Source organism: Danio aesculapii, chromosome 9 (assembly GCF_903798145.1).
Source record: "Danio aesculapii chromosome 9, fDanAes4.1, whole genome shotgun sequence".
Classification (NCBI taxonomy): Eukaryota; Metazoa; Chordata; class Actinopteri; order Cypriniformes; family Danionidae; genus Danio; species Danio aesculapii.
Window position 1 is genome coordinate 26,480,469 of NC_079443.1, and position 272,777 is coordinate 26,753,245.

At 35.9% G+C, this 272,777-nt stretch overlaps 4 protein-coding genes and 1 long non-coding RNA gene across 6 annotated transcripts; 2 read left to right on the forward strand and 3 right to left on the reverse strand.

Annotated features, from left to right (window-relative positions):
- Positions 1 to 46,909: 46,909 nt before the first annotated feature.
- med4 (mediator complex subunit 4) lies at positions 46,910 to 55,928 on the reverse strand. Its single transcript, XM_056464947.1, has 7 exons — positions 55,837 to 55,928; positions 55,515 to 55,581; positions 54,464 to 54,634; positions 51,161 to 51,218; positions 49,705 to 49,791; positions 47,664 to 47,795; positions 46,910 to 47,514 (listed from the first exon to the last, which is right to left on the reverse strand). The coding sequence occupies exons 1-7, from the start codon at positions 55,917 to 55,919 to the stop codon at positions 47,342 to 47,344; spliced, it is 771 nt and encodes a 256-aa protein (XP_056320922.1). The 5' UTR covers positions 55,920 to 55,928; the 3' UTR covers positions 46,910 to 47,341.
- A 2,249-nt stretch (positions 55,929 to 58,177) lies between these two features.
- Positions 58,178 to 74,066, forward strand: itm2bb (integral membrane protein 2Bb). The gene is made up of 6 exons (XM_056465321.1): positions 58,178 to 58,343; positions 61,995 to 62,126; positions 65,790 to 65,996; positions 68,654 to 68,764; positions 68,850 to 69,000; positions 73,433 to 74,066. Exons 1-6 carry the CDS (start codon positions 58,269 to 58,271, stop codon positions 73,519 to 73,521), a joined length of 765 nt encoding a protein of 254 aa, XP_056321296.1. The 5' UTR covers positions 58,178 to 58,268; the 3' UTR covers positions 73,522 to 74,066.
- A 3,316-nt stretch (positions 74,067 to 77,382) lies between these two features.
- On the reverse strand, positions 77,383 to 97,065 carry epc2 (enhancer of polycomb homolog 2 (Drosophila)). The gene is made up of 14 exons (XM_056465322.1): positions 96,677 to 97,065; positions 94,798 to 94,957; positions 91,055 to 91,200; positions 89,776 to 89,982; positions 89,059 to 89,207; positions 87,666 to 87,795; positions 87,345 to 87,554; positions 87,169 to 87,252; positions 84,755 to 84,894; positions 83,779 to 84,068; positions 82,020 to 82,141; positions 81,027 to 81,135; positions 80,461 to 80,743; positions 77,383 to 77,847 (listed from the first exon to the last, which is right to left on the reverse strand). The coding sequence occupies exons 1-14, from the start codon at positions 96,827 to 96,829 to the stop codon at positions 77,775 to 77,777; spliced, it is 2,256 nt and encodes a 751-aa protein (XP_056321297.1). The 5' UTR covers positions 96,830 to 97,065; the 3' UTR covers positions 77,383 to 77,774.
- Positions 97,066 to 110,795: 13,730 nt separating this feature from the next.
- On the reverse strand, positions 110,796 to 172,376 carry acvr2aa (activin A receptor type 2Aa). Of its 2 annotated transcripts, none has more exons than XM_056465324.1 (11): positions 171,199 to 172,376; positions 154,652 to 154,862; positions 147,765 to 147,874; positions 137,651 to 137,805; positions 123,560 to 123,703; positions 120,544 to 120,687; positions 119,772 to 119,917; positions 118,214 to 118,328; positions 117,275 to 117,413; positions 114,730 to 114,860; positions 110,796 to 114,650 (listed from the first exon to the last, which is right to left on the reverse strand). In XM_056465324.1, exons 1-11 carry the CDS (start codon positions 171,251 to 171,253, stop codon positions 114,456 to 114,458), a joined length of 1,545 nt encoding a protein of 514 aa, XP_056321299.1. In that variant the 5' UTR covers positions 171,254 to 172,376; the 3' UTR covers positions 110,796 to 114,455. The 2 variants fall into 2 exon arrangements, with proteins under 2 accessions (XP_056321299.1, XP_056321298.1); XM_056465323.1 differs by having other exon boundaries at positions 147,717 to 147,874.
- A 31,467-nt stretch (positions 172,377 to 203,843) lies between these two features.
- LOC130234969 (uncharacterized) lies at positions 203,844 to 204,806 on the forward strand. Its single transcript, XR_008838350.1, has 3 exons — positions 203,844 to 204,107; positions 204,561 to 204,653; positions 204,724 to 204,806. It is a non-coding gene; the product is annotated as an uncharacterized LOC130234969 (long non-coding RNA).
- Positions 204,807 to 272,777: the final 67,971 nt, after the last annotated feature.

Consider the following 272,777-nt stretch of genomic DNA (forward strand, 5'->3'; position numbering starts at 1 on the left):
AGCTGTCATTGCAATATTCTGCAGCCAAGCAAAAACCTTCCAAGAAAAAGCATACTAAGGGTGAACCGACAGGGTGATAAACACATCCGTCAAATAAAGTCACCCAAATGACCCGAGATCCACAAAGAGCTGACATGTACCTGTTATATGGTTTACCTTCAAGCAGAGGAATACAAAGCAACACTGTCTGGAAGTTCTGCATTCCTCAAAGCATGATGTTATGAACATAAATGAGTTTTAGCTTATGTAAAAGGGGTCAGGATATGGAGAATCTAAATGTTTTTGATATTTACAAAGGTTACTCTACAATAATAGCACAATGTAAATCATAAAAGGAGGCCAGTCAAACATAAGAGCAGAGATGGGAAATAAAGTACATTTCCTTACTGTACTTTCTACTATCTTTTTAATTTTTTAACTTAGTTTGTTATTTTCATGGAGCATCACAGTAGGTAGCATGATCTCCTCACAGCAAGAAGGTCGCTGGTTCGAGCCTCGGCTGGGTCAGTTAGCGTTTTTGTGTGGAGTTTGCATATTCTGAATTAATACTTATTGGGCCAAAATCCTGTACGCAGCAGATCTCACAACTCGACCTACAATTAGAGGGATACAAAGTTAGCGTTAGCTCTACTATAAAAGATCTGGGTGTCATATTAGACAGCAATTTAACTTTTAAAAATCATATGTCCCATGTCACAAAAACTGCTTTCTTTCATCTGAGAAATATCGCTAAGTTACGAAGTATGCTATCCATCTCAGATGCAGAAAAGCTAGTCCATGCTTTTATGACTTCTAGGCTGGACTACTGTAATGCACTGTTTGCTGGCTGCCCAGCATCCTCTATTAACAAACTTCAATTAGTACAAAATGCAGCTGCCAGAGTTCTTACCAGGTCTAGGAAATTTGATCACATCACCCCAATTTTATCCTCCTTACACTGGCTGCCTGTTAAGTTTCGTATTGAATTTGAAATATTGCTTCTTACATATAAAGCTTTAAATAATCTAGCTCCTGTTTATCTAACCAATCTTCTGTCTCGCTACAATCCAACTCGCTCTTTAAGGTCTGAAAACTCAGGGCTTCTAGTAGTACCTAGAATAGCAAAGTCGAGTAAAGGAGGTCGAGCCTTCTCATTTATAGCTCCTAAACGCTGGAATAGCCTTCCTGATAACGTCCGAGGCTCAGACACACTCTCCCAATTTAAAACTAGATTAAAGACCTATCTGTTCAGTAAAGCATACACTTAGTGCACTACTTAGGGGGCTTCCACACAGGTTATGCATCTTGTTGATATACACTGTGAACATCAGCTACGCTAATTATTTTCTTTATTCTCCATTTCCACCTGGGGATACTCATCCCGAGGCCCTCAGACTATGCAGAGTCACTGATTCGATCCAAGACCAACGGCGAGATGATCCCCAGGTTTCCATTTCCTGGACCTGGCCGAATCCTGAGCAGCTACTGTGATGGTCATGGAGGAGTGGAGAACATGAGACTGATTCCTGTGACGCTCCAGAGACAGACGAGTCTTCGCTGAGGCCAGCTTCCAGCCTCCGCCACTGAGACTGCAGCTCTGCTCAAGACGTTTGGCCAGCGGAGAAATTAAAATGATCGTGCCCAACTGAACCTGGTTTCTCTCAAGGTTTTTTTCTTCACTTCCGCCATTAGTGAAGTTTTTTTCCCTCTCCGCTGTCGCCACTGGCTTGCTTGGTTCGGGATCTGTAGAGCTGCGCATCGTTGGATTTGCTCTTCAATATTTGGACTCTCAGTAGTGATTATTAAACCACACTGAACTGAGCTCAACTGAACTGAACTTAAACACTACAAACTGAACTACACTGTTCCTATTTACTGTGACCTTTTATGTGAAGCTGCTTTGACACAATCTACATTGTATAAGCGCTATACAAATAAAGGTGAATTGAATTGAACTATATTTAGGGGCCAAGCACTGAAACTTGGTGACAGCACTATTTATGGGTCAAGAGTTATAAGTCATTCATTAACCATTATTAATGAAACCTACAAATTTGGTAATAACTTTTGATTGCATATGCTCATTTTGATAAAATTGGTCTCAAATTTTTCTTTGGGTCATGCGGACAACACAGATATCAGTTATGCCATAATCTGCCAAACTTCCTGTCCGCTGTTTTGATTTTGTTCTAACCATTATTTTTTTAACTCCTCCTAGACCAGGCATCACCAAACTTGTTCCTGGAGAGCTGGTGTCCTGCAGATTTTAGCTCCAATCCCAATCAAACACACCTGAACAAGCTAATCAAGGTCTCACTAGGTATACTTGAAACACCCAGGCAGGTGTGATGAGGCAAGTTGGAGCTAAGCCCTGCAGGGATTATTGGGGACCCCTGTCCTAGAACATTGGTCCAATCTTCATCAAATTGGACTCAGATCATCTTCAGACCATGTAGACCAAAAGTTATGGCATTCATGTCGATAGACAAAACTGTGGTTATTTAGCATATGCGCAAACTTGATGTAATGCTGCCAGATGATATTACAGGCTGAATCACTGCAATGGTTTGAAGTATTGAAACCAAACTTAAAGTGTGTGATCTAGACCTGAAATTGACCAAACTACATCAGTTTGAGCCACCTTCTGGGTAAAATTTTAATTCTTTCAATAAAAATCATACAAAATTGATCAAATGACTTTTGAATATGTTTGTCTATTGTCATGAGACTGATCTTGCAGATTCCTTGTATCATATAGAGAAAATTGATATAATTTATTCCCTAATTGACATGTCTTCCTGTCCACCACCTTGAATAAGTCTGAAAATCTGTTGTTTTGAACTCTCCATAGATTATTAGCCCAATTTCCACCAAATTTGGCTCACACCATGTTGCCAAAAAAAGTTATAGAATTTTCCAGTTGCTCTGTGACTTGTTGCTCTGGTTGTTTATGATGTGGCCGCTGGGCTGCTTGGCCCCTATAATTGCTGCTTGCAGCTATATTAATTCTTGTTATTGCTTACCAAAAAAAGTCTCGATTCACTTAGAATTCACACTATCATTTTTAAAACCTGATTATTTTTGAAACATGAAACTTGGGTTAATTATTAAAGATAGAGGTATGTTTTGTGACTTCAGCACCAATGCATTGATCATTTGCAAAATGAGTGCCAAGCACTGTCTGAGAATGAAAGCAATCATGTTATTTTTTATTTTATACACATCACATTCAGTACATTTATATATTTTTTATCCAATTGAAATCCTTAAATGGGGAAATACTGCATCATTGTGCTTTTTGTAGACTGTAGTCTTGTTGGCATCTTGAGATCTGAGCCATCTCATGTATCTAAATCATAGGTCTCAAACTCGACTCCTGAAAGGCAGCAGTCCTGCACAGTTTTGTTCCAACCCTAATCAAACACAGCTGATCCAAATAATCAAGGTGCTCAAGACTACTAGAAACTATTATGCAGGTCTGATTTGGAGGTGGTTGGAGCTAAACTGTGCAGAGCTGTGGCCCTCCAGGAATCAAGTTTGAGACCATTGATCTGAATACGTGACACAATGTAAGTCGTGTGTGAATTTTTAGTGTGATGAATCACAGCAGTGGCAGTTTGCTATTGTTTCGGCAGGAGGATGCAACCCTCAAAAATTCCCAGAAAGCATTTTTTTTTGTTTTTAAAAGGTGTCTAATAGACGTCTAAACATAGTCGTCTTGGCTAAAACAAGACTAAATTTGGGCTGTCAGTGAAAATCTAATAGACGTTTAAGAATAGGCCAAAACTAGACTAGTCATCAAATAAACAGAAATGAATGACGACACATATAAAGTCTGTCTAATCTGTCTATTTGACCACTAGTCTAGTTTTGGGCTATTTTTAGATGTCTATTAGATTTTCACTGACAGCCCAAGTTTAGCCTTGTTTTAGCCAAGCTGTCTATATTAGACAGCTTGTCTATTAGACGTCTATTAAACACAACATTGTTTGTTGGGGTTTTATTTAGTTTTATTATTAAAATGAAGATGGAAAATTCTCATTTTTACATAGGTTTTTAGTGGCTGCATTCAGTTACTCCTTTAAATCCTTATGAAAATATATGTAAGCAAAAGAACAATCTAAAAATAACAATAAAAGCAGATCTAGGCAATTGATGTCAAGGAGATATCCATGTCCCATGTGAATCTCTCATTAATATAAAACGATGCACATTAACCTAGCGAATGCAAATGGAGAGCTGGACCTCATCAGACAAGGTCAGCAATGACTAACCGCTAGCAGTAATGAGTCCTCATTGAACATTCTTCAAGAGGATTGCTGAGGAAAGACTTTGACAAAAGTTTTGGCTTCACGCAAATTTGTAACGTCTCTTTTATGAATTACTAATTTTCTTTGACGGTTGACTCTAGTAAAGCTTGAAAGTGCATCCTCATATGACAATGCAGGAATACATAAATCGCTGCAGCTTTCCCACTACTCTGAATTTAGTCCTGATGAAATATGATGTTTTCCTGCAGGGATGAATATAACTTTAGTCCTGTACGCGTGTCGCTTTTGTACACACCAGTTTTCATTTGGAAAAATACAATCTGCCAAGAAGTGCTCGGTATATGCTTGCCATATATAATAGCTCTGCTCGTCTGAAGGTAATCTCTCTTTATGTAAAAAAATACAAATAAAATGTCTGATTTGAAAAAAGGGGAGTGAATGTCAAGCTTAGGTTGGTAGCAGAAGATTTCCTTATCCAACTACACAAATACCTGAAGTTATTAAAATGCAGGAGAACAGGTAGCATAAAGGTCTTGCTTATGTTGCAGTCTGCTCGTGTCACTTCTGATAAAAGGGTCTGCTGAATCAATACATGTAAATTGTAATGGAAAGCGAATGACCATCATTACTCAACTGCAGGTAATTCTGTTTAGAGGGCTTCCTGTGTTTTATTGAAATCATGTAAGTGATTGCTGTTTAGCTGTACACATTATTTGCTTTCGACAATGAAAAACGTCTGTTAGCAAGAACCAGACACGTCAGTTAAAACTCCTTATTTCAGAAAGAGTATCTGTAATTTTATACTTGATTGCTGTGCATTCAAATGGTCACTGATGTATTAACAATTCGACATCAATTATTAGCGAGTGCATTGTTAGCGAGCCGTTATGTGATTTACTGACATGCATTTTCAGCAATAATGTAACAGCAAGCTGCTATTATTATTTGACATTTTCTTCATTTTATGCAAAGCCCTTTTAGTACATTAATAGCAGGAGCAGTCTGTCTGAGCAAAGCCAGGTTTACATCTCTTGTTCCAGGATAAAGAATTAACTGATCAATAAATTCCAAGAGATCATAACAGTAATTATCTGTCTGTGGCACGCGTGCACACACACACACACACACGCACGCACTCACGCACGCACGCACACACGCACACACGCGCGCACGCACGCACGCACACACGCACACACACACACACACACACGCACACATACACACGCGCACACGCACACGAACACGCACACACACACACAATTATCTGTACTCATTTACACACACTCACATTGTTCCAAATCTGAGAAATTGTCCTGCTTCATATGTAATACAACATAAGACAATAATTAATAATAATTAAAAATAAAATAAATAAATAAATAAAAATAATTATATATATATATATATATATATATATATATATATATATATATATATATATATATATATATATATATGTATATATATATATATATATATATATATATATATATATATATATATATATATATATATATATATATTAATTCATTCATTTTCTTTTCAGCCACAGCAGAACTGTACTGCCAACTTATTCAGCATATGTTTTACACAGTGGATGCCCTTCCAGCTGCAACCTATCACTATATATATATATAGAGAGAGAGAGAGAGAGAGAGAGAGAGAGAGAGAGAGAGAGAGAGAGAGAGAGAGAGAGAGAGAGAGAGAGAGAGAGAGAGAGAGAGAGAGAGAGAGAGAGAGAGAGAGAGAGAGAGAGAGAGAGAGAGAGAGAGAGAGAGAGGCAAGAAACTCTAAGTGGTGTCCTAAATGTCTATCTAAAGTGAACATTTTTCTCAGCCTCCTTTGTTTATGTTGAGTTATTTCACTTTGCCATAAAGCCATAAAATCGACCTTACTGACACATTTTAGAAGAAATATTCAGATGGCATTTAGACGTTTTTGCATCTGAACTCTTCATATATATATATACAGTTGAAGTCAGAATTATTAGCCCCTCTGAATTATTAGCCCCCCTGTTTATTTTTTCCCCAATTTCTGTTTAACAAAGAGAAAAAAATTTCAACACATTTCTAAACATAATAGTTTTAATAACTCATTTCTAATAACTGATTTATTTTATCTTTGCCATGATGACAGTGCATAATATTTGACTAGATATTTTTCAAGACACTTCTATACAGCTTAAAATGACATTTAAAGGCTTAACTAGGTTAATTAGGTTAACTAGGCAGGATAGGGTGATTAGGCAAGTTATTGTATAATGATGGTTTGTTCTGTAGACTTTAAAAAAATATTTAGCTTAAAGGGGCTAATAATTTTGACCTTAAATGGTATTTAAAAAATTAAAAACTGCTTTTATTCTAGCCGAAATAAAACAAATAAGACTTTCTTTAGAAGAAAAAATATTATCAGACATACTGCAATGTCCTTGCTCTGTTATATTCAAAAAAGAAAAAGAAATTCAAAGAGGGGCTAATAATTCTGACTTCAACTATATATATATATATATATATATATATATATATATATATATATATATATATATATATATATATATATATATATACTGTACTTTTTGTGTGTATGTTAACCCGAACGTGTCAAAAAAAGCTGTACATATTGGATGATTCTGTGCTGCATTACAAGGCATCTAAAGCTGTTCTACTGTGGTGCGAAAGGACTAGATTGCAATTATTTTGCAGTAAATAGTAAATCTTGTCTTGAAATTCTGCTTGTCATAAATAGCTTCTTGTGTTCCACGGAGAAAAAGACACCCATACAAGGATATTATTGTTTTGAGTGAACTCATTGTTTTAGTGTTTTTATGATCACTATATAAAGCCCATTTCTCAGTACTAAGGTCACTTTTTCTGTATCTTTTCACACAGTGCGGACAACAGTTAAACAACAGATAAATTGTCATCAAGTAAATCTTTCAAATTCCATTACTTTTTTCTAGCCATGATGTTAAGTCTTAAACTTGAGTACAAAAACCAATATGAAATAAAGTCAGAAATAATTACCTACATTTGTTCTGTAAATTTTGAAAAAGTAAATGCACCTAAACACCTACAGGTTGTTAGTCTTCCTGTTTCATAACCATAATATAAAAAAGAGAGTTTTCATCCTGTACACCCAAAAAAAAGATGTTTCCATTTCAAACTACAGCACTTAAAATGAGCTGAAACAACACAACTCTTGAGGGTTTTTTCAAGAGTTTGCAATTGTTTCATGCTCAATCTGTCATGGTCAGTGGGTAGAGAAAAGAGCAAAGACTAGGAAATAGGTTAATTAATTATAAACAACATAAACTACCCTTAGGGGGAAAACATAACTAAAACATAAATAAACAAACTTGACTGAGCAGGGCTGACAGGGACCAGGGCGGACAGGGCAAGACACAATGAGGCAAGACTGGAAACGACATATGACGAGCAGGCATAGGACACCAGACATATTGAGACTATAAAGGAGGAATAATTAATTGACAGACAGATAAACATAATAAGCTAATAATGGGTTAACAAGGAGAGTGGGATTAGACAATAGACAGGAGGGCACATGGTACAAAGACACAACACAAACCATGTGCTTATATAAAAAAGGACTAGAACACGCAGCCAATGAGAGAACCCATTAACAGCTCATCACATCACTAAAGCACACGACCAACACGTAAACATGGAGCCACGTGCTCTAAACCAGAGATCTGCGTGGGACAAAATTTTTAGTCCTGCTCCCGGCTGCTCCTGCCAGGTTTTATTCCGCACCCGACTGCTCCCGCTGTATATTTAGCCTTTGTTCACCCGCAGCCCGACCCGCCCCATTTTCTACCCGATCCGACCATTCCAGCTAAATTTAGATCTGGTTTCCAAAATCTCCCATTAAAATTGGGTTCTTTCAAAAGAGAGAGATAACAGATTAAAGTGTATGTTGTGCAAGGATTGTAGGCTAAATGTCTACTAGTTTTGTGTGCCCTTTTGTGATGAGACATGAGTGCCGCCTTGAACAGTGATGTCCGGTAAGGTTTGTGGCTGGTAAGGCACTAACTCTTTCAAAGTTACTGTTCAAATTACACCACATCAAGTTACCGACCGCTACCGCGCTTTATTTGGAAATTTATTTTCACGCCACAAGAAATCTGGTAGGGTCCTGCGGCTCCCATGGTACAGCCACGGGAATGCAGACCTCTACTCTACACAACACCAAGACAAAATAGAACGCAAGACACAAGTACACGATAAATAAAATACTGTTCACTCACGTGCGGCATGCGTGTTTCCGATCCCAGTTCCAAGCGAATCTGAAGCCAACTAGACTGCGACTCTGAGACGAAAAACACCATGGCACGAACAAAACACTCACCGGCATGAAAGTGTGCATCTCGAGCACGCCAAGACCCTGCACATCAGCATCAAGCGGGAACGTGCACTGCCCAAACTCAGCCAAGACGGTGCTCATATAAAAGTCGAAGACAGACAAGAACAGGATAAGAGTGCTCGACCTGAGAAAACTTGCGCCAAGCACAACATACAAGACAAGACAAGACTAGTGTCTGAACTCTGCCACCAAAATAAGAATTAACAACACACGAAGTGGCAGAATCCTGACACAATCCACTTAAATTTGTAAAAACTAAGAAGTTGACTTAATTCCACCATGGACATTTTGATTGGCAGTTTTTAATTTTGATTATGAATGGAATACATTAGACATACATGGAGGTCCACTGAGTTTTACACCAAATATAAGCAAATGAAGAATTCTAACCAAAAGAAATGCAACTTCAGCTTGTGTAAACACAAAGAAACCAACATTATAATGATTAATAATAATTCCTTGGTACGAAATCTGCCTTTGTGTTTGTTGATTTCTTTATCTGAATCAAGCTTCCAATGTCCCTCCATCTGTGCATTGGAAGTACTGAGCAAATAACTGCATGCAGACAATGTTTGTAGAGAGTTTTTCTTAATAATTTAGTCACTTTTGCAAACACATACCATGGACTAATGAACCAGTTGTTTGTGCTCTGGCGTAATTGTGTTTGCTTGAGTCAAAGCCACTTTAAGCAGCTCAAATGTATTGAGGGAAACAGCTGAGGGGAAACTCTGCTGATCCGCTTGAACTCATGATTATCTCGTCTTTCCCTCCAGTGTTTGAATGCCCAGTCAAAATCAGATGAGATTAAAGGAAGAATTAAAAATGAACGTCTTTCCACATATATTTGGGTTGCTCGCTGTAAATCAGAGCATATACAAGCTTTCACTCTCTACCGACTGAAGTAGCAAAAGAAAAGACTTTCTGTTAATCAATTTATTTTTTTACATTTCTCTTTCACTGCCGGCCAAGTAGCCTACTGAGCAGGAACATGATATAGCCGTCATTTTCTAAAGAAGAATAGAACTGAAAAGACTTTTTATAAATCACCCTTACGCTTTGTCTACATGTTTTTGTGCAGCACTCTATTCTTCCTGCCGCACATGCAAGTCACACAGAAAGATTTCATTACATGAAAATTGCTCTCATTTTCCCTACTTGTATTATAATTTTGTCAGGATCTCCATTCTGCACAAATGTCAGCTACAACATTTGGCTTCTAAATTATCTTGCAAAGGTTATTTTCCTGGGTGACATTCATTATTCTAACGCACGCTCACCACCGACAGAAGACATCGAAAATACAGGCTACCTGAAACCTGCTAAAGCTCCCATAATAAACAGAGCGTGCATTTGCTTGCTCATTATTTGGGAGGCAATGCTGAGCTAAATTGTGCTTTCTCTAAACTTACAACACATCTACATTCAGGGCAATTTAGCTCTAGTGAGACTAGCAAACTATGGCCAACGAGATCTAATAATCACTTTTTAACCTAATGAACAGATATCGAATGATTGCTGATGCTAAAAAAGAGCAACAGCCATAAATACATTGTATGGGTTAAAATTGTGGTTGTTTTTAATGTGTCTAATCCTGATTTATGTCTTCTCAATGACGATTCTAACTTCTGTGTAAGTTAATAAAGAAAGAATGGTGTTTGCTGGTTTTACAGACTGCAAAGAAGGCAATCGTACGGTGGCCAAATAAGCTTAACACGCTGCAATTTAAGAAAACACATGCAATTACAAAAAACACCAGCAAATTAGGAAATGATCTCCATCAGTTTGACAGCACGTGTTGCAAATTCTCACAACACAAACAACTGAAGAAATGTGCTGCATTTATTAAACTCGCTACATACTATTAAAACAACCTTTTACATTTAATCATCAGTTTATTTAGGCTAATAATTTACAAAAGACATTGGAATCCTTTATTAAGGATATTAAAATCAACCAAAAAAAATCCCTTTTAAAAGACCACCAATAACTTCACTGAGCAACTGTCATGGTATAATAATACATCCATATCTCAGCAGGATTTGTCATGTTTTTGAGTCCCCCTGTCTCGGCCACTGTACAATCATACAAAACTGGTTTACTCTGCACATGTGTGCAAAAACATTTGGATTCATAGCTTCCTTAAAATAATGACTTGTAAAGGTACAATAGCACAAATTAATAAGGCTAAACCTAGTAGCATTGATGCATGGCAATGTTTTTCTTCCAACATTTTAGACTATATAAAGGAATGACCATATAAAGATTTTTCTCTTCTTTCATATTAAAAAAATGTTGATATGTCTGTTGCTGCCCCTTCCCTGTTTGTTTGTTTGTTTGTTTGTTTGTTTGTTTGCTTGTTTGTTTGCTTGTTTGAATGTCAGTTATTTTGTTAATCTAAAGACAATAAAACATTGATAAACATTGACATTTTTTTATTTTTGGCCAAAAATCACTCAAATATTTATTAAAGATCATGATCCATAAAGTGATTTGGTAACACTTTATAATACCTACACACTATGAATCGTTTACTGAGCATTAGCATCTAGTGAATTCCCTATCTGTTAAGCATTAACTGTACATTAATAAACGTTAGTAAGCAGTTTATAACTGCAGCTACAAATGATCTATTCTTGACTTACAACCACGTTTATAATGTGCTTCATAATTGTACTTTCATACTTTTTTAATGATTTACTTTTTATTACAAAATGAAGTATTGCATTATTTACAAACCATTTGTATTTAAGAGAAGTCGATGGTTTTTAAGATCATTCAGAATGAGTTAGTAAATGATTAATAAACTATTGAAATCAACGTTTATATATCTTATTATTCAGGCATATACTAATAGTTAATTTGTATGTTAATAAATGCTTTATTAACTCAACTTCATTCAGTTTTGTGACCTAATCTAAAGTGGGGACTATTTATGCTTTATAAATCCCTTATAAATGACAAAAACGTGGTTGTAAGTCAAGAACACAGCATTTTTATCTGCAGTTATAAACTGCTTTCTAACGTTTATTAATGTAGAGTTAATGCTTAACACATAATGAATTCACTATTTGCTAATGCTTAATAAATGGTTCATAGTGTGTAGTTATTATAAAGTGTTACCAGTGATTTTGTATATTTGCTACTGAAACCCCAATCTTTGATTCGGAATGTGCATTGCTATAGGCACTTTAGACAACTAGACAACGTTAGACAATTTTAATGTTACCTTAATGTACTTTTAGTAGAACACTTTAATGTTGATTTTCTGTATTTTGATCAATACAAAACTTATTTATTTTACTTTCAGCCAATGTATAAATACAAATTTTTTAACTAATTTGCGCTTATGATTGGTTTGTGACCCAAGATTACGTATGTACTTTATTAACGATGGTTGTTAATTATAAATATTGCATTTATTAGTTAAAAAATATTCATTCATTTAAGGTGTCACCCTTGACTATAGTGTAGAGAGAGTTATTAGAATGTACAAATACTGTAAATATTTAAGTTTAGTTATACTTTATTTGATTGTTCACAGTAAACACTGTTTAATGTTTAAACATTGAAGTAACTTTGAAACAGTATAGAGTATTAGACTGGTTTGGATTAGTAGAATAAGCTGATGTACTGTATACTGTAAAAAAAGTGATTCATTAGCTTTACTTTAAAAAGTTAGTAAAACCATTGCTTTTAAAGTGTTTAGTTGACTTTACTTAAAAAAAGTTAGTAAACCCATTGCTTTTTTAAAGTGATTAGCTGACTTTACTTAAAAAAGTTAGTAAACCTATTGTTTTTAAAGTGATTAGTTGATTTTAAAAAGTGAGTAAAGCCATTGCCTTAAAATGAATGAGTAAATGAATTATGGGCATAATTGTAAGTTAATTCAACTTAACTATTTGAAATAAAAATGTTTGTTAGAAATGTCAAAGAGAGGCCCATTTATTCATTGTATTTGGGGCTGTTCAGCCTTTTTGGCACCAAACCCAAAATATTCTGAGTAAATGGCTTGGAACATTAATACCACTGTCACCAAGGTTATGCTTACTGACAGATAGGGAACAGATGCCAAATATTACAAAAGGAGAGTTCACAGTGATCATGGTGGGGATTACAGTGACAGCTAGAGTCATCTTAAAACACTGGAAAACTCCCAAAATTCCAGAGTTAAAAAAAAATGGGTTAACATAATGGTTAAAACAGCTTTGTATGAACATTCACTTTAAAATTTGCATAATAAGGACAAAGCAGGGGTCCCTGTGTGTATCACAGTGTGGGAAGACTTTTGGTCTTATGTGATGATGTCTTGTAACACAATTTAATTACTCACCAGTTTTTTTTTTTTTTTTTTGTAGTTTTGTCCATAGTAACCACTGTATACATAATGGTTCAACATTTAGTAGGCCTGCTAGTGATCATTTGTAATAAGTGCTTGTATTATTTTGTCATGTACCAGAATAAAACAATAAAAATAAATTAATAAAAAAAACACGTAACCATTCGAAGTTAAAATGAATTTACTCACTTTTTAAAGTAAAGTCCACTTGATGCTTTTAAGGCAGTGGGTTTACTCACTTTTTTAAAGTATAAAGTAACTAATCGCTTTTACAGTGTTTTGACAGACATTATGCAGACAGTCTACAAATACTCTAATGACTGCTAGTTTATATGTAGTTAAAAAAGGTAAAGTTAAAAAAGTTTTTAAGTGTAAAGACTAATCAAAGTAAAGTGTAACCTGAATTTGTTTTCCCAGACTCTTCTGTCGGTCAGCGCATCGGGAAGTATCAAGGGTGTATTTACAGTTATTCAATATGGTTGGTGCCAATAGCCTAGTGGTTAGTGCATTGACACATAGCACCCAGGTGCTCGCGGCGACCTGAGTTTGATTCCCGGTTTGAGGTCTTTTACTGATCCTTCCCCTGTCTCTGCTCCCCACACTTTTCTGTCTGTAAATCTTCACTGTCCTATCAATATATATATATATATATATATATATATATATATATATATATATATATATATATATATATATATATATATATATATATATATATATATATATATATATATATATATATATATATATAAGTTATTCAATATGCTACATTTTCACAGGGATGGTCTAATTTGGATTATAATCGGGATTATAATCAGATAATAATCAGAAGTGACATGTCTGAAGGTTTATCATATTGTTTGATCTTTCCTCAGTAGTCAACTGTAAGGAAGAAAATGTTGATGTTGACACCTCAGAGTCACTGCGTTTGATCTGTTGATTAAATGTTAATGTACCCAATCCTCCAAATTTCTTTGGAGCAGGACGCTGCAGTTTGCCTGACATGCAGGGAAAGAGAGAAGCTGGCTATAAAAACACTTCATTCCAGCCACTTTGTCTAGAAGTTTGACAGTATTTTGCTTCAGGCAGTGGGATCAAAACAGTATCAGATTGTCATCATATGGGGTTATTAAGTTGATTTTTTTAAACACTGCTGCTACTTTTTCTTCAGGTCACACATATGTGGATTTTATCCAAGTTTTTAAAAACAGTCGAATTAAAGGTCATTCTTAGTTATTTGCCTTTTTAAAATAATTTATTTATAAGCATTTTTTTATAGATTTACATGACTAAACAAACCAAATCAGAAGGAAAAATGTAAGATAACAAACATCTCCAACACGTATTCACCCTTTTTGGTTTTAACTGAAGAGTTGCATAGCTAACACTTTGCTAACATCAAGATCTGAGTCCTTAGAGCATAGTACAAAAGAACCACAATCCATGTACAGAGTGCCACAACACAATTATAACAGTCAAACAAGAAAAAAATGTGGTCACACTTTACAATAAGGTTAATTAATAATGTTAATTAATGCATTTAGTAACATGAAGAAACAATGAACAATACATTTATTACAGTATTTGTTCATGTTAGTTAATGAAAATACAGTTGTTCATAGTTAGTTCATGTTAACTCACGGTGCATTAACTAATGTTAACAAGCATGGACTTGGATGTTAATAATGCATTAGTAAATGTTCAATTATGATTATTAAATGCTGTACAAGTGTTGTTCAAGATTAGTTCATGTTAGTAAATGCATCAACTAATGAACCTTATTGTAAAGTGTTACCAAAAATATTGTACAATGGCTTACCATAATGGTGTGCTTTATTTACTTGTTAAATTACAGTTTAACTTCAAATTTAAACAGGATGAGTACAATTATAGATGTTTTAAGCCTCAGCATACTCTTTATCACCTTGTTGAGCTATGTAAATATTGTTCTTTAATACAGTAAATGCTTAAGTGTGTTGCTGTATTAATCAAATAAATAATTTCAATTTCTTTTTTTGGGGGGTACCCCGAGGCACATACTTTTCAGTTCTCTGAAATGTATCCCTGGGCACATTTTCCTATTGCGCACATTGAGTTTGTGTTGCAAAAACAAATTAAATAAAAACATGCAAAGAATCCAAAAAAGGACATTTTTTCACTTCACAGATTTGTCAGCTGTAACTCCACTGAATAAGAAAGAGGATCAGGGAGACACAAATGATATCAGCAGTTCTTTGCATGGCAAGTGATACTATATTCATCCTTCTTTCTATAAAAACCTGATTGTGTATACAGTCTTTTATTCTGATTGTGTATACAGTCTTAAATCTTTTATTTTTCTGTTTACAGATTTTTCAGCTGTACCTCCACTGATTAACTTCGTAGTCTAAAAACAGATTTTATTTAGCTATGTAAAGATTTGGAGTCTGCAGAGGTAAATTGGTTTCTCGGCTGGACTCTGATTTTCAGAGCGATGTCCCTGGACCCACAGAGCTCTCCCAATCAGATACCAGTTCAGATGAGAGTCATGCTGTATTGATATCCGCCAGTTCTGCTAAACAGCCTCAGTTAAAAAAATCGTCAGCGGATCCATCCGTCTCAAAGCGTGGCATCAGAAGACATTGTCAATTAAAGAAGAGTTCAAATATGTCTGTGAATCAAACTCGGGCATAGCCTTGCTCTACAGACTGGTATGTGAGTAGTATTTGCAGAACTAATATTAAAACTAAAATAAAAAATCTATGCAATCATGTAAGAATTGTGTTATCTCCTCCATAGATGTCTACAGCACAAACTTGCTGAGGTCTCAATGTCAGTAATTGGCATGAAGTGTTGCTGGAGGTCAGTGATGATACACATAATGCAATTGTACCAAACGTTGCAGTAGTCGTAACAAGCTTTGAGGTTACAGTCATGCCTGAGGTCTTTTCAGGTTTATTCCTGAAGAAAACTGCTGATGAAGAATTGCTAACTGTAGAGGAAAGTGTGGTAAATCGTCAGGTGTCTGGGACTATTGTAAACCTAGACCTGTTAAAACTGTTGCTGAAGTTTCTAAAGTGATTACTGATCAGCCTCTCAAGCAAACCAAAGTTTCTATTATGAACTGCTGCTGGAGACACGTGAACATATTCATCGCACTGAGAAGAGAAAATCGAATATACTCAGCATTTGGAGAAATAGCTGAAGGAGCAAGTCGAGTATTCTTTGGCAGATATACTGCCTATGCATTAGGGCTGGGCGATCTATCTAATCAATCTATTTTTTCTAGGATGATTTTTTCAATGAATTTCCCTACGTGTCACGTGGCCCTGCTCAGTTAAAGGCTGTGGCTGATTTCTGTGGCCACTTTGCAGCCACATCTGATCTACGGTCAAGTATGGACTCATTCTTGAGCCTTACTTTGCACTACATTGACGATGATTGGAAGCTGCGCCTTTAGATGGCATATAAAAATTGTCAGTGAACTATGAGGGCAAAAAATGTAATAAACAAATAAAATAATTGTTCATTAATCATAATCGAGTTAAAATGTTCAAGTAATCAAGATTTAGATTTTAGGCCAAATCGACCAGCCTTGCTATGCACTTTGAGTTTTCAGAATTTTTAATTAGTTACATTGAATTGTTACTTGTTACCTTTGAAGAACAATTAATTTTCATCTCGCTTGCATATAATTTGTTGGTGGGGAATAAAAGAAGATAATTTCCTCTGCTGCAGTAAATTCATTTTAACATTTTAAAAACAATTGCTTTAGGAACAATTACCACAAAATTAAATACCTTTATATATATATATATATATATATATATATATATATATATATATATATATATATATATATATATATATATATATATATATATATATATATATATATATATATATGTATGTATGTATGTATGTACAGTATGTAGGTAGGTAGGTAGGTAGGTAGGTAGGTAGGTAGGTAGATAGATAGATAGATAGATAGATAGATAGATAGATAGATAGATAGATAGATAGATAGATAGATAGATAGATAGATAGATAGATAGATAGATAGATAGATAGATAGATAGATAGATAGATAGATAGATAGATTGATAGATAGATAGATAGATAGATAGAGCTCATTGAAGTTTAAGTTAATTGCATTAGCTAAATAAAAAAAGACCTTCTTTATTTATTTTATTACTATAAGTATCTATAAATTAACAAATTTCTGTATTTTGTGATACATGTTTTTTTCTTCTCATTAATTTATGCATTTGAAATGCATTATGGGACCGTGATCTTTCCTCCAACCACTTTTATTGTGGTAAAGTTTAAACTTTTAATGAAAATTTAATATTTTTTTTTACTATGAATAATATATTGTCTGGATTGCTGTTGTAAACAAAAACCTGGTAGCCCAATAAATTGCTAGTTCTTTTTCTGTTATTTTACAGACTTATTTCTCTTTATATGATTTCATATACAATATATTGATGCAAATTGTCAAATAAATTGTGAATAAAAGTCTTTTTGTTAAAGTGCACAGTTGAATTTTCAACATCAAAAGCCAACAGAGCAGAGATGATAATGCAATTCATAACTGTAAATAAACAGAAAAAATATATGAATCACTAATTTGGTGACCTATTAATTAATAAATATTTACATACAGTTGAAGTCAGAATTATTAGCCTTATTATTAGCCCCTTTAATTTTTTTTTTTCTTTTTTAAATATTTCCCAAATGATGTTTAACAGAGCAAGGACATTTTCACAGTATGTCTGATAATATTTTTTTCTGCTGGAGAAAGTCTTATTTGTTTTATTTAGGCTAGAATAATTCAAAGATATGAACTTCACTTTCCATGCAGAAAACAATATGTCATGAGATTGTATTTGTTTTAAAATGTTGTCTAGGTTGAGAGATTGACGGTGTTTGAAAATAGGTCAGTGATGACTATAAGCGCTTGTGTGTGTAAAAGCTAAAGGGAGACGAAGCATGAAAGTGAGTATTAGAGAATATTTGGCTTAGAGGATGTGTGGAGCAAAGTGTCCACAATGGTAAGTGTTAGTAGCGTGTGTGTGTGTGTGTGTGTGTGTGTGTTCCACCACTAGCTTTAATCCCCTAAGAAATTGGTTGGTAAGGAAGGAATGAAAGTAGTCTGTCATGAGCTTTAAATGTGAACATACGCTTCGCAGTGACCTTTCCTCGAAGTACGAGGTTATCATTTTTCATTTCCTCTTGTACAGTGGGTCACCCGGGTGACTCACTGGTGGTGCTGTCTCAGTGGGTAAGGCCTTTACATTGGTTACCAGGGTTTGATCATCCTTTGACCACTGCTATTGTGCAGATACACTGGAGGAGTCTACCTGTGGTATGTGAAACTTCTCTTTCCCCCAAGACTGGGGTAGAGCAATGCTAATGCCATGTACCAAGGGGTGTCACTAGACTCTTTAAACTGGGACATGAGCCCCAGTGAAATACAGCTGTGCCCTAGTAAAATATTAGACTACTGATAAATCCTTGTCTGATGATGGACCAATATACACTCACCGGTCACTTTATTAGGTACACCTGTCCAACTGCTCGTTAACGCAAATTTCTAATCAGCCAATCACATGGCAGCAACTTAATGTATTTAGGCATGTAGACATGGCCAAAACGATCTGCTGCAGCTCAAACTTAGCATCAGAATGGGGAAGAAAGGTGATTTACGTGACTTTGAACATGACATGGTTGTTGGTGCTAGACGGGCTGGTGTGAGTATTTCAGAAACTGCTAATCTGCTGGGATTTTTACTCACAACCATCTCTAGGGTTTACAGTGAATGGTCTAAAAAAGAGAAAATATCCAGTGAGCGGCAGTTCTGTGGGCGCAAATGCCTTGTTGATGCCAGAGGTCAGAGGAGAATGGCCAGACTGGTTCCAGCTGAAAGAAAGGCAACAGTAACTCAAATAACCACTCATTGCAATCCCGGTATGCAGAAGAGCATCTCTGAACACACAACATGTCAAACCTTGAGGCGGATGGGCTACAGCAGCAGAAGACCTCAATGGGTGCCACACCTGTCAGCTAAGAACAGGAAACTGAGGCTACAATTTGCACAGGCTCACCAAAATTGGACAATAGAAGATTGGAAAAACGTTGCCTGGTCTGATGAGTCTTGATTTCTCAGATTTTAGGGTCAGAATTTGGCATCAAAAACATGAAAGCATAGATCCATTCTGCCTTGTATCAACGGTTCAGGCTGGTGGTGGTGGTGTAATGGTGTGGGGGAAATTTTCTTGGCACACTTAGTATCAATTCAGCATCGTGTCAATGCCACCGCCTACCTGAGTATTGTTGCTGATGTCCATTCCTTTATTTCCACAGTGTACTCATCTTCTGATGGCTACTTTCAGCAGGATAGCAAACCATGTCATAAAGTGTAAATCATCTCAGACTGGTTTCTGAACATGACAATGAGTTCACTGTATTCAAATGGCCTCCACAGATACCAGAACTCAATCCGATAGAGCACCTTTGGGATGTGGTGAAAGGGGAGATTGGCATCATGGATGTGCATCCGACAAATCTGCAGCAACTGCGTGATGCTATCATGTAAATATGGACCAAAATCTCTGAGGAATATTTCCAGTACCTTGTTAAATCTATACCATGAAGGATTAAGGCAGTTCTGAAGGCAAAAGGGGGTCCAACTCGGTACTTGTAAGGTGTACCTAATAAAGTGGCCGGTGAGTGTATATCATCTTAAGATTAATTTAGAAAAATATGGAATACCACTACTGCGAACGCATTTTGTCATTATTTATCACAGCCCCACACTGTCTGATGATGAAATATTAAATAATAACGAAACAAATAAAAGGATTTTATTGTTTGATTAATTATCATTTATTAATTAACATTTTCAAAATTGTTTATTTATTTATACACCTAAAAAGAATTTTTAAATGCAGTGATTTATTGCTTTATTAAACGACATTTAAAAGCACAATTTAAATAAACATTTAAGTATGTCTATTTATTTGTCCATTAATTGTCCATTTAAACTGTGATTTATTTATACACATTTTAATGATTCAATTATTATTGATAATTTTATTCTTCATTTTATTTATAACCGGCACTCCAGGTCTTCCATAAAATAAAATTAATGATTACATCTAATGTATGTTTTTTTTCATTGGCTGTTTACAATCAGAAATTTATATATATATATATATATATATATATATATATATATATATATATATATATATATATATATATATATATATATATATAAATATTTATATAAATTACAAAAAAAATGAGTTTTTTAGTAGTTTTCTTTTTTTTTTTTTTTTTACATTGAGAATTGAGTATTTCAGTGACAAAAAAAACATGACTTCTGAAATATAAAAGGCAGTTATCAGTTTAGTTTAGTTTGTTTGTTGAGTCATTATTGAAGACTAATGCCGTTATAAGGGGTAGAGGAGAGGGATGACGAGAGAAGTAAGAGAGAGAGTTTGATTAAACATGAATATGTGTGTTAATAAAGACACACATATTCACGTATACACATTATATATGTTTATTAAAGAGAGCAAGGACTCTGCTAAAAGTTTGACTGCCTTAACAACAGTGATGTTACTGCCCTGCTATTGAAAAATGGCATTTTAGCTTGTATAGCTTTTACAGTGTTAAACCATTTGACTGTTGAAGATGCAAGGCAATGTGTGTGTGTGTGTGTGTGTGTGTGTGTGTGTGTGTGTGTGTGTGCGTGTGCGTGTGCGTGTGCGTGTGTGTGTGTGTGTGTGTGTGTGCGTGCGTGTGTGTGTGTGTGTGTGTGTGTATGGGAGAGAGAGAGCACGAGAGAAGCCGACTATGTGCTTTTAATAGATAACAAAACTTGATTTAATGGAAAAAGTAAGTAAACATTTTTTTGTTGTTGTCATTTTTAGCCTATTGTCGAATATATTTATTTGCTTGGTCATTGTCCTTGTGTGTTTTAGTTATTTAGCTGTTGTAGACTCTGACAGGACAGAAATAATTTGTGGTCAAGACCTGCCTGGACTTTAGCTGTGCATTTACTGATAAACACCTGTAATTTCACACATAAAAGTGTTCAACCAATCTGAATCAAGCAGTTAACAGTTCTGTAATATAAAACTAATTAATGAACATGGAGCTGGTGAATGACACTGCTGAAGGCAAAGACATATCCATAAAACCACATTAAAATATGACTTGTTTTATGGGTCCTGTATGGTAGTACTGATGGAAACTTGACATTAAAGCAGACGCATTGCAATCATCTATCTTGACTATAGAGAAATGCAGGGAATGGAAAGTCACTGAATAGGAAAACAGTAATGCAACAGGGAACGCAGCAAATAATAAATGAAAGGTAAAGAAAAAAGTGTATTATGTGAAACCAAGCAAAGCAAATTCCAAACACCAATTAAAAGAAAAGGCAAATAATGTAAGCAAAAAGAAGGGAATGGAGGAAGGAAGGCGGCAGGGGACTATATAACTAGTTCAAATCTATAAATCTGCAGCTGTTCATTTTCTTACAAAGTGTTTGAATGAAAAGAAATTTAAACTCAAGCCATTGGTGAGCAGGGAAGCATAAATGAAAGCGAAATATAACAACAAAAAGCATTTTACTCTGGGCTTTCTGATAACATTGCCACACATGCTTTTACAACCATCATCTAAGGAACTAACAATAAAAAAATACTTTTCAAAAGTAAAATATTGCGTAAGCTGTGCAAAAATATTGCTAAATCTGTGAAGACACTGACAGTTAACCTTAGGTCCTTTGGTAAACCTTTGGTTAAAACTTTGGTCGGTAATTTATATTTAGTCATATAGCAGATGATTTTGTTCAAAGCAGCTTACAATTGAGGAGGCATTCAGTAATTCAAAATAGAAGAGGCAATAAACACAGGAAGTGCTCAGAGAATTAAAAGTTAGAGTAAAGGACAACATATGCTCATTCTGAAAAAGTAGCTCTATATACATTTCTGGAGATCCCAAATTATGTAGCCAGAGCCGTGTATGGCTGAATTTCATTTTTAAAACTACTGGGTGGTATGACGGCATTCGTTATCACACTTACCAGCTCAATGCTTACCTCCGTATGGATGGCTTTCCCAGTGTTACCTGTTTATCCGGTAGCTCCATATGTACATTGGGGGGAGAATATAAAAAGTGTAATATCCTGACCAAAATAAAAAGCTTTAAGTGTAATCTAATTTGTCACAGAGAATATCAAGCAGGCCAATCCAGGAGTCTCAAACAGCAGGATATTTACTGAAACAATTAGTTCAGGATAGTTTTGATTTATCATTGCAATCATGCGACTCTTTCAGACTCAGCATTAACCTTTTGTACTGCAGCTTTGAAACTTTCGGGAGGTGTTGCTGTTTTGAAAGAGATGTGTGTAATGAGGCTTGGAGGAGTACATCAGAGAATAGAATCTGAACAGAACAGCATGAATACAGTGAGCTTTCTGTCATTTAATTCTGCAGGTGGAAGTTGAAACTAAGTTTTAAATGGAGAATTATTGATGTGGGGGATTAAGCCAGAGTGACATAAATGACAGTGTTCTTTTAAGGCTGTTCCAAACCAAAATGGACTCTTATGCATTATTAATGAGGTGAGTAATTAACTACCCAAATAGCATACGAATGCACTGGTGGTATTCCTTCAGCCCAGACAAAACGAATGTGAGCCTGGAGTGGCCCACCTGCACAATGGCAAAGGTGGGCCAAAGATTCAAATTCATATATGGGCCATTTAAGGCAAAGATTTGCCACTTATGGCAAAATGTAATCTAAAGGTAAACCTAATGTGGCCCACGTGAAAAATTATAAATTCGGCCCAAATGATGGCGGACAAATATGGGCCACAGTTGGCAAAAATAAGGCATAGTCATTTAAGAGTAATCTGGGTCTAAACCTAATGTGGCTCACCCGTGGAAATATGCAAATGTGGCCCAGTTATCTCAAAACATATGTGGGCCACTTTTGGAAAATATTCGGCACAGTAAGCTCTGGCTATTGCAGCTGTGAGCCTATAGTGACCCAGAGAAAATATGGCAAATGTGGCCCAGTTATTTTAAAACATATGTGGGCCACATTTGGCAAATATTCGGCACAGTAAACTCTGGCTAACGTGGCTGCGAGCCTAAAGTAGCCCAGAGAAGATATGGCAAATGTGACTCAGTTATCTTAAAACATATGTAGGCGGCATACACTAAAGTCACCATCATGGAGAAAATTGTTTGCATTAGTTGGGCTCATAGCTCTGAACCTCTTAATATAGATTTTCATTTGGGCTGCTGTAACTTTTAAGAACTTTGCATGAAAAGTTTATTCATTACTGCAAACAAGCCAAGTAAAAAAAAAAAAACAATAAAATGAAGTCAGGTACAACCTGTGAGGAAATAATATGATTCACTGATGTTAACCAATGTTCAATCCATTATTAGAAGTAACTGTTGTAAAAAAATAAATGAATGAGTGAATATAGAAGAGAGAACCCAGTCCAGGAGACTCGAAACAAGCAGAATTCCTTTATTGAGACGTGTTGGTTAATCTGCAGTCATACAGCGTCTTCAAGAAGTCCGTGTGTCTGCAGAGCCTATTGGAGGTCTGCAGTCTGCGAGTTTTATCACAAGTCTGAATTAAGACAAATATAGACCTGTCTATATTGTCTTAGGAGGAGGGGAGATGGCTAAACAAAGCATGCAAATTCAGTTTTGGAGTCAGGAGGGTAAATTGGCATATAGGTGTAGAAACCGGTCCAGCTACTGACCACACAAGTTAATCAACAAAATGGTTTCTGTAGCATGAAAGCATGACCCGCAAATTATGTTCTGGAGACAGAAACCGCCTGACCAGTTGACCGAAAAGAGAAAACAAGTTACACAACCGTGCTGTGAAACTGACACTTTGCATTACTTTGGAATATAAATTTATATTCCCACATAACGTTATAACATGCTTGCACATGCCGCAGGATTATGAAGGTTTATAAGCTAAAAATTCTATGTTTCAACTTCTGCTCACAGAGACATCAATAATCAGCGTATGAACCTCAACAACGCTGACAATTAACCAAATGAACAACACTCACAAACAGGACACTAAAAGAGATAAAATCAACAACGTCAACATAAACAGCAGAATCAAAAGCAAATAATGAAAACGGTAGCATCAATAAGCTATAGAATGTATTCATACTGCAATGCATGCTGGGATTTTTGTACTTTGCCACACCCAGCAAGTGTAAGGTGTAGGCCAGATCTGAGCCAGAATAAAAGCAAACTGTGGCCCAGAATAGTGTCAGTTCTGGTTCATTTGGATGAATTGTGGCTGATATGTGGTATTGCTTTGGCTTAATTGTGGCCCAAATACTGTAGGGCATCCAAACAAACATACATTTTTACTGGACACAGCACAGACTTCTACAAAGTGGCTTGTGGCAATATCCAAGAGAGGCAATTGTAACAGGATAAAAAAGTCCACTCTAGTCTGTTTATTTTTATCTCTTGCTTCAAGGGATATGAAAGTTGTCAGAACTTTGTTCTGTGAAAAGGAATTTGTTCAAATACTTTTAACATGCAAAAAGTGGAATCGAGGTCAGATATAAATAAGCTGTAATTGCTAACTTGCGCATCTTTCATGGATAAAAGACCTTTTAAATTAAATCTGACATCTTAATTGTCCATTGCTTAACAATCTTATCTTAAATAATTCCCATCTCTTGAACAGATTATTTTGATTTGGCTCTGCATTTTACAAACTACTAGATCATTAAAGTGCTCTTTAAAGAGCTGTAAAAATGTATGAATATTAATGGCTGCTTCATCTAATGAGGAACTATCATTTCAGTAGGGAGATAAATGAGTCGTGGATGCACTGCAATTACAAGCCAGTATTCAGGATCTCAAATCAAGCCAGTGTAATGCATAGCAGATCCAGGGATCTGTGAGAGGATTTTAAAACACAACAGGTTGGATTACATTAACTAAAAATAACATTTTGACATATGCATTGTCGCACATTGTTAGATGGTGATTGGTGGCTTTCCTTTTTGGTCCATCATTCACCATCTTGTGACGGGGTGTGCCCAGAATCCTCATTTATATTACAAAACTTATTTATGTTTTTCTAGATTCTTATTCATTGAGTCAGCAGTAGGTGAAACTATAAAGTCAAATGAGGCAGATCTCAGCAGTCTTTGTCAGCCCCAGCTCAGCCAATAAGAAGCTAGATAAAACAAAGAGACAAATCAATATGTTAGGGATAAAAATACATCCAGGAGGTTGTTATCGCAGAATAATGCCTGACAAGCTTATCAGCCCAATGCAAGGGCTTTATTCTGTGAAAACAAAGCACTGACCTACATATTATTCATTCACAAGATGGCGCCAAACTGTCAAAACAGTAAAAATAAATAAATAATAAATAAAACGCTGCATGACAGGCAAGCAGACACATACAATTGTGGATGTAGGTATATGGATTTGAAGGTATTCACGGACGGTCAGGTTGATTCGAAGTTGCCAGATGAGCCTGCTTTATTTAGCGGTTGTTATCTCATACCTTGGAATGTTGTGAATTATGAATCAGAATCAAGTATTCTGAACAGCTGTGTAATAATAACATTTAAAAGAGGACTCTGAGCCATGGCATACGCAAGATGCACGTATGCTTGTTTAGTTCTGTCTGATTCTTGAATCTGAATTGGCTTGAATCTGATTGGCTGATAGCTGTGCAATATTCTGCAAATAACAATACTCGTCCAGCCTCTTCATCCTTCAACCTTGTGTATTACTCTGCCCATACAACGACAAGCAAAGGACACTCTACAGTTTGACAAATATTTGTGCAGTTGGACAACATAATGTAGCCTACCTTTGAGGCTTTTTAGTCAAGAATGTAGTTGTTTAGATTGCAACTATGTTTATTAAGTAAGACGGTGCCTATTTTTAAATATTTATAATTTCGGAGCATTGGATTCAGTGCATCGGCCGCCATCAGCCTGTCTGAGCAGACCAAAGAAAATGATGGGTGACGTTCCGCTACAAGATGGCAACAGAGACTGCATAATAAATGCTTGGGGGAGAAAAACAGCATTTTTTCAGCGTAAATTTCAGAACAAATCATTATAAATCAGGTAAGTGAAATTCTGAGTCGATCTCTCTTTTGTATTTTGTAGTGCTGTATTTATACCACAGAAACTGGTAGTATTTGCGTTGCTCTGGCTTTTTCGGGGTTAATTATTGTGATATCCCAATTGCAATTAACACTCTGAAATCTTTGTAGACCAATGGTCTCAAACTCAATTTCTGGAGGGCCGCAGCTCTGCATAGTTTAGCTCCAACAACCTCCAACTCACACCTGCTTAATATTCTCTAGTAGTTTTGAACACCTTGAATAGTTGGATCAGCTGTGTTTGATTAGGGTTGGAGCAAAACTGTGCAGAGCTGCGGCCCTCCAGGAATCGATTTTGAGACCTATGATGTAGACTGATGGCATTTCATGCTGTTCAGACTTATAATCTTAAAATGTCCGCAAAATCACCTGTCTTGTCATCACTTTAGACATGACGCTAACGGAACATTCAAATATTAGTTCAAAAGGGACGTTTTTGAACTGGCAACGGTTTCTGCTGTTCTGACCATCAGCTGCTGATGTGAATACATGGCGGAAGAAAGTAGTTCCTCATACAACAGGGTTTTTGAGACTCTCCGTGTTTGATTTTCTTTTTTATACTCATGATTGTCATCAAACTGTTGTATAAATGCAATATCACACGAGTAGCAGTGTGATATGGCTGTATATCGGCACTATAAACAGCCATATGGCACTGCTACTCTTGTGATATTGCTCATGTATCTTGCACAAATGCTTGGTTATTTTAACCTAACACGGTCAAACATGGACAAACACAACATTGGGTTAATTTTTTTTTTAATGAAATTTGGGTTTGTCCATATTTGAACCAACGCTAGAATAAAACAACCCAGAATTTTTTAGGGTATTAATAGAGCTTAAATTGCAAAGTAGACGGCACAAACATAACACATAAATGCAGAATGCATGAAGTACAATCTTTGTCTTGATTCCTTTGAAGCTGCAGTGAAAAAAAGTTTGTGTTGTTTTGTTCCACTACTTTGACTATGACCCCTAATATAATGGTGAGATTAAATTAATGGTGCACAAAGCAAATTTTGTGAAAAGATGTTGATATTTGAAAGCACCAAAACAAACACACCCATACCCCAACAAAACCTTGCCCCTTCTTGACATCTCTGTTTTGGGTACTAGGCCTCTCACTGCTGATTGGCTAAAAATGTCTTTTGGGACTCATTCCAGCACTATGGCCGAAAGTGTATTTTAAAAATGACTTTAAACTAGCTTCAGTGTTTAGATGCACTAGAAAGAGCATGGGAATATCTGCTAGTTACAGCTACGTGAATGCAACAGCAAAAACTGAAATCTGATATCAACTGTTATCGTTAGTTGAAGATGTAATTCTTGTCAGAAACACACTATTTTTTGTCCAATAAATCATTTATATTTTACCCAAGGGTGTACAATCTCATCACTGTGATCACATAAAATTGTGATTTTATCCCTGTTCCCAGTGGTTACCCTGACATTGTCTCAACTGTCTCTGTGTTTCCCATTTTACTTCTTTTTTTTCTGACATGCTCCTCCTTTATACTGTTGTCCCTTTGCATATAAGTATTTGAAAACACATTTCTTACCACTGAAGTTCAAGCCTGCTGTTCTACAGCAATCAGTGTCAAATCTGACCTTTTCACACACACGGCACACTGCGTTTCCAAATGTAATACAGAACGATGAACCTGTAATTGGTTATTTGCTCTTTGTTGACCAGTAATTCCTAAAATCATCTCTGCCTCAGGAAAATACCAAATTTTCTGAAGACAATGTGCAGAATTCATTGTCTTGAGGGTTTTTCCCTCCACTTCTCATATTTCCTGTCTGCTTCTCTTCTGCCCATGTGAGATGGACTTCATCATGTTACCCTTAATAAACCCAAGTCACTGCCGTCTCTCTCTTTCTCACTGTGCAATAGAGGTGACTCATCCACGGCTTTGCTCTGTGCAGATAAGAACACTTGCCTTTTCATTCATGATTTTGACTAAAGGGGAAAACAAGCTCGAAAACAACCCACTGTCTTCAAGCTTTCACCACGACGTGATAAATAGACCAAATAAGCGAAAGGACAGAACAGATTTAATTACCATCGTGATAAAAAGAAGAAAAGGACAGGAGAGAAGCCCCTCTTTCAGTAAAGACGTTACGTATCTCAGTGAGTAAGCCTATTGCTGGGTGCATTGTGTGACACCCATCATTGAGATATTTCTGTGCATTTAATGATCAATCCAGACACTATCTGCGGTCATTAACCAAATGTCTGTGCGCGGATGAAAGGACAGAGAGGCTGGCTCTCCTAATGCTCGTCAAAGCTTTGTTCAAGCAGCTTGAACCCTCTGACACACTCATGAACACCTACAGGGTAAATACCTTGGTGTAGATATTAATATTTCCTGACACTGTGTGGTGCATGGACACAAATTTTCCAGTTTGAGCGAGTTTATTAGTACTTACTCTTTTTTTTGTGTGTATGGCCCGTTTCTACTGAGTGTTACGATATGGGTTAGTATGGGCCACCTTTATCAGACTTGTGTTTCTACTGCCAAAAGTGTACCAATGATACAACAGAAAGTTTCAGTCAACGTCATTCTTGCTAGAGGAAATATAAAGCTGTACGGGTCGTTCGCATATCATATGAGAAGCACTTCTCACAAAAGGCTTTATGCACATAAATACTTGTGTATAAATGTTCATTACTAACCTTTCTATGAACATGGTTTGACTATGACTACAGATGATAGTGTGAAATAGCCTAGTGTAACGTCTGCAATTATATAAAATCAATAAATATAAGAACATATACAGACCCTTACACTCTCTGATATGCTACCATTTACAGAAAAACTACACACAGCATATATTTAGGCCTTATTTGGGTTCAAAAACAACATGCATGTATCTTTAATCTTCACCAGCACATGTAACTTCTTGTTAGAAAGTAAATCCATCATTTCGAGTTCACAATAGTGCAAAAGGCAATGATAATAGCTAGTCATGGCAGTTTGTTCATGTTTTAGGTTGCTGAAAGAATCATTTACTCCTTTGCTTTTTCATGCTTTACTCTCACGTTTGTCCATTTCTGAAAGGATCGGATGTCAGAAGCACTTTAATAATCATGCGCACGATATTATCATCAGCTCAAGCAGTTTGTTATTTCAAACAGAGATGTGCGGCAAGTGCATGCAAACTCTCTGGAGAAAATGAAACCGGTCGTGATTTAGATGACCGTGTAAACAACAACAGGGCACAGGGTAGATTCTGCTCTTCTTCTTGGCTTTGTGGCTGTTCATCAAGACAATGACAAGGTTTGCTTAAGCTTGGGTCGAACATGCCTTGTTATTCATTCATTCATTCATTTTCTGTTTGGCTTAGTCCCTTCATTAATATGGGGTCGCCACAGCGGGATGAACCGCCAACTTATCCAGCATATGTTTTACGCAGCAGATACCCTTCCAGCTGCAACCTATCTCTGAGAAACACCAATACACTCTCATTCACACACACACACTACAGACAATTTACCCTTCCCAATACGCCTGTACTGCATGTCTTTGGACTGTGGGGGAAACCGGAGCACCTGGAGAACAAAATGTGTATAATGGCATGGGTATGACCTATTTGCACTCTGGTTTACAAGGACATGCCTTGTGTTCTTGTTATTCAAACTGCTTAAAAATCATACCTAAGGAGTGATATACTTAAAGGGCACCTATTTTACTCCTTTTAAAAAATGTAAGATAAGACTTTGGTGTCTCCAGAATGTGTCTGTAAAGTTTCAGCTCAACATACTCATCAGATTATTTATTATATAATGTAGAATCAGTGTCTGATGACTATGTAGCTATTTTTGTAGCTTGTGGCTTTAAATCCAAATGAGTTTTTTTTTGCGGCTGTGGTGATTATAGCGGTTAAAAATTACATAGCGATTTTACTCTTTTTATTTACAAACATGCTCTGTTTTAAATACATTAAATTAATTATTGAGGTGCAGCTGATCACAGATAACATGAACATGTTTTAATCCCATTTTCTTTGCAAAAAATGTTCTGTGGGCATGTGTATTCATGTTATTATGGAGATAGGGCACCTGTCAATCAATCTGGTGGGCGGGGAAAACCACACTCCTACATCACGTTGCGGTGGGCCTTAAAATCACTGAGATTTGGATCCTATTTTAAAATCAGGACATTTTAAAAAAGAGGGTTCATATCACTTTGATAATATGACAGTGGATACACTATACTTCTACTATACTTAGACAGTTCTGTCCAAACAGCTTACAAAAGTTGATTTTCATCATAGGTGCCCATTAATTATTAGTCATAGTTAATAGTTAACTTTTGAGATTTAAATTTTTGTCACGTCTCCTTTGAGGATTGCTTTTAGCGGCAGGGTAATAAAATATGTGTTTTTTTACAGTAAAAATACTATGGAAAGTCCTCATAAACCATATATACAAGTATATATGAGTTTGTGAGAGTACGAGTTTGTGTACGTGTGAGTGTCTGTCCTAATGCCACCACACTGGTCCCAGTTTTATCTCTGCTGCACAATGTACTCAAATTATTCATTCCTCAGAAACATGGCTGATGCGTAGTGTTCTACCAAGGATAAGACCCTGACAGCAAACAGAAAGGAGTCTTTGCTGGAGATCAATGTTTTTTGATGATCAAGATAAACAAGCACACACAAACAGCATGTGGAGTGTAAGTCAGTGAGGCTTTGTCTTTTCAGATCTTTTATTTGGAGTCGAATGGATCATCTCTCTTTATGCTCTACGAGGACAGAACATCTTTTTGAAATTGAGAAACAAGCTGAAGATGAATGCCAGCTTTCAATCGTCTCTGTGCCTTTGCCAAAATGTGCCAGACTCCCTTCATTAAATTCGGTGCAAAAAGATTTTGCCTCACCTGCTTGTCCATAAGAGCTCATTACAGAAAGAAGCGGGCCCACTCTGTGATTGTTACAAGAAAGAGAGTGTATAAATTGAGCCAGTGTTTGTGTAATGTATCATGAAGGGCAGAGCTATTTTTGATTATAAAAGATAAAAGCATTCTGGATTAATTAGGGTAGCAGAGCACCGCAGTACATTATTTTTTTTAAAGGATTGATTAGACTACACGAGTTCCCGCACTGTAGCAAGCTATAAGAGAATTGACAGACTAGAATACACCTGTGTTATATACAGATTTATAGTCAGTAAAAAGTCTATTACGCTCACTAAGGTTGCAAGTACTGAATCAAAAATACAAGAAAATGGAAAATTGTGAATAACATTTACAAATACAAATCTGTTCTTCAGAAATTACTCGAAGATGATAATATGATTTGGTGCACAATTGAAAAGGTAATATTTTGTGGAATTTTTTTATGTTAGATAATTATGATTTTTGGTTTTTGAAAGAAGAAAAACACATATAAGTGTTATTGTAATAATAAATATATAAACATTTTATTTTTGTCACTTTCGTAAATATATTCATTCATTCATTTTCTTTTTGGCTTAGTCCCTTTATTAATCCGGGGTCGCCACAGAGGAATGAACCACCAACTTATCCAGCACATGTTTTATGCAGCGGATGCCCTTCCAGCTGCAACCCATCTCTGGGAAACATCCATACACACTCACTCACACTCATACACTACGGACAATTTAGCCTACCCAATTCACCTGTACCACATGTCTTTGGACATGTGGTACAGTGGGGGAAACCGGAGCACCCGGAGGAAACCCACGCGATTGCAGGAGAACATGCAAACTCCACACAGAAACGCCAACTGACCCAGCCGAGGCTCGAACCAGTGACCTTCTTGCTGTGAGGCGACAGCACTACCTACTGCGCCACTGCGTCGCCACTTTCGTAAATTCAATGCATCAATGTTAAACAAAAGTGTCAATTTATTTAATAATAAATTTTAAAGCCTCATTAAACCTCTTGATAAAATAGTATTTGCTTAAATTTAAAATGAAGTTAAATAGCACTAACTTACGTGAATAATAATAATAATAAAGACAAACAGAATGTTGGCTTGGCATGCTTTTAAATAAATAATTAAAAATAAATAAGTGAAATTTCTACCATGAAACTGTGCGCACAGGCTGATAGGTTTACCTAATCTGCTCCTGTGTCATTAACTACATGGCACAGAAGATTGGTTGCTGTCACTTTGGCAGCCAATGAGCTTTCTCCTCATCAGTTTAAATGCTCCGCGTCATTTCATACGCTGTTAAGCTGCAGCACATTTTCGGAGACCCTGTTCCACCCCAGCTCCACCTATGTTTAAATCCGTTACGGGGGTTACATATGTATTATGCTTGCAGCAGCAGCATGTTATATTCTCAGACAGCATCAGATCTATTCTGCCAGAATACCAAATACATCAACTTTGCCATATACATTTTCATTACCAGACTAAATCCCAAGAGTGTTCATGACAGAAATATTTTTACATTATGCCCAGAGAAACACTTCAGTTTTTCTTAGCTATTCAGTGAAATGTATGTTGTGCTATTCTATATGTCCTATTCTATATGTTCTATAAGTGAAATAGATGTCCTGCTACATGATTATAAAGGTGTGTTTGGATGACATAGATGCTTTCAAAAGCACATATTCTCACCTATGCCTACGCATGTCCATAACAACAGTTTTGAAAAACAAAATTATTTTACAAAGATATTATTAAAGAGCCCCTATTATACATTAAAAAAGGTCATATTGCGGTTTTATGGGTCTCTGACAACATACTGATATGCATGCAAGGTCAAAAAACACTTTCATGGTCTTAAAATATGAATTTATTTTTACCTAATTATCCCAGCAACTCTTCCCAAACTCCTCCTTAGAGTGAAGCTAATCTGCGCTGATTGGACCGATGACAGCCTGTTGCGATTGGTCGACAGGGTTCAGCGCCAGCCAATAAAATGCCCAGCAAGGTTTATCAAGACCCCGGGTTTCCAACATTGGTATAGGATCTGATCGCAGCGGACACCTGAAACACGCTTCATAGTAAACCTAGTAAAACCACAGTAAACAGTACCCGGTTCTTAACAATGTTATTCAGACACCTCACCCCCGAAAGCAGTGCAGTTAAACACCAGCATATTGCTCTATTCTTAAATGGCACACATTCAGTATTAATTCACACAACAGCAAAAGCTAAACTATTCCGAACCTTGACCGCTGCACGTGTGTAGGATCAGCTGACGGTGGCCATAGCAAAGACAAACGGCAGTGGAAGGTGAACTCACAAACGCATTTAAATCCGTAACAAAGCAGCACACGTCACGTTTCCAACGTGGCATAGACGCGATATGAAAATATAAAGAGTTAACCTGATACAGTGCAAGCCGTTACAGAGCAAGGAGACAAGCCATTTACTTTCACTTATTAAATGTGTCATGGGCCAGGTCTGATTTCAATAATTATCTTTCATTTTGGAGCTTTTCTCCCTTCTCAGCTGTAGATCATTTCAATTTGCAATCATTGCTGTAGCACCTCTTGCGTGAAGTGTTATATGTTCTCAGGGCTTACCTGTACTCTGCTTTGCCCAACGATCACATCCCCAGCCAGGGGGTTGTAGCGCTCACCAGCGCTCCTCCTCAGCGTGCAGCAGCCTGCATTTTGTTTGACTTTGTGCATAATAAACTGTCCTTATTTTGCACGCACCCCTGGTGTATTGTCTGTCCATTACAAAATGGAGGAAGAAACTAATCCATGAGCTGTGTACTGAAGTTCCTGTCGAGCTCTGTCAAAGTCTCATACATCAGTAGTCTTTTCTGATCCTTCCTTTAACAAACGAATGAATCGTCGATTGTAAACGTGTAGATTGCTGAAGCACTCTTTTCACTCACACTTCCAATAATATCCAGGTAAGCACAGCGTCTTCATGAGTCATGACTCCAGGATCTGTCTTTGCTGCTGTGTTAGTGGGCAGGGCCACAGGTTTAAATTTTCCCGGGTTTGCATGCTCAACAATTGGGCGGGGCTTATGTTTCATAGCCACGTCACGCTGTAACGCCTAAAGACTCGTTAACAAGACGATTCATTCGAACCACTATGAGTCGATTCTTTTTTTAGATGAATCAATAGTTTTAAAAACTGTCCAGATTTAAGCCTTAGCTGGATATCACTTTTTGGATATCATATTCACTTGACTTAGAGCTGTGTTACACACTACATGGAAGGTCATTTTCAAAAACCCATAATAGGGGCTCTTTAAAGTCTTGTTTTTTAAAATCTTGCACTTTAGGATCTGTTTTCAAAAGTTAGCATTTTCAAAAGGCTGTTCAAATTCAAACTTTTTACCAAATCAATACACAATGCTGAACTGAAAGAGAGACCAATTTTCTGAACCAAATGATTATATATATATTTTAAAAAGAGATAGTTATTCATCAAAGTCTTGAACTGTTTTTTACAAAATGTATAGATCATAATCTGTTATTCATTCATTCATTTTCTTTTTGGCTTAGTCCCTTTATTAATCAGGGGGCACCACAGCAGAATGAACTGCCAACTTATCCAGCATATGTTTTACGCAGCGGCATACAATTTAGCTTACCCAATTCATCTATAGCACATGTCTTTGGACTGTGGGGGAAACCGGAGCACCTGGAGGAAACTCACGTGAACACGGGGAGAACAAGCAAACTCCACACAGAAACGCCAACTGACCCTGCCGACCCAGCTTGAACCAGCACCTTTCTTGCTGTGAGGCGACAGTGATTACCACTGCTCCACCTCACCACCATAATCTGTAATATAAAGAAAAAAACAATTCATTCAGACAAATTGCATGGTTAGAGAAAGTATCACAGATGGTCTCAATGGACAAAACAAACACTCACACCACCTCTGTACAAATCTGACAGGAGCAAATCTATTTCTTTAAACCCTTTTCTTCAGCTTCCTTGCAGCAGCTTTTATTATCTGAACCAAGATAAAACATTTTTTTGTCAGTGTACACTAGCAAAGTCTATATTTGAGGACAGGATTAGTGACAGACATGAAAAGCATTTAGTTATTCATATCTTGACATTTCTTGAGTTGCAAAATGACCTTGCCATGTTCATGCAACTTAAATATTCATTAAGTGCAAACACTATTTCATTAAGCATTCATTGATAATCAGTTTAATATGCAGTCTAGCCACAGTCATGTTAAACAGTCATGTTAAAAGTTGGGATGTCAAGCGACGACAAATGATTATCTGAAGCTGGCAATTCCTAACAATAACAAATAAAACAAGAATTATATGTCTATGGGTGTTACATAAAATACTTTTGTTTTTCAAAAGAATTAGTCAATAGAGCTATATTAATATATTTAATTGCAAACGTCTGAGGCAGAAGTTTGAAAAGTAATCTGGTGATGGTTTTGTTCACACAATCAGTTTTTGACTAGTCTTTCTTTGGAGTCTCTTCATTTTGCTATTGCCTCAAAGCTGGCATTCTTTGTAATGGCCAGTTTCCATTAAGCGGTACAGTTTGCTAACTTTGCTTTAGTATTTCACACTTATTTCATTTCCACTATCAATAGCAGTAGCAGGTAACAACAAAGTGGAGCAGGACTCACTGGGGAACACCATTGGTTTACAGAGAATTGTCACCAGCGAGTGCAACAAGCCAGAAGAACAACAACACAGAAAGTGCCATTTTTAAATATACAGCAAGACATAAAACCATTATACAATGATGGCACAGCAATGAACCATGCTGAAAAAAAGCACATCAACTTCTTAGTGACAAGCAGCCACATGCCAAGAAGCAAGAACATAGTCTGCCAAATCCACTGTAGGATGTCCTCTTTTATTGTTCACGGGGCTGTTCACCTTGCATCTAAACAGCCTCTACATCCAAAAACAATGACTCCAGGACCACTTTGTTGTTTAAAAGCAAAAATAATAAAGGCACCTAGTTTTTTTTCTGTTTACAAAAAGGGGTGAGAAGAGTTGTATGCAAATGTACATTAATAACAGCATTATGTTTTTTGGTTGGAAGGAAGAGGTCAAAATGATGAGCTTATATGCCAAATTTAAATCTTTCCCACAGAAAAAAAGTATATATATTATTTATAAAATAATAAATAAATATATGTGTGGCCACAGACTAGCAGAACTTAAAGGAAATGATATTACATTACTCACCGGCTCATTTGTATCACGTGGAGCTTGAAAGTCCAGATGAGAGATATGAGGTTATCGCTGCTGTTTCCCAGCAGTCTGGAAGTTCATTTTTCACCAACAGAATCAGATCTGGAATGTCAGCAGTGACAGTAAGATTTATGGATAAATAATGTTTAAAATGTAAAATAAGAAAAACACATTGTGTCAGACCGTCCATAGCAGTGAGGCGCAAGATTATGTGGACCTGCTTTTATCATCACAGCTGATGTAAGTGCAAAGAGATAACGGAAGACTAAATATTGATCCATTTAAACATTTTTATTTATTTACTACGAATTGTTTAAGGGGCGGCATGGTGGCTCAGTGGTTAGCATGATCGCTTCACAGCAAGAAGGTTGCTGGTTCGAGCCCCGGCTGGGTCAGTTGGCATTTCTGTGTGGAGTTTGCATGTTCTCCCCGTGTTCACGTGGGTTTCCTCCACAACTGAATAAACTAAATTGAAGTGTGTGAATGAGTGTGTGGATGTTTCCCAGTAATATGGCTGGAAGGGCATCCGCTGAGTAAAACATATGCTGGATAGTTGGTGGTTCATTCCACTGTGGCGATCTCTGAAAAATAAAGGAAAAGGAAAATAAAGCTGAAGGAAAATGAATGAATGAATGAATTTTTGACTGAGATGCATGTTTTTTATTTACTTTATTACACAAATTATACTTGATTCTGGTTGACCAGTGTATTTTCATATTTATCATAATTTATATTTATATTATAATGCAATGTTCATTAACTATCAAGAATACTATACAAAATAGGATTATTTAAAAATATTACTTTAAGTACTGACACTATAACCAAAGTTGTAATAATAGCATATCATTTGGATGTGCTAATAAGGTAAAACAGTTGAAATATTAGTTTTCACAAAACAATTCGGTGAAATAAAATATTATTTGGATGTACTATAATAATATATAAAAATTAAACTATATATATATATGTATATATATATATATATATATATATATATATATACACATTTCTATATATCTTTGCCATGATGACAGTAAATAATATTTGACTAGATATTTTTCAAGACATTTCTTAACTAGTATAATTAGGTTAACTAGGCAGGTAAAGAAAAAGAAGAAAAATTATATAAATTAATAAAGAAAATAAAGATATATATATATATATATATATATATATATATATATATATATATATATATATATATATATATATATATATATATATATATAATAAAATAAAGAAAAATTATATAGCTTAAACAGGTTAATAATTTTGACCTTAATTTTTTTTTTAAATTTTAGCTTTTCTTATAGCCAAAATAAAACAAATACGACTTTCTCCAGAAGAAAAAATATTATCAGACATACTGTGAAAATGTCCTTGCTCTGTTAAACATCATTTGGGAAATATTTAAAAAAGAAAAACAAATTCAAGGGGGGCAATAATTCTGACTTTAACTGGATATATAAACCTGCACAGACATCAAAATTATTTACAATTTCCTAAATTCAATAACAGCTAAATAATATTTAAACTCTTAAATGCTAAACTGTTACTAATCTTACAGTGTACTGGCTTAGTGGAAATTTTAAGATAATGCACTGATAAAATGATGTAAATTCAAATCAATTTTGCTGGTTTTATGTATTTGATGAATGTATAATAAGCTGAATAATAAAATAATAGATTCTTATAGAACTTTCTAATACAATGAAAACACGAGATGACAATACTCTGTCATGTGTACAAGACCAACTCCTCACCTCAACATAATTTAATGCTTTTACAGTCACTTTTATCACAACACTAGATTAGTCGTCTCCATGTAAATGGCAATAATTATTTACGGCAATTATACTTACTGTAATTATTTTATAATTGAGTGATGTAGTGATGGAACCAGTAGAAGCAAATAAAGCCACAGTATCAGAGGTGGACAGAAACACAGAAGCACAGAGGGTGAGCAGGTGAGAAATCCTCCAAGAGTCAGTTACCGCTAATAGCAGATGTACTCCAGAGAGCAGAAACATGCCCTCGGCTCATCATGTGATCAAAGAGACCCTGAAAGTAGATCAACATCTGCAACTAGAACATCTAACATGAACAAGATTACATTTCCATTATTAGGGCAAGATACTGCAGGTGAATAAACAAATTAACCAATAGTCATCAGTTGAAGTCAGAATTATTGGCCCCCCTGAATTATTCACCCTCCTGTTTATTTTTCCCCTTAATTTCTGTTTAAAGGAGAGATTTTTTTTAATAACTGATTTATTTTTTCTTTGTCATGATGACAGTAAATAATATTTGACTAGATATTTTTCAAGACAATTCTATACAGCTTAAAGTGACATTTAAAGGCTTAACTAGGTTAACTAGGCAGGTTAGGGTAATTAGGCAAGTTATTGTATAATGATGGTTTGTTCTGTAGACAATCAAAACAAAATATAGCTTAATAGAGGCTAATAATTTTGACCTTAAAATGTTTTTTTTTTACATTTAAAACTGCTTTTATTCTAGCCAAAATAAAATCAGACTTTCTCCAGAAGAAAAAATATTATCAGACACACTGTAAAAAAAATTCCTTGCTCTGTTAAACATCATTTGGGAAATATTTAAAAAAGAAAAAAGGAGGGGCTAATAATTCTGACTTCAACTGTATTTCCCTGGTTAATTGATTACATTAAGAATTATTTTTAAAAAGTATTAGAGATTTTTCAAGAATGCTACATTTAATTATGCAAATTTAGCATTATTTGGTTAAACATGTGCTAATTCGCATATTTTCTAATACAAAAATCTGAACATGGGATGAAGTCAAATTCAAACATATTTAAACAGACATCAGAGTCAAGGGCTTTTGCAGAGGGGATTTGGGAAATCTTTTTATTACAATATCTATATTTATTTTCCACAACTGTCACCCTGTACCACAAAATCAGATTTATATGAAAGTTGAATCAAATAAGCTTTCCAAAGATTTATACTTTGTTAGTTTAAATCAATATTTTTCTGAAATACCATTATTGGTTATGGGGAATCTGAGGGTTCAAAATTGTGTTTAAAGGTGTCTTGTGTTCGTATGTTTAAGGTATAAAATGTACTAAATGTCTTGATGGAAAGTTTCAAGGTTTTTTGCATAAAAGAAAAATCAATAATTTTGATCCATTCAATTTTTTTCTTTTGTTTGTTTGTTTTTTTGGCCATTGCCTAGAATATACCTGTACAGCATAAGACTGGCAAATGTTATGAACATATTCCTTTGTAAAGGCCTTCAGAATACAAATATTAATAAAGTGGAGAATTTATGGCTGGAGAAAAACTCAAATAGCCTTTCTAAATATGAGCTGTAATTGAAACCTGCAGACACAAATTGATAAAGCGCAACAAAAGAATCACTTAAAAGAGTATTTTCAAATCAGACTGAAAAAAACAAACACTTTTCATTCTGCAAATGAGCAAATGTTGTGTTATATGCAATTGAGAACATAAGGAGTATAGTGTGCAGAAACCTCACCCCAGACATATATACAAGTTGTTTCTTATAGGCTACATTAATCTGTACTGAAGCTGTAGGTCCATCACTTCATTTACACTCCTGCTGCATTATGGGAACGTGTTGGTGGACCAAAGACATTGATGTTGTCGAATGAGTCAGAGATTGCCATAGAGACGCTGGCCACCCTTTTGTGATTTACTGAGCCATTATGTGCCCACAAGGTGTGTGTGTGTTTGTGATGTCCATGCCTTGGTGCTGAAAGCCAGTGATAGAGACTAGATGGTTGTTTTCCCAGTTTACATTTGTGTTATGAATTCTGTTGGGAATTTTTTTTTTTATAATTTAGATTATTTAGATATAAAGATTTGGGGGAAATAAGAGACCACTATTTTATTTTGTAAATGACGTGACAGTTTTTCTAGATTTCAAATAAAAACTATTTAGATTTTTTTATTTTTTTTGCATAAAATAAATAGGTGTCATGATTATAAATCACCCTGATTTTCAACCAGAAAAACCTGTTACATTACATTTACATTTTCATTTACATTTTCAAGTGTTAATTATACTAAGGAACTGTTAGTGCTCAGAGAAATAAAAGCTACATGTTAATCTGACTTTTTCAGAAAAAAACGTTAAACACTTTAAATGACAACATTTTGTGTGACATAAAATAAAACAAAAATAAGGATTTTACTCAAACCCATACCTTATATATACAATACAAGACAGACAGAAATTTCAAGTGGTCTCTTAAAGGGACAGTATATCCCTTCAAAATAATGTTACCGTTTACATGTCCTTGACTTGTTCAATGCCAGCTTGAGCTTTTTTAATTCCGAAGAAAACATAAGAAGATATTTTGAAGAATGTTGAAAATTAATAGTCATTGACTTCCAAAGGAGAGCGGCATGGTGGCTCAGTGGTTAGCACTGTCGCCTCACAGCAAGAAGGTCGCCGATTCGAGTCCCGGCTGAGTCAGTTGGCATTTCTGTGTGGAGTTCCCTTCATGTTTGTGTGGGTTGCTTCGGTTTCCCCTACAGTCCAAAGACGTGGTATAGGTGAATTGAACTAAAGTACTGGGTGGCAGCTGGAAGGGTATCCGCTGTGAAAAACATATGCTGGATAAGTTAGTGGTTCATTCCGCTGTGGTGACCCCTGATGAATAAAGGGACTAAGCGGAAGGAAAATTAAAGAATGAATGACTTCCACAGAATTTTTTTCTTTCCTATGAATGTCAATAACAAATGCTTTCAACATTCTTCAAAATATCTTCTTTTGTGTTCCAAAAAAATCAACACGTTTTGAAACTACTTGAAGGTCAATAAATGTTAAGTAATTTTCATTTTTAAACTGAACTGTACCCGTTTTATTTTTCAATAGCTGTATATAATAGGACATCGATAGCTATGCTTGATATTGAGCCCTATTGCATGGATATATATGAAATACTGCATTTATGTAACAATTTTATGATGAGTGTGTAAATAAAAAGAAAACAACAATAGTCTTTTAAAAGCTCTTTGTGTGAAGAACTACTTGCAGTGATTCTAGTCTGAAGTTAACAGTTTGAGAGCAGAGCAAAATCAAAAAAGGAGGTTCTTAGTTGGTTATAATGATTTAATGAGCTTTTAGGTAGAATACTGGTCTAGTTAAGAGTGTGACTCCTACCTCATAAATTCTTCGACCAATCTCATGTTCATTGTAAAACATTATTATTATTATTATTATTATTATTATTATTATTATTATTATTATTATTAATAATATTATTATTAATAATATTAATAATAATAATAATAATAATAATAATAATAATAATAATAATAATAATAATAATAATAATAAAAAACATTATAAAAGAGAGCGAGAGAGTTCAACAGATACCGCATTAAACAAATAATAGATTAATTAAATTAGAGATTGATTGAATAAACCATAACATATACCAAAAAACGAGCTATATCTCATGATTAAACACTGCAGTAGTGTAAACATTTCCTGAAAATTGTTCAATTATAGTAATCCCTGACCATAGAATCAGCAGGAGAAGCATTTACATCACAAGACTGAATTTAAATCAGCTGTTTTACCTCTTGATGAACAAGGTTGTGATACCAAGTGATTAATCATTCAGCGTCTCATTAGAAATATGAGAAGTCTCTGACCCATCGACCAAGTGTTGCAAGCACGTCTTTCATAATTGTTGACTCGTGACACATACTGTATTAAAGATTTTCATATGCATTGGCTAAATGTCTGCCTACGCGATATTGATCATGCATTGAAGACTAAAGCAAGTAGAGGATGAAAAACAGAACCAGAGAATGAAAGAAGCACATAAAAGCAGCGCCTCTGCCTGATGTAAGTGTGAGTTGTATTTAGAAGCTTGTAAATGTTACATGTGAGTGTGATGTGAAAATAGTCAGCATTGGTTTGGGGGGGGGGGGGGGGGTCTCTACATTTGATTCATGTGGAAAACATTTTTATAGCCTCACAGCTGAGCAAACTTTATAGACACATGGCAGCAGCAGCGCTATGTGTTTGTAAAGTCTATGAGCCGAAGCAATCCAGACAAAAAGCTGAAGTGCCTGTGTTAAAGTTCACCTCTGAGAGCCTTAATCATTCTCACCTCCGGCTCTTCTTTCGTCCATCCCTATTAACCCGACAGCTTGCTGAGAGCACCGATACAAATAAAAGAGCTGAAAGAAGAAATGAAGTGAGTGACAGAAGCATTGAACAAAGATGCACAGTTGGGAAGGGTTTGTTCTCTTCTCTTTGTGTGGGTAAATTAGGCACAGAGGGAAAGTAATGAATTATCGTGTGATTCACGACCCGCAAATTCGATCTTAATTACAGGCAGGGACAGCTCTAAAATCTCCTGACACATAAGCTCACCTATTGGTAAACTTATCATTAGCACACATTAGCATAGTGTTTTAAATAGTCATGCACTGACTCACCAGAGGGATCTTGCACAAAACTAGATTAAGAAAACTGACCATGCATCGATCACACAATTAACAACACATCCAATGTTATCAGGTGATGAGTTGAAAACACACCTCTCACCCACCGATCTGATATTTCCCACCAATCCGGAAACTCCCACTGATCTGGGAACTCCCAACGATGTAGTAACTCCCACTGATCTAGTAACTCCCACTTCAGACTGCATGATTTTCAAAGTAGTTGTGTCACAGATGTTTCACCCTGCACAACTATCTGAGCTAGTGTTTCTTCAGTGCTGTGTTTGTATACATACACTGCAAGATGGATCGGTGACGGGGGGTGGGGTTGGATGGGTGGTGGGGGTTCACACTGCATGACTTTAACAATAGAATGAATTGCCGACAACTTTGTCTCGGTCCGCAAACTACATGCAAAAAGTGACATGGAAACAACACTAGGTCACATAGTATATATTTAGTTATTAACTACCTAATGAGAAAGAAGAAGTGGGGTAGAACGTGTATTTTATAATTTATTTTGCTTGCCTGGCCTTTGAAGGTAATTAGCCATTTCTCTTCAACTTTTTTCTTTTTTCGACTCGGTTGTGATATTGCCAGATGCTCCATTTCTTGGGTCCAAATAAAATGAAAAGAAGCTCTTACCTCTTCCCCCAACCTCCTGCTGGCCTGCAGATACCCACACTAGTGGATGCTGCTCTCTCATTTGCTGTAGGTTATCGCTGATGTTATTTTCAATATGAAGACATTTCAGACTGCATGATTTGAATCGCCTACAGCTCCAGATATTTAGCATGCCAAATATCTGATGGGTGTAGGAGACTTATCTGTGGTTCTCTCAAATCGTGTCTTTGATAGTTCACACTGTGTGATTGTTACTCATGTGAACGAGCACTCATTTGTCTGTGATTTCAGGCATTTGTCGAAAACCGAAAACCATTTTCTCAAAACCGTTGGTGAGAAACCGGTCAAGGCTAAAATCATGCAGTCTGAACTCGGCATTACTCTCACTGATCAGTGAACTCCCACCGATCTGGGAACTCCAACTGATCTCTCATAACTCCCACCAATTTGGGAATTCCCACCAATCTCAGAACTCGCACTGATATGAGAACTCCTACCTCCCACTGATCTAGTAAGTCCAACTGATCTAGAACCTGAACCATGAGATGGTGATAATGACACTTTTATACATCACATCAAACAGGGAATTTAGTATATTTCGCGAGTAAATTGCATTGAAGTCAAGACATGAACACAGAGGCACACAAAATGCAACCATATGTACCCAGAAGGACATATTTTCTTGGTTTTCAAAAATGTACACCAGGGCATATTTTCCCAATGAGCCTGTGTTGCACCTGACATGTCTAAAACTAAATTTCATGCACGTTCATCATATTATTGTTTTTAAAATGTAAATTACAAATATACTTCGAAATATCCTAAACATTCCTTACAAATTGATGAGAAAAAAATATAAAAGGCATGCCTCAATGTAATAAAAATACTACGTCATTTCAAATCTTTATCTTAAATCTATGTCACAATCTTTCAAAACACTAGGTTTTACCCATTTTTCATAACATTTTATAAAATAACCAATTATTGGATATATATTTTATTTAATATATCAGTCCCAAGGATGCTGTTTTTTTTTTTTTTTACATATATCTGCTCTGCCGAATGAAGAGGTAACACCAATAATTTGACATATTATTTTTAAAGCAATAGCTTTTTAAAACATTTAAACCATTACTTGGTTTTAAGGTCCTGTGTGTATATACAATCAACATTGTAAATTTAATTTGATGGGAACACCAAAATAGGACATCACATTAAAATATCACTTGCATCAAATGTGATTGATATTTTGTGGTAACAGTTCAATCGTTGTCAGTTAAATTAATTCATTCAATAAAAACACTAAGCTACATTTTCTGAAATTGTTACACCTGTAAGACTACAACACACACAATATCAACATCCATTAATGTAAATGAGAACATTGATTAATTTAATGCTTTAGTTCTAATTCCATCTGCCAAATTTAAATTCTTATTTGGGTCAAAAAAAAATGGTTTTCTTACACATTTAGTACAATGCTGACTCATCGGAGTCCCATAGGGTAATTATTCGTGTGTATCCTTATCCTATACATATAAAGATGTGTTGCTGCTAAGTTAGTGTTGATACGCCATCTGGTGGCCAATGTTAGACTACCTGAAATTCCACATGCGTTCAGAGATAATGAATACTATAGGAAAATCAATTATGTTTAGAACGAAGTTTTTTATAAATGATAGGTAGAGTACACACATGCAACTTTCTAGCAAAATTTAAGGCATGTTAAATCCAAAACTATTTGAATAATGTCATGTACCTCCTCTACATTGTTATTAAAGGGTTAGTTCCCCCCAAAATGAAAATGCTAATAATGACTCTCATGTTCCAAAACCTCTCAGAGCTTTGTTCTTCTTCGAAACACAAATAACGGCATTTCAGGTGATATCTAAGTCCCTCACCTGAAGACAGAAATGTTTCCAAGTCATTCAAAGCCTAGAAAGTTACCAAAAAAATTGTAAATAAGTAAAAGTCGTAGAGTCTTCAGTACAATCAGCATATAAACAATAGAAATATTGTTTTCCCTTGTTGGAACTTTAATCAATTTAAGCCAACAATCTGCGAAATCATCTCAAGAACAGCTTCTGTAGGTCTACCAGTATTTTAGAGGTCACTGTATATCTGTAGCAATCAACATATGACGTGAATCAATCCTTCTGTCAAAGTTGTTCTAAAACTATTGAACACCCATTCTTGTCTTAATGCATTAGATTCAAATGAGGTGTTGCAAATTACTATTGCACTTTTACTGCTATTATTCTCTTTACTAAGATTTACAATAACTGTGATCTTAATTGTTCTTTTTTGATGCATTAGTTCCAGTACTATCTTTGGTAGTTACTAATCTAATGTATATACACACATATCTTGATTAGCATCCCATAAAGTACTACAGAAAGCCACACGGTAAACATTTTTGGGTTCCACATAATTCCTTCATGTTGTCCCAAAACAATTCAAATAAGTTAACCTAATTCTTCTTACAAATTAAACATAAAACAATTAAGTTGTCTCAACTCATTTTAAATAAGTACTTAAGTAAATACGAACAAGCAGTGAAAAAAACGAGTGCACTGTATGTATGCATGTATACTGTATATATGAACACTAAATCTGAAAGGAATTTAAATCAGACACATAATTTATCTCAGCTCCAGAGAAGAAACAATCATTTTAAAGGGCACCTATGTTGAAAATCAACTTTTGTAAGCTGTTTGGACAGAACTTTGTGTAGGTATAGTGTGTCCACAGTCATATTAGAGTGATATAAACCCAACAAGTGTCTTTTTTTAATTTCCTGACGTTAAAATAGGACCCAAATCCCAGTGATTTTAAGGCCCAACGCAACGTGATGTAGGAGTGTGGTTTTTCCCGCCCACCGAATTAATTGACAGGCACCATGTTTCTATAATAACATGTATACACATGCCCACAGAACATTTTTGGCTAATAAACTGGGAATAAAATGTGTTACAACTCTCTGTGACCTTTATAAGTTTTAAAGTTTTTAAAACTGAGCTTGTTTGTAATAGAGTAAAATCGCTTTGTAATTCTTAACCGATATAAGGCCGCATGGTGTCAGTAAACGCGCATGTGTGTGTGTGTACTGGCATTTGTGTGAGACTCATCATTTGAGAAAGGCTTAAATAAACTCCACCACAAATACATCAAATGAACTTCCTTGATATTTTTGACTATGATCTGTTTTTCAGCTTCATCCGAGTCTGTCACTGTGCTGTTTATCTGACGTAACGCGTGAAGAGAAGCAGACACGCATGTGGGAACGGTGAGCGAGGAGAAGCAGCTCATTTTTATTTAAAGCCACAGGCTACAAAACAACTACCCTGTCCTCAGACAACATGGGCAGATTCTGGAGGCTATAATAAATAATCTGATGGGCATTTTGAGCTGAAACTTTAGACACATTCTGGAGACAGCAAAGGCTTATCTTACATCTTGCCAAAGAGGTAAAATAGGTGCTCTTTAAACAGTACAGTGTCTTTCTTTCACAGTTAATAAGAACAAAAAAACTATTTTAATTTAAAAAAGAAAGTTTTATTTACAGAGTCTGAAAGTTCAGAGGTATTTACATTGCTATTTATATTCCAACAGTGCGCCAGAAATGTATTGCAGTAATGCAAATAAATGCAAACGAGCCCGTCACGCTTCACACAATGAAAACAATGACTTGGTGACATTTGAGGCCAGTGGGATAAAATTATTCACACAAATGATGACTGTAGGCACTCAGAGAAGGAAATAACAAGCATATTGTTAAAACAACCAGCCCCAATGAGGGATTGTTTAAGAGTGAACCTCTGCATGTTTGGTCCTCCTCAGGGCATTTTATGCTGCCATCTCCATCTCCAAATTCACAAGCCGGAAATTGCTGCGACAACATACTTTTTTTACAGGTGGACAAACTCTGAACACACACAAACACACAGACACACACACACTAACACTTAATCAGAGTCACTGCTGCTGCTGGAGGAATCTGTTGACATGGCCTCCACATCATCTTCATTTTCCTTGTTATGACCAGGCGGCTCTAGGCCAAAATCGTTGCCATGGTGAGGAGGCAAAATCCCCATGGAAACATCAGTGGACTGCCAAGGATACTGTGGGGTCAGTACATCTAAGAGAGGAAGGTGGGACAACAGCGAAATGGATGATGGTGCAAAACAAACAAACAACACACCAAGAAAACATTCGTATAATTCAGCTAAAAAGTAAACACAAAGAAGAAATAAAGAATGGGCTTCTTGAACAGAAGAGTGGACGTGCCTGGTAATCTCCCAGCAGCCAATGCGTCTCCAGGCAGGTGTCCGTTAACACCATTGGTGGACATGTTGCTCATGTTACCCAGCATTCCACTGCGCATCTCCAGATCAGTAGGGTACGGTCTGCGAGGGTCACCTATGCACACGCAAACACACAATAAGAGCTTGCACATAACCAACCAAATAAGTGGAAAATGTTTCTTAGGCCCTATTTCAACCTGGTATTAAGATGCGTTTTCAGCTAAGTGATCAGCCAAGGCATATTACCATTTTCACTTGGTATTAGGGCTGGATGATATGGCAAAAATTTATATCACGATATATTTCTTAATTTCGGTCGATACGATAGAATTCCGATATAGATATGGACAATATTAAAAAGCCAGGAAAAAACTGCCACACAATAGATGTCTGTAGCCACAAATGTCTGCAAACTGAATTTGCAAACGTCTATAATACCTCCAGGCTCTCACAACTTCTTTTTTTTATAAAAACAGTACAAAAAAATGCATGTTCACTTTTTATTTGTATTTAGCCTTTACAAACAAGAAATGTTAAATAAACTATCAAATAAATGAATAAATAAATGAATAAATATATATATATATATATATATATATATATATATATATATATATATATATATATATATATATATATATATATATATATATATATATATATATAGTTCATGGGGTTAGCTTGACCAACGTGATGAACAGAAACGTTTTATCAGCGTTTTTTTGTATATGCTGAATACTTACCAATCAATTCACATGGAAAAAAAAACATAGAAAAGGAATAATAATTATAAATAAAAAAAAATCAGAAAGTATAGGCTACATTATTATTGCAATAGAAAAATAGTTGTTTGAGTATATTCAGTTCTGGTTGCTTTTCATCTTGAACACCCTTTAAGGGTTCTATCTGTCTATTTATATTTGTGTATGTAATTACCCAATTAATTTAAAAAGGTTTAACAAAATATTTCTTATATATTTTATATAGTCTATTTATGTTGACTAATATTTTATATTATTTTATATAACACATTTTCATTATTTAACAGATTGAATACCTATATTAATCGCATTCTTTCTATTTCATCAGCTTTGCAATAACTCGATTCCTGATAAATGTGTTTGTGAATTTTATTTTGTAAGTTTGCTCGAGTGCTATATGCCAGCATGCAGCGAGTTTATGTGTATGTGAGTGTTAATTTAGGTGTTTATGCAAGGATTGAGTTGTACGTGCGTGTGTTAGCGTGGGTGTTTATGCAAGGATCATGTTTATATCTATATGCGTGTGTATGCATGCATCAAGTTTATATGTATATGCGCAAGTTACATACATGTTTTGAACATTCAATAGTATAGGTGTATATGCAAGTAATTAATAGGTGTATATGTATGTGTTGAGGAGCCAAGTTTGATCTAAATCCTACACGGTGCCTCATAGCCATCTGTGTTTGCTTCATTGCCTTCTCTTCTGACACCGCTGGTTTGAAGCTGCAGAGCACCGAAAACAAGTTTATTGAAACTTAGAAAAAGCCGAACCACTTCCACACCACTGCATTAGTCTTTACTCTCTAATCAACTATTTCATCTGCATTCTTACTTGTGGCGGCTTGTTCATTCACCTCCGTATTCATCGCACTCACTTTGTAGCTAAAACTTTTTGCGACGGAGCTTAACCAACTGCTGAGTGCTGGCAGCATGTCTGTGATGTACGTGATCATGCTCTTTATAATGGCTGAGCACTAACCGTCACTCAGTGACAAGTGATAATGTATACGATTTTAGATTTATAATAAAATGTATTTGCTAATTTATATCGAAATACCAGAAACGGATTTAAAAATCATACCACTGTTATTGAAAAAATCTATCGCGATACATATTGATTTTGAATTATTGTCCAGCCCTACTTGGTATTAGCATGTTCAAATGCGCATCCATTTCATAATGCTTTGATAAAACACATCTTAACAACAGGTGTAAACATGAACCAAGTAAATATAAAGAAGCACAGTAATGTCTGTATACCTGGAACCCAGTTTAGAGGAGCACATACTGCATTACTGGCACTGATTCTGTGAGCATACTTGATGATCTCCTCTGAAGAGATACTGCCTGGTGGAGACAAAAAAGAAAGAGACAGGATTAGGTTTTACTTTTTTACTTAGTTTTTTTTTTTTACTACAGTAGTTTTTAATTTCATATATTTGTGTTTTATTTACTTAATACTAAATTAAGTAAAATACAATTATTTGCATTTCAGTCTTAAGGCCAATACACAACCGCAGAGACAGCAGTACAAATATATTTAGAATGCTTTGAAGAATAACCCAACAATTGCCATGTGCAATAATTAAATCTTTTTTTGAAAGATCCTTCTCAGGGCTAAAAAGATGCTTTCATGAAGCTGGTCTCTGGTCAGATCAAATCAATTTGTTGCCTTTTTCTGAAACAAATTAGGCATTTAACGATCCAATGGGCTATATGCACAGCTAGTGTTTTTCAACTTCCAGTAAAAGGTTTATGTGACTATTTTCAATTTCACAAGCTTCCTTTTACACCATTGATGTTGTAATGTAATTAAAATTTAATCAGTTGAATAGACTTAAGCATCCATTTGATTGTTAAAGCGTAAAAAGAGATGAAAACCAGTTTAAACACAGGCGCCGTCATTAGCTGCAGGCTAGCGCAGAAACTAATATATAAAATATTATTTAATGCAGTGCTTCTTGTTTGGTCTGATACCTACTTTATATTGCATCTCATGCAGGCAGTGTAGATCGCTGCTGTTCAAAGAAATCAGAACTTACACGCAGTGATTTTGTATGGGATGACTGAAATTAAAAGTCCGTGTGAATATACTGTACCCCATTAACACAGAACAAACATGTTCAGTCGCTGACAGGGGTAACTAAATTTATCCGACATATTCCAGACTAGTTTGATGGCTTTTGACTGTGCAGTGCGAGTCTTTATGGCTGAATGCTAACTCCCATATTTTCTGCAATACATGTAACATTTTTTAACCCCTTTAAACATACATTTTACTTTAATAAAGTACTTTTAGAAGGTGTTTTAAAAGCATTTTCAGTTTGGCTTTAAATGAACACATCATTAAACTTGGGTGCTTACAATAAATGTTGTTTATAATACATGCTATTACAAATAACGTTTCTTTTATATTTCTAATTTCAATTTCTGTTCTGCTCTAGATATCATTACATTTAAAAAGATTGAAAGAAAGTCAGAGGAACTAAATGATTATACTTCTTAGGGTGTTTGTAAAATGTGTATTACAAAATACACACCAATAAAACTTCTCTTTTAACAATGCAATTTAGACATCCTGTGGCTTTTTAAAGAATATATTCATTCATTTTCCTTCAGCTTAGTCCCTTTATTCATTAGGGGTCGCCACAGCAGAATGAACCACCAACTTATCCAGTATATGCATACAGTAAACATTTGAAAAGTACAAGAATACCTTTTCTGGCTTTGTCAATAGACTTCAGCTTCTCTTTAGCTTGATAGACAGCAGTGGCCTGATGAAAAAAAGAAAAATATAATTATTGCAAAACTGATCTATAAGTGGTAGTTTATGTTGACAAGAGGGGTGGGCTACTGTTCATATTAAAGTGATAGTTTGCCCCAAAATGGAAACTACCTCATCATTTATTCTCCCTCAGGTTTTAAACGTTTATGAACTTCTTTCTTCGGTTGAACATGAAAAGATGATATTTAGAAGAATGCTGATTGCTGGCACTCATTGACTTCCATAGTGGGAAGAAATAAATTAGTGTGGAGACAATGGGTGCCAGCAACCAGCATTCTTCAAAATATCTTTTTTTTCCTGTGTGTTCAACAGATAAAGGATATCGAAGAGGTTTGTATAAAACAAGTGGTGAATGATGACAAAATATTCATTTTTGGGTGAACTTTACCTATAAGTTGTCTTTGTTATGATGTAAATGTAGAGCATGTGCTGATATTATTAGTTACTACTAGAACTGTAGGATATTGTAAAAATCTGAAATTGCGATATTTTATTTTGCTGCAATAAATATTGCGATATAAATACAATTTCACAAGATGGTTTGAATAGCTCTGTTTGACATTTTTTGGGGAGTTTTTATGTATGGAAATTGAGTAACCACTAGGGCTGTGCAATTAATCGAATCGCAATTTGGAATGTTGCGGTTAGCTAACGCGAGGGACTGTGATATGAAATATATTTGCTTTATTTCATTACCCCTGATCAGAGCAAATGCGTGACTGCTGTCTGTGTGTGATAGTCTTACTAGCAATTGAGTGAGCACAACTGAGTGATGAGTGTCTTGCCAAAAGGTTAACTGAAAGTATTGCCAGTGACACTCAATCTAGTAGCAAGTAACAGCAAAGTACGATTTCAGAGTTATTTCCGCCATATTAGTTTGCTGAGTGTTCTGTATTTTTATAATTATTATAAGTTTTTTTTATAATAAGCTACACTACCTCCCTAATTTGAGTTCAACTTGTTTACAGTAAGGTAAGGTCATTTTATTTGTGTTTACTGTTTGCTCTAGAGAGAAATGAGTATTTCATTTCTGAACATTTAATAAATGTTTAAGTAAATTAATATCTTTTAAGTTTTTTATTTAACAATAACCGCATTTTGGCAGTAAGAAGCTACAATACAGATTATTGAGCTGAAGCTTGACTACAAAATTTAATCACAAATCAAAATATCTGTAAAAAAAAAAAAAAAAAAATCTAAATTATATATTTTCCCCAAATCCCACAACCCTATTAATCACAATGCAAATGGTCTTTTTCTTTACTTTCTATTATTTCTAAAAAATCTTAGAGCAAGTAAAATATTAATTTGTTTTCACCTTCAGTAGATACAAGTTAAAATGAATTTCCTTCAAACAAGCACAATTATCTATCAATGGGGTAGGTGAAATAACCTTGTTTTCACTTTAAAATATATATATATATTTGGAGTAGAAACAAGATAATATATATTTGGAGTAGAAACAAGATAATATATATTTGGAGTAAAAACAAGATAAAAATTCTTAATAAGAAAAACTTTTTTTTGTATGAATCGTAAAAATAATTAAATACAAAAAAACTTTGTTAAACCGTCAAACATCTTTTTTTTTGTTCCCAAATGTGGCACAGGCAAATTAGAAACCCTCACTGTATTCTGGTTAAACTTAGCAGTGACTCTACAAATGTTTTCTGTAGCTCCTGGTCATTTATAGCTCAGACTCAACATTGCGTTGATGCGCACATTGCAATATCAATGCTGAATCGATATACTGTGCAGCCCTAGTTACTACTAATATTAATTTCATTACATATTAGCAATTTCAGTTAATGTGTATTTATTATAGACTTAGGGTCAACCATAAAATAGGGGTTATTTTATGGTTAATGATTTACTGTTTCTTTTATACTAAGTACATATAATATCTAAAATAAAGACACTTTAAAGTGATAAATATTGTGAGATATAATTAGTTTTTAAAATGTATGTTTATAAAAGAACCATAAATAACATCTGTAAAAAGCTGTTTTTGCTAGCATTTCAAATGAAACGTCCCCAAAGTCACAAAACAGAATTAATAAATAAATATTTAACACCATCAATTTTAATCCAGAAATTATAAACCCAAGTCTCAGTATCAATATAGAAAATCAATTGATTTAATGTGACAAAATGACATCCTTTGCACTCCCTCAATAGTAAGTGAAGTATATGCTTCAGAGAGGTTAATTTCTCTCTCACTTCGCAGTAATGATAATAAAACACCAATGAGAAATTGTTTAAACTAACATGTCCTTGAATTCTAGGGGGAGATGTCTCTGCTCTGTTGAGAAAGCTTGCAACAAAGATAAGAAACTCTGCAGCTGGCTGCTCACTCTAGTTCAGATAAAAAATAAAAAAAACATTTAAAATTTTCCGTTACACTCCCTTCAGGCATTTTGTCATCACTTTGCAACTACAGCCCATCTAACACTGTGAACAGCACAGATTGTCAGCTAAGCTTATTATAACATTTATTTTGATGGTTCCTCAACATATATTTTACTGGTTACTCTACAAATAGCTTTTCAGGTTCATTATTCTACTAACCTGACAGTCCACTATTACTCCATTAATTATTAAATGCAGTTTCAAAATTGCTTCTAGTAAAGTGTAACCATTAAAAATGTTTAGCAGCACAAAATCTTTATGAAGTAGGGCTGCACAATATATCGTTTCAGCATTGATATCGCAACATGCAAGTCCGCAATAGTCACATCGCAAGGATCTGCGATTTAGTCAGGATTATAGTTGACCAAACATTACAGTTAATGGAGTAATTTCAAATTTTAACCTTCTAGTGAAAGTTTATTATTTGCCTGTTTTTAAGGTCTGACTATAAGAATTGAGCTAACTTGTACATTTGTATTCAATTAAAACGATATAGTGTTGTTGTTATTATTATAATATAGTGATTATTTATTTCTGCTTCTGAATACTGTTTGACTCCACAGAATCTTATAAACCTTTGTTTATTTGCAACTTTTGTTTGTTGTGTTTAACTATGCTCATCATTTTAAAATGATATTTTATGCAGATACACTACCCTATACAATAATTTCAAGCTTTACAAGATATTCAAGTCTCTGGACGAAATTGCATTTACAGCGCAGTGAATGAAAATATTGCAATGTCAGTTTTTTCCAACATCCTAAAGCCCTAAAGTGAAGTAGTATTTTGTTTTGCACAGTGCTGGAAGAATGAAATGATACTCACCAGTATATGCTCGGCCTCTTTGAGTTGTTTCTGGAGCTGCTGGATATCACTGTCTCTCTTCTCAACTTCTTTCTCCAGTGATTGCATCTCCTGGTGAACTCTGCCCTGCTCAATTGCTGTCTGCATGAGCTCCTGGAACTCTTTATCTCTCTGTATTAACAGCTCCAGTATCTGTTCAAACAACCCACACCATTTTTCTCCAGTATTAGTAATTCAATTATATATGTATTTTTAAATGCCTCTAATCAGATTGCTTGATTACAAACACATCATGCTATTGGAGTAAATTATTTCAGATTTACTGAAGTTTCATTTATAAGTAGTTTTACTTGTAGTGCGTACCATTTTAAGGAAAAAAATAAAATGCAAACAGGAAATTCTTAGTTTCTTTTATAGTTCACACTTTACAATAATGTTGTGTTAGTTAATGCATTTACCAATACGAACAAACAAACAGTATACTACAGTATTTGTTAATGTTAGCTAATGAAAACACAGTTCATTGTTAGTTCATGTTAAGGAGAATGGATTTGGATGTTAATAATGCATTTGTAAATGTTGATTTACGATTAATAAACGCTGTTTAAGTATTGTTCATAATGGGTTCATGTTAGTAATTACATTAACTAATGAAACCTTATTGTAAAGTGTGACCATTTTAATTGACAATTTATGGATACGCGATTAAATAAAACTTCGGGGGGGGGGGGGGCGGGGGGGGGTTGCGCAAAATGCTCATGATATTTATGTTCAAGTCTAAATTATGTTGTCATTTAAAGCATATAAAGACAATTGGTCAAAATAACTAAAAATAAATAAAGGTCATCAAGATTACATTATTGACGTCGATTATCATTATCTTATTTATAATCACTTAGGTACTACAACTTTAGGTTATCAAAACAATGCTGTTGATCTCTTTAGGAAGTTTGGGAGGACAGAAATCTTTCAGCCTTTATTTTAAATATCTAAGTTTTCCAAAGATGTATTTGTGAGGATATAGGGCATGTGTGTGTGTATGCCTGCGTGTGTAAACAGCGTTGTCTCTCACCAGTGTGTCCTCTCCAGGCGAGGGCAGTTTCTGTGACCTGGACAGCGCCAGCATCTCGATCAGCTCTCTAAAACAACACCATGAAAAACAAGACGCGAGAGATAACCAGTACTGTAAAAATACAGTATTACTCGGAGAACACTTCACTGTATGAGATAAAACTACTCTATTTGTTCAATTGTTAACTAACTCATCAACTTAAACATCACTGGGGAAATACCATGAATGGACATGATTATTCTGCTTTATAACAGCTAAACACACACAAAAACAACGTCATAGTAATCTTTCGTCTAAATTATTTGAGCATGTGAGGACAAACCTGGATAAAACTTCTATATCATCCAGAGTGGATAAAAGCCTTTCTTTCGTAGATTTATCTGCCGCTGCTGCCGCCGCCGCCATGATTGTTTCTTTTTCTGTGCGCATGCGTGGTAAATGAAAAGCGTTAGATGTTTTTGAGTCACACAGCGACGACTGTTGGCAGAAGGACCGCAACGCACAAACACCGCCGTCACAGTTGAGGAACACGACGAAAAAACTGCTGGAACATCTGTTTGCAAGTATAGTGGCTGTGTAACTGTTATTATATTGTTCAGATATAGCCTATGGATGTGCTACTGTTGCAATCTCATTTATGTTGTTTGATGTAATGTTTATAGCACCTGCTGATATATAAACGAAGATTTGTTTGATTTAGGAATCATTCTTACACGCACACACTCATGCACTACAGCCAATTTAGTTTATTCAATTCACCTATGCTGCATGTCTTTGGACTGTGGGGGAAACCGGAGCACCCCAGGGAAACCCACACGTACACAGGGAGCACATGCAAACTCCACACAGAAATGCCAACTGCTCCAGCCGGGACTCGAACCAGTAACCTTCTTGCTGTAAGGCAACAGTGCTAACCACTGAGCCACCATGTCACCTATTCAAGAATAATTTGAATTATGTTTTTAAAAGACTTATTTAAGATCATGATCTTTTAATTTATTAATTAATTTATTACTAGTGACTCCAAGAAGTTGATAGCAAACCATTTATTAGCCTACCCTGTGCAAATGAATAAATACACCCTTATTTACAACAAACATAAACTTCCTTACAACAAAAAGCACATTATTGGGAAAAGGTGGCCATGAGGTGGATGATAAACTACAGACTAGTGAATACTGCTCTAAAAATATTCTTTATTAAAAAAAAATCTGAGGAATAAACCTAAAAACAGAGACTTCAGTGAGATTTTGTTTTGGCATAGCCTAGTATGTTTCCATTATAAGCCTTTGAATTTAGTTTCCAAATCATTTAATTTGACCTCAAAACATAAGTATGACTATTTTCTCAATTTGCCCTAAAACACAAAATGTTACATTTTCAGTGTTATTACAGTGTTAAAATGTCACATTTTTAGTGTTATTACAGTGTTAAAATGTCACATTTTTAGTGTTATTAACTCTAAGCCATGCCAACCTGTTAGATAAAAAACGTGTCTGGTTTTATCTAATGAACAGTGGTGTAAAGTAACAAATTACAAATACTACAATGACTGTAATTGAGTAGTTTTCTCAGAAGTTGTAATTTACTAAGTAGTTTTTAAAATATGTACTTTTACTTTTATCTGAGTACATTTTTAGTGCTATATCAGTACCTTTACTCCCCTACTTTCTTTAACCTTCAGTCACTTCATAGATGCAGCTTATCATCGAGAAGCATTAAAAGTGTCCAAGAAGATGTCCAGAATTGTCACACACAATGACCCAGAGACTGTTTAGACTGCATGCCACTAATGAGAAGATGATGAATGTCTACTGTATGATGACTGAAATGGCACTACAGAATGTTACGTTTTCACATACAAGCACAAACTGCATGTAAACGGATTAAGAGGGGTCTGGATGCAGACTCGGTGCAGTTGCAATCAAAGCATGGCATGCAATGCTTTTTAATGCCTACACATAACCCCACCCCTAACCCTACCCCTCACAGTGACGTCATTAACTCCATTGAGTGCATTGTGTCTGACATTGCATCTCTGAAATATGCAGTTTCAGCTTACAAATCCAAGTCTGCGTCCAGATACTATTGAATGCATCAGACTTTCACAGTGTAATATTCACTACCACCTACTCTTGAGCACTTTTAAAAAGCTACTTTTTACTCATGCTTTGAGTAATATTTACAAAAGACACTTTCACTCTACTTGCACTACATTTTTCGGCCAAATAATGGTACTTTTACTTGAGTTAGATTTTTCAGTACTCTTTCCATCACTGCTAATGAACAGTTACAAACAACATAGCTATTGTAATTCCAATTGGTGACTGAATTCAATTAGAGTTTAATATGTATTGTTTATTTCAAAGCTTGTTTAGTCTCAAGAACCTTTTTTTACAAGTAATATTACAGACCCCTGGAATTGTGCTGAGTCTTCTAGTGGGCGTTAGACCCCATTATGGCTTTATAGGACATTAATTCAGTTGATGTTCATATCTAAAGTAACTGAACTAACTCGTATTTTTTTAAGTAATTATTAGTTGGAGAGTGCACATGTTAGAAGTGCTCGTCTAAATGCTGTAGTGCAGGTGTTGTGGTTTTTGTTGTCACTAGAGGCAGCGCGAGCAGATCTGTCATGTGCGTCACACACACACACAAACATTGCTGCTGATCAGGAACCTTAACACTTTCATTTTGCGATCTCTCTGCTCTCTGTCGCACTTCTCACGGAAAAAAAGCAACTTACTTTTCAGAATGGTTAAAGTTTCTTTTAACAAGGCTTTTGCCCTAAAGGATCCAAAGAAGGAAACCCTCATTAACGGAGAACAGGTAATGTAGTTACGTTGTTATTAACAAATCTTGCTTTATATTTACAGTACTTCTGTTTCGTAATCGCGTTTGAGAAATATTATTCGTAAAATTAATATTTTAGTCCGGTTATAAGTTTACTTATTTGTTATTACCTTTAGCGAAGTAGATATCTCATCTCAAATACAGAAGTGTTTTCTTTGTTCATGGTTGCGCGTCAGACTTTGATCAGTGAAAAGAGTTATAAAATGGCTGACAGCTTAAAGTTTGTCAGACAGATTAACACTCTTTCAGAGTTATATCCTGGCAAAAAAAGTTGTTATTACTTCATTTAATTCATAAATTAAACTGACAACTCCTTTATTTAAAGAGTTTTTTTAATACAAGTAAAAGCATTGTCAAAAATGCTTTACTGTTTATTTACTTTTTTAAATAATTACATTTAGTTCATTTAAAGTGTTGTGGTGTAGTCCATTTATATTATAATCTTTTTTTAAACATAGAAATTACTGGAATGTATCCCTTCTTATTACTGACTAATGTTCACATACAGTTGAAGTCAGAATTATAAGCCCCCCTGAATTATTAGCCCCCCTGTTTATTTTTTTCCCCAATTTCTGTTTAACGGAGATAACTTTTTAACACATTTCTAAACACAATAGTTTTAAAGACTCATTTCTAATAATTGATTTATTTTATCTTTGCCATGACTGTACATAAATTACTAGATATTTTAAGACACTTCTATACAGCTTAAAGTGACATTTAAAGGCTTAACTAGGTTAATTAGGCTAACTAGGCAGGTTAGGGTAATTAGGCAAGTTACTGTATAATGATGGTTTGTTCTGTAGACTATCCAAAAATATATAGCTTTAAGGGGCTAATAATTTTGACCTTAAAATGGTTTTAAAAAAATCAAAAACTGCTTTTATTCTAGCCAAAATAAAACTCAATTTTTCTAGAAGAAAAAATGTTATCAGACATACTGTAAACATTTCCTTGCTCAGTTAAACATAATTTGGAAAATATTTAAAAAAGAAAAATAAATTCAAGGGGGGGGGGGGGTAATAATTTACATAATAATAACTTACTTAAACTGTAGCTGTGCTGATGTAATGGTAGTTCTTTACTATGGTATTTTGACAGAAATCATGGTAAATGTATACAGTAGGTATGCATGTTATCAAACATAATTTCCTGGTATTTGTAGGGTGTGAGAGACCTGCCTGAACAGACTGTCTCTGTGTGTGTGTTTGTGTTGGCATCTGTCTTTTGCTTTTCTGTATGCTGAAAAGGAGACTTAATTATTTGTTGTATATTTAAAAAGGATTAACTACATAATAAAAGTGTTACACGATCCCTCTCAAAGAAATAAGATAGAGACAGCAGAAATATACAGCAGGTGGACATTACATTTTTAATGTCTGTGTACTTTAAAGGACAAAATCTGATAAATAACTCTTAAAGAAAGTATACAGTCCACAGTAAATCATGAAGAAATCAAAGAAAGTCTATAGTGGCCAGTTTGTCAAGGCTTCTGAGTGCCAGGCTGTTAAAATAAAAGAAACAAAGGATAAAAAGCCATTTATAAATGAGAATGGAGATGAATAAACAGCAGATGCTTTCAGTTTTAACAGAAATTCTCTGAGAAGTGTACACAACAAAGTATTTCAGGGTATTGTGAATGGCATGTGAACAAGGGAAGACTGATACAACACCACACATGACGTGGAGTTTATTCTTAATTTTTTCAAAATACATTTTAATAAATCAAAGACAAAGAAGTTAAGACTCTTAACACTATTATTATGATTAAGTAGTCCCAAATGTGATTTGTAGACAGTTGTTCTGAGGTATGAGGCATACAAGATGAGACACGTAAAACGCCACTATCAAAATTGTAATTAAATGATATGAAAACTGATAACTAATGTAACCAACTTACTTTTTTATATTTATCATCATAACAAACATTTACCACTCTCATATCTAAAACACAGTTTCTTATGTTTGCAATTACAGAGAGATAGCAAACAAGAATATCTTCGCGCTGACTAACAGGACACTTTACTGTTATATCTGTGAGAGGTTTCCATAAGTTGTGAAAGACAGACACGTTGAGGCATGTTTAACGTGTGCACTTTTAAACATGTTCATGATGCAAGCAATTTTCAGGATAATGAATGCATTGCATAAGGATTCAAAAATGAAAGCCAAGGATACTAAAAAATAAAACAAAGCAGAAAATGCAAGCATTCTGTAAAGTTTGGTAATGTAGAAAAACTGTATTTAATTTAACTGGGAAATCAGGAAATGGCTGAAGGCAATGTTACTACAAGCATTATAAAACTCCCACCTGCAATTCCTCGTCAAGGCCATCCAACACTCGCCTCCATGTATTCAAAATAAGGCCTGTGTAGTGACGTCAATGAAATAACATGGTAAAAATAATGTTAAATATGTATATATTTAACAAGGGGGCCTACAGTTGTTTTCTGTGTGTCTCTCTTTTTTGTTTTGTTGGTCACCTGATCTAGATAGAGATAGCTTTCTCTTTCAATTCATGCATAAGCTTATGTGTGCAGTTATTGTTTGAGTCAGGAAGCATTTGGTAGATGAAAATAAATGTTCCTTTTTGCTGAGTTTTGCAGAAGTTGCTGACAAACACCAAACTGCTTTAAGTCAACACCTCTTGGTTGGAGATACAGAGAGAATCTCACTTCTTTTTTTTCTTATGTTTTTCTCAACATTTCAATTTCTCATAATATCTGTCTAGATAGACTACAAACAAACTATGGGTTTATCCGAGCTGGATTGTAGGCTGATATCTCCTGTTTGTCTGCTGTGTGTGAATGTCTACAGCTAGAGAACTGAAGGTTCAGGCTGTTCAGGTCAGGCCTGTAGAAGGTCAAAACAGTTCCTAGAAATACGGGATTTGAATTTAACAGAGAAAACAGATGATAATCATATTGTTTCCTTTTAAAATTAATAAAAATAACTCATATAAACATTAACACACTGAGCTTTTATTCAAGGTTGTTTCCTAAAAATATATGCTTTGTTGTTTATATGCTTCTTAAAAATAGTACCATTCTTATTTAACAACTATCACACAGACACACACACATTTTTAAAAAAAACGCCCTTTTTCATTTTTGGTATTAAAAAATATAAAAGCATAAATATTTGGTGGAATAACCCTGATAAACAACAACAACAAATAAAATTATTTGTTATTAAAAAAAAAGATTGAAATGACTATATACAATCTATATAGGACAAATATTAACACTTAAGTCAAAAACATAGGTAATAGTCCAGTAAATTCAGAGGAAATGGATGTTTTTAATTGGTCTCTTCAGCATCTGTACTACAGTCTTAAATGTCACATGTTCTTTTAAAATCTGATGTACTGATTTGATGCATTTTTATTACTATAATCATTGTTCAAAACAGTTTCTGGATATTTTCGTGAATACTGTGCTGCAGAAACCGTGGCTATAAATGACTGTCTAAATAAAACTATTTATTTGAAGCTTTATAAGTGTCTTCACTGTCATTTTAAACTAACTGAATTTCTCGTTGTATAAACATCATAATTTGTTTCCAAAAATCTTTTGAAACAGTGTGTATATGGTTGTGGTCCTAATTTGAGTGTGATTTGTCCTGCAGGACCCTGAGGCAGTGGTGCCGGTGCGTCATCAGTCTCGGGTGTGGTGCTGGTGCTTCTGTCTGGGATTGACTCTTGTGCTTTCTGGCGTTGTGGTGGCAGGAGCCTATCTGTATAGGTACTATGTGTTAGAGGTGAGATAATCAATGTAACCATGGTTATATCACCAACAAAACGTAACAAATACCATGTTTCATTTTGCATTGATGTTTAATTTTACTTTCATTCTTTTCTATAGAGTGTCCTCCACTATTGTTGACACCCTTGGTAAATATGAGCAAAGAAGGCTGGAAAAAAATTGTGTCAATTGTTTAACCTTTGGATCTTTTGCGCAAAAAAATTTGAATCTGATTTTTAAAGGCAGTATTCTTTCTTTAAACTCTCAAAGTTTTCTAACTCTCTTTTTCCCATGAGGTAATAATATGTTTTTATTCATTTTCAGAACTATTGAATCTACAATTCATACAGTTTGGCTTAAATTTAGGGTCAAAGGCAGCATTGAATTATCTGTAATTTACTAAATAATGTATATTTTTATAATTAAGGCTTGACTTTAACACCCACCAGCCTGTCAAATGCGGGTAGATTTCAGCTGTGGCAGGTTAGACAAACACCCCCACTAGCCACTTTAGCTGGTTAAAAATAAATTTAAAATTGCCAGAGCTGCCTCGTCCCTTAAGATTAGAATTTAAATTTATGACAGTTTGTCAATATGCATACAAATGTTCTCTTAGAATCAAGAAGCAGCACGATTGATGACTGTTCGCACGAGCAAAAGAAAGCAGGTGAATACCAAATGAGAGGATGATCAGGCGCACGGTGAGACACAGGCGATCCTTGCTCACTGACGTTGTGAGCGAGGCACAGCTGATGTGGTGCGCGCGAGTGCTTAAAGGCTCCCATTTCCTTGCGCAAAACAACTGTGCCTGGAAACGCAACTGGTGCAATCATTTCTCTTTGAAATAGATCGGGAGAGAACGGTGCTTGTGCACACACAGCCCTGCTGCTTTCAAGAGCTCCAGATTTTTTGCAAGCAGCAGCGTTTGCCGCTTTTGCTTTTACGGTTGTTTGAACAGATTATTATTGGGGCTAACGTTAACCGTGTGCACGTGATCATCCTTTCTCTATCGCACACAGAATGGTTTTCACCTGCTTTGTTTGCTTACAGTTATTTTTGTAAATATGCGGTAATTATCATCCTTTACAATAACATTGCTTTATTAGGAGATTAACTCTCCATTTATCTATGGTTATCTGATGATCTGGGTCCTTTAGTCTGGACAAACTACTGTGTATAGTGTTAGATAAATGAGAAATGTTTTTTTTTTTAAATGAATAAAAAGTGTATGTATATTGCTATATTTAGCTTGTTTTAACGCATTTTTTCTAAATTTGAGGCAAGGAAATAGTTTGGTGTGAAAAGAATGGTAAATCCTCCAAGTAGTGCTCACTGCAGAGTCACTTGGGCAGAGCTGAGCTCCAGCAAGGGGGAGTTTGAGCTCCAGCTTCTCCTTCCTTGCACTTCTTCTACGAGTGATGTCACTGAGGGTTGGGGTTGGGGTTAGGGGTGGGGTGGGTGTATGCATTAAAACAGCTTACAGGAGGAGGAGCTCAAGCTCCCCCTCGCCCAAATCCTTAGTGTTTAGCTCTAAAAAGTCATGTGAAATAAAAATAAAAAGTTAATAAAAAGTTCTATTCTTTATCATGTAACAGCTTTTTGGATTTTGGTATTGCACCTATTTTTTAATCTTCCCAAAAATTGTATGTACCAGTAATGCTTGAATCGGGGGATCATTTATTATAGAGATTTTGACATCTTTCCACCTAGATTGGGATGTTGGGTTACACATATTATTAAAGATTTAGTCTGGGCTGCATAGAAATGATCAATAACTTAAGGTAATCTCCTTCTTCCATTTGTGAGCTGTAATGTTTTGAATTTAATCCTGTTTATTTTTTTCCCTTGCCAAACAAGTGTAAAGCTTTTAAGCTGAATTTCTACAGGTTATATAATTGTATAGGAAATAGATATAGATAGCATGGTAGAATGTACATCTTTGAGTCAATTGAGTGACTAAGGCTAAGGAAAGAGACAGCATTCCACCTCTGTCTATCATCATTAATTCTTATCAAAAGTGGGTTCAAATTTACATCTACTAGTGTCGAAGTATCTTTTGTTAAGCATATTGTTAAATATTATGCTCAAACTATTAAGGAAAAAAACTGAAGATGCCTGAGTTTGCTTTTGGTTTTTGTTAAAACCCTTGCAAATAATTTACGGTTATGTAGTGAGGAGTTTTGGAGTTTTTCTGACGTATGACTGAGAGAGAGTCTGGCTTGTTTATTACTTCGTATGTAAAGCCCTGTGAAACAGAAGGTCACGGTTGAACACTTTTATATTTTATATTTTATAAGTCACTAGGTGTTCTAGGTAATACTTCAAAAATGTTTTTGCTGAAATGAATTCGAATGGGAACCAATACCAATGGGAGCCATATATTTAACAAAGATATTTGTTTTTTGGTAAAACTCTGCTGTGTTTGCAGTTGTTTGTTCTCAGTGAGCGCAGAGTTGGCTTTGTTAATATTTCAAGCAAAAAGTTAAACATTTCCACACAGTCTTCTTTGCTTATATTAGCCAATATTAGTGGAGGACATTGAGTTAAACCTGTCATGAAAGAGTGATTCACAACTGGTAGGTTGTGACCCAGATACATGCCACAGATCTGGTTTAAAATGCAAATACAGCTAACCATATAATAACTGCAAATGGTGCATGTCTGGGGGCGGCACGGTGGCTCAGTGGTTAGCACTGTCACCTCAAAGCAAGTCCCAGCTGGGTCAGTTGGCATTTCTGTGTGCAGTTTGCATATTCTCCCCGTGTATGTGTGGGTTTCTTCCGGGTGCTCCGGCATCCCCCACAGTTCAAAGACATGTGCTATAGGTGAATTGAATAAACTTAATTGGCCATAGTGTATGAGTCTTGGCTGTTTCCCAATATTGGCTTGTGGTTGGAAGGGCATCTGCTGTATATAACATACTGGAATAGTTGGCAGTTCATTACGCTGTGGTGACCTCTGAAATAGAAACTAAGCTGAAGGAAAATGAATAAATGAATAGTGCATGTCTGCCACTTGACTGAAACCAACATGGAAAGGTCATTTAACATGAATTCATTCATTCGTTTTTCTTCGGCTTAGTCCCTTTATTCAACAGGGGTCACCACAGCAGAATGAACCGCCAACTTATCCAGCATACGTTTTACACAGTGGATGCCCTTCCAAACATCCATACACACTCATTCACACACATACACTATGGCCAATTTAGTTTATTCAATTCACCTATAGCGCATGTCTTTGGACTGTGAGAGAAATCGGAGCACCCAGAGGAAACCCACGTGAACACAGTAAGAACATGCACACAGAAATGCCAATTGACCCAGCCGGGACTCGAACCAGTGACCTTCTTGCTGTGAGGCGACAGCGCTAACCACTGAGCCACCATGTCTCCCCCTAAAATAAAAATCATATTATTGTGTAAATCATCATTAATTCTCATTAAAATGGGTTCAGTTTTGCATCTGCTAGTGTCAAAGTTTCTTTCGTTAAGTGTAATCCTAAATATTTCAACAGTATATAGTGAGAAAGCCCATTATCTGGGTGAAATTAGCAGGATGATACTTGATTTTTGTTGTTCATCAGAGATTTGTTGGGAGATATAAAAAGAAGTCAAAATTGTAAGATATGTTACAGCTACATTTTTCTTTTTTTGTGTACACTCCACAAAATTGAGCAGACGGACCAGGTGTTTGTCTGTGGGTTGAAGTACTACGAGGAAGACTATGAGCTGAATGAGGAGGTGGACTTGGAAATTGGAGCACCGCTGAGGCTGATTGAGGAGAATGTCAGCTTTTTTGAAGATGATGAGGTGGAGCTCATCAGTGTGCCAGTGCCAGAGTTCAAAGACAGTGATCCAGCTGGCATCCTGCACGACTTCACCATGGTATACCAAATATACACAGTTACACACACATATTTGTACAGCTAATCTATGTGGGGACTTTTAATGTTTTGGAAACTTTGATTGTTTTTATACATACCAAAATGGGTTTTCTACTCACTAAAACCTAAAGCAAAAACTAACCCTCATAGAAATGGTTCTGCATTTTCAGATTTACAATTATTTAGTTTATTTATCTAGTCCTTACAACATAACTTAAAGTAGAGCATACACACACGCGCAAGTGTACACAAACACACAGTGTTAGGCTATGCAGATTAATTGTTTGTGGCACCTTGAAGTTTAGGTTTATTTCTGCAAAGACATTATGACATATTAGCTTATCAATATTAATTATTCATCAGCCCAATCAAACAGCTCTCTTGCTTTATCCACCGCAAACTGAGCAGATATTAAAGCCTCATTCACACCAAGAGCAACAAGCGACCAGTGTTGCCAGATATAGCTCACTTTTTCCAGCCCAAAAGCTGTCGAAAACTGCCCAAAAACCCCCAAAAATGACCAAAACATTAGATTATTATTTTATTTTAATTTATTTAAATCAGAAATTAGCCTAGTTATTTTATTTGTCACACATTTTTAACCATACAGCAACCAACATCAGCCGTCACAGAACCACAATACTAAAATGACAACACAACTGGATCACATCACAACACTGCACTTATTGTTCTGTAGATTACACTACTTATTCGCCTATATATTGTAGATTTATTTGTTTAAAGATGATATTTATATAGTTTATAAATTGTTTGTATTAGATATAGTATAGTGTGCTCCAATGTGTCTCTAGTAAATCTGGTGAGCCTAAAAATAATTTATTTGGCAACTCGATGCCAAAACGATGACTTGTTTGAAACAACAGAAGCAGGACACAGAAGTTCCAGCTTTCACAGCAGCTTTATGGATTCCTAGTATGGATTCATGTAGATGCATTATAGCGTAAATTCGTCCCATTTGACGTTTTACATTTTTTGAACACATTGAAGTGCTGCTTGTCAAGCAGACAATGTTTCTATGTTCACTCTTGCTGTCAATTCCGGGGAAAATGATCGATAAAGGTTTATGATAAACAGCTGTGAGTTTCTGCGTAAAGCTCATGCATGTGAAGGGAGTCAGATATTTATGTGTGCATGCGAAGGGGAGTCAGATTTGCTTTCCTTCAACTGATTGGGGTGGGCTAACGCAGTTTGTGCTATGCATTGGTCACTATTAACTGAAGAGCACACAGTTACGTTTTGTAAAAAAAAATTTATATAAAATTTGTTTCAAAATCGCCCAAATTCTGTCAACCCGCCATTTTTTACCCGCTCGATCAAATTCAAAACCGGCCAATCTGGCAACACTGCAAGCGACCATTCATTTCAACAGAGAGTGAGTGACTTCTGGCGACCTCTGTCAACTTGAGCGACAAACTTTATGCAAATGAAGATCGACTTTCTTGAGCAACAGCCAATAGGAGCACCAGTAGAGCTCATATGATCCTCTCTCAGCAAGCTCAGAGGCTGGTTGTATTTGTGCTGTGGACCTACACAGATCTGCGTTTGCAGCAGGTCGCCTCCCAGAGCGACAGGCAGCTACAAAGTCGCAGCTAGTGTGAATGAGGAGCTAGATTTACAATTATTTAGTATATTTAATACATATTTACCTTGTTGGGACATTGTCTTTACAACATAGACTTAAAGCATACACACATGCACACCCATACACAAACACACATAGTGTTAATCTACAGTCACACTGGATTTTTCACTCTATAGACTTCTATTCAGTTCGCTGCGTTGCAAAGTTCAAACTTGGTGAACTCTGACCTGCAAAATTGCATAATGTGAGACCAATCCAAGATCAAAACATGACCTTTCTGAACAGAAATTTAAAAGATGGACCAATCGCTCACTTTTTTAAATGTCTAATCATCTTTTTTTAATTCCGCCTCTTTTTGCATCACAGTACAACAGAATTTTGCATGCTCAAACTCTAGTGTGACCGCGGCTTTAGGCTATGCTAATTAATTGTTTGTGGCCCCTTAACATATTGATAAATGATAACATATTAGCTAATCAAATTGATTAACTCATCAGCCCAAACTAACAGCTGTATCCACCGCAAACAGAGCACACATTAACTTCTGTTCTGAAATGTTGTTTTTGTGAAAAACATTTGAATGTTTTGTGTTAAAGCAATGCCTTAAATATCAGCGCATTAGTAAAATTAGAATATATAATGGAATTAGTATGCTATGTGTTTCCCAGATCACAGAACATTTTTTAGGTTAAATGTACAGTAGCTTTGGAATAAATTACATTTAAAAATGATATTCAAGCAAAAAATGGTAATCATATTTTAAACATTTGTCTAAATATGACGAATATTAATTATACAAAAACAATGATTACATAGGAGTTTTACTATAAATTAAATGATACGAATATCACCAGAATTTATTTTAAATGAAAAAATCCCACAAAATCTCAATGAGTCACTAAGGGGTTTTCAGTGACCAATCCTTTGGTTTTTTTGGTCTTCCTTCAGTTTTATGAATAATATGAATGAATTGAATAGTTTAATATTTAGTAGTATCTTTAATTCTATATTTAAAATAATGCTCTTAGTCTGAAGAAGGTGTGTGTGAATTTCAGAGACTGACTGCTTATCTCGACCTGAATCTGGACAAATGCTACATCATCACTCTCAACACCTCAGTTGTAATGCCACCAAAGGACTTTCAGGAGTTCCTGGTCAACATCAAGGTAAACAGCCAGAATAAAACACAAGTCAGTGAGTGATTCTTGAGTCTTTTTTCACTCTAATTTAACTTTGTGTGTGTTTTTGCAGGAAGGAATGTATCTTCCTCAGACATACCTGATCCATGAAGAGATGATGGTGACAGAGAAGCTTGACGACACCAGTGATCTGGGCTATTACATCAATAACATGTGCAAAGACAAAGACACGTACAGACTGCAGCGCAGAGACACCATTCTGGGTGAGAGAATACAAACCAACACTTAATTAGACTGTACACAATAAACAGTGTGTATGTTTTTCCATAAACACAGTCCTCCACTAATATTGGCTTGATGAATATCAGCAGAGAAGCCAGGGAAATTCGCTTATTTTTGTTAAACTGTCATATTAACAAAAGAAACATGCTGTCTTTGAGACAAAAACACTTGCATCCACATTACAATTTGAAACTAATATCTTTGTTAAATCTATGGGAAGCACAGTTTTGGCACCACTTTGAATTCATATGAGCGAAGTGTATTTCCCCCTGGAAGACTGAGAAGAAAAAATTGTACCACATGACTTCCTCTTTTACACATTGGTGTAAATATAAGGGCTGCGGTTCACTCCACTTTTAGACACGCACTTCACAAACTTCCCCTTGGTGGAATCCTAACTGTCAAGTACATTTCACTTTATCAAGTGAACGAGGGGAGCTTACATGGACATACCCTTGATCCCTTGATTTTGACAGAGGAAGTGAGTCTGCTTCAATTCAATTCATGTTTATTTTTATAGCACTTTTACAATGTAGATTGTGTCAAAGCAGCTTAACATAGAAGCTCTGGCACACTGAAACTGTGTCATTCAGTTTTCAGAGTTGAAGTTCAGTTTAGTTCAGTTCAGTTTGGTTCAATTTTCACTGCTGTAAGTCCAAACACTGAAGAGCACATCTATCTATGCGCAGCTCCACAAGTCCCAAACCAAGCAAGCCAGTGGAAACAGGGGCGAGGAATGAAACTTCATCAATTGACGAAAGTGAAGGAAAAAACCCTGAGAGAAACCAGGCTCAGTTGGGCACAACCATTTCTCCTCTGACCAAACTTTCTGTGCAGAGCTGCAGTCTAGGCACTGGAGGCTGGAGAACACTCAATGACCGCCTCACCATTAGCTCAGGATGCGGCCTGGTCCAGGATTATGGATACGTTGTAAAAAATGTATAATAATAATATATTTTATTTAAAGGGCACCTATGGTAAAAAATCTACTTTTCAAGCTGTTTGGACAGACATATGTGCATGTATGGTGTATAAACCGTCATATTGGGGTGATATAAGCACACCCAGTGCCTTTTTTACAATTCAACAACATAAAAAACGGTGGACCTATTGGAGCGGTTTTCAAACCGACCGCAACTTTACGTAGGAGTGCGGTCCCCCCGACCACCAATATTGATTGACAGGCGCGTCATCATATCCTCAGTTTGTTGATTCACGTCCGCCATTTTCAGCGTGAGTCGAAGCAATATCACTAAAGGAACACGCTAGCTCTATTTTTAGATGCAAGGCTCATTGGGCTCAACACAAGAGCAGTATTCTCCACATTATCACTCTAATCGGAATTATTGGTTGTATCATTAGGTAGGTTTGCAAACATGTGTACTTCTCATTGAGTCTACCTTATACTTCAGCTGTTTGCATTTCTCGCGATCCCAGAAGCTCCCTGTGAGCTTAACTAGCATGCGTTTTAGAATTCTAAACATAGGTTTCTATCAGGGTACACTCAAGTCGACGGCTGGGCGCCGTGGACCGCTGCAGAAACCTATGTTTAGAATTCAAAAATGCGTGGCGGGACGATTCGGGACACTTCATGTCTCTGCCGCGCCACAGAGAGTGTCTGGTGTGCCGTGTCATGGCTTCAAGCGGCGCATCCGGTGCCTCAGTCAAAGTTAATTCAGTGTGCGTGGTTATTAGTTTCTGTGTACAAGCTCGGCACTTGAAACTAGCACACAGTCGGCTGTAAAACTGTACAAAGACACAAATGATTTTGTACTTTCTGCTTGGTCTGTGTCAGAGTCCTACATGTACGACTGAATGCTGATCCTCTCCTCCTCTTTTCATGTCATGGCCCCGCCCCCTTGTTACGTTGGGCGGGAAGCCGAAACTAGTCTACATGTGAAGCAACACACCCCTAAATCAGCGAACTGTGGACACGCCCCCAACATGACACTTTTTAACACATTATAATAAAAAAAATCTGAATTGTGTTTTAAACTGAACCTAAACTGGCACACTCAGAAGAACCATAATATTAATATTAAATCATAAAAAAGAGGTCAACTATGTGCCCTTTAAAGGTGCCTTTCTGGAAACTCTGACACCGTACAATAAAACAAGAGCATTAAAACAGTAAGAGAAATAATATAGAAGTATATGCAACAATCGCTTAGATACAGCTAAGTATTAAAAGGTACCTTAAATAAGTGAGATTTGAGTCTTGTTTTGAATAATGTAAATGGTAATTGTTGCGTCATATGTCTACTCCAGCACCTATACGTCCCAGAATGCAATGCGATTGTGACTTCACAACAGCCTACCTCCCAAGTGCTCAAGGGTTTAGAGGGCATTCCATTTAGACCCATTCAGATGTTCCGCCAGTAGTGGACAGTTGTATAACGTAATCAATGACGTACAAGTGGGCAAGTGAAGGGCATAAAACATTGGACTGGAATACAGCCAAGGAAATGCTCAGGCCAAACTCTCATTCACGGCAAACACGTCAACGAGTAACTCATCATTAACAGAGACAAGCAGGGAATGTTGCTGTGATCTGAGCTGTTTTTGACAAGATAAAACATCTTGTTGTTGTTTTTTCACACTTTCATTGAGAAATGTTACCCAAAGTATGTTACAGATTTTCATTAAGGATTATATCAAGTTGTTAAAAATAGACATCCGGTCACCCCTTTAAAAAAATAGCAGTGCGATAGCTAAGAAGTTTTCATGTATCATCCTGGAAGAGGATGGTTTAGTGGTCAAATAAATCTGAGTTTGGTCTTGGGAACAAAAGTTCGAAACACCACTGATGTCACCACATGTTGTTTAAGGCCCCTGTACACTTCAAATGAAGTTCTTTTTCATTAGAAGGCAAAAAGAAAGAAGTTGGAAAAGGCTAAAAGTGCGTCCCAAATCGCATACTTATGCACTATTCTACGCCATTTTGTAGTATAAATAGTGTAAGTAGTGTGTTCACACTGAAAACTCTAAAAAGAATAAGTGCACTTTAAGAACCCAGATGATGCACTTATTCAATCGGTAAAATGAAGTGTGGAATGATGAACACTTCACGCACTCATGTAGCAGAAGGGGCAGAGCTTTCTCCTACGAGAGTGATTATAGCACCTCCTGATGGTCAATGCAGTTCTACTCATGGCAGGTGTTATGTGGTAGTTTGGTCATTTATTTCACTAATTTGGGAACCATCAAAAGTCATCTGGGAAATGGTTTGAATTTCCACTTAGTATATGTATGTAGTGTCGTCCCAAATCGAACACTAATGTTTTTTTTACTATGATGTTGAATGTGTAAGTGCAGAAGTGCATAGTGTATAGGGTGCCATTTGGGATGCATCTCACGTGACGGTGTACTGTTTCAAACACTTCGACACCCCTGTGCTGCAGTAGGTGTGGTTGTGAAGGTGTCACGCCGCTCGCATGTACACCTAAACACAACAATGGCAGTTTAGAGAGATGAAGAGTTTCATAAGCATCTGTGCGGACAGACACTAAACTCATAGTAAAGATGTGGTGCAAGTAGGTGAGCTTCTGCACTTTCAGTGTGTGATGCCCTCTGAGTCTTTAAAAGCTCTCTGTGAGCGATCATACATGTGTGGATAACGTATTCATGTGGCTAGTGTTGTTGTCTTGGATGTTGTTTTCATGTGTGACCCACATGGAATGAAAACAGAATCGTATGGCAGCTCAACGGTGTTTAAGAATTAAACAAACTCTCCCCAAAGTTCGCTTTGGTGAACTGTTTTGAACAGCTCACCAGAAAAGAACTTCCTTTCCGCCAGAGTTTGTTTGAAATAATGTATTTAAGTTCATTCTTCCATTTCATTTGAAGTAAACAGGGGCCTTCAGCAGGGTTTATACAAAAAACTTTGCTCTTCTTTACCAACAGAGCCAACATTTTTGGAAACACCATATGAGCACATGTGACAGTATTTTCTCTTATTACCCCGCAAACAATTTTGTGTTTAATAGACGTCTAATAGACATCTAAACAGATACAGCTTGGCTAAAACAAGGCTAAATTTGGGCTGTCAGTGAAAATCTAATAGACATATAAGAACTAATGGTCAGATAGACAGATTTGACAGACTTTATATGTGTAGACATTCATTTCTGTTTATCATCTGTCTATGGCTTATCAGTTTAGTCTATAATCTGTTCATTCTGATTATTTCTGTTTTAGCCTATTCTTAGACATCTATTAGATTTTCACTGACAGCCCAAATTTAGCCTCATTTTAGCCAAGACGACTATGTTTAGACGTCTATTAGACATCTATTAGACATCTTTTAAAAACAACCAAAAAAATGTTTGCTGGGTATTTTCGCTGTATAGTCAAGTGTATCTGAACTATATCAGCCCACTATAAAACCACTCCCACTGCATGTTTTTTGTACAGGTATGCAGAAGCGCGAGGCTCTGAACTGCCACAAGATCCGCCATTTTGAAAACAAGTTTGTTGTGGAGACTTTGATCTGTGAGCCATGAAGAGCACATGAGCATCTCTGACAACAACAGCAGATCTACAACACCATCTTAACGCAGTCGAATGCTTTCCTTCTGTAGCTGTTTATTTTCAAGCTTTCTTCCAGTGACACATGTTTGTTCTTATCTGAAATGTGAATGTTTTCTACATAGAGGTGTATTATGTTTTGTGTTTGTACATGTTTGTTTTTCTTAAGCTATTTTTGTGAATTTCAGATTAACTAAAGAGTTATTTTGTGCACAAGAACAAAAAGGGATTAGCAGTAACTACTTTTGGCTTAACTACAAATCAGATCAGGGTTTAGAAAGTGATTAATAATTCATTTATTCCTATAAATTGATCAATTAGTTTGGTAAATGAAAAGTCATTGCTATTGATTAAGAAATGCTTAATGTAACCCAAATACAACAAGTGAAATGTCCTTTAGTTCTTGGCTGATTTGTATTCAATATACCGCCTGTAAGATCCTCCATTTTATCCTCCATCTTCAGTTCTTCAGTTTTTCAGATACAAGCCTTAAATCTAATAAAACAAAATTATAACAAAATATTTGTTGTTCGTGTATACTGTTTAAAGGTTTATAACAGGGGCGTCCAAAATCGATCCTGGAGGGCCAGTGTGATGCATATTTTGGTTTCAGCCTCAATTAAACACACCTGAACCAGCTAATCAGGCTAATTCAAGGTATACTAGAAACTTCCAGGGAGGTGTGTTGAAGGAAGTTGGAGCTACACTATGCAGGACACCGGCCCTCCAGGACTGAGTTTGGACACCCCTGGTTCATAAGAATTTTTGAAAGTTCAGCAATGATGCTTTAATTTAAACAAAGCTATGAATATTTATCATATTATAAAGGTTAAATATCAAATAATTCTGCTATTCTTTCGCTATTTTATTCTCAAATAAATACGAACACTGTAAAATAAATTATTTTAATAATAAACAAAATATATTAACAAATATTTCTTTCAACAAATCAGCATATTAGAATGATTTCTAAAGGATAATTTGGCACTGAAGACTAAATTGAAAGAACGTATTTGAACAGGAATAGATTATATTCAAAAACCTTGTTATTCTAAAGTATATTTAATTTTACTGTTCTTACTGATAATACTGTTCGATCAATCAAATGCACTCTTGGTTAACACTTAATAAACTGATTACAGTAAAATAAAAATCTTTTCGACACCTAACTGAATGGTGGTTGATGGATTTCAGGACGTGCTTGGTCCAAATCACTGGAATTAAAAAATAATAATAATAACAAGAACTGATAAGCCATCAAATCATGGTCAAAGCTCCTCGGAGTATTTAGCAGAGACACCTGCAGGCTAGTCAGTTTTAGGTTTAATCTCCTGAAACATTATTTTATACATGTTTATGCTGCAGCTGCCAAGCAAACGAGCTTCCTCGTGTTTTACGGCTGATTAGGTTCAGCTGCTCCCTCTGGTGGTGAAAAGATTTTCCTGAATTATTTAACAAGACACTAAATTATCAGGCAAACGCAAATGAAATGCCCGAGGATTCGTATTCATCTTATAAACACAGCACGAACAAGCGAGCTGACGAAACAAAAACAAGTCTTGTTAACCCAATGCACGATTAAGCCTATTCAGAATGCCTCTATGATAAATATTTTATGCAACATATTTAAATGATCGCACACAAGCGGGTGTTTTTCATTTCTACATTTACCTGAACAAATTCGAGTAACGTTAAGCCAATAATTGTTCACAAAGACTTCAAACTTGAAGTCTGACAATAAAATGGAGGTTTAGTTTTATAGTACTGTTACTCTTGATTTACTGCTAGTTTTTTAAAATTGCTATTTGTATGGTCCAGAGCCTTCCAGGGAAGCAGGGCATACAAAAATCAAATGCCAATAGTGTAAACATAGCCAAATTTCGTCAGAAAACCACACTGAAACAATGGTAAACTGTTTTGTTTCTAAGGGTGTACTCACACTGTGCTATCAGAACTGTTCCCAGGCCCGTTTGAGAAGTGCGAGTGCTCCGAATCGGGCTCAGGCGCGGTTCAGTTGGCCGGCCCTGGCCCAGCTGGAAGAGCACGGTTCACTTGGGCTCAGGCGCGGTAAGATTTAATATAGGCCTCTGATGACAAACATCTGTTATATATTTATTTACAAGTCATTATTTTACAGATTATGTTTTGAGAATCTGTCTTTATCTCGGTTCTGATGTGGTTTCACCATTCAGCAGGCCGTTATTTTGGAAAGACTGTTTTTCTGATTATTCTGCTAAAAATAATATGTTGATAACTTTGAATGCAAAAGAAATTTTTTGTTTTTTGAACAAATTAACAATTTAGTTAATTTATTTTTTTAAATGGTAAATTCTTTAGCCACAAATGTAGACTTTCAAAATCTCCTTAATGCAAGGTTTTTGTCAACGAACTTTAACTCTGTTAATGAAGTTTCTCAAAGCTGTAAAAAGAGTAAAAGCTCTGTCTATTGTAAGCTATTAGGAATCTGTTTTTGGCGTCTTGTGAATGTCTTCCATTTGTTTTTGTGTTTTTTTTTTTTTTTTTTATTTCAATTATCTTTGGAATGTTTGTTGCCTGTTTTGCTGTGTTTGTGAATTAATAATACAGAAAAAAAACAGAAAAAAACAAACAAACAAACAAAAAAAAACATTCAGAAGCAATTTAAAAAAATTAAATTTAGCAGGCCATCGGGGGAGACGGTAGTGGGGACAAGCATGCTTCAGCCTGGTTCAAGGCAACTGAACATACATAGTGTGAGTACGCCCTAAATAAATTCAGTGAATCAAGCTATGTAGGACTTACTGACACCTACTGGTGGTTTGGTCATTTATACACGACAGATCTAAATCCAGGTACCACAACAAATAAATGTAAATCTCCTTGAAATATTGATGTAACTGTTTTTGTTTTTATCACACACATTTTAACAACCCAATCTAAAAATCAACTGAAATGACTTTGGTGGATCACTAGCCGCTGTAGTATTTGCAGGGGTGAATTAGTGATTTGGGGGCCTCGAGCAATTCCAGATATGGGGACCAAGCATTGAAACCCAAAACATTCTCTTTCTCTATAGACATTTTTCAGTTTAGATTCATTTTCAATAAACTGCATGTTGAAATATATATTTTAAGCAGTACCTTTATCTTCTTATTGTAAAATTAAATCCATTCACAAATAACAATAGTTCACAAACTCACTATGCACCATTAATTAGCCATGTTTGTGGTTAGATTTTATAATTTGTATGTGCGTTACGGAAGAAACGTTCCACTATTCATGAGGGCCCTGGTATTTGAAAAGAATAAAAACATTAAAATCTTAATGGTGATAAACAGATTTTACAACATATGATAGACAACTTATAAAAGAGCTATTTGATTAATATAGGCTTCTTGGCGTTGGTCAGGGCCCCCTAATTCCCCAGGGCCCCAAGCAGCTGCTTACCTTGCTTGCCCCTGAGTATTTACCCATTGCATTATGAAGGCCATTTGAAAAGGGAAGATTTATTTGAAGACACTGAACTGAGAATGTAGAAATTTCAGTATCATATGCAAGATGGCCAACAGAATTTATGACCGAGACTTTGAAAAAAAAAAGAGCTAATGTGCTGAACAGCTCCCTATAGACCTCAACTGAAACAATAAACTAGTCTGAAAGACCAGACGTCTCTAATAAATTCCAATGGAGACCATGAATCTCCAGAATTAACATCCTAATCATGGCGAGACAAAGACAGAAAAATAAAGCAATTGGGCATGAGATAAGGGAGAATAACTTCTGAACGGACACATTTCTGAATCTGTGTCCCATGTTTTCTTTTCTATTGAGAAAAAAAAAAGCCCAAAAGCATGATGTACTAGCTATGTCTGCATTTTGTGGTCACAAAATTGGATTTATTTGTACGAGATACAAAAATGTAAACATTGCAAAATAAATAGTTAAAACAAGTGACGCAGGACCTATATTCATGCTCATGATCCCAACATGAACTGATGCACTTGTCTTGCTTGCATTTTCAAGTGCAAAAGCATGATGAAAAAAATAATCTAGGATTCAAGTAACAGAAATGACAGACTAATGATACAAATATACTATTTTACAAGGTAGTGATAATTCCCAATTTTACAAAATGTACACTTATAATATTGACAAATCTCTCTTAATATTTTGATATGCTGCTATTGGGTATAAGTCCGTGTAGAAGCGCACAGCTCTGAGCTCTGGAGTCCGAGTGGTTTTGGATGGGCTATGTGACCTCCATGGCCACTGTTGTCTCTGATAATCCATTGAGAGCCAGCCTCTCTGGTTCGTGATTCTCCCTGCGATAAGAACAAATGCACAAACATCAGATATCATGTTAAAAACATAATTTCAGCTATTTTATTATAATTTAATCTCAAAACAATTGCATGTTTTCCTGAATATAAATTTGAAATGTGCTGTGGTTTATATTCCAAAGCAAGTTTGGGGAGTTGCAAACACAGGTGAGTTACTAAACATCCAATACCAAACCACGTTACATCTGCTCTGAGCCACTTCAGCCCCAGTGTGAAAGTATACAGTTGTCATTTGCATGTAAATGTAATTATGCCACCTCTGAGCATCATTAAACCGTCTGTGTTAAAAGCATAAAATGTCACTTCACAAGCACCTTCACAGTGAAAACTGAATCTCCGTGTGCATTGTGTAATAAAATTAGCTTCCAATAAACAAAGCATCCACACCTTTGGATTGGTGCAGAGAAAGAGACAATGTTATCTCTAAATGATTTTTAGGGCTACCAGGAGCCTGTTATATATTGTCTAAATTAAAACATGGGATGTTTTATACATGAATAAGAATCATCTTCCTTTGTTTTTTCTGTTGTGTTTTCCTCAAAGCAAGTTTTTTAAACCAGTAGGGCTTGTAATCAGGTGAACTGTTGAGAAAAAAAAAATGGTACAATACCTTTCAAAATGTGACCGTAAGAACATTTACAATGTCACAAACTAATCACGTTTTATAGTTTATAAATTTTATAATAAATGTCATTCTTTTGAAATTCATTCTTTTGAAAATTTATCTTTTTTTTTTTTAAATCAGAGATGAGCATCATGGTTTCCAAAAAAATTAACCCAAGCCTTTTTTTACATTGATAATAATAATAATAATAATATAAAATCATTTCTGATGGATCATATAACACTTAAAACAATAACTCCAGAAAATTTACCAAAAAAGAAAAACAGAATTTATAAACAGAACATTTTCAACAATTTTACTTGATGTTGAACACAATAATAATACTTCATAGTTTCTCTTTTTATAGCATTTTTTAAAATGAAGGATTGGCGAGCAAATGAAACGTAACAAAAACAAACTATGTGAATAAATGCCAAGTTTGGAACATGGTTTCTAACTTTTTATTTTTGATTCTGAAAATTATCTGATTTTTCCACTATCTAAAGAAAGAAAGAAAAAATGAAAAAAAGAAGAAAGTAGGAAAAGTAGCACGAAAGAAAGAAAGAAAGAAAGAAAGAAAATGTAAAGAAAAGAAAAAGAAAGAATAGTAAGAAAGAAGAAAGGAAAGGTAGTAAGAAAAGAAAAAAGAAAGAAAAGAAAGAGCAAGGGAAAGAAAAGAAGAAATAAATGTAGTAAGAAAGAAGTAAAAAGAAAAGAAAGAAAAAGAATAGTAAGAAAGAAAAAGAAAGAAAGAAAAAAGAAAGAGAAAAGAAAGAAAAAGAAAAGAAATAAGGAAAGAGAAGTAGTAAGAAAGAAAGAAAAATGAAAGATTAGTAAGAAAGAAGGAAAGAAAAGTAGTAAGAAAGAAAAGGATAGAAAAGAAGAAAAAGAAAAAAGTAGTAAACAGGAAAGAAATGAAGAAAATGAAAGAATAGTAACAAAGAAAGAATAGTAGTAAAAAAAGAAAGAAAAATAGTAAGAAATAGAAGGAAAGAAAGAAAGAAAAAGAAAACGAAAGAAAATGGAATAAAAGAAGGGGAAAAAAGAAAAGTAGTAAGAAAGGAAAGAAAGAAAACAAAAAGAAAGAAAAGAGAAAGAAAGAAAAGAGAAAGGAGGAGGAAAGAAAGTAGTAAAAAGGAGGGAAGCAGTAAGAAGAAAAGGAAAAGAAAAAAGAAAGAAAAGAAGAATGAAAGAAAAGGATAGAAAAGGAAAGAAAAAAGTAGTAAGGAAAGAAAGAAAAGTGGTAAAAAGAAGAAAAGGAAAGAATAGTAAGAAAGAAAAAGGAAAGAAAAAAGATTACTAAGAAAGAAAGAAAAAGAAAAGAATAGTAAGAAAGAAATAAAAGAAAGAATAGTAAGAAAAAAGGAAAAGTAGTAAAAAAGAAAAGTAGTAGTAAGAAAAGGAAAGAAAGAAAAGCAGTAAGAAGCAAAAAGAAAGAAAAAAGCAAAGAAAAAAGACAGAAAAGAAGGGTAAAAAGGGAAAGAAAAAAGAAAGATTAGTAAGAAAGAAAGAAAGAAAGAAAGAAAAGAAGAATGAAAGAAAAGAATAGTAAAAAAGAAAAGAGCAGAAAGAGACAGAAAGAAAGACAGAAAGAAAAAATAAAGAGAAACAAAGGGTAAAAAGGGAAGGAAAGAAAAGTAGTAAAAGAAGAAAAGAAAAGAATAGTAAAAAAGAAAAAAGAAGGAAAAGAAGAAAGAAAGAAAAGGAAACACAAGTAGTAAAAAAGAAAAGAAGAAAGAAAAAGGAAAGAAAAATAGTAAGAAAAACAAAAGAAAACAAAATAAAAGTAGTAAGAAAGAAAAGAAAAAAGAAAAGGAAAGAAAACAAAAGAAAGAAAGAAAGAAAGAAAGAAAGAAAGAAAGAAAGAAAGAAAGAAAGAAAGAAAGAAAGAAAGAAAGAAAGAAAGGGAAAAAAAAGAATAGTAAGGAAGAAAGAAAGAATCTATGGGAAAGTAGGAAAAGAAAAAGAAAGAACTAATTAAAGATTCAGACCTGGCAATGTCGATGGCACTAGTGGGGGTGACTTTGGGTACCCGGTCCAGACTGCTGGCGACACTGGCCAGCTTTAAGGCTGAGGGTGAAGGGGCACAGAGGCGAGCGGTGTGGTGCGTGTGGGCAGGAGACACAGCGCTCACAGTGCTCAGGTGCCCGTGTCCGTGGGGCAGAGACTGAGGGACGGCCAGCTGTGGACTCCGCACTAAAGAGCCTGATTCACCACCAGCACCACCTCCTCCACTCGGAGCTGAACGGTTCACTTTGACTTGTCTGAAGCTTCCTGAAGGAGAAAAAAAACAGAGAAATAATTCAACAATCAATCACGCTCGCCGTTCTATAAGCTAAACACTCCACAAAGAGGCTGATATTGTTATATAAAAGGTCCAAATCAAATCTGCTCTCCGTTCTGGTAAAAAAGTTTCATAAAGCCGTTTACAGTTATATAATATTTTATTAGAACAAAAGATTACAAAGAACTACTGAATCAGACACTTTTATGTAGAGAATGCTTTATATTTCACAGCTTTTGCACAATCGTCTCACAATCCTGGAGCTGCACTTGCCTGAATTGGGAAGGACGCCATTGACACTAGCAATCTGGGGTCTGTTTTCATTGTTGGGAGTGTTGATCACAGCAGAGGCAGCAAAATGAGCACCAGCCGAGTCCAGAGTCTGAGACAAACACACAGATGAGATCATGAGCACTATTCATTCATTTCCTTTAAGTGATAGCAAGAAAATATATAATAATACAAATTCTGTCATCATCCACTCACCCTCCACTATTTCTAAAAATGACAGTTTTTTCTTTCTAATGAATACAAAAGAAGATATTTTGAAGAATGGTGGAAACTAGTACTAATACAAAGTCAGAAGCTACAAGACATTTTTTCCTACTATTGATGTTATTGGCTACCAGTTTTATACATGTACACACAAATTTGATATAAATCTATTTTTTCAACATATTTTTAAACATAATAGTTTTAATAACTGACTACTAATAACTACATTCTTTTCTGGACCTACTATTTTTATTTTGTGAGACACTAGTACTGAGCTTAAAGTGGTTTAAAGACTTAACTAGGGTATAAAGTTAACTAGACAAGTTATGTTAATAAGGCAAGTTATTGTACAACAGTGTGGACTAATAATATAGTTTCTTATTCTCTAATCATGTGTACAAGCAAATTTATCTTTTGCAAATAATTCATGATTCATCAAACTATACTAACAAATGTTTGTATAATATGAAAAATGTACTCAATTATTAGTGAATGAGACAGAATGACCTTTTTTAATTTCATTGCTCCATTAAAGATCACTTTTACATCTAAATAAATATCTTTTTTAAATAATAAAAAATGAGTAAAAAATGTGAATAAAGTGAACAAAAATGGTAACATTTTTTATTCAACTGTATATTCTTGTTTTGAAATAAACATTTTTAAATTTTTAGGTTCTTAAATTGTGATGTATAAAAACTGTTTCCAGGTGCAAACCAAATAAGCAGTCAGGCCTGAGGTGTATTTCAGTGTTGGTGTGGCTGTACTCACATGCAGGTGTAAGTGAGCTTCTGCTGCTGTGGAGTTCTGCTGCAGTTCTTGCTGCTGTAACTGTTTGTGCATGTGAACCAGCTGCTGCTGATGGGACTGAAACTGCTCTTCTGTGAATCCACCTGGATGGTCAAGGATATGGGGAGAAATGTTATATTTTGTAGATAAGAAGGAACTCATTTTAATTCACCACTAGGTGGCAATAAAGCAGTTTACTCAGGAAACTAAACAAGAGATTTCATTTTGGGTAAAATGTGTATTTATTTTGTAGATATTAAGATTTTATAAAGAGAGATTAAGCTGATAAAAAGCAAATTGTTAAAAGAACACTTCTATTTCAAATATTTTTTAAATAAATGTGTGTAAATGTTTTTTCAAAACTAATTGGAACCCTGACAAATATATCATGGGTTTCACAAAACAAATTAAACAGCATAAATGTCTTCAACATTTATTTTTTTAAAAGAAATTAATATAGACCTTTTTCATAGAATGCAAAATTACCTATTATGCTTTGCGTATATGCCTAAGGAGGATGCTTCGAACTTCGGCAGCTTGATGCGTATAAAGTCACATTTGGACGGTTTTGAAACGATGGTTTTAATCTATTTTACTTGCTTTTAACGGCTTTAAACTAAGACTACTGTCGATCAGCGCCACCTCCTGGACTGATTATTTTTTTTAAAATACAATCTCATGGGAATGAACAACTGCTGCCAGTCATTTACCCTCATCGTCAGACAGTATTTGTGCCATTTAAATAGAGCATCGTCATCGCTAAAGGGATTATTTTCTTATTTTTTCAAATATATAACCAACCCAAACAAAAATAATTCACTAAAATATTTAACACACATACGGTGAGTACAGTATAACAGCTGACAGGTTGGGAACACTGATGCTGTATTTCAGCATCTTATCTGAAGGTAGACACTGAATTAGGAGAACGTTTTTGTCTCACGCTTCAACAGCAACTGACAGAAGCATAATGGCTTTAGCACATCTTTCAAAATAAAAGTTGTGCACCACAAAAACACTCAAAACGGTATTGAGACACATTATCAGATCTCGAATTACCAGTTAAGAAATGCTGTAAAATGGAAGTTCTAAGCATCCTACCGGAAGACGCTGGTCGCTATAGTGCTCTTCATGCAGCAACCAAGAAAGTCTATAGCCACATTAAAAAATGTTAAAAAAATGAACAAATCGGGCCTTTTCAAATCTTTTTTTCCACCAGATGCATTATTACAAATCAATACTATTACTTTAAGCAACAATTATAACCCAAAAACAATAACGAGCCATAATGGTATTGTGCACAAGCTGCTAAATTGCTACAGCTCATGTCTTTCTTTCCTAAATGAAGCCTGTTCAAATGCATCAAAGCAATGTAGCTAAATTATCAACAACAAAAAACACATTGTGTTCAACATATAGAACTCAATCCATAAACTGACAATCACTGAGAATTTCTGAACTCTTGGTCAGTTTCATGTACATAGTGCTAGTTTCTTTCTTCAAAACAACTGGCAGGCCACATAATTCAATTCACCTTTACTTGTATAGCGCTTTTACAATGTAGATTGTGTCAAAGCAGCTTCACATAAAAGGTCATAGTAAACATAAACATAAATGAAAGGACGGATTTGTTGAAAAACCCTAAAGTAAACAAAGATAGAAGAGTACAGTGGTAAAGAGTTGTTTTCAGCAGAATTCTTTTGATTGACCTTGTGAGTGCCCTTGAGCTCAGATGCCTCACCTGACACGCTGTTAGGGAGTAACGTCCCTCCACCTTTTTCCACCGGCGGGGTCCCTTTCCTGTCCTCAGCCCTAGAGTTGTCCTGCAGCGGCCGAGGCCGAAAAAACTTCCACCTGCAGGCTTGGATGTCACTGAGAAGCTGAGTCAGAGAGCGCTGAGAGACGTGAGAGTTTGTATTTGTGTGGACGGGGAGGTCAGGCACACATGAGCCCGCGGAGGGATAAAGCATATCAGGGTCCAGGTGCCCGAGGGAATGATCCAGATCTGATGAGGTGCGATCCAACACAACCCTGGCGGCGAACAATATAGTGCTTTCAGATATATGGCACAATCTGTGACCTTTAGCTTTGATCATAAGGGATTCTGTTTTTATCTGGAGTAACAATAACATATTTTGCACCATGTCATGTCTAGAGAGACACAAAATTTAGTACAGGAAACTATGAGCCTTTAAACAAAAAACAAACAAGGCAACTGCAACATTTTATACACAGTACATTTTTTACAATTTTGCAATAAACTAGCAATTCTGAGTTAACATCTTGTAATTCTACCCTTTTTTTCTCAGAATTGACTGTTTCTATAAACCAAAATTGCAACTGAGGAAAAAAGGTTGCAACAAAAAGTCAGAAGAGTGAGATCTTAATTTTGAATTAGGAGAAAAATCTGTGTTTTTTTGCAGGAAAGTTCAACTAAACATCAAATGAATTCTGAGAGAAAAGCCATCATTTTGAGAAATAAGTTTAAAGACTATTTAATGCATTAAAATATGTATATTTTTTTAAGTTAGAAAGCAAATAAATTTGTCGTTGAGTTAGAATTCTCAAAAAAAAAAAAAAAAAAAAGCCACGAGATGCTTACTCAAATGTTGGAATACAGTGAATTACAAAAAAAATAAAATAAAAAAAAAATAATAATAAACTCAGAATTCGGCAAGAAAAAGGTTCACGTGCAAAAAGTATAAATAGTGCCATACCTGCCACCTCTGCCCACCCTCCTACAAGCCACTGCGATGCACCGTCTGGGCACAGAGAGGGCAGTGAGACAGTTCCGCTGCCACAGCTGATCCTGACCCGTCTGCTTCCAATGAGGAGAACAGCTCTGATCCACCACAGGCTGAGGACACACAACACACATTTAACAATCACAAACAAAATATTAAAAGCACCACAGAGTAACCTACTACTGAAGCAAGTATGGCACAATCTATGGGAAATGAGTACAAAAAAAAAACTATGATTTGGTCTCTAGTAACGCAAGTCTCACATGCAGCATTATTGGCCATGTGCAACATACAAGAAAACTAGAGTAAGGTAGGGTAGAGTGGTGTAGAGTAGAATAGGATAGAATAGCGAAGGGTATGGCAGAGCAGTGATTCCCAATTTCATGCCTCAGAACATATGACATACAAAATGTGCATGATGGGGGGGGGTCCCAACATCTGCAACTGGAAACCACTAAGGTAGTGTGTTGTAGGGTAAAGGAGTGATTGCCTATTTTAGTCCTCAGGACCCTCTGCCCTGTGAATTTTGTATGTCTTCCTTACTTAACACACCTGATTCAAATCATCAGTTGATTAACAGAAAGAGCCATGAGCTGATACTTGTGTGTAAAATAAGTGAGATTTACTAAATGTGTAGGGACGGTGGACGGGGGGGTCCCAATAACTGGAATTGGGAATCACTGGAATGGAGTACGGTAGGTTTGAGTACAATAAAGTATGACAAAGTAGGTAAGGTAGAACGTAGAGTAGGGTAGAGTAGCATAGGATAGGGGAGGAAAGAGGAAACTGTCAGTGTGCTATTATCAAACTGCCTGTCTTATGAGTAGGGCCAGACAAAACCTGCTGACATTTTTGGCAGTTTCTGCAGAGAATTTTGTAAAAGAAAATCTGCAGAATAATTTTGGGAGTATTATAACTAAAAACTTAATATATGAAATAAAAAAATACCTTTTTAACTTTTATTTAATGTTTACAATGCAAATCCAATTAGAACCGCTTATTTGGTAAACAATGCAAGTCTCGCAATTAATAGATCTACTACAAGACAGAACATATTACTTTACAAAGTGTATTCTAAACAAATCAAATTAACATCTTCATATTAGTCAATAATTTTACTGAAATTTATTAAAGAACTGAATTAATATAAATTTACACACATGATGGGCTAAATATCTGCGGAAATCTGTGGATTTCTGTGCACGCAGATTCTGTGTGGGCCTACTTATGACCCACACACATTACATTTTCTGTTGAATTAATATTATGAACTACCATTTTAATTGATTCATAACAATGATCTAACAATTATTTTACTTGGGTAAAACTTTATTTTGATGGTTCAATTGAGTATTAGTAGACTGTCTGCTTAATATCTGTTGATTCTGCTGCTAAACAGACATTTAACTGACTATAAGAAACTTTGCAAGTACATGTCAACTTACACGAACCCTAACCCCAACCTAACAGTCTACTTATAATCTAATAAAAATTTGTTAGCATGTAGATGCAATGTAACTTAAATTCAACAAATGAACCATCAAAATAAAGTGTGACCGGTACTTATGCAGCATGTTCTTGTTGTACTACAATTGAACTGAAAAGCAAAATTTGCAGTAATAAAAATAATATCCTTTATTTACATTTACATAACTTTAATGTAATAAATCATGATCAAAAAAGAAACTGCAATAGTCACATTGCAGGATATGCAATGTTGAGTTGGGATTATAGTTGATCAACACAACAGTTGAGAATACATGAGATTTGTGGAATCATTGCAACGTATAACCATAAAAGTGTGAAATATGCCATTTGTATGCATTCTAAAAGGCATTTCAAGAGCGTTTAAAGCATTTGGGCACAAAAAAAAAAGTACATTTGTAACTTAAATGAAGAATAATTTAACTGAATTAACAAAATGAGGTCTATAAATTTTCTGTGAATACTGTTTGACTCTCCGAAAAACCATAAAGCACTGTTTACTTGACTTTTTTTCATTGCTCTATTGTAATTACTTTGCTTTCAATTTGTTTATTTTTTATACATGATTTACACGACACAGAAAATCACCCATCAAATGTTTTGCTATTCAAGCAATATATAAAAATCACACAAAAACAAAATATGTACGATTTTTTCAATATCATGCAGCTCTACACTGCAGTCTTTTTTACCTATAGCAAAAGTGAAGATAAATTATGACTTGAAGATCTTTGTGTCTTTGTGTGTAAATCAAAAACCTTCCGAACAAATGATTTAAGTCATTTCATAGCAGCTTAAATATTAAAACATAACCTTCCTCCTACATCAACCACCTTTGATGTGCACAGTTGCTGATTTCTTCATGATCTATAGCCAGCGCTAATATTGAATAGGAAACTCACAGCATGGTAACTGCAGCCAGCTTTCCGTCTGAAGGCAAAGACTCCGTCAGGATCGTTCTCTTCATCTGGCTCTGATGCTGGAGACTTCAGAGAAGAAAAATACATAATTGATAAGCCATCTATACTAATGTCTTAATACAACACATGTAAACGAGCATGTGCAGCCGAACACTAACCAGTGGATAATCCTCTTCTCCAGAGCTGTGGAAGTCGTACTGTTTAATGTCTGCCTTGTTGATGGTCTGTATTCGCTCTGGCCAACCAGTCTGGCAAAAAGTATCAAGTTTGGGCCTCTTGTTGTACTTCTTATGAGAACGCACGAAGTCAAAATGAGGCTCGGGCTTAACGGTGAAGGGGTGCAGGTGTTTGGGCCCAGTTTTGTGTGACTGGAGAAAAGAAACAGCAAGATATGTTTTTTATAATGATGACTGAGCACATTCATATTTCTCATAGACTGAGGTTTTTGTTCCACCTCCTCTCCTACTGTTGGATTTTACCTTAATTTTGTTCTCTGTCTTGTGCCGACTGCTGATGGGTAGGGATATGGGAGCAGGGTAAACTGTTTTCTCTGCCAGAGGTACAGTGACTTCACTGAGAATCTCTCCAGAGAAGTCTCCAATCTGATATCTAAAACACACAAAACATTGAGAAACAAAATGTTAAGAGTAGTGATGGGAGAGGACAGTCATTTAAAATGCTTTCTGGATTCATGAACAAACACTTGTATTCATCTAGTGCAGGGGTCACCAAACTTGTTACTGGAGGGCCGGTGTCTTGCAGATTTTAGCTCCAACCCTAATCAAACACACCTGAAGAAGCTGATCAAGGTCTTAATAGGTATACTTGAAACACCCAGGCAGGTGTGTTGAGGCAAGTTGGAGCTAAACCCTGCAGGGCATCGGACCTCCAGGAACGAGATTAGTGACCCCTAATCTAATGTATTTAAATCAGTGTGAACCATAAATTCCTATCTACACAAGCTTTGTGACACTTTCCAAATGAACTGCAACATGGATTTATTTACTTACTTATTCACTTACAGCAAATTGATGGTTGGAAAGAAGTGGTTAAAGTCCCAGTGAAATCAAAAATAGTTTTTAGGTGGTAATATCAGTATGTTAGTCTTAATGTAATCTATAATTTAGTGTGATCCAAAAATTGTGCAATAAAAAGTGTGACAAATTTAAAAATTAATAAGATATAAATATTCAGATCTTCAGGTTTGTTACTTCTGGCAAAAATGAATCAACTTTTCTTTCACCTCATACTTGAGTTTTTCATCAAACCTTCTGACCAATCAAATGCGCTCTAGTTTTTGATACATCCTGCCCTTCAAGATGCTACTGTTGCACACTGAAATCAGTCCTTTGTTCCTGTCAATTGGTGTTTTTAAATCCAAGGGTTTGCCTAAATACTTGCAAATTTAGGAAATTAATAAATTGTAACCAAGCTGTGTTGATCTGAATTCCTTATTTGTTTTGAAACATGCTATGCGCACCACACTATGGAAAGCCCAGAGGTGAAAAATACATTGCGCACACACACACACAGTCAATGTACAGGGAATGTGTGTCACAAAATATATCTAACTCATTAGAACTATGCAAAAAGTTGTTGTAAAAAAAAAAATTATATTTGCTATTTATAAACGGCTGCTCTATGTCCCGCCCTGTCTTTCCATTTCAGTAGATTACGTTAAATATTAAATAAAATGCTGATTTCAGAAAAGGAAGGCCATTAAGATAACCAAGACATTTAACTAGCCTGATTTAATTGTTTACCTCAAGAATAGCAATGCGATCTAAAAAAAAATTTAGGTAGTGCTTTCATGAATATTTTAACAACAAAGTCTATTTCAAAAGAAACTATAAAGAAGAAATGTTCACACACCTTTTCTCAAAGACTTCCAGCGTCAGATGCAGCAGCTCTCGTTTGCTCTTTTCTCTCTTCTTGATCATCTCCAGGATGCTTATGGTTCGGCTGAACTCTCTCCTCAGCTTCAGCATCTTCTCATAAGATGCCTCGTCATTTTTGCGATTCTATAGAGAGAGAGAGGTCACAGATCAGAGACCCAATGGGTTCTAGTAGCTGTTTAATCTAAATTAAAGAAATAACATCCATGAAATATCTTGTTTGCTCCAGTCTGTTAAAAGACTTTATTCACATTTCATAAATCATTAAAGCCAAAATTCTTTCTTTTTTTAATGATTAAACTTTTTCCAAGGTCAATTGTGGATAAATCTGCATGTTAAGCCACTTTAGTAAATATTTTATTGAGAAGTTTTTTTTTTATTTAATGGTTACTTGTTGCCACCTATTGGCCCAACTATACGATACAATCTTCATATGAATAGTTACTTAGAAAATATAATTTTGATCACTACCACGGGTATCAGTGTTCATATACTAAATAAAAGCATTTACTGAAATACGTGAACAAAGTTATTTTAGAATTATACTCTCTCTGGGTCAATAGGAGCATAAACGCAGAATATCTGAATATACGTTATTATTATACTTCAACAAATTTTCACATTTGTGAATTAAAAATGCATCCTGTCAGAATACCATTTGAAGCATGCGTGACACTACAGAGCACATGCATACCTTTCTAGTCTGCATCTTTTCTGTGCGACGCCTGAAGGCCACGTAAGCGTCACTGTTGGTGGAGCCGTCCCTCTTCTCCTGCTTGATTTGTGGGATGAGAGACGGCCCCCGGCAGTTCTTCCTCTTCCTCACCCAGTAGTCATACACAGACTTCAACAGGTAGTCATCTTCATTTAGCAGCAGCTTGGCCTCCTGAAGAGTGACCAACTACAAAACAATTGTTGAGAGAAACAGAGAAAGGTGAGAATAAAAGTGACATGCTAGAAGGTGCGTTTTACATTGTTTGGAAAGGTTTTTCACCCCAAAAAAGGGGTCTTGTATAGTATGGTTAGGTGGGGAAAAACATAATAACAAAAATAATTAAGCTACAAAATTTCACATTGATTGAATAACTAAATAAAAAGGCTTTTCTTTTTCAATAGAATGAAATTGATGAATGAATAATATTTTTATAAAAAAATATAAAAAGTATTTTACTCTTTCCCCATGTTTAACTAGGACACTATACACTATTATTTACAATAGGAAAAATGGTTCATTTCAACCATATTGTGTTTTAAGATAAACGCCAAACACTTGTTAAAAAAAAACACATGTATGTATTGTTATATTATATTTCATATAAATTATGGTCTTTTAATACACCTATTATTATTATATTATCACTATTATAAGTGTGAATATTTGCTTGTCCCACAATTCCTTTAGTAAATCATTTTCAATATATTTCCCCACATAATATATCAATCAATTATTATATAATTATAACCAAAGATTATTGTTGTTTGTTATTTTTATCTGTTAATATCTATTATTATAAACTAGGAGCAAAAAGTCTGTGTGTATCTGACCACTGAAGCACAATAAATAGGTAGAGAGAATTGATGGGATTAGATGGTGTGTATACCAACTGGAAAGCAAATGTTTAAAAATTAAATAAATAAATCCAGAGCTCAATTTTTTTAAATTAACATATTAAACTCAAATTGTAAAAATAATATTGAAAAATAATATTGTAATTTCCCAAATGCAATGTCAACAAATCAGCCATGCGATCATAAAAATTAAATATATTAAAATAAAACATTGGTATTGGTATTAATGAATAAATTAATAAAATTTGATCACAACAACACTATTGGAACATTAAGACATCTTTCAAAATCCAAATATTTAAATGATAATGTGCAGTACTATTTATTTCTATGCTTTTGTGATATTACATTAACTTTGCACAACTCAAGTACACAACTTGGGTCTTCAATGAAGCTGCTGTTACCTGGTTGGTGCTGGCTTTCTCTAACCGGTCCATCATGGTCTCAAACTGCACAGGTTTAAGCTCCATCTTACGGTTGAGTCTGTTTAGTAAAGTCTCGTCCTCTGAATCCATGTCATAGTCGGGCAGCTCGTTATCCAAACCCAGAGCTGGTGCAGAGAAACAGGTAAAGGATGGATTGAGAATTGTATATTTAATCTAATTGTATATTTAAATCAAAGAATTAAATCATGTAGCAAGACTCTCTTGTAGTGTCACAATACAGAAAATTCTTACTTCAATATGATACATTGAAAATATTTACACTACCATTTTTGACACCACAGAGAAATATTACAAGAGTTTTAACAGATTTTTGAAATGCATGTATACATATATATTCTTTGCAATGGCCAGTGTTAAAACCTCAAGCATGGCTCAGCATAAGCTCATGACACACCAAGCTGACGTTAAAAACTAGCAGTAACAAAAAAAAACAAAAAAAAAAAACAACCGTGTTGTCGCACCTTCTAGACCAAAAATTTGCTCATAAACACACCAAACAGACAACAGCAGCCTGAAATGAAAATATAAATTCTGCGCCTATGTGAGAGGATGTATCTTTCCATAGACTTTAAATGGCAGTATCTGTATTGTCATCCTTCAAATGGAAACCAGAATCAGTTCTGCACACATACAAACCATAATCAAAGAAGAATTTTCCCAGTACTTCTCGCTCACCAGAGGGATTCACTCGTGCAAATATGTCTGATAATCCATATAGTTCACAAATGACAGAATGACAGCTGGCTTCTGTGTTCCCATGTGACTTGCATCGCTAGTTTGTCACTTTGTAATGTAATGTGTATTTATATAGCACATTTATTGTGTATGGCCATACACCCAAAGCGGGGTCTCTCTATTCCACCACCAGTCTGCAGCATCCACTTGGTGCGCTCGCTACACAACAGCTATACGTGAAGTGGAGAGACCGTGATAAAGCCAATTTAGTGAAATTTGTTCTTTGATTTTTGTTCTTATGCTCTGATTCGTAGCTGAAGACGCTCTCGCCAATTGCTGACACAGATTATACATACTGAACTGGGCAAACTCCCTCCAACATGGGACAACTTTTGGAACACACAAAACAAACTAGCCTAACAGATGCTCACCACATCCAACCATCAGCTTGGTGTGTCACAGCCTTTAAGCTTTTTACTCCTAGCTCAGTAAAGGCAGCTTTTTGTGATTTTCACTTGCCAAGCTAACATTTTATTGGCCCAGCTACACAAACAAACAAATAAATAAATTCATTCATTCATTCATTGATTCATTAAAATTAACTCATTAAAAATACAAATATTTCTTGGTTTCGTTGGTCTGAACTATGTAACTACTGGCCTAGATACTACTAGCCTAAATAATAACATAGATTGTAAATATTATAAGACAAATAAACAGTCAAGAATAAACAAATAAGCAAATAACAATTATTAATACAACATAAATACAACTGAACAATTAAATTATTGAACTATATAATAGTGCTTAAAGTAGGTCTAATTATGATTTATTTATTGATCATTGTTAATAGCACCACCAGGTTGATTTAAAAAACCCTCAACTGTACTTATTGCTTTATAGACAACCACCTTGATTTTTTAAGATGGGTACTTTTCAAATATTTAACATATATTTAGTCTATCTGTGCTGAAGGGCAAATTCATGTAGAAAACACAGCATCTGCATGCTAACAGAGAAAAAGAGATGCACAAACAGAGTGCAATTATAAAAGTGTCTTCCATGCTTAGCATCAAATTTGAAATGAGCTGCTGTAAACTCCGGAAAAATAAAAGTGAAACTGCCAGGACAGACTAAACTATGGTGGACCATAGTCTAAAGCAGGGGTGTCCAAACTACGGCCCGCGGGCCATCTGCGGCCCGCAATCAGTTTTGTGGCGGCCCGTGAGGCTTTTTATGAATATCAATAGAATCTGGCCCACTATACAAAAATGAACGTAATTCAATAAATAACTACCGGGCGTCGCTATCACATGCCTTCGATTAGGCAGCAGTTCCTGTTATGAAGTAAAACGAATCGAACAAACTGAAGGAAACATGATTCAGGGCTCGACAGACTGCCCGATGTCTCGGGGCCAGCTTGCGAGACGCTCAGGCCAGTGTACAGAATGTTACTGGCCCGATAGAGCCAGTGCTGCCTTGTCACAAAAGTTTGGCTGCGACTCTGTCAATTGCGTGCAAATACAATCTTAGGGTGCTTTCACACATAGACGTTTGTTTCGGAATCGGTCTCGTTTCTCCCGTTAGCGCAGTTCGTTTGGCATTTGTGAATTCAGCAATCACGCTCGCATCCGCGCCAAATCAATCGGTCCGAGATTGCCTGAAAGAGATGGTCTCTGCTCGATTAAGCCGATCGAGTGTAGTGACAAAACAAAACATTTCAACAAACTAACGACCCAGGCTATATCACAGTGTATTATGATTGTGTAATAGCCATATATACGGTTATACGAAGAGAGAATAAGGCGAGATGTCATTCCTACCGGTAAATGTGTGCTTCATGTCTAATGCGAAAGTAAAAGCATGCTGTAATATTACCGAGGGCTGTTTATCTGTTAGGAAAATTGACCGAAGTTACCATCGGATAATTTTTCAATATTTTAATCTTATATTATGTTGTATTAGGCCAGTTGTTTTGTTGATTTCTGCACTGCCAGCTTGAAAGAAAGATCAACATTGATCTGCTTCATGATCCGATGCAGTCTCGGTTCATATGCTGTCTCTCTATAATTTAAGTCTATAATTAATTCAGTAAATTATTAATTTCATCATAAATACAGCAAAATTGTGAAATGTTGCACTATAAAATAACTATTCAAAAGTAGCTTATCATTGAATTTAATCATTTTTAAAGATGAGTTTTCAGCTTCATTACTTCAGTCTTCAGAGTCACATGATCCTTCAGAAATCACTAATATTAATTATTATTGTTGTTATTGTTATTAATATTATTGTTATTAATGGTAATAGTAAAAAAAGCAATAATGTCTGGAATAATAATTTTATTTGAAACTACATACAATAAGAAAGCAGTTATTTAAAATTTTTATAATTAATATTTAACAATTTAACATTTTTCTACATTTAATAAATGTAGCCTTTATGAACTGAATAATTTTCCTTAAAAAAAAACATGAAAAAATTAATAAAACTGACCCCAAACTCTTGATTGGTACTGTGTGTGTATATATATATATATATATATATATATATATATATATATATATATATATATATATATATATATATATATATATATATATATATATATATATATATATATATATATATATATATATATATATATATATATATATATATATATATATATATATATATATATATATATATATATATATATATATATATATGCGTGTCTGTGTGATGTATGTAAAATTTGGCCCGGGACAATGTTTTTTTTTTTTTACATTTGGCCCTCGGCCCAAAAAGTTTGGACACCCCTGGTCTAAAGCAAAACACTTATAGCAGGCTGCATAAGAGTGTGTCTGAGTGAGTGACAGACGAGGTGGACATGTCAGACTATGGTGTGTATGAACTCACTGACGGAGCGCAAGTGCAGAGGTGTCGATATATTCAGAAAAGCAATATCATATTGTTTCAAATCCTTCAGCATCAATACTTTTGAAAACACTACTGTCTTAAGGTGGATGTTGCGAATGACTCACGCTGGATGTGGATGAGCTGCTTGGGGATGCGAAATTCTCCTTTGTACAGACGGTCGTAATAGGTGATGTTACTCTCAGCCTCTGGCACAGGGATGACCATGCTCTCCTTCTTCTCCCTAAACACCTGCTGGGCAGAGATGGCCCTCTGGAGATGGTGCTCCTAAAAAACACACACACCATAAAAAAAAAGTGAGCAAAGCTAATTTTTCAATGATGAATTGGGCCAACTGGAGTTTGTGAAAGGGTTACACCATATGTGCCAGAACAATAAAGATTTGTCACCCAATATAAGCACCAAAAATTCCACAGTTAGTTGACGAAGCTGGTCTCAGCAAGAATACGAAAAAAGTTAAAAACTCACAGGGATGGAAGCACGAATTGGGCAAGTACGACTTCTAATGCAGCTGAGAACAGCAACGTGATGAAACCCGCTGCAATGGCTTTCACAGCTCACAAGCATACAAATGAACTCGAGTTGTTCCAATCACTTTTGGATTCATTAGACAGTTACTGTAGCAGACAAGTTCAATAATAGAAAGGTGAGCGGTTCATTATCAGCTTGGCGAGGAGAGAAAATGCAATCTGCAGCACACAAAAGATGCTCTGTAGCTACTGTATTAAACTCAATTGTTCAACAAAGCAAATTAATGAAGATGAATCCATCTAAAAAGATCAATAAATCTTTTTATGGACACATGAAACAGCCACAGCTGCACAGCTTTGTGCTAGTTGGTTACACCACTAACTGGCCAGACAAACTCTTCTCAGATATTATTAATAATTACTACTACACAGTATTAGTGTTATTATCATTACATACAATGGCACTTTATAGGTTAAAACGACCATCTAATAATAATAATAATTTAAGTTGAACAAGAAGAATAGACTTTAAAGCAACAGATTGTAGTGGATTTGTATTAATAGTGATTTGCGATGATTTGAGTTAATTGTGTGGTTAAAATTTCACTCGTCTTGCCAAAGATTCCTAGTCTCTAAAACTTCACACACAGTATTAGGATAAGGAGATGCTCATTTTGTTTCTTTGAGATAGATATTTTCATCTTAGATATTAAGATTATAAAATAGCTGTAAAGTACACAAAGACAACCAAAGATTTTAATTCATGTATTACAGTAGATTAGGTTATTATGGTTACAAAAGGCATATGCCTTGTTTAAAAAAAATACAGTTAAACAAAAAAATTCTGAAAGGCTTAAATTATACTAGCAATAATAATAACAACAACAACAACAGTAATAACGATGCAAATTGTAGTTACATTTCTTTATTTGTTGTGTGCTTTCACAATGACACAAATTCTGTGGCGCTACAGAATAAAATGGCAATACAGTAGTGTTTTGATGTTCAGCATGGTACGGATGATTTCCGTTTTCAGATACCACTGCAATATGCATTTCAAAGTCAAAGACAAAATATGGCATATTAGTACACTGCACTATCTGTCATTTGCGTTAAACTGATGCATAAGGCCCGCTGCTGCACGAACTAAACTCTGAAGAATCGAACCTTGACTCTAGCTACAGACGCACGCTGTTCAGCTCGTGTATTCCTGTCGTAACATACGCTACTCACGAACGCATTTGAGCAAAAAGACTGACGTCAATGCGCGTTTACCACTAGCAAATCACTTACGTAAATTACCTTACTCACGCCACTAGTGTAGAATATTTCCCACAAATACGCGACTAGCGTACATTTAATACGTAACTCTGATCCTCGGAACGCTGCGTACGAACCTCCGTGAGCACAGAATGGACTTACGTAGTAAAACATGCGTAAAGGCTACGTGAATACCAACACCCAGCTATGCACCTGAACCTCATAAAAAATTATGAATTTAAAATCATTTCCATACCGACTCCTCTTCCTTTTCCATCCCGGTTGGCATTTGTGGGACCGCTCGGTTGATGGAGACGCAGTCGGTGAGGTCCGGGAGGTCTTTATTGCGGTAGATGGGCAGCGGTTTGGCGGCGTCTAGCGCTCGCGCGCGGAACGAGAGTTTACTCATTGTTTTCAGCGATCACAAATACACAAAACACGAATCATTCGGTACAAATACACACACGAGCCGACGGTTTTCTCCGCGGCTGCGCTCACTGACTTCCCTCCGATCGAAATCCGACGGTTAAAGGCATCTCTGAGCGAGTTGTGGTGTTTTTTCACGGGCTTTTTTTTCTCGGCTGGTGTGAAAACATGGCGGACATGATCCCGACAGCCCGCGCGACACTGCCAAAGAGCGTGAGCGGGAGCGCGCGTGTGCCGCTGCGCGCGCACCCCATACAACATGCGTGCACACGATATTACGACACACGGGCACGAGGGAACACATGCGTGCATTACAGACCTGTCATAGACATTAGTGGATCGACCTCCATTAAACAACTCCAGCGATGATAACATCTTTGCATGTGCCACGAAGACAAAGATGGCGTCAAGGGTGCAACCAAAGATTAAAGGCCACATATGTTTATTTGAAAGGCCCTTACTTGGCCATTAGCCTATGCATTTTGGGCGAGATGCAACGCATTTAATTCATGCAAACATGAGGTCCACCCTGAATCCTACGGCTAAACAGAAGCAGACTAAAGAATTAAAATTTATTAGCTAGGCCTAATAGTTTGCAACTTGGCGGGATGACAAGGAGGGTGCACTAATAGCAGAAGACTACAGATACGTCGCTATAGGCATGTCTCCAGATCAAGCAAAGGACTGCGTTTTACCACCGTTAAATTCCATCATTGTGTGAATGACGACAACCAGACCAAGCAAGCAGGTCAAGACTCCTGAATAAAATGGGACTCAGTCCACATCCAAACTCTGGTGCGCTTTGACCAAAAAATTAATCAAAAACAGGACATGATGTCATATTATGCAATTCTAAAGGACAGAATGCTGTTTTTCCATGTTGTGATATGGCAAGCATATAAGAAACAGCAGATCTTTAACTGTGTGTAACGGACATAGCCATGGCCTTGTTTTGACTCCATATTGGTGGCTTAAAAGTACACATTGGTACTTAAAACGTACACATGAGTACATCAAACTTCAAAGTACAAAAATGTACATTTTAAACGGTACACATATAACGTATGTTAGTTTATTACTTTATTTCTGAGAATGTGGTCAGGTCACTATAGCAGTGATTTCCCCTAACACAAATCACAGCATATGTCAATAACGTACATCCTTCACCATTTCTGATGCTGGAACTGAGATCTATGTGCAGTCTTCTATGAGCAGAAGTAAGCTGAATGGCCAGCCTGCAGGGAGGAAAGTATAGCACAGGGAGGTGCTTGGAAAAGTTACCTGCTAAGACACAAATCATTTTTAATGAGCGGAACAAGCAGAACTTAGAGGCACAGGCAATCCTATAAAATGGTGGCGAATGTGCAATAGATAAGTGGAGAGTCTGCAGGGGAGAATGTTTCCGGTACTGCTTAGGATCTTATTTATTTATTTATTTAAGTTTTGTCCCTCAGTGTTGTACAATATAGGGTTTGGGGTCAGTAAGATGAATTAATTAATTCATTTAGTAATTGACTCAGTAAGATAAATTAATCCATTTAGTAACTGACTCAGTAAGATGAATTAATTCATACATTTATTAATTGACTTTAAGAAAAATGTTTATCTCTATTAGCCAGGGATGCTTTAAGGTGGCTATTAAAAGTTACATAAGTGCTATTACAAATAAATGTTGTTTAAACTTTGTTTAGTATAAATAAATGTAATTTTCTGATGTTCAAGACATTTCACCTCAAATTGATGATGGTGATGGTGACGAGTCCCCTGCTTTTCAGCTCAAAACAATGACGTCATATGACTTGTTAATTGCTGGAGCTGTTGAACTGAGATCACAGGTGTGAATTAGTGTGAAGGGGCTGCAGGATAAGGATAAAAGCTAGCTGGCAAATGCGAAATAACCTCCAATAATGGCTGTTCCACGTTCTCATACTCTGCTTTTATTAAATTTGAATATCTTAAATAGCTTCAACTTCAGTGTAAAATTTTTGGGTTCTTCACAATCGATTTGCGTTGGGACAATATGAAGGCATTAAGTTAACTTATTAGTTGTTACAAATTTAAGTGGATTAAAAATGACACGATAAAGTTTTCCTCAAAAAAATCAAGAATTGTGTTGCATCTTTTATTATAATAATATAATACATTTAATTTATCAGTTTGAACAAACAGCAAACATCGTTTTTTTGAGTATCCCTTCATGTCTGAATGTGGTCTTTAAAGTCCCAAATAAACTTCAAGCAGTTAATTTGTATTCTTTGCTAACGTTCAAAAGGAAAATTTAAATAATTGAGTGGCCTGGCCTCTTGGCTATCAATTTAGATGCCTTGATTTGATTTTAATTTATAAGCACTCATTTTTATTTGATTCTTAATTTGATCAATGCATAAATAATTTTGCTTTGAATACAAATGCCACTTACATTTCTAAAAATAAGCAGTGAACATCAGTTTACCCAAGGTGAATTAAGTCAAAGCCATAGACGATTGTATTAAACTAGTGTAAATATGTGCTGCACAAAGAAAACACTGCAGTTAAGGGGATAGTTCACACAAAAACTGAAAATTTTGTTCTTGTTTACTTATCTTAACTCAATTTAGTCCAAACCTGTTTAAGTTTCTTTCTTTTGTTGTAGGTTTTGTGCTACAGAAAATGTCTGCTACAGTAAAAACGTGTTCATTGGTAATTAAGTTCCCTTCTAAGAAATTGCTGAGTTGTTTCAGCCAAAATGTAAGTAAAATACAGACAATGCATGCATTTGGTTCAGTTTTAAATGACATTTTAACCAAATTGTTGGGTTTGTTGATGTTTTAACCCAAACTTGAGCTGAATCAAACCGGCATGTTTAGAGTGTAGATGAATTACTGTAACTGCTCTAACCTAACATTTAAGGAATTGAAACAATGGAATGACAGTGAAATTTAAAAGGAAAAAATGAACAGAAATAACTATAAACAGCTGTGTTGGGTAAAGTTACTTTTAAAAGTAATATTATGGCATCCTTGTGTTACTTATTAAAAAATAAATGTGTTCTTAGTAAAGTAATGTTACTTGTTTCATCAGGGATATATATTTTACACAATCTCATGTTATCATCAGTACCTCAATTTTTAGTGAACCAAGATATGCACATTTGTTCTAATGATAGTGAAGTGCTCTCGTCTAAAAGAGTAGCCTTGAGGGCAGGATCTAAGTTAAGTTTAGAAAAGACTGTTGACCTAGAGAGACCAGAGAAATGTAAATAAACACATTTAAAGCCACAAAAGAACTGTTGTGCATCTGCTTTCTGAATAAAACCAAGTTTTTTTTACAGTCTTGGTTTTGAGGATCCAAACAACTGTTTACCTTGTTGAATGTTTTAGTTGTTTTCAGTAGTAGGCTAATTAAAACGACTCATAAGACATAACTGCCACCTACTGACAGTTTTAGATTTTTAATTTAGAGATAATTCCATAATCTCTAATCATTTCAATAAACTAAATAATTTCATATTTTTACAATAAAATTTTTTATTAATTAAAATGTTTAATTAATTTACAGAAAAAGTATAGTTCATCAATAATGCACCTTTGTGCCATTAAAATCCGTGTGAATCTCTTTTGCAGGACATGAAAATTATTTCAAGAATAGCTAGTAATATTTTTTTTAAGATTACTGGGGGTGGGGGGCTGTTTATGTTTTTCCCCACTCATTCAGGCAATTGTGCTATATAGCTCCCAGAGACATCAGGCCAATCTTCTGTCCAGAATCAGGTTTGTCTTTGTCTGGCATCTCAGCTGAGACCTGTCCACTATGGGTGACCCTGCCAGTACTTGTAAAGTACCAGTGGTGAAGCTCTCAGCATCACTGATGCACACAAGCCCCCACAGCACGTCAAGCTGCAAACCATGTGAGGGACCCTAACCTAACCTACCCTATCCTAACAGTGACCGACCAACACCCAGAGGAGTCCAGCAACTGACCAGAAAAAACCTACCAAACGCATGTCAAAACACAGAAAACCTTCAAAAACAACCTGACAATCAGAACCCAAGAGCCACATCAGCAACACCGAAAACCACCAAAACAATCAGCAGAGTGATAAAAACTTAGAATGAAAAGGAAACTTAATGTAAAGACTTACTCTATAACTATTTACAGTATGTACATACGTGCCCTTGATCCTCCATGGGACACTATGATGTCTCAGTGTCTGGGCCTCTTTCTTCGGGGCTCCTCCTTAGGCAGTGGCTCTCCACTGATGTCCACGTGGATTTGAGGAGTACTGCTGCTTCTGCTGGACCTTCTCTCCGATATCAAGACTTGTCCATCAGGCAGCTCCGTCTCCCGCAGTGCAGGCCGGTGGAGCTTCTCCCACAGCCGCTGCTTGATCTCTAGGCCCCGCTCGATGCTGTAGGAACCACAATGCCTTTCCATAACGGAGCCGTAGATGTGCTGGTAGTCTTGCACGCTCCAGCCGTGGATGGAGACCTGCTCCTCCTGCTGACACTCGTCCACTGAGGAGGACACTGATGCTGCGGGACGGAGGACAGGGAGGACCGCTGCGTTCTTCAGGTGTCGCTCCTCCAGCGCTGGGTCAGAGATGCAGCTGTAGGTGTGATCTAACCTGACCGCTGCTGCGAGCTCCTCGCGAGAGACGCCCTCCAGCCAGAAGTCCCTCAGGTGTGCGGGGAGAGCCCTGCTTCTTCTTGAGCGACGCTGCTCCATCAAGACGAACCAAGAACAACTTTCCAAAGTAGAGAATCTGATCAAACTTTTCGAAAGTTGTGAAGAGTTTGTAGCGTGATGATCACTTTAGAGCAAGTAGATTTTTAAAAATCAACTCTAGTTGCTGTAGTGACAGAATGACGAGGCTCATTTAAATGTAAACAATATTTAATATTAGCAGTGAATAATTGAATAAGCACGAGTGCTGTGTTTTTATAGTGGATTTTTGTTAAATACAGCTAAATATTCTAATTATAATTATTTGTTAAAATACTTTGCCTATATCAGGCATGAATATAGCTTCTCTTATGAAGGGCCAAAAACTAAACTTGACTGAGGATGGTGGGCCGGAGGTAGATGTACCTAACTGTACAGTTGTCATTGTAATTTCCTAATTTAGTATAATAATTCATTATATCATTTAATTAATAGTATAATTTATTAAACTTAAAATACATTTAAAAATCCTATTTATAACACAAAAAAATTACACTTTGCCTTGATTCGATTGCTGATGGCTTCTGCAATGTCCGCTATCCATCTTTTAATTTTGTATTTTTTTAAGTGTGATTCAGTCACAAGATTTAATTGAAACATTTAATTTCAGTTTGCTTTTTTTTTGTAGCTCAACAGGTAAAAAATCAAAAGTTATGGTGAATTAGAAATGATCAATCTCTGTTAAAGGCATTCCCCCCAAATTCCCCATCATTCTCCTCTTCTCAGATGAGATGGAGGACCAGATCAAAGTTTACAGTGGGCCAACTTAGGCCTGTAGGCCCTAGTTTGGGCATCTCTGGCCTATATGAATCAAAATAAAATTGCATACAGTAGCGTTTTTTTACATGGGCCCATAAAACATAATCTGACAACTAGCTCAGTAGTCAAAATTGGTTCTATAGGCCTACAGTATGTAAGAAAAAATGTCGAATCACAGGTTTCCATATCAGAAATCTGGTCACGTTGGTGAATATAAGCATTGTTTGTTGTTTTAATTTAGGATGATTTGCGATTAATTAAAAAAATAGTTTAAAAAAAAATCTAAAAAGTGAACTAATAATATTCCCTCACACTTACTTCATTATTAACTATATCAGAGAACTTGGACTTTAGAAACTATTTTGTTCTTTTGATGCTTCGTGTAGCCTATTTTTTCCAACATCCATCAGATTATTAAATAGTTTTCTATAGTATCATTAATATTACATTATTATTAATAATAATACCATAAGCAATACAATAATTCAAATACATTTTAAATAAATATTGTAATATACACATAAAAACATTAAAAGCAGTGGCCTAATGTTTCTTAAAAGAGTTCTCCTTATGTCATAATCATGTCTGAAGAGGCAGGAGGTGTTGCCGGGAAAAAGGCTGATTGGTTTGAGCTCTCTGTGCTTTCCTCTTCTGAAAGAAGCAGAAACGACTTTAATATAGAAATCAATTTATGTTCAAAATACTGACTATTGTGAGCCCAAAATTCAATTGAATATTGGATTCTGATCACGTTTTGATTGTGCATAACATGTAAACTTGCAAATCTGACTGTCATAAAGCAGTTAAGCCAATTTCTCAAAATGGTAAATGCCTTTAACTTTTTTTTTAATAATATATAGGGTTTGCACACTTGGTCAAAAATTTATTGGTAAAAATATTATTCATTTACAGAGCTCAGCATAATTGAGTACGCCTTATTTTGAAAATGAATCATTTTATCAATTTCTCAGTGAATATAGGCAATGTATTTTGGTGCATTTAAACAAAACAGATTTACTAAACAGATTTATTCAAATAATATTTTAATACCAAATAATATTTAGAAATTGAAAAATAATACAATTAAATTCAAGCAAAATATTGCAGAAACAAATTACAACCTACAAACTTTCAACAAACTTTTCTATTTTTTTGCTCCTCTTGATTTTTCCTCTTTTTTTAATTGTATTTAATATTTTTCTATAACATATAAGTTTGGGTGTACTCACTTTTGGACCGTTATTGTAAGTTATCGTGTTAGATAAGCTCCAGATTTGTCTAAAGTACTGACTAATCTAATGTTTATCTACAAATATAATATTGTATAGCTTCTATTAAAAATATGATTTTTAAAGAAAGATTTATGACATATATGCTGAGTATTTTTCCCTAAATGTTTTTATTTAGAATATGTGCATTTAACTCAGCTAAAGTTACAGAAAATATACTTAAAATAATATATGAAAACAAAACAAAAAATTATATTGGAAATGAATTTAGATTTAAAATAAATAAATCAGTCAACATCGATGTTAAATATGCTCCCTTAATGGAAATTCTGAGGTATAAACACGACTCAAACATGATGACAAACTAAAAGTCGTTAACTATTTACATTTAACCATAAACGATTGTTGTTAGCAGGAATTAGCAAGATGTATTTGAAAAGTGTGAAATTAAAAATGAAAAATGTAAAGCCATATGACACAAAAAGTGAAATGTGAATTGAATAAACCTTAGGCAGCTATTTGCACAGCTGAGGTTCAGCTCAAATTATTTTTTCTGGGTCGCATAAAGAATAGGATGCATGCAAAAACACTCTTCAGCAGTGACTATCCAGAGTTTGCACTCATTTTAAGGGCTACTGAATTTGTTTTTGTGCGATGAGTGAATATATGTTTACATTTTATCTAATACTAAGTATCATGCTTGCATACTGTACACATGTATCTGCACTTACTCCTAATTTCAATCGAACCAAGACATCAGTCAACAAAAGGGGTAAACAAAAAAAGCTGCATAACCTTTGAAAAGGCAACTTCGTTACTTTCTTGGAAATTAATTCCCCAAAATTTTCAAAACCTTGTCGTCCATTTGACATCTGCACACTGATGCCCTTTTGACCACCAAAATAGCATTAAAGTATTGGAATATAAGAAATGTTTTCTACATCTGAAAGCTACAATTCCAAAAAACAAATGTACCCTGGATTTTCTATCTCTATAATGCATGTAAACTTTTGTACATTGATGTCAACATTGACAATAAACACATTGGTGTCAAAATAAACACGTCAAAATTAATCTTTTTGTATTGTTGAAGTGTTTTTTGAGACCAATGTTAGATGTCAATTTGATGTTTTGACACCAAAGCTGTGAACTGACCTCAAATCGATTAGCATTTTTGACGTTCTTTAATGTTATTTCCACATCAAGGTGTCCACTGGATTACTAGCTACTCGGAAAAGTAATCTGATTACTCTTAAAGTAAATTTCATCTGTATATATCTGGGCATTGACTGTTGTCGCATAGTGTCTGTGCTTCCTCATTACTGTCCCGCATGTACAGTTCAGTTTCCCCCCTCAGGGTCCTGTTCTCTGGGTACACCGAGTCCAAGACCTGCTCTGCTGTGAGTTTTGTCAGTTCTGAATGTGCTGTTCCACATCTGCAAATAATGGTGACAGGAGTGTGTCCACATGTCTCTCATTGCTGAACGAGTAGAAGTTTATACTGCTGACTGTCAGGCTCAGTCATTCCCCTCTTTATTTTGGGGGGTCTGCAGATTCCCCAGGGTATAAGCAGCAGTTGGTGGTTTTTTTTAGCAACTCGGCCAGTGCTCATTGCGTGCCAGCGACCTAAACACCACCTGAATTTTGTATGATGAGGTTTATGCACCAGTTGACGGGAAAACCATTGGCCCAGGGGCCCGTGTGACGTGGTCCCATGTGAGCCACAGGCTTTACTAGACCCAGTGTCATCTCAACTCAAGTGTGAATGTGCTTTTAATATGAACATTTTTTTAAGTACACAGTTTTAAGTAAAATGACATTTACTGTTTGATTAAACTACTTATTAAAATGAGTTGAAACAACACAATTCAGATTTTATTTGGGATAACTTAATTGTTTTTGTTCAATACACTTAAATTTGTAAAAACTAATAAATGTATTACACAAATAATTTTTATCAGTGTATACAGTGTACAAAATACTGGGTTCTACACAATTCCGTCATGTTGTCTCAACACAAATGGATTAAGTTAACTTAATTATTTTTACAAATTTAAGTGGATTGAACATAAACAATTAAGTTGTGCCAAAAATAAGAATTGTGTTGTTTCAACTCGTTTTAAATTAGAATTTTGAAAAAGCAGCAAAATTCATTTGTGGGTGTATAGTCTTTAGTCTTGGACATGTTTCAGTCTGAACATGTAAAAGGAAAAGATTAAGTCATGATAGTAGCTTTTAGGTCTTTTTTATTTATTAATCTCTACTGAAATTCTTTATGAGTTTGGAGTTATAATTTTCCCTTTTGCCTGTAGAGGCAAGACAGTTTTACTATTCCAACAAATACTGGGATTTGCCTTCTGGAATAAATGTAACATTTCCATCATAAAATCTGGAGACTGTTGACATATTCAATGGAAGACTGATTTTATTAAAGGGCACCTATTTTACTTCTTTTACAAGATGTCTCCAGAATGTGTCTGTTAAGTTTCAGCTCAAAATATCCATCAGATTATTTATTATAGACTCCAGAATCTGCCTATTTTTCCGGTCTGAGTACAGAGTAGCTGTTGTAGTCTGTGGCTTTAAATAAAAATGAGCTGCATCTCCTGGCATGCTTGTCCAACACAATCTCAAGGCAATTCGTAACTTTTTGATTTAGTGGCTAATTCGTATGAATTCGTACGATCTAATTAGTACATTTTCGTATGATTTGCTCATCCCCCAATGACGGTTGCGTTTAGGGGTGGGGTTAGGTGCCCCGCCTCCTTTTTAAAAATCGTACAATTTCGTACGAATTAGCCACTAAACTGACAAAATGTAAAATACTTACGTTTTCTCGTGAGATCAGGCTGGCTTGTCTGCTTCTCATCAAACGTTACTTCAGATAAACAGCACTTTAGTCAAAAATATCAAGTAAGTTTATTTCATGTGCTTGTGGTGGAGTCTATTCAAGCCTTTCTGAAATAATGAGTCACACACAAATGTGTTTGCAGAACACAACACACACATATGCGTGCGCATTTACTGACACCATGCGGCCGTGGTGATTATAGCGGTTAAGAATTACATAGCAATTTTACTCCCTTTATTACAAACATGCTCTGTTTTAAAAACTTTAAAACTTGAAAAACTTATAAAAATGTATAAAATTCCAGTTTATTAGCAAAAAAAAAAAATATGTGTAGAAAATGTTATTATGGAGACATGGTGGCTGTCAATCAAATGGGTGGGTCGGGAAAACTGCACTCCTACATCACATTGTGGTGGGCCTCAAAATAACTGGGATTTGGGTCATTTTAATGTCAGGAAATAAAAAAAGAGACGTGTGGTAGTGTTTATATTACTGTGGACACACTATACCTACACACAGCTCTGTCTAAACTTTTTAAACTGTCTAAAACAGCTTACAAAAGTTGATTTTAATCATAGGTGCCCTTTAAACTGTGGTTTTGATCAAAGACAAAATATTTTATGGTTGTTTATTGATTATCAGTACTTAAAGACGTCAAATACCAAAACAAGAAGCACATTTAAAGCATCTGTTAAATTAAAGATTTTGTGATCATATTATGTATTTATGCTCTGTCGTTACTCGGATGTACCCACAGTAATACAGAAATTTCCTGATCTCGACATGTGGTTTGGACAGACGGATTGCAAAAGGCCCAGTATGTTGTGGTTTTTCAGACAGCTATCAGCTCTGCCCAAGACAAATAAATAAACTTTATGTGTGAATGGAGAGTTTTAAAGGAAAAACTTTGCTGTTAAGGATAACATTACAGTTAATATGGAGTTATGTGGTGGCTCAGTGATAGCACTGTCACCTCACAGCTAGAAGGTCGCTGGTTTGAGTTCTGGCTTTGTCAGTTGGCATTTCTGTGTGGAGTTTGCATGTTGTCCATGTGTTCTTGTGGGGTTCCTCCAGGTGCTCTGGTTTCCCACACAGTCCAAAGACATATGCTATAGGTGAACTGCATAACCTAAATTGTAAAGCTCAGTAAAATATTTTTACATTTAATTTTAACCTTTATATTTCAAAATATATTTCACAATATTTTTCAGGGTCAAGAAAAAATTTATTATTATGTAAATGGATTATATTTAATAAAATAATTGAATCATTTTAAATGTTTTCAGATATTTATCAAGTACTTTTCAGAATATTTAAAACAAATATTTGTAGAATTTATTATTATTTTTTTTTTTTTGCCAATTAATTTTTGTTAACTGTACCAGCATCTGTGTGTTTCTAACAAATGAAAGGCTCTGGCGATGATGGAGAAGCAGGTGGCAGATGTGCACAGAGGCATTTGCTTTGGCATTGTGACTTCTGTGTTTGGGGAGCTGCCAAATTATTCTGGAGACGCATGTTTTTCCCAAGAGGAGCTCAGTGTAGATGTTAATTTTCTCCCTCAGGGATAAAGTCTCTCTCTCATCAGGTTATTACCAGTCTTCAGTCTCACAGGGCAGTTCGACTCACTCACTCAGTGAGATGCTTTGGCAGGTTTACTAACCAAATCAGTCAAAATCCAAACATACCGCTTGCAAGCAAACAAACAAACAGCTGTGTGCGATTCTGAGACACCAAAACAGTTATTAATTTCTGAACAAGTAATACATTTGAATTTAGTAGCGATGAACAATAGAGGAACACGATATTACGATTTATTTATTCATTCATTCATTTTCCTTCGGCTTATTCTCTAGTTCAGACGTCGCCACAACGGAATGAACCGCCAACTATTCCAGCGTATGTTTTACGCAGCAGATGCCCCTCCAGCCGCAACCCAGTATTGGGAAACACCCATACACACACACACTCATACACTATGGATAATTTAGTTCATCTAATTCACCTACAGCGCATAGGTGGAGGAAACCCATGTGAACATGCAAACTCCACACAGAAAAGCCAACTGGCCTAGCCGGGACTCAAACTAGTGACCTTCTTGCTGTGAGGCGACAGTGCTAACCACTGAGTCACCGTGCCACCCTAATTTATTTATTTATTAATTATAAAAAAAAAAACCTAAATGTTCAAATGTTAAAACAAATGTCAGGGTAAACCTTTTTAGCAAGATGAATAACTTGATAAAACACAAATGAACACAAATGTCTAATATCTACAAAAGAAATCAAACTACCAAAATGAAAATGAAACTTGAACATATAAAAATAAAAGCACAAAAATAATAATAATAATACTATAGAAATCATACTAAAATAACAGAAGTGTGTCTTTCACAGATTCAGTTGTAGGGATATTAGTGTATTAGTAGTGATATCCTCTTTAAACAGCTCATTCTACAATATAATGTCAACAGCACATGACAAATGCCTAATCAGGATGCAAAAATGTGAATAAAACTACAAATAATATGCTAAAATAATAATAACGATAAATGATTATTCATAAAATAATTGACTTCTAGATTATGGAGAATACGCTTTAACTTAACATTTTAATATTATTAAAAATAAAATAATTCTATTAATTTTATGAATATTAAAATGCTTATTATTCCTGTGGATAATTGAAAAGTTAAAGGGTTTTTTTCTTTAAGTTATTGTGCTGCTTAACCGTTTTTGTGTGTGAAAACTAGTTTTTCAGAGTCCATTAGTGAATATGAAGTATTAAAATATCTGTACTGTCCTTGCTAAATAACAGAACTAGTTTGCTAGATAAAATAAACAAATACTAACAATAATTATTATTAATACAAATACACGTGAAGCGTCAGGAAAAAAATACAATCAAAATATGAATATCTAAATGCTGACATCTAGTGGCGTGGTCAAACATAACAATTCATCAAACGCCCGTCAATTTGGAGCACACGTTTGAGAAATTGTCCAAATGAAAATATTATGACCAACAATGTGGGTAAGATTTAATTAGAAATACCTGTAATGAGAGTTACACTTCTCAGATACAGAACATTGAAGTGTTCTTGCTCAAATCTGACAGAAAAACTCAAAACATATACAGCAAAATAGAGACAATCGGGCATTTCTGTTTCTATGGACTTGAGTGTTTTGTTTTTGTCTAATATTATTTCTTCCAAATTTGAACTAAATATATAGCTATATATAAACCTTTTATTTTCCAGAAAATGACTATTTGTTATCATTTGTTGTATTTGGAAATGTTATTTGGTTATTTGACCAAATGTAGATTTATGAACTCTCCTTAAGTTAAAACGTTGGTGTATGTTATATAAAAATAAGGGTCCTGCAAAAAAAAAAAAAAAAAAAAAAAAAAAAAAAAAAAAAAAAATCGCGATTAATCGCATCTAAAATAAGTTTGTTTTGACATAATATGTGCACGTGTGCTTTGTATATTTATTATACATATATAAATAAACACACTCATGCATATATTTTAGAAAAATGGTTCTTTATATGTAGATATAAATACGTTTATGATACAAATTTGCCTATATACACTGTAACATTATAAGTAGTTCTGACAGCATGTTTTTAGGTCATTGTAACTTATTTACCTAAAGTTAATCATGTTCCAACTTATTTTTATAGGTTATGCAAGCTGTTTTAAGTCAGTTTAACATAATATAAGCTCAACGGGGTGGCACAGAAGATTGCTGGTTTGAGCCTCAGCTGGGTCAGTTAGCATTTCCATGTGGAGTTTGCATGTTCTCGCCGTGTTGGCGTGAGTTTCCTTTGGTGCTCTTGCGCTAGACCGGAGCTATGGGTAAATTGGTTAAGCAAAATTGGCTTTATGTGTGCGAATGAGTGTGTATGGGTGTTTCCCAGTGATGGGTTGCAGCTGGAAGGGCATACACTGCATAAAACTTGCTGGATAAGTTGGCGGTTCATTAATAAAGGGACTAAGCTGAAAAAAAAAATGAATGAATGAAGTTCAATGGACTCATAGGGTTAATTTGATTCAGCTTAAAAAGGTAAGGCAACCAGGAGTGTCTAAATTTTAATATCCGTGTAATAAAATTGCTTGTATAGTTTCTATGTATGTGTGTATAACATATACATAATAATTGTATATAATACACACACATATATTTTGTCAAAACTACTTTTAGATGCAATAAATCTTTGCTCAGCACTTCAAAAATTGAATGTAATAAATATTTCTGAAAATACGGCATCTTTTTGTCATTTAAATAAATGCGATAAATGACGACCATCAGTAGTTTAAACAACAGTACTAATAAAACAACAACTACAAATCCTGAATCCAGAGAAACCGAAAATTCATTGAGTAATTGACACATACATAACACCTTTGAGAGCAGTCACTATACTTTATTTGAGGGGAGTAGTAGCATAAAATTTCATCTGTACATTATGTAACAATTACGTCTGATCAGGCCCTGAATGCGTTAAATACTCAAGAGAAAAGTGGACAGAAAAATGGCATGTCCAGCACAACAGTTATACAGCTGCTCGCCTCGCACCTCAAAATGGAGTGTTTTGGTAAAGTGGAGACATTCACTCGATGGTGGAGAGTTGAGAAGAATCGCTGTCGAAAGTGTGTCTGAGAGAAAAGCTGAAGAGCGAAAAGCTGCTGGTCGATTCCCAGGAGCAGGAGTTGTAACGCCGCACCATGTTGTCAGTCGTGCTACACTTTTTTTGAACGCTGTGAGTGGAAGTCTGAGGTAAAACATTGATTCGTTTTGTAGTGTTTCATCTCGCCGAGAAAAAGCGTCACTTTTCATTTATCCAGAAGAGGGATAAAACGTCAGTTGGGCCGTGATATAAATTAATAAAACTAAAATACAGATGTACAAAATTAACAATAAAATATTTCATAATAATAATAATAATATCAATAAAGGATTTTTTTTCTTTGAGACATAAAAAAATCATGCTCTTTTCACAATCTAAAACAACATTCATATGTACATACGGTGCATTTTCAAATCGAGTCCTACTAAACACGGGGATTTTTATTTTTATTTTGAAAGTTTGGCTTTTCATCTCATTCAACCTTCTTTCCAAATCCCCTAGCTAAAAAACAAAACAGAAAGAAAACCAGACAGGGGAACAGGACAGCACCTGGTGAAACACTTGACAGGCCAGCAGCAGACAATCTTCTGTAGTGTTTAGACAAAAGGGAAAACGCACTCAGACTCAATCTGCCAACTTAAGCTCGGTCGTATAACGGACTGACCTTGTATTACACATCTACAGAGTCCAGAGGTGGAGCAGGCCCTTGTGTTAGTTAGATGAAATCGATCTGAAAGAGCTGGCTGAAAGAGAGAGAGATGCTACAGTAGAGAGAGGGAGAGAAAGAGAGGGAGAACTTTCATTGAAAGGGCTTGATTGCATACAGTTGTATGAACCTGAACATTGTCAAATGCATCACATGCGGCATCATGAAAGCAAAGTGAATCCAGACGAGCCACTGAATCAGGATTTGTTCAGACAGGCAACAGAAATTCAACACTGTATCGAACTCAAAGCAGTTTCAGATGGTCAAAGTCTGAATGGATGAAAAAACAAACAGATTCACGAATTTGATTCAAAGCAGATCTGAATGTGGTCTGAAATCAGATTTACAAAAACAAACACTTGTTGAGTCTGAATGGTCAGATCAGATCTCAGTTCATTTTTTCACCATTCAGGATGATGCATGATTGTAATATCGAAAGCAAAACGTGTGGAAATAAGAGTAAGCGGATTATATTTGTTCAGACAGGCAGGATGAAGCTGATTCAGTTTAGGATTCAAATGAGTTTAGTTGTTGTCTCAACAAATTACAAATCCAGAAATGCATAAGTGGTTTGAAATCAGATTTGTGAATTCAAATCTCATTGATGACAGCGAGATGACTGTAATACTGAAAGCGAAATGAACTACTGAATCTTATTTCAGGATCCATTCAGACAGGCAGCGGAGATACAAATTCAGATCAGATTCAAACCAGTTTAGTTGTTTACAAGTCAACTTGTACGGAAAACAAATCCAATTTTTTACAAACCCCATTCAAAAATCATATTAATAAGTGGTTTGAATTCAGATTAAAATCAGATTCAGTGTGAACGCTCAGATCAGATTTCAAACCTATTTTAAAAATGATTTGTAATGACTCATACTGACTCCCTACTGTCTGAACAAACTCTCTCCAAATGACAGTGGATCCCAAAGACTGAAACACATCAGATCAAACCGGATTGAAATACAGTGTGAACAAAGCCTAAGAGCAGCAGCAGAAAACACTCTTGATTTGAAAGGCTGTCGGCAGAAAGTTACTGCATGTGTTCGGTCCCCGTTACAGCATATTATTAGCTTAATACTCTCAGACTGCTGGGCGTCAAAACATATGCATAGCATGTCGTAAGCCTGACGTCGACTTCAGTTTGTGATGTACATTACGGTCTAAGCAACTTGCTAGGCGCTTGTATTTTTACCACACTGGAAGTGGCCAGTGAGTTGTGAAACAGTCCCTGCTAATGATGTTATTGCACATAATATGACCACACTAATAAGGTGTTATATCAAGGGCCCTTGCATACATAATACAACAAGGGTCACCAGAATGGCACCGGAGGGCTCAAAGCAAAGGGAAACGCTTCCTGAGACATACTGAGATACAGTTCTTGTAGAAGTGTGTAGAAGGTGGCCTTGCTGCTGATCTGAAACCAGTTTGACGTGTCTCTCGTTAGCTCAGGCTTCATGAGGAGGCTGGTTTGAATGCAGCGCATGAGGCCGGTCTTCTACCCGCAGCACAATAAAAGCAGAGAGAGAGAGAATGCAGAAGACCAGGATTGGGGGATTCCAAATGGAAATGAAACTAAAAGAGTGACGCCCCGAATACAGGAAATACTTCAGATGAACAAATAATGAAGGGGGTTGTCCATGACTGCTAATGGGATCTCATGCACAAGCTCCACATGATGGAGGTTTGAAATTAGAAATAAAAAACGAAGGAAAAGAAAACACAAGGCATGCACATACGTCAATGTTGTGAGGACACCGCAAACCTATATTGGTAAGTGCTTCTGTATTATTTTCACAAAATTCATATTTTCAGGGATTTGCTTTCTTCTCAACAGGTCTCGATAAAGGTCAAAATTTGTTTCGACAAACCGTCACAATGCTAAAAAGAAAAGAAAAAGAAAAAAAGTATCACATTTTAAACAGCAGGGCAACACAGAGAACGACTAAAAGAAAGAAGGCAGAACACTGGTTTATGAATGGCCATCATTTCTTGGCATAATCTGTCATATAAAAAAAGTTTTCCCCGTATTTAAAAAGCTTCCGTGCCAAATGGAGGTCATCGAAAAGCCTCTTTTGTTTATATCATATAGTGTTACAAAACAAACGTATTATTAGGATGAGAAACTGAGGTATACCTTGTCGAGAGGTTGGTGGTTATCTGACAGAAACTCTGAAAGCTTTCAGAGGAAACACGTGTTGATTTGGGTTGTATCGTCACCCTTTCTGTTGATATCTGTACAGCAGCGTCACACTACACATTCAAAAAGCTGTTTCTTATTGGCATTACAATAGTCATTCATATGAACACATTAAATATGTGTCTCTTTTTTTTTTTTTTTTACATGGACGTTGCCCTTTTTTATACTGAAATGACACGAGCGCTGTGCGGAGGACGAGTCTCGTTTGCTCCTTGAACGGGAAAGTTTCTTCTCCAAGAAGAGAAAACGACAGCTTCTTTTGCTGTCAGCTTATAATCCGTTCGTCATTACCGGAGCGGCCCGTGGTAATAGTTCATATATACACACACATACATAAACGCAGCTGGCTCCAGATAAAGCCCAGATTCGGCGCAAAATGCACGGTCTGCATTTGTTCCAACTGCAAGTACAGGACAATCATCCAGCATGTCTGAAGCCAGCCGTCAGAAGAGCAGTCAACCACCATCCCCGACGCATCTTTTCTGTTCGGTCAGCCCACAATTCACATGCTGATATCCTCTAGTCATAGACTAGACTCCTTTGGGGGATAGTCCACGTTGGTCACCATTGTTACAACGGTGACTATTTCCTCTGGGGCAGAGATGCTGGTCTGCCTCTGCATCTGGACCACACGCTCCTCCACGCAGCCCGCAGAGAGACGCGCCTCGGCTTCGTGATCCCAACACTCTTCTATAGTCTCGCACAGCATGGCCAGACCCTGAAAGACAGGAACATGCATTAGAGCCCGCAGAATACTCATTTTAAATCTTCCATCTTTAATTAGGTTTGTTACATACCGGATGTTTCTGCCAGCACTCCCTGAGAGTGGGCCGAAGCTTTTTATGGACCACCACCTCCTGCATGTCCTCTAGAGTGGGATGTTGGCCCACCTCCTCCTCGAACGGAAGCATGTACTCGTCAACTGGACCTTCACAGACAATGCACAAACATCTTAGAGCAGAACAACCCACCATCTGATTTTCAACAAGGAGTTAGAGGTATGCACAATTGACAAATTAACAATACCAACAATTAAATAATACTTTGCAAAGTGGTTAGGGCTTGTATGGAAAAAAAAGAGGTTAAAAACTGCCAGTAGGTGGCAGCAACTCCCTGTCTTTATGAGTGATTCACTGAACCATTCATTCAAATGATTAAAAACCGCTGATTGAAATGGCTCCCTTAGTTTGAAAAATGGAATGCACAAATGAAGTGCTCTAGCTTTGTTTGCAATTATTTTCATTAGTGAAATAGAAAACAACAACAAGAACATAATTTTGTCTGAAACATTGCCTAATACCGGCCCGTAGCAAGCCTGGTGGTTCTTTTTTCTCAAAAAGTGGACCTTTTTGCAGTTATATGCCTAATTTTCTATTTAATTATGAGATTTAAATACATTTTAAGCACTGTTTTTAGCTGGATTAGATTGTCAGATAGTCATCATAACCTAACTTTTTGATGTACCAAAAATATTTCCTAGATTTTGAATAAAAAAATATGAAAAAACTAAAAATGTTTAAAATACAAATTCATTACATCATATATCATTAGAAAAAAAAATCAGTTTTAAATTAAAAACAAGCCTATTGTCATTTATTTGGCAAATTATAAATAAACTAGCCAGCATTCAACTTTTCTCAGTCAGAATTTGGCCATTTGAATAATAATAATAATACAAAATAATAACAATAATAAAGAGTTTCAACATTTTTCTAGCCTCTCTTGTAAAAAAAAAAAATCATGCATAACAACAATTATATTCAAATTAAATTTTAATTTGATGATTTTCAATGGGTTATTTTCACTATTTATGATGGCATTGCAGTCAAATTAACTCATGTATGGGACAAATTCTGGACATTTGTCAGTAAGGGGTGGATCTTTTGAACCACTCAAACCCCCCCTGGCTCCAGGCCTGTAATATGAAGTTCTTGTTTGTTGAACTATTGTGTAAAATCAACATCACATTTGTGACCAAACTCATACTGATAACAATTTAAATGGCATTCTTGTTTGATATTTAGAGGTGTCATATAAAACACAAAAATCCATGCAGAGATATAATAAAAATATTTAATAATACTAAATTATTTGTATTTAAGCATCTTTAAAGCTTTATTCTGTTTTGCTTTTATAACTATTTATATTATAAGGTCATTCTAAAAGGTTTTAATCAAGCAGTCAAAAACATTTGAATTAAGTGAACTAAGTGTGACATACTCAGAAATGTCTGCTTGCACATCATTAAATTAACAAATGCAATAATATGACAGAGACAAAACTTTCAGACACCATTAAAAAAGATGACTTGGTTTATGACTATTTCAGTTATTTAACTCTTCTGCTTTTCTACAGTTTAGCGAAAATAATTATGTGTTTAGCTTGCTCTCAATGTAAGTTAAATTAATAATTGTCTGTCTTTCTGTTATATCTTTCACAAAAATTTTCTTTATCTTCAGCATACACTGTAAAGATGCCCTTGAAAAATTCACATTTAAAAAGCGATGCCAATAAATATGAATATAATCAAAAGTATATGCCTCAGGTTTAAACATCGATATTTTAGCATAATAGGGAGAATTTCTTTTTTAATAATCCATTCAACAGCTCACTTTATTCTCTGCAGGGTCGCAGGAATTATTATAATGTTTTATAATAATATATATGATAATATACAAAGAATTCATTTTTGACTTCAGGACAATAAAAATAATAAAGGCAATAAGCTAATTAAAAAATTACAATTGATGCATAATATGTTTCCCCACAGTGTAAATATGTTTATTAAGAGAACTGTCCTTGAAGGAAACACTGGCATCAAAGTATTAGGGGATTTTGGAAACCCTTGGGTCAAAGTTTTGCTGGAAGAATAAAAACATGTTTGTATGCATATCAGAAATTTAAATGATGCAACTACTGACACAAACAGACATGCATATTCTCTGAAAATATCATCCTGTGCTATCAACAAAATTGAAAAATAATCAAAAGAGGACAAAATGATGTTTAAAACGTGGTCTTCTATTCAATCCCATCATGCACTGCACTCAATGAGGTCACAGCAGTCACAACAGTCCCTGAGGTCTGCTTCACAATCCAAATCTGATCAATACTGTTCCATTAGACCAGGCAACAATAATCAATAACGCAGAGCGTACTGCACTTACAGTGACAGGGATATTCAGAAGCCTGAATGGTGATAAAACGCACTGAAATGACACGTTTTTGGCAAGTATTCAAATCAAATGTCAATTAAATTGTAGCTATATAATACTAATACGAGACACAACTACAGACTGTGATGTCATAATGCTGTAAGAGCAACTTCAGAACAATTCATACCGTCAGAAGCAGTGCAGCGGGCCGCCAGCTCCCACAACACCAGCCCCACCGCATACATGTCTATCCTGAGAAAAGCGTCCCGCTGGAAGTTAATCGCCCCCTCCAACACCTCTGGCGCCATATAACGCCTGGTTCCCACCTACGAGCACACACAGATCATTATATGATTAGCATAATAATAAAAAATGGTGCATACCTAGTCTCTTTTAAAGAGTACATCACTAGTGAATGATGGTCAAATGTTGATCTGTCAGAGCAACTTTACATTAGAGCATATGAAAACGTTATATACGTATATGTATTGAGGAACCATGGGTAACTCACAAAAAGTCAATGCTATCAAAAAGTATTGATTCTGTCAATTCAGCCCTGGTCTGAATATAAAGGTCCAGCCAGCTGTGATTTATAGCCTGTGTCAAGATCCTGTGTTTTCTACTTGTTGCGTAACACAATACAACAAGAAAGCTATATTTGAAATTAGATTAGACTTGTGCTTTTTATTAAATTACTGAGTGTTTACCCAAACACTTCCCACCGCTGTTAAAATTGTGAGAAAGCTCAGAGTTGAGAGTTGCCTAATTAATTAGTTTCCTTGTTCTTATGCTTTTAATTGTTCAATGCGTTCATGATTTGATTAACACTTGTTTACTTTAATAATTTCTTGGAAAATGTCAAGATGTGTTTATCTCGTTTAGAAACACTTGAAGGCTAAATGACATGATTTAAATTGAATTTGTAAGCATTTTGGCACGGGGAACAAAATTTGCTGCCGATATGCTATTGACTATTGACATTCTGGTTTCGTGACTAGTCTATTATGTAGGCAGCACGTTAGATTTTGTGATACAGCCTCTGATACTCCTCCACAGAATCATATTCATATTTAAACAAGGCCAACCCTCACACAATGGGATCTGAACAGCTGTTTTTAACTCTTACCTGCCCATGCGTGTCCCCGGCTGACTTCCCAGCCTCAAACTTCAAAGCCAATCCAAAATCAGCTATGCAGGCTGTCAGGTTTGTCTTCAGCAATACATTCTTGCTCTTAAAATCTCTGTGAACACATAAGACAAAGCTTAAATATGTTAAAACAGCTTATAATGATAAATATATTGTATTGTGTATTTTAATAAAAGCCTTGTTAGCTTAGTCGGCTGACCTCTTGACAAAAACAATACTGAAAAATAAAACAAATAAAAATGCAACAAAACCTTTCAAACAAATGCATGCACAAGTTACTAACATTTACATTACTTTTACATAAGTAAATGTATGATAATATTTCTAAAGTTTGCTTTAAAAAAAACAAAAACCCTTTACATTCTTTACTTTTAAGTGAGTCGAAAAGCAGGACACTACAAAAAAAAAACATTTGATAAAGATATTTTGAAGATTTTTTTTAGATTTTTAAAGGTTCAAGACACCCTGGAGTACTTTTTTTTGTGATTTTAATGCAGTATTTAGCCATTCATGAAGGCTTGTACGTGTTTGTTTCCATGATCCACAGAGTTTGTTGCATGGCTTTCCCCACAATGCTGTTAGGGCCAACAAAACAGCCAATCAGTTTGTGAGCAGCAAGCATTTTTGTCGGGAGAGCTGTACAAGAATTGGAGAATGGCAGACATTGTCTTTTATCAGTTGAGTTTGTTACCATTCAGACACATCGCGTATGTCCGCACATGTCTCCTCACATTTAGTATCGAATTTCTTTTTTCTTTTCTTGAGCTGGTGAGCTCAACTGAACTGGTAAACTGACAAAAGCGCTTCTTTTTCCCCTGCTCTGCCAGCCACGCCCACTCCTCCCTCTGCTAGCAGCACTCCACGCACATCTCGGAGCATTTAAAAAAAAATCTGAGGTAGACTTGGACTGAAACAGGGGGGTTTCATGACCCTTTAAGTCGAAAAGCAGGACAGTCCTAAAAAAACATTTAATAAGATAATTTGAAGTCTATTTTTGCCTATACAGACAGTAAACAGGGTCCAAAACTTACAGTTTAGACAAAAACATAGAGAAAAAAATCCCTTCTTTTGCACTCCCAACGATTAAATGAAGCCATCTAGATTTAAAAAAGTTGTGACTTAAGATTTGTTTAGTTTTCAATATTTTAAGGTGTATAATGTTTATTATGCCTTTTTACAGATGAAATTAAGATGCCCTTTTCTCAGTCTGATCACATTGAGAAATGCATTATATAACAAAAAATGTGGTCTAAAAAACGACTTAAAGAAGCAGTGTAAACACCTATGTGGTCAAAAACACCACAAGCCACAATAAATACTTTCCTCCTACAGACCAAACACGTAATCTCAAGAGATGATTTGAAAAAAAGCACACCTAAATAAGGTATTCATACTTCACTGCATTGTCCCAAAACACAGGCTGAAATCATAGTTGCAACAATGCTTTCCCATTACTTTTTATTTGCTTACGCATGTCTGTTAATCATTTGTGATCGAATAACTGAAAACTCAGGTGAGACAGAGATACATTTCTAACCTGTGTGCGATGGCCGGTTTGTGACCATCTCGGTGTCCTGGAAAGTCAGAGTGCAAGTAAGCCAGTCCTCGAGCCATGGTCTGAGCGATGTGGCACAGCTCGTTCCACGTCACTACGTTGGCCTTCAGGTAATCCGTCAGAGAGCTCTGTAGATCAATCACAACTGCGCATCAGCCCGCAGTACAAACAACTTAAACCTTTTAACTAACAATAAGAAAAAACAAAAGTAAAAACTCAGAAATAATAGGAAGACCGACTGCTAATAAAGCAACTTGCAAAGTGTGCTTGCATCATGACATATATTGACTCAAATGACTTGAAAAGTTCTTTTTATGAAAATTATTTCTTTTACACGACTGGATCCAACCAGGCATCAACATGAAAAATGTCACTTTTGTCACTTCATTATTTCTGTCTTTTGAGAACAGCTCAAACAAAAGACCTCCGTATCTAAATATTTTATAGACAAACTGCAAATTTATAGAGAGACAACTACATCAATAGCATTCAAAAATAGCAGTGTGATGCATTAATTCTCTTTCCCAGCCATCAGTTTCTCTCATGATTATTTCAATATACAAGCAAAATGAAAGTCTTATCCAAATTCATGTAAAATAAATCAAAGATTGTAAATATCATTAGCAAAAGAATATAACGATATGTGATGGCAGACGGATTAAATCGTAAACTCTGAGAAAGTAAAATATGGATCTAGAAATGTTCATCTTTTAAAGTGTGAGCTAATAAGGCCCGGTTGAATTGGGCTCCAGACCTTCTCATGGTAAGCCGTGATGAGCCACAGCTCAATGTCTAGGTTGCTTCCTCTCTTCTCGGCCCCGATGAACTGAAGGATGTTTTCATGCCTCATGCCGGGGACATTGTAAATGTCATACTCGTTCTGCCAAGACAGTTTGTCCTGAGAAAGAAACAAAGTACACAGCAATTAGAGCAGTACTCGGGTCAAGATGGGCAATCCCCTGAACAGTGATCCACTGGTATATCAGTAGAGCTGCTAACTGATCATTATAACAAGTGGCAAACTAACTTAGAGACTTCTTGGCTGACATTCACAACCAACTCAGATTATGTAGGCAAGCAATTATCAACCAGAGATTTGACTCTAGGTAAAGGAGTGAGACAGCTTTTCTTAGTCTCAACTAAAAATCTCAATTTACAGATACCATTTCATGAAACAAATATGTAATATGTAATCTATAAACTGATATATTATACCATATATATTTAACAAATTTATACATTAAGCAAATATTGTACTATACTTTTTTGTGCGTGTTTTAAAAAAAATATTTTTTAGTTGTTTTTGCAGACAGAAAAACAAGGAACAGACAGACAAACCCATCATGAAATAATCTGTGCAAAATGTAAAATAAAGCATGAAACAAGGGAAAATGGTGACATACAAGACGTATATGACCTACAAAAAGACAGCAATTGATGTAAAGAGAGAGAGAAATAAAAAAAACTTACAAATCTTCAGAAATTAAACAACTCTATTAGGCTTTGTGGTGTTTTAGAAAAAAATGACTGGATCCCACATTTTATCAAATTTCCCAGAAGTGGTATGACTAATTTTTTCCAAGTGTAAAGTGGAGGTGAGTCCAAGAAGCCAGTCAGAATAAAGAGGCTTAACATTTTTGTTCCAGAAACAAAGGATAACGTTTTTTAGCTATGATTATGTCATTCTGAACAGGTAGCCGTACATTTCCGTTTAGAGTCTCCAGAAAATCTGACCAGCCAAAAATTGCTATCATTGGGTCAGCGAGTAAAACACAATTGTAAACCTTGGCAAAGAACTAAAATATTTCTAACCAAAACATCTAAATTTGAACTGAGCGATCGAATTTACAAAGCATTTTTGTGTTTTTAAGCCCTCAATTCTGCATTTATTTAAAAATGCAATAAATACTTTTAAAATGTAATTTATTCCTATGGTGCTGACGTGAAAATTTTAGCAAAAAAATAAAAATTTCACAAGATTTTTACAGGTTTCATAAGACCAGCAGTTATTTGATATTATAATCTTTGCTGAATAAAAGTATTAAATTGATTCTGTTAAACAGGGCTGAACAATATTACAGCATTAATGTCCGCAATAGTTATATCGCAGAATGATATTATTTATTAATGATTAAATGATAAAGAAATAATTTTTTGTTATTTTAAGAGTTATTTTACATTCAATTACTGTACCAGGGTTTCTACAGGTTTAATTAAGTCATATTTAAGAGTTTTAAAGACCATTTTAAGACCATAATGACTGAAATGTCTTACACAAGGGTAAATGCTAAAGATGCTATTTAATGGCCAAATTAAAACTTAATTTTTTTTAAAAAACAAATGTTATTATAAGGAAAATAATTAAACCATATTAATATCTAAATAGAGTTAATAAATAAACATTTCTTAAAATTTTTTATTGAAATATATTGTTAGTGGTTGGATGGGTGTTGGCCCAATAGGATATAGCTTCACATTGACAGGAAAATGAAGACCTGTTTAAAATAGTGGATTTAAGACTTTTTACTTATCTAAATTTAGATTTTTGAAATTTAAGACATTAAAACCCTGCAGATTTTGTAACTATTTAACTTTTTTTCTGCTCTGTTGTATTTATGTTTTTAATTTATTATATTTCATGCAAATGCACTGCATAGAAAAATACCTGATCATCACAGTTGATTTAATTTAATGACTTCTTTCCAAATAGAGCTATTCAAATCATCTGGTGAAATTATATTCATATCGCAATATACAGTTGAAGTCAGAATAATTTAATTTACATTTTTTTCTTTTTTAAAATATTTCCCAAATGATGTTTAACAGAGCAAGGGAATTTTCACAGTATGTCTGATCATATTTTTTCTTCTGGAAAAAGTCTTATTTGTTTTATTTCGGCTAGAATAAAAGCAGTTTTTAGCTTTTTAAAAACCATTTTAGGGACAAAATTATTAGCCCATTTAAGCTATTTTTTCCCGATAGTCTACGGAACAAACCATCGTTATACAATAACTTGCCTAATTACCATAAGCTGCCTAGTTAACCTAATTAACCTACTTAAGCCTTTAGATGTCACTTTAAGCTGTATAGAAGTGTCTTGAAAAATATCTAGTAAAATATTATTTACTGTCATCATGGCAAATATAAAATAAATCAGTTATTAAAAATGAGTTATTAAAACTATTATGTTTAGAAATGTGCTGAAAAAAAATCTACTCTCTGTTAAACAGAAATTGGAGAAAAAAATAAACAGGAGGGCTAATGATTCAGGGGGGCTAATAATTCTGACTTCAACTGTATATATCCCAGCAAAACAAAATATCTCAATGTCCATTTTTCCAATATCATGCAGCCCAACTGTCAAACTGTTTTTGATCACAATTGGAGGATCATTCTGCTGTTGTGACCCCTGATAAATGATGGACAAAGCCATCAATGTTTTTGATTATATTATTATTAATGAAATTATTTTATTTATTTATTCATCTAAGCATTTACTTTCAGCTTTCACTGTGTGAATTACAGGTGTTTGTACATATCTGGTTTTGAATCATTTGATTGAGTCATCTTTTCCACCAGCCTCACAGCAATTAGAAATAGATTTATTAGGTTTAATTAAAATCACATTATATGCTAATGTTGTAAATGCAGTGCACATGTGCTTCAGAGGCTGACACATGGCTCAGCTCCACGTTTGGCCGTTTAATTGGTTAAGCAAGTTAAATTAATTAACTGATCAGCTTTAGGAGCTGAGTCTTTTCATGCGGTACCTGAATGGGGAAAATCTTCACTGCTACATAGTCATTGAGCAGCTGAGCCTTCCACACACAGCCAAAGCGCCCCCTAGCTTTGATTTCCAACAACTGCAATGGCTTCTGGACCAGGGTGGGAGATGGCGGCATTGGTCCAGGATCCTGCAAAAAAACAAACAAAAAAGTGTTGGTTCAACAAACACATCTACAATGTAGATAAGAAGTTCTGTAATCTCCATTATTATTATTATATCATCATTCAACATGTTTCACAGCAACACTGGCTGTGACTTATGAACACCTTATGGAGGGTTTTAGAGTGACGTCATTAACCACCATAAGATCATTTCAGTAAGATGTAACTAAAGGGCCATTCAAAGCGATTATTGCAGAAGGTCACTGTCCGGAGGTCAGACCCTAATATAATCCCATGACTCTTAACTAAAGCATCATCTATGTTTATTTAATTACTGCAGAACTGTGACCTACTCTGTTAAGTGAGTTAAGGGTTGGTTCATGCTAGACTTTATATTCAGTTTCATACACTTCCATTCATACGCATGCAGTCGCAAGAGAATGGGTACACAAGCACATGCAAAGAGTTTGTCTGCACACTGAACTTGGCAAATTAGTTTGTCCAATATAACTTAAGTAGTTTCAGGTTCATTCTTTGTTACATAAACATCAACGAAAAAAAATTCATGTTTCTGAAAGGAGTTTTTTTTTTGTCATTTTAATATATTTGTGTATATAAATTTATGCTGTCCTTAGTGTCACAAAACATTTATAATGTCAATCAATCAATCAACATATTTCCTAAACAAAAGTACTAGTTTCATAAAAAATATAAATAAAATCATGCGAACACTTATTGTTATAGATGAAGAGAAATAAAAAGATTAAATCACACCAAAGCAGATGTTGTTTGCATTAGGATTATAAACATTATGAGCACATTTAAAGATCACATTTGTGGAAGAGCACTATTGTGATACATTATATGAAATAACACATGTCAATAATACTAACTGTGGTGATGTGTTAAGTGGGTTAAAGGTGGGTCATGTCATGCAGCTGAGCTGCATAAAGCTTGGCCAGAAGGGGCTTATGGGAGTTGCAGTTCAGAGCCTGTTAAACATAATCCATAGCTTCTGTAAGTGGACTACAGATTTGATAAGCTGACCTAGTTTGTGGGTAAAATGCACTGGCATGCCATTACACCTTGAAGGCTTGAACCTTTCTGTACTTGCCTACATTTAAATGTACGAGTGAGCTAAAACCCAGTGTACACCCAGCATGACCTTTCTGACCAATTACCCTTTGCCAGCAAAACACAACAGGCTATTTCCCACTTATCAAATGAATCCCAGCTATTCAAGGGAATCAGTGAAAGAAATAGGCATGGGCCAGTATAAGATTCTAATGGTATGATAACCTTGTATAAAAATATCCCGGTTTCACAGTATTGTCATTACTGCTCTAAAATATATTTATTTTATGAAAAGAAAACTAAAAAACTAAATACCAAAATTGGGTAAAAAAATAAACAAAAAAATCCCCCTGTATTTTATTTTTTAGAAACATTTATAATATTTTGGAGCAGTGAACATGTCAGGCTGAAGAATTCAGATGAATCATTGACTTCTGCTGTCTTCATTTCTCTCAAAAACACAGATTTCCTTACAATTTAAAATGTCATCTTTGGAGATATATATACACACATATATATACACACACATACAAATCTATATACATATAGATCTATATACATATACGTGTGTGTGTAAAATGTAAAATATTTAATATATAAATCTTTTTATTTATATATAAAAAAAACGTAAATAGAAAATCTTACATATACTGTTGGAACGGTATAGCAGAAAATTTTGGCGGTTTTTAAAACATTGACTTTTCCATACCACACCGTGGTATACCTTCAAAACTGTTATCGTCCCATACCTAGAAAGAAAGCAATATAGATGGTATCCGTAGGCACAAATCCAACCTCTGCTGCAGTGATAGTTGAGCTTGAAAAAAAAAATCTATCCTGATTGACAATAATACAAATTTAACCTGCAAATTTCAAATGGAACACAAAAGTATTTGTCAACGTCTGAACATAAAAATGATGTAAAATAATACATAGATAGAATTAGAAGGAAAAGGAGAAGGATTTGGGCTTTACAAGTCTTGAGAGATTCGCTCAAAAGCTCTTTACCAACCTACTTCCCTTTGTTATTCTTAAGAGCTGGATTGAGTGGAAAAAACAGCTTCATTTGGCCTCCTTTTGAAACAAACGCGCAATAAGTAGGTAGGATGAAGAAATGCTTGTCCACAGAGCACCTGCTAGATTGTGGTTTGGAGTTCAGGCAAAAGTAGGACAAATGCAGAACAGGCATGTTTTTATATGTGGCCTAAATTTGAACATGGTGGGGGGAAGGAAAGCACCGATTGTTCTGAACAGAGACTCCTTAGCATATGGATCTGGGTTGTTAACTAACTTTTCCCAAGTCCTCAAGGAAACGAATGCCAGAGAAAAGTACATTGCATGACTGTGGGTGGGAGGAGACGGGGTTAAAGAACAGAACATCCATCATGCAGAGAAGAAAAACACGAAACAGTCAGGACGCAGGCGAGAAAGTGAGTACATCTGAGATGGCAATGCTTCGCTGTTACACAAACCCAGAGAAACGACAAGTAATGAGGGAGGATGGAGGCACCGAGATCCTAAGGGGGATGTGAAGAAAACAACCCTGACCCTGACCTCACACACCTACACCCACGGGTCAGGGTCATGTTTACTTTTCCATTTGCCCAAACGTCAGTCACCGAGTAGACAGCCGTCATAAACATGATGACAATAGGTCTTACGGGAAAGCGTTTGCCCCTGGGGCAGCGGCTGTGCATGGAGGCTCAGAATGACATTTTTAAAGCATTCCTTTTCCAAAATAGAGAAAAAGAAAGAACAACATGGGTAATTTAAGAGGGCTATCTATCTACCCAGCGCCAGTGGCAGCTATAGTACGTCAGTGTGTAGGTTACTAGAGTTGTTTGCATTTTTTAAAGGGCACCTATGATGAAAATCATCTTTTGAGAGCTGTTAGGACAGAACAGAGTGTAGGTATAGGCCCAATCCCAACTATATTTTTGTACCCCTACCAAAATTACCCTTAAGAATTGGGACAGCACTACAGCACCTGCACACATCATCCGATGTCATCGCGATTTCATGCTTCATATGAGATCAGACGATCGCGACTGCTGTAGTTATTACAGCTGTGCTATTTTTTGGTATTTATCTTTAGGAAATCACTGAAGGCATATATCATGTTATCTTAACAATCTAATTTGGCAATAAGATCGTAACTGTACTGTGTATTTACACAGTGGGCAAATTCATCCATGTAAACACACAAACACAACATTAACATTATAGCAGACACTGTAAAAAGCTCATTCTCAGCCACTAGACTTTTCTGACAGGGTATTCCAGTGTCATCAAGTGTCAGAATGTTGTGGGACTGCTGTACATGAGTTATTATTAGGGATTATAGATCGCAAAATTTAGCGTATTTATTTAATAATTTTTTTAAAAGCATGACGGTAAACATGGAAGCGGTTATGAATATATTAAAACATATGTTTGTTTGTCGTAAAAATTCGTAATGACAAAAAATGCAAATTTGTGGAACTAATTACTTCTGGGTTCAGCAATACTGCCGTTGTGGCTGGTGTATTATGGGAAATTTTCTTACCTTTTGGTTTCGAGTGTGGTCCTGAAAAATCTTCATTCAAAGGGCTATTTACCCCTTCCCCTTAGCCCTACGCTTTCAAGCTAAAGAGAATTGGGACACCTCTACCCCTGGGCGTGCACGCGCAAAACGAGGGGTAGGGGTAAAGGGAAGGGCTAAGGGGTAGAATTGGGATTGGGCCATAGTGTAACCACAGTCATGTTGGGGTGATATAAAGACAATAAATCTTTTTTAAATTTCCTGATGTTAAAACAGGATCCAAATCCCTCCCGTTTTGAGGCCTACTGCAACGTTACGTAGGAGTGCAGTTTCCCCACCCACCGAATTGATTGACAGCCGTGTATTAACATGTCTCTGTAGTAATGCATATAATCAACAAGACAGCACATGCACAAAGCAACTGGGATTAAAGGATCTGTTCAGCTCTCTGTGGTCATCAATCATAATCAAATGTGATCAAGAATGAGTTTTAAAAGTTTAAAACGTTTTTAAAATGGTGCATGTTTGTAATGAATTACAGCGATTTTACCGTCTTTATCACCACAGCAGCATGTCAGTACAATTATAAAAGACGCTTTAATCTCGGTTTGTGGGCATTAAGTCAGGTTTATTTTGTACATCAACATAACGGATGTCCATACAGTAGTGGATATTAATATGTATCCTGAAACATTTGTGTGCAAAAACAGGGCAAAGTTAAACGCGCATTTTGTGTGTGTGTGTGTGTCTGTGAACATTGTAACGATATTATGCGTGACTCGTCATTGCAGAAAGGCTTGAATTAACTCCACAACAAATACATCAAATAATCATTGGGGAAGTTCTTACTGTAGTATTTCTCACAAATGTTGCGTGAGATCTGCTTCCTTCATGTCTGTCACTGTGCTGTTTATCTGACACAGCCGGAGATTGAGGCACACTGACAAAACTAGCATTAAAGGCACAGGCAACAAAAACAGCTACATGGTGTTTAGAGCAGAAAATCCTAATATTCTGAAAGGTATAATAAATAATGTGATGGGTGTTTTGAGCTGAAACTTTAGAGACACATTCTGGAGACACAAAAGACTTAAATTAAATCTTGAAATGGGGGTAAACTAGGTGCACTTTAATGTCTGGAAATACAGAAACAATTTGGTTAGCAGTCATACATGCATTTAGAGCCATCCAGTGTGTGTGGCGCCAATTCTCAGTTTTTAACTTGAATATACATAAAAAAAGAGATCATTTTGGTGATGTATTTTTCATATGAATTTTTAAAAACGATCTGTACAAATTCCATCTCATTTGTTTTTGCATTCAGCCCACAAGGACATTATCATCACATCCATTCAGACAAAGTAATTGAAAGAAGGTATTGATGTGAATAGCTTTAAATGATTTTAAATCTCAAAACAAAATTATATTGCAAATAATATTTCTTTATATTGCACAATGAATCTTTATATTGAAAAATGAATCAAATTTATATCACCTGAATAAAAGCAACCCCAAGGTCGACTGCTTACCAAGACTTGGTAAATGCAAGTGCACCTGGGGTAACTGTTCAACCTTGAAATTTTAGGGGGCTTCAGATCTCTGGTGAATTATTTACATACAGTTATTCATTTGGAAGACACATTTAGGCCAAGAGGTTTGCTTTAACAAATGGAATGGTAGCAAGATATTTCCAATGCAACACAGAGACAAATGCTTACAGAACTAAATGGACTTCTCAGAGCTAGAGTTTATCTTGTCAGCAATGAAACAATGGAGAGGAGCATCAATGTGATGTATTGTATTAAACCTTCAGGATGGACTAAATCTGCACAGCAGTCGAGCAACAATCATTGGCTCAAGAAACACTGAATGGTCATTTGATTTCCTTTTGGGCTTCCCAGTATTACTGTTCAATCACCCTCTAAGAGCACAAAGTGATTTAAAAGGTTGTAAAAGGGCAATATCTTACACTTCTGCAGTTGTTTATCTTTCCCTTGAGGTCCACTTATAATGTTAGTCAAGGTTTCCTGGACCAAAAGTTAAACATTGTGGTCATAATCCAGTTTTTTTTTAACCATTATCAACTTTTTTTCCTGGGCCCAAGAATAAAACCATCTCTCCTCTTTTTTTTCTCCCTGTTAAGGGGGTCACACACAGGAAGCGCCGCGTATTGTCATATATTTCAGAATTCTAAACATGGGTTTCTATCAGGGTACACACACCAGCGCCGCAAGTTGGCCGCAAGTCGGCGGCTGTCTGCGGCGCCCAGCCACAACTTAGTTGTTCACTACACTGTTCATTTTCCTGTCGCGCCACAGAGCGTCATCTGAATAGTTTCGTTTAAAATAGCATGTGAATACTATTATAAAATAGCATGTGAATGCTTTCAACTGTCATGTGCGCGCAGTGTCGCTGCGCTGAGCAGCGCATCCGGTGTGTGACGGCCTTTAGGGTCACAGGAAGTTTTAAATGATATATAATAGGGGTCTAACGAATTACAACAGATCACAATCCACAGTTCGGATTGCATGTGACCCGCGGATTATTATGTTTTTTTTAACTTGTAGGTTAATCCAACATTTATAACAATTGTAGAGAGATTGCCTCCCGCATCATTCAAATCACATGTTTGAAAGCAATTTGGCTTCCCTGTAAAATATAATGATGACGCAAAAGGTTCTGGTGAGACCTATCTAAATGCTTTCTTAGGCTATTAATTAAAGGTGTTTTCTGTCACTGTTTGTTTAGCCTGCATCAATACATTCAAATGTAAAGCTGCACAATTAAACATTAAAAGATCGTGATCTCAATTCAAACCTGCGCAACATGAATGATAAAGATTTGTTTAGGTTTATTAATCCTTCGAAGCAGTGCATTCAAATCTGCGTTCGATCGAGACAGGTTCAGTTCTTACACTTTTTCAGTTAGTTACAAACAATTAAATAACACAAAAGTACTGGGATAACGGTTTATAGTTCAGATATAAACACTGATGTTTGTAGTAAAGATTAAAATCACTGTTTAATGGAACTTGACACTGGTGAATTTTGTAGCAATTACCAATAAGTGGCGACAAACAACCATCAAAATGATGTCACTGAATAGGTTTTCAAAATGAAACACCTATAAAGAAACATGAAGTTATATGTGTCAATTGTTGAATCATTAATAGAAAAAAAGTACAAGAAGTTCTACATTTAGCATTATCAGCAACGGTAGCAAAGATAATTTTTCATATTGAATATTTTTCCTTGTTTTCAGCTTTCGGTTCTTTCTTGATTTTTATTTTTATTAAAATCATAGGTTCTAAGTTCTGTTTGTTAAAATCAATGTATTTTACAGTAATATTTTTGTATAAATGGAAAGCAAATGACATTTGTCTGCTCCCTTTTTTGCTGACCTAAAAAATGGTCCAATCCATGACTTAAAAACCGTAGTGAGATCCAAACCATGAGATTTGTGATCTGTTACACCACTAATATATAATTACTACAAAACTGCATTACTATTTCAATTATTTTAAAGTTCTTTTTAACATACTGAAGCATTACCTCTATAAAATCCTTAAAAACATTTTAAACTATATATTTTGCTTTGGCTGTTTTTTTTAGCTCAGAACATCTGTCAAGAAACACATTCATGTAAAAGTAAATACAGCTCAGGACTCACCAGGGCATATCTTAGTTCATTAAAGTTTTTAACATTTTTGCCTCTCTAGCCAAAACTTCAGATCTGGATCCTCACATTCATCAAGCTTATCAAACCACAGATTTCTCACATACATATTGTGTGTGTTGAAACGGAGAATGTCCAAGTGGCAACGCAACACTGATGCAATATGACACTTTACCATGAATCTTTCAGAAAAGACTACAAATGCTTCATATGTGAAGTACAATAAAAGCACTTTAAGCTGTTCCCATTCTCACATTCATAACATTCATCTTTGCATACATTTGCTGCATGCTTGGAGACGTGCATTTTTTAACCTCAGTACTGTGGTTTTACCATGCACCTAAATCAAGGGATCTCTGCCTGAATCCCCTGAAACAGAGAGGATTTCATTTTCTGTTATCCGTGCACTGAAAGTCAGAACATCACAGATTGATGAGGCAATGTGCAGGGATAAACGCAAAATAAACCCAGTGGGATATTATAGGAAAATGGGCTAACAAAAACAAAGGGGTGCTTTTGATAGCAATGAAAAAGAGGTTTAAAATGAGATTCCAACATAATCTTGAGGAAAAAAAAAAAAAGATGAATGAATCAGGCTTCTCTTACCTCTATCATTATATGAAAGGCGTGCTAGTTGAGGAAGGAAAGAGGAAATCAAGCGTTAGTTTTAGTTTAACGTATAGGAGATGAAAAGACGAGATGGGGAATTTCACGATTTCTGAAAAAAAAAAAATCAGTTATCTTTTTTATATTAAAAAATAAATGACTTGCCGATCTAACACACTAGATTTCCTTTACTTAACCTAGTAAAATTTGTCCAAAAAGAATTATGTCAAGCCAAAAAATAGTGACACAGCTTTGTTTAGTGTATGATTTCACAAATAATGTGTTTTCATTAGTTAAAATACAGTATTATTCTGTTTAATGTGAAGAGAATTATGGTGTGTTCATGCCTGGTTAGGTTTAGTTCCATTAAAACAAACTCTGTTAGTGTGGTTGTTGTCCATGCATACGTGAACATGACAATCATATTTTGAATCACTTAATCAAAACAATCAATTTGAACAAGAAGATCTTGGATACAAACACTGATGTCTTGTGGTGAAAACAATCCAACCCATCGGACTAACAAACCAGGCTTTATTATCAAGCAATAGAATTATATGCTAGGAATGCTAGCGATTATAGATTTCAGTTGTATGATTATAGTCTGAGGAACAATCACAGTTTCACGTTTATCATGATTATTCTGCATTCATTAATTTCAAAACACTACTAGTTTAGAAAATCACATGAAAACTCTATATATTTTTAAGTGTTATTTATTGCTGCTCAGTAACCAAATAATACAGCACATAATTATAATAATAATAATAATAATAAACAATAGTTAATTTCTCTTTAGACTTCATAAGTGAAAAAATAAGTGAAAAAGGTAATAAAAACAATTAATAAATGTAATGTAAAAACAAGTAATAATTTTACACTGAAAATAAATGACAACAATAAATAAATAAAAAATGGAATAAAAAATAGTATTTGTCTAATATAAATCTAAGCAACATATTAGCTAAATATTTCCATTTTAAAGAAAACAAATGTAGTCAATGGCTGCTGAACCTCTGTCTGAAAGGCATTTTTGATCAGCTATATTACAAAATCAGTATTTTTATTTTGTATATATTTTTTTCTCTTTGGAGTAGAAATGTGTATATTCCATACAAAGTATGAAGCTGAACGGTCAGTTCTTGTCAAGTGACTCGTGGTGCGCAACGCATGCACATCACTCCTGAAATGCGCGCAAGAAAAGAAATACACTTGTGTGCGCAAAAGACATGATATGTGAACAGCCCTTAGTTAATAGCCTCAACCATAGGTAATCCAGTGTGTGTGAGCCTCGGTGTACAAGCTTGGAGCTTTAAACTAGCACACAGTTGGCATAACTTAATTTAGTTGCAGCAGTTTTGTTCCATGTAAAAATGCTGTGTTAAGAAGCCTTTATGATAAATTAACCATGATGAATTAAAGCACGGTTAATAGTGAAATTGGTTAATCGTTGCATCCCTATTATATACACAACAAGAAAAACAGCTGTTTGTTTTGCTAATGCCTTTAAAAAAAGTTTTATTAGTTAAACAACAGCAAAGTCAAAGAAAAAATGTTGATTGAAATGAAAATTAGTTGAAAGAATATAAATCGAGAACTCTGCAAAGAAGAAAAGGAGAGCAAAGCTCTTTCTGTCGTTGATTTTAAGAAGCTCTGAAGTTTTAAAAAACTTTGTTACGTACTCTTCACATTGATTAATTACCCAAGGTTCCATCATGTTTTTTTTTGATCAAATACAGATTTTCAAAGTTGTGTTATTCTTTTTGAATCACCCTGTATTGTTCAAAACAAATGTTGAAAAATAAAAACACGCAAAAAAGACCTTATTCTTTCTTAAAATAATAAAGTAATATTTTCATTTCCAGCTAACTAACAGCATAATTAGGCTACATAGCTGTAGCTCTATCCATTCTGACGGATGACTGATTTAACTGGAAACTAAGAACATAAACCATTATGCTCTGACCAATGATGATGACAGTTTGCTTATTTTTGGTGTATTTATGCTTGTTTAGTCTTAGAAATGATAGTGTGAGTGCAAAGCAAACCAGAATAAAAAGTATAAAAGCCTTTAGTGGTCTAATAAATAAATAAATAAATAAATAAATAAAGGAACAATAACACAAGTATGAACACACCATAAACGTAAGCCATTCAGAGGCTGACTTGACCCATAGCAAATATAACTCAATTAAAATATTGCATTGCATCTGTTTATCCATCCAATTAAATGAATTTGTTTATTTATTTTTAAATTTTGCAATCTGGTTTTGTGCAGCTCGTTTTAGATAAAAACACTTAAGGATACAGGTGTGAGTCTCGAGTATATGTTCCGATCAATAACCTTGCCTAAAATATATTTTTTCGTTTTTTGACTTGTTTGAGATTTTAACTTTATGTAAATGAATATAAATGGAAAGAATGAACCTTCTGCCCCAAGGACACCACTCAGCAGTTGCTGCTCGCACCTGAGGCCAAATTTGCATGTTACAGCAACTGCCAGACTTCCACAAAATACTAAGAGACCTCACCAAATAAAACAGAACACTGGGAACATTTAAAGATCTCAAAAACAAAGTAAAATGTATAGTTTAAAGAACATGGGGCACGAATTGTTACTGCTCAGGGAGTGCAAAAATCTCCACGCATTCTCATTAACAGACTTACTGTAGAACTGAAATCTCCTCACACTGCACTTAATTTCTGTGCAGGAACATGTTAACCACGACTTTAACAAAAAATGACAACAAGAAAATAGAGTTTTTAGAAGTAAGGTGCAGCACTTAGCACACCATGCCTCTCTATCTACTAAATAATATACTGCACAATGCAAGATAAAGTAACAAACAAAGAGGTGGAGGAAAAAAATTATTTAGATCATGGGTTCCCAAACTTTTCAGCCCGTGACACCTAAAATAACAATGCCAGTGACTTGCAATCCCCAAATTCCTCGGAGTTGGTTATAATATAATATAATATAATATAATATAATATAATATAATATAATATAATATAATATAATATAATATAATATAATATAATATAATATAATATAATATAATATAATATAATATAATATAATATAATATAATATATAATGTTGCGCACACAACAATAGTCCTATATAAACACGATTTTGACAACACAAAAAAGTGCAACAGTCTAACCATATAATTTTATAGTCATTTATTAATTTGTTTCATTTAATATTAACTTCAACTAATGAGACTGGTGGACGCAATGTTTTCAGCACAAGTCTATTCATGGTTTAATTGTGGAGATCGACACTCAGAGATCATTCTCATTATTCAGTTGTGGCCTGTATTTATTTTGAATGTATTTGATTGGCATTAGGGCGTCAGAAAATTTTACCTGGTGCTCTAAAATCAATCTGCTGCAGCTGACTATTGCTGTGTTGTTAATCTAACATAAACACCAATCCTATGAAAATAATTATTTAAAGGCTGATGGCTTTTCATTTGCATGTTGTTGTTTTTTACTATTAAAACTATTTTAATCTTCTGTGGGTTATGGTTTAATAAATAGTTTAATAAAATAGATGAAATTTATTAAACTAACAGTTTAATAATTTTTTAAAAACTTTTAGAACTCACCAAGCAACCCACTGTCATTGTCCTGCGACCCTCACTTTGGGGAACCATTTGGGAACCATCATGATTTAGATAATGATAAAAGTTGAATGAGTTTTTGTGACCCAAAATTGCCGCAACACTAAAATAAGTGTAGCTGAGCTGAACCTGAATCTAAAGAAATGAAAGCAAGGCAATGAGTTTTACATGAATCTCCAGCATCTGACCTCATGACCTGCAAAATGCATGCAGCTGCCTGAATGGCCGTTCCTTCCTGAAACAAGACATTCCCTTTCTCGCCATGAAGCCAAGCACTTAATGCGGTTGAAGCACACTGTGCTCTCTCTCCTGAGGGGCATGTTGGGTCTTGGGCCCTCGCAAGAAAACTGTTAAATAATCAAGAAGCCTCTCTCTGCCTTCTAAATGTTATGTATGAGACTCTAAAGTGGAGGCTGGGGGCCATATGTTTCCAAAGAAGACGCATTATTTTTAACTACATGTTTTAAACCAGCCTGAGAACTGATGGGGAAACATTTCAATCAGTGCTATTTAAAACAATGCTGATGACAACTGCTAAAGGCATCATAAAATGAATCTTATTTATGGTGATAAAGTGGCCAACATTAATGCACACAGTAACCACCATCGAACACAGTTCACATATTTAAATGGAATTTATTGTGCATTTACGGGTTGCAATGGAAATGCTCACAGAGATAACATCAATGGGAAAATAAACTAAGTGACCGAGTTACAGGAAAACTAACGAAAAACAAACAAATGGTGATAAATATCAAGTTAGGCAGCTCTCAAATTACTCATATTTAGCTTGGCCTTCAATATAAATATTTAAGTTTAGCAAAGATTAGCATAAAACACTACAAAGAGTGAGTACATCACAAATGCAGCAACCACACGGCAATATTAGCTCTTCTAAAAAACAGAAGAAAGCTAAATATTATTTATCAGCATACACTAAGCAAGCAATTGGACCTTAATGGTTTCATCATTGAGAAAAAGAGCTGAAATATTTTTCTGCACTGAAAAGTACAATCTTATGAAACACGCATTCAAGAGAAATGACATTTCTAAGCATTTCATAGCAAGCAGATTTCTCTGTGGCACTTTGTGAAATGTCACATGTTCCGTCAACAATTTATAAAATCACTTCTGGCAATCTCACAATGTTTGTGACGCATTAGAGTGACAGCTTTAAAGCTTGAGTCAAAATTCTTGAGAAATCATCGATTAAAACAAGAACAAATTGAACATGTACTGCCATTCAAAAGGTTTGGGGTCAATAAGAAAAACAACAACAATATTAAAACTATAATACTGTAAATTATGATTTCAATTTAAAATAATTTCTAGTTTAATATATCCACTTATATTTCTGAATGTTTCTATTTTATCCATGACTCTTTAAAAAACTGAAAGTTCAAAAGAAAGTAACTTTTTAAAATAGATTTACAGTGTAAAAATATTTACACACATTTTTGATCAATTAAAGGTAACCATGCTTAACAAAATATTAATTTATATAAAAATAAATAATAAAAAAAAAAATCAGCAGTGCTTTTTAATAAACTACTTCTCACAATCCAACCCATAGTTTGTCGAATTTACTGACAAAGGTACCATTAAAAAAGTTGCCAAGACGGTTTCATTTTAACCAAGTGTTGTTATAGTCCCTGAAGACTTTTGACTGCTACATTAGGAGCTAATAAAACTTCTTCCATATCAAAAACAAGTTTGGGCTGATCATGATATTTGATATCAGTAGCGCTGCGGGGATGGTTCATCTGTCAGATCTGGCCTACATAACACTGAAACTCAATCGGGGAATTCCAAATGCTCACCTGACACAAAGGTAACCCTTTGTGCAACCATACAAGTCCCATAGCTCACCCCGACACACGCGCTAGTAAATGCATCTATTCAGAGCTGCCGAAGATGTCCTGCAGTGCTCAACAGTAAGGATTGTTCTTCCCCGCTGGCCCAGATTCTTCGACATCACAGGCCAAATCTATAAAGATCTATTGTGTAGTTCAGAAATAGATGTGAATCTTAACACTAGTCCCACACAGAGGGTAAAGGTCACCTGATTGCTCGTGTCTTGTGTTCTGTCAGCTCTGTTATCTCGTGTTTATGGTGGGAGAAGAGGGCATCGAATCACAACAGCGTCCTGACAGATCTCGTCTGATTTCATCTGACAGTGCGTTTGAGCTTGAGCGAGTGTGACATTGAGCACATTAGATCCCTGAAATCACTGTCGTTCGCATCAACAGGAGGTGCCAGCAGGGCAAATAACAGCTCCCGATAGCACCGCTTTTAGTGGCAAGAAGAACTAAATTCACTGATAAGAGCAGATGGACTTTACAACACTGTGCTGAATGTGATTTACTGACATAAGTGTTTTGCAAAAAAAAAAAAAATGGAAATGCACCTCTCATTTCATTAAATGTGAATTAAAACGCATGCATTATTTATTAAAGAGATCAAATTACCTGGGTAGGCACCAGAACAGGAGGATATGCCAGCTTATGATGCCGATACATCCAGAAGGAGAGCAGGACAATGGCTGCAATGCCCATGATGGGCACGATGGAGTACAGAAGGGTACTGAACAGCGGCGGCTTCTGGGTGAAAGGGTTCGATGTCGCTGAAGAGAGAAAAAACAACAAAGATCAGCATTAATTAATACAGTTATTAAGTGCACAATGTACACACCTGTTCAAAAGTTTGGGGTCAGAAGTATTTTAAATTGGTTTCTGATATTCAGAATTTATCCGTCATGTAAAGAGATGAATTTTCAGCAGCTATTACTTCAGTGACAGAAGATCCTTCATGTATCTAATATGCTGATTTGGAAAAAAATCCTTACCCCAAACCTTTAAACACCATTGTACCTGTGACCAATAAATTACTTATTGTGAATTAATGGGAAATAACCTTGGGGCTGTTCACACTGGATATAATTCCATATTTTGTCATAAGCAAGTTCAAGTAGATTTTTCATTTACTTAAGGAAAAATATAAACAGTTTTAAAAGGGTTTCACTTCAGTGCTCCATCCTGTGTGAAGGTCTCCTTATGTTCCAGTGCTTAAGAAAAACAAATGATTGCCATATTCAGCTAATTGAGACTATTCTGTTATTAATTAGGTTATAATGCTTTTTACTAATTATAATTTTTATATTATAAAGCATGCACAAAGTGTATTCTTTCCAAAGAAGATATTTACAGATACTACAAAAGGACACCTAAAATTCTATACGATTACACCAAAAAAAAAAAGGAGCCGGAGATAATTTACGTATGACAATATTAAGAATTCACATTGTACAGTATGTGCTTGTTTGGTGTTCTTTAGTACTTGTTTAAATTTAAGACAAGTCAAGTTGTGATACCAAACAAGACCACATGGACAAAAGAAACTGCTTTGACCTGCCAGCATGTACCCACTAAAGTGCACAGATTCGCATGACCAGTTAAAATATTATCCTGAATGTGCGTAGAAACAATGTGTATGTACTGAAATGTGCCTGTGCATAAATACGGTGTATTTGGAGCACACATTCATGATTTGAGTTTGCATAAATAATAATGGACTCATGATATTGGATGCATGTCACTGTAATTATCTTTGGGCAACCTTTAAAACCATTCTCATCCATTTAAACTTTCTAAAAATGCTGGTTTGCTTCATCCAGAAGATAAACCAATAACACTTTATTTTAAGTCACAATTCATGATATTAACAAACCATTAACTAACACTACTAGCTTAATAAACTACTAGTTGCTGTAACTACTGCAGGGTATATGCAGGAATCCTAAAGGTAATTTCAATACCTTTTTAAGACTTTTTAAAGACCTTCTCAGAATATTTTAAGACCTCATCGCCACTTCAAGCTCCAATCAATATCATACCTTTAACTTAATAAACAGTTGTTAATAAACAGTTGTAGTTCAATCAATGGAGCACAACTATGCAGAAGAACTCAGATGAGCTCGGAAGAATCAAAGCCTGAAAGAATAAATTACACGGTTGTTTTCAGCGACAGGCTTCAGCCACTCGTCCCTTTCTCCAACCAGGAGTACGCAAACTTAAATCTTCCCATTTTGCTCTATGGTTACTCTACATGTGGAGAGCGTCACATCACCTTCCCACATTTGTCGCAAATTATGTGACATCACTCGGACGGAGGAGCTTAGCCGGACAAGCCCTGGCCTGAACCAATCGCATGGATCGAGCACGCTGTTGTTAATATTAGGAGGAAAATAAATATATTTATGCTTTTGTGGAGTCAGACACTTTGGACAACACTTTAACAAAATTTAAGACCTCGTAAAAACGCAATTAAGACTTTAATACCTTTTAAGGGTCTTAATTTTCTCATAATTGGTTGATCAATTTTTAATACTTTTTAAGACCCTGTAACTATTAGCTAGGGCTGGGCGATATGGCAAAAAACGTAATCTCGATTTTCCATATTGAACAATAACGATACATATTTCAATACAAGTTGTTAATGCTTCCAGATTTAAGAGTACCCCAAGAATGACTGAAGCCACACAAATTAAAGGGTCAATTAAATGGCACAACATATTTTCAGCTGATAAATACATATCTCTAATATGATGAAGAGCCTTTATTTGTCACAACACTGTTACATTCAGCAAAATTGGACCCCTTTGACCACACACAAACATCACACATTTCAGGGAAAGACAGGTCAGTAGAGACATAGTATAGAAAAATAGGAAATAAGATACATTGGGGAAAAAAAAGCCCCTTCCAGACTGTCCTTAAAGTAGGGCAATATTAACACTTTTAGATTCCCATTGTTGCACATTTCTGCTGTATGATTGGCTCTTAGATTAATATAAAAAGTCCAGAGCTTATCATTGTTATTGACATTAATTTTATCGCGATTCAATATAATATCATTTATCGGCCCAGCCCAACTATTAGCTGTTTATTAATAATTAGGAAGGTAGAAGTTGGTTTTAGGTTTTATGTAGGATTAGGAATGCAGAATAAAATCATACTTTATAGCTACTAATGAACAGTTGATATGTTAATAATAGGCAGGTAATAAGCCAGTAGAAAATAGCATAAATTGTGACAAACTAAACTGCTACCAATAAACCTAGTTTGCGTTTCATTAGACCATACATTGGTGGGATGTGTCAACTAGGCATGGAATGATAACCATTTTCAAGGTATACAGCGGTTTGGAAAAGTCAAGGTTTTAAAACCGCCAAAATTTTCTGCTATACTGTTCCTAAGGTATGTAGAAGATTTTTTATTTACTTTTTTATTTAGTTTATGACAACAGTATCTCCAGCAGAAAAGATATCCAAAATGCTGTTTTAAATTGTAAAGAAATCTGTGTTTGAAACTAATGAAGACAGCAAAAGTCAACGATTCATTTGAATTATTTAGCTTTGTTTACTGCTCCAAAATACTTAAAATGTTTCTCAAAAAAAAACAAAAAACATATATATATATAATGTTTTCAAAGGGGAAAAAGTAGTTTTTTAACCCAGACTTTTAAAAAGACTATATTTTAAAGAAGTAATTACAATTCCGTGAAACCGTGATATTTTTATCCAAGGTTATCATACCGTCAAAATCTTATACCGGCCCATGCCTAGTGTCAACAGTGGTATTTTTTAATTACACATATGCTCATAGGAAATATCCTTGACAGTCACACCATTATGATTATTACTACTTTTCTAAGCGATATAGATGTGAAAAGGCATGACATCAGCATTTGATAGAATGACTTCAGCTTGCATTAGCATTACTAAGCAGAACCTCAGGAGAGTTTGCACCTAATTCCCTCGAGAGCAACAGCACACAAACGTGGAACAGGAGAGATACGTAGAAGTCTAAAAAACGCCTTCTATACTACGCATTAGCGAGATAAGCAGTGTACATTGAGCACCTCTCACTGCATACTTATTTCATGTCCCACACCTTTTTTTGAACTCGCTAATTACAATTCTCAGTCTTGAAACTCAAGGTTGTTTTGATCCCCGAAGGCAGCTAACAGACCCTGCCTTATGCAAACAGATTTATTCCAATGCATTTGCTTCTATGCAAATGCAAATTTCCATTAAGAGTGAATCAACAGAACTGCACGAGTGTGTGCTTGAGGGAGAATAGCACACATGCTTAGTCAGTGCACACGGTGGCCTTCGCTTTCTCTGCATCTACTGCCAGAGATCGGATTGGGCCGTGGCTGTTCGCCAAAGATGCAGCGATCCTTCACTCTAGTGTTATGGCAGAGCATTTCCTATTTGTCGGGCTGACCGGAGGACCATGTGTGCGACCCACCCGGTCAAACTTTGACTGAACCTGTTTTAGCTCTGGTTCAACAGAGATCCCACTCGTGATGCCATTGCTTCCCTCTCGTGCCAGATACGGACTTAGAAGTGGGATAAGGACTGTGGATTAAAAAAAAAAAAAAAAAAACACCACATCCACCCCCAACAAACCCACTTGAATGATTCTAACCCTTCCCCCACTCGGCGGGCAAAATGGCCACACACTGCCGCGGGGTATGAAAGTACCCGGTCACAAGGTCATGAAAAGCACACAGCTCCATGCTCGCAGAAAGAGAGTTCTGAGAAACTCCAGTGCGCTTTGTGCAACTCTCCACGTCCCTGTGGGTTTTTGCATTTCATATCAAGATCATTCCATATGGAGTGAGTCAGTGCTGGAAATAGAGCCATTACATAAGCTCGAGTGAGACCCCCCACCCACCTCCTCTGCTACTGAAGTACTGAAGACTCTTCTACCCACCACTTCTGCACTGATACCACGGTTATAGTGTCAAAATTCATCAGGCGGAGCTCAACCAAGCGCTGCACGCAACCGAATCAAGCGTGTTTTCGAGAGGCCGAGAGCAGATGATAAATCACGATTGCTGAAACGTACAACAGCCCCCCTGCAGGGAGCAGAGAGCAGTGGGCCAGTAGATTAGAACCGCTGGCTCTGTATTCGCTGACATGCCTCCATCCCTCATTTAGTTAAGAGGATGTTGATGTCAGTGTTTACTCAGAAGAGATAAAGCGACCAGATCAGCCTCAGTAATCTAAAAGACACGGCCATCTCTAGGGCTTGGCCAGCACGTTATGCTGTTGAAAGCCCAGAGATGGCAAAGCAGACTGCTGCAAAGAAAGCTCTGATGTCTTCTATATGCTCTGATTCAGTCTTCTAAATGCTTCATTTTAGGATGGAAGGATGAAAGCCAAACAGCTCGGAGTTGGCAAATTATAGAATAGCTTAATATAGATGCTTGCTGAAAAGCCGAGCTCATGTTCATGTGGTTCATGCATTTCGAGGATGTACTGCGATTAACGCTCAAACTTTTTAATGTTAGGTTTGTTAGTGGGCAGTTTAAAACAGTTAATATGCTATTTATTTATTCAATGTTTATTAAGTTAGATTGTATTGAGCACCAATTTGTATTAATCTATGCATTTATTTGCTATATTTTAGGTTACTTCATTTCCAAACACTGAGTTAATGCATACCGATTCATACTCATATTTTTGTTCTGTGCAGGTCTGCACAAGAAATTTGACCAGAGAAATGGTTGTGCCCAACTGAGCCTGGTTTCTCTCAAGGTTTTTTCCTTCACTTTCGTCAACTGGTGAAGTTTGTTCCTCACCATTGGCTTGCTTGGTTTGCGACTTGTGGAGCTGCGCATCAATGGATTGGCTCTTCAGTGTTTGGATTTTCAGCAGTGAAAATTAAACGCCACTGAACTGAACTAAACTGAACTTCAACTCTGAAAACTGGACTGACACAGTTGAATTTACTAGAACTTCTATGTGAAGCTGCTTTGACACAATCTACATTGTAAAATCCTTATATAAATAAACATGAACAGAATTGAATAGACATTGACTAGTAGAACTTTACTGGTATAAATGCTGCCTATTTTTAACAACAAAACTGCAAATGTGCATATTTAACTGCATGTTGTTAAATGCAATGCAAATCTTATTAACAATTCTCTGTAATTAACAAACACCAACTCATGAAATCTTACATTTCCCATTTGTTTCCAACAGCAACTGCAAATTAAATGATGGTCACTAGAGCTGCACTATTGGAAAAATCTAGCATTGCGATATTTTTTTATTTTGCGACATATATTGTGATATAAATACAATTTCATCAGATGACTTAATATCTGATATTAGGAAAGAATTTATAACGTTAGCTCAATTGGGATGATTCTGCAGTGGGATCGCATCTCCATAAAATCTAATAAACAATCTGTACATTTTTTGGGGTCCCTGACACATTTTCATTGTGGTTTTTGCTATTTGCAGTGAATTTGTGTGTTTGCAAATGTTGTGAATATATTTATGCATAACAATCTATAAATCCAATCAAGAAAAACATACAACAAAAATAAAGTGTTTTATCATTTCCCAGTTTTCAAGTACAATCATTGAATGATCAAAATAAAGATATTTCAATAAAATGAATCGTTGTTAAAGTCACAATTGGTACAATTTCTTATGCCCGATGCCTTTAAAATCATTAGAATTCCAGTTATTAAAAACACATTCAAATTATTATGCAAACTTAACATTGCATATATCCTGCAATGTGTCTATTGCGAATCAACACATTGCGATATCGATGCTGAAACCATATATTGTGCAGCCCTAATTGCCACAATCATTTTGTGTCTGTTTGGTCAGTTTTTACATTAGCTAAACAGAACGGTTTTAAACATTGATAATATGAAATGATTCTTTAGCTGCATATTCAGTCTGATCTCATAAGAAAACGTAACTAATTTATTGTAAAAAAGGATGTGATTTCAAAAATGAAAATGTACAATTTTTAAAAGGAGGTGTGCCCCAAACTCCATTCTGAAACCATTCCACTCATTGAAGGATGAACAAATAATGCTAAAATGTACAAATGAGATCGCACAAATTCGTACAATTTAGCCACGAAATCAAAATGTTACAAATTGGTTTGAGATTGCACTGGAGATTGCAGATGGCAAATCAGCACAATACAGTGATTTCTGAAAGATCATACGAAACTAAAAAGATAACAATAAAATTAAAACAAGCTATTTAACTCACTATACTACAGCGTTTACAAGATTTTTTCTTATGTTAATCTAATTCTGTCTAAATCTTTGTTGAAGAAGGTGGGCCAGAGCGCGGTTGGAAACTGAAAACACTGAAACTGAAGACACATCAATTTTTAGTAACTGCTTCATACAGTTTCATTTACTCAATCAACACACAATAAACACAAACTGTCATAATTTATCAAAGATGCTGCACTTCAGCAAACGTCCTAATACATTCAGCACGATTGCTTTTTATGAAAACTGATGACCGTCAAAAGCAGTGGATCTGTTCAGCAAAAGATACGGCCATAACTTCATCCTAAACGACTCAAAATAATGCAAAACAATATAACTAAAGCAAATCTCCATTATACTGAGTGAGAGCGCCTCTCTTCCTGTTAATTTGATTAGTCGCATTATTATAAAAGACAGCGCGGATGAGTGCCATGCAACCTCGCATGTATGAGCACACCCTAAAAGGTGCAAGACACAACCTACAGCTATACAATACAGCAACAGCATAAACTGTAATAATAATTAAAAATTAGGGTAATCATTTAAAATTTTTTGCTTACAATACAGCGCATCTAATATTGAAAACGTCAGAAGCTCAGATTTGCCAATGAAGTGCCAGCACACACAGTTGCCACTCATCATTCACCTGCATTAGAGCTAAAGTAAAATAAATCATCAGGTATAAGAGACCCGATACTGATCATTTAAAAATGATTGAACACTCCATGATAACAATCTTTGGTATACAGTGCATCCAAAAAGTATTCATAGCGCTTCACTTTTTCCACAGTTTTTAATGTTACGGCCTTATGCCAAAATGAATTAAATTCATTTATTTCCTCAAATTTCTACACCCAATAGCCCATAACAACAATGTGAAAAAAGCTTTTTTGAAATTGTTGAAAATGTAGTAAAAATAAAAACCTTAAAATAAAAAAAAAAATAAATAAAAAAAATCACATGTACATAAGTATTCACAGCCTTTGCTCAATACTTTGTTGATGCATATTTGGCAGCAATTACAGCCTCAAGTCTTTTTGAATATGATGCCAGAAGCTTGGCACACCTGTCTTTGGGAATTTTTGCCCATTCCTCTTTGCAGTAGCTCTCAAGGTCTATCAGGTTGGATGGGAAGCAACGGTGTACAGCCATTTTAAGATCTCTCCAGAGATGTTCAATAGGATTTAGATCTGGGCTCTGGCTGGGCCGCTCAAGGACATTCACTGAGTTGTTGTGAAGCCACTCCATTGATATTTTGGCGGTGTGCCTGGTTTTCTCCAAACGTAATGCCTGGTATTTACTCCAAAGAGTTACATTTTAGTCTCATCAGACCAGAGAATTTTGTTTGTTATGGTCTGAGAGTCCTTCAGATGACTTTTGGCAAATTCCAGGAGGGGAGTGGCTTCCGTCTGGCCACACTATCATACAGGCCTGATTGGTGGCTTGCTGCACAGATGATTGTCCTTTTCGAAGGTTCTCCTCTCTCCATAGAAGAACGCTGGAGCTCAGACAGAGTGACCATCAGGTTATTGATCACCTCCCTGACTAAGGCCCTTCTACCCCGATCACTCAACTCCGATGGCCGGCCAGCTCTAGGAAGAGTCCTGGTGGATGATGGAGGCCACTGTGCTCATTGGAACTTTCAGAGCAGCAGAAATTTTTCTGTGACATTCCCCAGCCTTATGCCTCGAGACAATCCTGTCTGGAAGGTTTACAGACAATTCCTTTGTCTTCATGCTTGGTTTGTGCTTTGACATGCACTGTCAACCCTGGGACCTTATATAGACAGGTGTACCTTTTGAAATCATGTCCAATCAACTGAATTTACCGCAGGTGAACTCCAACTAAGCTGCTGAAACATCTCAAGAATGATCAGTGGAAACAGAATGTAGCTGAGCTCAATTTAGAGCTTCACGGCAAAGGCTGTAAATACTTGTGCATGAATGTACATGTGATTTTTCAGGTTTTTTATTTTTAATAAATTTGCAACAATTTCAAAAAATCTTTTTTCACATTGTCATTATGGGGTATTGTGTGTAGAATGTTCAGGAAATAAATTAATTTAATCCATTTGGAATAAGGCTGTAACATTAAAAAATGTGGAAAAAGTGAAGCGCTATGAATACTTTCCGGATGCAGTCTATGCCCTGTTATGAAACCAATCCAATCTTTCAGTCTTTAAAACACTATTATGAAACAACTTCATAATTATTGTAAAACTGCTTCAACCAGAAATGTAATGATCAACTCTCACCCATGCTTCGGCTCCCTCCAATGTGTCTGAGCTTGTTCACAAAAGCATGCTTAGTTTTTTTCTTCCGGATCTTAAATAGCAACTGAATTCATAAAAGCTTCCAGTAGCTTTAACATCACAAGAATTGATTTAGATTTTACAGAAGAACCTGCCGCAACCGCAATGAAGTGAAAGCAAAGGTTATGAAAGATGAAAAGGCCTGATGAGCTGCATCAATAAGATAACATATGAGACAGACAACAAGCCTTTCATTCAAAAGCGGATTAATCCACAGCCACTGAGCTGTGCAGTGGTCACGAGAAATGCAGATAGGAATAAGAGCCAATGCGTGCAGCAATTAACAGAGCTTTTGTCGGGGAAGAGTGAACATTGGTAGCCTGGTCAAGATAAGCAGAGCTTTTGCTAAAAAGAAATTGAGAATTAACTGAACAAATGAACAAACACAACAGAGATTATTATTTGAATAAATATAACCAAATCCTAATATCTGGAGCTTAAAGTGCTTCTGTAATTCGATATTTCAAAAACCTAAAGTTGCCTTGAAGGAGAATTGCATTTCTACTATCACAATGAATTTACTGGAACTAATAATTACCATTCAAATCAGTGACACTGTGAACATGTTGCAAATTCAATAAGAGCACGCTTTAAAAGGCCTTCACGGGAACCACATGACTTAATAGGAACATTGTAACAATATTAGGTTTTAATGTTTTGCTAAATGAATACATAGTACATGCGCACACAGCAAAAGGGAAACTGTATGTGTATATATAATTTACAACCTAATGTGCACGTTTCAATTGAAGATTTTCATTAAAGATTTATGCTCATAAATAACATGCATGCAACACTGATTACTGACTGATGATAATGGTCATTATAGAGCAACCAAAACAGGCATGCATTCAACTCGAATGTGGCTAAACAAACACACACCTTGTAATTCCGAATATAAAACACACAATAATGGATCGTAGGAGAACAGGGAGGAAATAAAAGCACCAAGCCTCTTTATGACTTTTGACATGAACAGTCATGAAAAATGCCTGAGAGGCGCTTGCAGGTAATCTGATGATTTTCATAATGAGGTTATGAGGAGACAAAGACAGATAGGAGGGATTTACACTGACACAATTACATCAGAGGAAGGGGTATAACTGAAGAACTTCCAATACCCTTAAAGACTTTTGTGTCGCTGTTTGTGTCGCTGAATGGAGCCTTACTCTGAACTGTCTGCGTGTCGGGATTGTAGAAGAACTTCTCGTTGCACATATTGCCCTCGCAGCAGCAGAAGAACACATCAGGGTCCTCCTTTTTCTCCACACACTCAGTGCTGTGAGACAAAAAACAAGCAGAGCAATCAGCACTCAAATTAGGGCTGCATGATGTTAAAATGCAATCTGATATTGCGATATTTTACTCTCCTGCGTAATTATTGCTATGTAAATGCAATTATACAAAAGAACGTTGAATAGCACTATCGGACAATTCTAAAGCCCAGGTCAGATCACACAAATTTGTCATGATTTCGGCACGATTTCCTTAACATAGGGTGTCGTAGGGATTCGTAAATGACAAATGGCCGTCGTGACACAAGATTGAATCGTTTCTTCTGGGTAATGTGGCATAGTTCACAACAATCGATACCTTGCCCACGACGCCTCACGACACCATTGTAGAAAGTCTAGCATGTTTAATTTTTTTCTTGTCGCTTGTTGTATACATCATTGGATGATGGATCATGAAGGGACGTGTAGTCTGGCACATTTGTTATCCCACAACAAGTCAAGATTTTATCAAGAGAGAAAAAAAAATAATAATAATAAAAATCGGCATAGTGACTTTCGTATACGAGAATAAAAACCATGTGATCTGACTGGGGCTTAATAGTGTTCAGTTAAAGAAATTAAATAAATTGCAAAGAAAAAATGCTTTTCTTGCTGTTCTTTGTCTCAGTTCTAGTCCAAATATCCAAAAAAAATTATTAGATCATGTAAAAATAGTTTTGTTTTAAAATGCATATGAATTAAGGCAAAATTAAGATTTTTTTTCTTTAAAACAAGCTAAATTATCTGCCAGTGGGGTAAGTTAAATCATTTTACTTTTGCTTTGAAATGTAGATATTTGGACTAGAAACAAAGACATAAATTCCAAACATGTTGTTGTTATGCATAAATCGTATTAATTCCATATAAATACAGTGATTAAATACAATTCTGTAGCTCCTGGGGTCCATTCTTCGTACCTCGTTTAAATGATCTAACGTGATTTGGCAGATCCTGGATCTTTTAATCTTGATAACCGATCTCTAGCTGATTTGGTTCTTCAAACAAATTCGAGAATCCGATTAAAATGTCTGGATGAACTGATCTGAGATCACTGCGTGTGTAGAAGGAAAGATCTATCAATCCTTGAAATCATGATCAGCAAAGCAATGATTGGCTGATGGCACAGCAGCGCAATGACATATATATACACACACACATACATATATATACACACATATATTAAATAATATATATAAATGTATGAAAATATGAAAATAGCCTGCTCCAGAGCAGGTTTGAGCTACCAGGACTGTTCCTATGACTACAACTCTCGGATGAGTTTTGAAGAACGAAACGATCCTGGATCGTGTCAAATCGTAAAAAAACAAATCCAGCTAATTTGAGTAATCCATGTACGGAGAACGAACCCCTAGCCAACTATAATCCAGATTTAACATCGCGTATCTTTGTGATGTGACTATTGATGTGACTATGTACACATTGCGATTTTGATGCAAAAATGATAACTTAAATGCATATTATTAAAAAATAAAAAATTATTATTATGTTTTCTAGCTGACACTATATTACCAATCTTTCATCACCAAATAAAGCTTGAAGGTTAGGACTAAAAATAATATTTGGCCTAAGGATTAAGAGTAAAATAAAACTGTGACACACCTAAAAATGATACTAGCAAATACTTTTACAGGTCTTGAAAATGTGTTATTAAAACTGGGAAAACATTTACTGTCAACTGCGCTGCTGTGATACACTGAATAAACTGTCATTGTGAGCTGCTTATGTCAAAAGATTATCATGCGACGCATCAGATCACTTACATTACATACTTACATAATGACTTTACAGTTTTAAAAAAACGCATCAAACCATATCGTGTTTTTTTAGGCACTGTTAAAACTCATTTAACAAAAAGTTACCAGCCAACTGGCAAGCATCACCCTTTAATATAATCATAAACAGTAAACACCTGTTTTTACTTGCATGTGGTACTTGCCAAATGTCATGTTCAGACTGAATTTTAGTGCACAATGTCAAATATGCTATTAATTTAATCAATTAAACAAATGTAATAACAACAGAATCCACTTAGTTTAGGATTTTCTAAAATCACATACATTTCTAAATCGCACAAAACAATTAAATCAAGCTGACATCGCATTTGGAAATAACCAACACATGCATGCTGCAGGGTTTATTTGGATTTTGCTTGGGTTAGAGAGCAAACAAACGAATAAATTCACATGGGCAGAAAACCCTGTGCCAAAGAGATACTTCTTAAAATCTGGCAGCCTGCATCAAAGCAGAGCTCTCAGGTTGGCTTAAAGAAGATAAACAAAGCTTAGCAGCACACCAATAATCCTTACGATACACACACACAGGTGCAAATGAACAAATAAGAGGGGAATGGATGGCATTCCAGGGCATTTAGTCAGTTAAAATGAGTCCGTTACTGCTTGCGACGCACACGCGCCATTAAGCGGTCGCAATACTTTCACAAGCTACCTAAAAGCCTGACATGGCAGCGCAGTGCACATGAAAAAAACATCAATCTTTCCAGTGAAGGAGGTAAACGGGTTCAGCAGCATGTTCCAACAGGAGAAGTACTGCTGCCTTTGCACGCTATCAAAACACCTACGTTGAGAAGAAACACTTCCTGATCTGCCAGCAGAGCTACCTGTTGCATAGGGGTGATTGCTCTGATAAGATGGTTTTCAATATCTCCCCTATTATGGCCAGACCCTTCATAACCAAACCTTGACATGGAAACATGTTTACACAAGACTTTATCAGAAATGTGGTGAAATCTTGAGGAAGAAACTATTTTGGTCAAGAGCATTAACCATAGAAACATTTCCAAAAATTGGGGTCATTCTTTATTCTTTCAATAATTATTATCAAAGTCCATTATCAAAAAGAGTGGTTTTATAATTTGCCTTGATGAATAAAAACTTCTAAACTGAATTTATTTAAAATAAAAATCTTAAAAAGTTCTAGTGTTTTTATTTTACTGTCATTTCTGATCAATGCTTGCTATATAACAACATAGTTTCTTAGTTTAACACAGTTAATCCATTCATCTAATTTGTATCTTATAAGTGGCACTGGAAGGTTCAACCACGGTCTCTTTATGTCAAATCAACATGATCGCTATGTGGAGAGGAAAGCTGTGACGTGACTGTGGTTAACACTGAACCTGACACTTGATGCTGATTAGCACTGACAGAGGCTATCAGTCAAAAAGTCTCTCAAACTGCTGGCTTATCAGTTTGAATCATTCCAACCAATCATTCACTGAATCCGTCAGAGCGAGCACTGAATAAACTTATGATTCACTTACTGAAGCGCAAGTCATTGTCTCTTTCATTCATATCTGAATGAAAATGACCCAGATGCAGTGCAGGTATAAAATGCATGTCAAATTTCTGAAAGCAACCACAAATTGTGCTGTTCATCAGTAAAAAAACACTGGTGAATCAAGTAATCTGATTAAATTGAGAATTATGGGTGTATTCCGGGCACATAATATTTTCAGACAAACATTTTCTTTATGTGCCCTAAAAAGGAAATAGTGGGAGCATAACAAATATTGCTCAATACAGAAACGCAGTCGAAATGTAGACATCCACCGCTTGAGAGGAGTCCAGAGAACTAAGTCAAAAGTCACATTTCCATCCACCTATTTAAATAATAATAATAATTTAAATAATAATAATAAAAAAATAAAAAAATAAAAAATAAAATAAAAAAATCGGTTGATGGAAATTCCAAAATGCACATAAATTTTGAAAATGAGCATAAACACATGCGCATAACTGTGTAGGATAAACTTTTTATTCGATAAGAAAAGATGTGCATAAACTGCAATGGAAACACTTTTGCCAAACAAATTCCAGTATGCGCGTTAAAAAAAAAGGTCATGTGATTTTGTCATAAGAGATCATGTGATGATACAAATGTGTGTGAATGGAAAAACAAGCAAGCTGAGCACACTGTTAAAGATCTAAAATGTTGTTTCGGTCCATCTAAAATGCCCTTACCATCTCAGTATTAAATGTTATTATATTATTAATGACCTCCAGAACTGCCAAGAGTGTCTGTGCTCCGTGTCTCACACCTTCAAACGCCACCGCGTGTTCATTGCACATCGGCATACTGTCTTCTGAGGCAAAAGACACTTATTAAATGAAGAAAAGATTCACGCAGCTTCTCCTACCGCAGAAAATTCTGTTTTTACTGTCGATATTTGCCGCCAGTAAACCAAGAAGTCCCGATTTGTTCGCTATGACTCGTTGGATGAAAACAATGCTTTATTCACACATCTTTTATGAGATCATCCAGTTTTGCGTATGAAGTTAATTAGCATTTTGGGATGGACACACAGCTACTGTGAACTTTAGTTCAGACCACAATTGTTACCAAGGGTTTGATTATTGCAGTCGCTCGATTTCCTATTATTTACGATGCTTTCTTACAGGGACATACATTAAAAAAAGTTACTGGTGAGTTAATGGGCATTAACGCTATATTGTTCTTAAAAAAAGCTGGAATCTCTGGCTCAATATAACGACAGTACTAAACAGTATTGCTGCATCAGAATATTTCAGACTTGGACCCATATTAAATAAGTGGAGCAAAGCCACATCATAGTTAAATGAATTTGCTCAACAACATTTTCCCGCTAGAAAGCATGTTTTTATGCAGGAAAGTAACCGATTTGCTGCAACGGCCCTTTTAAATACGAGATCAATGTAGCGAATTTTGATGCTCTCGCTGGCGGAGCAGTAAAGGCAGACAGCGTTGTCACCAGGGTGGCCAGAGCCTTTGGTGTGACCGCGCAGGACTCATATATTCAAATGGTACTAACAACATCCAGTCAACTGTGCGGTCATTATTGAAATTAACCTTTGCCTGTTCAGTGCTTTAGATGAACTGTGTTGAATTGGTGCAGTGAAAGTGAAAATTTGAATACAAAATGACTTTGATAAGCGCTGTCAGTGTTCTACTAGTAAAATACACAAATACATTATGCCATTTTATCACTAGTGTGATTTAATGGTCAAAAGCTATGATGAAAAGGAGACTCATGGGTTCTGAGACAGCCACCAATCATAAGCAGCTTAATTCAGTATCTGCTCTATTAATCTTTTTTTTTTTTTCCATATTGCTTCGAAACAGCCTCACCCAGAGCAGACAGTATTTCACTGGAGACTTGATTTTCTTATTCTTGTCATGTTGCTGTGGCAGGTTTACTACCCTACATTTACACAACAACACTTCGTGCACAGATCTATCCTGACATTGACTTGTCACATGTTTGTCCAGTCTGTGACTCCAGTTATCACTGTCAATCATATTCAAGGCGTGACTCACGGAAGAATTTATCTGATTCACACCCATAATTAACTTTGTTTGTCACTGTGTAGTTTACATGGACAGTAGTCCTCTTTATAAATGTAGTATATACAGAAATTTAAGGCACAGTATGTCATTTTTGCCACTAGAGAGAGCATATTCACAACAAAGGTAGAGTTTGACGATGCCGCGACTGTGTTGAATCATGGAAGTTGTCGTATTTATTACATCCTACAGGGCTTGTAGCGGCTTTTCCCATTGTTATTGTTGGTAGAATAAGCAAGTTTTGTACACGCAACAATTAGAGTCCATAGGCAAACTAGATGTAAATAAAACGTCTTTAATTGTTTTCCAAAACAACAGGATTCCTTCATCTATAGACTACTGCACGCCACTCTCTTGTATGTACGGTCAAAACCTGTGTGCTTCCTACAAACCCTCTTTCTTAATGCAGTGAAGCCACAGTTATACAGTATCGTACAGACACCTAGTGCCCAAATGCCATTATACAATGTATGGCTTCAACAGGGCATATGCATAAATCATGTTCATGATAGGCTAAAGTAATCATAACTTGTTGTAGTATGATTGCAGAGAAAAGCCGCAGTCAAACTTGACTTTTCGCCCCATAGACTTCTATTCATATGTACATGAATGTGTCAGACCAGAAACGCAAGCTTGTGCAACAAGTTTCGCAGTTCCCTGCTTTGCAAAGTTCAAGCTTAGTGAACTCTGACCTGTGAAATCACATCCCGTGACTGCGATTGAGACCAATTGAAGACCAAAACATAACCTCTCTGGACAGGAATTTAAAAGATGGACCAATCGCTTGCTTTTTTAAAAAATGTATAATCATCTTGTTTAATCCCGCCCCTTTTTCACAGCGCAATACAACAGAATTTCACATGCTCAAACTCTAGTGTGACTGCAGCCTAAGACTGAACGCAAGCATAGTGAAACGAGACTGCTGAATTAATTACTGATGAGATTATACTATAGCACACCTCTCCAGCTTCTTCCACTCGTAATCGCATGGGGAATAATCAATCCTGTTTTTTCTTAGTAAATATATTTTAGGATTCTGTTATACCGCCGATCTGTGAAGTCTAATATAACACAACATAATCAAGTGTCTTTGGTGTTTCGCTGTTTTCTATAAAACCAAATCAGAAATCCAAGCTTTATGATGTTATAAGCATTGCGACACAGGACACATGCAATTTGTTAAAATTGCTTTTTTCTCTGGATTTAAACGTTCTTTGAAACCTTTATCATAAATGTAACTACATTAGTCAACAAAACATAAGAATGTCCTAGTGGTTTTTGTATATTTAATGAAAATAAAGTCAAAGATATAAAGTAGTTGATTAAAAGCTGCTTTTCCACCCCCTTTCACTTCAGTTATTTGTATCACACCATCCTGACTCCTTGTTAACGTCAAATGGTATAAAAGAATTAGGGAATACCTGTCATAGCAGTTGACATCATCAAGCCAGCAGCCTTGCTTTACTATTTCAACCGTTCCTGACACATTTCGCCAAGTTGCGAAGCAATGAAGCCTCTTGTCCTTGTCTCCCACGCAAGGCTCAATGCCGCTGCGGTTTCCTCGGTTCTCCAAGCTGGGGTTGTAGTTGTAGAACACACACTTTTGTGTTTCTGAGCGGCCGAGAATGGCACCTGGAACAGAAACCACAGGGGAGAATGGTTAAGACATGGACTACATGGATACAATTTGATGACAGCAACCATGTTAAAAAAAGAATGCAAAAGACTAGCGAGTGTTGTAGTGAAGCAAAACAACAACAGTAAATCAGAGATTGTGATTAACACAGAAGCCATAAAACAGGATGCGGTACAGGGCGGTTTCCAACTTCTTCCTGAAAGGACCACAATGTAGATTGTGTTTGAATACGCACCGATGTGATGAAACCTCTGAAATGATCCAAAACACATACTTTGTCATCACAATCACTTAACACACGATCTTGAACAAACCAAAACAAAAATGTGCATTCAGAGTCTTCACATGCTAAACCAATTAAAGGGGATCTTGTACAGGTTGAGCAAACTCGCACGACTAGACTAGTTCTCTCTCTGGACGTTTACATAAGACGCATTCTTGCGTTAAACAACATTTAGATGGAGTGCAACAGAATAGAACAGAAAGTCAAGCGTTATGATGCATTTATGGGAAACCAGTTGATCCAGACATTTGGCAAAGCTTGAGTTGATGTTCAAATCCCGTGCCACAAGGAACAGTTTATGCTTTGGGCCACTATTTAAGGACTGGTTGCACAGGTTTAGTGGCTGCACCACATCGGTTCACTTGAATGGAACAGAAAACACGGTGCGTGAAAACAGCAATACAGTGATGACAGGAACATTCTTTAAACAGCATTTTAGAATGCTCTAAAAATACTTGCGGCACTTTGTTCAAAAAATTACTAACCATTAAGCATGTGAAATCCACATAAGACTTCTGTAGTCTAATAATTTCATTGTACGTCAGTGTTTGTATAACCACAATAACATAACATTAACACCAAACGCACGCAAGCACACGCGCACAGTGAAAACTTGTGATTCCTGTCTTACTTTTAACATGCAAATGAGTGAAGATAGATAAATATAAATGTATACACACACTTACAAATATACAGTTGAAGTCAGATTATTAACCCATCTGTATATTTTTTCAATGGGAAAAAAAATGTTCAATACATTTCTAAACATATTGGTTTTAATAACTATTTTCCAGTAACAGATTTGTTTTATCTTTGCCATGATGACAGTACATAATATTTTGCTAGATATTTTTCAGGATACTGGTATTGAGCTTAAAAAGCAAGAGAAAGGTTTATCTAGGTTCATTAGGCAAGTTGGGGTAATTAGGCAAGCCATTACATAATGATGGTTTGTTAATAAAAAATAAACAAATGAACACACAATATTAGGGGTGGGATTATTAGGTCAACAAAACTGACAGTTCGATTTGTATCACAATTCTGTGGTAATGGCTTTCAGTTTTTACATTGAATCTATTCACATTGTAAATTGACATTGATTTACCATTTGGAAAAAATATTATAAATCAATATAACATACATAGTCTTATAATCTAATTATTTACAGTATGTTTAAGAAGTTATTCTCAAGGCCATGTATTGTAATTTCAGTCTTGAGAGTTTAAATTCAGCCTTTAGTTGTTGATTAATGGTAATGATTACAGCACATTCATTTTGGCTGCTGTCATTTAACAAAATTCTTCCACAAATGTGTACCGTCACTTTAGACTCAGCCAACTGTTAAATAAGAGTATTCTGACATTATAATACACGCATTCGGCCTATATGTTGCAGTGCAAAAACATGTTCAAAAAAGCATTTGTGAGCTGTGAGAGAAACGCACACAAGAATGAGTATTAAGTTTCTGTTAATATCTGTAAAGTTTAACCTGATTTAACCTAAAGCATGTGAGTTTGCAGCATTAACTGTGATAGAGATTCTGTAAACACTGGATAAATGATCAAAGTTAAACCGTGATGGGACAGAACAGACTGCGGTGGGCCAATCAAAACCATAGCAACCAACAAACTTCATGGTTTTCTGGGGACTTTAACAGTATTCAGGTAAAGAAATGTGCTTTTCTTAGTTTGTTTTGTCTTGTTTCTAGTAAAAATAAGCCCACCCCCCAAAAAATTAAAATCTTGAACCAACTAAAGATTGTTTAGTGTTCACCGTCAGAAGAAACAAGTGAAAATTATGAGTTTTATCTCCCAGTGATGTAAGTGAAGTAATCTAGTTTTTGCTTTAAAATATTTGAACTAGAAACAAGACAAAAAAAATCTAAGTAAGAAATTTTTTTTTTGCATAAATCATAAAAATTACATATCAACAGAATGATTAAATACAATTCTGTATCTCATGGTCTGCTATAATTCAGACTCATTCATTCATTTTCTTTTCGGCTTAGTCCATTTATTAATCTGGGGTCGCCACATCCATACACACTCATTCACACACATGCACTATGGATGATTTAGCCTACCCAATTCCCCCAATACCCATGTCGCAGGTCTTTGGAGTGTGGAGGCAACCCACGCCAACACGGGGAGAACATGCAAACACCACACAGAAATGCTAACTGACCCAGCCGAGGTTCGAACCAGCGACCTTATTATCTAATAATTATATTCATTGTGTGGTTATTTTACATGAAACTGACTAAACAGATTACAAACAGATATACGGACATATGCACACTAAACACTTCTTTTACTGATAAAGCCTGGATGACTGATTCAAAGACTGAACTGAATTTTGCAATCACTACTCAAAATAGGTTTGTTTGTGTGATGAGTTGTGTAGTGATGTATGTTACACATAAACTAAATGTATAGTTAAACATATCTGAAACAAGTATAGCTTTTAATCAACGGCCCTGTAATAATAACAATTTATTGGGATAAATTATTACTATTAAATTATTACGTATTATTACTATTGAACATACAACAAAAACAAAATCCTAGGGGAAACATAAGGCATGAATTGTTTCGGTGGGAATTAATTTGCTAATTGCCCTTTAGTGGGGATAAATCCTCAGGATTTGTTCCAGAGACACAAGTCACCGTTATTGGGATTAGAAGGAAATCTGCTGGAATTACTGCCACATTCACATCAAGGCAGAAAAGAACGATGGTACACAAGACGCACAACACCGATCAACAGAACAAAAACAAATGTACTCCTTTTAAATGACAAATGGAGCAGCGCAAATTGCTCCATAGCCTTCAGCATCTGTTTTGGGAACCTCTAGAATAAATTGAAAACTAATTACAAGTGGCAAACATATGGGAATTACTCACCTGCCCTCTACACTAACAAGGAGATGGCTCAATAAATCTTTGACCCATATTCTAAGACCGCTCTTCCCGACAACAGCCCTTGCCCCTCAACTGAGCTGCTGTCGGTTTTAAATATGAGATACACAGGCTCCTCTGAGTCAGCAGGGTTATATGAGGTAAAACGACAGAGCGTACTGTAAATATGTGAAGCTGGTGGAAGGGGCGGCTTAAAAACCCTCTAAACACAGCCCGTGAAGGACAGCCAACACGTGAGCGAACAGACCATAAGCATAACGTTAATGGACCGCTTATGGTGGTTTCCTACGCAAGATAAACCTGATGACAAACACTTTGCTTCTACATTAGAAACAAGCCGCAACATTATCCTGAAAGGTTTTGACTAGTAGAAGCGGACTAGTACAGAGCTTCTGTAGTTTGCATTTTCCATCTCTGACACATTTCAATTTGTAAATTGAACATGCAGACATCCCAGGTTACATTACATTCATAATGCAACAATCCAAGACCAAACATGCTTTAATTTTGGATTTGTTTTCCTTATTACAAATGTCATCTTCAGTGTAATGGAAATGAAAAATGATCTGTGAATGACCCAAAGTGGTTCACTGGAGAACAACACTGTCGGCCTGTGCTAAAGTTCACATCAAAGACACAAATTTGATTAGTGACCTAGAAGTGAATGCGAAATAGTTCTTCATTTTACGTCACAACTTTACGGTTTTAAACTTGTTGTGCTGTGACAAATTACTTTCTCTCAGCGCGAGCGAAACTGCACACCAACATTCCCATCGGGCACGGCATGTTTAATTCATTTGCTATACATATGCTTGTTGTTCCATCTAGGTACAACTATTCACTATTTCCTGATTTTTAGGACACCTTACTGTTCATAAACACATTTAATGTTTCTATTTTAATGATAATGTTATCGTTAGATGTGAAAATAATAACAGTATGATCCTGTTTTTCTTTTAAATACACTTGAGAACTATTACCCCAACAAGACCCAAATACAAACAAGTTGACCTCAGTAACAGAGTGCTGCTATTTGTTCTATTTACTGTTAAATCTTCCTTTACATCCGTTTTTCTCCATGGACTATTAGAAAGACAGTTTTAGAAAGAGTTATTTTAAAGTACAAGACAGGGCTGCAACAAACAATTACTTTGACAAATGATTAGAACAATTATTGCAACAATTAACAGACTACTGACTACTGCACCAGTTAATTTGTAAGCTTTTTTCCAGTTATTTAAATATTTAAAAACAATTTAAAAATCAATGTATGCAACAAGGCACTTTGTATTTAATCTTTCACACAAGATTATCTTTCTTAAAATACTTTTATGCATTTATAATAACTAAAAAAATCTATCCAGAGCTACATAAAGCTTTATTCTGTGCAAATCATATGATCAATTTCATGTACTCATTTTTTACATGCACTAATAAATTATATAAAACTTAACATGTCCACACTAGAGAGGTGCTTTAAAGCAGAAAAATTAAATGTATAATTATATTTGAGAGCTACAATGATACCATTTTTCATGTTAAATACTATAAATCTCAAAACAAAGCTGTTAAGCAATCTATATGGCGTAAAATCCTACATTTACTATATAAAATGTAACCTGTAGGGATGCTCCGATCGATCGGCGGATAATCAACTTCACGACTCGATCGGTACTTGTTGATCTGGCCGATCTCATGAACTGATCGCAGGTGTTTGTTTACAAGTTTAAAGGCAGAGAAAGACACATCTGAGTTATGCATCAGCAGCGCTACAACACATGAGCAATGTTTCCAAATTGCATTATTAGTCACTTTTCTTACCATTTTTTTTAATCGGGTTTATCTATTTTCCTTTTGTAAAGCTGCTTGTGATCATTACATGTATGCAACATCCTTAATTTATTATCTTAGGTAAGTCGAGATCTCATACTTAAAGGGTAATCGCGCTTATACAATGGCAAATTTATATAAAGCTTGGAGAATCAGAATTGGTACTCTGTATCAGCCGATCACCATGACAAGGAATTGGTACTCAGTATCGGCTGCACAAATCCTGATCGGAGTATCTCAAGTAACCTGACATGATTGAAGTGTCAAACTCTAGATCTAGTACAAAGATATCCACCTTATTATAATCAGCTGCTTTCTTAACTGCTGTTTTCTCATTGCTGTTTTGTTGTGTGTGTTATTAAGAGCAAAGCGCACAGAACGTGTTAAAAACAGCCAAAAAAGGCCTGAATGCCCAGACATTTGTATGTGATCAGATATGAATGTTCACTAGTTGCTTCGATACTCTTGCAGATGTCAGTACTCACAACTGAATGCAACAAAAGACAACTATATAAACACAAAATGTGCATCAGTCACCTGGGCTTCATTGCATTTGCCATTAAAATAAGTGTTGAGTAATCAGATTGCTATACAATTGCTACTCTATTGGTTTAAAACACATAAAATTGTCCATGTAAACACACCCAAGTGCTTTTATGTGGTCTTGGACAATTGAATTGCAATCAGATAGCTATCCAATTACTTAAGAAGCAGTTTCATGGCAAGAGTAAACTGGGCTGGAGCAGAGGAAGAAGCTATGAGGAGCTCTGTATCATCCACGCCACCCTCACAACTGGCAACACTGTGATGTATAAAGTAGATCTGCGTGGTCAAAATTTGGTGAACTCAATGCAATAAATTCAACTTAATTCCATTATGTTAACAAATGGCGACTATTAATTTTTATTTGTCCCTGAGTAATTTAAGAGATTTGTTCAAAAACTATGATTAGCTTCTTTTTCAGTATATTCAGCCGAATGGTTCCCTTTAACCATTCTATTACATGAAGATTATAGCCAGTCAGCATGCAAATGGTTTCATTTTCCATAGTGAGGTGGATAGGAAAGCTCACTGGAATGCAATACAAATGCGCCAGTAGTTGGATTGATAAGCAAGTGTAATATAAACAGCAATATGTTGCATGTTCAGATATTTATATTTTGGGGACTCCTTTTTGATATTTATTTTCCTGTTATTTATTTTCTTGAATAACCAAGAACAAATAAGTAAACTGATCCCTAGGATTCTGAATAAATGGGTTGTAACTGCCGCGCCATACCAGGCTCATGTGGAAAACAACTTGAAGCTTACCTGACTGTTGAATAGCAGCAGTTAAGTCTCCTAATCATCCATTCAAAGTGAGATATAAATAAAAATGAAACAATAGAATTATATAATATATTTTCTTAAAATATAAAAATATTAACATGTACTGCAGAATTTGCTTTTAAATTATGTTATTTTTATCACATTGTCTGTACAGGATTGTGGGGACATTGCTATTTAGATTTTTTATACTAAGTATTATGTCAGTACTGTAGAATAAAAAAAAAAGAATCATCTCTGTCATCTCATCATAGTTTCAGAAATTTTGCAGCCATTAATCTTGTTTTAAGTTGACCACAGTGAAATAGTCATGGACTCTGGATTTGTACTGCCAAAGTTTTTCAAAGTCCAAACCTTTATATAACCATGACATTATTACGCAAGATGTGATGAATTCAATACCTTCTCATGGTTATTTGTGAGAGTTTATACTTTTTCAGCAGGATCAGCATTTATATGGACATGATATATTATATTCACGAATATAATACTGCAAATATAACATATATACATTATAAATATAATGAATCAATAAGAACACAATGCTGCAAATAAATGCTGACCCTCAGGTATAAGTCCTCTCATCTAACCACAACAAAGGGTCTTTTTAAAGAACTTTTCACTGCATAAATGGGCATCTTAGGCTGTGCTTCTATTGAGAAGCTCAGACAAAAGCCCTCTCATGCAGTGTGAGACCTTGCACTTTACCATTACAAACGCACTTCCTGGCATTCATGTCTGTGAAGTTTTTTCCAAGAAATGTTTAAAGCCGGATCCTGTTAGAATGAAGCGAATATTTGAAAAATTCCTGCATATTTTAAAAATAAACTCATCCAGAGTCAATGAGAGAGTCATCAAATAGATAAGCTCAACTTTAACTGAAAAACATCCTTTTCTAATCATTTGTACCCACTTACTAGGCCTGTCACATTAATCAATATATTGACTTATTGTGGAATACTTGGAGATGACCTCAATATTTTTTTGCCATTGCAATATACATTTATAAATTGACAAATAACATTAAAACCTTTTTTTCAATGATAGTTCTACCTCACCGGTGAACATTTACCCAATAGAACATTTAATAGTGTAAAGGATATTTACCTTTTTAACTTCAAATTATACATATAAATAACCTTAAGAATAAATATTTTTAAGTGTTTATGGCTATTTGCATTATTATGCTGTTATATAGTCATTACATAATCAGTGGTATAAAATGACAACATAATCGCACGGGAAAAATTCCTTATCGTGACAGGCCTACTTAGACAATTAATCAACATCTCTTTATAAGCCTTTAACCTAATGTTGGCATAAGCATCTGTTTTTACGGTGCTTCTTGTTTTTAATTAGTTTTCCTGAGCATGAGTAGTAGTAAATTTAAGTTAGATTTTGTGTCTGGATATACTGTAAAAAGACTATTTCTATATATTTATGATTTCTACTTTTGCGTCAAGCGAACGTGTATGCTATGGTGTGGCCTTCGCGTGGACGCATTGCCCTCGCCGTGGCCGCCATTTACGTGCACCTCTCAAAAAAAATTTAACTACACATCGCAACGACCCGTAGCGCAAGCTCTGTGATTGGTCGGCTTGGTAGCGATGACGAGTGTGGGCAGGACCAAGAGCCGCATGGGCCTGATGGAGCAATTGTTTACAAGGGTGGAGTCCCGTGAAGGAGCTACAGATAGAAAGTCGAAGAAACTCGACAAAGAGGAACACAAACACCTCACTGCCAATTAGCGCTTCGAAAGTGTTATTGCAAAGCAACAGAAACAGTGCGCAAAAATATGAATGCACGGCTACGCGCGTTGCATGCTCCGTTGGTCACGCCGATCACTTGACGCAGAAGTAAAAACCAGGCTTTACACACGGGACATTGATACAGGACAGAGAGCAATTCTTTATTCACAGAAATGAAACAAAAATCTGTGTGTTGGTCATATAAGCTGGGCTTGATGAAGAATACTGATCCAGATAGCCCAATCAGGATGCGAATGTACATGGCCACGCCCTCGTTTTTCAATAAGTCTGCATTTTAAACAGTTTTCATACTAAAATGGTTCTGCTTTCAAGTGTTATTAAAAGCACAATACTAATGAAAATGCCACATATAACTAGTTAGTTATGAAGTTACAGTACAACAACTCAGAAGTACTATACAGTTTATATAACAGTTATATAACAGTTTATAGTTTAGATATAACCACTGATGTTTATGGTAAATATTACAAATCACCATCATATGCATTTGACGACACTCAAAAACAAAAGTTGTAGGCAGCAATTACATTATTTAACCAAGAGGTGGCCATCAAAAATATGCCACTGATTAATTCTTCAAAAATGACACATCTACAAATGAAACATTTTTATGAGTGAATAACTGAATCATATATTGAAAAATGAGACTAAATATACATTTAGATGTAATTTACAATGTATGATTATTTCTTCATTTTATTTTTAATAAAATTACAGGTTCTAAGTGCTGTTTGTTAATAAATTGATATAATAATAATAATAATAATAAATCTGTTTTGTAATAAATGGAAAGCAAATACATTCTCCTCCCCCTTTTTGGCTGATCCAAAAAATGGTCCGATCCATGACAAATTTAATGTGATCCGAACTGTGAGATTTGTGGTCCGTTACACCACTGGCTATTTATGCCACTATTAATCAAAAAGCGCACATAATTGATGGACGGACAGCAAAATATAATTCTTAAAAGGTTTTTCAAACAACAAATAAGTTTTAAATCACAAATCTCTAATGAGAAGTACCAACAAGGTCCACAACGTTTCAGCTGTGTGCCTTCGTCATATCTCTGCATTATGAACAGCCTACCATGAATATAAACATTTAAGATTTTTTGCAGCAACCATGTGTGTTATTTATTTTTTATTGTCTGTTTTTCTCTACAACAATGTAGTACATATTTAGTGAAACCAGTATCATAAACGAGCAACTGCTCAAAAGGTTCAGATATTCAAAAAAACAAAAACACTGGAATCAAAACAGTATCACCTGATACTCAGAATCTGGATATCACAAAATCAGATCAGAATTTGTAATGGTACATCCTAATTTACAACAATAACAAACTTTACATGGAAAAATACATTAATATGCTAAATCACTAACAGATAGCAGATTTTCCACCAGTTAACTTAAACTTTTCATATATTTTTAATAAACACAGATCTGCACACATCACTAACCAACAAAGTATAGACCAGCAATGTGTAATTCATATTTAACACACTTTGTGCCGCAAATTTTAATCTGCTTTGATTTCCCTCCACCCTGTTCAATCAGCCACTGCAGGACTAACTGCTCAAGATCATAAATCTGTGAAGCATCACATGAACGCTCACATTAAAAAAAAAAAAAAAAACAGCTGGATCAGTCTTTGTTACTGCACCTAGCTGTCAGAAAGCAACCTGACATTGTATCACATGGCAAGTTGTTTGAGAATGTGTGAAATTCATGTGCAAATATGTAACAAAACATTTATGAAAACAGTCTTGTTCAGAGGTTGAAAACACGTCCAGGGATGACAGGTTTAATCTGCTATCCTTTGAAAAATCATTCACACAGAGAATATTTAGGCCAAGCAGAACTAAAAGCCTTAAACATGACAACTGTTTCAGTGTGAAACTGTTGGGTTGATTTATGTATTTACTCGATCACTATTTAACCACAAAATCATCGTTTGGAAAGAAACGGGAAAACTATAGTGCAGGTCAAAGCAGAGCGTTAGAGGACAAAAGCAGCACATTTGATTTCAAATAGCCCTTCCGTCAGCAGTGGTCAACCGGGGTTGTAAATTATTCACAGAGGCATCTGCATCTTGGGCAACAGTGGCTGCAACCTGCCTATGTCATGGAAGTCCAGTTGGTGAGGATCAAAATACACTGCGAAGCAACACAAGGTCAAGCTATCAATCACACATTAGCCCTTCAGGCAAAATAAATATACAGATAAATATGATAATAAAAAACAGGATGCGTTTGTATCGTCAACATCACACAGATCAATACAGAATCATTTTAATAGAAGGACTTTCCATTTTCAAACCTCTCTATCGGTGTATGAAAAGTCAATTGTTCTTTTGCAGTCTGTCTAACCTTCTGCTTGGATATTATTCTGTGACTTGACTAAATGGGGTGAATGAGTATAGTTTTATAACAATGCGACAAACTGCACAGCACATGGGTTCATACAGACATTTGATATCAGGCCGAAAACATCCATCCAATTGGCATTAAAGAAACATGGTGCAGCCGAGAACACTGATTACATCTGGGTAAAGATACTTTACTGAGATAAACAACTAAGGAAGACTAAGGTCAAGTACAGTAAGGCGCCTACTTATTTTGCATGTTCTCTTTCTAATGCAACAAGAATTCACTTGTAAAGTGTGCCCCAGTAAACCAGGCATTTGATCAGCTAGGGAAAGCACAAACCCATTTAGCTATTAAAAAATTATTTCATTCATTCATTCATTTTCTTTTTGGCCTAGTTCTTTATTAATCTGGGGTCGCCACAGCGGAATGAACCGCCATCTTATCCAGTATATGTTTTACGCAGCGGATGCCCTTCCAGCTGCAACCCATCATTGGGAATAAATAAATCATAATAACAATATTAATAATATTAACAGTAATAACAATAATAACAACAGCAATACATCCATTGTAAATTTCAGTATTGTTTTTGCATAGCAATAAAATGTCAGTACTAAACTTCACTGTAAAAACTACCGGGTTCCACACAGTTCATTCACAAATAAATTAAATTAACTTAAAGGCCCTGTGAAATTAAAAATTTTTTTAGAAGTTAGTTTCAGTCTGCTGTTTTTAAGGATATAGCTAGTGTGCTCCAAAACAGTGAAAGAATTGTGTTTAAAAGATAATAAACAAATATAAACATGCAATCTTGTCATACTACATTTTCTCATTAAATATTGACCAAGCAAATCAAATCAATCGATCAAATAATCTCTAGCATCTGACATGTCCAGCCCCCTTTAAAACACTTGAGATCAACCACTCTTACTGGCAGAGTTGAGATAAAACGAAACACGATTGGCTGTTTTGTTTTGTTTTGTTTTTTATGAGGAGGAGCTACTCCATGTCCCACCCTCTCTACGTTGTTCAGTTAAAATTATGTCGAACATTAAATTTAAAAAAATGCATATTTCAAAGCATTTCACAGAACCTTTAACAAATTTAAATAGACTGAACATAAAAAATTAAGTTGTCCTAAAAAATATTATCTTGTGTTGTTTCAGCTCATTTTAAATAAGTAATTTGAACAAGCAGCAAAATAATTTGAGTGTTTATGGCTTGGTTTCTTGACACAGAGGAAAACCAGCTTTTCTTTGAATTATAAACAGCTAAACAAATAGAATTATAGATTTAGAATAATGCTGATTCTATGCAGAATATTTGCATTGTATAACTGAATTCACATCAGAGCATTAGAATTCACTCCGGCATCCGTGCCAACAACAACGCACGTTCACACCGCCGGCGAGAGCGTCATTCACACATGCCGCCCTGCCGTTGACGTTCTGAAGCATGGTATTGCATCCAAACTCACATCAAAACGTGTTTACTATGCACCGAGCTGATATAAGTGGCTGGAATCAGTGGATCATAAGCTGCTCATGTGTAAAAGAACACAGTGCTTCCTTCTAAAAGTATATAATTGATGTTTATTATTTACCAGTCTCATCTGACAAGTAATAATCAGATTTAATAACCGTTCAATTTAATAACCAACACTTTTACATCTCACATTTGTGTAATGCCAGAAGCATAGAATGTATTAAATAGATATGAAAATGCACTATTTGTTTAGTAGCTTTGTAAAAGCCATTTGCCAACCCATGCATGTCAGAAAAACAGTTATAAACTCAAATAACCAGTTAGCATAATGATTGCAGATAATAATATTAATAATAACAACAGAGTTCCAATCTGATCCCAGGCTTCAATTCTGTGCAGTATTCCTCTGAATTTCTAGATCATTAACAATAAAAGCACTGAAGCACACACAACGCCTAGATCTAATCAGTTAGTTTGCAAATAAATAGTGTACTGACCCCTAGTTAACTATTAAACCCAGAACAAATAGACTTAGTGCTTCAAATGGGCTATGAGGTGAAATTATTCTGTGTTTAATCAGAATCGCCAAATAAAAAGATTAAATTAGCACATTATACTGGAAATGTAAAAAACAAATGAGATCAAATAGAGCGTAAGCAATAGTTTGTGACTATTAACTAGCCCTGTACTAGTTTACACGAGTACAAAAGTTATAAATAGTTTTCATCTTGTAGTCTCAAGACAAAAACCAGCTACTGTATAATCCAAATGCACATTTATCGATCTGCCCATCAGCAACCCTGTTGTGACTGCACAAAAGAGGACTTCTACAGCAAATGTATATTATCCACAGCACAGTAGGATCTTTGTTTTGGCAATTTGTTTCAGAAGTCGTGCTGCTGCACAATGACCCCAGCTAAGCTGCCCGGGTGTTATACAAGGGAAATAAATTTAGGCTCTCTTACCCACAACAGCTGTGCCAATAGATTTCACCGAATAAGACACTGGAAGAGGAACCACCATTACTTCCATTCTACACTCCAGTCATGATGTAGTCAAAAGCATGAACACAATCAAAAGGACACGAACCACTCTGCATAAATGTGTCATTTTAATGCAAACCAAGACGCAAATCCGAGAGGCACGCAAACTGAATTTTACAGGCTGCTCAATTCCATCAAAGCTCATGAAAAACAGCTTTTATTTACAACAAAAATAGAGGAAAACAGAGGAACTAAACTAAATTTGTAAGTTCTGCACGAAGGCGATTTTCACACATCAGATCATGAGGCACAGTGACCTCAAAGCACAACTTATTGTTATTATTCACAACTTGAAACAATAATAAGAGTAATATTAGTAATAATAAGGTGAATTTTCAGTTGCTTCTTGAAAACATATTGCAGCACAATGCATCCAACACAATTTTTATTATAATCATTCATTCATTTTCTTTTCGGCTTAGTCCCTTTATTAATCTGGGGTCACCACAGTGGAATGAACCACCAACTTATCCAGCACGTTTTTACGCTGCAGATGCCCTTCCAGCCGCAACCCATTTCTGGGAAACATCCACACACACTCATTCATACTCATACACTACGGACAATTTAGCCTACCCAATTCACCTGTACCGCATGTCTTTGGACTCTGGGGGAAACCGAAGCACCCGGAGGAGACCCACGCGAACACAGGGAGAACATGCAAACTCCACACAGAAACGCCAACTGACCCAGCCGAGGCTCGAACCAGCGACCTTCTTGCTGTGAGGCGACAGCACTACCTAGAAGGACCTATGAGCTCTATGCACAGCTAGAGTTTAAAAGCCAACGATAAACTTCTGGTGAAAGATTAATGTGACTATTTTGAATTTCACAAGGTTGTTTTTACAGCATCGATGTTGTGATGAAATTACAATACATTCAGTTAAATAGACTTAAGCATTAAATTAGTTTAAGCGTAAAACGAGATGAAAGGCTGTTGTAACCACTAATGCCTTCAGTAGCAACAGGCTAGCACAGAAACTCCATTGAAAATACTGAGATAAATTAAACTCATATTTTAAAGACATGGTGGGGGGGGGGGGAATGGAATTTAATGCAGTGCTTCTTGTCCGATCTGAGACCCACTTCATATCGTATATCAAACAGGCAGTGAAGATCACAGATTTTTAAAGAAATCAGATCTTAAACGTGACAATTTTGTAATGGAAAGGCAGTTCACCATAAGCCCTTGGAATGCCTGGCTGAAAATGAAAAGTCTGTGTGCATATAGCCCATTGCATTCTAATTCTTTCTTTGTAATAAACAAATAAGAACAAATGCAATATAACAAAGTACAAAAAAAGACAAAAATAGCAGTACACCGATGTTAAACTGGCCTACATATAATAATAATATATTTTAAATAATATATTTATTTTTATGCATCAATGCACGTTCACATAAGCATTACAATGCATTGTAAATGCATGTCTGTAAGCTATATATATTTAACATAGCCTAATAATAAAAATACAATAAAGGGTTTCTTATGCATCCTATTGCCATCATTTAAAAGTTGTCCTAAAGATATTAGCCGGGTATATTGTGTGTGTTTACTAACTTCTGCTGCTGCCATCTACTAAAAGTAACTTGTCCCATGGCAAAACTCGAGTGAGAATTTGATGCACCAGTATCAGATACAAGCGGAAGGTTTTGAACTGTAATTCTATGATTTCAAGGGAAATCAAAGAGAACATGGTTCAATCTGATCGCTCGTAAAAGGATTAGACTGGAAACTGACAAATAAAAATAATAAAAAATAAATCTTTGATGTTATCGTCAAACGAACATAAAATCTATTTGACAGCAATAACAGATAACAGCAATGCAGCTTCTAAATGAACTCAAGTAAAATATATGTACACACAAATAGCCTATTTACATTATGTTTCTGTTGCACTGAAAAGTTACCATACATTACATTCAAACTCCTCTTCAAGCTTACAGTTTCTCTGTGCACTTTGGTTAGATGTTGCCACTTGTGATTTATTTTAGGAGTCATGACGTTTAAGGCATAATTTACATTCGACTGGGCAAGCGCTCAGACTTCATTCTCTCAGCAGTCATAAACTCATGCCTGGGCAAAACTTCTGCAAATGCTTACATGTAACAAATAAAGTCAGACTGTTCAATTATATCTGGTTTCTGAACAGATGCAATCATAAAGGCAAAGTAACCTGAAGGGACTCTAATAGACATTCAGTTGTGGAACACAACAAAACATACAGCGCAAATCAATGACTTGCAGCTCCAAACATCCATAAACACGAGTGGAATCATAATCAGGTGAAAGGTTCCTTGTATCACTACAAGCAGAGGTCTATAATGGTTTATACGTGCACATCCCTTTCGTTTACACTGATTCCTCAGAGAGAGCGTATGCAATGTGACCCAAAAGATATGGTTTCTAATGTTACCCAGAAGCTCCTGAATACTTCTGCCTTTAGGCTGATATAAATACCGAAGCAATGCGCTCAAATATAACATTTTATTGATTAATTGTCTGTGTAGCCAAAAGAGTGCAGGGCTGTGTGGGCAAGTGCGATCCAGGATGAGGGATGTAGTGGGAACACAGAGTACAGGCACAAACTGTGCCTATTGTACATTTTTTTCAGTAAAAATTCTAACTTTGATCACAGAGTCTGATGAGAAACATTCCACTGTTTGACTTGCAGTTGCTTAAATGTTCTACTGAATAAAAATAATCATTAAGGTGTAGATCAAATATGCAAGGTAATCTGTCATATCTTATCTTATGTTCTCACATGCAAATAAGACCTTTGGCCTAGCCACCGGCCTCATCAAATGATTTTTTCCTCTTCCTAAACCACTCATATACATAAATGTAACAGTCCTTTTTCATGAATAACTAAAAAACATAAAAATAAGATCTGCCAGTAGAGGGGGTTTACATGCAACATATAAAGCATGCATGCATGAACAGCAGCACAATGACACTGGTCAATATTACAAGAACGTTCAGTAGTTCAGATCACATCCCCAGTGTGTTTTCTCAACTCCACTGAACAGGTCTACATGTTGGATACTTGTCCAACCAGTTATTGAGAAAATAAGCTTTTCAATCCTGGCAGGAATCGCTGCTCCTGTGTGGTGCATGATCAGATCATATTCATATGGTGTTGTGTAGCTATTTTACGAGAAACCACTGAATTCGATCTTAATGCGGAGTAACAAGAGAAAGAGCATCCGGTGGCACATGCATATACACAATAAAAAGATATGTCATGACACAAACGCACTATGCGTGCGCATGTTGCTTTTAAAGGGGTCAAACAGATTACTACCCACCTGAGGAGCACGAGATGAGGAACACTCCGAATGCCAGCTTTGTTGCAGGTCCCATTTTTTCACTCTTCTGTCTTGTCCTACAAAATCCAGGAGTCTTTGCATTCAAGTTTCCCCTCAAACTACTGATAAGCAGTCAGTGAAACACATCCATGTCACCGAGTCAGTGACAGATGCACAAATCCAATGCCAACTTATAGTCCTCGGATTCAGCGAGTGAGAAGCGGCATCAAAGTGTCCACGAGATTCAAAGCTGACAAGCTTTTAGAAATAAAGTCAACTATGGCTGTCCATGCAATTTGCCTTAAAAGCCATGCCAATAACGAGGAAATTCCGACGCGTACGAATACTGTATCTACACAATGTTGCACTGTCGCGCGCTCAGAATAAACGAGTCCGTTCAATAAAGCCGTTCAGTAAATGGGCCAGCTCCCATTGCCAATAATCAGACCAACTGGACAAGCTTTGCATAGAACCCGCCATCAACATATATAAAGATACTGCTGATTATTAATGCAAATGAACTAACGTAATATCTCAAGAAGTGCAATGCCTCCAGTTCACTCCCACCTCACTGGCAGTACACTAAATCCATGCACGTCTACGGGGATAAAAATGAAATTAACATCGCCAAACGATGTTTCCACATCACGCTTAATTCGATTAATGTTTAAATACAATGTATGTAGTACAAGAGATCATAGATAAAGTGAAATAAATGGGGTCACGCGCACGGTTTAGCGCACGCGCGAGCTCAAGTTGACAGTGAAGGACTTAAATATGGCCAACGCGGTATATCCACATTCGCTTCGGGTGTAAATGACTCAAACCTGCAATTAGCGACCTCGCAAAGCTTTCCCGGAACTGCAAAGGTAGGTAGTTAAACCGAACAGTCGTTCAGACTAAGACAAGTCGACGCCTGGATAAAGCTTAACGTTAGCACGTACAGCCTCCGAAATAACTTCATCAGCCCCGTCGGGAATATGACGCAAAAAAGGAGACGGATATGACAGACGTGAACACTAAATGTAATCCTTCAAAATGTATTGTCCCGGTGTTCGCAGTCGGCGGACTTTTAAGAGCGGTCGGAACTCAATTTATCGCTATTTCCCTCTCCGTTGCTGTCAGTAACCGTTGGCTTACAGTATTCAAGATGGACGCCCGGGCGGATTGTTTTTGTTTTTTTCTGTCCTCCACTGCCTTTACCCGCCCATTATTTTACGTAAGCGCGGCACCGTACTGACTGACGAGCGCTTTGCCCAATCAGAAACGTATATGTTAATAACTGAAACCAATTGTATCGCTTGGTTCAAATAAACCCATCCCTCCTCATCATGAGGGGTTTGTATGTGGCAGTAGAGTGACGTGCATTCCAAATGTAGGCTGTGAAATATTCACTGTATGTTGATAGTAGTGTTGGGTACTACCATATCTCTGATGTAACACCCTCTCATTTAACTACATTATGTTATGTGCAGTTGAATAGTCTGTTTCAAAATAATACTGGTATATATTGGGGCTAAAACACTGGAAACCTGACAGCAGGGCTTTAACTCAGAAAAAGGGTTGTTTTGTTCTGCAGTTGTTTGATATTTTGGTTTCATCCAACTGGAAAACCTCTCAACTCTTGCATTAAATCTATAAAATGACATTTTTGTAAACAAATGAAAACAATAAACTGTACTAACATCCATCCAGGCGACAGTACCCTATAATGAATCAGATTTGAAAAGCAAGGTTTTCAGTTTTCAGCAGGATTGCATTATCTGTAAATGTCAAGTTAGGGCTGGTTGTCAAAAATGTGTAAAATATACTGTTCTTTTACTTTTACTGTTGATCAATAAAATATTACTTGGTCAAAATGATCGTTTGATATTTAAAAAAAAAGAAAAATATCTTTACCTGTTTTGTGATTTATTTATTTTTTTTTTAGTAAGTATATTTATATAATTGTTATACTGTTTAGTTTCTCTTTCTGGAAAGCCTATAATCTTAGTAAAAATGCATTTCTCCAATCTCCTCTAACAAATCTCAAAATCTGTTCCAATACAGTCAGTGTGTTGTACTGCAGCTGAAAAATCATAGCCCTAACCTTTATCACCATACCAAAAATTTTTGTCTGGCAGACAATGATTCATCTTTCTGAATAAATAATTACCAATATTAAAATAAAAAAAATATTTCTGGTGTCTGAGAGACAGTGATTTACAAATGTTGTAAATTTCTAAAGTGTATCTTTTTTTTTTTTTAAGTGAATGGTGTTCACACTTTACTCTCACTTAAAACAAAAGTAGAAGCTTGTACCTGGAAACTGTTGATATTTTACATCTTTACAAGTGGCTTTGCAGTTCTATTGCATGTTAGTTTAAGTGCGCTCATAATCATTCACATACTCACAAAATTTATTTTATGTTATTAAGATTAGGAGAGTGACCATAATGTAAAGACAATTTATGTGTGTGTATAAAGCGTACACACACAGCGTTTTATTCTCACATTTAATTATAGTGTAACAAATTAATCTAAGCATAAGATTTTAATAACCCGACCATTTTTTAAAAATAAAAAGCATCATAAATACATCACAAGGTCTCCACAGAGGACTGCTTTTAGTGATTTGTGGGCTGCTCACATTGTAACATAATAGCAACTCCCCAACCTGGCCCAATGCAGCCTATGTAATCTGATCCACAAATATTCACACATAATCCTGATGCCCTATTTAACCATAAGCATTTTTTTTCATTGCTGCAGTGATCTGAACCTTTGTTCAAGTCCTTTGGTTGCTTCATTCAGTGACTGCAGTGAACGACTTGAGAGAGTTTGGAACTACATGTGTGAAAAGAGCACGCTGGAGCATATTTCACAATGAAATGTCATTTTTTTTTCCAACAACCAGAGGTGACTTTGGAAATATCCAAACTAAGCTACTGTGAAGGTCAACGACATGTGATCAATGGCAGTGCCCACCGCACTTTGTCTCCCTCTCCTGATATTTCAAACCTGAGAGAATGCTGAAGAACGCTCTTTTCTTGCGTTCTACCAACCTCCAAATGCACATCTTCCTTCCCTTTTTTAAATGAACCAATGCAGATAGATAGATAAATAGACACATAATTTTTATGTTCTTACTATTAATATTATTCATTATTATTATTTAGGGCAGCACGGTGGCGCAGTGGGTAGCACAATCACCTCACAGCAAGAAGGTCACTGGTTCGAGCCTCGGCTGGGTCAGTTGGCATTTCTGTTTGGAGTTTGCATGTTCTCCCTGTGTAGGCGTGGGTTTGCTCCGGTGGCCCCCACAGTTCAAAAACATGTGGTATAGGTGAATTGGGTAAGCTAAATTGTCCTTGGTGTATGTGTGTGAATGGGAGTGTATGGATGTTTCCCAGTGATGGGTTCCAGCTGGAAGGGCATCCGCTGTGTAAAACATATGCTGTAAATAAAAGTTTTACTTTTGGTCATGAATCATGATTCATGTTTTTACTTGGCTTTTCAGAGTAATGTTACAATCGTCATAACAAAAGAAATACAAGTGGAGGTTATTCCAGAACGCAAAAAGTTATGTGGTATATACGGATATGTTTAAGGATATGTAAGCAAACAATCTCAGCATTCGGTTCCACAAACTAAACTTTCAGGGTATATAAGTGGTCATAGCAACTTATGCTCTGATCACAACTTTTTCTAGAGCAGCCCTTAGTTTGTTAACTCATACTGTATTGTTGATTCAATACAGTATGATTCCATTTGTTAACATCAGTTAACTGAACTAAAGTCAGTGTAATGACACATATAAAAGCATTGATATCTCTTGGGGGATTTTAAATTCTAGTTAACACATTAAATCATATCGATCATAACCATTTTATTAAATGGGGAGTTAATAACTAATTAAATTCAGTTAAAATATATTTGAACTATAATATAGCTATTTTTCAGTGTTGATTTTAATGCATTTACTAATGTTTACTAATGAGACTTTATTGTAATGTTATCTATTGTACTTTTTTTCTTTTGCAGTGTTATTTGTTTCAAACATTAATTTATTCTGAACATGGATAAAAAAAAAAGCAACGTGCAAACTATTTTTTGATTATTACATCTGTTGAAATAATCTATTTTTCAGCCTGGGCCAATATTGTGATAATAGCGATTTATTGCAACAACAAAAATCTGATACCGGCAGAGACCTATAAAAAAAATCGATAAATAAATAATTAAGCTTTAAGATCAATATAAAAAAGTATAACTACCAATAGGGGGCGATAAGCTGAAGAATAAACAGAAGAAGAAACAATAGGTGTGGCACCCTGATTTTTGGCATTTGTTTTCGTTGTAACTCCTGGTTTTGGTGTTCTGTTGAAAATGACTTGTGTTCGTGGTTAACATATTCTGAGTTGTCGGCACCAATAGCCTGGTTACCACACCCCTACGATGGCCGAGAAAGCTTAACATGCTGCACTTTAAGAAAACACGTGCAATTACAAAAAAACGGCAGAAAACTGAGAAAAGATCTTCATCAGTTTGACAGCAAACGTGCTGCAAATTGTCACAACGCAAACACATTTTGAAAAAAAACTGCTGCATTTTTACACAACGCAAACAATTAATAAAACACGCACCCATGTTTTTTCCAACAAAAAAAAAAAACATCGGAACACGCCAGAATTGTTTCAGGGGGACCCAAAAACATGACTGACGCTGATGTGCCGTGACTATTGCTCAGTCCAGTTGTAAGGGATCTTTAAAAGGTGAGTTTTTGTTTGTTTATTTTATTATCCTGATTCCTGTGTTCCTGTGTTTAGTATACAGTATTAGCCTAAATAACTATAACCTAAATAGCCAGGTCAGTCACGTGTTAGGGTCTCCTTAAAACATTTTTGTTGTGAGAAAATGCAGCACATTTTTTAAATTTGTTTGCGTCGTGTAAAAAAATGCAGCACATTTTTAAAAATGTGTTTGCGTTGTGACGATTCAAAGCTAATGAAGATCTCTTCTCAATTTGCTGGCATTTTTGTAATTGCACATGCTTTCTTAAATTGCAGCACGTTAAGCTTTCTTGGCCACCTTACCCCCCAAAAAATACATAAATAAAAAAAAATTCTAAGTTCACCAAACTTGCTTCCATCAAGGAACAAAGGTCATCAAGGTCAAATCTACAAGTTTCACGTAGATTCAAAATGTCCTTCATTGTCAACATCATGTGACAAGGGACTGTATTTGACAACGATGAAGATGAAATATGAAAACGCATATTTTACCTACGACTGCCTCTCGTACAAGACATTGCCTAATAGTTAGGCTTATCGAAAGCATTGGTCCCACCCACTTCAGTTTCTGCTGTGTGTGCTTTCTGATATTCTCACATGTTTTTACATAAACTTTCTGTTGCTATTTTAGTTGAACTCATGTCAAAAGGTTAAAAGAGATCGTAAAAGAATGTTTTCTCAGTCTACCTGTCTATTTCTTAAATGATCTTTTAAAAACGTCTATTTTGTTCACTTGAAGTACAGTCTACAAAACATCTTGTCTATCATCTCTTGCTCTGGCATTGATAGCATTTCTCTAGATCATCATCTGCTCTCTGCTGATTGACAGCACATAAATGAAAGCCAGAACACTGTTGTTGAGCAATTACAAAGATTCTTTGCCATTGTCATTATACCAGGAAACTTCGCTGGCCCATAAATAGTGCAGCAAGTGATTTTGAACTTGTGCTTTATCATCTAGAATGGAATGACTCTTTTGTGGCCTTTGAGGGATTGTCAACTTGACCATGAGTGCCTGTTAAGTGTTTTTCTTCTCTCTCCAGCTCCTTGTAATTAAGAGCTAGAAAAGCGGAGGATATCAGCAGCAGTCTGTCGCTCTTATTGAAGGTCATCACAATAACGTGTTTTAATGACATTCTCTCACGTGCCTTTGTATCGACCTTGTGACACACGGGAGCCACTTTGCTAAGTCAATCACCCACCGTGCACAATACTCGAGTGGATGCTTAACACATACTTCCACTGACGTGTTGTCAGCACTGTCTCTGTGATAGAGGCACACATGCTCTCTACAGGACCAATATTTTGCCTCGCGGCTTGACTGCTGGGATTCTGCAGATGCCGAACATATCTTGTCCTGTGAGTTCATTAACTTTTAATCAAAGTTCTAAACGTGCCTGAGATTATCCTGATGAATTTCAGAGGGAGCGTGCGCGATGGCAGAGCATCTGTCAGAGCTTGTCATCCCAGGTCGTCCTTGGGCGGATGGACATGCGGCTCTTCTGTGTGGCTAATTAACATTTCCCTTGGTGTTTGGCCTGTCACTGCTGCCCCAATAAAATAAATAGGCACAGCTCACAACCAGTCACAAAATCCCTATCACATTGGACCTGCATGTGTACTAACATCAGGCGGAATTGATCAATTGCTGCGTCAAAGATGAAATCAGCCAGATTGGGTGTTTGATGCAAACAGAACCCCCGCTTGGAAAATGAGCTCTCAAAAAACTAAGCCACATTCTTACGTCTTATATTACCTCTTCCTGCTCGTGGCTAAGCGTGCAGCCTAAGCACTGGCAAATCACATTACATCCTGTTCTCTTAAAGCACATTAATGCTGAGCCTTGACACGTGGCAAGAATACCCCTATTCATTCACCAAAACAGCAAATCAAGGCATCATCTTCCGTTTCCCTTTCATTTTTTTTTGATTGATTGAATTATTTTATGGCAGTCTTAATGAGGCCTCATCGTTTATCTCTGAAAGCTGTAATCAAGTCTCAAATGCTAAATTGCAGCTGTTCCGCTGACCGACGTTTTGCGATAATATAGCTCGAAAGATCTGAAAACAGTCCTGAAATGTATTCTGGGAATGAGCTGTACGTGTAATGTATGCTAGAGATATCCATGGTGATGTGGATTTAGCCATGCATATGATACTGTGCTACACTGTGCACAACAGTCAGCGGAAGAGCCTCTCAGAGTATATATTCTATTCCAGCCTCTATATAGTAACCTTTAAAAAATGCATGTGTCATGGAAGATGAACCTGCTTCGAAGAGCCTTTAGACGTTGAGTTCAATGACAGCCTTTATAATTTCAGTTTTACACTGATGCACAAAGGCAGATGTGGCTATATTTAAATCAGTTTTAGTTCATCTTTTGTTTTTCATCAAATAACAGAATAATTCAAATGATTCAAATTAAAGATTAAATATGAATACAAGTCAAGGCAAGTTTTTTTATATAGCACATTTCATACACAATGGTAGTTTAAAGTGCTTTACATAAACAGGAATAAATGAGATGAGTATAATAAAAAAAACAATAAATGATTAAAAACAGATTATAATGTGTTAAAAGAGGTTATAAAAGAATGAAAAAGAAAAGAAAGACATAACAGTGTCTTCTTTCAGATGTAGCACAGTGCTCATTCAGTAAAGGCTCAGCTAAACAAATGTGCTTTCAGTCTTGATTTGAATCTGCCTAATGTTGGAGCACATCTGATCATTTCTGGAAGTTGATTCCAGCAGCGGGGGGTGTAGTAGCTAAAGGCAGATCCCTGCTTTGACTGAACTCTTGGAATTTCTTGTTTATTTGATCCTAAAGATCTGAGTGATCTGTTAGGTTTGTATTCAGTGAGCATGTCTGTAATGTATTCAGGTCCTAGGCCGTTTAGTGATGTAAAGACAAGTAGTGATACTTTAAAATCTATTCTGATTGTAACTGGGAGCCAGTTTAAAGACCTGAGGACAGGTGTGATGTGCACAGATTTTTTGGTTCTGGTCAGAATCCTGGCAGCAGTGTTCTGGATGAGCTGTAGCTGTCTGACTGTCTTTTTTGAAAAAGTATGAAAAACATGGGTATAAAAATAAAAAAATTAAATTCATCTTTACTTTATTATAATCTTTTGTAAAGCAGGAATACATTATTTCAGGCATTAATGACAAATGAAATTTGTACAAATTTATTTGTTGGTGGGACGGTTCACATAATGCTATTTTAATGTTGCTATAAAATCCTAGGTTTACTGTGTTGTCCATGAGAAAACATTGGTGTGACTCTCTTAATTCTGTGTATAATTGTTTTGTCTTGTATTATTGTAACTTGTCTTCTAATGGACTTTGAGTCTGTAAATAAATGTCATTCATTCATTTTCCTTTGGCTTAGTCCCTTTACTCATCAGGGGTCGCCACAGCGGAATGAGCCACCAACTTATCCAGAATATGTTTTACACAGCGGATGCCCTTCCAGCTGCAACCCAGTACTGGGAAACATCCATACACACTCATAGGGCAAATTTAGTTTATTCAATTTACCTATAGCGCATATCTTTGGACCATTGGGGATACCGGAGCACCCAGAGGAAACCAAACATGAGGAGAACATGCAAACTTGTCATAGAAATGCTAATTGACCCAGTCAGGACTCGAACCAGCAACCTTCTTGCTGTGAGGCGACAGTGCTAACCAATGAGCCACCGTTCATTTTCACCCTAAAAATGAAGTTCATGATGATAATGAAGATTTCACTCCTTTGACTTGACACAAACTAAACTACTTTTATACACAGAAAGTCAGCCATACAGGTTTGAAACAATGGGAAAATGATGCCAGAGTTTTCTGTTTGTCTCAAAAAATAGCTGTATATATTGTCCGTAACACTACACTTAATACATGTAAAATATGCTTCAAGTTAATTATTTTTTGTTTTCAAGAAGTTAAGTAGAATACACAAAAAAAATTGCTGATTTAAAAATATAAATTTCAGTGCATCCCCACCAAAACGAACCATTAGATAAGTGATTAGCTTCTTATAGCTGGACCAGATTACAGAAGTGCCCCTCTTCTATGCATATTTAATGTTGTAAACACAAAACTATCAAGCAAACAATGCAGTGGCAGCTAACTGACCAGCATTTACTAGAAGCGCTGTTATATACTGCTGCGTAAGAGTCAAGATTAGCGTGTGCAAGAAACAGATTTGTTTTAAGAGTAGAGGCTTAAGGTTGAGTGTGACTAACTCAGAGACTAAAGGTGACTGGAGATTACCTGAGTGACCCAGGTGGAAGTGACACATGCCCAATTCGCTTTAAGCCCACTAATGGATTGTTATCTGTGTGCCTGTTCATGTAAGGAAGTCAGAAAGTTTCTGGTTGATATAGTGACACTAACGTAGTACTGTTGTAAGTGAATGTTAAAGGGATAATTCTCCCTAAAATGAAAATTCTGCTATCGTTTACTCACCTTTGTTCCAAACCAGTTTAAGTTTATTAACACAGATGAAGATAGATTTAAGAAACCCATAACCATTTACTTTTATAGTATTTGTCTTTCCTACTATGGAAGTCAGCCAGTACAGTTTGCCAACATTCTTCAACATAATTTCTTTTGTGTTTCACCGAACAAAACATCTCAAACTGGTCTGGAAAGAGTAAGTAAACGATGACAGAATTGTAATTTGGGTGAACTATCCCTTCAATACAATACATGTTATAATCATTTTAATATGAGGATTTATAAAGCAACAACAACAAAATCAACACTTTATTTATGGCTTAAGACTGTTTAAATGCCAATAAAGTCAGTCTATATATTTTTATCAGTTTTCATTTGACCAACATGACACAATATAACATTACAGCTACAAGAAAAGGGGTTTTATTTTCATAATAATTTCATCAATTTGTGAGCAGCTGAATAGTTTCAGTATAAACACAAAACAGGCTTTGCTGACTGCACCAGAAGGCTTCTCTCGAATCGCTCTCGCTCCACTTTGATGGCATATGACACAGTTACACAGCATCGGTGCCATTTCAAGTTGGACAAAATGTTTAGCCGACATGCTCTGCTTCAAGTTCTGATCAGTCTGTTCTTCAATACTGAAATAAGCTTAAATTCAATTATGTTACCTTAAAGAATGGACTATCAAATTGCAAATTGTTGGCTAATAGGGTAGGGTTTGTCCCATAACCACTGCCCACGTTAGTTACAAGAGTATAGAGAATGGGAATCTATTGCTACGTTCCCAATTCACATACTATCCGTCCTAAATAGTATTTGAAAAAAGAATTAGTATGTCCCAAATCATAGTCTATTGAAAAGTCTAAAGGTTCCCGCATGGTTTACTATTTCTGTTAAAAAATTTAAGTGTAGAACCGTCTATACTCTTAACCGCTGATATTGCACACAGTACATTGCATAGTACATTGCGCGTTGGACATGGATTCGATTGAAACTACAAATGAGAGTAAAAAAAACTACAAACATGATGGATGCACGAGACCAACCGTCAAGTAGAGAGGCTTTGGTAAAAATGTTTGTATGACTGTTAATTAGTATCTAGCCCACTGGAAAATATTTAAATCGCATTGTCTGTGTTGTATTTTATTTGCAACAACAATACTGAACTTATATAAAGACGTGTTCGGACATTAACAGCTGAATGCATAATTATCCAAAGACCTGAGGAGATTTCTCTGTATTAAAGACTCTGAAATAGGAGAATAACCTGCTGCTGCTTTTTCAATAAGGTAGGAAATTAAATATGAAAGAAATGTGGATGATGTGTTTATGATTGACAAGGCTCATAACTAAGCAACACAACATCCTGTTAACGAGGAAGTAGTATATCCCAAAATGTGCATACTCTTCTGTTACACACTCAAAAGTATATATTTTTCTTTTACAAAAAAAGTACATAATTTTAGGACATAGAAGAAGTATGCGAATTGGGACGCAGCATTACTCATGGCAAAATGTGTTCCACCCAGCCTGATCTCACGAGAAAACGTAAGTATTTTACGTTTTGACGGTTTAGTGGCTAATTCATACTAATTCGTACGAGTTCAGTCGTATGAAATTGTACGATTTTAAAAAGGAGGCGTGGCACCTAACCCCACCCCTAAACCCAACCGTCATTGGCGGATGAGCAAATCGTACTAAATTGTACGAATTAGATCGTACGAATTAGCCACTAAATCAAAAAGTTGCGAATTGCCATGAGATTGTGTTGGTTCCACCATGTTTTATGATACGCTCAGGGGTGCGCAATGTAAACCAGGTTTGTCCAACCCTAATCCTGGAGATCGACCTTCCTGCAGATTTCAGTTGCAACCCATTTCAAACACACCTGACTGCAATTAGCAAGTGCTGTTCAGGTCCTAATTAATTGGTTCAGGTGTGTTTGATCAGGGTTAGAGCTTAAAGCCGCGGTCACACTAGAATTCGAGCTTGTGAAATTCTGTAGTACGATGCTACGAAAAGGGGTGAGATTAAACAAGGTGATTACACATTTTTAAAAAAAGCGAGCGATTGATCCATATTTAAAATTTCTGTCCAGAGAGGTCATGTTTTTGTTCTTCAATTGGTCTCATGCAATCATGTGATGCAATTTCGCAGGACAGAGTTCACCAAGCTTGAACTTTCCAATGTAGGGAACTGCAAAACTTGTCGCACGTGCTTGCGTTTCTGGTCTGACGCATTCATGTGCGTATGAATGGAAGTCTATGGGAGAAGTCTAGTGTGACTGCAGCTTAAATCTGCTGGAAACCAAATCTCTAAGAACAGCGTTGAGCACCCCTGATATAAACCAATGCAAATCACCATAGAAAAAGCTATTTTATAGTAATATTAAAAAAAAAAAAAAAACATCTTACAAACACTCAGGATAAAATGGACTAATGTGTAAATATCTTTATTTAAAAAATGCTTGTGTCTGAGAAGCTGAAAATATTAATTACATAATATTCTGTCTCCAGTGCTAAACTGAAACTAGAAAAGCCGAACAAAAAATTTACAAATTGCAATCCTAGAGTCCTCTTTTCAAAATGGAAAACTAATTAGTGGACAAACTAATTAGTGCAAAACAATTCAAGGCACATATGTGACATTTTGTACTCCGTGTGCTTTTGGGCAGGATGAAGATTATTGGAGCACTACCAAGTGAGTAACTCTGGTCTTCAAAAAATTAAGTAAATATTTATCAATATTCCAACTAGGAACAGATTGAATCAGGTCTTTCAATTTGAAAGCAGACCTTCAGATGATCCATAATTTTTCTTTCCATTGCAATTATCATGATCACAGTGTGTCAGCGTTTCTACAACTGTGTTTGCTGCTTAAATACTGTCATTATTGAAATACGTGATTTGTTAGACCCTGGAACTGTACATTTCTGCCATACGGACATTACTCTCACACAGTTATGTCTGACTCAATTTAATTGTAACGTAGAAACCTACATTTTCTCAGAAACCGATTTGTAGTGTAACAAAAAGAAGAGCTATGCAAATGCATGTGAAATGAATTGAATTTCACGCTTTTCACGATCTGACTGTCATCCCTTTTTTTTTCAAATATCACTGACCTTGTTATTGTCCTGCTGTCTACACCAGGATCTACAGTGTGGAGCTGTTAAATGAATGTGAAAGGCATATGGAGAATCTGGTGCCTCACAGCAAACACATAAAAAGCAGAAAGAGCTCTTAATTATTTTTTCAGTGCCTCAGATGCAATCAATGCCTCTGGGCCACAGACACGGGAGAAAGAGGAATAAATGAGTCTCCCCTTGAGCATAAAACAGCTCATGAAAAGGTAGAAAAATAGTAGCAGCATATGGTGAAATAAGAGCCAGCACGCCCCACAGTTTGACTTCACACTCCAACATATTCTCATATTTCATGCTGCAGCCTCTCTGTTTTTTTTACAGGGGTCAGAGCATATTGCAAATCACGGCTTAGGGCTTTGGACACATGCTTCAGCACGGTCAGTTATGGTGGCATGCAATGTGACATCAGTTTCATTCATTTGTTCATTCATTCATTTTCTTTTTGGCTTAGTCCCTTTAGTCGGGGATCGCCACAGCGGAATGAACCGCCAACTTATCCAGCATATGTTTTATGCAGTGGATGCCCTTCCAGCCGTAACACTGGGAAAGACGTTTCATTCATTAACATTTAGTTCTACCCCTCATGTTTGGTTTGTGAATAAAAATTGGTATGATTCACTCACCCAATACTGACGTGTGAAATGGTCAACACAAGCTCATTGGAAACATATCACGTAGACAACATTTCTGGTATGGTCAGCTTGCTCTGTAGCTCACCTTGTACGGTGTACCTGTGATGTATAGCAGTATTTCCCCACCCTGTTCCTAAAGACACACCAACAGTACACCATTTCAACCTCTTCCTAATCAACCAATCACCTGAATCAACTCATCAGAACATAAGAAGAGACTTTGAAACCTGAAGTTAAAGGGTCAGATATGGGAGACATCTGAAATATTTACTGTCGGTGAAGCACAGTTCCAGAAAAGAAAAATAAGCCTTTTAAATTCAATGTAAAACTACATTTGCTTTTTATAAACACTATTGGTTGGGTTTTGGTCAATCATTCGCAAGATGATCTGTACAACAAGCCGTGCCATATTGTGAACCTGCACATCTTTGACAAGTATATCAATTTGTATCCTAAGTAATGTATTTGAGCTCTTCAGACTTGAGTTATGTTCCAAGTTTCTGAAAAAAGTAAAAGTGTGTTTTGATATGAGGCTCCTATAAATGAGACCAAATTATAATAATAAAAATACAACAACCTTTAAGTTTATATTTTAACATATAAGAACAGTTGTTCTTCCAGAAAATTATACCAACATAAAATACCAAAAAAAACAAAAAACATACATGATTGCTGATATAATCTTGAATTTGTTTGTAACAAACTTTATCTTCATCTTCCTCATCCCTCGACATTTGAGAAATTTCCATCTGCTATATGCTCAAGAATGGTAACACTATATTTTGATGGTCCATTTGAGTATTAGTAGACTGTCTGCTTAATATCTGTTGATACTGCTCCTTCAACAGACTTTTAACTGACTATAAGAATCTTTAGTACAAGTACTGTACATGTCAACTTACACTAACCCTAACCCCAACCTAACTTCTACTTATAATCTATTGATAATTAGTTGCCATGAAGATGCAATGTAACTTAAATTCAACAAACGGACCATCTAAATAAAGTGAGACCTCAAGAAGTTCAAGATCTGTATATTCTGCATATGAAATCTTTTCAGCAATGAATTAGTACATCAATATAGTCTTTTTTATATGTAAAAAAGGTTCAGTCAGCATTACTGGAGACTTAATTTCAGTGACAGATTTTGAAGTCATTGTACATCCTAATGAACAGACATACTTGAAAAAAATCCTGATCTGCTTGCAATGATACTAATTATTTTAGGCTTTAATTAGTAAGTGTTATGCCTCTTATTTTACAAACATTTTATGAAATATTGACAAACATATCAATAAATCTGAATTAAAAACATTGCAAATGTGGCTTACATCTGTGTCTGGAGTGAAGGGATGCCATGCTGCTTTTTAGTGGGGTAGATTTCTTTCAAATTACAACATGCCGAGCTTTACTGCCATTTGATTGGATGACAATCGTCCACTCTCACGGACTGCAGCCTTTAAATTAGACAAAATGCTCAGGAACCACAAAAAACATGCCCTGACATGTGATGTCCACTGTAATGACACAGGGTCTGAAGGGGTTAAAATCTGAAAAATGTAGACAGCGTCCTCTAGTGGATTTGTCATCTGAAACATGCAACCAAACGTACTCGAAGCAACGAAAATGTAGGCTTAAGAATATGTTTCCAATGAGTCTGGTTAGAAGTGGTCGCCATGAGGTATTCTGTTATGTTAATAACATCTTAAAGCATAGGGATACTTTTCATCAGTCATTTTCAGTAAATGTGTTGTCGAACTAGTGAAATTTCATCAAGATTCTACAAGCAAAATGTGTGAAGTGAAGTCACACGATAACATTATGACAGAATATTATGTAATTAATGTTTTCAGCTTCTTTAAACATCTTAAAATAAAGATATTTACACATTACTCCTGAATGAACAACCATATGAGGGAAAAACAAGGCTTTTCTCCTTCAAATAGCATTCATTTTTAGTTTCTTTAAAGTACTGATTTAGGAAGACACTAGATTGTTTCCATGACCCTTTAAATTGCGCAAACTGAAATAGCGTTGCAGTACAGACTTGACAGCTCTAAACTGAGTGCTATGGACGTTTTGCCCTCCAGGTCTCCCTGCCAGTAATCTGACGGAAAACTATGAATTGTCAAAAGTGTAGTGAAGTCTGAATAGCTCGGCATAAAGCAAAAGTCATGTTCAACCCATTGTGAAATCTGTGAATTCTTTGGCACTCACGTAAAATGGATTAAAATACCTGGATTTTAACCAGTGAAACATTTTTAACAATTGCTAATGTGTCAACATCTATGATATGTTATGACTGAACAAAATCACAATTATTCTATATTAGAACATGCAAGTATATCAAATTGTATTCATTTAAATTTATGCAATTATATGTGTGAACTTAAATGTATGAATTATTTTCACGTATGTTAATAAATATCATATTATCCAAAAAAGTGTGTCTATCTGTGCTGTTTGACAATGCAGGCCAATCAGAACAAACTTTGTAAAATGAACTTTACCATTCTTGTCAATCAACCTAAAGTTCGCGTTCAGAGAGAGACTAACTGCAGGTTTCACTCTTTGATGGTTTGGTTTGTCTGTGGCTGAAATGAAAAGCTAGTGGCCAGTGCCAAGTGGGGTTTCATCCAAAGACTGGCAGCTTGGCTGGGCAGAGACTGATGGAGCCATAGTGATAAATTCCTCACAGCACGAATGCGTCTGTCACTAGCCATGCTGTTCCACTGGACATCTTCACTTCATTGTTATCTTGACCACTACTGACAAACAGTGAGACATTTGTTTTGTAAGAGCTGATGCATAATTGATTCTTCTTGTATGATTTCCATGGCACTGCTGCCGATGAGATATTTTCTGTCTCTACAGTGGTCCTAACAATTATATACTTTTCATATTAGTAAATATATGAATAAGAGATGGAAGTTATCAAGCAGACGTTTCACACTATACAGTGATTTTTTTTCACTTCATAAGACAGATTTGTCAACAGAAGCCATGAGTATTAATGTTGTTATCATCAAGGACTCTCCTTTTTTATTACATTTGCATATTTGGAGTGTCAGTGTCATTGATTGGCCAATCATGGCATGCATTGCAACCTGTGTCCATAAAGGCTCTAGCACATTGCGTTCTCTTCTATTGTTATTAATTTTTTTTGTAAACTTAAAAAAAAGAAAAATCTTTGATTTGCAGGCTGGTTAGAATATAGCTCAATAAAGATCTATTGATTTGATTCCCAAGTGTCACTGCATTGTATTCATGCTATTTAATCAATGTGAGAAGGCCTTAATACTGGAATCTACAAGTTTGATACCAAAAATTTGAAGTGCTAACCCTGTATCAGGGCCAGGTTTCATTTGGTCACGAAATACCAAAACACATTTTTTGAGATGTTGACAGACATATATATTAGGGATGTCCCGATCAGGTTTTTTGCCCTTAAAGCCAAGTCATTTGATTTGCTGTATCTACCGAAACCCGATCCGATACTTCTATAATACATCAAAAAACAATAAAGAAGAGCAACAAAACAGATCCAGAATGTTCCTTATTTAATTCACCTCATATTAACATTCAACAACTCTGATAACAAACAGAGCACTTCTGTGAGGTAGGTGAGTCTTCACCTCTTGCAATCCCAAGTTTACATATCTCAGTTTGCTATGGCAATGTTGTCATCATCAATTTTATAATACCTATAGACCACTCATGCTCTCCGCTTCTGCTTCCATGTTCTACTTTGCCGGCATTTAACCAATAGTGTCTCTTCAACAATGTGATGTCATGCTGCTTGTGTTTTTTTTCTATGTGAAGTCAAGAAACTTGACTCTGTGCCACTACATAACTATAGATGTGTTACAAAATGAGTATATATATATATTTGTGTGATTGGGCCTGATTTCCAATCACGTGATCGGATCTGGACATCCCTAATATATATGTCCCACGTTGCTAAAAACACTATTAGGACCCATATATTTCACAAAAAAAGTTAAAATTTGTTGTTTCTGCTCTGTTTTGAGCAACGTCATGGCGATTAGTTCATTGTGTAAATTTCAGCGTGGAGATGTACAATGTACGTCATTGAGTTTTCAGCACATCTGTTCATTATTTCATGAGAAAGACTTCGTTCGAACCAATCAGCGCACTCTATTGTGAACGAGATGCAACTTCATTAATATGCATGCTAGAGCCTCGAAGAGTTTTTACCTGTTACAGTGTTCAGCGAGACGCCATGTTCTGTTGCCAACCATAATTCAAAGAAGAAGGATTGTAGTAGTAGAAGAATTGAGACATTGGTCGTCAGTGTTGCGTTTAGAAATGTGCCACAACAAAGGTTTTGTTTCCATTTCCCCACGATGAGAGCACAGCTCGTGTGTGGACCCACATGTGTGGATTACAGTGGTCTGCTAACACGCGACAAAAAAAATATGTTTGTGAGTAACATTATTTACTCAAGGGCTTTTTGAATCTGGAAATGGTGAAATCCGGATTTGCCACTCGTCTTCTTTTAAAAAATGACGCAGTTCCAGTTGGTGTTGATTGTCATGTCTCTATTGATTTGGTTAGTGTGTGATCAGTGATCAGTGTTCTTTGTTTATGTTTATTCAAATGGCAAAGTTAGTTAGTATCGTCAGCATTACTCTTTCAGTTTTAAAAGACATACCGTAGTCAAAATGATTTAGTTATTAAGTTTACAGTAATATCACTACAGTATGGACTGAAAATCCTCCACTCCCACACAGCTCTCAGATCTGCTGTAAATGCTGCTCTCCGAATCACTGTCTATCTCCCCTGCATCTGTGTTTGTGTTGCTGGTATGAAAATCCCAGTGTGCACATAATAAACCTCCCCTTTTCATGCAAACCCCCTCCCTCTTTCGACACTCAAAACTCCCACCTAAACAAAGCTGGTTAAATCCAAATTCTAAATTACACATTTTTTCAACCTGGGTTAAAAACGGGGTTGACAGAGATTCTAATCAGGGTTGAGCACAGTCTGAAAATTCGTAATGTAATCTGAACCACGTTGGCATAAGATTTGATAGTGATGTTTTCCTTCAAACTCCTGTCCACAGCTCCGATGAAAATCAAGTGGTTTTGACAGCATGACTTTCAAGAAAAGCTTGTTTGATCTAGCCTCGCTTTAAAGGTTGTGAGCTGCCCCCTGCCGCGGTGTCGCCCCACACCTGGGCAGACCGGCTGGGGGGTCACATTTGTGTTTGTTTTTACCTGGTGGTTGTGGGGCTGATGGCTGTGTTGTGACTGCACGACCTGAGAAAGTGTTCCTGGCTGTGCCTCTTGACATCCACTAGACCCAACAGAGCTAAACACTTCAGACACTCAAGTGTTCTGCCCTCATCTTCTCTACTTTAACTCTTCGAGAGGGGTGAAAGGAACACTTGGAAATTCTCAGATGGATATTACACAAGACATATATAAAACGCAGGATCATATAGAGTACTGGGATAATTAACTGATACATTAATAAAGTCAATCGTAGTTTGAGAGCCATATACAATATTCACACAAGCGCAAAACTGAAAATGGTAACAGGTAAGGTTGCAGCGGGCGGATGTGGTGTCTGTTAGTAACAAACAGGACGTAGGTAGTGAAATGGAAAGCATATTATTAATATCTAGGTCAGCATCTGTGGAGTTCAAGTGTGAAGTAAGCTGTTGCCTGAAAAACATGAGCAGAAGAGACCAGTGTGTTGTATTCAGACTTGTATTGCTACAGAAACACAAGCATTTCTTATAGTGCAGCTCTAATAATTCATGTTGTTTAACAGGTTGGGAAGGTGCCATGATCTCCCATGACTCAAACATTGAAATAAAAGATTCTTTAGTGAATTTAGAGGTGACAAACCTTGTCACATACTGTACATTACAATCTAATCTTGAACTTTCTAGCACATGAGGGCTCTCCAACAGAATCATTCTCTTTTTTTCTGCACTGATTTATTTGAAATAAACTTCATATACTGAATGTTGTAAAACATGATAAATAGATGTGAGAATAATGCACTTTTATCTGCAGCTGAAAGCATTTGAGCAAACAAACATGCGGTGGAACTTTGTATAAGACGGATGTTCCAGTTCTGTGGAAATCTGCAGAGTTTTGTGTGCACAGATTCCATGTGGACCTGCTAATGACCTTCAAAAGCACAGCACAGATGGCACAGCACATCCCCCAATACAGTACCGCTGCAGTCTTTATACTGCACATTTCTGAACTTTTTTAGAACATCAGGGAAGAAAAATCATTATCATGCTGTAAATTGCAAGAATTGTAAAACCTAAACTCAGTGAAGCATGGAGGACATGGGCGTTCTGTGCATTATCACACTTTAAAGAGTAAACAAAGGTAAACTTTGGAAAATGCCATGTCAGAGTTGACACGTATTGCAGATGACACTAGAGTAAACTTCTCAGGAACATTTTGTTTACCCTCCTTCATCTTGCTCTTTTAGTTTTCTAACCCCGTTCCACGTCTTGTTGTCCCCACATTTGATCTTGCCCTTTTCCGTAATTATCATGTCTTCTGACTGAGTGAATATCCCTGCTGTTTATGTTTATACACAGTAAATCTACTGGTGTTAATTTACCAGTGTTACAATAGTGTTAAAATAAAGTGTTGCATCAACTCTGACAAGTGTCAGTTTTGAATGAGAGTTGGTGTCATTTTGCATCATAGCAAAGGCTAACTCCTTTAGTGTTAACCAAGCCACACCTCCATTAACGTGCAGACACCATTTTGATTCAAGCAGACCACATATAGACGCCATTTGAAATCCTGCATTTGAAAGAGAGTTGTTAAGTCTAATATTTAAACCTACTATTACAGATTCATATTATAAATTAAAACATTAAACGACCACAAAATGTGTTTGCATTACATCTAGCATAGGGCGATTGTTTTATTTATTTGTTTTATTTATTTATTTGTTAATTAGTTTCCCAGTGCTGGGTTGCAGCTGGAAAGGCATCCGCTGCGTAATAACATATGCTGGATTAGTTGGCGGTTCATTCCACCCCTGATTAATAAAGGGGACTAAGCCGAAAAGAAAATTAATGAATGTATTTATTTATATACTGTTACTGTAAGAACATGTCTGGGCATGTTCTTTCCAAGTACACTTGATAAAGCGTAACGTTAATCTGGCACACTGTCTATTTTAAAGTGTTCTTGCACTCATTACTTAATACACACACATGGATGTACTGCAGTACACAAATATCTGTTAATATAAAACATTAAAGGATTTAAATCTAAATATATATATATATATATATATATATATATATATATATATATATATATATATATATATAAAAACACTACTTTCCATTTATATATATTTATTTAGATTTTAACCCTTTTTATTTTAATATTAAAAGATATTTGTGGGCGACACGATGGCTCATTGGTTAGCACTATCGCCTCACAGCAAGAACATCGCTGGCTCGATTCCAAGCTGGGTCAGTTGGCATTTCTGTGTGGGGTTTGTATGTTCTCCCCGTGTTCGCGTGGGTTTTCTCTGGGTGCTCCGGTTTCCCCCACAGTCAAAAGACCTGCGCAATGGGTGAAGCAATGGGTATGTGTGTGTGAATGAATGTGTATGGGTGTTTCCCAGTACTAGGTTGCAGCTGGAAGGGCATACGCTGTGCAAAACATATGCTAGATAAATTGGTGGTTCATTCCGCTGTGGCAACCCCTGATGATTAAAGGGACTAAGCCGAAGGAAATTTAATGAAGATATTTGTGTACTGCTGTACATCCTTGTGAGTGTATTAAGTAATGAGAATGTGCATTTTGGACCCGCATAGGTGTATAACATAAACATACTCTTTTAATAACAAATAAAAACCCTGCGCCATTGTCTTTAGACCAGCTTTAGTTGTCAGTGGCGCGGTATCTTTCGGTTGCCTCATAAATGGCAGCACGTAAACAATGCGCCTCCTTTTCAGACCACCACACCTATTAGTGCAGAAATTTGCGCAAATGCATTTGCTATTTAAACAACATGGTGCAAAATGTGAAAATGATACCTGTGCCACGGTGAAACTATAGCAACAAACACTTGCATTGTGCATGGCACTGCGTTGCACCGGGTGTATGATAGGGTCCACGTGTATCCAACACGATCCCACCGCAATTCATAACTTTTTGATTTAGTGGTTAATTCATGTGAATTCGTATGATCTCATTTGTACAATTTAGTACGATTTGCTTATCCCCCAGTGATAGTTGGGTGCCATGCCTCCTTTTAAAAATGGTGTATTTTGTCGGCGTTAGTGCGTCGACACATGCACTCCGGTGCTCACGGCGACCCGAGTTCGGTTCCGCCTCACGGTCCTATGCCGATCCTTCCCCTCTATCTGCTGCCCATGCTTTGCTGTCTATAATCTCTACTGTCCTATCATATAAAGGTGAAAACCCCCCAAAAATAATTATAAAAATGGTATATTTTCATATGACTGAACTAAACTGACAGTCGTATGAAAAGCCACTAAACTGACAAAACGTAAAATACTTTCGAGTATCACGAGTTTCCTCGTGAGATCAGGCTGGTGTGTCTGAAGGCCCTTGTGTCATGCACCTGTTAAGTTTTTGTCAGAAATTATAACTTAATTAACCTTTTTTGGAACCACTATAAAATGATTACGTTTTGTATTCCATTAGTATGAAACATCTATTTATTGAAAATGTCCAACAAGTCATAATTTCATTTAAAACAAAAAAAGCACTATAAGTGTCCAACATATAAGATAAATCACTCTCACACTATTTGTACATTATTAAGAGTTGCTTTTCTTCATTTTTTTGCCATGACACACCATAGGATGTGTATTTATATATCATCCTTCTTGCTTTTTTTTTTCAAATTATTTCACTTGGTTTTTCTTTCCCTGTAGGCCAAGCTGAGCAGAGCTGCTTCCATGTGGGTGCATCACTAATAGCCTCTCTCCTGCAATTAAAAAGCCACTTCATTTAATCTTGTTCATATATTGTAACAAGTGTTCTTTCTTCAATGTGTTCAATCTGTGAGGACAAAATCATTTCTGAATGGCTGGAAAAAGACTGTTTTCTGCAGCTCTTCCTCCTGGTTTTGAACACTTCACAATCTGATTAAGTAAAGAAATTTAATGCAGCAAGGATGCAATTTCATATTAATTTGTACAAAGTGATTCATCACTCAAAAATAAGTATGAAGGTCAGGTTAACCTCTAAAGCCTACATTATTCTTAGTTTGACAAAATTTGGTGAAGGTCGGTTCTATCTATCTATCAAGAGGATCTGCTGTTATCTGAACTATCAATATGCAGCCAATAGACCTAGTCAGTTAGAGAGATCTGTGTTTTGACGACCATGAAACGAGTTTAATATGTTCAATGGATTGTACGGTTGTTTATTAAACTAATGAATGCTCAGTTGATGAAACATCTTCCTAAACAAACTTTTCAAAAGACTAAATGCCATTTTGAGTTGTGAAAATCATGTCATAGAAGCTTTATACTGCTTGTGCAGTTAAGGTTGTAAAGAACCAACTATATATCATTGCAATTTGTAACTTTTTGATTTAGTGTCTAATTCCTATGATCTCTTTCGTAACATTTTAGCACAATTTGCTCATCCTCCAATGACCATTGGGTTTGGAGGCACACCTCCTTTTAGATACTTTTTTGACAAACTGTTGATCATCAAAAGATCAGGCTGAAAGGAATGGTGACATTTTTTTGTTTGTTATTTAACTGAGGGTAAAAGAAAATGCCTGTGAAGCCGTGTACTGTTAATATTAACTGTTAATGTACACTTTTAGCTGTATTTAGATTAATATGTGATAATGTGCTGCATGCTTATATCTCAATAACAAAATAAACACATAAAGGTTATGGCAGAGGTGAGAAAACAGCAGTTAGAAAGCATTTATTCACAAAATTGTGGAAATGTTTGCACTAGCTTTAAAAAAAGTGCCAAATTGTACAGTAAAGTCTAAACCTTTTTAATATAGCCCTTTACACCAAGGGTGTCAAACTCTATTCTTGGAGGGCCGTAGCTCTGCAGAGTTTATTTGCAGCCCTACTTCAGCACACCTATCTGTAGGTATCAAAGGAAACATGGGAAAACTAGGTTGCTATCGGAAGTGGCGTTAGTGAGACCAGCCGAGGGTGCTCAACCTGCAATCTGTGTGAGTCCTAATGAAGTGAAGTGCAGGAGACACTATACTGTCAGTAGGCACTGTCTTTCAGATGAGACGTTAAACCGAGGTTCTGACTCTCTATTGTCATTGAAAATTCCATGGCACTTTTCAAAAAAAGAGTAGGGGTGTCCTGGGCAAATTCCCTCCATTGGCCATTACCCATCATGGCCTCCCAACCTTCCCCATCCACAGAATTGGCTGTATCTCTTCACCTATAGCTGGTGTGTAATGAGCACACTGGCACCAATGTCCTGTGGCTGCCTTCGCATCATCTAAGTGGATGCTGCACACTGGTGGTGGATGCTTGCTATAGATCCTCCTGTATGGGCGCGAGTCCGTTATGAAACACTCACAGGACATTAAACTATATGGATATATTAAAGACTTTCACTTTCACTTCACGCAGTTTGTGAATAGACTTACGTGTACTAGTTCAGACGCGATACAGGGATCATTTTAATATAGCATGTTAATAATAAAATCCAAAAATTATAGTATAATATTGAGAGTAATTTTAAGCTATCCCACGGCCCACCTGCAGGATTGCTGAGGCCCACTAGTGTGCCGCAGTCCACCGGTATAGCCATAGAAAGTAGGCAGAGCCTCAAACCACACCTACCTGCACCACTGGTCATCATGGACCAATGGCAGGTTAAAAGTTTTTCCCGGCTGGAGTGAGCTTTTGCAGAAATTTCCCCTAAGCAACTAGCTTTGAAATACTGAAACGTACCAAGGGCAAACTTTGTTTTGACCTGATGTTCGAAAAATGTTTTCAAAATGATGTCACATCAGCGACACGGTGGCTCAGCGATTAGCACTGTTGCCTCACAGCAAGAAGGTTGCTGGTTCGAGTCCTGGCTGGGTCAGTTGGCATTTCTGTGTGGAGTTCTCCTCATGTTCGCGTGGGCTTCCACTGGGTGCTCCGGTTTCCCCCATAGTCCAAAGACATGGGGTAGGTGAATTGAATAGACTAAACTGGCCGTAGTGTATGAGTGTTCAGTTCAATTTTGATTTCACTTGAAGTATATCAAAGCCTCAAGTTTATATATCAAAGCCTCAAAGTAAATGATAAGACAGAATAGTGCATTTGTCAACATGGTTTATCTGAAATAAACCAGAAAGAATTAATTAATAGTTAATTAAAGCAAAATTCTCTTCATAAGATTAAACGATTCTCTTGAAGATATTAACCGAAGATGTGATGAACATGAAAATGGCAGATCAAGATAAATCCAATTACTTTCTGTCAAATCCATGTCTATAGCGTTGAATGCTGTGGGGTGACTTACGTGCAAAAGTGCAATAAAATAATTAACTGTATGAGCAACTGTAATTTAACAAGCGCTACTAATTACATACAGGCCTGTTTCAACTTACCTCTTTCTGTGTGCATGTATAGCTCAAGGGCCTTCGCAGAAATAGAGTGGTTATTCATCCTCCTGTGATGAAATTCATTTTACGCTGAATTTCCAGTCATATGTACTTACAGGAGGATGCCAGATTCTTGAAGGCCAAGCAGAAATTGCTCAACTCATTCACATCGCTGTGTAAAATGCTTCTTGAAGGTGTCACACGAGAAATGAATTTAAAGGGACAGTCTGTTTTTAGTCTGTTGGACACTCAGTCAAGAAAATAAACATTAAGAAAGGAATGATTGATTGATTGGTAGTGATAAATATATGACCAAACGTTGATCTCGGGACTGTTTCCTCAAAAAAGGCAGATTGTTTCCCCTCAGGCCAATCAGATCGTGTCTCTCCATCGGAATGTTCTGGCCTGAATCCCCATGCTACTCCTGTCCTCAGCTGAACCCAGTTACCAAATCGGCTATAAGCTTACTCGCATAAACACACTTCTGAGAAACTTGTCCTGGCAGGCTCTCCTGATGTCTCTCTCAAGCGTGGCCAGCATCAGAGTCTCTTTAATCTCGACCCATCGATCAACCGGCACTTTAGTGCTGATAAAAGAGCCATTTCTCAAGTTCCTGCTTATCCCCTCCCCCTCCCTCGTACCTCCCTGTCGAAGTGGTTTTGTCCAAGGTAGTTGATCTAAATCATACCCAAGGTATCAAAGTGCTTCATGTGAGAGCCAGTGCCAAGGGGGACTGCTGAGGTTGTCAGGCCTCAACCATTACGGCCATAGGTTGAAAAAGATATTGTTCAAATGTTAGAGAGAGGAGTTCAAAACAATTGCATATGCCTCTACTCTGGTGATTCACTGAAGCTGTTGCAGTCAGCCACGGCCACATACTGGAAAAGTGATATTGTCAAGTGTGAAGAGTTGCCAGATGGGTTTTAATTTACTGTAGAGGTCCAGTGCAGCCTGTGTTCTTAAATTCACACCTGTTTTGTTTCTATGAAAGAAGTTGGTGTGAAAATTGGACCGACTTTTTAAAGGGCCTATTTACACCTGCCATTAAGATTCTTTTTTTGGGGGATTATTTTGACGAGATGTGGACAAAGCTGGTGTAAATGTTTTGAGCTTGCCTCTTTGACCACTTCAAGAGGAATTGCTTTTAGTGTTCTCATATTGAATAAAACTTCTTTCAAGCAACATTGCACAAAAAAAAATCGCTTTCGCCCGCAAAACTTTTGGAATTGAAATATGATAACACGAGGTGGGAAGGAAAAATATATCTCAGTACTTTTGCAAGCAAACAAAATTGGAAATGCAATAATTTTGCATGCAACAAAAAGGTTTCTCTGAAGATTGCAAAGATTTTGGAAGAGAATAGAAGCATTAAAATATCATTTTCCTCCTATCTCAAAAGATTTTCCATCCCCATGTCCCCTAGAGAGCTCTAGAAGTATATTTTAAGAGCTCCATAAAATATTTTAAGACATTTAATCTCTTCTAGACCCAAGTTTAGATATGTCAAAGTAAAACAAACAAAAATATATATTTTAAGGTTTAACTATTTTAGGTTTTGGTTTATGCTTTAAAGGGCACCTATGGTGAAAAAAACTACTTTTCAAGCTGTTTGGACAGAAATGTGTGTAAGTATAGTGTATAAACTGTCATATTGGGGTGATATAAACACACTCAGTCCTTTTTTTTCCAAATTTAACAACATAAAAATGGTGGACCAATTGGAGCGGTTTTCAGATCGACTGCAACTTTACGAGTGCGGTCCCCCCGCTCACCAATATTGATTGACAGCTGTGCGCATTAACATGTCCCGGTAGTCACGTGTATAATCATATCAACAAGAGAGGACGAGCGCAAAACAACCGGGAATAAAAGATGTGTTCAGTTTGCTAGGATCATCAATCATCATCAAATGTGATCAAGAGTGGGTTTCACATGTTTAAAATGTTTTAAAACAGAGCATGTGTGTAATGGAGTACAGCGATTCACTTCAGATTCACTTAATCAGCACAGCCGCGTGTCAGAACAATTATAAAGGAAGACGCTTCAATCGCGGTTTGTGGACGTTAAATCAGGTTTATTTTGTATATTAATATAACAGCATACAGCAGTGGATATTACCAGTATCATGTCACATATGTGTGCAAAACGAGTGCAAAGCTTAACGCGCTGTCTCTCTCTCTCTGTGTGTGTGTGTCTGCGCTACGTTTGTGTGTGTGTATGTGTCCTTGCTGTGTGTGTGCGTGAACTTTGTAATGACATTATGTGTGACTCATTGCAAATCCACAAAAAAATGCATCAAATACTGATTGTTAAAGTTCTTACTGTAGTAATTCTCACACACGTTACGTGAGATCTGCTTCCTGAGGCAGCTGAGGGCGGCGATTGAGCCATGTTGCTGACAGGCACGTGGGAACGGTGGGCGGGGAGGACTAGCCTTAAAGGGCCAGTACAAAAAAAACAACAAAACCTTTTTTCCAGCTATAATACAGACACTTCAAACAGCTATAATAAATAATCTGATGGGTGTTTTGAGCTGAAACTTTACAGACACGTTCTGGGGACACAAAAGACTTGTACTAAATATGAAAAAAGGGGTAACCTATGTGCCCTTTAAATAATACATATTAAGATTTTAAAATTCGATTTAGTGTACCAAACCAACAAGTTAACAAAGGTAAAACCAGTGGTAAGACTTTATTTTGTTGGTCCCTATTGCACACTTTGTTGACTAAAAATTGCATTACAACTACACGCCAATTAATTCTCATTTGAGTATTAGCAGATTGTCTGCTTAATATCTGTTGATACTGCTCCATCAACAGACATTTAACTGATTATAAGAAACTTTGCAAGTACATGTCAACTTACACTAACCCTAACCCCAATCTAACAGTCTACTTATAATATAATGAGAATTAGTTGGCATGTGGATGCAATGTAACTTAAATTCAACAAAATGCGCTAAAGGAGCCATCAAAATAAAGTGATACCAAATCAGTTAATTTAACTACAACCCAAGTCACTCATCTGGGTTACCGGGTTTGGATGATTTCGGGGTTCCTCAACAAAAAGGCGGGCCAATAGAGATACAAATGCACAACACAACAAGTCAATGGTACGGTCAATGAATTATCCAGGGTCTAAAAAACTGTAGTGGCACTACATGTTATTCATTAACTTTTAAAGGGATAGTTTACCCAAAAATATAAATTCTGACCTAATTTATTCACCCTTTACCTGTTTTTCCGTTGAAGATATACTGAAGAACACTGAAAAAAAAACATTCATTGACAGCCATAGTTTTATTTATTGTTACTATGGATGTCAATGTCTAATTTTTGTAAGCTGACAGCTAGCTCTCTGCAACTCTCATATGGTCGCCCACTGAAGATAAGCAGGGCTGTCTGCGGTCAAACCTCTGCGGTATGTGTGTATATTCATAGGGACTCTATACTGCTCAGTGAGCACCGTCTTTTGATGAGATGTTATACCAAGGTCCTGACTCTCTGTGGTCGAATAGGGGTTTGCCCACTGGCCTCTGTCCATCATGGCCTCCTAATCATCCCCATATCATAATTGGCTTCATCACTCTGTCTCCTCTCCACCAATTAGCTGTTGTCTGGTGTGCGGTCTGGTGCAATAAGGCTGCCATCGTGTCATCCAGGTGGATAGTGCACACTGGGGATGGATGAGGAGTTTCCCCCTAAAACCAAATGTGTAAAGCGAATTAAGTGTCCAGATAAGCGTGATATAAATGTAAGGAATTATTATTTTTACAGCATTCTTTATGATCTTTACATGATTAACACAATTATAAGAATGCACTAAGCTCACCAGAGATTAGCACAATTTAGATTTTTTTCTTTCGACAAATTCTACAAGCTTCAAGAACTCAACAACTGTACTGACAGCTTCCATCTGAAACAATAGAAATCTCTGTGCAGTGTGAAATACGCTGTACGCAAGCCCAGTTGTCCCTGAAAATGACACATTGGAAATAACTTAGGGGTGTGTTTTAATTGCTTGTCTGCGTGGTAATGATTTTGAATAATGAGTCAACAGTTATGAATAATGTGATTTGCCAGAGGACATCAATGCAAAGTCAGTTACCAAACTCGAAAGAAAGAGAGAAAAAAAATTCAGTTGTCAGATTTATTGGTGTTTTGTTTTGTTTCTTGGCAGAAGAAAAAGCGCTTTGCTGTAAGCTCGTCAGACAATGAAACGTTGGCATTGACGATTTCAACATTATCTTGGAGCAAATGCTGAGAGATTGAAGCCCGTTCTCATGAGCTCTGGAAGTTTTGTGATGTCACAACCTAAAGCATGGGCGTCTTCACACTCATATTTTCATTATAAGAGTCTTACTGTAAACACGAGTCACCTTAAAACATTCATTCATTCATTTTCCCTCAGCAGAATGAACCGCCAACTATTCCAGCATGTTTTATGCAGCGGATGCCCTTGCAGCCGCAACCCAGTACTGGGAAACACCCATACACTCTGGCATTCACACATACACTCATGCACTATGGGCATTTTTAGCTTTTATCCTGTTCAATTAGTGCATGTCTTCGGACTGTGGGGGAAACCGGAGCACCTGGAGGAAACCCACGCGAACGTAGAAAGAACATGCAAACTCCCACCTTTAAAAACAAAACAAAAAATCAAAATTGTTCTGTTTGCCAGTCAATATTATGCCATGTTAAGCTACAGCTTAACTTCTTGAACCCGGAAATTTCCTTTAACGATTGGCTTCTGCCCTGTAACCACATATAATCCCTTCTAGAGAAATAAAGTCCTCAAATCTGCACAGCTTTTTATCCCGAGGGGACGGACAGCGCGGACGACACACTGACAGCTCCTTATGTCATGCGTAAACACTTTCCATGGCAGGCTTTTTGATGCCTGTCCCTTTTTACAAGAGCCCCTGATATCAGATTCTCACTGTGCCGGAGATCAAACGCTGCAGGCCAGGAGACGAGATGGCGTCTGCACATTATTTGTAGATAAAATCCTGATCAGAGATGCAAATGAAACCTGAGCTTGGGGCCTGCGTTCCTGACTGCTGAAGCTGTCTGCAGTAAATGTGCTGATATATGGTATGGTTTATGTGGATGACTCCAGGGCATTTCGAGATCTACAGAATCCCATCAAATCAGCCGGAATCTTTTGATATCAGATACCGCTTACAGTTCTCATTGTACTGGCGAAGATGAGTAGCGGTAGTTTTATTTTTATTTATTTATTTTTTGTTCTTATCATAATATTTATACACAACATATCAGGGTTATGCGCTATTCAGTTGATACTTAAAGGAATAGTTCATCCAGAATTTCAAATTCAGGCCATTTAAAATGCATGGAATCGAGTTAGATGCTTATTAATCATTTGATATTAAATCTTATCATCAGTCTTGTGTTTACGATGTTAATTTGTTAATGCATGACTGTTTTGCCAATCTCTATTTTTGCATATTTGGGTATTTAGTGACCCCACGAATGGATCTAACAGCTACAATATCATAAAATTCTCCTGATATCTTAATACTAATTACAAAATAAAGAAATAAACCAAATTTTGTTACTTTTTGATACTCAAATGGTTCAGTTTGAGCAGAGCGTACTTGCCCAGTTCATACATTAAGCATCTGGCACATTCTCAATGCTATAGTCTCCAACATCCTCAAAATCAATATTTTAACCACAGATTATTTACCAGACCATCATCAAGTAACAGCGACTCCCACATGAAAAATATTATATTATTTTACAGTAAATACTGTATATGTTTTTGAACCATACTATACCATGTTAGTATTAGCTACATTACTATAACTATACACTTTTACAATAAAATAAACTAACAAACATTTAAATTTTTCTTTAATCATTTTATTTAATTTCTAAACTGTAAAAAGAATCTGTAAAATGTTCCGTAAAAAACTGGCAGCTGTGTTTGCCAGAATTTTACAGTTAAAAATGGTAAAAACCATAAAGGAAATTTCAATACTTTACGGTAGACTACTGTATTTCATTATTAATTTTCCTTCGGCTTAGTCCCTTTAATCATCAGGTGTCACCACAGCACAATGAACCGCCAACTTATCCAGCATATGTTTTACACAGCGGATGCCCTTCCAGCTGCAACCCAGTACTGGGAAACACCCATACACTATGGTCAATTTAGAGTATTCAATTCACCTATAGCGCATGTCTTTGGACTGTAGGGCAAACCAGAGTACTTGGAGAAAACCCACGCGAACACGGTAAACTGACCCAGCCCGGACTCAAACCAGTGACCTTCTTGCTGTAAGGCGACAGTGCTAACCACTGAGCCATCCTGTACTTCATTAATTTACAATATTATACACCAATGTTTTGAACTTCTACACATCATACCTTTGTTACACTGACAAACACACAGCCAAAAGCACATGTGGATGAAAAATTCCCAAACCAAAGCTCATCACAAACAACTTCTCCTTTAAGCAGAGAAGCATATTAATATGTAGAAGACTAAACACCACCATGGTAACACACATAAAATGAATGTAATGCAATAAACATTATATATTACAATTAGATGTAACATAAAAAGTTCATAACTGATGAGAAAAAAATCTAAAAAGATCCAAAGTAATATCCACAAAAAAGCATAAAAAATGAAGTGTCATGCAGGGAGTTATGGTGAAGTCTATTAACAGTTATTCACTATATACACACAGTTTACAGTTAACCAGTTAACAGATATTAACTGTAGCATTGAAATCACCGCCAATTTTACAGCACTCATAAATGACTTTTGCTGCATGTTAAAACTACTTTTCCAATGAGTTGAAACGTCACAAATCGTAAGGTTTTTTTGGGGGGGACCACCTATTTGTTTTATGTTTAATCCACTTAAATTCATAAAAAAAGATTAAGTTAACTTTATCTATTTGTGTTGGAACAACATGAAGGATTTGTGTGGAGCCCAGCATTTTTTTGCAGTGATAATTTGTTTAAGGCTGATTTATACTTCTGCATCAAGTGCACGCGTATGGTCTGGTGTCCTGACATTTCATCCTACCCGTCAGATTCTCCTACCAGGGCTTATTGCACATGCTCACATCGATATTGCGTCATTTTCTTCATGAGGAATGACACACCCCTCATTTTTTAATTTCCTAATGTTAGGTACGTTTTCGAACTATTTCTGTTAATTGTTTGTATTACATCTAGACGTAACGAGAACATTACATACCCTGCGCTTTTGTGATAATCCTTATTTTAATTTTTAATAGAAAAGTGAGGCTGAATTTAATTGAAAAGAGAGGATATTCATTGTCGATTAGTGAACATTTCAAACTTATGGCTGTTTCTCAATTCCAAGAATGCAGAGAACATATTTGCATTCTTGTGAAGACCGTTCTTGCCAGGTCACCTTGGAAGAACAACCTCGGGAGACCGCGAGAACACAGAACGTATCCTGTGAGAAATGAGATGCTGCTTTCTTCCTGATCGTCACTCGACCTTCACGCATTTTTAACATAAAATTATTTAAACTCTGAATGAGCGAGTTTTTTCTACTTGTACATTAAGGAAGCAGTCAGAAAAAACAAAACACCCATGAAGAAACCCGACACAGAGGAACATAACATAACCTACTACCAGCTAGCGTTTTGGAAGTGTTATTGCAGTATAATAACATGAAGTATAAATGCACAGCTATGCAGAAGGCATGCGCTGTGGGTCACGCTGATCACTCGATGCAGAAGTATAAATTAGCCTTAAGAAGCAGATTAAAGAATACTTCAAAGATTAAAGAATTAAAAAAAAAATCTAATTTAAAACGAAAAAAAAGAAGGCAACGACATGCGTTTAAGAGTTTACATTATCTATATTTGCGCACTGAGTGTATGCTTTACTGAACAGATAGGTCTTTAATCTAGTTTTGAATTGGGAGAGTGCACTGTAAAAAATGAATCTTGAGGCTTGTAATTTTCATTAAAAAAATTAATGAGGTCATTAAAAATAATGAGCATATTTTCTTTAAAAAATTGATATTCTGGATTTATTATAAAATATTAAGAAGATTTCGCTAATATAACTAAGATTTAAATTTTACTTATTTTTTTAAGCAAACTAGTGCAATTACTAAGCTTAATTTGAGAAACCAGTTAAGCTAATAAAATTGAGGAAAGATGGCTTCACGTTTATTTTAAGAAAATTCACTCAATTATGTGGATTTGATTGAGATGTTTGCATTTGAATCTCAACAACGGCAGTGATCAGACGACATTTTGAAGGAGCAGATCAACAGCGAGCATGTTAAGAGGTAAGCATTAACAGTTTATCATTTTATTGTCTTAAATAACCTAAGCTCTTTCAGGAAAGACACATGCTGTTCAAACTTGTTCAGGAGCTTAGTTTTTGCCATATGATGTATATAGGGATACACGGGTATTTTTAACCACCCATTCCTATTTGAAATTGATTTGCTTCAATGTTCATTCTGAATTATATAATGAAGATGAACAAATTATTTGCATCGTAATATTTAACAGCAATGATCAGGCAACAGTTAAGCAGATGAACAACAGTGAGCTTGTTAAGTGGTAAATCTAAGCTAAGCTAAGCTAAGTTAGCTAGCTATTCAATGGGGTTTATGTACAGCTAGTGCTTTTCCATTTCATAAGGATCCTTTTACAGCATTGCTGATGTAATGTAATGAACTGTTTATATATAATACTGTACATAAATACTAATATTTGTTTGCTTCATTTTTCAGTTTAATGAAGAAAACTTTCGCAGTGTTTTCCCACTAAAGAGGAGCAGTTTATTGAGGCAGATTTTGATAAAGAGAATGGGTGCCATACATCAGGTATTTTTAATAATGTTATTTGTGTATTATTATTATTATTATTACTAATTTCTACACTTTTTTGCATCAGACCTCACATTAAATCAGGGATGAAACGAGAGATGTCGTCCTCTGTTGCTGGTTTATCTGTATGAATAAGAGGAAGAGCTCATCCAGGAGCTCAAACTGTTTCAGATATTTATGATCTTCCGAAAACTGCATTTTATATTTTTGCATGCTTACAAAAAAATATATAGCTCAAGCATTACACTGTTGAATGCACTATTCCTTGTATAAACATGGTATGTTTTTATAAATGTCTGTACACTAGTATACATTTAAACACCCTGTCCATTATAAGTCAAAATACTTGTGTATTTGTGTCAGTCAGCAACATCTTCTCAAACATTATGAAGAATTACTGTTCACAGATATAAAAAGAAATGGTTTATTTCATTAATATATTTCCTTAATGTGTTTTAGTAAACCTTAAACATTTGAAATGTACAACTGCATAATTTCAATATAATAAACGTAATGTTTATTTTACAGTGTGGGAATGCACAGAGAATTGCTGTCTGTCAGAGGGATGACCAACCATGAGGACTTCTGCATTGTCTTGGAGGATAAGTGAGTCATGGCTAGCCTGGAAAATCTAGAATCGCTGAACTGGATTTATACAAATATTCCACAAATTAAAATCACTTACAAAGAAATGAATATTAAGTTTGCAATACACAAATTCTGTCAAATATTGTCTAAAATGTGACTATTCCTACAAAGGAAAGTTGACAGGTCAGTTTTTTCCATGACATGGATAAAGGAACTTTTATCAGAGATTAACAATGCTGTAAATTTTATATAGATTTGTTTAACATATTGTACCATTTTGTTATCAGTGTAACATGTAATAAAATGATATTTGGCCTAAATGTATTGTGTATGTTTTTCATTATACATTATATATTTTACATTTTATGAATGAGTAATTTTCAGTAATAAATTTGAGTAAATGGTGATTTATTTGCATATATTATAAAAGCACATTCCACTAATAATATTAAAATCATCATCTATCACTTAAAAAAAACTAGTAATTTTTACATGATTCTTTCAAGTGGTTTTTGTTAAAAAAAATAAATATGAGTAAATGGTGGTGGATTTGCTTAAATTATAAAAGCACATTCCGCTAATAATATTAAAATCTTCATTTATCACTCAAAACATTTAGTAATTTTCACATGATTCATTCAAGTGGTTTTTGCTAAAAAAATCAAGTTTTGAAATTTACTTAAAAATAATACGTGCAATAGTGTTACCACAAATTTTTTTTGTAAATAGCACATAAGATTTTTTACAGTGTGTGTCTGAGCCTCGGACGTTATCAGGAAGGCTATTCCAGAGTTTAGGAGCCATAAATGAGAAGGCTCGACCTCCTTTACTCGACTTTGCTATTCTAGGTAATACCAGAAGCCCTGAGTTTTGAAATCTTAAGGAGCGAGTTTGATTGTTCTAATCAAACTGTAAACGAACAGGTCTTGTGTTTTGGGCAAAACAAGCCATTAGAGTTTGCACAGACTGGCACCACAAATTTCGGGAAATAGTGCAACATCCAGGTACGTTCAGAAAACTAGGACAAATAATATGCAAATTGGAACACAGCATGTGATTTCCATAACGTGATTTTTTTGGGGGGAGATTTACATAATTTCCAATGTGGGTCAACTTGACTGTCAACATAAAAGTTATACCTACAATCCGAATATAACACACAGATCAAAGATTTTTGAGAGTTTCTAGTAAAACACTAAAATCAGCAGGAGACATTGAGGATAAATATGCAATATCCAACAACAGAATAGTCTTAAAAGAGTGCGATATTGGTTTACTTTATTTTGATTCCACCCAGGAGATGGATTTCCTCACACCTTTAAACTTCTCACTTCACATGAGGCTCCGATTTCTCACTCCACTCAGCTCATTTTGATTTGATCTGCTCACATACTCACCCCGGAGCTCGCAAAAGCCCTTTTGAAAATGTGCTTATTCAAATGTATCTGAAATTATTCAAAGCGGCGAAACTGTTGTTGCTTGGCGAGAGCTCTGGTGTGACAGCTGCTGTGGATCTTTGAGGTGGCGTGCGTGGGCCCCTCTGACGGACGGACCTCTTTGTGGTTTGTCCCTGGGAAACCCTTTCAGTCTGCAAGGTCGAGAGCCACTCTCCCACACTGCACTGCTTGCGTCGGCCAAACCTACAGTACAAACCGGTCACCAAAAGTGTGCAAGGCAGCTGTAGTGAGCTCGAACAATATTTTTTCGCGTTCACACCGCTGCCTCTCACCGCGCTTTTGTCTGGAGCTATTGCATCGCCATTGAAAAGATGTAAAGCTAACTGTATTGACAGCACTGAAATAAAAGGCTGTATTGTGAAGGTGGCGCGCTGGTCATGCATTATGTGCGTGCCACCTTTTAAATAGTGGCTCACGTTTTGTTGTTGTTGCTCAGCTGTCACCCCCTGATGCGACAGTCCATTTGCATCACGGCCTCGGCATAACCTTGATGTTCCTCGGTTATTTATCCCGTTAAATAGAGCGTCGTGAGGACGGTGTCATGAGATGAAAAATGACAGAGTGTGGCACCTGCGCAAGGCCTTCCCACAGAAATCTGACAAAACACTACTTAGATATCTGACAAATAAGCCTTCAGCCCGTGGGAAATAGTTAACAATGGGGTTAACATTAGTTAGTTTGTATAAACTAGCAAATAAAAATCCCTTCTGGAGCCTTTATTAATCTTCAATAAATGGATTTAATAAACATCCCAGCAGGCATTTTTGTGGGTTTAATAGATATGCAAACATAGGCGTCTTGACTAAAACGAAGCTAAATTTCGGTTGTCAGTGAAAAATCTAATAGGCTTCTAACAATAGTCCAAACATAGTCATCAAATAGACAGGAATGAATGACTGCACTTATGAAGTCAGTCTAATATTTGATGACAAGTCTATTTTTGCACTCTTAGATGTCTATTAAGTTATCCCTGACAGCCCAAATTTAGCCTTTGACAACAGACATCTTTTAAACACAAAATTGCTTGGTTGGATAACAGATTGTTATAAAACAGTGTAGAATATCATTAGATTTGTGATAAAATGAAAAGACAATGAACTTTATTTTTAGCTAACATTAACAAATCACAGGTTAATGTGTTCATAACAGCTAGAAAGAGAAACTCTTATTTATCTTATGTGTTAACAATATGTTGGCACGAGATCAGGAAGAACGCAAGAGATCAGAGAATGAACATGATGTATCGACAGGAAATAATCATGCAAAGATATCCAACTTCCATACTGTTTCAAAAGTGAAACAGTAAAAGTCCTCCAGCCAGTTTTTTTTTGTTGAGTAAAACTGAAGAAAGAAATTGAACAGAGTCAGCCTCAAAGGCATTCTAGTAATGTTTTGTTATAATATTTTGCATAATATTTATATTTTTAATTACGAGATATATGAAATATTATGTCATTACTTAGAAATCCTTCATGTTTTGATACATATATTTAACTTTTCGTAAGTATGATTAATAGGAATTTAAATGTTTCTTTTGGTATCATCTTTTGGAAGTTGTTTGGACAAAACTGTGTGTAGTTATAGTGTGTCCACAGTCAAACTGGGGTGATATAAACACAATAAGTATCTACACAATAAGTAACTTCCTGACGTTAAAATAGGATCCAAATGCCTCACCCACCCCAGAAGATCAGTGAAAAATCTGACAGTAGTGTGGTTTCCCCGCCCACAGAATTGATTGACAGCTGTGTACTAACATAACTCCATAGTAACGCATATAATCATATCCACAAGACAGGCATGCGCAAAGCAACTGGAATTAAAAGATCTGTTCATCTCTCTGTGATCATCTGCACCAGTTTTACAAGTTTAACACGATTATAAATCAGCGCATGTTTGTAATAAAGACAGTAAAATCGCTACTTAATTCAACACCACAGCAGCATGTCAGTGCAATTATAAAAGACGTTTCCTTGTTTGTGGATGTTAAATCAGGTTTATTTTGTACATTAACATAACGGATATCCATACAGCAGCGGATTTTAACGTGTGTATCCTTTCACATTTGCCGTGCAAAAACAGTGCAAAGCTAACACTGTGCTGTTTATCTACATGAGACGCAGCAGGTAAAGGCTACGCCTGAGAGACACGCACGTGGGAACGGTGGGCGGGGAGAACCGACTCAATTGCAGTAAGAGCACGGGCTATGAAAACAGCTACAATCTCCTAAGAGCTCAAATTTCCTAGATTCTGAAAGGTTTAATAAATAATCTGATGTTTTGAGCTGAATCTTTACAGACACATTCTGGAGACACAAGAGACTTCTCCTAAATCTTGAAAAAGGGGTAAAATAGGTGCCCTTTAAGTCGCATGTTTTTTTTTTCAGTTGCTTTGTGATGCATTAAAAAAATGATGTGCAGCATAGATCAGTCTAGTGCAATGCCCAGGCTGCCATGCCCATGTCATACTTACCCTGTGAATGTAGTATATGTAAATATATGCAAGTAGGATTTATTCCCAGGGGACTGGCCGGGGGAAACCTGGCCCCACATCACACACACCTCTATCTCTAACACAAGCTAGACAAAGAAAAAGGAGAGAGAGAAAAAAAATTATAATAAATAAATAAATAATAATAATTACAAAAATAAGATGAATAAATAAATTTGAGAGAGGCAGAAAAAGAGAACGAATAAAACAAAAGGGGAAATAAAGAAGTATGTAAAGGGCCGAATTATGAAGTGGGGAAGTATTATTAATATTAATACTAAATAGTAAAAATAAAATAAATAATTAAAAAAAAAAGTCACACGCTATTAACACACCATTAACTAAGATTGTGTGCTCAATAAACTACAATTAGCTGCTTATTAGTTAGCAAGGTAGTAGTTGGGTTTAGGTTAGGTAGGATAGGATTAGGGATGTAGTAACTGTTAATATCTCAGTAATAGACAGCTAGTAAGCCAGTTAATAGCATGAATTGGTACTTAAAATAAAGTGTTAATAAAAAAGTAACTTAAATACAGTTTTAATGATGTAATTAGTAATTAATAACATTTTGAAGTAACCCAACAACGACTTATAGACATCAACTGATGTGATTTGGCATATATAGCGCTGTTTTATATCTGCGCTCATAATTTGTGATTCATAACTGAGCCATAAACTTGAAGTTATTCGCATAACAAATGAACAACTGGTCTAAAACTGCTGTTTTAAATCAAGTCTCTTGTGTGACTGCTGATGTGATGTGCAATGTTGACAGTGTTAAACAGGATATAACCTAGAAGCCACAGGATACTAAAAAAGATTTTACTCAGCTAAAAAGGAATCCTTATCATGGTTTACTCTCTTGTGAAATGAGTTATATAGGCCGCTTTCATGTACCTTTTTGTCATTTGGGAACTTTCTGCTCTGAGCACCCATTATTTTGTATGGAAGTGAAGTAAATGACGGTTTAATTTCATTGCTTTAATTTTCACGTTTTAATTAAATTATTCAGCCATTCCATAATTACTTTTCTGCATAGTTGTGCTGAGCAGTGGAGTAGTATTAAGTAGAACAGTGATTTATTCTTAGTGAATTCTCCTTCAGTTGTGTTGAAATCAATGGTACATGCGATAGTTCACATTTCACTGAAATCACTTTGTCAATAGTCACTTTCCATCACACCCGATACACAGTCTAATAATTTGACATTCATGACAGCCTTTGTTTAATCAAAGTTTAAGCATTATCCATTAAAAGAGACAGGTCTTTCAAAAATAAACCTTTGCTGGTGGCTTTTATTTATTTTTTTATCAAGTGGAACACTAAAGGAGATTGTTAGCTTAAACCAGTCCTTGATGATCCGTAAAGTTCAAGTTGTACATTTAGGGTTAGAAATGTAAATAATATGGCTCCTGGTGATACACTGAGATCTTATGAATTAAAATGATTGGTCTGTGCCAGAAAGAAAACAGTTTTACAACAGAATGATCTTTAATCCACAGTTACATGATCAGATTTTTTATTGCCATTGGTTTTTAAAATTATGATAGGACAGTATCCATATAGACAAGAAGTGAAGTTGGAAAAAGAGGTGTGTGGGATCAGGAAAGGTCCTCTAGTCAGGACTCGACTAGCCCGAAGTGCAGCGCTGAGTCCGCTGACATCATTTTAAAATTCTATATGAGAAATAAAGTCAATTTTTTTCTAGTCTCTGCCTCCTGTAGTCTGTCTGTTTGAACATGCATAAATTCATTCATTTTCCTTCAGCTTAGTCTCTATTTCAGAGGTCACCACAGTTGAACCTCCAACTGTTCCAGCATATGTTTTACACAGCAGATGTCCTTCCAGCCGCAACTCAGTATTGGAAAACACCCGTACACTCACACATTCACACAGACACACTCATACTCTATGGCCAATTTAGTTTAGTTTATTCAATTCACTTATAACACGTCTTTGGACTATGGGGGAAACCGGAGCACCTGGAGGAAACCCACGTGAACACAGGGAGAACATGCAAACTCCACACAGAATTGCCAACTGGCCCAGCAGGGACTTGAACCAGCGACAGTGCTAACCACTGAGCCACATGCCGCCAACATGCATAAATTAAAAATATAAAATGTAATCATCCTGATTTACAGGATATAAAGATCTGTATTTAATGCCTCATTATTATCCTGTAAACACTCCAGCTGTCATGGGACACCAAATTTCTTCCCTTGTGAGAAGTGCCAACCTCTTCTAACTGAGTGTTTTTTAAGCACATGTGAAGAACTTTGGTGTCACAACTTAAGGTATCATGTGAAGGAATACAGTGTATCAAATGCACAGCCTGCTTTGCTTTTTGCCAGATGAAACAGCATTATTTCAGTGCCGTTGGCCCATATTTCTAGATCAATTACCAGTATTTGTTCAAAGTGAGAGGGAGAGATTAAGCAGAGCTTTTTTTTCTAAAATATAACAGAACATGCAATCAGAAAATGGGGTTTGTCTACAAATTACAGAGATTATTTTGATAGAAACGTCATTTACAGCCAGCAGTGACCAGCTGTTGTTTTCTGGGCATTTGAGTGTATCTTGTGTTGGGTGTCTGCGTGATTAGTTTTGGCATCTAATGTAAGCATGTTCGTCAATAAGTCTACCAATGATGGTCTCCCAATCTCACACTCATATATGCTAAACTGAAGAGGTGTAATAATAGTCACACTGGTGTGGGTCGGGGGGTAACTCTCCCTCTGGGGTAGCTCATTACTGGCTGCTTGTAATTAAGGAGCAATTTATACAAAGATTACTTTAATTAGCCAATTAGCCGATCATTTGCAACATGAGAGTGCTGAAGCGAGTGCCATTCGCAGAGCTTTGGTCTCGACAGAAGAGTTTTACTCTTACCAGCTCTATGCTGAGATCCCTTTGATCGAGTGAACGGCTGTGCAATCGATGAAAGCAGCGCTGTGACACTCTCACGATCACGACAAATGGCTCGAGGACACATCGGAGGCCGTTGGAGGAAGGGTCACCGAGTTCGGAGGATTGCTTTTAATGTGGGTTCCAATTACAAGTGTACCTACATGTTTTTCAGCTCATTGCGTCATAGAGAGTGGCATACTGTTGGGTTCAGTAATCTATATAAATGTGTATCTCAGGGGTTAGCAACCTTTCTCACAGCCCTTTTATTAAGAAAACCTTATTAATGCCCTTTTGCCTTGCCTTTATTATTTATGGCAAGAGATGCTGGAAAATTCTTCTGAGATTTTGGCTCATATTGACTGTTGCTGCAAATTTATTGGTTGCACAACCATAATGCGAATCTCCTGCTGCATCACATCCAATGTGCTATGCTGGATTGAGATCTGGAGACTGTGGATGCCATCTAAATATATTGAACTCAGTGTCGTGTTCAAGAAACCAATTTGAATTGATTTTGGCTTTGTTACAAGATGCACTGTCCTGTTGGAAGTAGCCATCACATCACACTGTACATTGTGGTCATAAAGTGATGGACCTATACCTATACTTAGGTTAGGCTGTGGTGTTTAAACAATTCTCTACTGGTAAAAAGAAAATATATTTTCTTGGAGCTGAGAACCTATATCTCACACCATTAATCCTGAACTGCAGATACCAATACAGGCTCATTCTGAAAACATAGCTCTATATAAGTTTCTGGAGATCACGAATTATGTAGCCAGAAGTGCGTATGGATGCATTTCGTCTTTAAAACAAAGGATACGGGGCGGTATGACTCCATTCCTTTACACACTTACCCGCTGACTGCTTACCTCCTTGTGGACAGCTTTACCGTTGTTACCAGTTTGTCCAGTTACCTCACCATGTACGTCGACGGACTTGAGATGCAGAGGGGAGCTGACCACGATGACGGGGTTTGAGTCTGGCGAAGAATGGTTCCAGAAAATTGGTAAGACAAAAACAGAAGCAAAAATAAATATATAAATAAACAAGTAAATAACAGGGTCAGAATGTGGTAAAATTTGAAAACGTGGTAAAAATGTGGCGGGGGCTTTTCTTTTTCTGGATTGCTTTTTAAACTGTCGGTTTGGTTTAGGGAAGTGGGTGGTCGGGTCAATCTGTGCTTTTGAAAACACTATTGGTTGGGTTTAGGGAAGGAGGAGGGTTGGTTAGCCAGTCGACAGCAGCCTTTGGTGGATTTATGTTAGAAAATCGGGCGCGAATAACACTCGCGAGAGCAATTTGAAATCTCAAAAATCGCACACAGAGGTCTCTGGTGGATTCGCGAAAAACAAAAACTGCCAAAAAAAAATGTACTCCTGGGATGTATTTGGCGCTCTCCAGAAATGTATATAGCGGTACATTTTCAGATTGAGCCTGGTTTGGCAGATACTGCACAAGACAAGATGGATCCATCATGATGTCAAATGCTAATCCATTTGAATAATCCTGCAGAAATAAAGACTCATCAGACCAGCCATTTTTTTTCAGTGGGCCTTTGTTAATTATAGCATCAGTTTGCTGATCTCAGCCGATAGGAGTTTCATCTGAGAGCTTTTGTTCTGCTGCTGTAGCTCATCTGCTTCAAGGTTCAATGTGTTATGTGTACAGACTTGAGTCCCATCTAAACTCTGTTATTAAACAAGGCATCTTTGGCCACAGAACTCCCGCTCACTATATATTTTCTCCTTTTCAGCTTTCTCTCTGTAAACCCAAGAGATCCCAGTAGATCCAATCCCAATATCACCAAAAATCATACCACATTCAAAGTCATTTAAATCACTCTTTGTCCTCATTCTAATGCTCATTATGAACATCTACATTCCTAAATGCATTGAGTTGCTGCCATGTGATTGGCTGATTGAATATTTGTGCAATCAAGGAGTTGAACAGATGAACCTAATGAAGTGAATGGTGACTGGATGCTGCCAAAGCATCGTAAAATTAGCATCAAATCCTTGTTGCAAATAAAAAGTGTTGGACCAAAGCTGAATCTGACACAGCGACACAGCCCTGTACAGAGCAAGACCTTTTTTAGGAGGGATCAACATATACTGTAAACGATTTATGTAAATTACACAGTATTTAACTGTAACATGAACTGTATTTTACTGTAGGACAGTTATGTGGTGTGTTACTGTATTTTAAAGTTGCATAGTGAAAATAACTATATTTTACAGTAAATATACAATAATGAAAATACATAAATAGCAAGATAAATGGTGCTGTAAATGTAAACACAGTATTTTTGCGGTAATTGATTCATAGTAAGTTACTGGCAAACTGCTGCCAGTAAGTTACCATAGATTCTACAGAAAATAACAATGTATTTAACATTTATTTAACAAAGAGTAGGGGTTTAACCCCGGCATCCTGGCCAAATCTGCCTACTGGCCTCTGTCCATCATGTCCTCCTAATCATCCCCATATCATAATTGGCTTCATCACTCCACCAATCAGCTGGTGTGTGGTGTGCGGTCTGGTGCAATATGGCTGCCGTCGCATCATCCAGGTGGATGCTGCACACTGGTGGTGGATGAGGAAATTCCCCCTTAGGTGTAAAGCGCTTTGAGTGCCCAGAAAAGTGCTATATAAATATAAGGAATTATTATTATTATTATTATTATTATTATTATTATTATTATCATTATTAACATATAAACATATTGAAAAAGAGGTGATTTTAAATAATCTAGGCCTAGTGTTCAAAACAAACAAACAAAAAACTGTTGAAAACTAAAATATATTGCATTAGAGTCACAAATTCAATACTTAAATGGGGTCACACATGAATAATTTGAATTACATTGTCAGTGTTCACTCCCTTTTTCCTGCTGATTTCAAATTGCAATGCAGACCGTGATTATAATGGTTGCTATTTATACATTGGTGGTGATTATACATAAGCTCTCTTTATATGTTTTAACCCATGCACTGAATTGGAAGAGAAGATGGTTTTACTGTTTTTTTTTTTTGATGGAATCTCTTTCAGCTCAGTTCTGTTTGGTTTCTGTTGGGTAATATAGTTCACTTAACTACTGAAAATTGTATATTTTCAATATCCAAATTACATACCAGAACATGTTCATCTATTATTAAACCATATTCTACATTTGGGAAATTCTTTTAATCCATAAATTCTGAGAAATATAAAAATGAGCTTACCTCGCGAGTCATCAATTTGTCATGAATGACTCAATGAATGAATCCTTGCTTTTGGGTAAAAGCAGTGTGCATGTATTGGTGTGCAGTTATTTCTCAAAACACCATTTTAAATGAATGTCTGCAGAAAGACTTTTAAATCCTGACAATTTCAACACTTGCTGTATATGCTATTTTTCAAGTTCAGTGGTACATTATCCGTTCAAAGCTTTAATCTAAAAAAAGAGATGGCTGGCAAGCGTATGCCAAGACCATTTTACCATTTCCTCACACAGAGGTCTGCAGCAGATATTTCATCATGTATCAGCTTGAACTGCAGTTCACTGAGGACTGAAGAAGAAGGGTGTCAGAGCTCGAAACTACAACTACACTCTTCAAACTCTGCAATGTGTGGGAGAGAAGAGAGATACCTGATAAACCCATGCATAACAGATCTAATAATAGGTTTTGAACCAGCAAATACAGTGTGCATGTATCAGAAGTGTCTTGATGTACCTGTATTGACAATAATCATGTTTAAATAATGAAATATCATTATAAGGCAAATTAGGGGGGTTGAAATATACCTATGCTGGCTATAACCATGATATTTAAACATTACTAACAAAACATTATATGACATACATTGGCGTTGCTGGTAATTCTGGGCCTTTTGCAATGTTTTTTTGTTTTTGACTGATGGAACATTACCAGAATCAACATGTCACATGAGTAAATGGTTCATTCATGTAATGTAATTCATGTTTTCACAAGTGAGGATGTATATTTATTATGCTTATTGACATATTTTATTACTGTTTAAAATAGTATAGGAACAATGTCTGCCTAATTTTCTGTCATAAGAATTACATGAGTTTAAATGTTTATCCAAATAAATTGTACTTTCAAGCTTTGATATGCCATGGATTTTAATCTTCTCCACAGTGGTGGACAGAGTACTGAAAAATCATACTTAAGTAAAAGTAACATTACTTGCTTGAAATTGCAAGTAAAGTAAAAGTATATGTTGTAAATGTTACTCAAAGTATGAGTAAAACGTAGCCCTTTCAAAAGTACTCAAGAGTAGTGAGTATTACACTGTAAAAAGCTGATGCATTTAAGTGTAATTTGTAGATGTGTGTAAATGTAACATTCTGTAGTGCATACAGTTATTGCCCAGTAGGCACACAACGTCATAAGATGTTACTATTAGGTTATTTAGGTTGTGATGTCAGGTGACCAAAATTCAATGTCTAGCCAGCATCTAGACAATGTTTTTTTAATGTCCAAAAATTACGTTGATATTTGGTTGATTTTAGGTTGTGACAGAGAAAGTGACCAAAATCCAACGTCGGGCCAATATCTTATACCAACAAATTGGTTGACGTAAAATACTGACATTTGTGCATCAGATATGGCAACCAAAATCCAACATCTGATAGACGTCAAAGTGGCAACATCCACACAACGTCAAGCTGTAATATCATTAGAAGTTGATATTTGGTTGATTTTAGGTTGTGTTGGAAAGTGACCAAAATCTTACATCAAGCAAGCATCTTAAACCAACATCATGTTGATGTCAAATACTGACATTTATTCAATGGGTATGGCAACCAAAATTCAACGTCTGATAGACGTCATAGTGGTAACGTTCACACAACCTCAAGCTGTAACATTAGACGTTGATATTGGTTGATTTTAGGTTGGACCTTGATGTTGGCCCAATTTTCCAAACAAAATGCAACATCCCCACCATAGTGCAACATTGGGTTACAACATCAATTTGACGTCATGTTAAAGGTTTAAGGCCATTTCGGTCATCAGACGGTAAACATTCACCATATTCTTATCAGTGACATCTTCTTGGACACTTATAACACTTCCAAACAGTTTGCTGCAATTATAAATCACCCATGTCTTGACATTCATTGTGTTCATTATGATGCGATTTACCTTCTATGTGCGATGTGATTGGACAGGAATCACAGGACTGATTTTTCTAATCCCCATAGACAAGAAATAATAAAGTACTGACTGCAGATTGAAGGAAAGTAGTGGAAAAAAGGTACCAATACAGCACTAAAGGTACTCAAGAGAAAGTAAAACTACACATTTTTAAAAACTACTTAGTAAAATACAATTTCTGAGAAAAACTACTCACAGTAATTTGAGTATTTATAATTTGTTACTTTACACCACTGCTCCTCTATTAAGTGTAATATTAAGTTCTAACAAACAAACAAACAAACAAACAAACAAACAAACAAACAAACAAACAAAGGAAAAGTACAGTAAATCATCATCTTACTTTTTCTCATGATTAAAAATCTGTTTCTATCAGAATGTTAATGTGCTTATACTGTATATTCATTAAAGTACAATTTAAATCATTATTTTTTAAAAGAGGTTAAATACATTTAATTAGTTTTGATGCCATAAATGTATGTGTATGTGTACTAACAGTGTAAGTATATAATTATTATGTCATGTAAATGCAGGCTTCAAAAGTGATTTCAGTTTCTTTTAATTAATGAATTATTTGTGTTTCATTCTATTTTGTGCACTTAAAACTTGAGCTCGAACACACACACACACACACACACACACACACACACACACACAATCCTTTTCATCTGTAAATAATGAAGAAAAGGGTCTGTTCTTTGCGCCTTCTCAACAGCAAATTTATTTCTAATCTCATTAGAATATTTATAATAAGCTCAACATGTATGAAATATCATCAGTGCGTGAAGCACTCTGTTAATGAGAAGGCCAGCAATGGTGCTGCAGGCTAGCAGCAAAAATATATTCTACTTATTATTCAGAAACTGAACCTTCTACATTTGGAAAAGAAAATATGTATTTATGGGCAAATTTTAGCACATTTAAATAAGTCCATAGCAAGCAGGACATTATTTGTGGCATGCTATCTGGGGATCATGATGTACTAAATACAAAGTATTTTTGCAACTAGCCTGCAGCATGCGGTTTAGTGGGTTGTGCAAATTATTTCTCAGCACAGTACGATTCAGTTAAGCAGCACATCTTAATCACACTTTATTGTTTGTCTTCAAATTCTGCTCATAATTAAGAAAAAGTGCTTTATAATTCTGAATTGTTAAGAAATGAATAACTGACGACAGGCTTTTGAAAGTGGTTACTCTTTGGGTGTGTAGTATTTTACAATAATTCAATGCGCCAGAGTCAATTATTTTGCTTGCGCAATGGTTACCACATGTAAAGTTGTTGTATTAATGATTCATTATAATATGTCTTAGATATATATTAGGTTACTATGGTTGAAAAAGATTTGAAAAGATTTATCAAGGCATCTAACTCAATAGATAGACAATTTTGCACATTTTTTTGTTGGAAATTTTGTGCAATTTGACATGCTTTTTTTTTTTTTTACAGTGATTGTGTTCTATGTCCTGAATAGCGCATTGTGTTATGCGTCCTGATTGACTGTAGACCATTTTCAGTCAATCTCCATGTCGTGTCTCCTGTACATGCATTCAGCTCACCAAACTTGCATGAATCTTTGATCGCTAGCAGTGTGACTCGGCTGTACTGTATGTTCATAAGTTAACTCCCCAACAAACACCATAATGTTGACGAAACATTCTGCACCGTCAAAGGCACCTGAGCACCAAACAGGCAGAGAAAGATGCTAACCATCGCACAAAAAGTTGGACTTCTGGACATGCTGAAGGAAGGTAGAAGTTATACGAGTTTTTTAACAAGAGAGAAAAGTGTGAAGATGTTAATGCCTATCTGAGATAATAGTGTAGTGAGGGGTTTTACAGCCTTAAAACATCTATAATAATTGTAAAAAAAAAGCGGACTACTTAGTGGATTTCACCTATTGGGGCTATTTTTAGAACGTAACTCCTGCGATCAGTGGATCAGTGCCTTGCTCAAGGAACTCACCTGAGCCATGTTATTGAGGGTGGTGAGAGTGCTGGTTATTCACTCCCACCACCTACAATCCCTGCCTGGACTCGAACCTGCGACCTTTAAATCACTAGTCCAACTCTTACATTAGGCCATGGCTGCCTCCCAATCTGAACCATAGTTTCCCCTACCATTATATTAGGATGGCGCCCAGCCCTCCCATTGGCTTTCCCCGCCCCCCTTGAAGTCAAGTTAATTGTATTTTATATATAGCACCAGATCACAACTTCTTTTAATAAACAAGCTAAATAGCCAAATGTAATATCTTATTTACACAACGGCATGTGATTTCTGTCTCTACAAACTTCTGCTCTCTGAATCGCGCACGGTGGAGTTCACACAGACACTCTCTACTGTATGAGAATGAGAGTGCGCGCGCCACACCTGACAGGACCGAAGACGCACATGCCCTCCTATATATTATGCATGTAAAGGGGCCTGAGTGATCGATGCGTGAGAGTCACAGCAGCTAAAATACAGTATATACACATGCGGTGCGACCTGTTTACATTTTATTGCCTCGTGATATTCTCTTTGTTGAATTGCAGCCATTGTATTTCCAGTGTTTTGCGCTGCTGTGACTCAAGCGGAGCATTCGCCCCTATCTAGCGTCTCTTCCAACGTGTACTGACTTCTCCCGGAAGATCCGCGAGTCTCCCGCAAATTTATACCAACTCCGTGATCCCCAAAAATAAGTAAAAATATCCGGAAATCATGGCGACGAGAGTGAATGAGCAGGAGAACAGATCGCGAGAGGAGCAGTGATGGTCTAAACATTACATTTGTTAGGGTAAATGAATAGAGCAGTAAAGATATCGCGAGTGCAAATCCCTCTCTCTCGCTCTCTCTCTCTCTCATTGAGATATCTGCTGTCAATAGTTGGAGACGAGCAAAATATTTGAATGGTCCTCCATGTATTTAGGCCTTTTTACATATAACAACTGAAAGTTCTGTGTTTTTGACAATATTGCAAAAGCTGGCTGAAAATATAAAGATAAATAAAACTTTTTTATTTTTTAACATGAATATTTAATAATATAACTTCTTGTAACATACTTTTTGCAATAAACAATAGTTTATAAGCCTTTTTTCTTTTAGTAAGGGAGTATTAGAGGTGTGCATTTTAACGTCTTGTTCATCAAATGTGCACTCCAAACTTGTTCTTGATAGATATATGTCGAATTCGTCTTTCATCATTTGCATCATTTGAACTTGTAGGGGAAACCAGAGCACCTGGAGGAAACCCATGCGAACATGCAAACTCCACACATGCAAACTCCACACAGAAATGACAACTGACCCAGCCGGAGATTGAACCAGCAATCTTCTTGCTGTGAAGCAATTGTGCTACCCACTGTGCCACCGTGCTGCCCATTCCCACAACACTTGTCAGCTCACTGCATCAATTGCTATTGCTATATTCAGTAGAGCTGTTATTGTTCTATTCCAAACAACAGCCTGCTTCAGCGTTGACATGTTGTGGTCAAACTTAGGCCCCATTTACACTAATATATTTTAGTTTTGAAGCGCATAAGTTTTGCTGCGGTTACGCCTTCCGTCCACACTACCCCGGAGTTTTCGAGCTCCGAAAACTGAGCTTTATGGAAATTCTGAATAGGCTGTTTTCGTCTTAAAACGCTGCTGCTCCGTGTCAGAAAGTATGGGGGAAAACGAAGACGTCTGAAAATGGAGGCATGCTCACTACCTGATTGAGGCTTTTTCCTCAATAATATCCTGCTATTACCTGGGGAGGTGTGCTCAAAGCACCCGCTGAATGCCTGAAGCTCCAACCTCCACATATGCAGCAGAGTGTGTGTGTGGTCACGCGATGTGCGTTTTCAGCGGTGTAGTGTGGACGGAGAGCTGTTCAGAAATCCTAGATGAAACGGCAGTGTGGACGTGGATCGTTTTCGTTCTAAAATGCTGTTTTACAGCTAAAACGTATTAGTGTAAACTAGTGTAAAAACTGTTGTAAGCGTGTATGCAAGCTGCTTATTGTAAATGTGTATGCAAGCTGCTTATACAAATGCACAGTTAGAAATATTTGGGAAAGAAGTTCCATTCTTTTATACTTTCAGCAAACTTATTTTGTATGGCACTAAAATCTGCATTCGGAGCAGGTAAATACAGGTAATATGGTTTCGGTAGCCATGATACAGCCCTGTAGTATAATGCATAAAAACCTATTACTCATTGTGGTCTTTTCTATTGCTTGTGTGCCATTAGCCGGTCTGTGGCAACCATTTTCACAGTAAAGCAAGCGGGATACTACTTATTCATCAGCCCCTTGGTTACCTTGGTTCTGTCTCTCCATGGGGATGGAATCCGATGCTAGTGATACACTCAGCCGCAACCTGGCAAGGCCTTGCGTGGGCATTCTTACAAAAGACCTCGCTGCTCCCGCAATAATATTTTATCTGAAAGCAGGGCTCAAGAGCTACTAAACAGGTCAAAGCATGTGCGCTACGGCTGCTCGGGACAGCAGGGGTGGAAATAGGTAAGCTGCGTGCCATCTTCACAGCTGTAAGATTGATGTTGTTTCCCTCCTACACGGCTGCGCTTTCCCCGTGTAACAGATTAGACTTGAATTGCAAAGACTAGGTGCAACAAGGGTATCTGAGGACAACCTTGGCAGTAACAAATCTAGTCAGCTGACCAAGCGGAATAAAAAAAAAACTCCTAACAAAGAGTAAATAATCTGGAATATGTAGCACAGTTTGCCAAGTTCACCCAAAAAATGAGGGGTATGCGCTCCTGCCCTTGTAATGGAGAAATACATTGGAAGCAGTAAAGAGACTTTTTGGGAGATATTAAATCTAGTTCGATACCTGCCTTAACTTGTAACCAACAGCTGCAGAAAGCTCAATTCAGCATCAGGCCATCTGTTAAGAGCATGCAGCTATAGAGATCAGTGTGCCAACAATCAATTATTAATGCAGCCATTTACATCACCACTGATGAACACAACAGATGACTGCGAGCGCTAATTAAGAAGATTACAATTCAGAAATGCGTCCTCATATGATAATCATCAACACCCTCACAGAATCACTGGAACGATTGTAATCCTCAAGATGTGACATTAATATTTGAACAAATATCCTGTTCTGTTGCGTTTCGAGAATTATATGCGCAAATTCTCCTGTATTTTGTCTGAGCGCAAAAAAACTGCAGATTGCGCAAAAAAAATCCAGTTTAATCACTTGCAAAATACTGTGAAATCATGTTTTCCGGTGATTTATTTGGATTAATGCACTGTTTTATGTAAGCATGCTTCTTTATATGCAAATGAGATTTATAGAGTGAATTGCAGAACAGTTTAAGAGAGAATTGTGGCATACAAATTGCATTTAAGACAGATTTGGTTTTGAACATTTAGGCATATGAAGAATATGTCTTTTTTCTAGTTGGGATAATGAAGCTTTTTCCATGATGAATGGTAATGAACATTCAGAGTACAAATAACTAACTAATTAAATTGCAAAAGGATTATAAAGTATAATCGGTTCCGCTTACAATAAGTTTATTGATAAACAGTTAATGCATGAACTAACATCAGCAGTGAGAAATAGCTACATATGTTACAGACGTAATGTTACATGATTTTAATGAGTTATTAAACATTAGCTACACGAAAACTGGAATATTGCATAAAAGACGTGCGAATAAAGCAGTGTTTCCATCCAACGAGTCAAAGTGCACAAAATCATCACTTCCTGATCAACTGGTGCCAAATATCAACAGTAAAGACGGAATTTGCTGTGGTAGGAGAAGCTGCGTCAATATTTTCTTGATTTAATTAATGACTTGCGCCTCAGAAGACAAATGCCGGCATGCAATGAACACACGGTGGCGTTTAAAGGTGTGAGACACGGAGCACAGATGCTTTTGACAGTTCTGGAGGTCATTGACAATATAATATCATTAATACTGAAACAGTTAAGGCATTTTAGAATGACCAAAACAACACTTCAGATGTTTTACAATGTGCTCAGTTTGTCCATTCACACACAATTTTATCATCACATAATCTCTTATAACAAAATCACATGACCATTTTTAATGCACATACTGGAATTTGTTTGGTATAAGTGTTTCCAGTGTAGTTTATCCACATCTTTTATCAAATAAATAGTTTATTCTACTTAGTTATGTGCATATGTTTTTAATCACATTTTCAAAATTAATGAGCATCTTGCCGTTTCCTTCAACTGATTTTTTATGCACATATCCAAAATGCACATATAAATTGGTAGATGGAAACATAGCAGCTGACTAGAAATTAACATCTAAAACACAAGATTAATAATAAAATTAGGCAATGATAACAAATGTGTTAACAATACGCCTACAAAGTATCAGAACATTTACAATTAATACCCTGGGCATGTTGTAGGCCAAATTAAAATGTGATAATGTTTATGTCTAAAACAAATACCTTATTAAGTCTTCAAGCATTTGATGCTGGGATAAATCCGTGAATACAATCTGAATATACTAAAACATTCAAATAATAAACAATCATTCACAGTATTTTGATTTTAAGGTGCACGACAACAATATGATGCATGTTCTTTAATACGAATATCATCTACTGGCTTCTAAATCAAATAGATGTATTTGTATTCTCACTAAAAGAAAAGCATATAGATTTCATAAAGTACAGCAAGTGCACAGATCTATGCTTTGGCATGAGAGGAATGTATTTTCAGCGCTAGCATGTGCATGCTAATGGAACAGATCTGCTCTCTTTTAATGCCGGGCGGTGTTGTGCGGAGCGTCCCGCTGGGTTGCGTGTCCATGCTGGCTCCACAAGCCACTTCAGCTATGCAGCCTAGGCGAGATGGTCCAGGCATCGTGCCAGGCGAGGGTGGTTCAGGCCTTGGCACAGGATGCACTTCCACAACAACGATGGGAAGAGACGATTAGCAGCCACTAAACGCACAGACCATGCAGTCACTCAGCTCAGCCAAGAACAGTGGGAAAATTCACACACTTTCTCACTCTTTCCGATGATCTTTCTCTTCTAGGCCGAAGAAGAAAGTGCCAAAGATTACAAGACAACAGTTGTCTTTGGTTCCCAGGGCTATGCTGGACCGTTCATTAGATGGCTGACTGTTTTTCTTGTTTTCTCTCAACAATTTCCCCTCGCATTTGTGTTTGTGGTAGAAAAATGTCGAGAGATGAATTGGTCATCAATGAGTTCTTATTCAGAATAATTCTAACATGTAATGTTAATAGTTTTATTAATGGTTTATGAATGTCTGCAGTTCGTTATTATGAATTGATTCTATTTAATGAGTCATTCAGAGCAACTCATTAATGAGTCACAAGCAAACCCGCTGGTTTAAAGCAACTCACTCATTCACTGAAGTAGTCAGTTGTAACTGAATTAACATCCGGGTTACAAATTGATGGTCCCCTTAAGACCACACTTTGCACTACATGTCAACTAACTCTTCAAAAATGGGAATCAAAACAATCAAATATAAACAATATAAAGGTGTAAACTGGATTGTAGAATGTTACTCTCTCATCTATCCAAACTACTAAAACACACCTGAATACTGGATGTAAACTGCCTTAACTGCCTTAAAACTGCCTTAAACTGCCAATCAAAACTTAGTAGGCTTTGTAGTTTCCATTCAATTCATCCTGTTTCTATTAATCTTGATCAAACAGTCTATACTTTAATGAGAGTACATTGACATACAGTTGCAAAATAACTTAGATTTGAAAGAAATATCTTAAATAGACCATCAAAATAAGGGGTAACCATCATAGGATTCAATCATTCCTGTAGTAAATGTGCATCCTAATCTGAAGCAGAAGATAAAGTAATTTTTTACTTTTTTTGGTGCACAAAAGTGTTCTTGGAGCTTTGTATGAGTACAGTTGACTCACTGAACTCACATGGGATGTTTCAACAATGCATTTGGTTTCTATTCTGGAATTTGAAAGTCTCTGGACTATTGCTGTCTATAGAGGTTCACAGAAATTTTGGATTTGATCTATTATATCTTTGAAGATGAACAAATATCTAAGGGGACTGAAACCACATGAGGGCGAGTAATTAATAACAGAATTTTCATTTTTTGGTGTACTAAACCTTTAATACTTTTGAGGTTTATAACAGCTCAACGAACCAGATTAATCAAATATTTTGATTCACACTCCCAAGATTCTATTTACACATGGTATTAAAATGAAGTGGATGATGCTAAATTCAGAATTAATTGGATGTAGATGTAGTTTGGGACATGTTTGGATTGGTTTCATATTGTAAGGAGTTCAAACAGCCATAAAAGACCACTGACCATACCTGTCAATCCTTCTGGAATTCTCCTGTATTTTACCATTCTATGCCGCTATCAACCAGTTTGAGTATTTTCACGTATTTCTTCTATATTTATAATCTTTCTGTGAAAAGTGAAAGTAGCGTCAAAGAGCTGATTGGAAATGTGATATAACTGAAGGAACTGTTTAAGAGAATTAATCTCTCACTTTATTTTTGCTTAAAAGCTTGTTGAAATTCATATTAAAACAGCCACATTCACTTCCTTTCCATTACAGCTATGTGCCGACCATCGACCGTCGCCCTTCCTATGCAACCTCTGGATCCGTTCAGTCATGTATCGATGCTGACTGAAGGACGCGCTCTGTAGTGATAAAGACACTGTTCCCAGATCAGCTTCTGTACACGTGATTTGAAAAGGAGTGAAAGTGGACACTTTTGGATTTGGGTGTGTTTGTAAACAGACAAATACACTTAATATGTAACCATGTCTGTCGTCCGGGCGTGTTTTATTTTAAATACAAACAGTTTTGTCTTAAATGAGCACAAACAGTTACAAAAGATGAGAGATTCGCTGCTCTTCATTAAGTATCTATAGAAACTTTAATACATATTTAAATGCAGTGAATAAAGGTGAATGACTTGATTTATTTCTGTATAAGCTATTGATTTTAATAGGCCTAACCTTTATCAAATTCTTTAATATATTCTAATAATATTATGTATTCTATCATTTGAATCAAATTTTTCTCCATATTTGTAACAGTTTCAACTAGGCTTACATTAGGGTTGGGTGATGTCGACCAATTTGGCATCGCGATGGATGATGACATCGTCGCCGTAGGTGGCGGTGAATTAATTATTTATGAATAATTAATTCATTCATAACAAATTAATTATTTGTAGCCTACTGTTTCAACTACCTGACCCGCATGGTCTTTGTTTTACCCATAACCAAATCATAAATAAATAAAGTTAGACATAAACTACCACCTGTCAATCACTTTTTCCGCGGGACTCTGGCATGAATAGGCAGAGTGATCTGTGTCGTTATAATGGCATCGACAAATTTGGTTGGTAAAAAAGGTGCACAACCAACAGGAACCAACCAACAGTGTCTGAGCTTTCGCTAAAAGTACAAGTGTGAAAGCGAAAGGTTGAAGCAGTGTACTGACACTGTGACATGTTACCTGATAGATTTAAAAGACCGCAGAGTCATTAGATAGAGACAAGATGAATTAAATAACACCTAGAACAACTACAGTGAGACATGATCCAGCGGTACATCCTTGATAAACTGTCTGACGTGCACAGCTCTCTGGAGTTTTTTGCTCAAAGCACCCGCTGACCGCTGGTGCCCAGACGTGTGCATACGTTGCAGTGAAAGACAGAGTGTGTGTATGTGTTTGTGTGTGTGGTCCCGTGATGTACGTTTTCAGTGGTATAGTGTGGAAGGAGGGCTTTTTTTAGAAATGCAAGATGAAACGCCAGTGTGGACGTGGATCATTTTAGTTCTAATATGCTATTTTAAAACTAAGACGTATTTGTGTAAATGGGGCCTAATTGTGTAATTTTAGCAAGCAGGTTGTCGGCTCAGCATCGTGAAGTCTATCGGCCATCGGCGATGGATGATGGCATCGTCTATCGACCCAACCCTAGCTTCTATACAATAAAACTTCTCTGAATGAACAGATTAAGGAGTTTGGGGTCATTTTGGTAGTTCTCCTGGGTAGGTTTGAGGGCTTTTAAAAAATTTTTGTGGGGGGTGGTATGCCATATTTTTACATCCCAATGTTGACAGGTGTGCCACTGACTCTACCTACAGTACTAATCTAACAACACAATATCATTATGGGACACATTTAAGAAAGCAATCAAAAACAAGGTATTTATGCTTTGCTGTGTTGCTCCAAGCACACAGATTACAATCGCAATCATTACTTACATCCACATCCTTTTCATTCACTTACTTTCCTGTTTACAAACTTCATACATGAGTCTGTACATTCATAGCACTCTGCAAAAGTAAATAAGGATGTGCTAAAGAAGAGGGAAGTTACATTCGAACACAAGTGATCACAATACATACATGTTAATACCAGGTGAAAACAATAATGCTTCTCAGAAACGCAGCTAAAGTGAAAACGCATATTAACACCAAGTGGAAACAAGGCTTCAAAAACACTATAGTACCTTTACTTTTGATAAAGTCCTCATCCCTCAGGTTATTTGGATAGGATCTTGTCTGTGAATCTGTGAAATATTGTTGGACCCATCTCTTTATATGTAACCAATAAAAATAAAGTAGAAGACACAGCTGATTTTCAACAGTCTGAATGTCCATTTAGTAAAACAGTGGTCTAGTTTTCCATTAATGAGGTGTATTTTTTGCACAAGTTTGCAATCACTCTTTAGCACTTGAACAGCTGATCGATTCCACAAGGTGATGCAGTGTTAGTGCTGCATATGAAATCAATAGCGATTCCTTTTCTTCTGCCAAGGTGAAAAAGAACGCTACACATGTTACATAAAGCCTTTAAAAGGTACCTGATTATTATTTTTTACCAAAATAGCTGACATTAGAAAGAGATATGTTTATCCAAAAATGTTCATGTTTGAATGGTTTCTGTTTAATTATTATTGGCACCACTCTTTATTGTTTGCTAATGATCATAACTAGAGTTGTCAAATGGTTTCACATGTTATTACATTCATTTAATGATGTTTATAGGTAATGATATTATAAAAAATGTTCAGTTTCTTAAATGGAACAATTGTTTCTCTTCATAAGGCTATAATGTACTGTATTATCAGGAGCCGCAGGTATTAATTCTATTTTGTATGTACATACTGTATGCTGGGTAACCTGGATTTTATGATTTACCAAGTGCTAGTTCAAAAGATGTAATGTTTTACTGAAGACAAATAAATTACATGTGGCCTGAGGGTTAGTAAATCAACAACAACAAGAACAAAATTAATAATTTTGGGCTAAAACATCCCTTTGAACTTTCAAAATCTTTCTGTTTCGCTCATTCCGGCTATTTTTGAACGAAGTAGGAAATAAATTACAATTAAAAATGTAAGAATCCATGTGCAGGGCATGATTTTGTCACGATCACCAACGATTTAGCCTGTGCATATCGCTGGAGAACTACACATGTTCCACTGATATGAACTACAACTCTCGGAAGTCTTTGCACTCATCACTCCTGCCACAGCTGACAATCATTCAGACACTGGCAGACACAGCTGAAGCTCATGATTGACTTATTACTTGGACTATTTATACACCTCACATTCTCGTACACTTTGCTGAGTCTTGTTCACTGTCAAGGTCTTTGCACACTGAAATTTTTGTATGTTTTTTTTTTCCGTAAAACAAACTTTGACACTGAGTCAGATGCATATTAATTAATCCATTACAAAAAACACAAAACATTTCAGAGTCTAAAGTTTAAGCAGTGATACTTTGTTCTCCTCTCTTTTCTCTGAAGTAGAAAAACAAAGAGGAATGGGCTGCATATTGTGTTCATACAACACTGCATTGAGAGGAAGGATAGTTCAGCTCATTATCAAAGAGCTGCGCTGGATTATCCCCAAATGCAAAGTTTATTTTAGGAAATAATGGAATTTTGATACATTGCTTGTGATACTTCACACGTTTACGTACATAAACAGATCCTGAACAGAGACAGTACCAATAGACAGTATAATAGATGGCGGGCGCATTGATGTCAAAGCAACAAACCGACAGCGGACCACGAGGCATCTAGCTTTCTATTATAATGTCTATGAAAAGTACGTCAAATGTATGGACACACACACCAAACAGCAGCAGGGCAGATGTGCACCAGTCACTGAATCCAGCAAAGGGGTTCTCAACTGTCCGCCACATTCTGTCTTTATTTTATTTTATATTATAACGTGAGTCGAATTTATTTTTTAACGTGCGAAATTTATGGAAGAAAACTTCGGATTTAGTGTGCAACTTTGCTGCCTGTACTAACCTTTCACCTGTTTTTGACTACAATCTTGGATTACCTTTGTGCTCCTGTTTGCTACTTGTTTGACCGTTGCCTGCCTGACTACTCCTACTAATAAACTGCACGTGGATCCTCAACCCTGCTGCACCCTACTTATGTTACAGATTTCACCAGCATGGACCACGCCACACTGAGCTAGACTTTATTGTAGAGATGTGGGGCTGAAAGGGATGTTAAGAGAACAGTGGGATGAAGGGGAAAGGAAGTAAGAGCATAAACAGTGAACAGGTAGGTAGGTTGATCGGGCATCCTATGATGATGCCCAGAGGTTTCATTGTGATGAAACCTCAAGTGATTCAAGTGATTGGACCCCCCAATTCAAGGAGGGAAGAGAGGGTTATAGGAATGTTAATGGGAAGCAAGGAAATAGAGGGAAGGATGGTGGGTTCGAGAGAATGAGAAGAACAGTGCTAGAGGGCCGGTCTGCCTTAAATACGTTTTTAGGGAGTAGGTGATTGATTAAGGAGACAAAGTGAGGCATGGTTCTGCTGCCGAACCTTTGTTAACAACTCCATTTAAAGTTTTTCTTTTGCCAAAAAATTATTGGTTGTATTAAACTGACAGGTCTCATCACAACTAAAATATACAACTGAAATGTCTGCAGACATTTTCTAATAACAAAATAATAGAGCTATTCTTTCATTCTTTTAAAAGTGTGCTCTATTAGTTTACATAAATTTTAGATTTATACTATTACCAGGGAATTAAAATAATCTTCACAACAATTAGAACATCTAAATGCTGGTTTCAGATCAGCGCTAAAGGCTTTTAAGTTATGTGGCTGATTTCCAGCTTCTCCAGTGCAGGCTCGAACAGTACAGAGCAATGCAATTAAACAACTTGAGCTCCAGCCAACACAGAATCAGTTCTTTACTGATTGTGCAAGTACTTACAGTACATCTAGGATATCGGATATACATGTGTGTTACTCCGCTAAACAATAGTATCTCAGTTGATTGTGTTTTCATTCGTTGGCATGATCACTGTACTGCTGGTAAAGCTTTGTTCTTGTCATATGTAATCTACCACCCTTATCACGTGACACACAGTGCTTTAGAGGTCATGTCTTGTATTACCTATTGTGCATAACACTGTTTACATCAGTTGCCAATACATATCGAAATGTGCAAAGTAAGCCTTCTAAAATGCAGCCATGCTAACTAGCTAATACTCCAAGAGCTGAAAGCAATCGTTTAGAGAAAGAAATGTTTGTTGTACAAGTTATTGTACCACATTCAAAATTAAAATGTGAACATCAGAGAACTGCAACTATGGCTTGCTTTGAGGACATATCTACAATTAAAATGTCAGTTCTTGGTACATTTAATAAAAATGTTGTCCTTCGCATACTAATTGGGAAGAAGGCATACTGTATGCACAACACATTTTTGGATTCAAGGGATTACATTAGGATAGGGCAATATCTTTGCTTTTGTAATATACTGGCAAAAATTCTCCCTACAATAAAAAATTAGACTTAATAATATAATAAAATAACGTAATAATATGAATAAAAACAATAATTGGTATGTGCAATGAGTTATTATTACAGTAGGATGGTTTCGCAAGTTTGAGCCAGTTTACAAAAAGAGGTTTGCTGAGATTTTTTCTCTCAAAATTCCCTTTATAACAGATCCAACACCATTTTACAGAATGGAAGAGCCAGGATTACATTTTTGAAACTGCTCTTTTGTCTGAAAGAAGAAAGACATATACACCTATAATCAGGGTATCTTCTGTCCATTCCATTTCCGTTTTCAAACAAAAAAGAAAAACTAAGAAAACATCTGTTTTTTTGGTTTTCTTTTGCTTACAAAAAACATTTAGTTTTTGACTCTATTATTGTTTTTGTTTTAGGGCAGAAAAATGGATAATCGACTTCAAATTCATTATACACATGTAGGTGGTGCTGAAACACTTTTTCCTCTGATTGGTCATCCAAATCTGAGCTCCTGATGTTGCCCTCAACATAAAAGTCTGACTCTGCAAATCAGCACCCAGGATTTTAATTATTATTATTTAATTATATATATAAACTACCTTTACATATTCTATCATTTGATCAGATAGCAGGTTTACATTCAATGCATATGCATAAATTAAATAAAACCCCCAAAAATCTTGTTTTTGTGAGCAAAAGAAAAAACGTCCGTTCTCTTAGTTTTCCTTTTTTGTTTGAAACTGGATATGGAATGGACGGAAATATGGAATGGCTTGGGGGGGGGAGGGAGTGAATTATGGGGTAATATTCATATTTGGGTTAACTATTGCTTAAAAAAAAAGCTTGTTTTCAAATGTTTATGTTTCAAGGCCCATAAATCAATGTTGTCATGTAAATAAAAAAAAGTTAAAACATGTACAATTTTTTAGTTTTCAATCAATCTAGTATAAAAGTCCTGTTATGTAGTTAAGAAAAAAAATCTTGAATTTGAAAAAACAAACTAAATTTAGTAATGTACAGCTTAATTTGTTTGTTCAAATTCAGCCCAAATAAATAGTTTACAACCACTTAACTTAAAAAAAAAGTAAATTTAAAGAATCATCTTTGAATCATTTTTTCAGTGTGTATGTTACCTTGGTTATTATGCAAACTTGTGCAATTGTTTAGTCCAGTGAATAATTTGCCAACTTTCTACAGTATGTTGTATAGTTTGTAGTTGGTAATCATTATTAAATGTAATTAGGACTTCCCTTTTGTAATTAGGACTTCCCCTGTGTTTTTACTATTTAGATTGAATTCATTTTGTACTACTATCACAACTGTGAAAATATTATAATATACAGATTTTCAAAGGGTCACAAATCTTCACATTATATTAACCTGCAGGGCAAAGCCAACCCAACATAAACTTCACGATGCAACAAAATGTGATGCTTTTGTGCATAAGCAGCCTCCAGTATTTACCCTACATGAATGGAAATTAATGAAAAAGTGTGACCGTGCACGATGAGTGAATTAATTATATGGCATCTATTCATTAGAGATCTGCTTTACAATTTTGATGACACTTGATGTTTAACATTGTTGATACATTGGTAGCTAAATACTTCATGTTGAACAGGTTTTCATAATACTAAAGCAAAGCAATAAAACTCCACCTTTTGCCGCAGGCTTCGTTCTCATATCTGTCAGACAGAACAACACGTTCTCCCCAACTGACGCCAATCTTGCCCCAATTTCTAATGAAAAAGACTCACGGGCCCCATCAGTATTTTTTCTATCCCTGCTTCAGTGCGTGGATGCGCTTTTGTTATCCTGTTACTTCAACTCATTGCTTTTCTGTAACTATATACAGTGAATCAGATTCTGTGGCTACAGGTTCACTTTTTTTCTGATATTGATTACCCAGCAGGCTTTCAGTCTGGTTTGCATCTGTTGTAAAACCATAAGGTCGCGGAGAGCAAAAATAGATGGCCGAGCTCTTGTTTTCCTCACGGCCGTGAGAGCGCGCCCGCGCGTTCTTGTATGGATTAGTGCGCGCGCTGCTGAGTTGCTGTGACTCGCGCTGAAGGAATCTGCTGCTCGGGCAGTTTGCGCTCCCGTGAGTGAACTGATTGAATGATTAGTGACAGTCGACTCATGCTGGAAGAATTATTCTCTGGAAGAACAGCTCGAGCTGGAGCTCAGGGAGATTAGAGCGCGCATTTACTGTTAATGCGTTATGTTGTGGATGCGTGTTATAACCAGCACGTTGTTAGTGTTGTCAATATATTAGTTTCAGTGACACTTCGTATCTAGATCCACTGTTCACCATCAACATGTTTTATTTGTTCGTCTTTAAACAGTTTTAAAGCATTTCACACATCTTTTGAATTTAAAGGCATTCTGGTTTCAGAAAAGTTTAACTCAATAGCATTTGCAGCAACTTAGAAGGGGGAGCAGTGAGGTATTTACAATGAAATGAATAGGGAGAAGTAATTAATCTAAATTCAATAATTAATTTATTCAACATTATTTAATTCATTATTATATCATTTTATTTTCATACATTATTTCAGCAAAAGCTATTTAAACAATCATAAACTATGTTTTAGGGAGACCTACATCTTATTTGGGGTTTACATCAATGATCACTTACTGAGGTGAATTTTATATGCACAAACAAATATCTAATGTTTCAAATAACATGTCAAAATAATGATGTCATTCAGCTCATTCAACAGATACATAAAAAAAATAAATGTAGGCCTACTAATTGAATAATATTAAAAGAACAAGCTTGATTAAGAAATCAATATTTAAAAATAATACAGTATGTGTTGGTATTTAAAGTAATGTTACACCGAATTCAATTTTTATGGGTGTCTTCTGTTAAAAAGGGGGTTTAAAGTGTATGACAGTCAAGAAAGTATATAATACAATGGATCATGTTTGACTGTGTTCACACTGCCATACATAAGGTTATGAAAAAACAACAAAAGTGTGTTTTGTGACAGGATTTATCAAACATCCAAAACAATGTTGCTTGCTGGGCTAAACACATTTGATGTATTTGTATACATGTGACGGCATTAAATGGTTGAGAAGTTGTAAAGAGCTTATAAAATGTGTAAAGCAGTCAAAATATTGCCAGGAATTTCTCCATCATACACACACAACCTGTACTGAACTATTAATAGAGAAAAAAAATAATATTTGTGAGAATTCTGTAGGACTGCACAATATATTGGAAAAGAACTGTTATCGCGATAATAGTACTGTATATGCAATAACCATATTGCAGAAAAGTGCAATGAATTAAATTATTTTGATGTGCATTTGTGTGGTGTATGCATAGTTTGTTTATCCAAATGTGACTAATCAGATGAAACCTTCTTCATCCCCACCTCTCCACACTCTCAGAAATAAAGGTACGCGAGCTGTCACTGGGGTGGTACCTTTTCAGAAGGTACATGTTTGTACATAAAGGGTACATATTTGTACCTCAAATGTATATATTAGTACCTAAAAATTTTAAGAGGAACAATTTTGTACTTTTTAGGTACTAATATGTACCCTTGAGGTATTAATATGGATCTTTTAGGTACAAATTTGTACCTTTTGAAAAGGTACCACCCCAGTGACAGCTCGCGTACCTTTATTTCTGACAGTGCAGGAGCTGCCATTAGGTCAACCTAGTTGAAAAAAATATTAATGCAGAAAGTAATTTGTGGTGTTTTAAATTATAGTCTAAATTATATTTATTTTTATTATATTATCTTATTGTTTTTATTTGACTTAATTAGCTCAGAAAAATATCTATCACCTGTTTATTTTAGTATAATCATAACATAAATGAATATATACAGTGCACACCCCATTTTGAAAATAAATATTTTTACCCATTTCTCAGTGAATATAGGTAATGTATTTTGGTGCATTTAAACGAAACAGATTTATTAAACAGATATATTTATTAAAATAATATTGTAGTCACTAAACATATTTAGAATTTGACAGATAATGCAATTAAATTCAAGCAAAATATTGAAAAAAACATTACAACCTACAAAATTTTTATAATTAATGATACAATAATTTTTATTTAATATTTTTCTATAACATATACATTTGGGTGTACTAGTTTTTGGACCGTTATTGTAAGTTATTTTGTTAGATAAGCCCCAGATTTGGTTTCAGTACTGACTAATCTAATGTATATGCACAAATATAATATAGTATAGCTTCCTATTAAAAATATGAATTTAAAAGATAGATTTGTGAGGGGTGAACTTATGAATGCTGGGCACTGTATATTTAAAAAAATGCAGATAAAATGGCATTATGCATGTTAGTTATTGCATAAGAAATGTAACCACAATGATATCACTTATCACACATTTTCCCAGTATCATGAAGCCCTATAGCATTCTGTTTAGTTCAGATTATGACGTTGTGTGAACCAAAGTAACAGAAATATTGTACCAGAGATGATTTTAATCAAACCAAAGTAAGTGCTTGCCTATAGCAAACAAAAATAGATTAGAAGTCTTTATTGTCCACGCATATGGAAATTCTTTTTTTGGCCTCACAAAAAAAAAGGAAAAAAAATATAAAGTTAACTTCACAATGCAGTACAAAAACTACAAAAAAAGTCCACAAAAAAACTGCCCCATGGATTAAAAACACGGGACGATTTTGGCTGTAGAACTTATTCATTCATTCATTTTCTTTTCCGCTTAGTCCCTTTATTAATCCAGGGTCGCCACAGCGGAATGAACCGCCAACTCATCCAGCACGTTTTTACGCAGCTGATGCCCTTCCAGCTGCAACCCATCTCTGGAAAACATCCACACACACTCATTCACTACGGACAATTTAGCCTAGCCAATTCACCTATACCGCATGTCTTTGGACTGTGGGGGAAACCAGAGCACCCGGAGGAAACCCACACAAATGCAGGGAGAACATGCAAACTCCACACAGAAACGGCAACTGAGCCGAGGCTCGAACTAGCGACCCAGCGACCTTCTTGCTGTGAGGCGACAGCACTACCTACTGCGCCACTGTGTCGCCGGCTGTAAAACTATTGCTTATAATTAAACAGTTAAACATTAAAAAAGTACAGCAGATCATTTCATAAAAATATGTAGAGCTATTTTTGGGTCATCTGTTTAATAAAGTGATGGCGGACTGTGTAAAGGGATTTATTACAAATATTTCTTATTGTTGTGCACTCTTCAAGTCTACCAGAAATACCTCAAGTAGACCTTCAAAGCAAAGTGTAAAGCATAAAGCTTAAATCAAAAATTCCCATGCACAATTGCATGACGTGACAGCAGCACACGACTTTTGTTTTTATTATTAAAATTGGCTTCTACAGTCCCATTGTGGTCTGTTTGTTTTTGTTACATCAGCAGCCAGCGAGCAGGGGGGTCAGGAAAATCATAATCTCTTTCTGACAAATGCTAGCAAATCCAAATCGTGTGATCTTAATGCAGTGCGCATACAGCAGAGATGCTTTATGCATGCCTGCGTGAAGATCTTTATGTAGTGTTTCTATAGCGTTTCTGTAATGGTTCTCTTACTGATGTTAAGAAACGGGATTTCTGCTGGGTGGAAATTGCATAATCTCTCTATGAAAAGAGCGCGTGGGCTGCAGGAAGCACAGCATGGATAATAGATGACTCTCTTAGCAGCAGAATTTAGATGCGATGTGTTAGGTCACGCCGACCCTCCCCACTTCAACAGAAAGCCGCGGTCAGTGTTTCTGATCCACGATGATGAAAACACCAAAACCTAAATAAACAGTCACCAACCTTCCATATCAATGCACTCTTAAATGAGCATGTTCTCTCTACTGTAGACTGTGTGCAGATATTATTGCTTTAATATATATATATATATATATATATATATATATATATATATATATATATATATATATATATATGTATATATATATGTTCAACATCTGAAGTGTTCTCGTTTGAAGCAGACACTTGTTTTACTAACTCAAAAACAGCTAAATGTGTGTTTGACGAACATTTGAAGTGTCGGGATCAGGCAACGTGTAATATATTTACAGGTTGTGAGAGCGAGCGAATCCTGTGAGGATGCTTTCTGCATGAATGTTTAATGGCTGCTGCTTTTAACAGACTTGACTTCCATAAGGAGCAATTTAAGTTTAACTACAAATACAGTGACCCCTGCATTAATATAGCTCTTTTTTTACATTAGATACTGACGGCCACCTGAAAGCTGTGATGTGCGGTTAATATAAACCTAAAGAGGCACGCAAAAATAAAGGCCTGTAATGAATAATTCATCAAGCTTCTGACAACATCACGCACGGATGAGTAAGACGCATTCTGCATGCTCCCAAGGATATGAATATCAACTCTATATATGAGATGAAGTAAAAATAGAAGTGCCACCACATCTCTCAAGCTCAGCAGTATGTCATTTTGTTTGTATTTTGCTGCAGGTTGACTGTGAACTGGGTTTGTTTCTCCTGCGTTGATGACGACCCATTTCAGCTAACGACCCTGCATCAGTGTGGAGAGGCTTAAAAGATTTCACTAATTACAAGACACCGTCCCCCAGTATCGACAGCAATAAACATATTGCAAACGAGCTGAATATGTTCTACTGTAGGTTTGACACCTATGACCAGACACCTCACACCCGCCCGGACCATCTCCCTACACAGCCATCAACACCACATCAACACAGCCCGGACCATCGCCCTACACGGCCATCAATACCACATCAACACAGCCCGGACCATCTCCCTACACAGCCATCAACACCACATCAACACAGCCCGGACCATCGCCCTACACAGCCATCAACACCTCCAGCCATCTTCCTCTCCCCCCCTGCTCTTCAGATCAGTGAGGAAAATGTGCGTCAGATCTTCAGTAAACAGAAGAGAAGGAAAGCACCAGGGCCAGATGGTGTCTCACCAGCCTGTCTGAGAACCTGCGCTGACCAGCTGGCTCCCATTTTCTCCCATATCTTCAATAGATCACTGGAACAGCGCAAAGTTCCATCCTGCTTTAAGCGCTCCACCATCATCCCAATCCCAAAGAAGCCAAAGATCACAGGACTCAATGACTACAGACCTGTGGCCTTAACATCTGTGGCCATGAAGTCATTCGAAAGACTGGTGCTAGCATATCTGAAGGACATCACTGGACCCCTGCTGGACCCCCTGCAGTTCGCCTATAGAGCAAACCGGTCTGTGGATGATGCAGTCAACATGGGACTGCATTATACCCTACAACATCTGGACAAACCAGGGAACTACGCAAGGATTCTGTTTGTGGACTTCAGTTCTGCCTTTAACACCATCGTCCCATCACTGCTTGAGTACAAACTGGCCCAGCTCTCTGTTCCTAGCTCTGTCTGTCAATGGATCACCAGCTTTCTGACAGATAGACAGCAGCTAGTCAGAATGGGCAAAATCACATCCGACAGCCGCACCATCAGCACTGGTGCCCCCCAGGGATGTGTTCTTTCTCCACTGCTCTTCTCCCTGTACACCAACGACTGCACTGCAAAAGACCCCTCCATCAAACTCATTAAGTTTGCAGACGACACTACTGTTATCGGCCTCATCCAGAACAGTGACGAGTCTGCATACAGACAAGAGGTGGAGCGGCTGGCGTTATGGTGCAGATACAACAACCTGGAGCTGAACACGCTCAAAACAGTGGAGATGATAGTGGACTTCAGGAGAAACCCCCCTGCACTCCCCCCACTCACCATCATGAACAGCACTGTGGCTGCAGTAGAGTCATTCAGGTTCCTGGGCACCACCATCTCTCAGGATCTGAAGTGGGACACTCATTTAGACTCTATTGTGAAGAAAGCCCAGCAGAGACTGTACTTCCTTCGTCAGCTGAGGAAGTTCAACCTGCCACAGGAGCTGCTCGTACAGTTCTACTCAGCTGTCATCCAATCCATCCTCTGCACTTCAATCACCGTCTGGTTCGGCTCAGCTGCCAAAACTGACCTCCGTAGACTACAGCGAATAGTCCGGACTGCTGAACGAATCACTGGCACTACCCTTCCTACACTTCAAGAACTGTACTCTTCCAGAGTGAGTAAAAGGGCTCGCAAAATCACTCTGGATGCCTCACACCCAGCACACTACCTGTTCGAACTGTTACCGTCTGGTCGGCGCTTCAGAGCACCGAGCACAAAAACAGCCAGACACAGGAAAAGTTTCTTTCCTCAGGCTGTCTACCTTATGAACAGTTAAATATTCCCCTACTGTGCAATAAATATGTGCAATACTTTCTCATACGCACTTGTACACAGCACCTTATATCAATATACAATGCAATACTTCCTACATTCGCACTTGTACACAGCACCTTATAACCTGTATATTTATAACAATCTGTACATACAACTCAACATCCAGGTTTCTTCATTAACCGCATCTGTTTAATGTTCATCATTTTTTATTATTATTATTTTATTTTTTCAGATTATTTTGTGTTGTCACTTGTCACTTTATGTACACTGGAAGCTTCTGTAGCCAAAACAAATTCCTTGTGTGTGTGAAGCACACTTGGCAATAAAACCGATTCTGATTCTGATTCTGATTCTGATTCTGAATAAGGATTTAATTAAGAATATGTCTGGTTTTCTGAGTGTACTGGAACCTGGACTCCACCTACACTACTCACCTCTGGTACAACATCATTAGCCTATATGCTTTTAGATTTGCAAAACATATGCAGCATGCGGCCTAATCAAATTCTGAGGTAATATTAAATAGCCAACACAGTAAACACATTAAATAACTCAATAAGATACAAGATAAACACTGAGATTACAAAAGCAATAAATAGATTAATACATGTTTTTATGAAGGGCGACACTGTGGTTAGCATCGTTGCTTCAGAGCAAGAAGGTTCGAGCTGGGTTAGTTGCCATTTCTGTGTGGAGATTGTATGTTCTCCCCCTGTCCACATGGGTTTCCTCTGGGTGCTTCGGTTTCCCCAACAGTCCAAAGACATGCGCTATAGGTGAATTAGATAAGCTAAATTGGCCGTAGTGTATGTGTGTGAATGAGAGAGCTTATGGAAGTTTCCCAGTGGTGCTGGGTTTCAGCTGGAAGGGCATAAAACATATGCTGGATAAGTTGGCGGTTGGTGGTTCATTCCGCTGTGGTGACCCCTGATGTATAAAGTGACTAGGTCGAAGAAAAATTAATGATTAAATGTGTTTAGAAATATTTCGAATTTTTATTTATTTGTAATATCGATGTTTTCTTATGTCTGTTTGTTAATAAATTCAATCAGAATAAAAGTATTATTGAAGATTCAGTATCCTTTTTTATTTAGCCTACACTATACTTTTAATACAACTCATTTTAAATGAAAAAACATCACCTGATTCAAAAAAGATATATTAAAGCTCATTTTAAAAATGAAGCTTAAACTGCCAATAGGTGGCAGCAAGTGTTAATGAATGAGCTTAATCTATCCGTTCAGTTGAATAAAGTCGCTAAATAATGGGTTATTATAAATGGGTAGCCCAAATTAGGGGTGATAACTAGCAAAAACCTTGATTGGCGTACACATATTGTCAGGAAGCACGGTTGTGTGATCAGTAATAAATCTCCTCCGAAGGCCAGGGGGCACTCTCGCGAGTTACACAGAACCAACAAATACACCTTGAAGAAACCCAGGAAATCCCTATAGCGAATGAAAAGATGATTTAACTGCTTTCATTGATTCAATGTGAATAATAAACACAAAACCACTACAACATATGGTTTATCTGAGTTCTTATCCTAATAATAAAGTATTAAATGAAGCAATGCCGTTCACTGCTTTGAATCGCTGCTATGAAATGCGTTGCATGCCTTATTCTGTGTAAGGACCTATATCATTTCACTGAAGGATTTGTTTCAAATACACGACTGAAGTTTAGTGTAAAGAAAAGATAACATGTCATTATGTGGTGTTTCCATGTGCTTTCAGATGTAACACTAGCAGCATTTATTACATATAGCCATAGTTCACATGCTCGTCAGTGAACTACGGCTCTGTGTAGTAAATGCTGCTATATGTGAATGCACGTGCTGGAGCTGAATACACAACGAACAGTGTATCAGATGTATCATGGAGCCCTTGGACAAATGAATAAATTATTTATCTGGGTCAATCAAATGTAATTTGGAGATTCAGAGGGAGAGTTCAAAACTAGAATATTGTATCTAGGAAATCATGTTATCAAGCTTTGATATAGAATTAATTTCACATTTACGATCACTGAGATCACTTGCAATCATATAAAAACAGTAACTCATCAAATGGCCGATTTAAAAATATTTTTGATAATATCTTGATAATATCTCTGCCCTCAGATAACGTACTGGAAAGTGCTTAAATATTTCAGATTGCTCAATTTAGTTTAAAGTGTACAGAAATTATTATTCTCTGTAATATGAATATGAGAATTTATCAACATATTATTAAAAGCCCCAATGGAGCAATTAAAGTATATGATGATAAATAAACGGGAACAGATGTGTAAATATACGTGCGTCCTACTTCTAAATAATGATAAATACCAGATTATAGCGATTGATTCTGACAAAGGCTATTAACCTGTGGGTGGTCATTTCATAGCCTTCACTCACACTTGCCTGGAAGTGGACATGTGGCTAATAGTTTCTGACTGAACAAATAAAACAAATGTAAATGGGTAATGTTGTGGCCCACTATTGATTGAGCCTATGGGCTCTTGCTCAATAAGAGCCAATGGTAAATCCAGCCCAGACTGAACCATTCTCCCCTAAATAATGTGCTTCTTTTAAAGAATACAGATTTAACTATAAACTAAAGTTATTTTTTTATATATGCAATATATATATATATATATATATACACAATCAACCCAGCTCATTCGCACACACACGTTTGTTTTTGTGAATTGTGAGGACATTATAGGTTTATACTGTACAAATTGTAATTTCTATCACACTATCCCTAAACACCCTCACAGGAAACTGTGTACAGTTTTACTTTCTAAAAAAACTCATTCTGTGTGATTTTATTGACCTTATTCATCAATGTGGTAGTGTACTCGTTTTTGCGTTTGTTTTAGAACTTCAGATTCAGTTGCCAATGGGAGAAATGACTAGTAATAATAAAAGACATAAAACGGTCAAACTACTTGCTCTACAAGTAGAATAATACGATAAGAAAATATACGTTTGTAATATCAAGCAGCATAACAAGCTGTTTTTAACATATAAAAATGAATGGAAGTGAATGAGACCAAAGTCTCGAGCCAATAAGATTCTAATGGCTGCGACCGCTTGTACGTGAAGAAGAAGGTGAAAAACACTTTTGAGAAATGGGCATCAGCAATGTCTTCATAAATCACCACAGTCTTGCAATTCCTGTGTCATATGTCATTATACACATTTGAAATGTCGTGAAATGTCATAAAACCATACACATGCTTTCTCTCTATGGTGTTATCAGTAATGTCTGTCGCATTAAACATAAGTAACCTTAGCCTTCAGCTTTATTTGTTGTATGGGTAGTGTCACTGCGATTAAGTTAAACCGTTCAACACACAGCAAAATCAGCTATTACAACCACTAGTTCAAGCAAAATATTTCATTTGTGTCATATTTTTTACCATGTAAACCGTAATCATTTGACTGATTTCTTTGGTGGAATTTTCTTTTCTTTTTTTAATTATCCCCATGACGAACAAATAAAAGTACTGCATAAGGCGACCATACATTATTCAACTGAAAGCAAGTGGAAAGCAGATATTAATATGAGTGGATTGTGTGTGTGTGTGTGTGTGTGTGTGTGTGTGTGTACATGTTGTCTTTTTATTTGTCATGATTTTAAATATTGTCAACACTGCTGAATTCACTAGTTTGCACCTGCATCCATCCTTCTTCAGGCTACTTTTATGCTTATTTTAAGCCTTGCTGGTTTAGACATACAGTAACAAAGTCCTTATAAAGTGGTTGACAAATTATGTCTCGAATAAGATAAGGTAGGTAATATTTCAGTGAACTGTTTATTTTTACTATACTGCAAGGTCTTTTCACATCATGTATGCAATAAAAATATGTTGATCAACACTCAAATTATTTTTGCTGCTTATTAAAACTACTTATTTAAAATAAGTTTTAGTTATTAGTTATTAAAAAGAGTTTTTAGGGGACAACTTGAATGTTTTATGTTCAATAGACTTAAATTTGTAAAAACAATCAAGTTAACTTAATCGATTTGTGTTGGAACAACACAAAGGATTTGTGTAGAACCCAGCATTTTTTACAGTGAAAAAGCATGGTTGTTTTTGACAGGAACTTTCATGGTTTGATTAATTTTTAAATGATTGTGCTTGTTTTAAAGTATCAAGTACTTATTTTTACAGTGTTTAGATGGTATTTAGGTTGTAGTATAGTTGTTTAGCATTTGGGTATTTTGTTACCATTACAAATGACCTCAAGCTAATAGCAGCTACAGTGTAAAATGAACCTCTTAAGTTTTTAATGAAACTGCGAATGATAGAGTTGTTTTTAGCCCTCCACCATCTCTGTCTCTCATCATATGTTGCTTTGCAGACTCTGCTCTCACTGTGTGCTTTCATGTACTTTCATTTTTATGCCCAAACTCTGCTAAATGTCTGCGCTGGTGGGCAGCAGGGAATGCAAGGGCCTTGCAGATCCACCATCAGCCTCGTCCAGATGTGAGTGTCACATGTCACTCTGTTAATGGCTGTTGATTATACACTTCACAACTCTATTAAGCTTTGTGAGCTGCAGTGACCTACATGTCACATCAGAGTGATTACAAAAGCAAGGGTGACACAGAGAAGGATGCCATTTTCCTCCCACCCTCCATGCTGTTTCTGGAAACACTGTTAAAGCTGTTGATCACAGCTATTTTGGTTATTACCTCAGAAACTCGAATTTATCTGAATGCTTTTGAAGAAAAGTCACTTTGCTCACCAAGACTGCTGTTTTGTTGTTGTTGTTGTTGTTGTTTTTTGATTAAACGTCTAATAAAAATGTAAAATAGTTTTTTTACATTTTCATTTATTGAAAATGAAAAATGTCTGCAATGGAAAAATCTTGGATTTTTATTTTAATGTGCTTATTTGATGCTCAAGAGACTTCAAAAAAAGTTCTACTTGATATAGTTTTTATAACATGTTTTACAGCCACTTTTGACCCAAATGAATGCATCCTTGCTGAGTAAAATGTTAAAAACTATTATGTTGTTTTAATATGTGTTTGAGGTTCATTTACAATGTTAATAGTTTCTAAACACAGTTTTTAAAATACTGGTATTGTGTAATAAAATTAGAATATTATTTAGATCAGTGGTTCCCAAAGTGGGGGTTATGACCCCCTTGGGGGTCGCTTGGTGATTTCCAAAAATCTAATTCATTTTATTTAACTTTTAGAATTACCATATTTTATCTAAAACCCACAGAAGAAAAAAAAATAGTAGTTACTAGTTAAATTAAAAAAACAACAACATGCATTACAAGACCCTTTCCATTTTTTGTGACCCCTGGGGTGACTATGTTATATTAAAGACACAGCACATTGATTTTATGGCACCAGGTTAAAGGCACTCACATACATTAAAAATAAATACAAACCACAACTGAACATGGAGGATGGTCTCCAAATGGCGTTCTTCAAAATTAAACGATGAATAGACCTGGGCCTATTGGCATGTGTGCGCCTGTGTGTAAGGTTTATATATTTATAACCACCTCTGAGGATACTGGGGATCACGAGTCACTGGCATTGTGGTTTTATGGGTAGTGGGCTGAAAAGTTTGGGAACCCCTGATTTAGACCATGTATTGGCAAAACATTTTTAATAAAATAAAAAATAAATAAAAATTATAGGTCAGATTATAATAATTCATTTTTTTCAGACCTTAAGTGTAATATTTTACTAGATATTTTTCACAACGATGTTTTCAGCTTAAAGTAAAATTTAAAGGCTTAACTAGGTTAATTAGGCAAGTCATAGTATAACAGTGGTTTGCTAAAAAATATATTGCTGAAGGGGGTAATAATATTGACCTTAAATGTTTTTTTTAATGTAAAACTCCTTTTATAGACAAAATCAAACAAATAACACTATTCTGAAGATGAAATATTATAGGGAATACTGTGAAAAATTCCTTGCTCTGTTAAACATCATTTGGGAAATATAAAAAAATATATAGAAAAAAATGTAATCACAGGAGGGCTAATTCTGACTTCAAATCTAGTTTTTCCCCCACATGTACCATTTGAAACTAGGATATTTCATAGTACGCAGACCTATTATAAATCTAAATGATGAAGGCATGTAATGACTCTCTTAAAATGACTTAATTAGTGATAGTACATGAAGCTAAATATAATAATATAATTTCATTTCAACTCAAAACATTTCATGCCCAGTTGTTTATCTACTTATGCAGGCATAATTACTAAATTACTGATAATACTCAGTCATCTAGTCATCATCTCAAAATAAACCCATTTAGTATTCGAGTTCACATGGGGGCCAGTAATACAGTAACTGGCTGACTGCACTTTATCTCTTACATAGTTCCTTAGCCTGAGCAAAATTAAAAGAATTCATTGTACTGTTATTTCTCATAGGCTTTTCTTCAATTCCGGGTTTGGTCACACGACCGGCATTAGCAAACACAGTATTCAGTGGGTCACTGACACAGATTGTGAGATTGTACTGCCGCTGCCTCACCCACTGTTGGACTTCCTGCTGCATGCAGTGCATTAAATATGGTTCATAAAATCACATGTGCAGAAAACCCCCAGCCCATCCCCCTTCCCCCTTCCCCTCAGAGTGGAAAGACTGAGCCATTGTGTTTTTAAGTCACCATTACTGCAGGTGAATAGTGGGAAAAAACTAATAGTTATCACTATACTTCCCCAGATTATATTAAGTACGGCAAACTTTCTTTTGTTAAAGGTTTACAGTATGTTTACATGTGTAAATGAGGCATTATTTCATTAAATATGCAATAATTTGCATACATTTAACAAAATTCTGAACATTGGATTCTGGTAGAACAAAAAGCCATCCTAAATTATTAGCCCCCCATGTATATTTTTCCCCAATTTCTGTTTAATGGAAAGAAGATTTTTAAAGATATTGATAACTAATTTCTAATAGCAGTGCCATGAGGACACTACATAATATTTTACTACATATTTTTCAATATATTAGTATTCAGCTTAAAGGTGCTGTATGTAAGTTTATGACTCTTCTAAAGCATAAAAAACCATAATATGTTTGCAGATATTTCAGAAACATGCCAGGTGAACATGTTTATCTGAACAACAATGCTGAAGTAAGTTATTCTGCTTTGAAAATGTCTGTTACGTGCTGGAACGGCTGTCTTTGCTTTGGTTCTTTTAACCCGCCCACTGCCACTTTAGCCAATTATATTTCAGCACCCCGGGTTGACCGAAATGCGACCTACAGTGGACTGTAGCAGACTCTGAAATGAGACACAGATTCAGGGTTCTACATGAGGTTATTAATTAGCAAATAATATAAATATTATGAACGTAAACATTAGGTAATATGACATATAGCCCCATGTTCTAACAACATGCTACGTGACGATATTTGCAGTAATAAGCAATTTCACTGTTTGCACCAGATAAAACACGACAGAAATGTAAATACAGCCATTCAGAAGCAAAGAGTAGTGCATTTACTGCAATCCAACGGAATGGTAATAATTATAATCTAATTATTCATTCATTCATTTTCTTTTCGGCTTAGTCGCCACAGCATAATGAACTGCCAACTTATCCAGCACATGTTTTACGCAGCGGATGCCCTTCCAGCCGCAACCCATCTCTGGGAAACATCCATACACAATAATTTACACTCATACACTACGGACAATTTAACCTGCCCAATTCACCTATACCACATGTCTTTGGACTGTGGGGGAAACCGGAGCACCCGGAGGAAACCCACGCGAACACAGGGAGAACATGCAAACTCCACACAGAAGTGCCAACTGACCCATTCGAGGCTTGAACCAGCGATCTTCTTGCTGTGAGGTGACAGCACTACCTACTGCGCCACCGCATCCCCATAATCTAATTAATGCATATTAAACCTCTTTAATGTTATTAAATGCACATGCTGAATCACTGATAAGAGTCACAGTTCTGAAGTTCAATTTCAAATGGTTTATTTTATTTTCAAGATCTGAGGTGAACTGTATCTTCTGCTGCTTTCAGTAATATGGCAATAAATGTCATGTAAAATGGCATTCAAGCTCACATTATAAGCATTTAACACTGAATAAAGCACATGAGCTGTACCTGAGGTGATCATTGTCCGTTTTCTGTTGTTCAGCCGCAAAAAATAGAAGCCGTTTCTAATATATCAATTTGAGGTGTTGGTTAGGACAAAGACTGCTTTTAATATAGAAATATTCCTTCTATCGCGTGCTGTTGCTTTTATTTAGAACACTTGCTCCTGTTTGACCTCAATCTGGCAAACTGCACTTGCGTTTGTTTTCATCCAGAAATGCAATACATAGTTCAACCACTGGGAGTCAAACTTAGAAACTGCACCTTTAAAGTGCAATGAGGTATATGCACACAGACTTTTAAATTCAGTCCGCCAGCATTAGGACTTCCGGTTAATTGTCATACCATACAAAATTGCCCTGTTTAAGATCTGATTTCTTTAAAAAAACTGCGATTTTCACTGCCCGGCTGAGATAGGATCTAAAGTGGGTATCAGACCAAACAAGAAACACTGCATTAAATAATATGTTTCCATGCCAGAAATATGGTAATTAATTTTACCCCAGTATTTTCAATGGAATTTCTGCGCTTGCTTGCTGCTAATGACGGCGCCTGTGTTTAAACAGGTTTTCGTCTCTTTTTACGCTTTAACAACCAAATGGATGCTCAAGTCTATTTAACTGATTATATTTATATTACATTACAACATCGATGCTGTAAAAGAAACTTTACAAAATTAAAAATAGTCACATAAAGCTTTCACCGGAAGTTCATCATTGGCAGTAAAACACTAGCTATGCATAAAGCCCATTTAACGGCTTAACTTGGTTAATTAGGTTAACTAGGAAAGTTAGGGTAATTAGTCAAATCATTGTAAACCAATGTTTTTTTTGTAGACTATAAAAACTGCTCAAGGGGGGCTAATAATATTGACCTTAAAATGGTTAAATATGCATTTATTCTTGCCAATCTAAAAGAAACAAGGCTTTCTCCAGAAGAAAGAATATTATAGAAAATACTGAGAAAATTTTCTTGCCTTGTAAACATCATTTGGGAAATATCTGACAAAAAAAATTCACTAAAGAGCTAATAATTTTGACTTCAACTGTTTATACCATTGTAAAAACTTTCAGATTAAAGATAAGAATAAAACTATAAAGTTTGGTGTATGTAGTATCTAGTTAAGTACGTAAGTGCTGCTAAAGTGGAGATTTGTGGCTCAGATCTGAAGAAAAAAAAATTATTTAGAGAAACTGCTTTTAAAAATTATGCACTGCAATTGAACTCTACAGACAGAGACTGAAAAAGTGCAATAAAAGAAACACTTAATCTCTAAATTATCAAGTTCATACAAAACAGTGTTTTTGCATGCAGTGTCTCACTTTACCAAGTCACATGTCATCTGAGCTTACAGTTTTGAGAGAGCAGCTGTTGAACTAACTGAAGAAACGGGGAAAGAAAATGCCTGTGAAAACACAAACCCAAACTGAAGCTGGTGGTTGATTCACTGACGCAGACACATGACTGCGTGTTGGACTGACGCAGAAAATGAAGCTTTTCTGACTGCACATGTGATAATGTGCCCCTCGCTCTCTCTTTCACACACAAATTTCCTCCACCCAGCTTTCTCACACATCCACCGACAGTCACGCTAATTATCCTACACTCCCATGCACATGCTAACTCTACAAGTGCAATATTCATGCACACAAACACCTAAGACCATCAAGATGTTTCTGTCAAAATTAAAAGGGGAGAGCAGGGCACGACCTAACACTTTCTGAGTTTGTGAGAATCCAAATGGGGTTCAGAGTATTTTTTCACAGTTTTCTTGTACAATAATGTTGTTTCTTTCATGTTTTACCCTAAAAGACTGGAAATGGGGCATAGTGTAACATCTGAAAAATGACCATGTTTAATTTTTTATGAGCAAATGAAAAAATACAAGAGCATGCATGAATGTTGTTAGCACATTTCTAGCATGAATTACTATGTTGCTAGAATGGTTTTAGCATTTTGTTAGCAGGTTTATAGTATGAATCAGTATTGCTAGAATGGTTTAAGCATGAATTAGCATGTTTTAGCATGTTTCTAGTTTGAAAAAGCATGTTTTAGCTTGTTGTTAGCATGTTTCTAGAATACTTTTAGCATATTGCTAGAATAATTTTAACATAAAATTAAATGTTAACACATTTCTAGTATGAACTAGCATGTTGTTAACATGTTTCTAGTATGAATTACCATGTTGGTAGCAAGGTTTTATCATGTGGCTAGCTGGTTTCTAGCACAAATTACTGTTAACATGATTTTAGTATGAATGAACATGTTGTTATCATGTTTCTGTCATTAGCATGTTGTTAACATCCTTCTAATACAAATTAGTATGAACATGTTGTTAGCATGTTTCTGTCATTAGCTTTACCATGTTTCTAGTATGAATTGGCATGTTTCCTAGCATGATGTTGTTAGCCTATTTATATAATTAATTGGCATGTTGTTAACATCTTTTAACATTTATTAGCATGTTGTTAGTATGTTTCCAGAATGAATTAGGATGTTGTTCAATGTTACATTTCCTTTCTGCACAACTGGATAGTGGTTTGTGTCTTCTGCTAGTCAGGGAAGCATTAAAGATAGAACATTGAAATTTAAGTAATAACATCTCCGTCACATTTTAAATAACTCTTAATACTGTTAAATAAATCACTGACAGGCACTGCTGGAAAGGTTCAAATATACAAAAGATGCTGAAGAACCAAAAAAGTACAGAAGCGGGAAGATTGGTCTGAACACTTAACTTCACTTCACACTTAAGTTTGACTTCACAAGATAAACAAAGGACTCTTTGAACACCTATCACAAACCATAGAAACAATCATTAGTCATCCTGATAATGACACACATTTAAAATGCATGTATATTTTGAACCAAGGTTATTCATTAGTAAAACAGATTTAAGAATTAAGAGTATGTAAACTTGTAAGCTAGAAAATTTTATTAAAAAAACTTTTATTATATTGTCTTTTGAAGTACATGTACAAAAGATTTGTGAGCTTATTCAGGACTGTATTAAAAACATTTCTTATGGTCCTGCTTATTGTATTATTAACATTTTATGGGGAATTTTATAGATTCTACAAGGCAACACTAAAATTATATTATTTCTTTTACAGAACTATCAAAATACTTTTTTCAAATACAGATTTTTGTCAGTCAGAAAGATTCAGCAATGTAACCACGCAGATAAAAACAGAAGCACTAAACATGCAATATTCTTTAAATTATTTGCTTTTGTGTTTTGTGTACCCAGGTTTATAGGAATTTGTTTGTTGCAAAACTCAAACTTGTTACACATTTCTGATGATATCAACACCATAGAGGCAGTAAAATGCCACCAACTTTGATTCCTTTTCATGCAAGTTATGATTACAGGTCAGATTATTAATATAATTAATCACTTCAGCACAGTTTATTGCAAAGTACAATGTTTCTTCACCTAATTCAAACTAATTCACTTTAACATTTGCACATATCTGTCTTAGTACACTGAAAAAAAAAAACTTTTCGCTTAAATTATTTGTTTAAAAAATGAGTTTAAAAAAAACAATTATAAAGTTTTCTGTGGGGGTGGGGGGGTGTATCTTGTTTTATGTTCAATTTGGAAAAACAACTAAGTTAATGTTGATTTGTGTTGGGACAACATGAAGGAATTGTGTGGAACCCAGCATTTTGTACAGTGTATGTATGGTTTTCCCAATGTAGTAAACTTGCTCAGAAGCTCATCTGAAACAATGTTGCACTTGTGTCCTTTCTAACATGCTTTGTTTCAAAGCAGAAACGAAAAGGTGACATTTACTGTAAATGCATTCACTTATTTTCCTTCGACTTAGTCCCTTATTTATTACGGGTCACCACAGCGGAATGAACTGCCTGCAGCAAATGCATTTATATATTAAAAAAAAATTCCCTCTAATATCAGACTAACATCACTGTCCAGTTTCATTAAAAGATCGGGATCTCAATAACCACGCAACATAAAATATACATGATGTGATTGGCATACGTTTATTAATCCTTCGAATCGCTGCATTCAAATCTGTGTTTGAAAAATGCAAAACTCAAGAAAGAGATTCAGTCTTTAGTCTTCTGAGATACAAACAGTCAAATAACACAGAAGTAATGGGATAACAGTTTATAGTTTAGATATAACCACTGATGTTTATGATTAAGGTAAAGATTACAATCACCATCATATGCATTTAATGACGCACGAAAAACGAAAGTTGTAGGCAGCAATTACATTATTTAATCAAAAGGTGGCGACAACCAGCCATAAAAAATATGCCACTGAATAATTCTTCAAAAATGATCCATCTGGCAATGAAACATGAAGTTTTATGAGTGAATAAGGGAATCATTTAGTTAAAAATTAGACTAAAAATAAATATGGGTTGTACAAATTATATTGTTAGATGCAGATATTTAGCATTATCAGCAACAGTAGTAGTAACAGTGAATTCTTCACAGTACTGAATATTTTACAGTTTATTTTTATTCAGCTGATTATTTCTTTATTTTATTTTTAATAAAATTTTAGGTCTTGTTTTGTTTGTTAAAACCAAAACTACATTTGTCTCCTTCCTTTTTTAGGAAAAATTATTCAAAAAATGGTCAGAACTGGGAGATTTGAGATCTGTTACACCACTAGTGCCGATCATGTTTACCCCTTAAGAATATTTTCTAAACATGGGTTTAAAATATCTGAACTGTATCCATAGAGTTTTTAAAAAGGCTTTAGAACTTTAGAACCCGCATTTTAAACTCTACTCTTAACATTTCTGAAAAAAGGAACTTGTTTTAGCTCCATCAATGAACATTTTCACTGCGAAATGTGCAAAACGCGACATAATATCAAATTTGGAAAAATGTCCCCAAAGGCACATATTGTCCATGAGCCCAGTAATGACATTAGGGATGAGAGAATTTTCTTCTTTGTGTGAAGAGTCTTTTAAATCTCTTGGAAATTAGCTTACGGTAAAAGTCACAAAGGACATGTGGTTACAGAAAAATGCCTGTCCTGCGTGTTAAGCAAGTTGGGCTCAGATGTCATCCATAGAGCTGGATCCCCCACAGCTGAAACAGCAAACCCTGCAGCAAAGGCACGGCTGCTCTTATCCCATCCTCATCGCACTCTTGAGTTCGCGGCTTAGAAGGAATGGGGTTAGCCGAACACATGTCACCCATCATCTTAGCGCACATTCTGCCATTTATAAATAGCCTTAAAAACACCAGCACATGCCCTGGGGCACATTGACACCTTTAATGTTACAATGGATGTAAGATAATTCCTCTATTTTTAAGATAGAGCCACTGGAACTGTTTACACTGATCTACTGTGCACAGAAGGAAATTGAGTATTTAGTAATGAGCAGGATGCTGGTGGCTGCAATTAAACTGGTATGGGGCTCACTGCAAATTTTAACGCAGGCACAATTATATATTCAATTCAGTTGAAAAATTCTAATGTAAATTGTGCCTGAATTAAAATTTGCGGTGAGCCCCATACCAGTTTGATATATGAGCAGTATCACTTGAGGAGCAGTGCAATATGGCTGTATGTCGGCACTGGTGGAAGGCGTGACGATATGAAGCCATATTGCACTGCTACAAGTGTGATATTGTGTTTATACAACAGTTTGACAGCATAATTATGTATAAAAAAAGAAAATCAAACACAGAGAGTCTCAAAAATCCTTTTGTACGAGGAACTACTTTCTTCCACTATTTGTTCACATCTGCAGATGACGTCAGAACAGCTGAAACCAGTTCAAAAACATCACTTTAGAGCTAGTATTTGATTCTCTATGATTCTCTAACATGATGTCTAAAGTGATGACAAAACAGGTGATATTTACTCACATTTTATGATTATAAAGCTGAACGTCATGAAATGCCATCAGTCTAGAGATTTTCCAGTATTTCTCTGTTGAAATCGGGATAACACAATAAGTATCACAGAAAAAGCCAAAGCAAAGCCAACACTACCAGATTATGGTATAAAAACAGCACTACAAAATACAAAAGAGAGATCGACTTAGAATATCACTTACAGTACTTGATTTAGAATGATTTGTTCAGCTGTAGAAAATGCTGTTTTCCCCCCTAAGGGCTTATTATGCGGTCTCTGTCGCCATCTTGTGGCGGAACATCAACAGTCTTTGCTCTGCTCTGTATAACAGGCTGATGACTGCCGACGAGCTGAATCTCTGAAATGATAAATATTTAAAATAGGCACTATCCTTCAAAGTAAACTGCATTGCAATCTAAACAACTGCATTTTCACCTAAAAAAATCCTCAAAGGTACATTTTGTTATCCAACAGCAGCAATATTTGTCAAACTATAGTGAGATTATTCCTCTGCTCTCACTCTATGTGGGCGGAGTAATACAAAAGGGTGAAGAGGCTGAAAAATCGCTGTTATTGCTAAATATCTCATGGCTATCAGCCAATCAGATTCGAGAACCAGACAGAACTGTTGTATATTAGGATCACAGTGCAGCCATGCACTAATTTATTATTGTCATTTTGAAATATTTTATTACTTTGCTACTGTTTTTTCTTTTTAAAATAATTCCCAACAGAGCAAGGAAATTTTCACAGTATGTCTGATAATATTTTTTCTTCTGGAGAAAGTGTTATTTATTTTAATTCAACTAGAATAAAAGCAGTTAAAAAAAAAATTAAACACCATTTTAAGGTCAAAATTATTAGCCACTTTAAGCTATATATTTTTTGATAGTCTACAGAACAAACCATCGTTATACAATAACTTGCCTAATTACCCTAACCTGCTAACCTAGTAAAGCCTTTAAATGTCACTTTAAGCTGTATAGAAGTGTCTTGAAAAATATCTAGTCAAATATTATTTACTGTCATCATGGCAAAGATAAAAAAAATCAGTTACTGAAACTATTGAGTATTAAATGAGTATTAAAGTATTAAAGTATGAGTATTAAAACTATTATATTTAGAAACGTTCTGAAAAATATCTTCTCTCCGTTAAACAGTAATTGGGGAAAAACATAAACAGGGGGCTAATAATTCAGGGGGGCTAATAATTCTGACTTCTACTGTATATAAGTATGGGTCCGAACATTTCTCTATTATGCTGAATAGGCTGCTGTAAACTGTAAAGCACTTTAAACTCTGAAAAAAAGGACTCGTATCTTTGATCCATGTGGTGCCAGCCTTCATGTGTGACTACATGGAGTAAAAAGCCACATAAAAGGAAGGTTTAAAATGGCACATGGCTTCAGAGCTTTTCACTCCCCCTTTCAAACTTACAGTTCAATCCCACAAAGGACACCACTATTTATAGCAACATTCAGCTGGATAAACCTCAATTTAACAATAGAGCAATCTTAAACAACATATAATGACTTGATTGCATCTTTTATTGTAGTAGCCAGCCACAAAGTGGCCTCTTTATACATTTCAGAAATCAAAAGGTTTCTTTATAGCAGTGCACGCACAATGCCAGAAACAAGTCGGCTATCAAGTTATATTTTCTCAGATCCACTTTTATATAAAGTCGTACGAGGCACATTTTCTCCCAACGGCATGATTTTCCACCAATATCCCTCGGCCTCAACTTTTATAAAATCTGGTCAAAGCCTTACACGCGGTTGCATCATGTATTACATCATCGGGCATCAATAGGGGGTCTTGCGTTCAGCATTATGTTGCATTAGATGAAGCCATAAGTGCTGCCAAGAAAATCTCATTAAGGTGGCGGTGGAAACTACCTCATTACACGAATCTGACATCACTTCTGCGGTTTCTCTACGAAGGGGTGAAGCAGGGGTTTAGTTCTAGAGATGTGCTCTAGTGTCGCTTTCCCCAAAAAACCCTCATTAAGATCTTCATTCTGAAGTGCTGTGCTCCACTGAAGGAGAAGATCTCTTGTTAAGATGACGAGCATCTCCTTCTTATGGTAATTTGTCATTATTTTTAATTGAATGAAAGATCAGCTATTTAGTGTTTTCATGCATATTCTGTTTCTAAATGATCTGTTTAGATTAACATATGTGTGTGCAATGTGATATGTTGTACAGTGTTTGTTTAAATGTGCGCAGAAGATCAGAGGATGATGGGCTCCCCCTGCTGTGTGGAAGTTTAGCTTCTCAACTAAAGTAGGCATGGGACAATAACCGGTTTCAAGGTTTACTGCGGTTTGGAAACGTCGAGGTTTTAAAGCCACCAAAAACTTCTGTTATACCATTCCTAAGGTATATTTAAGGTTTTTAAATGTGTGATTTTGTTTAGTTTATAATAACTAAATATAATTTATAACAGGGGCAGCACGGTGGCGCAGTGGGTAGCACAATCGCCTCACAGCAAGAAGCTTGCTGGTTTGAGCCTCGGCTGGGTCAGTTGGCATTTCTGTGTGGAGTTTTCATGTTCTCCCTGTGTTGGTGTGGGTTTCCTCCGGGTGCTCCAGTTTCTCCCACAAGTCCAAAAACATGTGGTATAGGTGAACTTGGTAAGCTAAATTGTCTGTAGTGCATGAGTGTGTATGGATGTTTCCCAGTGATGGGTTGCAGCTGAAAGGGCATCCGTTGCGTAAAACATGTGCTGGATAAGTTGGTGGTTCATTCTGCTGTGGTGATCCCAGATGAATAAAGGGACTAAGCCGAAAAGAAGATGAATGAATAAATGAATTTATAACTGTATCTTCAGCAGAAAAAGACCATCCACATCAAGAGCTACTGGACAACTACGATTCAGGAAAGATTTGAAAAACAAATCACTTATGCATCAACATCCAAGCATGCTTTTGACCTTAACAGTGCCATGGCTTACTGTATATCCAAAGAAAAGAAAGATATCCAAAGATGCCTTTTCAAGTTGTAAAGTAATTTGTGTTTTTGATACTAATGAAGATAGCAGAGGTCAATAAATTATTATTACTGCAAAATATCTTAAATGTTTCTTAAAAATAAAATACATTGTGTTCAATTGGGGTAATAGTTTTATTTTTTTACCCAGACATTTAAAAAGAGGATATTTTGGAGCAGTATTCACAACACCGTAAAATTTTAATCCAAAGATATCATACCGTCAGAATCCTAAACCGGTGTTCTGTCAATTTGTCCTACCTTGTCAGATTGTTCTAGCTCCTATTCAAAAAGTAAGGAAGCACATTTTGATGACGCAATATGCTACCCATCAGATTTTGCCACCAGTGTAAATTTTAATGTGGATTAGTGTGATATGAAGCTGTAATTTCGCCCTAACATAACTAATGCCTAACCCCAACCTCAGAACCATTCAAATAGTGTTGTTAGCATAATCTGATGGCTAGGATAAAATGTCAAAACACTGGCTATGTGTACTCTTTAGTGATTGTTTTTTTTAAGATATTGCCTTTTATGTGGTCTATAGTGTAGCTATTTGTGAATGTTAAAGGACTGCATGGTTACAGAGATCAAAATAAAAGCTAAATGGACTTACTGACTACAAAAGAAAGAGCTGATTCTGAACTGCCCAAAATTAGCCAGTGAGTCAAGGCTTACCTTAGGTTTGAAATAAATTGCATTATTTTGTCTTCAATAGATGCCCACGGACAATGTCTTGACAACACTGTAGTTGAAATGAAAATTTGGTTCATGTTGACATGTCGAGATAATGCAGTTTGTTGTATGTGCTGCAAAAGCAAATCCACTTTGCCTGCAATTATAAAGAGTGAGATGTTGGATTCAAATTGATACAGTAAAACCAAAGTCATCATTGTTCATATCACTGTTGACCTACCTTCTAGAAATACAGATATGGTAATTGTGTTTGGTTTCATACACTGTGAACGTTTTTCATTTACGACGTCGTGCTCGCGGAAGTAGTTGAAAAACTTTAGGCGCCAATGTAGGCGTCAGAGCCACTCACTCAGATCACAAATATACTATGATGTAGACACCCAGGTGAAGTGACTTGAGATGGATTAATAACCTAATATTTTGCCTAAAATCTTTTGAGCTACTTTTGAGGCTTGATTTACAGTATGATGCCCCTTTAAAAAATAAAATCTATATCAAAATAAATAATGCTGGTTTATTTATTTGTAATAAGAATGAAATAAACCGAATAAACAGAGGTCAGTGAGTGGTTTTTTATTGATAAAGTGGTACAAAAAATCTTTTAAATTATTCTGATTCATGGAATGGAGAGATGTTGTAATCAGTTATTTTATGCAGAGACACAGAAAAAAACAATAGAACAAATTACCTTTTATTTGCAATATTACACTTTCCACATTAAAACAAAATGTGTGCTTTTCAGAATATCTGCAAAATCATGCAACAAACGAGAAAGCAGGTATAATCAAGCTTTTACTGCCACCTTGTGGCTATATTTTTTTTTACTTTTCATTTTAAAAAAGTTTCAAGAGGTTATCCTATTCTGTCATCAAAACACGAGATATTCTTCTTCTTCATCATCATTATTATTATTATTATTATTATTATTATTATTATTATTATTATTATTATTATTATTATTATCATCACATATTGTGCTTACAATAAATGATATCTTGCTGCACCTTTACATTTTCGTTACAAAACGTCTTTCTGTATAATTAAAGTGGCCTGAGGCAAAGAGGTCATTTGGTTCCATAATGTATGTATGTATGTATGTATGTATGTATGTATGTATGTATGTATGTATGTATGTATGTATGTATGTATGTATGTATGTATTTATGAATGTATGTATATACCAGGTATGTACAGTTGAAGTCAGAATTATTAGCCCTCCTTTTTAGCCCCCTGCTTATTTTTTCCCCAATTTCTGTTTAACAGAGAGAATATTTTTTCAACACATTTCTAAACATAATAGTTTTATTAATGACAGTAAATTATATTTTACTAGATATTTTTCAAGACTCTCAAAGCTTAAAGTGACATTTAAAGGCTTAACTAGGTTAATTAGGTTAACTAGGCAGGTTAGAGTAATTAGGCAAGTTATTGTTATATAGGCAAGTTCTGTAGAGTATCGAAAACAAATACAGCTTGAAGGGGCAAATAATTTGGACCTTGAAATGCTCAAAATGTCCTTGCTCTGTTAAACATCATTTGGGAAATATTTAAAAAAGAAAAAAAATTCAAAGGGGGGCTAATAATTCTGACTTCAACTGTGTGTATGTATATTTATCTTTGTATGTATGCATGCATGTATGTATGTATGTATGTATGTATGTATGTATGTATGTATGTATGTATGTATGCATGTATGTATGTATTTGTTTGTTTGTTTAGTTAATTAAAAATAATATTTAATTAATATTTCTGCCTCATCATAATACATTTCTTTGTTATATAGTATTAAACCCAAATTTTATGGCTTTCTATTGACATTAATTTAACTTGTTTAATTTGTACTGTAGTTTTTTTTTTTGACATTTAAATTAAAATAAAATTTGGATTTATACTATTTCTTATGACATCATTTATTTGATTTCCCCCTTTTTTTTTTTTTAAATTATTATTAAACCCACGCTGTAGATATTTCCTTTCAGGGGAAAATATTAATCTGAACACTAGAGGGCGGCATGTCGACATTTTACTGGCTATTTTGTGCGCGTTGACACGTGGTTTTCAAAGCAAACAGAACACTCTTAGAATGTTGACTTATTGCCCACTGACAGATTGAGTGTACAATAACATGTTATGATAATCAGAACCATTTAAATGCACATCAGTCATTTCACTCTATCCCGACGTAATTGAATGTTTTTCTGAACTCTTTTCCCTCGTAAAACAGAAAATGATGGTGTTATCAAGTCGATGGTCAAAGACTTGTTTCTTCCTGTCGTTGGCCTAGTTCGAGCATTTCACGGTATGTTAACAGCTGCAGGGTGTTTGAGAGGCCAAATTGGTCCATAAGTGAACATGAAGTAAGTTCTTGGACGTGTTTTTCATGGTTGCTGTGTTTGAGTGTGTATGATTTAATAATCCACAGGGGTCAGTCAAAAGTTATCAAATTCACACGGTGCACAATGTCTCCTTATATAAATGTTTAGTCAAACATGTTTTAAAATCTTAAAAGGTTGCTTCAAGTATTACTTATGTCACCTTGCCTACTTAGCTGCACATTTCACATTAGTGTTGTGAACTACTAGACCTTCCAAATGAATAGTCATGTGTCATAAAATATTTATAGAAGGCTTGAACAAGATTTTTTTTCTACCAATACCATAATATAATAATTAAAAGGTCATTAAAAAGGGTCTTTATTTTTGTTTTTGTTTTTTATTTTGTGAATGAGAAGAGTCATATGGAAGAAATATTCATATAAAGGCTTTATTAAAACATTTAGTTTTATTTTATAGCCACTTTTTGGCACAGAATATTAAACATTTCTCCACAATCAAATTTATAACAAAACAGCCTACATATTAATATGTCATCACAAGGGCAATTATGCAACAATTCAAACATTTAAGGTGAAAACATATCAGCATTGAAAAGGTTTCCATTTCTGTCTGGATGACTTGCACTTGTGAACTTGTTTCAGTGTTAGCCAGTGGCCGTAATGTGATCTGGTAATACTTCAGGTTTAAACAATCTCTAATTGCCGGCTAATAGTCCTGATCCCATTATACTCTTAGAAAAGCACAGGTGTGCTTTAGTAGAGATGGCTTCAGGGCTCAGCAGGTCACTAAATTACCATTCTGAGTGGCTTTTAATGGAAGCAGATGTTAGAGGTAAAGAGTGGCAGCAATTTCAGTAGGAAACCATGCACTTGACAAAATCACCTCAGATACTGTACAGCAGATACTGGCCTTTAGTTAAACCCTGAACCAGTCAAGCATTTCGAAACATGAGAAGTGCAAGTTTGTTTTATTGCTTTAAAATATCTAAGAGGTTTACAAGAATTTACAATAAATGGCTTTTTGCACTATCTATGAAAACAATTATGAAATTAATTACTATTATTATTAATTACTTATAATTATTCTGAGTCGACAAAATAACCAAAACAGTATGCAAAGAGGAACAATATCATTAATCCATTCAGTTTGTAAGCCAGTACAGTTTTATTATTCTTTTTTTAAGTAATCAATTATCAAACTTAAAAAAAATACTTTTATTATTAATTAAGGAAAGTGATCACTTTAAAAACTGATCAAAATCGATTGTTTAAAAGACAATGCTTTAAAGAACGCGAGCATTGTGCAGTGGATGATAATCTAATTGCGGATGTAACCTAATTTGCATTGGTTTATACACTGCGATTGATGTCATTAAAATAAAAAACACAGGCTCATTTGAAATACATGCTTTAGCCTATATTTTCCGTAAAACCACAAAAACCTACACTTTCAACATGCAACTGATAGCAGTTTCTGTGTCAAATGAATGCTGTAGGTTAGTATGACACCAGCAACTTTTGTTCCTTTTCACACTAATCATTTTTACATGGAATAATTATTGACAAATTAAGTATTATTTTCGTACAGTTCTTTGCAAAACACCAAATAAATACCACAAAACAACTGAACAGTGTTTATAATTTGTAATCGAATAGGTTCACTTGCCTATCTATCTCCATATGGACAACTTTTCTGGTGTGGTCAGATTGCTTGTTAGCTCCCTTTGTTTGATGTACAATGTTGGGTTGAGTCTGGTGATGCATGCTTCCACAAAAAGAAATAAAAGCAATGTAAAATCAAAATACATTTCTATTAATCGGTTGGATTAAGGGAAAGGTTTAGGTCAGTAGTTCACTGGTAATCAGTACAAAAAGCCCTGACTTCTCATCTCATGTACAGAAGGATGTGTATTTGAAACATGCAAAAATATGTACCCTTAGGGTGCACTCACGCTATCCGAACCATGCCCAGGCACGTTTCCCAGTTCGTTTGACAAGTGTGCTCCGAATCAGGCTTAGGCGCAGTTTAATTGGCCGGCTCTGGCCCAGTTGGAAGAGGTGTGCCAGAGTGCAGTTCGGTTGGGCTTTGTCATGGTATGTCTATAGTGTGAAGACGAGATGTCGCTTTTAAGGGAAAGTTTCATATGGATTTATTAATCATCCTTAATTTTCAATGAACGCAGACTGTCATAGTTTATTAAAGACGCAAACCCCTCACTGGACTTTTATGATAATTTATGAGCGTCAAAAGTGGTGGATCTGTTCGGCAAAGTGTTTGACTGCATGTCACTGCATCCCAAACAACTAAAACAATATAACTAAAGCAATTGCCACTGTATGGAGCGAGAGCGCTTCTCTTCCTGTTAAACTGAACAGTCGCATCATCTATGACATAAGCGTGCTCAGGATCGGAATGCAAACGGCAGTGTGAGTGCAGGCCGTCGGGGGAGAGGGGAGGGGGGACAATCGCGCTTAGCCACAGTTCAAGGCAACTGTTCCTAATGTGAGCACGCCCTTAGTAGTGTATTTCAGCTTTGCAAATACGTCAACGACGCCCTCTAGTGGATTTCATATCTGAAACATGCAATAAGTTGTACGTGTAGCAACATATTTTACCTTTTGCAAAAATAGTAGGATGATGCATGTATTTCCAATGAGGCTTGGTTGGAAAATCAGCTGCTGATGTTGTTGTGGAACAACATGCTGGAATTGATGCTGATGCTGATGCTTGGAATTGTGCTGTTGTGCTAATTTGCCAAATTTATTACATCTGGACAGACAGATAACAGCTATTGTTGGAATCACTTTTGAAACTGTTTTTGTATGCATAGTAATGTATTATGTGCAATGATGTGGACGCTATAGTTATATTATTTAAAGGGGCGGCCTTAACCAATAAGCGAGGTAAGCAGCCGAATAGGACCCCGCCAATGCCAAGAAGCCTATATTAATCATATAGCTCTTTTATACATATATTGTAAAATTAGTCTATAACCATAATGGTTTTTAACATTATTACTTCTTTTCAAAACTGAGGGGCGCCCATGAATAGTGGACCATTTCTTCCGTACTGCACATGTGCGAAGTGTTAGTGCTTCGGACTCTGCCAGTTTGCCAGCTATCAGAGTAGAGGTAGAGTGTGCAAAGAGAGAGTTTTGGGATATTTTGGGGGAAAAATGTAGATATAAAGATAGAGGTAGTTCCCGCTTTCTGGCCGAAACACCTGTCAGATGATGAGCACAATGAGCTTGTGATAGGGCCTGTTCAAATAACATTTCCCAGTAAAAAGTAACAGTTGCCGATTCACAAACAACAATTATTTAATTCATATGAAAAATGGTGACAAGATCAAGTTTGATTAATTGTGAATTAAATTTGTTTAAATGTTTTTTTTCATATCAAAATCTAATCCCATAAATGACTAACTGCAAGCCTATATAGATTGTGTACTTGTTTTTTGTGAATTTATTGCATTTAAATATTAAAATATATAGAATATACTTTAAATATGTTTATTTAAATACCTTTTAATATGCAGTTTGTTTACAAAAAAGCCCTTTAATTTACAGAGAAAGAAAATATCTATAGAGAAAGACAATGGTTCAAGTTTCAATGCTAGGGCCCCATACGTGGAATTGCTTAGGGCCCCCAAATCACCAAGTCTGCCCCTGATTATTTTACGCAATATATTTTTTTGTTCTTGGTTGCTGATGCTCTCCTTCTTTCTTAAAAAAGAAAGCGCAGTAAATGAATACAATATCAATGCATCTATTGGAGACAATTACTATATATCAGCAAACAGAACAGTGCATATAGAAAGGTTTTTTCTTAAGAACAATCAAAACGCTATTTCTCTCCTCCTCCTCCTCTTGTTACTGGTGAAGCTTGCAAAGCTTTTCAAATCTTGGCTTGGGCACATCTTCTAAGCCTGGCATTATTCATCTCAGTACCACTGTATAATGCCACGGTATCCCCCACCTCACTGGCACTCCACTGATAACACACACACAAGACCACTATGGACCTTGGCTTGTTGGTATTTTCTTTTTCTATCTTCCACAGGCCGAAAAAAGCGTCTAATCCAGTTCTTACAGTTCCCAAGCCGCAAGCCAACAGCTTTACTCAAATATCCACTTCATAAATCACTCCGATGGTCTGCGTAATCACACCAAGAAATAAGAACGCCGTTGTAATATCCATTAATTATTTGTAAATAAATCTCATCTTTGATAAATAAAATGTACACATAATTACAGGGAACAAAAGCAGAGAGTATAATAAATCAGACATTTATTATGAAATTAAAACCAACTCCCAACACAATTGTGTCGTCTTTTAAATAACAAGCATGCAATAATCATAAGTAGCTGTTAGAACTCAAATGAAAATTTCTGAATCCACATTGTTTGTAGGATTTAATCGAATGGCCAGCAACATTCAACGTGCTTTGTTACTGTATCAATGAGAGGCTGGCTTGAATTCATGAGAGTATGACTTTTAGGGCCAACTGTTGACACGATTCTACTTTCAAAAAAGAAAGGAGGTAAAAATAAGGTTGACACCGAACAATACAATTGTTTACGCAAAACCTAAACAGTAGTTTGAAACCCTGAAATGAAGGACTGTTGCCAAACCAAACTAACTAAACCTCCTGAACTACTACAATAGAGCCAATCTCAAACACAAAGGCTGCTGGGATCTGTCATATAAACAGTCACCAGACATCCTGCGCTGTTTAAAAAAAAAAGGTAAAAAGTGGTATACAACTGTGTTACTGATGAGAGATGATTAGATGTAATCGTAACGTAAACATCACAAATGAAGACAATTATTGCATGACTCGGGCAGATTTGCACCTGAAGATATGGATAAACTTTCAGAGGTCACATCATTATTGTTATACTTTTTTCCTTTCTGCATGTATTAAAACTGGATTCATATTATATGATTTGATTTGAAATTATGTGTATATTACTAGTACTTTATCATGTGTTTTAGTTAATCTAATTAAAATTCTACTTCTTCATTAAAACAGATAATTTAGTGGAAATTTCCACTTGTCTTTATACATATTTGATCTAAAATTATTTATATTATTGTTTTTATTTTTATTATTAATACTATTATCATAATCTTTCTTGCATATTTTAAAACAGATTTAATCCTACAGCAAAAGTCAGTCCAAGGCACTCAAAAAATGTGGAAAAAAATATTAAACCTAAAAATATATATAAAAAATGTAGAAAAAAATATTTAAAAGTTTATACATTTTTTAAGGTTTAATATTTTTTCCACATTTTTTGAGTGCCTTGGACTGACTTTTGCTGTTTATTCTGCTGAATCCCTTACCCAATATAATGTGCACCGACACATTATTTAGGCCACCCCTGAGCACTTTCTGTTTGATTTTAGATTTACTATGACTTTTTATTCAGTTAAACTTTGCATATATGTTACTTTAATAATTTGTAGTGTGATGAACTCAATTGTGTGTGTGATTATCAATTATTACAGCATTTTCTTTTTTCTTAAATAAATAACTAAACAATATTTTAAAGTTGATTTAATGTTTCATTTGTTCAACTTTATTTCTTTATAATTTATTTATATTATAAAGTGTATATTAAAACATTTGATATTTTCTAAAATAAACATATTTTGTGTATATTCTTTTTCTCTTTTTAGTCCTGATTTTTAGTATAAATTCTGCTACTTAATTTCCTTAATTCCTTTTTGACATCATGCATCTTTCATGTGTAACCACAAGGGAGTCGAGTGACAACGGAGTGAGAATCTTTATGCCGGTTTTATTAAGAACCATGGTCAAACAGGCAAGGATCAAAAACAGGTGCAACTGGGTACAAACAAGGAAATCTGGAGGCATTGTCAGGTAACAGGCAGATAGTTGGTACAGGCAACAGACAGAGTAAATGATACAACAAAGCAAGGGTCGGAACACGTGGAAACAGGGAATGCTTTGTAATGTTACAGGGTGTTAATCATACAAGAATCAGCCATGAGAGTGTCAAAGTGAGCCGTATATATGTGTGTGTGTAATCAGTACATGAGCATCTGTGTGAGTAATCAAAGGAGACTTGGAGCAGGTGTGTGTGTGTGGTGCATGACATGACTTGTAGTTCATATGAAGACGGGATTGTAGTCTGTGTGAATGCTCCCCAGTGATCTATGAGGGTTAGATTGCTGGTGATTGTAACATCATGCATATTTTAAAACTTTGTATATTCCTTTAATTTTTTATTTATTTACCAGCCTAGGCTCATTCTGAAAATGTAGCCCTATTTACATTTCTGGAGAGCACCAAATACATCCCAGGAGGTATGTTTTTTTGCAGTTTTTATTTTCGCGAATCCACCAGAGGCCTCCGTTTACGCTTTTTCAGATCTTAAATTTCTGACTGAGTGAGTAACCGACTGACCCACCCTCCTCCTACCCTAAACTCAACCAATAGAGTTTTTAAAAGCACTGATTAGCCCGCCCACCCACTTCCCTAAACCAAACCGACAGTTTTTCCAAAAAAATCCAGACAAAGAAATAAACCCTGATTTTCACCACGTTTTCAGATTTTACCACATTCTCACTCTTTTATTTACTTGTTCATTTTATTTTTGGACTTTTATTTTACCTTGTTTTATTTTGCCAGACTCGAACCCCGTCATGCTGGTCAACTCCTCTCTGCGTCTCAAGTCTGCCAATGTATGTGCTGAGCTACTGGACAAAGTGGTAACTCTGGGAAAGCCGTCCATATCGATGTAAGCGGTCAGCTGGTAAGCGCAAAAAGGAACGACGTCCTGTTCGTAGTGTTTGTTTTAAAGACTAAATGCAGTCATACGTACTTCTGGCTACATAATTCGCAATCTCCAGAAATGTATTTAGGGCTACATTTTCAGATGGAGCCTATGTTGCAACCAACATATTATATTAATAGTAATATTAAGAGTCATAATAATTACAGTAACATATCAAACCAAAAACAGCCTAAACTTATTAACTTTATACTTAAACTTGACCTTTTCAAGCAAGTATAAACTCTGACACATTGTAAATGTATTTTGTAAATGTAAATTATGTTTATTATTCTTGAATGTATTTTTTATTTTTTTTTTATTTAAAAACTGGTCAGATGAAAAACCAATCTTTCAGCTGACTTTCAATTGAACTATGAAGTAACTGCTTAAATTAGGCAATGTTCTAAAATATATAAACAGTTTACAGTGCTTTCTCTCAATAAAAGGAAAAGGCAGCCAATTATTCCATTCACTCTTGTGTATATTTGAGGAGGGAAAAATCCAATACAAATTTCATTCATTCTGCGAGGAAGTGTGCGTGTGTGTGTGTGTGTGTGTGTGTGTGTGTGTGCTACTGTGTGTGGGTCTCAGTATCTGTATTTCTACAGAATAGCTGGCCAGAATTCATGACTTGTTTATCCACCTTTGGAAAGAAAAATTGGATTAGAATCACAGTGGGTTTTTTTCTCTTTAGAAATGTCACAAAAGTTCTTTGGAAGCCAAATAAATTGAGGTAGTTGGAGTCAGAAGGCTATCCGGTCATTATGAAATATGATGACTGGTGATTTGGATTTGTTTCATTCAGTATGTCAGATGTTTCAGAGCTCTTGAGGATCTTCATTATCATGTATTTCAGAAGAAGAGGAAAAGACAACCCAGGCTCATTCTGAGAACGTAGTCCCGGGGACGTTTCTGGAGACCACGAAATACGTCCCGGGAGGTACGTATTTGTGCAGTTTTTGTTTTCGCGAGTCCGCGAGAGGCCGCTGTGCGCGCTTTTTCCCGCGCCGTTTTCGCGTAAACCCACTAGAGGCCGCTGTCGAACGACCTTCCGCCTGTCTGCCTGTCTTCATGACGGAATGATTGACCGTGCGACCGGCCAATCGGCTGACCCACCCTCCTCCATCCCTAAACCCAACCAACGACGGTTCACAAAAGCCGTCCAGAAAAAGAAAAGCCCTCGTCCGATTTTTACCACGTTTTCGGATTTTGACCACATTCTCACCCTGTGACGAACTTGTTCGCTTCATTTTTTGGATTTTGTTTTTGTTTTCTTACCTGATTTCTGGAACCGCTCTTCCCCGGACTCGAACCCGTTCGTCGTCGTCGTCGTGGTCAGCCCCTCTCTGCGCCTCGAGTCCGCCAGAGTACACGAAGAGCTAACCGGACAAACTGGCTGCAGCGGGAAAGCCCTCCACACGGAGGCGAGCGGCCGGCTGGCCGGCCGGCCAGCAAGCGCCGAAGGGAACGGCGTCACACCGCCCCGCAGCGTTCGCTTAAAAAAATGAAATGCAGCCGTACGTACCCCCGGCTACGTATTTCGCGGTCTCCAGAAACGTCCCCGGGACTACGTTCTCAGAATGAGCCTGGGTTGCGAAAAGAGGAAAGCATGACAAACCCTAATGTTTGTCAAATAAATGTATCATAGGGTATGATGTATTAATAAATCATTCAAATAAACTTTTATTTGACACAGGTCTTTATCAACTAAATATTGAAAGCATGTGAGGTTACTGAATATGTTTTGGATAAATGAAAACACAATGGCAGTTTCAGTTATTCAGTTGCAGTTAAAAGAACAACAAAATTAATTCTTTTGTATTTGTCATGTACTGTGACGGTGAAATATATCATTTATAAGCAGTAAATCGAGTCTGTGAGTGCAGGACATTTCACAATAAGCTCCAAAAATATATAACAAATATTCAAAATTTCAAATGAAACAGGAATGCACGATTGATGAATATGCAAGAGTGTGGAGACAGACGGTAGTTCTTTACCTGAAGGAAATGTTTGTAAGACTTTCATGAAGCTTTTATGATGATGACCTGACACATCATGAATATGAATGAGGTTTTATGCATGCTTTTGACAACTGTAATTAAGTGTAATTCTCTCGGTTTTGACATTTAAATGCAGAGATGACATTGTTTGAGATTTCTTTGTTACAACAACTTGACATAAACAAATACATCATAAACTGTTTTTGTCTTTGGCATAACAAGTCATAAATCTGTCATAAACATGATTGTCTTGAGGCCATTATAGTGTCATGACATAAGTAAATTGGTTACAGCATTGTTAATATTTTTTTACCTTAAATACAGTGATATACATTGAACTTGTTATTAAGATGTTATTAAATAATAGTAATGACGCTGTTATAAAATTACAAAATCAAGCAAAAAGTGCTCAGGGGTAGCTTATTTAATGTGTCAGTGCTCTTTGGATAAGGGATTCATCAGAATAAACAGCAAAAGTAAGTCCAAGGCACTCGAAAAGTGTGAAAAAAATATTAAAAAGCCTTTATCCCTAAACTGGGATCAGGGTAACATAGATGAGGTGTGTCTGGAGCGTCTTTTGAACACTGGTCTCATGACTCATTATGTCTAATATCTAATCAATACTAAAAATATATATTGAAAATGAGGTCAACTCAGCAATTATTATTAATTCAGCGTTGATAGAGGGAGAAAAATTATTAATGGAATTTTATTTTTTTAAAAGATGATGCGTGTTATACAACATATTTCTCAAATAATACAATGTGAATGTATGAATGAAACCACAAAAAATATGTATGTATAATCAAATAAACAATTATAGTGTGCAAATAAATGCACATAAACATACATATACATACATGTTATAAAATGCTGTTATAAAATTATTTGACAGAATACCTACACTTTACTGACATTTTAACGACAAATTCATTGTGTTCCTCTCAAAGAAAGTGATCAGAAAAAATTTATGGTACAATAATGATGACCTCTTTGCATTTAACATGACACAACTGAGACTGACAGTTGTCATAAGCAACAATAAAATCTCATTCATATTCATGATATGTCATGTCATGATTAATAAAGTGCCATGACAGTCTTATGAACACCCCCTTCAAGTAAAGTGTTACCAGACAGATTTTAAAGAGCAACAGTGCATGTAGATATAGCAGCAAAGGAACAAGCCAGAAAGTGCTGCATGTGGTGAAGATGTCAAGTAACAGTTTTGGTGAGTGATGGACTGAGTTTAAAAGCCTCCTGAGGGAAGAAGTCTCTTCGTTTTTGCCATCAGACTATTAGATCACTTACCAGATTGCATAAGGATGCACAGAGAATTACCAGGAGAATTGAAGTGCTTGAATATTTTTATCTCTGATTTTGCAGACTCCAAAATTTTCTGAGAAATAAATTGAGCCTGTCAATTTTCCTAAATAAAGAAGTATAACATCACTGTTTGATGATTCTCTTAGCAGCATGAAAAACAAAACCTTTTTTTAGTTCTGAATGGACACAGCTTTAAAAAGTGAACTCATTTATTTCTGTTATATTATGTTGCTCTTTACAATATGAAATTAATCTCTTATTTACATCTGGCGCTCTTTGTTATAATGTGAAAATAGAGGACTGCATTGAACAAACTCTGCCGTTTTGAGCAGTAAGTGGATTCTGACTAATTTGAAAAGGTTTTCAATAATGTTAAATCTTTTTCACATAAAAAAACATGAACTATTACATGCTAGTGTTGCAATATTACACTGTAAAATATGTCATGAAAAAATCTCAAGATGACAAATATTTTTTTATGTTGCTTTATTTTAATAATTTAATCAGGTTTCAACTACATTGTTTAAAGTTATACAAAGTTTAACTTAATATTTTGAATCAGTTTGATTGTAAGTTGAGATGACTAGAAATTTTATTCAACAAAAAAATTAAAACAGCAAGATTTTCTTTACAGCTTATGACCAAACTCACTACTTTTGTCATTGTAATAATGTTTATCAGTGTATATCAGATGATACAATACATTGTAAAGGGACTAAGCCGAAAATGAATGAATGAAAAATACATTTTACAACATTTTTTAATTTAACGTTTTGTTAACATGTTAATATTTTGTGTAGAAAACAGCACGCTACACTGGAAAAAAATTATTCATTGGATGTACAAATTGTTTTAAGGTAAGTGGTTGTGAACAATTATTATGGGCTGAATTTAAACAACAAAATTAAGTTGAACATCATATCTGCATAAACACACTCAACGAAACGTCTTCTGCTGTGACTAATCTGAACACCTCTGATTGGCCACTGGGGTAATAAACTCAACAGAAACTAGTGGGGTTGGTTATAATTCTTAGCTCTGTAAAAAGTCATCTGATGCAACATGTGCAGATCTAAATGCAATGCTGAGAGCCATAATAGATTTGCTTTAATTGTGCAGGACCCCTCTTATCTTGATTTTGTAGGGTATTTTTGTTCATTTTAGTGCCATTTCTGACACAAGCCCCATCAATTTCCGACCCTGGTCCAGACATAGTCATTTCTCTAATTTCCTATTAGGAGTCAATAAATGTTTATGGGAACTACCGAGGGCCGGTTTAACAATAATAGCAAACGACAGCAGACTCTGAGGTCATACTGACATTTCCCACCATTTCTCTCAAGGTTTAAAACTAGTGGACCCAATTTAGACTCTAAAATATGGCTTCCACCAAGAGTGTCCGAAACACCTAATATCTTCCCCTGTCTTCTCTTGGGAAACACGGCGCAGGGCGTTTCATATGACCTCAGCCGTAAAACGACATGATGTCAGTCGGTTGGATTTAGGACACAATACACTTCACTGTTTAGATGATGCCTTTCCCATGATGAGCATCCTTATTATAGACAGCATTAATGGACTCAAGGGCAGGCTGATGTTCAATGAGATAAAGCAGACTGTGAACATCCACTACAAAAAGACACTAAACTCTAAACAAAAATGGCACTAAATTGCACTGGAAGTGGTTCATTGGCTCATAATCATAGGTGAAGCACTTTAAGTGCTGTACAACATCTATATTTCCTCACCATTTCCTCACACTCAAGTGGTTCTAAACTTTTATGAATTTCTATTAAAGATATTCAGAAAAAAAATCATCCTCTGACATCAATTATAGGGACAAAAAAATGATATGCTATGGAAGTCAATGGGTGCTTTTTTCAACATAGGCTCATTCTGAAAATGTCGCGAGAATTCGTGAACTTATGTAGCCAGAAGTATGTATGGCACCATTTCTTTTTTAAAACGACGCTAAACAAAAACAGAAGCCAAAAAATAAAACAAACAAGTAAATAGATGAGAATGTGGTAAAATTGAAAATGTGGTTAAAATCAGGTAAGGGCATTTCTTTTCTGGATAGCCTTTTAAAACTGTCGGTTAGGTTTAGGGAAATGTGTGGGCAGGTCAATCAGTGCTTTTAAAAACAGTCGATAGATCAGTCAGTCAGTCGATAGCGGCCTCTAGTGGATTTACGCGAGAAAAGCAGGTGCGAATGGCACCCGTGAGAGAAATTTGAGATCTCAAAAAGCACACAGCGGCCTCGTACGAGTTCGTCCGAATTAGCGACTAAACCGACAAAACGTAAAATACTTATGCTTTCTCGTGAGATCAGGCTGCAAAGAACCACTGAAGAACTTATGTGTCTGTGTGTGTGCGCACCGAACATCATGCTGCACATTCGTAATGCAATGTGGTTGATTGATTAAAAATGTCTTTTTGTTCTCTGCTGGAATTGCTAACTATAGACTCATTAAACATCCCATGAGTGATTGTTAAACAGATTTCCTGATGCTCTATTTATAGCGGCAGCACCACATAAAGCTGTTTTTCCCACAAGTCCTCTCGCGCTGTGAGGGTCTCTGAACACCCCCTACACAGAGATCTCTGCGGAGGAAAGCTCAGACGTTTGCAGCTTTAATCACTGAGTGACCATTCCCAGCAGCCAGAGGAGTAGGTCAAGCACAGGGCAAATGGGCATGGGAAAAATGCAACAATTATATCATTTCCTGCTCTGCATTCGCTATGAAAAACTGGAGAGAGTTTACTGCTGGGTGGAGCCATTGAGTTGAGCCAGAGAGGCTGCTGTGAGTGTAAGGCTTGTGGAGCTTATGATGAAACTTTGTCATTTTGTGCTCTTCCTTCAAACTGCAGAGAGGACATTCTTCCCAATCACTAATATTCATTTGACTGAATTTTAGAAAAACATTATAGAGAGAGATTGTTTCTTTGCAGCTTATTATTTTCATGTATTTAATTATTTCATTTATTTTTCTGTCAATTTAATCACTCTCAAGATCTTTTTTTTATCAGCACTTCTATTAGTAACATTCTCATTCTTTTATCTAATCTATTCTCTGTTCAGTCTACTGTATGTATCTTTATGAATATTTATAAACAAATTACTTTGATCTTCTAACTCCAACAATCTCTTTTCTATTTTCATTTTTTTACTTAGTGACCTTCCAACATTAAAACTTTCTCTCTCACTGATATATGTAGGCTATGTGTGTGTGCCAGAGAAAAAAAGAGAGTTTTTGAGGTTTAGACAATTCACATTCATCAATTAAATAACAAGGAATCAATTTCAATTAGTTTAACCTGTTAAAGTCAATGCTATTTTGGGGTTTCCACCTGGATTTTGCCTACTCAAATTCAAAAACTTCCC

Excerpts from the sequence above, each read along its gene's own strand:
- med4 (XM_056464947.1), bottom strand. The coding sequence starts at position 55,919 with ATGGCGGCGGCGGCAGCAGCGGCAGATAAATCTACGAAAGAAAGGCTT. Across the intron at positions 55,582-55,836 it reads GATATAGAAGTTTTATCCAG|AGAGCTGATCGAGATGCTGG; the intron begins GTTTGTCCTCAC and ends GTGTTGTTTTAG. Across the intron at positions 49,792-51,160 it reads TATTGACAAAGCCAGAAAAG|GCAGTATCTCTTCAGAGGAG; the intron begins GTATTCTTGTAC and ends TGTCTCCACCAG.
- itm2bb (XM_056465321.1), top strand. The coding sequence starts at position 58,269 with ATGGTTAAAGTTTCTTTTAACAAGGCTTTTGCCCTAAAGGATCCAAAG. Across the intron at positions 62,127-65,789 it reads ATAGGTACTATGTGTTAGAG|ACGGACCAGGTGTTTGTCTG; the intron begins GTGAGATAATCA and ends AAAATTGAGCAG. Across the intron at positions 65,997-68,653 it reads TCCTGCACGACTTCACCATG|AGACTGACTGCTTATCTCGA; the intron begins GTATACCAAATA and ends TGTGAATTTCAG.
- epc2 (XM_056465322.1), bottom strand. The coding sequence starts at position 96,829 with ATGAGTAAACTCTCGTTCCGCGCGCGAGCGCTAGACGCCGCCAAACCG. Across the intron at positions 89,983-91,054 it reads AGAAAGCCAGCACCAACCAG|TTGGTCACTCTTCAGGAGGC; the intron begins GTAACAGCAGCT and ends ATTGTTTTGTAG. Across the intron at positions 82,142-83,778 it reads ACTCCCTAACAGCGTGTCAG|GTGGATTCACAGAAGAGCAG; the intron begins GTGAGGCATCTG and ends TTGACCATCCAG.
- acvr2aa (XM_056465323.1), bottom strand. The coding sequence starts at position 171,253 with ATGGGACCTGCAACAAAGCTGGCATTCGGAGTGTTCCTCATCTCGTGC. Across the intron at positions 119,918-120,543 it reads TCACGGCTTACCATGAGAAG|AGCTCTCTGACGGATTACCT; the intron begins GTCTGGAGCCCA and ends ATTGATCTACAG. Across the intron at positions 118,329-119,771 it reads AAACCGGCCATCGCACACAG|AGATTTTAAGAGCAAGAATG; the intron begins GTTAGAAATGTA and ends ATGTGTTCACAG.